General features: G+C 37.4%; 1 protein-coding gene across 1 annotated transcript; it reads left to right on the forward strand.

The window, feature by feature from the left end:
• The first annotated feature begins 93,937 nt into the window (after positions 1 to 93,937).
• Positions 93,938 to 242,757, forward strand: LOC134536451 (dopamine receptor 1-like). The gene is made up of 7 exons (XM_063376167.1): positions 93,938 to 93,958; positions 222,853 to 222,955; positions 227,975 to 228,284; positions 231,777 to 232,158; positions 236,610 to 236,908; positions 241,734 to 241,951; positions 242,720 to 242,757. The coding sequence occupies exons 1-7, from the start codon at positions 93,938 to 93,940 to the stop codon at positions 242,755 to 242,757; spliced, it is 1,371 nt and encodes a 456-aa protein (XP_063232237.1).
• Positions 242,758 to 243,793: the final 1,036 nt, after the last annotated feature.

Consider the following 243,793-nt stretch of genomic DNA (forward strand, 5'->3'; position numbering starts at 1 on the left):
ACTGCGTTGTCATTTAGGTGAGCGCATAAGTAATTTTATGTATATATATATATATTTTTTTTTTGACCAAAACCAGGTCGTTATGGAAATATGAAACAACATTTTCAAAAGGGAATATTTGACTTCCTTTTAGTCTTTCTTGATTTCTTGATAACATATATGGATGGTTCCAAAATATCGTAAATGTGAACATTCTTGAGAATTGTATAGATACAGATTACTATATAAATAATAAAAACCAATTTTAAGTATTTTTTAAGGTTATTAATTAAAACACATTAAAAAAAATATTTTAATGTACTTTATTTTCATATAAAATTTGTTTTCAATATTATAGGAGAAAAACATACTGAAGAATATTGTCATAATAATTTATTACAATCACATTTAAATGTTTATCAACTGAATTAATTTTAAAAATTATAATTATTTTACAAGTGTGCAAAGTCTATAACAATATCATTGTTAATAAAAATGCAAATATTGTTTTCATCAAATATTTTAGGAACTATTTCAGCTTATATATATTCTTGAAAGGTATCTCGGATACGAAAGGTAATAAAAAACTACTATGATTTTGACAAACATCCTATTGTTATATTGCCATTCGGTCAATCACAACGATATGGTAAAATATTTTTTTGATCAAAACGATACGGGGCATATTCAACACGACATAGACAAACACCGGTAATAACAATGAACTTAACGCACCAACCCTACCATGGTTCATCAAAACCACTCGATTGTCGGGTGGAGAGGAAATTAATAATCTTTGACTTAACAAAGTACGCACACACTACACGATAACAAAACATAAATATTTCTGTTTATAATAAGTAAACCCTTCAATTTATTCAGTATTCAGAAACAGAAAAAATAAATAAAACTTATTGGGATAGCACATAAGTAATTTTATTTAATAATTAGTTGTCCGTGTGATTGTGTTTATGAAAAAAATAAAAATTCAGACAGTATTGATTCATAAATATATTTTTTTTTAAATTTTGTATAACAATTAAAGTTAATATAATCTTTATTGGATTTTGGTTTATAGGTTAGTTGTCATACTGTTACGAGGCTGCCATAGACGAGGCAGGGCATCGTTGCGCGCTGCTGGAAACGAGTCGGGCCAGCCAGGAAGATGCGTCTGTCAGCAGGGGGGTCCAGGAGAGAGTCCCACGAAACAGGTGACATCTGTCCTTCCCCTTACCCCTCTTAGTGACAGTACATGGACTCCGTTAGCCGTATGCTCCATGAAAACCACGCCTCTGTCCCGGAGAACCCGGGAAGGGAGGGGAGGAGGTATTTGGCCTCCTGGAACGTTCTGCGCGTCCCGAGAGAAACGTCGCGAGAAGTGGCGTAGCTAGGACCCCATCGTTCTCGTAGCTTCGACGTGACACTTCGGAGGGGCTGCGAGACCTTTCCAGGTGCGGAACTTCACAGGTGTGTGTGTGAGACGACGCCGGACTCCGGCGAGGGAGTGACAAGAGTGATAAGGTGGCGACGCCAGTGTGAATCCTCGGAGCAACGTTGCGAGAGCAGGCGGGTGGACCGCCAATTGGCGAGCGATAGCGGGCGACGAGCGACGATCGTTGTAACGTCACGGTGTCGCGACACGGCGGACGAATGGCCAGTGCGAGGCAGTGTGCCGGGACCTAGCAGCAGAGAGAGAGCCACTGTCGAGCAGAGCTGCAGTTGGGAGGGGGGTGGGGGGGGGGGAAGTGAACGGCGTACTTAACGAAAGTTTGATTTGATTTGTGAACACGTATTTAAATTGTGGTAATTTAGTTAATAGTGAAATAAATTAGCTAATAAATAAAATGCATTTAATTAATTTGGCTAACCTTTTTGATCTGTATTCCTACACCTGTAAAAATATCTTCGAAACGGTTTAATATAATTCCCTACCGAGGTTACTATCCTAAACTTGTTCAAAGTTCGCCAGTAACACGAGCCTTTTTATAAGCGAAAGATTTTGCCCAGGCAGACATTTTTTTTTTTTTAAACGTTATATTTGTTTTTAGTATTTAATTTACTAACGTGCAAAATATTTCTGATGTAAATAATTTAAAAAGTCCCAGACAATTCTGTTCTATTTATTTGTATTGATATTGATGGTGTTATATTTTAGATTGTCTGTGGTACAGTGTTGACTGTTAAAGTGGTAAATAACATTCTGAACTATAGCCGAATATTATATTATATTGGCAAGTTCCACTGAAACATCCTATTGTAATAACAGTCAAAAAGGAAAAAAAAAAATTGTCATACAAACAAAATGTTACGAAAATATCTAAAAAAAAGTTTTATATAAAGAACGAGATAGCTCAACGTTGAAAAGCTCTGTAATTTTCTTCCCATAAAGCCTTTCAAAGTACGGATGATGTATCTGTCTCTCTTTCTCTCTTGCTCTCTCTCTCTCTCTCTTTATCTAACGCTTTCTTCCAGCTCTTTCCCAAAACCCTTTCAGCTTTGCTAATGGCATTTTTTCCTCTCGGAGTTCAGTTTGGGGACACCAGGATTTTTAAATTTACATCACATTAACATTTCCGTCTCAGCAGCTGAAGACGCGAAACCGAAAGAAAGTTGTAGCTATTTATTTTTTTAATGTCATACAGTAACATTAATAGCACTTTAGTCGTGTGAGTAACGCCAGCTATCAAGGGGAGGTACTACAAATTCCATTAAAAATGACTCATAAAAGGAAGCTTTAATTTGTATATTATGAACGTTCGTGTGTAATATAATTTTTTAATAAACAAATAAAAGATGAATTAATTTGAGTTTTTATGTGATTTAATATGAATATATCCGTACTTATATTATAAATTCGAAAGTGTGTTTGTTTTTCCTTCTTTCACGCAGCGACGGAGCTACGGATCGACATGATTTCACATAGAATGTTTATGGGCCGGAGAATCACAGCCTACATATAATTATGAAATTCCATCCCTAAGGGACTGAAAAAGGGTCACTTTGGTTTTATAATAGAAAATCATAGGAGGTAGGTTACAGGCACACAAAAAGTATTTTGTGTCATTTCTCTGCGTATGTGCTACACGGCCATATAGTAAAGTCTAGCAAATTTCTATCCTTCTCCTTGGTGAAACCCACTCGCTTATGAAGCTCGCGGCTGCTAGCCAACTAAAGGTGCTAATAACAGTTTAGTTTAGAACTTCGTCAATAGATGGCGTTGCCTTTAATTAGAAACGCGATATCATTTGATGCGTCCGTCACGTCTTGGCTAGGGGATATCTGCCTTCCCAATAAATGAAGCTGAAGATTGGCGTCCCGGTTTTACTAATGCGTAGCCATGATGCACCGAGACTGCGCATACAATGGGACTTTAAAATAAAAAAAATCCCGTTTTTCAGGTGTTTGTCCTACAGACATGAATCTTGGTACATATTGATTTTCCTTATATTATGATGTGTTTAGCCCGGGCAACACCGAGTACTTCAGCTAGTAAGTCTATAAGTTTCTGACAGTAATACAAAATTGAGTTGGATAAATCAATAGGATAAAACATATCAATGTTAGTTTCATAGACCCCGATCCGTCCCAGAAAATACCCGTAGTTCGCCTCTCTCTCGGACAACTTTGAAGTTGGAATTAAATAAAAACAATTTGGCGATATTGCATACGTCTTTACGATTTTAGAGCATTTTAAATGTTGCTGATCCAACCTAACCAACGTTCCATTTTAGTTACGATCATATAGACAAACAAAAACTTACCTTTCCGAAATTAAACTAAAGAACGAATGTTTAAGATTATTTTAGTACATTTAATACGATTTTTGGTATTGTTATACAATTTAGCTAACCTCACTAACCTTGGGTTTATGTAAACATAATCCAGACGTGCGAAAACCTACCCTACGGAAAAAAAGGAAAAATATATATATATATATATACATTTAGAGAATTTTATTTATGTAACAAACCTAACATTTTTATACTTCTAAGGTTTTTGAGATGAAAATATTTAAAATTAGAGCTGCATTAACGAATATGTACCTAAGTGAAAATGAGGTAAATAAAGTAGCTCAAAATTATTTTACACGCACAGAAAATATTATTTCCTACTTTTACAAAAGATTACTTTGGAAAATCAGTAGCCAATAAATAATTTGAATACTACAAGAAGACTATTATACATTTTTACAACATATTGCTATGGTAAATTTTGCATATGAAATATTTTTTCGGCAACACTAGTGAATATTTATTGTCGCGCTCACGTAAATAGGCTCATTGTTTTAAATTTTGGTTATGTTTTATACCCACAAAATTTAATTGATTATTGATGAATGGGATTTTATTTTGTTTCATGTTATGCTGATACGCGACCCTCATGAAGACTCTCAGTGTTCCATCTTAAATACATTCGCCTTTATTTACAATAAATATTTTGTTCAGCCTCAACTTCAAAAACGTTTGGTTATCACTTTAAACCATACCTAAGTCGTATTGATGTTTTTAATTAAGTTTTTTTTTCGGTCAAATGAAAAATTATACGGTATAGGGCGTTGCGTGACTTTTAGTCTTCTGTACGCGCCCCAGCACAGCATTGGAAAAATAATTCGTGCGTGTACATAAGTACACGCGCTGGAAGCTATACTTCTAATTTTGTTTTTATGTAGTTTTTGGACCGCAGTATTTAGTTTGATGAGATGCCTAAATTTTAACCACGGATAAAATAAAAAGCAATAGAGTAACACGTGTGGTTTCCTCTATAATCAAAATATAGTGCAAGCTGTCCAGTTTCAAGATGAAATTTTACATTGCAAATTTTTGTAAAGAGAAGGAAGGGGCAAATAATGAAAGAAAAGGGTATTTTATAACATCCAATGACAATATATTTTTTTTACTAACATGCTAAAAAAAAAAAGTTTTGTGAAATATTTATGAAAAAAGTTTCTTGGAAGCTACGAACGTCTGGTCGTGTGTCATGCGTGGTGCCAAAGTGCTGGTTTCTCCTAAACGCTCTCGAAAACCACTCCATTAGTGCCCTAGACCTTCAGTCCTCTCGATTCTACTTTCCGCTCCTTCCATACCAACCCCCCGCCAGCCACCTGCTCACCGACCTATCCGGGCCCTCTGCCTTTGTCGCTCAGCCGGCAGCGACCGGCCCCGGCAGTAATTACTCCAGGTTCAAAGGGCGTTGTTTGCTCCTGGCGGCGCCGACCCCGGGGGTATTAAAAACACGTTGTTGTTAGTTTAATGAGGGGGAGAAAAGCCGGCCAGAGAGGAGAGATTTCAACGCGTTTCCCTACGCCCTTCGTCGAGTGAAGTTTCGGCGCGGAGGAAGAAGGGAGCTTCCCACCTCTCCGCGAGCCAATACCGCCAACGTCTACCATCCAGTTTCCCCTCTTTATTCACTGACGGCGTGTGATTCGCCATGGAGGTTCCCTCCAGCAAAAAGACCCAGGAAGGCTGGAAATGAATGAAAAGTACAGGAGCGACCACTGTTTCGGTTCGCAAAGAACAAGAAGAAAGAGGAGAGAAAAAATATTCGTGCACGCGCTCTCTCTCGCGCCAGAGGTAATTGCTTTAATGACCTGGAGAATAATTACGTGTGTAAGTTAATGCTCGAGTCTCTAAACTGAGCAATACGTTTGGAAAGACAATCCTCCCACGGCTGGTGAATACTGGCGCTGTTTGAGTGCGTGGCTTCAAATCAGTGAAAGACATGGCTGAATCCCAGAACCATCTAGTACCATCAAATCTCCACAGAGAAAAAAAATAAATTGTACTTTTGAAAGAGAATCCTTTGGAAATCAACTATCAAGAAATGTTTTGTAATACTACAAGAAATATACTGTAACTTTGTACTTTGGTTATTTTTATGTATCTGAATTACGTTTTTCGAGATAATACTGCGTATTTATTATGAAAAATTCGCGAATAATAAATATATATTTTTTTATTTTCATTGATGCTTCATTCATTAATAATTCTTTTTGAACCATGGAAAAGACAATCGAATTTATTTATGCTTAATAATTTGCCGTGTTAATATTCAGGGAACGGTTTAAAAATAACTTTAACTAGTAGAGGTCGTACTGGGACAAGACAAAGCATAAATTCCCGGGTAAGAATCTGAAACTATTTAGTAGTGATACAGTTGTATTCGGATAAATGTAAGAACTTGCAAATATCTTTAATATGACATGAATATTTCTGTTACATTTACAAAAACAAATTTACAGTGTATGTAAAGACCCAAAGCCGGAAATGAATAAAAACCAGACACGAACACGGCCTGATTCGAAAATCACAAGGGGAATAAATGCGCTCGCTCACAAGTGGAAAGTAATTATTTTAATCACCTTGCCAAAAACAAATTCACGTTAGTTACCCACTCGAGTCTCTAAATGCTTGAGCTCGTTTAAAAAGACAATCCTCCTACTGTTCACGAATTCTTTTGCCTTTGGGTTAAAATGCTAATCAAGTCTAAGTACGCATGGATGTATCATGAAATGGGCCATCGAGATTACTGTGACTTTGAACCGCTAAGAGTTAAAAAAAAAAAAACATGGCGTATTACTCGGACTGGAATCATCACCGGTCTGAAGAGTGAAATAATGTAAAGGGTAATTTCATGGTCAATTTTTTAGCAGTGTACCTCTCCAAGATGAAAGGCCTGAGGAAGAACGGGTGTGAGACAAAAGGGGTTGGCATAGGACGGTGCAGATTGCTCTAAAATATTCCTGAGGGCAGCGAGATTTCTAGGCACATCTGCGCGGGTACACCTGCGTTCATGAATAAGTAGGGAAAAGGGGGGAGGAGACTTTATTGGTGGTCAGTCCATTTCGAGAGAGGCGAAAAAAAATACGGACAATCGACCAGCACTTAAAATTCTGTAAAAATTTAACTTAAAACATATCGCAGGGTTATTGGGAAAAGTATTTAAATCTAGTTACTGAAATCTGGTGCTTTGCGAAAAACAAGGCGAAGAGAACGGTTTCTGTGTTCAGAAGGAATCAGGAGGTGGAAAAATTATTTTCTTATAACAAGGGGGCTGTATTTTTTTCGTGAAATTAATCTGATAGCTCATTAGACTGCAGAAGGCATGCCTGCTCCAGAGATTTTTCCCTTGTAGTTGGCGGCTTTCTGCAGGAGAAACCACTGCCCTATTTGACCGGCGCCATTCAGGACGAGTTTGCTTCCGCACTAGATCACTGAGATAAGTGTGCTGATAGTAGATTAGTATACCTGAAAAGAAATCGGCCAATCACGGAACACAGATCACGCTACAAAGTTCTAACACACAGCTGGCCTGGAAATATTTTGCGAAAAATACGTGGCCCTACTTATACACAATCCTGGATTTCGATATTGACTGATGATGACTGGTGAAATGCGGAGTGAAGCGTTGATACGAGCTACCAGTTAGAAGCGCGAGTACCTCTAAATTCAAAATAGGTTACGCCAAAAACGTTTTGTGTCTTAAAAAGGTCTCAGCGTTTAATAAAATAAAACTATATTGTGATAAAAGATTTTGTTTAACAGTAAGTTCCTTAGGTGCTGACACAACTGCATTGGTTCACGCGTTTTAAGTGTTTACAAACATTGCAGATAAACAGCCAGTCTCCCAGGCAAACTTAAATTCCCTAAAGCACAATTCGGCCTTCCTGTATTAGGAAATTAAATATGACTGTAAATGTTTTGGGTGAATCTAAAAGTCGCAGATATTAATCCCTTAGCGTATCTTTTACACACACTAGCTTATAACGGTATAGCATGTTTATCATAAATAACATACTAAACCACTCGGCAACGTGGTACATTGATTTTCTGTATCTCTATCTGTAATAATATTAATCACAACTCAGATATTAATTGTTTACAGTTACTTGACTAATTTAAGTTTATGTATATTTAAATTGTATGTGTGTCCTTTTCCATGAAAAAATTCGTATAATTTTAAATGATATTTAGTCATACAAACTTAACTAAAATATTATTAAATAAAAATAATAGGTATTTTTAAAAACAATTTATATCCTGAAATACTGCACTCTGAAGATTACATTAATTTTACTATTTAAAAAAATGTATTTTGTTTCAAAATTATTATAATTTCTTATATATATTGGCTTTAAACTTATATACGATTATTAATATATTTAAAACGAAATGGCAAAATGTTATTTCATGTTTAAAACTGTAAATACCATTGAGTTGCTAGCGTACAATCGTTGCAGGCGGACAGAAATACAGACCCGAATAAAATAAATTAACAATTTTTTACTTATATATTTATGCTTGACTCTGGTAATAAATAACACTGATACAAGTGTATGGGGAAAGTTCTATAATTTTAGACGAAAAAAAGAAATCATGCTAAGCTTGATTCGTAAAGTGTTAGATGTACGTTAGGGTGTGTGATGTACTGAGTTTATTACTCGAATATCATCACATGTTTGAAGATTTTCTGAAAATTTTAAACGAAATCAGTTCTGCACTTCCTTGTTATTATTATTTTTTTAATAATTAAACGATTAAACGGGTCCCTTTGAAAGAAGCTCTGTGGGCCCCCGAGGCCTTGAAGGGAATGACCCTGTGGTATTCGGGCCAGCAGTCGACCCCAACGCTATCGAGCTAGGATAATCGATAGTTTCATGCCGCCTCTCGCCAATCAGTTTGCATTACCAGACGCCCCATTGATTCCCCCGTCAGTAGCAGGGCGTCGCGCTCTATAGGTTCTCCTGTAAGGCTCATAATCGCCTGCTCGTTGGGTTATTTATGTTTGGGCGTGTTGTTGGAAAGGGGGGGGGGAGTGCAATGATTTTTTTATGTGTGACATATTAGCTATCGGTATACGGCATTTCGCGAAAGGGGCGGAAGTCGCAAGGAACGGGAATGTGTAACCATGGTAACTGCTATCTGTGGCGGATGGCGCGAACTAAAGTTCACAAAGCCAAAGGGAAACTTTATAATATTAACTGTTTAATGAATTTTAACAAGACGGGCAGTATTTAACAAATTTCTTTGTCGTAAATTAGGTCCAAAGCCGGGGCTATTGTTTTTTAAAAGTTTTTGACGTGACAACGTCTAATAAATCGATTAACGCCGGCTGCACGCACGAAAAAGTGTCCCGTTACGCACATTGATCCGTTACGCTGTGTCCCGTTACACTCATTGTTCCGTTACGCTGTGTTACGTTACGCTGTCGGCGAGTGCAGTAATAATAGGTTATGTTACAATTGACTAAAAAATTATGGTGATTCATATTAATTGATGATAGATATTTGATTACAGTAAATTTATATGAAAACTTGTTCATAATTATATTTAAACTTTATAGCTAAACGCCAGTTTTTAAATAATTACAAGTCATCTACACGTGAACTGTTTCGTCGACTGTTTATAAAGTGAAGTGAAAAGTTAATGTGGTTTTCATTGCTTATTACAACAACAATTTCGGCAATAAAGGTTAATTATTCTTGCATTTTAATAATCTGATTACTAGTATAATTTCAAGTATTTATTATTTTATTATTAAAATAAAAAGGATTCAATTTTATTCATAAAAGTATACAATCATTTCATCAATGTTTTGTTATGACGTTGTTACCTTAAACTATCGTTCGTAAACCGACTTTACAGACAACCAATTTTTTTTTTTTAATTTTGGAATATTATTTAGAGTTTTTGCAAATTTAATTTACATAATTTGTTTAAACAACAATTAGTTAAAAATCCCGTCTTAACCTGTTTGAAATTATAGATTTTCTCGCACAGTGTTTGGCCGGCTGCACGCTCGGCTCAGGTGGAACGTGACAATTTTTTTTCTTTTATCGGAGCCGTTTCATTACATAGTTTTAAATTTCGCTATGCGAATCGAATGATTCGCATGTTGACGTAACTGCTCCGGAAGAGTTATGATGTATAGTGGCGGGTGCAAAACTTGGTTGTGATTTGCGTCCAGAAATTTAGTTGAAAACACAAATTACGTTTATTCTAAAGAATTCTGCGTTAAATTTCTTGTCCAATTTTTCTTATTATCAGTGTATTTTTAACGTAAGAACACGTGAATTTTCTCGTTACCGAGGTTAATTGTTGGACATCTATGGCGAGCACTGAAAGACCCGTTAACATTATTATTATTATTTTTTGCTTAAATTTACTGAGAACATTCTTCGTTGCTACACTATGGGGTTGATGTTCATTCGGCGACACAATATAAAACTTGTAAGTTAGAATCTCGGGAAGCCTGAGATTCGTTGAAACGGAGTCAGGCGCCCGAATGGGCCAATGAGGCTCGTGTGTGGCACTTCAACGGCGCCCATGATAGGCTGGCTGTAAAATGGTTCTTGAAAGGGCCAATGAAATTTTGCGTGGCGCGCGGCGTCTAGTACTAGCCATCGATAGTGTTGGTGCTGGACCACGATCTCGCAACCCACTGCCTCCGTGGGGGGGGGGGGGGAAGGGAGGGGGGGGGGGTCGAAGCCCTTTAGAGGCCATACGCGCGTAAATGGCGGGAGGAGTATCGTCATCAGAAACTCCTCAAAATTTATGTTATTTTTTTTTATGAAAACAATTTATGTGGCACTGCTATGTAAGTATAACACGTTATACTTTCTGTCTATTCGTCCACTGAAATGGAAAAAAAAATTATATCTCGATGGAACATGTAATTTATCAAACCTTGAATGTGTGAGTACATGCTGTACATTCTAGTCGCCATCATAACGTATTGCATTGAAATAAAAGAAGATTACGAAAGTTAATCAAACATTTTATTACAATAATAGCTTTAGATTATTTCAAATTAGAATTTCAAAATAAAAATAATATTAAGTTAAAATAACAAATTTAGGTTATATCCAAGGAATTTAAATTTTTTTTAACTGAAACGGTTAAGCACACAAATGTTTGCTTGCATGAACCTATCCAACAAACCTAACCCAAGTAAAAATTATACCAAAAAAAATGAAAACATCAAACTTATAAAAATTAATAAATAAACAAATTATCAGCAAGTAAAAAAAATTAAAGTACCTTCGTTACATATATGATACAGAACGCAATTTGGTTTATTACAAATTAAAAACAGAATTTAATAACACTTCAAGATACACGTCCTGTTACATTTGCCATTCGCATGTCTGGTGGAGTCCGTTCCGTTAACTAAAGCATTGATTTTTCAAAGACCCGTGCCAGTCTTTATTCCATCGTTACAAAAAAATCTATATAAATAATAAAAATGTTTGGTATGAAAAGCCTGTACAATTCACGGATTAAAAAATCTATAGCACACTGCTAATTACGTTCTTGAAACCCAAAAATATAGTTTTAAAATGTTTGCTGTTTGTCTGTTAGTTTGTTCCGGTAGCACTCAAAACCTAACAAACTGATTTTGATGATTTTTTTTGTTCTTAAGATCTTTAGCTAAATTAAATAATAGGCTATAATTTCGAAATTACGCCCTTAAGGGGCTAAAAAGGCTATAAATATAGTCTTCAAAACATTTATCATATCTCAGAAGGAAATCAAGCATTTGAAATTATATTGGGTAACAATAATAAAAATACAAAAAATATCGACCCCCTTTTTTTTTTTTGCGTTTCCACCTCAAAAGTATTTAAAGAGAGTAGGTTCAGTATGAATAAATATTTTTAAAATGTTATTGTAGAATATAATTGGCACGCATAACCCAGCTGAGGGAACACATAAAACAAGCAAGCAGTTAGTAAAATTGACGCAATTTGGACAAATTCATGCTAGACTTTTTTGGAAAAAACAAAAAAAAAAGCGTAGCATACATTTCGCAATGAAATACATGAAAATACATAATTTTCAATGCTTATGTACTGAAGTGTTTGGCGTTAATTCCCTTTAATGTGTAACTAATAACATCAAAATTCAGTTACCCAACTTTGGAGGGTAAAGACCACCCTTACGAGGCCTAATGACCGCTTTTGAAAACCTGTGCGCACGAAGCACACAGACTGCGTGATGTATCGTGTTGATGACGCACTCAATAAACCTTGTTACTTCTTGCGAAAATAAAATTTCCCAACGAAATAACTACACTTGTAGTAAAATAATTTTATGATATTTATAAATGAATTTTTCTTTCCCTCAAAATTTCAACATTTTCAGCCACTTCCCTTGTTAAAAAATTAAATTTAATACGTAATTCTAAAATAAAGTCTAACCAGTAAAATTTCAAAGTGACTTTTAAATCACGAGTGCTTTTCTACATTCCTGAATGCAATTTAGTGTCCCAGTTAAGCAGGTTCTTTAAAGAATCTTTGAACTATAGCCGGAATCTTATGACGCAAGATACACATAGCACAGTTACCTTGCAAGACAAATACACACACGCCGTTCTGCGTTAGAGAGCTGCTTTATGTAGAGAGAACTTCGGCACAATAATTGTGATCCTACCATGAGTTGTAATAAGCCCTTTGTTTTTGAAGCATTTATGACTAGGGACCCCTTTTTTGGGATTCGTTTAGTCACCATTTAGAACGCAAACATCTATAATTTAGTACCGTACAGAAAAAAAATTCTGTACTTTTACAAAAGATTCCTTTGGGAAAATATTCCCAAGAAATAGTTTGTATTACTACAAAAAAGAAATTGTAGTTTTGGTCAACACATCGCTATGGTAATTATTACATACAAGATATACGGTTTTTCTAGATAATTATATTTATTACAAAAATTAAAGCATAATTTTATATTTTAATTGATATTTCATTAAAGCATTTTTTTTCAAACCATGGATAAAATAATTGAATATTCAACATTTTGACATTATTTTGTTGTTATCATACTTATTATGTACGCAATTAATGCTAGAAAGCTGTTGAGGAAACGGTTTACAAATAACTTTAACTATTGAAAGTAATGGGAGAAAACAAAGCATAAATTTTGAGAATATAAACCCAGTATTACTAAATTTTCATATAAATGTACAGATTTACAAATATCTGTAATTTTACATGAATATTTGTTTCATTTACAAAAAAAATTAACATTGTGCTGTGATGATAGGTTCAAAAATGTTTCGTCACTCCCCATCTACGACTGTGGGCCAATCAGCTACCAGCTAGCGGCAGAGAGACCGAATCACATCGGCCACACTCAAAAGGACGAGAGGTACTGGATTAAGAAATCAGCCAATAGGAAAGAAAATGTGGGTAAGAGAATGCACAGTAGAATTAATTTTAGCCCGACGCCAAAAGAATTCGTGAAATTTCCTGGCCTCTAGTTATGTAATTTTATTCTGTCGTAAACGCTAATACATTATCATAAGTAGTTAAAAAAAATAAACAAAATTTGAGTTAGTCTTCCAGTACTCGCCAGTGAAGTTCAAACATCTAACCTCATGTGTTCTTGCAAATAAACTTAAAACACGAAACTCTGACATGAAATTCAACACACGCACGCACATAAATAATTCGTTAAATGAACTGGATACCCTACGCTCTCACTCTCTACCACTACGTATCGTGTAACAGACATGCGATTCAGTAGTTTTCGAAGTTACTTCTTACAAAAAAAAACTTACAATATAACTTCGTGATACTAGTTTGAATGATAAAATTGTACACATGAACTCTAATACGGTTTGTATTTGGAAAAAAAAGAAAGATTCCTCGTGCGTTGCCGCGAACTTCTCATAAAGAGATGTAAAGAGATGTAAAATAATGCACGATTCCCTCTCCCCATCGCACATATCTCCGCCAGGGTGCTCACGAGATGGCTAACGCACCATTTCTTCTGGTAAATGAGGGGGGGGGGGAGGGGGTTAAAGGATATGGAGGTTTGAGAGGCAAGATGTAGCATCCATCTTCCAGCAGCGAGGCCATTTGTTACCACCCTCCATCTTGGGAGAGGAAGTGAGGATTGGGGGAGGGGAGATTTGCGACCCCCAAAAACACTTGCCTGTCTGTACCCCCTCCACCAAAACCTTTTTCCTTTTCACCGGGTCTGAACCCATCCTGAAATATGGCGTGGGCGCGAATTCAGCTTATGATATATGCTTCCCGCGAACTTGTTCCGTGCCAGAATTAATGAAGAAATATGACACCCAGTCCAGGTTTCCTGCAAAAGCGTGGGCGAGTCTTCTAGTACCCGCCAGAGATGTGTAACATCTAACCTAGATCCCATGTTGTAAATACACTTATAATACGAAATTCGGACTCGAAATTAAACGAAGAACTATTTTTAAATTAATGTCGAGCGTGATTACTATATGGATATTGTGCTTTTTCTTCAATTAAATCTCTGGACGCGAAACACAAATTTTCCGCACCCGCCACTAGAATTCGTTGACTATAGAATCATTTTCAGCCAGTAATTTAAAAACTATATAATGAAATGTCTTCGTTTGAAGTGAAAAAGATTTGACAAAATACTGAACCCCGGGTTTGCACCTGATTTTCGACAACAAGCTGTATTAAAATACTGCCCATCTTGTTAAAATTCATTAACCAGTTAATATTGTAAAGTTTTCTTTTTTTGTTTTTGAACTTTGGTTCACACCATTCTCCACAGATGGCAGCACCGTGGTTACACATTTCCGTTCAATGCGACTTCCCTTTAATTTCACGAAATTACTCCTACCAAATGTCGCACCTCGAGAGGTAAGATGTTACACATAAAAAAAAAAAAGGTGATCTGATCGTCCAGTGTTTAGGATATCTTTCTCCGTGGCTAGGAAAGAACTATCCAGGAATGCTCATTAAAAGAGCATTCTATTTCTTTCCAAGATTCTTCAGATTTTGGTTAACAAAAAAAATCATGTCATTTTTATTATTAATTACAGATTAGCTATAGTGTTATAGATAAACTTGTACGTTGGAATCTCGGGCAGACTAAAATAAGATGGCGGACAGGTTAGTAGAATTCAAGATGGTGCCCCTACGAAAATTGCAATGTTCGGGATTGGGGCGCTCCGTGACAAGATGGCAGGATTTAAGATGGTGACTGAGGCTGAAGGTCAAGGTCAAAGGTAAGGTTAAAGGTCTTATTTGAAGGTCAATATCAAAGTTAAAAGTTAAGGTCACAAAATATAGTCAAAGTAAAATTGCCTAGGATAAAGTTCAAGGTCATGGTCAAATTTTTAGGCCACAGTTCAATGTCAAGGTCAAATGTCAAGATCAAAGGTCACTGTCAAAGGCCAATTCCATCTAAGATTAGCGCTGTGATGTCAGAAATTATGGTGGCCGTAACGTAAAGTGCAACGGTTATGTCATAATTCAATATGGCTGCCGTGACGTCATCGGTGATGTAGGTTCGGGCATGTGTCGTTTGGCCTAAAGCCGTTTTGCCTAATTTTAGGCAAAACGCCGTTAGGCAAATCGCCATTAGGCAAAACGCCGTTGGCCAAATAGGAGTTAGGCAAAATGCCGTTAGGCAAAACGCCGTTAGGTAAAACTCCGTTAGGCAAATCGCCGTTAGGCAAACCGCTGATAGGAAAAACGCCGTTAGGTTAAGTAAGGTTAGCTTAGGTTAGGTTAGGTTGGGTTAGGTTAGGTTAGGTTAGCTTAGGTTAGGTTAGGTTAGGTTAGGTTAGGTTAGGCAAAACGCTGTTAGGCAAATCGCCATTAGCAAAATGCCGTTAAGCAATTCGCCGTCAGGCAAAACGAGGTTTTTTCATCATAGTAACATTTTAGGCAAAACGCCGTTAGGCAAAACGCCGTCAGGCAAATCGCCGTTAGGCAAAATTCCGTTAGGCAAATCGCCATCTGGCCGAACTCCGTTAGGGAAAACGCCGTTAGGCAAATCGCCGTTAGACAAACCGCCGTTTGGCAAATCGCCGTTAGGAAAAACGCCGTTAGGCAAAACGCTGTTAGGCAAAACGCCGTTAGGCAAATCGCCGTTAGGCAAAACGCCTTTAGGCGAAATGACTTTAGGCAAATCGCCGTAACGAATTCATGTTTAGGCAAACCGCCGGGCAAATCGCCTGTTACTCGTAGGTTCCAAGGCAGCAAAAGCCACCACCTCACACCTCTCCACGATCCATGCGCCCGGACATACATTCCTATACTACTCGGGTAGATTGAATCATTTCCGCTCTATCATGCATTCAACATAATTCATATTACCATGTCCGAAGTATTTTTTTTTTAACGTACAGGTTACGAGTGACATTGTTTCGATAATACATAATCTGTCACGTAAAAATAAACCTTCCCGTGAAATAAACTACAACGAGCAGCTTTGAACGCAACCAATTAATAAAATCTGTTTTCGTTTTAAGCTTAGTTGCCCTAATACCTACGTATTACAGTTTTCATAACGTCGTAAATAAAAGCATTTTTTTATCTCCGTTCCAAACTATAATAAATAAACTACCGTATGAGGGACTGTTTTTTGTCGATGGTCCGCGCTATATTCCCAAATGTAAAACGTGACTGATACGCCCGCTAATCATAGGAATATCCAATTAATCCTGAAGCTCGGTCACGTATCAAATACGCCCTTAAATTGTTAGGCTACGCTAAACGCTGGAGTTCGCGGTTATCGGCTTTCTAAATTTGAGTGAGGAAGACACTTTAAACGTATGTAATTAGTGAAATAAATACGGCTTATTAGACTATGTATAAGCTTTGCTGGCCGACAAAGTAATTCCAAAAGATTATGTCTTATTGGTTTCGATATTTTTAATTTATTAGTAAATTTTTTAACATATAAATCCATCATTACCGCTAATATTTGTTGTTTTTTGAATGATGTATTAAAAATAAAGTATTTAAAACGAAAAATACTTACGAACAGGTCATCTAACAGTATATCACATAATTTCATGATTTTAGTACATATTAGTACTGACATAAATACTTGCATTTAAGTTCATAGAAAACTTAAATAAGTACTTACTTAGTGGAAAATGTATTAAAAATAATGTGCAAAATACTAAATAGTATAAGTGAAATAATTTGGGATACTACCCTGTTGAGGTGAAGATTTGCGGCATTCCGATGAACTGCCATAATGTCTCTCAAGGCCGCACGCCACGCGAAAGGAGGTGCGAACACGTCGTAATTAATGTTATCTCAACGGCGCGGCGCTTCAAATTCAAACCGGTGAGACCCAACTTCACTTCTCCACCCCCCCCCCCCCCCCTGCTCTTTTGTCATTTAACAGGTTGTTCCTCGCGTCTCATCAAGAATGCCTTCCTACGCTCTCTCTCATCCTACCCTAGTTCTCCCCCCCCCCCTCCCCAAATCCAACTTCTCCTTTCTCTCTCTCTCTCTCTCTCTCTCTCTCTCTCCGGGCCACAGAACGTTAATTCTCTCCCAGGTCTTGTTCTACTCCCTGCATACAACGCGCAAACACGCGAGCCACTGTTCCGTTACCTAAAGCGCGTGCTATGTTAGCGCAAGGGCGAAGGGAACAACCACCGAATGAACAGGTCCAGACAAGGTTTCACACAGAAATTTATTGAGTCCTGCGTCTATGAAAGCTCGTATTTCGTGAAAACTTTTCAATCAATGTTACTACCATGGTTCGTAGAATTAAGTTTTTTTTTTTAAATAATTAATTGGTTAAACTTTGAGGTCATTAAACGCAATGAAGGTTGGTGAGACGAGACTGGAACACAGACGGCGCGAGGAAACGTCTGCTACGTTTCCAACTCACAAAAAATTCTGGTTTTGCCACCTCGGGAATCGAACCCTCATCCAATTAATGAGAGACGAGTAATCGGTGGCAAGCAAATAAGACAAGATTTTTTTTTAAAGTGAAACTTCTTTGCTAAGGTGGTTACAATTTTCGAGCGTTACGAAAATTTCGATCTCATGAGCGGAATAGTTAGGTACGTGGTAGAGCAGGAGAGTGCGTCAGCGGTGACGTCACTCCGACGCATGCGCTAGCGGTCGAATGGGAAGACGTCAAAAAAATGGGAGGGCGAGGGATAGTTACGTAGCGTAGCATGCTATAAGCTAGTTGTAACGACCGGAAGGAGAGATTGCAGGGGAAAGGTAGAAATGAGGCAGCAATGATGAAACGGAATTCGAATAACGATGCTTGTGTTTGTCTACTCCTCAGTGTTCGTAACGGCTGACGGTTGACGCAACCATATTTCGTTATTTTTTTTTTAGTTATCTAAAATGTATTTATTCGTGTGGATAAGAGTTATTAATTTGTACTATTATCTTTATAAGTATCATTCAATTTTATGTGAATAAAGTGATTAAAATGTAAAAAAACGTACAGATGTAAGACGTTAGTTTTTTAAGTGTAATTTATTTTTTGGTGTGTGAACACTATGATTTGAAATGTCAAAAGAACTTATAGGCTTGTAAGATATACTTTATAATTTTAATAATTTTCGATTGGAGTGTTTTTGTTCTTTCATTTTATTTAGCTGTAAATCGTGATTTAACATCATGCCTAAAAATGATAAAAAGACAGAAACAAATAAAAGACATTATTTAAGGCAACATGGGAATAAAACGCTAAAAGAGGCGTCAAAAAGGGTCAGTGAACGGATGCAAGAGTACAGGGCGCGTAAAAAGGCTTTTTTTTTTCATTTGAGATCATTCCCGCATACTTACTAAATATAATAATATAATAATAATTAATATCTAAATATATCTATTAAGAAATAAGTTTCACTTCTGTCACACGTGGACACCACGCACACATTTTTTTTAAGTCGACGTTTTTTTTTAATAGTGCCAAATAACTGTATTGCTGAGCTTACCAAATATATACCATTATCTAAACCTCACTAACTTGTAAGAAGATATAGCAGTTTCATGGGAAACGATCATTATTTCAATTCGTTTACCTACAGTGTGTGTGTGTGTGTATATATGTATATATACACTCGGTTTTTACCTTTAAATGTTGAAAATAATCCCATATTTAATGGGGAAAACACTATTGCCTTTTTTTTTTTTTATGAAAATACATGAATACTGTTGTAGATAAGTAGGTGAAGATTTTTCACACATTTGAAAATGGTATTATATAAATTATCGGTTTGTTATTTTAATTCATTGACCTATCTTAAGTTGCACATAAGTTTCAGTTTTAGGGAAAGTTACATTTTTCAATGTGAAATTATATAACATTAATTAATATTGAGTTTGCAGAAAACTATTGGAACTTTCCATTAGAATCTGCTCAGCCCAGACATTATTTTGTCAATTTCGTAATAAAACAATGACCTTGAAACCTATTAAACACTATTAAGGCTCTATCACACTCGCCATTTTATTGTCCCTGCTATTATTTATTTTCGATTTTTGTAAATGTGTACCATAAATTACATAAAAAATTGTGTCACGAGATATTTACTGAGTGAAAAAACAAAGCCGTAAAAAATCACCCAAGTGTTCTCAATTGTGACCACTTTCGTGAAATTTTATAGCTCGGAAATAACTTCTTTGTATATACCTGATTAAATTTTTTGCTATCAAAAAACAAATAAAAAATTATATTGATGCGTTAACTATACTAGGCCTTAAACTACAGTATTGGCAAGAACACGAAATGTCCAACATAGAATGTGATACGGAGCCTTAGTTATAGTTATCAGACGAGACGTGAATTCGCGCGCCAAATGGTGCGCCTGCAGAATGTACGTTAGGCTTCCACGCCGTGCAGTTCGAAGTTACGGGTTGCCTAACATCACACAAAATGAGGGGCGAGACGAAACTACCACCACCATTCCACTGTAGATCATAGCGTTTCGAAATCAGAATAACATTATCTACGGCGGCGCCCAGCTACGGTGATTAAGGCCAGTATCCCAAGACACAAAAATAAGGGTTTTAGGATGTTGAGTATACTCCACCTTTTCCCTAACCTTATTCCTAGTGAACGATATGACACGGCCGGTTACTTATTTCTAGGGAATGGGTTCCGGTGTCCTATCCGTGAGCTATCTGTTGTCCAATTTACGCGCATGCGTAGAGCTCACTTTTTCGTTGATTTCGTCCAGATGGCCGACCCGCGTCTGGCGCCATTAACTCGTATATAGTCACTTTTGTGAACATCGCAAGAAGTACCAAGCGTGTTGGTGTGTAAAATTAAAGTTTTATGAAAGTGAAACTACAATGGAATACATTCTGTACACTTAAACGACTATAACAAGAAATAATAGCCAATTAAAAAGTTCTTAAGAAAATAAGAAAGGCAGTTTTGTTGCTATCTCTAGTACTTTTTGCCTTAACAATTGTATTCATGGTTGCGAAACGTCTGCTAGAATTCGTTGAAACCAGTTTGTAGCCTCGCGTAGGGCAAAAGTTTGTTAAAACTGTTTCCTATCTGATTCCTTATTGGTATTCTGTTTGAACACGTTAGGTTACGGTTGTATCCCAACAAAGCAGTGCTTATTCGCTACCTTACCCGAACGTATTGGAATACCGCCCTGAATCGAGGTTTTATTTCATTCAATCGTTTATTTTATTTCGAGGTGTATTTACGGCTTCCGCTCTACAAAGGCGAAATTTCGTGGCCACAACCTACATCGCCCACTAACACGTGACGCTGTAATCACCATTGCGCAACGGACGCGACGTATTAAAATAATTAATTTTTCTGCTTGTTTATCCCGAAAGTCTGCAACAGTGTGACATATATCGCGGGCGGAACAGACTTTCCAATTTCAGACGGATTTTTAAATGTTACAACAGTTAATAAAAAAGAAACTCGGCTTTATATAAGTGAGTTAAGTATAGCCTGAGCCTGGTATACTCCATTTATTAATCTGTTTTGGTAGCGGTACCTATAAGAATCCTCTAAATTTTTTTTTCTTATATTAAACACCAGAGTGGAATTAAGTCTGTCCCCGAGACAGCGCCTGCTTATAATAAAGCGATACATATAAGGACTTAATTGCCGTAGCTATGCGTGAACGCTTCAAGTGACGAAGCATCCAACATTAAATCAGACCAAGTCTGAATTGTAGGTACATTTGACATAGTTGGATATTAGTAATGAATGACTATACCAGTTTTAGTTTTTACAAGCTAGGCAAAATATTTTAATAATCATTTTTTTTCCAGGGCTTCAAACAGAGGTCAATTACATTGGAAACAATTATTATACAAAGGTATCAAATAAGCGATATTCATTTAATATTTTTTCCAGTCTTAAATCATGCATTCTGGCATTCCGAACATCTACGTTTCGAATTTTTATTATTTATCTATTTTTTTTTCTGATAAATTTGACATATTCTCCTTACCAAGTATATGGATCCGTCTTGCTAACATAACGAAACCAATTCAAGGAAGAAAAAAATATTATTAAATTTAAAATTATATATTCTTTAAACAGACGTGGGTTTTTTTTTTTGTCGCCGAGTGCATCGGTTTGCCTCCCCGTATATAACGGAACGACTTCCAAGCCGCACGGTGCGCACCGGGGGAAGGTAATGCCCTCTGAGCAGGTTAGCGAGAGTGCGTTACGCGCACGAGCTACGAATCTCGAGGGCGCCGCCGCCGAACTCGGGCCGTGGCGAGGGGCCGTAACTCCATCAGACCGAAGCGACGGCGCCGTTCCAATTTTCGCGAGCCCCGCTAACTTCGCGCGCGCTGCAACCATGTACTCCTTCGAAACAGTTTGGGGAAAAAAAATAAATGGGGTGTGGCTGTGTCATGGACACGGCCGTGTGTTGTACCTAATACGTGTACGCAACAGGTCATATTTTCTATACAAAATATAAAATAATGCATATTTTTAACACCATATATATTCACTATAACTATTTTACACTAATGTCTTATAGGCTATATATATAAATAATCGATATATTTTGACGAGACCTGAAGATTGAAACCCAAACAAAAGTCGTAGCTTCTCCGAGTCAAAAGTTATACTAAATGGAAATCTCAAAACGCAGCAAAATGACCTCAAAATGGCGTTGCTTCCCCCTCCACCACGCGCGATGCGTCACATTCCTCGCTTAGCGTAACGAATTGTTTGATCCTTTAGCTATCCATGGTGTAATTAAATTTTGGATGGAGATTATGGATACATATATATGTAGCTGCAAAACCAAACTCTATCCACCGATTTAGTTATCATTCGTTTTTTTTAATTGCCTCCCACTATGGAAGCAATTTTAATAACGTATTCACGTCAAAAAAAAACTATTTACAGAATGAGTCTGAATTTGGGAGAAAAACTTCGGCTGCAAGTTTGCGACGGCAAAATACGTTTAAAATATTGTAAAACATAGTGCTTTCCAAGTCTTGTATATGCATCTCGTAATTAATAAAGTCTTTAAGATAAAACACTGAGCGTCTGAATTATGTTTAATTGAACAAAGTTACAATACCGCAGCGACTTTAGTCACTGTATCAAAATTATTTCATTTACGTTATAATGGGTAGTAACGTCACAAAAATACATGGAAAATTAAGGTGCGACTACCAATTATTTGAATTAAATAATTTTTGCTACAGCGAACAATTCGCAGTGGTTGTAGAACATCATTTAGTTAAACATAATGCACCTTCTTAAATACTTTCTCTATTATTTACAGTAAAAATGTCGCTCATCTCCAACTTCAAAGACGTATACCAGCCTTAAGAAGCACTTTAAACCATAAGTCATGTAGACGTTTTCAACTTACTTTGTCTTCATGAACCTGCACCACAAGTTTGTCGGTCGAATTCAGACGCATTATGTATTTACTTCTTCTCCGTGCCCGCATCGAGTTTTCGAGGACCGGCGAGTAGTAAAATATAGTATGTCCAGCGCCAGGGTTCAGGCTGTGGAAGTTCTATAAAACAAAATGGCGGGCGTGATGACATAATTCCAAACAAAATATTCCAAAATGGTATTTGCAGTCAATGTCAAGATCAAAAGACAAGTAGATAACGCAGAGAATTGAATTTTGGTCATTTTAAAGAATTTTTGTCTCCTCGAGGAAAAATAAGCCTATTAATTTTTAAGGAAAAAATTAGGGTAAATTCTCGCTCTAGAAGGGAATTTTTTCCCTGATCATATAAAATTTTACATTTTTCATTTCTTTTTTTTAATTTTTCTGCGAAAATATTTTCTAAAAATTAGAATTTTTTTTTTATAATTTTGGTGAAAATTTAATTAATATTAGGGAATTATGAGTAAATTTTAGCAAGATGTGAAAGGTCGTTGTCAAAGGTCATCTAAGATGGCAACCGCGACCGTATTATTTTGTCAAAATATTATACGGCAGCCAGCTTTACGACTACACAGATTGAATCCTGGCACCGGACATTCTAAATTATACTACTGCAGACCAAGAGAATTAAATTACTATTACTTTTACTACTATGCCCAAATTCCGAGCATGCGCAGAAATCAATTTTTCGTTGGTATCGTTTAGATGGCGGACCCGCATCTGGCGCCATTAACTCGTATATATTAAATTTTGTAAATATCGCAGGATGTACATAATGTATTGGTGTGCTAAATTAAACTTTATGATAGCGAAACTATACTGGAATACGTTATCTACATTATAATGGTCATAACAAGAAATAATCGCAACATAAAAAAGTACTTGTTAAAATTAGAATAACACCTTTTAATTCGTACGATGGTGCTACTATCTCCAATGTCAAATGTGTTTATAAACTTGTAAAATAGACTTTATAAGTGTAATTTATGTTCGGTTGAAGTGTTTTTATTCTTTAATTTTATTCAACTGGAGTTTATGATTTAACATCATGCGTAATAATAAAAAAAGCAGAGCAAATAAGAGGTTTTATCAAAGGCAACGTGGGAATAAACTGTAAAAGAGGCGCCAAAAAGTGCCAGTGAACAGATGCAGGAGTACAGGGCGCTAAAGGGCCATTTTGTTTTCATTTGGGATTAGACCCGCGTACTTACTATTCTAAATTATAATATCTTGTTCAATAAAAAATACTAATAATTTTTATTTATCTATATATACACACAATAAGCAAGAAATTTGACTTTCGTCGCGAGTTGGAATCTACTCACACATTTTATTTCTTTTCACTACAGTTTTTTTTATTAAGGCAGAAAATACGGGGCAGGAGTTCATCTCATTTAACAGTTACTGGTACCGTCTCAGTCAATAAAAACAGGGAATATAACTATTAACTAATATCTACGTAAGAAAATACGTTTTTGCAATATAAAATAAGCCATATGCTGCATATTAATGTCACTTACTAACATACCTGTTCTAATGTTGTGTCTCCCTTTTGTCATAATTACGGAGATACTTATTTTTCTACATGCCCAAAAAAGTTTATTTTTTCGTCTATGCAAGGCTTTGTTTTAATTTTTTCCCCAAACCGTTATTTTTCAAAACTCCCTCGTTTCGGGGATGTTTTTGTTTATCATTAGCACTTATTGTCTTCTTCGGTCTATTTTGTATTTTCAAAACGAACTCAATTAGAATATTCAAGTAATCTTCTAGCAACAAAATACCGCAACAATACACGTGCGCAAGATTATAAACAGCTGCCACAAAAAAATATGTGTTACAGTGAGACCAATATCATTTGAATAGTTTTGTATATGTCCCCAAAAAAGATGATAATTTTGATACACTAAAAATAGTTATATGTATTAGTCAGTTTACGATACAGTGTTAAAAATTTTAAGACAGTCTATTTATTACTATAATTCCTTAAGTAATAAAACGTTCACTAGCGTTTAAGTTTTATTTTTAAATGTCCTACTAGCAATTAATTGTAAAAATTTGCATTATGTGTATCGTCAACAAAACCTTTTTTTTAAAACTACTAAAAAAAATACTAAATAAGTTTTTGTTTAGTAATCCAGAGTAATTTTACTGTTTAGTATACCGAGTGAAAGCAAAACATTGGGCAGTGTTTAATTTATATATTAAATAATAATAATTTAAAAACATCAAATATAACATTCCATTTAATCCAAAAGATTTATTTAATATTGATAGAAGTCTAATTGTTTGCTAATACGGTGTTAAAATATGAATATGATGTCAGCTGGAACATATGTAAGACGTACCTACTATGCAGAGCTCGTTTTTGCGCAGTTATTGTCAAGAGTGGATGTAAGAAGTTGATTCGAAAATGTATAAATTAGCTGCAAATGCGATGTAAGTCTTTACCTTGTAACTGTCACCCTTGTAAGCGTTCTTCAGGATTCAGTATTAGGGAAATATACAAAACATGAATTTTCGTAACAAAATTAAAAAAATTCATATTTCAGTGCTTAAATTTATTTTACGCACAGTTCTTTCATAAGTTAAATACAAAGTGTGGAACGAAAACGCTGTAGGGTTTAATACCACTTTTTTATATATAGAAAAACGTATTATACATCTGAACCTCTCAAAAGCTTAAGTATATATATATATACATAATATATATATATATATATATATACATAATATCCCTGACTGTTACCGCGAAACGTTAAATTAAATAACAATATTTTTTACAGTTAAGTATGCATCAGTAGTATGGAAAGTACTTCTATGTTACACTGTCTTTTAAGCTTACTGTTAAAGTTGTTGGCCAATAGCGTTATTTTTTAATGCCTGCATACTCAACCAAACGGGAACTTTACTATCTCTTCTTTTTCTGTCCAACCACCCGTATTTCACAAGACGTTAGCTACTTAACATGATACAATAGAGAATTTCAAATATTTAAAAATTATGTACTGATTCGACAAAATGTTGCTTCTGGTGTAACACTATGGGATAAAGTTTTCAATGATGACTCTATTTTATTAAAAAGTTTAGAAAAATTGCTTATTCCATGTAATGTATTTATATGTAATTAAATAAAATTATAAACCTCATCATTCGTACTCTAAATTCAGCACCATAGAATCACCTGTGTATGAGTAAGTTTTTCAACAGTTTTGAATTTTTATCATGTCTTTTTTTTCTCTGTGCGCAGTACATTTTTTTAAATTTTTGCCGCTTTTTAAATGGCTCATAATATTGCAACTGCGTCTCAGTTAAACAAATTTGTTTATCTTATCGTGGGGACTATATTATCTGGATTTTAAACATACTTTACGTCGTATATTTATTTTCAATCACGTAGTTAAGGGGGTAGGTATTTTGTGGCTATGAGCGAACGTATTTATGTTTTCCTTGCGTGAGTTTAATTAATATGTGAAAAGTTTTTGGTTTGGTTATTAAACAAATTTAAGCTCCCAACAACTCAAATACAAACTTAAATAATATAAAAGATGATATAGTGAATGCCGTATTTCGGCGACCCAACACAAGCCATCAACACCCAGCCAACCGAACCGACAGCCAGGTCATCTTTAACCCTTTAACCCCTTGCAGGCAGTGGCAACGACATCAATAAACACGAGGCTCAAGGGGGTTGAGGAGGGGGGGGGCAGAGGCGGGCGCAATTTACCTGCAGGGGGTTGCGGGGAGGGGGGACGGAAAGGCCGCTGTAAAAATCCAATCCCTGCTCCTCCCCCCCCCCCCCTTCACAACTACCCGTCTTTCGGTAAACTCGAAAAACCTCCGTCTACCTCTCGGTGACTCTATGTACCCGCGCGCGAACGCTCGAAGTGGAGGGGAGAAGTGTATTTCCAGAGGAACACCTTTCTCTCTCTCTCTTTCTCTCTCTCTCTCTCTCTTCCTAACCCTTGCCTCCCCCCTTTCCCTCCATTCAATCACGGCAGGGACACGAGGCGAGTCTGCCGACGTGATTATGTTATCTTTCTTCTTTTTTTTTTTCATTCGCCGCGGTACAAGTTGATAGCGAGATTAGTAGTAGAAGCGCTTGGTCCTGCCCCATTTCCCCGCAGAGCTTTCTCCTCCTTCCTCACCGGAACCAGACTCTTCGCCTATTGGGCCTCATTCCGCCAATAGCGACGACCCATGACGCCACGCATTTCGATAATAAACATTAAGGCAACGCCATGTAGTTTATTAAGATTTTACGTCAATTATTGTTATTTGCAGGACTAGCCAAACGTACAACACAGTAGTAGCGATAATTTTGTATGTGATTATTATTTTTTCACATAATACGTATTTCATTTGTTTCTACGACCAATATCAAAAAGGACTTCGTTCTTTAAAAACTTTTGTCAGTCTTTGAAAGTTTGAGAACTTGCAAAACCGATGACTACTGCAATGTTTTTAAACGAGACCTTCTCTAGAAGTTAACTTAAAAACTATCTGTCATACAAAGTTCATTACATGACTTTACCCTAGGCCGCATGAAGGAAAAACACGTTGATCACAATGTGTTCCCTAGAAGTGGAGAATTTTTTACCACGTAGAGTTTCAGTTTTTTATGTACATCAGTCAGTCTGTTTATTATAAAATTAGAAGGGGCACCAACTTCGCAAGGGATAGATAAAGTCATGTGTATATATTATCATAGGTAACTTTTGATCCGTTAAAGTTACAAACACAGTTACTTATGAAAAGGCTGCTTCAGTGATTCCTAAGTATCCGCGAAAATGTTTATAAGGTCAATGAAAATAGATGATATCCTTTACGACGCACTTTTCAAGGAACCCCTTAGGAAAAACAGTGTCTCTAAACGAGTTATTCGAAAGAACCATCGTTATTATTATCAAGACAGTTTGGCGGTAGCATATAAATTAATTAAAAGTACATTTTAAGCAAGGCATACAAAAATGTGCCTTTTGAAGTTAGTCAACTAACAGAATTTCAAAAATACTAAATTATAAACAAATACATTATTATATATACATCTATTTACTGTCCTTTTGAAAGACAACTTACAGATCCTGATTAAATTTACAGAATAAGTATTTTCGGGAGCGTGATGTCAATACATCTATGTCACAACTGTGGGAAAAATTATTTTATGATATACATTTTTCAAATTTTAAATTACGTAAGCGTAAATAGTTAAATTTATAACACTTTATATATGTGTATATTATGGGCGTTCGTTTTATAATACATAAGTAAAAGTAATTAAGTATTACCCTATATGTACACAAATTAATTCCAAAAAAATTAAAAACAAATAATTTTTATTGTAACTTCCTATTTTCTTTTTATTGAAAATAAAGTTTTACTTCTTTCAAGCGAACATAGGTCTTCATAATGTTTTCTACAATATTTTTTGTTGTATATGGAACAGAAATATTCATTTAAAATTACAAATATTTGTAATATGTTCATTTACATGAAAACAACTGTATCGCTACAAAAGATTTTTCGAAAAAATGATAGGTTCGGATTCTTACTCGGGAATTTATGCTTTTTGTTGTCCCAGTACTTCCAATAGTTATTTGTAAACACTTCCCTGAATAGCTTTCCAGTGTTAAATGCGCACATTAATAAGCATAAAAAAAAACAAAATTAAGTTGAATTATTGAATATTCGAATATTTTTCCTATGGCATAAAATTAATATGATTGAAAGAAGCACCAATTGGAATACAAAATCATGCACCAAGTTTCGTAATAAATATTCAGCTTCATTCGAAAACGTACTTCATAACCATAGCAATGTGTTGTACTAATTAACAACATACTAGCAGAACCCGGCAGACGATGTATATTAATTTCATTTTTTATATATATAAAAATTATGGTTCGTATTTTACCTAGAATCTATATTGCGTTATAAAAAATTTGAAAAATTAAAGATAACATATAGTGATAAGCTTTCATTATATTTATTGGTAAAAACTATAAACGTTTAAATAATAATTTCTTGAATGAAAACTATTTTTGGACTATTCTATTTGTTATGTAACTGAACTAATAAAAACAAATTTTAAACTAACAATACCATCTAGTGTAAAGCAAGTTGATGAACAATATTATAATTTGGTGTATATATATGTATAACATGGCTTTGTTAAATTTAATCCGGCAACGCGCAGTGACTGCCCTTGAGCGAACGCAAAACGCACAGGAAATTGCAGACGCTTCAACGTGCAGGGCAATCATTGAAACGCGCGAAATCAGCACATCTTCTTCTTTACATTTGCCGCGAATCACTGTTGCTTCAATCACATTTGGCATCAGTTTTTTTTTTCACGGAAGGTCTGGTTCCGTAGCATGACTTAGGCGTGGTAGCGCTATATGACAGTATGGTGGAGCTGGAGAAATGACACAACAATTGCTGTTTGTATAACTATGACCTGTGATTTTCTGTTCACCCATGGTGTTCGGTTGAACGTTTACGAGTTGACTCGCTGCAGCGCCATCTACCGGCAAGTTACAAAAAAATGGATAGCACAAAAACCTTCTCCGTGAAAGAAAAAAACACTCTGATGTGCCATCTTTCATGGCGAACAGTCCATTGGTGTCAGAGTTTATCAACGTCATACATACCAAAAAAACCTATTATAAAAGCACAGATTTTTTTTTTCTGTGTACAATTCTTGGGAAGCAGAGACTTATCTGACGGAACGAACGGAGTATCTAAACTGACACGCATGCGGGCACGGACCCGTACGTATCAGCTCGGCAATGCCCATCTCTTCCGTTCTCGTGACTCCGTCCGACCAATAGAAGCCGAATGATTGGTTGCGGTGGTGACCGTGTTAGTTTACGTTAGGATTAATTTGAAAAATTGTTTCCAGTAGAAGAATATCTAGTGTCCTATCATTACTTACGATGTCTGTAAATCCTGACCTGTGCTCAAAATTTCTGTAATAAAATTTTTAATTTATTATTCCGTTCATAGTGGACGCTGCAGATGAATAAAAAACGAAACTTAAATATATTGCGGATCCGTTTGCTTTTTTTTTTAAATTTTTTTTCCGTGTCATTGTAGAACCGGCCTTACAGTACGGGACAGAGCTCTCAGCTTTAAAGGCGTGAGTCCCGTTTTCCGCAGTAATTTAATATGTACGTAAACCCTGCTGAAATTGCTGATTTTTTGATTGGCTTAACTTTCACAGAGTAAAAAACTTATACACGTACTTAGCTTACTTTCGGCATGATTAGCTACCAAAGTTAAATTTTTAACGTAATTGGGTCACACGAAAAAGGAAAATCAGATGGATACCAGGTATGCACCCTTTTCGTTTTTACAACAATACTACTGGCAACTTCATGATATAATTTCCATTTCTTTCATTATTTTTTTTAGTTGATGATGAATTTGACAGCCAATTAAAATAAAATAATTGTTTCTGAATTACAAACCATAACTTTACTGACTTAAACCATAACATAAAGTACTTAGTTGCATCCTACATTTATAATTAAAAAAATTAATTTTGTGAGTTAATTATACAGAAGCTATGCAATAGCATATATATATATATATATATATATATATATATATATATATATATACTAACAGAAATGAAGAGTCTGTGTATAGGATCATCATTTCAACATCGACTTTAGATAACTGTTACACTTGGGGACGTTTTCAGCGGCTTAAGTTTATATATATAAACTTAAGCCGCTGAAAACGTCCCCAAGTGTAACAGTTATCTAAAGTCAATGTTGAAAGATGATCCTATATACAGACTCTTCATTTCTGTTCGTGGAGTTATGACTATCGTAATATTTGCCCACGCGTCGAAAAAATTCAACTGATGTGAATCAGATAATAACATTTTCGTTTTGTGTACAACGGTTCTCCAACAGGTGTTTCTTTTTTTAAAGTCTTAAATGTAAAATAGTAATTTTAGACAGGATCGCTAACACATTGCAATCAACATTTAATAATGTTATGAGTTTAATACTTAAAACAAATATTTAAGTTTTCTGTTGTGACAGATGTACATAGAGGGGTAAAATTTCTTAATTACGTTAATAAATATATTTATTTAATAGTAAAGTAACTTCTTAACAAAACACGCAACAATAATCTGTTATAAGTGGTCATATTTGTTTAATGTTCGTTGTATTTTATGCTATATTTTACAACTAAATTTCTAATTAGCAGTTGTATACCAATATAAAGTATATGACATTATGGTTGAAATCATTACAGAGGGCGCATTAAATAAAGACAAGAAAATTTAAATAACCTATGAAATATAAATTAATATAACAAGTTTTACAATAGTTTTAGTTATTAATAAGAATTTATATTTTATAACTAAAAAAAATCAATATTCTAAAGATTTTAAAAGAAGAAAAATTAGTTAAAAACAATATCCAAAACATTTTTTAAATAAATTACCTTAGGTATAAAATTAATATTTATAAAAAATATAAAAATAACTTTATCAACACAAAACACTTTAACAATTGGGTACTTTCGAGTGTGAGGTTCATAATTTATTAAATTACATTTGTTTTTCAAAAGAAAATTTTTTCACAGTTTTTTCTGTATAAGATACCTACTTGTTTTATGGTTACCCCTTAAACTTTAATCTTTCTCTTTTGTTGAGGACCGTTGGCCATGTGTTTTCTTTTACTTTCCTGTTAAAACTTATTTTTTAATCTTGCTTTTGATGATAATTACGAGGATATTGAAAGCCAAAAAAAAATAATAATAATAACTGTTTCTGAAATAAATCAAAACCATGTCAAGAAGTTGCCAGAAGCGATGTCTTTAAATATAAAAAAGTTTCAGTTCCTTAGATACATTGTTTTCTCGTTATTTTACAACCCAAAGTCGTAAAAAAAGTTACTTATTTATGCGGAAACTATGCATTGTATTTAATGTTGTTTTTTTTTAAGTTTGGACTCTATAAAGTCTGAAAATTTAACATCATATTTACGTAAATTTAAAATCATGACCTGAAACGGGATCCACCCGCTTAAAAAAATTCAACATGGCGTCACCACGCCGTGTTTTCCGCTTCGCCGGTTGCGTCCACGGACTGACTGTTGCCTTCTACACTCGGGGTCATCACTGTCGTTAAAATTTTCCCCGCAAATGTCAAATCGAACTGATTTAAAAAAAAATGACACATTCGTTTGTTCACAGCAAAAAGGTACTCCAACAGGCATGCGATTTGTTTGGTTAAAACACACAAACGTATATCTACTTAATACAATTTTTGACACTGACTGACAAGACAACGCACAACCTAAACCGGTGGGTCTAGACGCGTAAAATTTTACACAGGAGTTCCATACAACGTAGGTGAGCACTAAGGAAATATTTTTGAAAATCAATCCCCTGAAGGCATTAAATAGGGGATGAAAGTTTGTGTGTGTGTGTATGTATATATATATATATATATATATATATATATATATATATATATATATATATTAGTTGTAGACATACAAAGTAACATATGTACAAACTGTGAGTATCATTATTTTATCTATGTCCTCCAAGCATGGTCATACAGACAGGTCTGGCAACTTACCTTCATTCTCCGTCTGTTTAGTGAACCTCGCGGATTGGATTAAATGGAAGTTTCATATAAAAGTAGGTATATTTTAAACAAAAACCTTTTTGTTTTCTTTTTTCTATTTAATATTTCTCGCAAAATCAAACTAGTAATTACAGAAATTAAATATGTTCAGAAAGTTATATTACATAATCAGATAAGATTCTGAATAAAATAAACATTTACGAAAAAAAAATTAGCAGGTAATTTTCTACACTGCGTTTTAATTATTATCAGCAGAAATATTTCATTTTCCATTTACCAATAAAATAATACGTTTTTAACTGTATGAATATATTTAATTTCTGAGATGCAAAAGAACGATTGTCTGATTACCAAAAAAAATAATAATTTTTAAGCGCTCGAATAGAAAGTGTATGTTTCTTTTTATATCAAGGTTGGTAATAGCATAGGGACTTACTTCAAATAAGAGCTTCGTAGCTCCTGCCTGGTGTCAGCTCACTGGTTAAACCAGTACTATCGATCTATCGCGGTTTCTGAAAGGGTGGTGTGTGTATGTGTGTGTGTGTGTGTGTGTGTACCAGGGCGTGGCCACGTATGCAAGATTACGTGGTAACCGGGTTAAGACATTTTTGACGTGTAACACCTTAGATCTCGGTATACGGCATTATAGAGGAGAAATTTCCTGAACGGAGCGAAAGTCGCATGGAACTGAAACGTGTAACAACGGTGCTGCCATCTGTGGTGGATGGCGCGAACTAAAGTGCACAGAGCCAAAGGGAAACTTTATAGTATTAACTGTTAAATTAATTTTTTTTTTTTAGCAAGATCTGCAGTATTTTTAATAAAATTCCTTGTTGACAATCATATTTAGTAATTTTTTTTTGCTGTTATTGGAGCCGTTTCATTATGTAGTTTAAAATTTCCGAATGTAAATGGAATGATGCGATAGTCAGCGTACGTGCTCCGGCATCGAATTCTAGCGGCGGGTGCGGAAACTACGTATGATTCGCGTTAAAAAATGTGGTTAGAAAAAACAAACAAATTGCGTTTTTTTTTATCACGCTTGGCATTATTTTAAAGAATATAAGTTCAATTTCACGTTACGAGTTTCGTATTGTAAGTGGTATTTGCAAAATGAGAACAAATGAATTTTTCTCGTCACAGAGATTATATATATGTTACACACACGTCTATCGCTCACAAATATATATATAATCTTATATATAAATCCAGTATCCTGATGTTTATCTCCAGTGAACTTTTCACCAAGTCAACCGATTTCGATGAAAATGGGCATTTATGTGTAATTTTTTCCAACTTGAGAGATAGGATAGTTTTTATTTCGATTAATTGTCTTAATAATTTATAATTAATAATAAACTGATTATCAATGTTGATTGGTGTTTAAGCCCGGTAAACAGTGGGTACTTCGTCTCCATGACACAACGTTGCGTACTCGAGAGTCGGGAAACCATCGGTGCTATTCGAATTAAGTTTTTGGTTAAAATAAATTAATTTTCTTTTTTTTCCATTTATTATAACTGTAAATAAGAGATTTGGTCTCATTTCCCCCCCCCCCCCCCCCAATTAATACAACCGTGCGAAGCCGGGTCGGGCAGCTAGTGTATATATATATATATATATATATATATATATATATATATATTCTGTTTTTTAATTTGGGTTGAAAAATCTGATGTCCACGCGTCGAGTTTAATCCAACGCTTACGAAGCGACTCGGCCTGATCCGAAGTAATTTAACTCGCTTCAAAAACTTTTCAACGTCCGCCTTCCCGCCGTCTGCTGTTCCCCCCCCCCCCTCCCCAGTTCTTCACAGCCGCGAGAACAATGACACGGATTAATTAGTTCACTGCAGCGCCGCGCGGCGGCACAGTCCTGCAGGGGAATCTAATTAAGTATTCGTTATTAACCCGCGACGGGGAAGGGACGTGGAACTTCCCGATAGCGCAACGCGACTCTGGGCGGAGTTTGAATAACTGCGCGCCGATTTCGCCCCGGAAACTCTAGGGAATTAATTTGCTCGCGATTATTCAACGCGGATTACCGACCAAACATAACATCGAACTCCGTATCAAGCGGTGGCTTGGCGTTCATTCTGGAGGGAAATATATTTTTTCGGATGCGCAACATTTTCAGCTCTCGGTGTACGGCGTTCGGCGGGAGTAAGCTCTGTAAAACCTGCCTGGCGTGCCTATAGCCGCCGGCTGGATGTACCTGAGAAGCCTTAAGATGTACATCAAGTTCCGTCCCTGCCCGAACACGCCCGAATATTCACCTTCGGCCAACCTCGGGATTTGTTTTATTTTTGCGCAGGAAAAATGAATTCAAATATTAAAAGTGGTCGGTTAGGTTAGCTACATTAAAACACTTTAAAAAAACTATGGACGGTTAGTTAGGTTAGTATAGCTACATTAAAATAATCAGAGAAATATAAATATATATAAATAAACCCGAGGTTGGCCGAAGGTGAATATTCGGGCGTCTTCGGGCAGGGACAGAACTTGATTTAACTTACATCTTAGGCTTCCCGGATGTACCTTGTCGTCAAACATACGTACCTGGCCACCGACTGGGGGAATCCTTCTTTTCACAGACGAGAGAGCCAAACCTCCGATCGTGCATCTTCGGTATTTTTTTTTGTTCATTTTAAATAAATATGGCGGTGTTGATAAAAGGATACTAATGGTCAATTAGGTTAGGTTAGCTACATTATAAATACTTTAAAACATTGTGGACGGTTGATTTGGTTAGGATAGTTACATTAAAGATACGAAAGAAAAAAAAAACATGAACTTCGGGGAACTTCGAGTTTTGGCTCTCTCGTCTGTGAAAATAAGGCTTCCCACCGACTGGTCGTGTCTAGCAATGAGCTGGAAATGTAAACCTTACCAACCGACTGATATGTGCATGGTCACCAACTTGACATGAACATCTTGCATAAAGACGTGCCTGGTTATACATAGATTGGATGTGCCTATCCACCAACTGGGCGGTGTCCAAGACAACAACTCAACGTGTCTGCCCACCATCTGGACGTGTCAGCCTGACTACGAACTGAAACTGCCTAACCACCAACGTGCTTGGTTAATCGTCTGCCATGTGGAAATGGCCTGAAAACACATGTCAATTCATGTAGGGACTTCTAAGAAGACAGTATAACTCGCGAAACGCTTTTTTTTTGTAGTTGTAGTAAAGTTAAAACTATTTAATACATTTTTATATTTGTAATTTTGTTGTTTTTCTCGAACATGTCTCAGGAATGGGACGCTCTATTTTAAGATGTTGGAATTCAAGATGGCGACTGAGGTCAAAGCTCAATGTCATGGTCAAGGTCTTTGTCAAAAATGTAAGGTCAAAGGTCAAGTTAATTCAATATCACTAAACGCTCTACCAACGATACATAAATTACTTAAAGCATATAGTCCTCAATATTTATCTCGTCGTTTTACGTTTTCAAGCTAACGTCACATTCTTGGGACCAGATCAAAATCAAATCTTTAACATTTAATACCCATGCATAAAACCAAAACTATGTCGTCGAAATCCTTCATAGTCACTGCATATCGCCTCAGGAACAGTCTCGACTAGGATGTTAGACACCAACGGTCTACCAACATATTTGAAAAACTTATTAAAAACCTTGCCTCTGTAAATTCACAGACACGTAACCAAGGGAATACAGAATGTATGTGTGTGAGTGTGTGAGAGAAACACATAATAATACAAATTTTAATTATATTTTAATGTTTTGCTATTTTAAACCAGATTTAATATGTTAGTATTTAATTTAAATATAATATTTTGTATTTAAAACAATGTTTAATATATTTTTGGTTAGTATTTAATTATATATTCATATTTACCTATTTAATATTCATTTTTAAATGGTTTATGTTAGTACTTGACTTTATTGTTAAATTGGTAGATGTATTATTAATCAGTAACTGCGGTATTTGTAATATGTCAGTTTGTAATTTTAGGTTTGATTCCTAGTTTAGGCTTAGTGGTTCAATGTAAGAGAAGGCGTACACACCTTAATTGCGCCTAATAAATAAATAAATAAATAAATAGATGGCCGCCGAGACGTCAAGGAGGTCGGTGATTGATCGCATCCACGCCATACACAACCTTGAAGCAGCCGCAGGAACCCCATTCGATTACTTCTCGTAGGCAACTATAACTTTTCACTCGTGGGGAATATTTGAATAAAAGTGATCCACCATATAAAAAAAACTTACAACAACTCTCCTGAAAGGAACTGCCCAACCGTAGTAAGTCCCACGCTCAGAAAACTTTCAGTTTGAAACCTGAGGACAGCAAAAATTCTAATCAAAATTTTACAGGGCAAGGTAAAAATAAAAATAATATTCCCAAATGGAGCCCGTTAAAGCGAGCGTAGGGAAATATCGGTTGCGGTGATGAAGGGAGATGCTACCGCAGGCTTCCCATCACTGCAGACGTAGCGTCGCCGGCTCACCCAATCAAAAGTTTGCCAGGAGCAACCCGGCAACTTCGCAGGTAACGACGCCTTCGCCCAGGGAATCCCCGCAGACTGTTCGCCGGTGAAAGGGCGCGCCTTTAACCATGGAGAAGGAAAAAAAATGACGTAAAAGGTAGAGCTGAGATTCTCTTTCATGTACTCGACTGCCGGAATCGCTGATAAAATAAAAAATAAAAACAAATAGAAGAGCTGCGGAACTCATTCAAATTAGCCGTTGGGGGTTTTTGCACCTCACCGGGCGCGATAAGTAATTGGGGGAAGCTTCCCCCTTTTTTTTCACGGTGGAGGAGTGTAAGGCGGGAGAAAGGAGGAAGCCCGCTTGGATCCAGTGATCAAAAGAGTCGTCGTCTCGCTCTGTCTGTTCCCGGAGCGATACAGCAAGTTCGTCCTGGGATACAGCGAGAGATAACATGATGTCTGTGTCACGTAACCTATCTCGTGTTTACTGATTTAACCGCGGTTCTGCCATCTGAGTCGGATGGCGCGAGCCAAAGTTCACAAAACCAAAAATAAATTTAGTAAATTTTAACAAGATGGGACAGTAGGTATTGTTACGAAATTCTTTGTCGAAAATCGCTTTTATCCGGAGCCGTTTCATCATAAAGTTTAAAATTTCGCTCTACAAATCGAAGGATTCGATAGTCGAAGTACATACAATAGCTGCGCGGGCAGCGAATTCTAGCGGCAGTTGCGAAAACTACGCGTGATTCGCGTCCAGAAATGTCGAAAAACACAATTTGAGTATTATTTATCACGCTCGGGATTAATTAAAATATATATATATTGAATTTTGCGTGTGGGTTTCATATTATAAGTGTATTTGCAACATGAATTTGTTAGTTACCGAGGCTAGATGTTTACGCCTCACTGGCGGGTGCTAAAATACTAGCTCACGGTAGTTTATTTTTTTGACGTGACGTCTAATAAATCGATGAACGCCAGCTGCACGCACGAAAATGTGTCCCGTTACGCACATTGTCCCGTTAGGCTGTGTCCCGTTACGCTCATTTTATATTGCTCTTTGCTAACCTGAACGTCCTAGCATTGCGACCGAGTCCGTGTCGTAGTTCTGTTTTCATGCATTTCAATGTAACATTTTCATTGCTCTTTGCTATCCCGTTCCTCCTAGCATTGCTGCAGAGTCCGTGGTGCAAATATCTCTCATCCACTCGATTGGAACAACCATCGATTTGACTTTTTCGAGGCACATTAAACTTGAAACACTCCCATTCGTTTCCTACTTTTCCTATCATCGTCCTATCCTTAACAGAATAACACAGATTGGAAGAAGTTAAATATCAAACATATATAAAAGTTATAGTTAAAATAATATCGTTAAAGTAATAAACATATTTGAATTAATGAGTGCAAATAAAAGTAAATTTATCAATTAAAATGTAGATTTCATTTCACTCCTTCTTTGTATCCATACAAAATAGTGATAATTCAATAAAAATGATTCAATTTTATTCATAAAAGTATCCAATCATTTCATCAATGTTTTGTTATGATGTTTTCACGTTAAACTATCGTCCGTAAACCGACTTTACAGACAACCAATTTTTTTTTTACTTGGGTAACCGTTGTATATTTTTCCGTCATTGCTAGTGAAGTAAACGATCTTCTGTCTCTTGGCTCTGGCCATCCAGCATCCCGCGTTTGGACCAGAGGCCGGTGCTTTGCAGCGGTAGCGCGCCCTGACCCCATTAATTACTGGCAATGCGCGCAGCCCCGAAGGACTCTAAGGACTCGAAGGACTCAAAGGACTAAGGCTGCTCCGCTCCTGCCGTGAACTCGGTCCTTCCCAAGTCCGGTCCGGGCCGGGAAATCCAGTTCCAATTCAGTTCACGACTTAGGACCGTCGCCATTAGAAACTGTAACCTAAATTAACAGTGTTGTCAAGCGGGAGATAAAGTAGGTAGTTTTTAATCAATTGTGATTTTGTTGTTCTCACTAACTAATGCCCGTCATGCGTTGCAATGCCTCAATATTTTTTTTTTTTGTAATTGGTTTGAAGTAGGTAATACAAAGCATCTCCCCATATATCTCTCTAATTATCTATCTCTCTATGACTCTATATCTATATCTATATTTACCGCGATCTATCTCTCTTTATCTCTCTGTATACATCTCTCTATATATAGCTACCTATGTCTCCCACTATATTTCTCTGTCTCTCTCCGCCGTATATATATATATCACTCTACAGCAATAAAAAATATTAAAAATAATACTATTTTTACCTACCGATATTTTATATATCATTTTACCTGACACAGGTGTGACATAGGTACATAAAACACACGCGCATTCGTATGCTACGGTGCGTCAAAATTTCAAAGCAATCGTTGAAGAACTTTCGGAGATTTAAGATTTTGAACGAACATTTACATTTTTATTTATATATAGTTTTTGACGTGATAACGTCTTACAAATCGATCAACGCCAGATGCACGCACTAAAAAGCATGACTCATTGTCACGTTCCGCCTGAGCCGAGCGTGCAAGAACCGGCCAACCACCGTGCGAGAAAATCTTCTATAATATCAAACAGGTTAAGGTATGCAATTTTTCATCAATGTTTTCTTATGACGTTATCACGTAAAATTATCGTCCGTAAACCGACTTTACAGACAACCCCCTTTTCACTTGTGAATAGTTTGCATCATTTAATCATCTATGTCTTGTACCAAATCTTTAATTTATATCTACTTTATGATTACTAAAGTAGATTTCTTGTGTGAGTGAACTTTCACAAAATATATATTTTTTTGCATCCTATTTGCATAATTAAATACTAAGGTAGCATTAAAAAAATTATTGCACAGTTATGATAATGTGAATAAAATGAAAAATATAACCAACTTATTGTATTCAAAGGAAAATAAAATCCTACTGAATATTCCGTGATATAGTTTTAATATCATTCAAGGGAATAATAATTTTATTTTACTTAGCTGCCAAATCCTCACAATTTATTGAATATTAAAAGATAATGTAAAATGAATTGTTAAACTAAATTGCACAAAAAGAAAAAAATAACTTTGGCAGCTAATTATGTGAAAAGTATTACATATATTTACTTTTTTTGAATATTCAGCCACTAAAAAGCCTACTAGTTTTAAAAAGTTCAGCAAAAATATAAAATAATTTGGAACTGGGCACACATCTGTAAACATAACTCCAGAATTTCATGAACATTTTTTGATAAACATTTTTTTATTTCAGAGTTTGAAATAAACGCAAACCAGCGAGGTGCCAGTATGTAAAGTATTTTTCAGGTAGCCAACCATGAGAGGCCGGTTTTGTATTGATTACAGTACCAGAAACCTGACAGAATACCCTTGGAAAATGTGTACCTATACAGCCATCCCAGCTCCCAGTTTATTCCCAACCCTGAAGATGCTTGTTCCAACACAGAGCAAAATGTCGGTACATTCTACAACTGCTACTGGATCGACATCGAAATCCAAGATAGTTTATTTTACACATAAGTATTTGAGGTTTATTAACTTTAAAGTAGCAAAATGAAGCGTCGCTAAGGGGAGGGCAAAATAATTCAAATTTCCACATAAAATAATCAAGCTACGATTATGCTAAACATAGTAACGCATTAATGAACCCAACGGTTAAAACTACCAGATATTCTGGACATTACAACAGCCCAGACGAACACAATAAGATTTTCTAAGACCAAATAGCTGCAGCTTCCACGGAATCCTTTGTGCTCTCCAACCATTTAACTTCTGACATAGGCTAATTTTGGATTGTTTTCTGTATGTTGGTGTATTCATTTGTTTGTCTTTTTTTTTTATATTTCTTATGAGATGACTTTTAAGCCATAAATGATGTATGTTCAAAAAATATGTGAGCCAGTCTTTCAGTACCCTCCAGAGATGTGTAACATCTAACCATGGTAACGAGTTCATGAGTTTTCATGTCGCAGTTACACTTCAATACATAATACGAAACTCGGACATGACATTTATCTAGAAATATTTAAAATAATGCCGAGCGTGATGAATATAAGCCAATTGTGTTTACAATTGCATTTCTGAACGCGAATCACACTTATTTTCCGTACACACCGCTAGAATTCGCTGCTGGAACAGGTACGTCCATCAATGAATCATTTGATTTGAAGAATATAAGGTTAAACTATATAATAATGGATGCGATAAAAATTTGAAAGGCATTTAAAAAATACTGAACCCTGGTTTTGGACCTCATTTTCGACAAAGTATTGTTTAATACTTATATACAAATAATTATAAAATAGTAAAAACTATAATAATAAATAAAATTATAAAAATATAAATTAAATTAAAATAATTAAAATTAAAATAATAAAAAATTATAAAGATTAAAAATTAAATTAGAATTATTAAAATAAAATTAAAATATTAAAATCAATATTTAAATGCTTTTTAAATACATCTTGTTGAAATTGATTAAACAGTAAATACTATAAAGTTTCCCTTTGACTTTGTGAAATTTGGTTCGCGCCATCCGCTACAGACGGCAGCACAGATGTTACATATTTCGTTTCCATGCAACTTCTATTTACAATCACAAAATTACTCCTAACAAATGCCGTATACCGAGAGCTAAGGTGTTACACTTTTAAAAAAAAAGTTTTAAATCAATCTTTCCCATTGCAAGTATCATTTAAATAACGCAGACATTAGTTAGTTTGTTTATCAGTGAGAAAACCCAAGCCCATAACCTCTAAACAACGCAAGCGTTGCACGTGTTCAATGCATAAGGCATGGGCAGCAGCCAATGCTGTGCAAGTTTAGCGTGTCGGCCGACGACGCGTGTATGCCCGACGGCATAATGAGTGGACTTCATTAAGCACAGACACAGAAGCAGATTGCGTAGGTGATTTACATGCAAAAGGCTTCCCGGTAACTGGCACAAGCAGGAGTAGTTCAAAAGGCGAAATTTAAATTTACCTGCTAACTAATTTTACCTCCTTTGCACCTTGTTTGACTAAGCAAATTTATTATTTATGGAATGTGAAACTGAGTGTTTGTGATTTTTTTCCTTACAATTTAGATTTAAAATTTTCAAGCAAAATGGTTTTTGCGTGACATCTCTTATGATTACTTTTTGCAACATTGCTCAAACGTGAGCTAGTTCAAACATATATTTACTCTACAGACAAGCTAAATATTTTATTATCTTTAACCCTAGAATCCAAAAAACGAAATTTCTTCAAAATATGCCAAAACTATCTATGAACTACCAAAATCAATATTTTTTAACTGAAATTGAAACTTTACAGTATGTTAAAATAACTTGATTTTATCGGTTTTGGCTAATATTAATTTTGAACTGAAACGCTGAAGATACAGTGAATGCTACTTACTTAACAGTGGGTGGAAAAAATAGTGTTCGGATTCTCACCCGAGCATTTATGCTTTGTGTTCTCCCAGTATCTCCAGCAGTTAAAGTTATTTGTAAACCGTTCCATGAATTAGCTTTTCATTATTAACTGCGCACATTAAAAACTGTAACAAAACAAAATAAAGTTCAATTATTGAATAATCGGTTAACTTATCCATGGTCTAAAGAAAAATAGGCTTCAATTAAACATAAATTAGTATATTAAATTATGTTCCATTTTCTAAAGAAAATCTCAATATTATCTTGAAAAACTATTTCATATATACAAAAATAACCATAGTCATGTGTTACGAAAAGTTACATTATATTTATAGTAGTATTAACTAGCTACTGGTTTCCAAAGAAATATTTTGTAAAAATAACAAATTATTTTTTCTGTGTGTATCTGTGCTATATAGTGAACCATGGTCTTAAAATTTCGGTGTATTTTTGAAGTAAAAATGTACTTAATTTTGAAACCAGCAATCAAATATTAAATTATAACTTAATTACATTAAAAATAAAAATAAACGAATCAGTGTTTTGAGTAAAATATGAAATTAAAGCATAAATCAGGCTATCTTTCAAATTAATATTGAATTTGGTCAAAACTTTTTGGCACATTCGTTTGCTTGAAACCTTTGCATCCGTCCACGCGGGACGGAAGTGAAATTTGAACGTACCGTATCCTGGAACCTCTTTCCTCATACCCTCCTTCCTGTCCTTCCGAGAAAACTCAGAAACCAATCAGAGAACAAACCGTGTGGCGAAAACGGCCAGCAGTGTTTGACATAGCCCATCACTGGAGAAGAAAATCGCCAAAAATAAAATTAATTCATACCCAACGGTGCTCTTTGCGAACACGAATTGTAATTTTGGCTCCCTCACGTTTCATCAACTTTGGAAATTGATAGTATGAATAGCCCTAGAGCAACCTTTCAACCAACTGGCGTCATATACATATACATAGCATGACTATGTACAAAATACTTCGAGCGGAAATAAATGACAAATCCATGGGAAGGTAAGTTACCGATTTTAACTCGACACACGTTAAAAGCGAGAAAAAAAATGTCCTGGTAGTTTTTAAAATGGTGTGAGCTTGGCATTCGGGAATATATTGCAGTTAATTCTTACTGCCAGAATGGAACACAGTGTCATACAAATACAGCGTCGATGTCGTATTTATTTATTTACAGCTAAATCCAACCCTGGGCTTTATGACATTCCTCAAAAATCATTTGTCTTCCTGCATAAACTTGGGATAATTTCGTTAGATTTTGTCATCAGATGAAGAGAGTCCCAGTAAATACCACACGACTTAGCTCGTCTACTTATAAATGTTGGTATTTAATGAGTTTGTAATCGTCTTTTGAGCTAAAGCAAGATTCGCTTCCCTAAGAATAAACTCTGCGTCGTCTATAATTCATCTACAATTAAATTTTGTGATTTATTTTGTGAAATGAGTTTCTCTGTTTCGTGCGATAACGCTTTGTTCAGGTATTCTGTCGGAAGAGATAAACACCAAATAATCTTTAAAACATTTAATTTATTTATGCAAGATACTTCCTTTCCACTCACGTATCGACTCCACAAAAAAAACTTAAACTTTAATTAAATTACGGTAGAGCATCGATTATCCTAAACAATTAGTGACAACGGGTGCGCGGATTACTGATTATGACCTTTTTTATGTACAGATAAGAATTTTCTGTACTTTTACAAAGGAATTTCTTTAAAAATTAGTTGTGAAGAAATAAATTGTAATACTACAATAAAGATATTGCAACTTTGCACAAAACATGGCTATGGTTATTTTTTGCATGTATGAAACACGATTTTCGAGATAATAACTGAGTATTTCTTACGAAAATTAGCAAATTGTTTTATATTTTAATTGATGTTTCATTCAAACATAATTTTTTACTTAAAAAAATTAATGAAATAACGAATAAGACCAACATGGCGTTTAAAACTGAGCCTTAAGAGCCAATACCTGTGTCAGTAAAGACCCATTGTATTCGACCAAAAAAACACATAAAGTACTGAAACATGCTTATTTAAATTACTGCTGAGTGTGTACCTATACAAATAAAATATAATTATCCAAAATGATAACATCAATATGTTTACCATAAAACAAGAAAGAAAAAAAAAAGAAAAAAAATCTATTCAGATAGATAAATAACGGGACTGGAATGTAGGGCCTACCCGTTGTTTGAAGACAAATTTGTTATCTTTCTTCTTCAATGTTTGAAATTTTTAGTTACGTAATTTATTTTGAAGTGCTGCAATCGAGAGAGTATTTTAAGACAGGCTTCGTGGAATATGTGCGAAAATAATGAGTGATTTTGTAAATACAGTACAGTATGACAAGAACTTACCTAGAAGCGGTTGTTGTCACACTGTGCTGTATTTACTCTATCACTCATTATTTTCATACATGTACCACGGAACTTATTTTGAAACTCACCCATTTCTACGAAACATGTTCAATAAAATTTTTTAGATAACTATATCACAGATAAGGAATGGTAGACACCAAAACCTTAAAGAATTCTAAATAACAACACACATATATTTTCATCGTTACTTTAGGCCAATGAAAATTTAATTGCTCTGAAATACTGGAAATTTATGAAATCTCACAAAATGGTGATTTTTAATTCGACCGTGAATTTGGACGAGTCAGCGGAAAAACTTCGGATATGTTAAGGGGACTGCTCGCAGGTCATTGAATCGTAGACTGCCCTCATTAACAAATATCTCGATGGCAGAACTTCGATCGGCAGACGCTAAAATTTGTTCGCGACAACAAATTTACTAGGAAGTTCAATGTACGTAAATCGGAGTTACTAAATTTTGCGAGTCTATGATATCGATATATTGTCGATGTGTACGATGTAGCAGTCCGCGCACTCGGATTGGTGGTTAGCGTGCGTGTCTGGCTGGTGGACAAAGGGGCCCGGGTTCGATTCCCGGCCGGGGAAAGGAATCTTTCAAACCTTCTTCCAGCGTTCGGGACTGGGTGTGTTTTTAATGCCCCTTTCAACTTCATCCCGCGGAAGGCAATGGTAAACCATTGATGAATCATCTGTCTCGGCAAGCATTTGGACGTCACGGCTATAATCACCGTGGCGCTGCCTATGCTCATTACACTAGCAGAACGATTCATCATCATCATAAGATGTAATATTTGATTACTGTTCTCATTTAAAACAAAGATTGAATTATTTCTCAACCACTTAAACCCAAAAACATATATTCTGTATATTATAATTTAAACTGTTATAGTTACCACATACATATATACGAGAATTTCTCGTTCAATTTTGGTGGCGTAGAAAAAAGTAATAACGTCCATGAAACTTTCGACTTCTACAAGGCTGAATCGCAAGTTAGAACATATATGTCAATGAATATATATATATATATATATATATATATAATTGGACGCATGTGTGCCTATATTTCACGATGCAGCTAAAACTACACATCGCAGACGAATGGTGTTTGTGTGCGTTAGTAGCCCCAAGTCTCCCATCTTGCACTATGGCGGTAGCTGTAAGAGTGTGGAAGATATGGGACGCACATTAATCAGTTGATTTTCATAAGAAAAAGTGCACGATTTAAAATCTATTTGTGTATTCACCACACAGCAAAACATATAATCTAGAGTAAAAGAATGTATTTTAATAAAATTATTTTGTATATGTAAGATATTTATGAACATAAAATAAAAAGAAAATAAGCAAAATGAGAAAAGAAAAGTCTTTTAACACATGTATTTTAAACAAAAAACTGTATTAGATATAAATATTTAAATGTACCAACGTAAAAAAAAAATTCAGCGAAGAGGGAACTTGCAGATGAGTCGTGTATTTCCCAAACTGGCCATCTCCCTCAGAACAGTTTCGCGAGAAATCGAGGAAAACTGTTTACTCAATTCCATGATGTGGCATTCAAGACGGTTTATTAAATGAATGTGGCCGCTTTTGTAATTAACTGCTCCTTATTCACTGTGGGTTACCGTGGAATTTGATTTTATAGAAAAAAAAAACATATTTTTTTTTGTGGAGACGGCCGGTTTTGGAAATACACGACTCAGATATTATGTGGATATATCCCGAATGTTCACAGTGTCAGTACAACGCGGACATACCGGAGCTCAGCGGGTGTCTGGGCTGGCGGGACAGCGAGCCCCTTCTCGCCAGACGTCGAGCTAAAGGAAGCAAGGAGGAGGGGGGTGACATAAAAGTTAAGGGAGGGGTTGGAAAAGGGTAGCCCCTATTGTCCCCTCGACAATACCGCCTCAGAAGAGAAGGCTAGACGCACGGCGCTCCGAATGAGAGAAGCCTTTCCAAAGCTACGAGGGATTCCCGGCCGCCAGCGGGCTTCATCTGCCGCTGGCTGCCGACCTAAACCGCGGTATGGACCGAGGGATGCTGCCCCCCCCCCCCCCCACCCCCACCCCGCGAGAAGAGACAATGACGAGAGAGATCCCGAGAAACGCTCCCTCGGTTCCCTCGACAACAAAAGAGAGAGAGCCTGGTTGGGAGGTCGACGAACCTAAGATTCATCAACCCCGAGTCAGTTCACCCCCCCCCCCTCCTCCGGCCTCGAATATAATCCACCACGATCGTGTATACTCGGATTTCTGAATTGAAAACCACTCTACTACATTCGCTAGGGCAGGTCGAAGCAAGGATGTCATCAGAGTGTAACTATACAAGAAGTCTAACCTCAGGAAGAGAATGTTGTGAATATATAATGCATGACTACTTGACGCTCGCATTTTCCATGGTGACACCGAAAAATTTGGTGTAGCGAGGACTTGAGCTCCAAAATTTAAAATTCCTTATTTGACACGTTTATCTGAAGCCTTTTAACACTACTGGAAACTAAATTTTTCAGATTAACAAAAAAAAAAAAAAAAAAAAACTCAAATGTGTAATTGTAGTGTGCCAGCATTAAAACTAAAGCGAATCTATGTATTACAATTTGGCTATCGAGTAACTTGGTCGAAAACACAGATGGCAGCTCCTGATGAATAACTAGAACTAGTCAGTGAAGTTTCAATTCTGACGCGCACCCTGAGTTTATTTTGTGCCGTTGTAGGTTTGGTGTGTTAGATGAATAAAATTCTCGAAAAAATGTATTTTTATGTAGGTGGGAGGGTTTCGCACTACTAGGTGTTAACAAAGAAAATGGCCGTTGTTTTAGGTTAGCTTATCAATATTGCAGATATTCTCATTTCGATTAATTTTATATTATTGCAATCATTGAGGTAATTGGTTTTTACTGTCTTTGCTATTTTTTTAATTGAAGTCAAAATCAGTACGACCCCTTAATCCCGTTTTTATCTGCATAGCAAAAGTATTTTTGGTTTTAACGAATAATAACGCTTATTTCTTGCAAATGTGTTGGTATTATGCTTTTTTTTTCAAGCAATATTTACTACATGATGGCATCACTTACGTTTATTCCTAGCGAGTTATTTTCAAGCTATTAAACAAATCTATTGCATACAGCTAAGATTTGTTATGCTATCCAATTGCTAACCAGTTGACTTCAACTTCAGGATAGAAACCCACTCCGTGGACTAATATCTTCATGATTGCACTGTTGTTTTATATTTGGACCACGAAGTTTTACGGGCGGGCGGAAAACTTAGGATGCATCCGGAACTGTTCGGGCGTCTGACTCCGTGTCAACGAACGTTTGTCTTCTGCTTGGAAGTTGTGGCTAAAAACCGATGCTCGGTAACGTAAGAACTGAATGTGGTAAGGCCTCGTCTGCAATTGCGATGTCATAACCTCTGACTGAAGGACAGTTAGTGAGTTAACATGACGTCCTGGCCGAGGTGGTGAAGCATCTCCAACATCTCACACCCGAGGTAGTTCGCGAGTTTGAATATTTTGCCTCGAGATTGTCCTAGAAAAAAAAATAATGAAAATAAAAATAATTACTCAGCCAAATACATTAAGGCGCGCTAAACAAGAAACAGATTGCTTTGTATACGTAGAAAAATGGGCGATAAATGGTACTACTATAGGTGTGTGTGTATATAAATATATATAAAAGTTCTCTCTATTCCATTGAAATGCAGTTGCATAATTGAAGTTAGTTCCCGCAGTTATCATAACAAAATACAAACTTTATTACTACGTCAAAACCGAACCCGAATAATTTGAAAATCAGCTTTAACCATTAAATTTAAGTATTCACGGGTTTGAAAATTTTGCAGTGCTGCTACCTGTTGAGTAAATCCGGAACTCGCTGTGTGAAGCCTGTCCGGACGCACGGGCTCTTAACAATAGCGGGGGCGCTAAGGGCGACACTGGGCAGCGCGGACACACGCCTCCTGACCTCTACGCGCCGCGGCACCCAGAACTAGCTTGCGATCTTCGCAATCGGCAAACGCCACTTTACGGAACTTTGAACTGTTTCCCCCGTAATGTCATGCTGGGACAATTAAGGATGAAGGCTCTCTGCGCTTCTACATGCCACTCATAATTCTACGTGTGGAATTTCTCCTACCTAGAAACGCCTGTGAAAAAAAAAAAAACTTATTTTAGTTTTTTTTCTCACTGTTCCAAAAAAAGTACACGTTCACAGACACGAACCCGGTTTTTTGACGTGATAACGTCTTATAAATCGATGAACGCCGGCTGCACGCACGAAAAAGCATGACTCATTGTCACGTTCCGCCTGAGCCGAGCGTGCAAGAACCTGCTAACTACCGTGCGAGAAAATCTTCTATAATATCAAACAGGTTAAGGAGGGCATTTTAAAAGCAGCAATTTAAAAAAATTGATTTATTTGTCCAATTTCGTTATTTCAAATTAACAATTTATTGAGATTGATTTGATTTCATTTTATTTCTGTAATTAATTGTTCGTGCTTATATTTAAACAATTTATTGAAATTAAATTTGCAAAAATTGTAAATATTTTTTAAAAATTAAAAAGTATGCAATTTTTCATCAATGTTTTCTTATGACGTTATCACGTAAAATTATCGTCCGTAAACCGACTTTACAGACAACCCCCGCCTTTTTTTTTTGTGTGTGTGTATTGACTCCCGCACTCCGAGTCGCCTGCTGTCTTCGTCCCGCGGGAAGAGAGAGGAGATCACGTAGATTATTCACGGCACCTTCTCCCCTCTCTCACTCCCCGCTCGCGATGCGCTTCGACGTCGCGTCGTGACGAGTTCACGAGGAGACCTCCAGTCCGCTGCATGCACCGCCTCTCCTCTCTCGAAGGACGGGCGCCGACTCTAGAGGCACGTTAACATTGACACTGACGCGCACTCCGCCAGGTGACAAGACTTCCCGGCGTCTTCCTCTCCAGATCAAGGACCAACCCCCCCCCCCCCCCCCTTATCAACCTACCCACCTATCCACACCCGCCTACTCCGACACGCACACGGTATACAGAGCCTCAGAAGACAACAGGCGGTTTGAAAACTGTTCGAGATATCACCGTGGTGTCTGTTCACTATAACCATACAAAAATACGCGCTCTTATACTAATATTGAATATTACGTATCTATTTTTTTTATTTGATCGAATTTATGCTTTACCAACCGTATTTATATCACTACAGTCCTTTTATTACCATATTTATATTAATTATTTGCATGCAAAATTAAAGTTAGGTTTTTTACTACGCCGAGTAAGTACAATCTCTCACGCGCGTATATTAATAAACATACACTTTTTTTTTAAATTTTTGAGCTTTTGTCTAGAAATGAATAAAATGTTTATAAGAATCAGTTCATATCTGCATGCTGAAAATGTTATGAAGTTTCATTATGAAATGTATATTTTTTTAGAGGTGAAATTTTTTTTAATCGGTCTTAAAATTATTATTTTTTTCAATAATAATAATATTCTCCCACGGAATCTCTGAAGCAGCAAACGAAAACTAAAAGCTCCTTGGATTTTATTGTAGGATTTTCGCTTGAAAAACTTCATAAATACGAGAAGTTGACGGAAATGCCGCTCGAAAGTTTCGGCGCTCACTTCGCGCGCAGAGGTGATGCGGCATTTGATATTCGAAGCAGTGTCGCCCTTAGCGCTCCCACGCTCCTAGACACAGAATGCACCCTAATGCCTGGCTTATCGAGGGTGGTTTACGGGAACGTTGCTTTAGCGACCGCTGGTTTAACTGTCACCTGCTCATCTGCATATCAAGAGTCGGGGCTTGCAGATTTTCGAAAATCCTCTTCTCCCTGCTCATCAATCCTCCAGTGGATATAGCCACGATATTATGGTTTCTTATCTTTGACAAATTTCACAGCGAAAGCCGACGAGCATAAATAAACAAAACAAAAAATAAGAATTACCAAATTCTTACCAAAACCACCAAGTATCGCTGATATCGCGGTTTGCATAACATAAACTCTCCACCATAAAGCAGACAAACACCGAGTCAATGGGACTGAAACGTAAACGGGATAGAAATAAAAATTTATCCAAACTAACTTTTATTAATAAATTTACCACCTGTGCTGTTGCTAGGATTTCTCGCAACCTGTATTCGACTAAACTCCACAACTCGATCGTGCAAAAAACATGGCGTGACTTTAACAAACTATAACAACTTTAATTGCTAGCTTCCCGTACTTATTATTATATATATAAATATATATACATATATATAAATATATATATAATTTAAATTTATTTAAACTTCTTCCACACAAACTGTTTCCCCACAAAAAGTTGCCCCTAACAAAAATACACAGCCAATGTTATATTTAAAAGTCCCACTAAAACAGTAGCGATGGAAATTTACGCAATGTCCCGTAAATTTCGTGAATTTCCTTATTCAACAATTCTCGTGACATGCCCTACAGTTCTGCGGCGAATTTTTTTCTTTTCCAGAACCGCTTTATGCGGGGAAGCGTTTCGGACACTCAGTGTTCACGTAAATATTTAATAACTCGCCAGCTTGCCAGTTAAGTTTCTTAAACATAATAGGCTGGACAAAATACACACACGCATATAACCCTGTAATAAAAAGAGAAAGCTAGTCGTAAATTACCAAACAAGCCACAGTCCCGCCTTAAAAAAAATTGGAGTGAAAAAAACCCCAATTCAGTTTTAAAGTTTAATAGCAACTTTAGATATCCGGTAAAATTAGTTTACTTCTGCGTGAGTGGTGTAAAATTGAAAGCTGACCATAACCACGCTCGTTGAAAGTATTTATTCCACTCATATTTCATTCTGTGTTTTACTAGCAGTTCTCTCGAAAAATTTTAGCAAACAAAATAGCGAACGAAACTCGTTAGTTACAAATTTCTCATTTAGGGCGTGAGTGCATTTAACTCGCCACCGAATGCACCCTTTATTTTATTGTAAATGGAACATAAGCATTAAATTAAAATTACAGATAGTTGTAAATTTGTACATTTACGTTAATATATATATATAAATGTAAATAGTGTTCACAGTGATACTGGGTTCAGATTCTTTCCAGGAAATTTATGTTTGTATTGTTCCAGTACCTCCAATAATGTGTGTTTATTTCTGTTAACCGTCAGGTTTTACTCTGTTGCCATACTTTGTCAATTACTTGGATATACCTAATTTTAATATTTTCACGATAATAATCTTACGCTATAATTTTAATATTATTGTATAATTATTTTATAATAATTAATAAAAGTTAAAAAAATTTATTTATTTCATAGCCATAAAGTACGATGTCCAATAGAATGTAGGTAAACCTTAACCCACACGTTGAATATTTAATAAACTCCATGTATCACTGAGATATGAATTGTCTACTTCAGCGGACGAATATACTGAAAGGGTTAACAACTACACGTTCACAATAATGCGATATCTTGCAGTTTAATCGCGCAATTCACGTAGCGCCTGTAGCGCTATCGTGATCCCGCCACGAAGCTCATGGCATGGCTTGGAAACTGAAATAACGTGGAAACCTTCGTCCACAATCCACAGAGTAATATAATTGGCGCGAAGCCTTTCGACGTAGGTACCTTTGTGTCATCAGAAGGATAATTCATAGCGCGCAATTGTACAGATAATCCTATCAAACCCACGCTCGCAGTTAAGAGACTTATGAGCTGGCTCCGATGAAATATAAAAAAATAGTTTTATTTTATATGTTTTGTACCTTTCTTTACACTGAGCCATGCTCCAATCTTAAAATAGTTGGAACACGCGTGTATTAAACCAATACATAAGTGATAGCAATACTTAACTTATGTATGCTGTGAAAGACAGTAAATTCCCGTGCGGCTTAGCAATGGATTTTTGTTTCTTAAAAATTATAAATCCTAATGGACTATAGAATAAAACAAAGTTGCTTTACTTGTACTTAAATTGATCTAAGTTAAGGCTGACAGAATTCCAGGAGAGACGCCGCCGATATTTTTACGTACAGCAAAGTGTTTTGGCCCGAAAAACTTTAATGAAGGTATGAATGAAGCTTTGTTATTATTTTTGTTCATAAGTTTATTGCTTATTACGTTTTATTTACATCTCTATAGTGTTGTAAATAGTGTGATGTACAAGCATGGTAAAAAAAAATGTTTCCTTACTGCAGTCCGCAAGTGCGGCATCTCTCCTTCAACATTAGAAAAGACGCCGCGCAAAAATAAAGGATATATGTCGTAGCATAAAAAATATATTTGTTACGATTTTTTTACATACGAATAGCTACAGAATACCTTATTAATGTGTGTATATATATATATGACGAGATTTAACGTATTTGCAAACAGTATGATTATTTAGATTTGTATTTATAAAAACTTTTGAAACAAGTTATAAATAAAAATTTTATTGCATTATAAATAAGTTATAAAAACCCATTTTACATGCTATAAAATTAGTCATTTCAAATTACATTTGCAATTCTGTATTTTTTCTGTAAATAAGAAAATAATTGTCATATCCTAAAATATACTTATATTATTTTTATATATTTTACAGTAATTTTATGACATACGAGCTACTTTACTTACTGAGTGACAAAAGTATTCGCAACAAATAGTTCCTAAAAATCTGAAATGCGGTTCTATAACTTAAAATTTCCTTTTAAATCCATCAAAAATTGTCCTTTTATTGGCTATTATATGGAAATAAGTTCATGTTTAAATTTGTTTAACTATATAACTTAGTGTATATTTTATTTATTGTAATACAAACGAAATTGTTCACTTGTATGAAATGTTATTCTATATTTTAGCTCTGGTATAAACGGATTTTCAAGATGGCGGCCGTAACGAAAAGTGCAACATTAGAAAGTGGGTAGTTCGATTTCAAGATGGCGGAAAGTTTTTATATTTTATTAATTACATTTTTATAAACTTAAATATTTTTCCCAATTTTATGGCATAAAAATTACGGATTTTAAAGATGACGGCCATAACGAAATTTGCCACATTAGGGATTGTGGAGTTCGATTCCAAGATGGCATCTATGTCGTCAGAATCAAAAAAGGTGGCCTGTGACAACAGATCCAAGATAGTGCTAATGGTATTAGAATTTAAATTGGCAACCAACGAAAATTGCAACTTTCGGGTATTGGAGCATTCGATGTCAATTTGGCGGAATCGACGAAAACGACTAAGGTCAAAGTCAAGTTCCAAGGTCAAATTCCAAGGTAAAGATCAAAGTTCACGGTCAATGTCAAGAAAAATGTAAATGCTAAACGTTAATGCCATAGGTCAAAGGTCATGGTCAAGGTTATCCAAGATTGTCGCTTTGATGTCACACTCTAAGATGGCGGTGACAATACCAATCCTAACCCAGAACCCAGCGCTCGGACATACTATTATGTACTACTAGGAAAGTTTTGAGAAACCCTACCTCAAAGCCTCCAAATAGAATACACATTTGTTAATTGATTAATAATAATTGCTACATATCAGCACAAATCTTAGAGTATACTTATCTGCATGTATCCCTTTGGTACAAAAAAGTTTCCCTTTGCCTACTACAAACTGGTACGTATTAACAATAGACTAACGATTATATATATATACAACCTCACTAACACTATATATATATATATATATATATATACCCGCGCTAACACAATATATTTATATACCCTCACTAACACCACCTCAATTAAGCTCAGCAAGGGTGACATCAACTCGAATTTAAACACAAATTAGGCACTTTAAATAGTTTTCCGCGTGTGTAAACGTGTTAGTCTGCATCAAGATTAATATTCATAAACGATTCCAGTGTGATGACGTAAAAATAATGTAGCAGCATTAGAAATAAAAATAATCCGCCTTACAGCGCTGTCACTTTCAGGTATCCTCCACGCATGTAAAATTTGACCTCGGATGATCCTGGCTTTTTCTCTGTGTGTTTGCGGTATTAATCTATTTTTGTCCGTACCTGAGAGTTTTTTTTCTGTGGGAAACGTCCTCGGTGTTATGTTAGAACAAATGTTTGTAGTCCCGAGTGTACGCTCTAGAACTCCCCCCCCCCTCCCACTTCTCAACCCTCTTTCCAAATACCGTGATTTAGCTCCCCTGCAGTCATTAGCGAGGGGGAAACGATGCTCGAGCGACAGGAAATGTGTGTGTGTGGGTGTGTATGTGTGTGTGTGTGTGTGCGCGCGCGTGCGCTTCGGCACAGGAAATTAGCGAAAACGTTGTTTACAGGTGCTGAAGTCGGCCCAGCGGGCTGATTACGAACACCCATTTTGCGATACGCGACACGGTAAATCAACGAAGGTCGCGGAGATAAACCACAGGGAGGGGGGGGGGGGAAATAAAATGCGAGCTAGTGTTTCAGTACTCGCCAGAGATGTGTGTGTGTGTGTGTGTAACATCTAACCTCGGAAAAACCGAACAATTTCATGTGTGTTCTCATGTCGAAAATAAACTTATCATACGATACTCGGACAACGAATTTAACGTAGAAAGATTAAAAAATTATGCCGGGCGTGATAAATATACGTAAAGTATTTATTCAATGCAACAAACGGTATAGATTTGCCCCCTTTTTGAAACCTTAACTATAATTCTGTTTAACAAGGTGGTACTATTGACTTCTCAGGGTTAGCCGAACATCAGGAGTACCGAACGCCTCAACGCTGAACATGTGACGTCCCCCCCCTCCCCCCCCTCCCCCCACTGACCGGAATTATCATCTCCTGCGTTTTGAGGTTATATAACACGACTAATACCAAACATAATATTTTCAATATCATCAAAAACAATAAATAAAAAAGATCAAATAATTTAATGATAAAGGTGAATAACATTTCCAAGCAAGATATATAAGTTTATCATAACGAAAACGAGGTAAAGTAACACGAATTCAAACAAAAAAAAAGAAGAAATAAAAATCATCTATAGTAGAGGTGGTTTTATTTTAATTTTTTTTGAGTGAATATTCTATACTTTTATTTATAAGATTATTTTCATGTATTGTATTTTTATACTTATTTAGGCGCGTTCAGGATGAAATCTTAGCACCAGAAATGCAATCAAATAAGCGCGCATTACACAACGGAAATTTAACAGGTTCAAATTTTAATGCGCATGCAAGCATAAACTGCTATAGCCACGAGCCTAAGTCGTCAAGATGGCGGACCTACGAGTGGGAACATGCACCCGTACATATTAACTTTCGCGAACATCGGGGGTTTTAATAAGAGTATTAGTGAGCCAAAGTATATTTTATGGCAGTGAAGTTATCCTGGAATAATCATAACAACATATAATTGCAACTTAAAAAATACCTCTAGTTTATTGGCCCGGGAAATTGTGTTGTAACAAACATGGCGCCAAATATTTAACACTTGTTGGTTCTCTAAAGCATTACGAACGCGGCGCTGAATAATTAAGTTATTTTTCAAACTGAAAATTGCAGCCAATAGATACATGAAAACCAAATTAACAGGAAAAATTAAAAAAAATATATATATTATAATACTTAGTTATAATACATATATTTGTTTTTGCTTAAATAATTTAAACCATTCTGTAAATATTTCCTATGAACAATCCTTAACCTTATTTATATCATTTAACATTTAATATTTAACAGTAAAAATGTAATCACAAAATCCTTTTATTTTTCTTGGCATTAATATATGACAGGATAGCTTTGATTTTATGTATCTACAGCATGAAGTACGCTACGATATTTAATTTATTTCGAGGTTAACTTAGAGTTGTCAAAACGGTAATGCCAAGATTCTAGCGTATTTTAAAGTTGTCATTTCTTTTTATGACCTTAAGTATTAAAGGATAGGTGAACTATTAACAATATTTATTTTTTAATACCTATGTGTGGTGTAAATTCTGCGATGTTCACGAAAGCAATATATACGAACGACGCACGCGGGTCTGCCATCTTTTCGAGTTTTCTTAAACTTCCACAGATGGCAGCACCGTATTTACATATTTCCATTCCAATCGACTTTCGTTCCATTCACGAAATTACTCCGACCAAATGCCGTATACCGATAGCTAAGATGTTTACACATCAAAAGCTACGTTAGTACAAACACGACTTTTTTTCCCATTAAGCTCCAGAGTTATAGATTACGTTATGAAGGTATATGCCGTGTCCATCAAAAAAAAAAAAAGCACTAATTTCGGATGGTATTTATTACACTTTGTATTAAGTTATATTCCAAGTGTGTATTAATTAGTATTACGTAGCTAATAAAATGTTAGGAATGCAATTTAACGGTAATTAATATAAAACAGAATGATATTTTTAGAGTCACATTTTTTTTAACACCGTTAGGTGTGTAAGGAAGTAAATTTATAATAACTGTAGTTTAACGGAAAGAACAATTGAGGTTAAGATTTTTAATGTAATTAATTTATTATATTAATCAGTTTTTTTTGTGTTTGCTGTGGTGACTTACACGTTTAGCAACAGTGGCGACACAAAACATTTGTACTGGTTAATGAGTTGTATTATTATTGAAAAAATAATAATATTTAAGCTACGGCCACACAGGGCGCTATGCTCGCTATGTCTGCGATGTTCGCTGCGCGAGTAAAATACAGCCAGCTGCATCTCAGGTGTCACTGACCTCACCGAGCAGAGCTATCTATGTTTGCTACGTTGGCGAACCTGGAGACGTCACCGGGTGTTTGATTCGGGAAGCCTAAGATGTACATCAAGCTCTGTCCCTGCCCGAACACGCCCGAATATTCACCTTCGGCCAACCTCGGGTTTATTTATATATATTTATATTTCTCGGTTTATTTTAATGTAGCTATACTAACTTAACTAACCGTCCGTAGTGTTTTAAAGTGTTTTTAATGTAGCTAACTTAACCGGCCAATTTTTAATATTCGAATTCATTTTTCCTGCGCAAAAAATAAAACAAATCCCGAGGTTGGCCGAAGGTGAAGATTCGGGCGTGTTCGGGCAGGGACAGAGCTTGATGTACATCTTAGGCTTCTCGTTTGATTCTCGGCTGTTTTTTTTCCAAACTTCACTAACTTTCGCGCACGAACAGGTAGATAATAGACCCGAGATCTGTTTTCCGTGCGGAATCGGGCCGTACTTCTGTTTTTTGTGAAATATGGTTTCTCTCGGTATTGTGCCTTTAAATAGTCACTTCCACGGGGAAAGTTCATTAAATAAGTTACGGATATACATATACATATATGTATATATGTATGTATATGTGTGTGTATTTACGGAATAATTCGTTGGAAGAATACAGAAGGCAGGATGTGCAGGACAATGCCAGGGTTTCGATTTTCAAGGGAATGCTATCAGACTGAGTTTTAATTAGACTGAAGTAGGTAATCCATAAATATGGATTTGAAATAACGCCAATGGACCAAATAATTCTTTTCGCATCAAAAAGCAGCAGAGCCAGCAGACGTGTCCCCTCCCCACCACGCGAGCCGGACTGATCTGTCCGGCCACCTGGCGCAGCGAACACAGCGAACATAGTCGAGGCGGGTCGTTACCACAAGGCCGAAATACCACAACGCAAAACGTACAATAACGCCGAATACCATAACGCCGAATGCCAAATTGACCGCAACGCCGGCAGCTATAAAACTGCTGTGTACCACAACGCCGAAATACAGTAACGCTGGAAAATGTTGCTGCGTGGGGGGGGGGGGGGGGGGGGGGGACACAGGAGCAAAATGAAAAACAACTGAATGAATTTGTGTGCTAACCTTACCTAACCTAACCTAACCTTTGTGGCAGTCCTGCAATGACATTTTTCGGCGTTAATATATTTCGGCGTTGTGGTGCGTCCCCAGTCGCAGCTATCTGTGGTCTCAACTTCTGAACAGGGACTTGGAGAGGGGAGGGGGGGCAATGACCTCTGCCCGACCCTCCCTAACTACGCCCTCTGACTTCAACTAGCTCACAGCACGCCGTCTCCTGACGGTTCCTAACTCCTCCAAGATTGATTCACGCCTTGATTGATTCGCTAGTCTTGGGATCACAACGGAACACACGCCGCGTGATAAGTATTCCGCGAGTGTTCGTGTCATTACGAAATTTTACCCCACAAAGAAAAAAATTTACGTTCTTGTTTAAAAGATTCCTTTGAAAGATGTTGTAACTTAGTACAACACACGTCTATGGTTATTTTTGCATACACGAAAAACGTTTTTTTCGTGATTATACTGAGTATTTCGCAAAATAATTTTATATTTAAATGGGTGTTTCATTCAAGCATAGATTTTTTTTAATCGTGGAAAATATAATCGATTATTCAATAATCGTAAAACGTTCAAGCGCAAGTTGGTGCATATTATATTTTAATTTCTTTTTTATTCAAGCATATGTATATTTTTTAAAAAAACACTGAAGAAATAATCTAATATTCAACAATTGGACCTTTTTTGTTATTTTATCATGCTTTTCATGTGCGCAGTTACTGCTAAAAAGCTATTCAGGCGCACCGCGGCTTCCAACCCTTGCGGACACGAATATCGAGGACGCGACGTCATCGAACAATTCTTTACAGAACTCGCGGATTTTTTTAAAATCCTCCGTAGCTTCTGCCACTGTGGTCCTAGTATAACGACAAGCATGAACCTAGCCGACTATTGGCACCTCGTCCCCCCCCCCCCCCCCATCTTTTTTTCACTCTTCAAAAAAAAAATTTCAATAAAGAGTCGGCAGATGTTTGGCACATGGGGCGCCGTCTGGAGAAAATGATTTCCTTAGGATTCCGTGCCGACAGCCGCTGACGGGTCCGATATTATTTGTGTTCTTCTCCGGAGGAAAAAAAAGTATGCGGACATGCATTCCTCGCGGCAAGACCTTGTTTCTCTTGAATGATGAAATAATCTCGTTGATTTTCAAACTCGTTTTCTGCGATCACATTTCACGTTTCAATTTATATGCTGGCATATTTCAATTATCAACGATGGTGGTAAAGAAACCAAAAAAATTAATACAAAACAAAAATTTGCATTTGAAAAAAAAATTTTCTGCGTGCAAATACATCAAAAACATTTTGAGCATGCGCTTAATTTATAAACTTTAACTCTTCACTCGTATGGTGGTATATTTAAAATGTAATAAATATATTTTAATTGGATCCCAAATTTATTAGACTGTTTCATTCATTAGAGATTTCATCATTACATTGAAAGGACTTTTTACAAACTCCATCTTTCTGGTACTTAGTTTGCGAAGTAAGAATTATTACTTTCAAATTCTTAGCAGTATGTGTAAATTACTAATAGTTATTTTTTCCAAAAAAAGATAATTTTTCTTGCTATATTTTAAATTGAGAATTTGAAATATAAAAAAAGTTCTAGCTTGATTATTAAAATATATTTTTTCCCCCAATACTTGCAGGTGACTAACATGTTAACCAATACTAGAAACAATGTAACCGCGTGAATCAATTAGTGGCATCCATCATAGGGTTGTGAAAACAAAACAAACAATCATTATATTTTGATAACAATCACGGCGGGGCTGGGAGAGTTAATTGAATGCGCCGGAGGTGGGAGTGACCGAACAGCTGTCTGATGGAGTCGTCATTTCCGGAGAACCTGTCGAATTCACGAGGTGAAACGTAGCGATGATGTTGCCCGCAGAGGCGCGAGAGAACAGGGGAGTACAAAGTACAGTAATAAATTGTAATGAAGAGAGCCCATGAAATAATTTCCCATTTTTAATGGCATAGTACAACAGTTGAACTTAGACTATTTACAGAAAAATCATTAAAAAAAAATTGAAAGCAAACTAACCTAGTTTTTCTAATAAATGTTTAATATGTGAAACTTTAGTAAAAACGGCACACATCCAACCTTAAAGTCCAATTCTCCCCACACTTTGGTTAACAAGTGCGGAGTAATGGAAGCAATAGCCTCTTTCGTTTTGTGTCTCAACTCTGGCAAATCATTAGGTAGCGACAGAACGTAGACACGATCTCTTATAAACCCCCGAAGCATGTTATGCCAGGTGAACGTGGAGGCCAGCGAAAAAGAGTTCTGTCGTCTCGACCGTTACGACCAATCCAACAATCATGGACTTCCCCGTTCAACCACTCTCGTACAAAGATATTCCAATGGGGGAACAACTTTTAAATTAAATTACATATTCGCTCTTAGCAATTTGGAGTCGCCAATTTTGTGTAGGTGGCGCTGCAAGCTGTACTCGCGTGTGAGCTTGTGTAAAAATGTGTTTGAGTTACTCTTTAATCGTGACCTTGAACCAACACACTTAAAGGCTTACAGTTGATACTTTTAAAATTTATAACTGGGACATTATTTTATGGACATGCTGTAGTACAAAAAAAAATATTGTAACTTTGTAATACACATGGCTACGGTTATATATATATATATATATATATATAGAGAGAGAGAGAGAGAGAGAGAGAGAGAGAGAGAGAGAGAGAGGCGAGGCGAGGCGCTAGGGCGCGGTTTCGTGGTTACCTGGTTGCGCCCGCCTGCCGTTTGTTTCGCGCGAAACTTTGTGTGCGCGTGGGAAAACGCGGATGCGGCGGCGTTTCAACAGCTAACGCTCACAGCCGATTGCGGTGAGCTACGACCTTCCCTGCCCGCGCGTGTTAGAGCGTGCAGGGTTCAACTGGCTGTCCTAATATGCATGCGCTTGCGTTGATCTGCATCTGCGATCGCTGTGTTCTTTTGAAACTCGGCACCTGTGGCGAACGTTTTCCCCTTTACGGGCGGCCCTAGCCCCGTCCGGGATAATTTAACCTGATTTTGCAGGGTAATTACCTGAAGCGCTGTTCAACGCGTAGTCTTATAACGTTGTTTTTTTTTTTTTTTTTGGGGATGGATGATTACGCGATGGGCTACATGCACGGAATTTTTTATTACAATAAACATGAGGTAGCAAAGATTGTACAACGTCAGACATCAGGTCATCGTTACAAACCGGAGGTTATTTTTTTTAAACTTAAAACTTGAGTGCTTCCAAATAGCGATATTCAGCTCCCCACACCTAGTTGAACTGTGACCTTGTCTGCTTGTATAGTGGGGGCGTCGTAGCGAGGGCGTCTTCGGGTGTCTTCGCCGTCTCCCTCGGTGGTCGTCGGGCCTACGTCCTTCGGCGACTGAACCGGAGCGGCTGCCCCGGACTATTTTTTTTTGTTGTTAGCCTGACTAGAACTAAATGCATTTGGAAGGGTTGCAGTTCAGGGGAGGTACCTAGGTGCGTCTCTGGCCAAAGTCTGTGCGCCTGGTCATGCTGGGATCAGCCATGCAGGGAGAGGGTCTAATGAATCATGTGTTAGGAGGGGATTGGCCAGCCATGGCAGCTATTGATGCCGTGACCAACTCCCCTCACTCTTAGTTCTATATACTGTAACTACTAGATAAGTTGGAACCAGGTTAAAACCTGCACGGACACAGGGAAAACCCTGGGCACAGCCATGCGGGGTGCAAAATTCATGCATTAAGCAATCATGTTGGCTACGGGGAAATAGAAGGATGGTTCAAAAAAGAAGTGTTGGACGGAGTAGAAACAGTCTACCATCGGTGGATTTGGGCGCATGGACTGCTTCGGACATGCGGCCTGGGGGCTTATATACCCGCCGTCGTCTACGCCGAGAACAATCTAAGACGCGCTCGCAGGTCATGAACGGAAGTTCAATCCACGTGTTCTGGTTACATAATTTTTTTTTTCCAATTTCTTTTTCTTCTCTGGTGTGTCGCGGGTCACCTACCCCGTAGGCTTCGTGCTCAACTGTATTCCCCCCCCCCCCCCCCTTCCCAACGCATTCGTCACTATGATAGCTATTCTGTCACAGCTAAGTATGTATTTCTACACGTCACCTCTAAAGTTACCCGGGGGAGAAGTCACACGGTAACAACGTTTAACGTTTTCAACTAATTAATACAGAACACGTTTGCTATGCCTTGAATAGTAACTGTAGACACCAGCAGAATTCGCTTTATTATTTAAAGAGAGACTGAAATGCATAACATTTTACACTTGAAATACGTTCTCATTAAAACCATAGGTGGTTTTATACACACCCTAAAGGAAAAGAAACCAATTAAAACATTACACAACTCAAATGAGCCACTCACATGCAATAGGCAGTAAACACATACTATTTTGTGTGCACGTCTATGAAAAACTGGTACATACCAGAAAAAAATAATTTTCCAGGTCTAATTAGTTATAAATTTTAAATTTAAAGATCGACGCTTAAGAAAAAGTAATAGATTAAACACTAATTTTTTTCTGGTTATTATTCCATTATCCTGCCTACTTTGTGATGAAATGTAGAAATGTAGAAAAAAATTAGTATTTCCTTATTTTCGTTTCAAAATTATCAATAAAGTGAATTTTACGTGTGAAATTATCTCAAAACTCTACCGTATCTTATTTGACATGCTGTTTTCCAGATATCATTATGATCATAATTCTATCAGTTGAAAATGTGCTTCACTACAATATATTTTTTAGATATCATTAGTTAACTGTCTTCTAAATTAATAATGATAGCCCTAAAATTTTCTCAATTCCATTCGTTTCAATGCTGGAAGAAAACGAGTAAATTATTATTTCTGAACTTAATTAATTTTAAACTCTTACTGCTGTTAATTTTCTTCGAATTATCATCTGGAAAATGGTTGGTATTTATTCAGCTGAAATAATTAATGTTTTAGAATTTGGCAAACAGTTTGGCTGAGTTCTTCTCCCAGGATTCGCAATTAATTTGATTCCCAGTCTCGGTGTAAGAAAGAGAAATTAAAAAAAACGAAGAATAAAAACGAGCGTAATGTATCAGCCAAGCTGAAAACGTAAGTTTAAAATTTTATTTATAATATTTACGTTTATACACTACCCACATTTTAAGGTATTGGCATTTAAGCTATGTGTTTGTGTACGTATCCGACAGTCAGTGCATGACGCTCTACTTTAAAACTATCGAGAATAAGGTTTACAGCAAAACCATGTTGTAACATTACCAAACATTTTTTGCGAACTTAAATGTGAATTTTTTATTTTGTATTTACACAGACAAAATTGTAAACCGTTTAGTACACTCCTGTGGAAAATTTGAAACTATTGTTTTATCAGAAACATCAATTATTGTAGTATCACAAATTATGACAAATATGTATTTACGTCATAGGTAAATATTAAATCCCACAAAACATCTAAGGTACTGTACACTGTTTTAACGGTAGCACTAAAATAAATATTTTGGCAGCTTAGTTTCCAAGAAACAGATATATTTTAAAAGGAAAAAATATATTTTTTTCTAATTGTAAAAGTGTATCCGATATCGTTTGTTAGTACTACTAGAAACTAAGATGAGTTACAATAATAGCAATCAGGATTTTGTATTCTCTTGGAACGGATTTAAAGATTGGTTTTCTAGGTTAACTTGAAAATTATTTTTAATAAAAATAAGCAAAACATACATAACCAAAGTCAAGCTTTTTTTTTAAAGCTGTTCTCAAAACAGCAAAAATATTTTAATGAAATTCTGGACAATGAAGTTTAAGGGGCTAAACTTTAAAAGACACAAATAATTATTACTCTTCAGCAATTTATCTTCTAATAAATGTGGAGAAAATAAATTGAAATATCAAAAAACAGTTAAATTATAAACAACAAGATCTATCCACTATTATTTCTGAAACTAACTCTTGTTTTGAGATTGTACAATCAAACATAACAGAGCCTAAACAAATGTAATTGCTCCCGCCATCAGGAACAAACCGACTATACATGCCTGATGACTGGGGCAGACTTTATTTCCAGAATCGTTGCATCTGTTTTGTCGAAGGGAACCTTTTGTGTTCTTATGTGCTGTCTTGGTTGAGTAGTCCAGACTGTCTTTTTTGGTATCATCGTAGGGTTCGTCTATACGTAGCTATTTTTTTTTTCGAAGTTCTTTTTTCGTCAGAAATTAGTGTTCTTGTTGCAAATGTATCGTCATTGTCAGCCCGTTGCGTTCGTTTGTGCAGTAATTTATTTTCATTTTTTTTCTTTTTCTCTCTATTATTAAGGCACGTGATAATCTCCGATTATCAGATTTAGCTGTGGTAACAGCAATTTATGACTGTATATGTGTGGATGTGTATGATTTATTATAATAATATGTATTAGTGTTATTAATATGGTTATTGTCTTGGTTAGTTTTTATTTTAATATTTATTTATTCAAATATACTAATACTTTAGGTTAATCATGTTTAGCCTATCTTACGTGCTAATTTGTTGTTGTTATTTTTATATTTGCCAGTGATTTGTTCATTTAGTTTTTATTTTATTCTATTTTCGAGTACTTTTCTTTTTTTCTTTGCTTTCGTTTTTATTAAGCTTATATTGCATGTACCTACTTTGTGAAGCTTTGTGTGGTTAAGTGAAAGACAAGACGGCGCGCCTTAACTTCGGCATTTTAAAGAAATAAATTAAATAAAAATAAATAAAACATATTTCTTCCCAGAATTTTTTTTGTGTGATATAGGCATTTAACATTTGACATCAGCTGGTTTTGGGTTGATTTTCGTTAGCTATCATTTTTTTTTTTTCATTCTTGAGATTTTCTTTTATGAATCCAGTGTAAACCATCAATGGATTATGTCCATAAAATTGTTTTAAAACAATCTTCCCCATTGCAAAAGTCATTCAGAGAACGTGATCAGAGTGACTTGACCAATGACATCGTAAACTCTGCTTATTGCCGCACTATGAAAAATTATAAATAAGCCCCTTTTCTGTGAATTAATAAAATAAATACTTAGGTGCATGGCCGGCAAGCGCGTTAGAAGGGAAACTTCACAGACAGGAGAGACAGGACATTTTTAGCCTACTGTAATATTTGAAACACGCGTAATAGTACGTGTAAAATAGCCGTTCATTTACTGGTGTCTGCCCGTGCCTTCAATGGAATCAAATAATGAATTAATTGATTCACGATAGCTAAAATATGTTAAATAGCCCTATTGGAAATGTCTATACATATTGTTACAATTCTGATGCTAATCTCGCATCCAACCTCATAATTGTAAACGTATGCAAAAGTAAGCGAAAGTATTAAAAAAAATTGGTTGTCTGTAAAGTCGGTTTACAGACGATATTTTAACGCGACAACGTCATAACAAAACATTGAGGATATGATTGCATACTTTCATGAATAAAATTAAATCAATTTTATTGGATTATCACTCTTTTGTATGTATACAAAGAAGGAGTGAAAGGAAATCTACAATTTAATTGATAAATTTTCTTTTATTTGCACTCGTTAATTCAAATATGTTTATTACTTTAACGAAGAGATTATTTTAACTATAACTTTTATACATGTTTGCTATTTAACTTCTTCCAATCTGTGTTATTCTGTTAAGGATAGGACGATGATAGGAAAAGTAGGAAACGAATGGGAGTGTTTCAAGTTTAATGTGCCTCGAAAAAGTCAAATCGATGGTTGTTCCAATCGAGTGGAAGAGAGATAGATGCGGCGCAAGCGTACAATGAGCGTAACGGGACACGATGTAACGGGACAACGTGCGTTATGGGACACTTTTTCGTGCGTGCAGCCGGCGTTCATCGATTTATTAGACGTTGTCACGTCAAAAATTAAAAAAATATCGGAAAGTATACGACATCGTGTGCTGCTGCCCTCTGTATTGGGCCATTGAGCAATATTAGTACATACGTTACATACGTTGTTCACGTTAACTCCGTTACCTACTCACTGCCACTGTCGTAAAATTCTGATATTGCTCTATCGACTGTATAAAAAAATAGTTACACTTCAAAAAAAATTTCAATATGCACTGTTTACAGGCAGAACACATTCAATGTTCCGTGGAAATATGATGTAACAGTTTTTTTTTTGTTTTTTTTCGTCCTTGATGAACCATGATATATAGGGACGCGGGGTAAATTTCGGGTATGTTGGCTCATCGCTCCGTTGAATCGCCAAGGGGGTTGTGAGAGAAAAAAAGAATAACTCACTAATGGTTGTGATTCGCGACAGGGGAAAAAAAATTATATGCGGGGGCGCGTAATCCTCGCTGCATTCAGCCCACGATGAAAATAGGGCCGGGGGTTGTGAATGGAAAATCTATCATGTTTTCCGGAGCTCGCCCTAACGCGATAACTGCCCGTTTTGGCCCTGTAACAACATAACCCTTCAACCCAACCCCTTTCCTCACTTTACACACCACCCGATTTCACCGGCCCAAAACTCAATCTGCTGTTGGTTCCCAATTTTACAATTTTATAATCCTTGCTTTTAAATTTTATTGCAACCCCTACTCGGCTTATATTGCCGAAACATATCAAACTTTTTTAATTTTCCAAGCCGCAACGTGTTTACGACTGCAGAAGTCAGTGTTTCACTTAATCTACGCAAAAAAAATAGTAATAATATGTTCTTTTTGATCATGTGATCCAAACGCGAATCACATAAACCTGCTTCTTTTCATGAATGTGAATACCTAATTTTTTACGCCATCTGTACATTGTGCTTGAGATCTCTAAGCTCATGAGAGCTCAAAGTTTTTGTAGGACGACAGAAAACAATTCTTAGTAAGAAATTTATGTATGTTTTGTCTGTTATTTTCCCTATTTTAACAAATGTAGTTTATCACTTTTGAGAACTCCAATTTGTGTATACTTTCTTCTGGCACAGATACCGCAATTATATTTTTAAATAAGTCTCTCGCTGGTAAATAATGTTTTAATATATTTTTTTCCGTCATGTTTCCTTTAAGGTAAAGTGAATGTAATTTTTAAAATCTGAAAAAAAAATAAAAGTAAATATTTTAACCTGCCCAATAACATTTTATTTAACCAAAGAACACACCTAATAAATTATTATATTCGGATTTTTTTTGTATTTTTTCCAATATAAATAATGTAAAACATTCTAATGGCACATCATTATGTTGTTTTCTCAGTTTTAATTTATTGTATTAATATTTTTAATTTTGTCAAGCATATTTTGTAAAAAATATTGCTGAGTTGCAAGTATGTTGACTTGGTTGTTAATTTTGCATTGTTTACAAATATCATATTTATTTAGCTTAAATTTGATCAATATTTTTTTTTAATCATTAGAATATTTTTACATTGTGCCACATAAAACAAGTAAATGAAATAAAAGAATTCTATGAAAATGTAGATATTGCATAAACTTCACGTGGTTTGCTTTCTCGCATTTTTTTACGTTATAGTATACTAGCTGCAGTACCCAGCTTTGCCCGGGCTGAACACCGGGTGATATATTGTCCGCGAGTTACAGCAAAATGGATAGCGATATGTCCAGTGTGGTGGACATTAAGAAATGACACATAATTACTGTTTGTGTATCTGTGACCTATGGTTTTCTGTTTACCCATGGCGATCGGTTGAAAGGTTTAGAAGTTGATGCGCTACAGCGCCATCTAGCGGCGAGTTACAAAAAAAAATTGTTAGCATAAAAACCTTCCCCATGATAAAAACACTTCGGTGTGCCAACTTTCATGTCCATCGGTCAAACGGTGTAAGAGTTTATCGACGACATACATGCCAACATCCAATTTATATATATTCTTATATTTCGAAATTTTGGGGCTTTCACTTTTGCGGAAAGTGGATGTTCAGGACCTCGAATGGTTTGGAGCACTCCATCTCGAAATAAATTATATTTGAAATTCCTGAAATTTTCGAGATTTGGGCTTTGTCCCCAGAGGGGGAGGGGTGATTTTGAGGACCCTGAATGGCAGGGAAACACTAAAAATCGAAAGAGAATGATTTTTGAAATTTTCTAAATTTTGGGGCTTTGACCCCTGAGAAGGGGGGAGGGGGTTATGTTGAGGACCCCGAATGGCTCGTAAACACTCCAAATCGAAAGAGAATATGTTTTCGAAAGTTTGGGAAATTTTTTTTATTATTGGGTCTTTGACTCCTTGTGGGGGGAGGGTAGTTTGAGAACCCCGAATGGCTCGGAAACACTCCAAATAGTAAAAACGTATACTTAAATTTAAGAAATTTTTGAAATTTTTCGTAATTTTGGGGTTTTGCACTCCCCCCCCCCCCCCTCCCACAAAATTGGGTGGGAAGTCGACTTTGGGTAAAAGTTCCACCATGCCCCAGACACTTTAGTTCGTAATGACTTAATTTTAATACAATTTCCTCCAATTTTTCGAAATTTTGTGGCTTTCACTTTTGTGGAAGGGGAGGGGGTGGAGGTTCAGGACCTGGAATGTTTCGGAACACTCCATCTCGAAAGAAATGATATTTGAAATTCCTAAAATTATCGAAATTTAGGGCTTTTTCCCAGAGGGGGGCGGGGGATTCGAGGACCCTGAATGGCTCGAAAACACTTAAAATCGAAAGAGAAAGATTTTTAAAAAATTTTAAACTTTCGAAATTTTGGGGCTTTAACCACCTGGGGGGGGGGACCCCGAATGGCACGAAAACACTCCAAATCGAAAGAGATATAAAGGAATATAAGAATATAGGCATTTAATGTAATCCTATCTACCATAATAACAATATTGACAAATAGAAAAACTTATTACCTACCTATGAATAATGATTTTTTTCTGCAATTTGAATTGTAATATACAAAAACGGTATTGAAAATTGAACCAAATATGGCGACACTACAAACTGTCAAGATCTTTATTTTTTTCTTACTCTCTACTTAGTTCCGTACAATAGAAAAACGTAACGTAATGGCTTGAAAGCTATTGCTCGGCAGGCATAGAGGAATGACACTAACAGTTTTTATATCGATGACACACATTACATAAAATTAAGATATATATTTTTTTAACCCTTTTAAAGATTTTTTTTAGACAAAAGATTGTCTATGTCCATCCCCAGGATATAATCTATCTCCTTGCCAAATTTCATTACGATCCGTTCAGCCGTTCAGCCGGGAAAAGGTAACAAACAAATAAACAAACAAACAAACAGACATACAGACAGAAGACAGACAGTTACTTTCGCATTTATAATATTAGTATTGATGTGGCTTATAATAATATTATTAATTATATGCTTTACAACACAAATATTAATAGCTATAATATATATTTTGGCAATAACAATAATATTATTATTTGTTCTTTAAAAAGCTTTTTAATAATCATGTTGCTCGTAAGACTTCAGGGATCTAACTGTATGCTAACAAGAAGACCTTTGGTACGAATTATTTACGAATGGAAAAAATTATCACTTTTTAATTTCTTATAGTTTTCTTGCGTAATATTCATTTATCTGGAATAATTAAGGGATTTCGTTTAAAAACAGTTACTTGTAAATTTTAATTATATTTCCATTTAGATGATATATTTTAGAGATTATAAAATAAATTTAAAGGCAAGATTTATAAAGAGGTTTTTTCATACTAAACAGTTTTCGGCTATCCACGGAACTACCCCTAAATATATCATAAAATATAATAAAGAACAAATATATTTATATCCCTCGACATTGAAATAAAGAAGTGACATATTCAAAGTATTTTTTTTAACATTCTTTCATTTCAGGCTAAGTATTTCATAGTAAATTTATTATAATGTTTTTTTTTTTACTTCATTAAGATATGTTTGGCCAAAAGATGTGTCACTAGCTAAAACGTGTTCAATTCATATTTTATTAAATTTAATTTGAACCTAAATTTTGTGGCAGATACTTTATTTTTTGACAACATTGAAACTAATATTTTTGTTGACGCAAACACAAACATGCTTCCTTTTTTTACTGCGGAAAAAAACTTTCCAGCTTTGGTCGTCTCATTGATCGGCAACCCTGTAACGACAGTTGGCTAGTCCTACCCGGAGGGCATAACGTATAATGTATAACATCAACAACCCTCTCATGCCCCTAGCACCTCCCATAAATAGCCACTATATCCTATCCTTTTTATAAAACTGTGTCGTGAAAGCGTTTGTGTTGCCCGAATTACATTTTCCTGGAGTAAAAAGTTCAAAAAAGTGCATTCTGTTAAAAAAAGGTTTGAAATCAATGGAAGTAATTTTAATTTATTTTTATCCGTTTTGTTGTTCCCCGAATACAGAGTAGAATTGCATTTAAATATTAATTTATTTTGTGTGTTACATATTATCTGTCTGTAAAAGGCATTTGGTGTGAGTAATTTCTTGAATGCAACTGAAATCAAGGAACGGAAATGTGTAACAACGACGATGCTGCGGATGTCACCAACCAAAATTCACAAAGCCAAAGGAAAACTTTATAGTATTCATTTTTTAATTAATATTAACAATATGGGCAGAATTTTAATAAAAATTCCTTGTCAACAATAAGGTGCAAAGCCAGGGTTCTGTATTTTTCAAGTTTTTTATTTTATTTTATTGGAGCCGTTTCATTATAGCCTATAGTATAAAATTTCGGCCTGCTAATCGAATGATTCGATAGTCGTCGTAGCTGCTCCGGCAACGAATTCCAGAGACGGTTCCGGAGACAAAGTGTGATTCACGTCTAGAAATTTAATTTAAAACACAATTGGTGTATATTTATCAACCTCGGCATTATTTTTAAGAAATCTAAGTTAAATTTCGTGTCAAATTTTCATATTATAAGTGTATTTGCAACACGAGAACAAATGAATTAGCTCGTTACTATTACACATCACTGGCGATTACTGAAAAACTTGCTCAAACATTTCTTTGTTTGAATATGGACTACATTTTTTTTAAATTATATGCCCATTTTCATTTGTGAACTCTTAATTTGAAATGTGAAAAGTTAATTTTGGTGCTACGTGAATCAGTTCTGTTTTGTGAACTGGAGCAACAATATCCACGTGGACTGAGTTTTATTTTTCGCCCAGGCGAACGAAGTGTTTTAACCAATCTTGTCCTTTCCCATTCGAATTGTTCACAACACGTGGGCTGGCTCGTGTTCACGGTGTAACTAGAAGTGTTGTCTGCAGCCTGTGCATATTGTATGTAGGCGAGGGGTGGAGTTGATGAAATACAGGAGACCGCCTGCCATTAATAACTGGGCCGCCCGCATTGTTCTCGTGCGCGGCGTGTGGCCGGCGTTCCAGGGGGCAGCAGAGACCTGCGTGGTTCACTTGCATCGCGTGGTTTACTAGCGCTCTCTCTCTCCACTCCGACCAAAAACTCTCTTAGCGAGCATCCCCTGACGATTGATTAACCCCCGAGGAGAGACTTGCAGTCGGGTGGGCCGGCGAGCAACCAGTTAACCGCCATTTTGAGGGGAACCCTTCCACCCCCCCCCCCCCCATCCCCCCCCAAACCACACATATCGCCGTGGCAGTAAAACAAACGTCCACACAACAGGAATATCGAGGAACAAAAACACGTCCCCGTAGTAAATTAAACTCGACTCCTCCCCTGCAATACGTATCTTGTCCTTAGAAGCAGAAATGGGGTAACAACAAGTTTTCATTTACTTACGAACATTTTTATTTAATTTATCACACAGTCTATTTATATATATATATATATATATTTCCCATTTTACTAATTACTAGACGTGCCCACGGGTTTGTTTAGGGTGAAGAATTCAAAAACAAAGGGTTTTTTTTTCCTGCGGTAACGGTGAAGCGAAAATGGATTAAACATTTCCTAAATTTTTATATTCCAACATACATTACTACTGTTACTATAACTATCAATGTACGTTGTATGGTTATCATGAAATTCTGTCACAAATTAACAGACATATAAACACAACGCTTAAAAACAAAATATTTCTGGCCTTCATATCACTTCTTATCTATCCCTGTATTGAAAATATATATTCATTGTACATACACGAGTGTACATTTTTAATATATTAATTTTTATTAAAGTTTATTCTATAAAATCATGAAGATAAATGCTTGCTTCAATGTAATTAAATTTTTTTGTGAAATTCTCTGGATCAGTTAATGTAAATACAGTAGTCAATTTTGTTTCCAACTATAATTTTTTTCTTAAAATCTCTTTTTTAATGTTAAGTACATGTACCATTTTGCTTTTGAGACTCACGTGCAAAATCTGTACGTTGCAGAATAGTGAAATGAAAGAAAACCTTGCGTGTTCAACTCTTACTTGAAGAAGCGGTGTATGTGTTCAGGTACCTTTATTGGAAACAAATATAAGTCGTAAATATCCTTTGAGTTATACCAGTGATAGATTTGATTCGATTTCTAATGAATTTAGTACAGTTAAAATTTTGGTTTTCAAGAGAGTAAACTAATTATTTATAACTAGTTTTTTTTTTTTTTTTTTTTTTTTTTTTTTTTTTTTTTTTTTTTTTAGAAATATTATGTAGAAGTGATATTCCTCTTGTTTTAAAATTCAAGTGCAAAATTTTATCAACCTGGAAAAAGTTAAAATTTGTGTAAAAAAAAATATAACCTCTTCTTTATATGTATGCATTTACGTATATTCACACATTCCCAAACAATGATTTAAATTTTGTTCATAAGATTTATTGTAATTGTAAGAATATAATTTGAAAACAAATTTTATATGCCTATCTAGTGGAAAACAACTAAACCGACGGACTGATATATGTCTCTCACGCACGAATTAGTTGCCGTGCTCTTCTGACTCACTTATGTATTATGAGACTTAACTCAGTCTGGCTCTTAACTAAACAACAGAATTTATGTCTGGAAAATTAACATTACAATCTTCGATTACTGAACTGTATCATTAAAAAATTTCAGCTACACTAAAATGCTATAAAAAATATTTTTATTACTATAATTGCATCAGGCGCAGTAATATCAATGGCATAACTGTCTGGCACTTACATTAAACTTCTAATAATACATAAAAATATTATAAAAAAATCTTTAAAACATTTTAAAATTCGCAATATTTACCTGCATGCGCTCACGTAAACGCAACCGTTCCCAGGTGCCAGACGCACTCTGTATCCCTACCTAATTTCAATGGAAAAAAAAGAAATATCAAAAAAACCAGCATAGATAAAATTAACTTGTTCGTGACGTTGCTAGCTCTTATACTAATAGCTACGAGATGTGAACAGTTTTTATTTTATTTGATTTTTGTTATGTGCATGGATGAAATTTATTTCATGGGAAAAATCTTCAATTTAAATTAGAGTATATATATAGAATGTTAGAAGTAATTTGATATTATTCCCCTTTTTTTATATCTATCGCAAAGAACTCGCTGCCCGTGAAATTCTAGGCACTTTAATGACGTCATCCGTGGGGCGATCGGGTGTTTCTCACCTCTCTCTCTCTCTCTCTCTCTCTCTCTCTCTCCGCACTAAGTATCGCCGCGTGCAGGAGCAGCAAAGTCCAAGGTAACAGGTGGGAAAGCAAGAATGATGAGAGGAGATGAGGGGGGGATAGGGGTAGGGGTAGAGTAGCGTATGAATATTCCAAAGGCGAGCCGGACTCCTGGAGAGCTTTATGCGTTTCCCGCTGAAGGGGAGACGATAAGAGGGGGGGAAGGGGGGAAGGTAAGTACAGCGTTAACGCAAAGTGAACGCTACCCGTTTCCCCCCCTTCCAGGCCTCTCTCTCACCTCGCCGGACTTTGCATGATGCACGAACGAGGTGTTCGTGTATGTGTGTGTTGTGTGTGTGTTTTGGTCCGAACGCAGATGGACGGGACGAGGTCCTGTGTGGCTCTGGCAATCGGCGGGCGAAGCGAACACACGCGCGCAACAGCGTGATGGAGGACGGTAAGGGGAGAGGGAGGGGGGGTGTTGAAGTAGTCGCGTCGGGCGCGCGCGCGAAAGCGTGTATGAGGAAGGCCTCGGGTGTGTATCCCCGGCGCGCTTCGACGCCGCAAACCGCAGTCGGGCCGGGCGTCGCTTTGACGTCCGTCGTCCAGTTGTCCGGCGAACCGCGGCGAGGCGGCGGTAATTATGCGGCCGCAGTGTTCCGGGATCACAGCCGGGCGCGAACGCCAATAACGTATGACAGGACGTGCCGGAACTCGACCGCGAAGCCGGGGACAGTTGAGTTGATGGCCCGGCAAATTTCGGTTCTGAATTTAAAATATATATATTCTAAAATTGCCACAGTTTTCGAGTTACATGCTGTTTTTTTTTTCTTTCAAAAAGGTTTCAAATCCTCACTCAGCACCAAACAATTAAAGACTGTGTTTGCTGTGCAATCATAAAATATTCTTTTGAATGAATGTTCAAAGAAATGAACTCAGTGTCCGTAAAGAAAATCGTAAAAATTGCGAAGTCCCCTGGGTAATTTGTACCCGGTGTTCTTCGTAAATCCTAGGTGAAATTTTTTTTTAACAGTGTAGACCTCGTGCGCACAGCGAAGCGGAAATAATAATAATAATCGAGTATCGCACCATTAACCTGTCCGCCAGTGTATTGTGAACACGCCCTTTCCTCGCGGGCACCCAACAAACACCAGACGTATCTGATAGCGGCGAAGCACTAGTGTGCCAACTGGACCATTTCGAAATTCTTGAATTCTCTCCACCACCCCTTTTTCCCACAGGACTTATCCACACACTGTAATTTTCGTACGTTACTGCAACAAAAATATTCATGTAAATTTACAGATACTAGTACATTAATACAGTTACGTAAAAACAAATTTTTATCACTACAAAACACACAGTGTTCGCAGTTATACAGGGCTCTGTTTCTTATCCTCGTATTTATGCTTTGTTTTGTCCCAGTACCTCCAATAGTTAAAGTTATTTGTAAACGGTTCTAATACTTAATATTATTTCGAAAAACGTATTTCATATATGCAAAAATAACCATAGCCTTTTGTTGTACAAATTTACAATATATTTATTGTATATTGGCCACTTGTTTCCAAAGGAATCTTTCGTAAACATATAGACACATTTTTTTCTCTCTGCCATTTACCAGGAAACCTCATTTCACGAAGTGTTTTCGACACGCTCGAATATACCTTCTTGTAACTTGATTTTTTGTTTTTTGTTTTTATGCGTTCTTGCCGTGCGTTCTTGCCTGTCGTGTTTGTTTTCTTTCTCTGTTTACCTAAAGCTGAAACATTGAGTATTTAAATTTTTATTTCCATTTTATAGCATATGTTTGTTAAACTTAGACAATTATTTAAGTAGTGATTAAAACCTTACAATAATATAGAGCATCACGAAAGTTTGCCTTAATCTTTTATGGTGTGTTTCCTAAATATAAAACTAACTCTTATTTAAAATTAATGACAACTGATTCGTACTCACGAGTTATGTGATGAGCAACTACTGAGGTAAAACTTGAAGTCGATTGGAACCAGTACTGACGATGAGATTCATAGCCTCCCCCTCAGAGTGATCCTTAATTTTTTGACGTGACGTCTAATAAATCGATGAACGCCGTCTGCACGCACGAAAATGTGTCCTGTAACGCACATTGTCCCGTTACGCGGTGTTCCGTTACGCTCATTGTACGCTTGCGGCGCATCTATCTCTCTTCCACTCGATTGGAACAACTATCGATATGACTTTTTCGAGGCACATCAAACTTGAAACACTCCCATTCGTTTCCTACTTTTCCTATCATCGTCCTATCCTTAACAGAATAACACATATTGGAAGAAGTTAAATAGCAAACATTTATAAAAGTTATAGTTAAAATAATCTCTTTCGTTAAAGTAATAAACATATTTGAATTAATGAGTGCAAATAAAAGTAAATTTATCAATTAAACTGTAGATTTAATTTCCCTCCTTCTTTGTATCCAAACAAAATAGTGATAATTCAATAAAAATTATTCAATTTTATTCATAAAAGTATGCAATCATTTCATCAATGTTTTTTTATGACGTTGTCAAGTTAAACTATCGTCCGTAAACCGACTTTACAGCCAACCAATTTTTTTTTTCATCTCCGACCGCCAACACTAATAACTCGTGCCTTGGGTGAGGGGCATAGCCTCACCCCCTGAGTGAGCCCAGACAGACCACTCTGGGCCGCTTGAAAAACCTTCCGCGCACCGCTCCTACCAGAACAATCCTGGGTTGTTGAAAAACAACTGACCAGGACAGCTGAGCAGGTAGCCCCCTCCAGCGTGACTCAGCGACCGCGGCCAGTGGCTGCGCCAGCGCGCGGCCAGACAGACAAACTACAAAAGAATGTGCAGTCTCCAAGCCAGCAGCGCACCCCATGCCACTTGCGCCTCGAGTGAACAGAGCCGCCGGCCCAGAGTCCCAATAGTACAGTCTAAAAATCTGATTTCAAAGACCCTGAAACATTCATAACCGTGCGACAATATAACAATTATTTATGATTGTAAAATGTATGCAGAAGAAAACAAAATTCCTTTAGACATGGATGATCATTTTTGTATTGTGGTATTCGAGTTTTTGTCATGTCAAGGATCGTTTGATGTACTGAATTCAAACAGCGAGCACTTAAGTACTAAAGAATCTATGAACGCAGCATCATGAAATCACGTTTAAGGGATAAACTTGGATACGTGATACGGAATAATTACTTCAAAGAACTATATCCGGCCCTCGAAAATCTTGAAATTGGTAATCGCCACCTTACCCGACTACGGACGCGGCTCGATACAAATTCTTGGTCACACGCCATTGCATTTTTGCACTGTTTTGTCATGGGGGAAAAAAAATTCAAGAATCCAAATAAAGAAACAAAAAATGAAAACCTTAACTCATACAAAGAAAAAGTTTAAAATCAGCTGATGAACAGGCGAACCCAATGATGAACTTAAAATTCTATTATGGACAACTCAAAGACGTCAGCACAGTCGTAGTTGTTAGCCCACTGTGTTCGCCTGTGCTGTTATTATATATTTTTTCACGACAACATTCCTGCCAAGGATTTACTTGCGCTGTCTGATATTTTAAGTTTGAATTTTGTTCGTCTGTGCTGTCGTCGTTGTGAAGTCAATAATACGTGAATAGGTTCACCATTTGGTTCATCTGTTTTGACATCAGCTTGGACTTGTTCTCTGTGGGTTTATGTTTTTATTTATTTTTATTATTTCTTATTAATTTTGTTCTATATTTTTTTTTTCCCCAAGTCAAACGTTGCAAAACTGCAACGGCATGTGTCCGAGAAATTATATTATAAATCAAAATTCCACCGTTGCGTGGATCGTTTGAAGAACACGGACAGGACGTCACCCGCAGCACCTAGGAGATGGGGAAGGTCGAAGGTCGCGCTCTTTAGACCAGTCGCAGCCACCTCGCAGTCCGCCGGCTGGATCGGACAGCCCGCGCTCGCCGGGCGCCGGGGACATCGCTGTAATGGCATCGGGACCCTGCGGGCCGGGGTCGAGAGGATGTGATAGCTTCAGGCTTCGCTTCTTTACAGCCATGGCCGAGGGGGAGAGGTTATTTTCTTATTTCTCTCTCCCCCTATACTCTTCCCTTTCCCGCAAATACTTTTTTTTTCCTTCTTCTTTCAGATATTGCGGACGGTCCCCACATTCAGCCCGGTTCTTTTAACGTTTACCTTTTTTTTCCCAGCCGTCCACGGACCATGCGGAGGCTGTAAGTAAGGACCATGCCGCAGACACACAAGGGAGCCGTTCTTGCTTCTCAATTTAGGGTAAACGTGTCCGAAATCAACCTGCTTTCGTTTAAATTTCATCGGTTGTTTTTTATAATACTCTAAATGAAATCATTGCAGATGGAGAATACACACACACACACATTCACACACATATGTGTAATTTTAGAGTTTAGTATCATTAAGTGAAATCACAAACCCGTGTTTCCAGAGAATATATTAATGTATTAAATAATTACAGCGATAATTGGTGAGATACTTTTTTAAATTGTGTGCGTTTTCATCTAGAAGGTAAAAAAACTTCACCTAGGAATGTAGCTCTAACTTGAAAGTATTTACGTCGGTAAACTATCCATTAAGTTTTAGGGTGTTTATATTTGTATGTTAACTAAAAAAATGTCAAAGATTAGTATTTTAGTTTCTGTCTTTCAAGCATTTGCGCTCTACACATTAAAAAAAGTTTAAAAGGCATTTGATATAGGTATATATATTTTAAAAAAATGACATTAGCAACTGTTGTAATGCATGTATGTGTTCATAAACCCATTTATTAAATGCTTCAATATTTAAAAAAAATCTAAAAATCGTGAGAGTTCAACGCTATGTCCATGCAAATATAAGATAAAATTGGCTTTATCCATTAAAATAACAAATAATTAATTAGCATATGTGTTTCTGCCCAAATATTCCACACAGTGCCAATTAAGAAAGCACTGTCGTGGTTAGGCCTTTAGGGTAGTGCCCCGTGGCATTTAGTGAATAAAAATTGTAGTTTTTCATACACGGTTAAAATTTTTGTGCACAATACACAGACATTTTGTATAAAATATTAGTCGCCGAAACACTTCATTGCAGGTTCTCTAGTAAAACTTAAACATTATCATCAATTGTGCGACTTTTTACACCCATGATATTGCACTAAGCGAATATATTTTGAAAATATTTGTGTCAGAATAAAAATGTAAGAAAGTAAATAAAATAAAAAATTAGGAAAACCCATTTAGGAAAAATACTATAATTATAATTTTGAACTCTATATCCCGATTTTTGGCATGTCAAGGAATTAATCATGTTTTATAAACGTTCTATACCTTGTTGAAACCAAATATTTACTAACGGGCTTTAGTCTGTAAGCGCCGCGAGGAAACAACTTGTTATTTCACGCCGAAGACTACAACTATCATGATTATCACACCAGTTCGCAAGCGTATACTTCGACGATTAGCCAAAACTAAGTAATATGCCAAGTCGAACCTAAACAATTAGCACGGGAGCTTTATATTTGAAATTCCAAAGATGGCGTGGCCTAATCCTCCTTATGGGCGAACCGTGCTCTCATTTGAAAACTAGGAATGAACTCGCTCCCAGCAGTTTCGCTGCCGGAGTGGTGCAAGTCTCCAAAATCTCGCAAAAGCCGCGGCAGGCAACACTTGAGGAACAACGCCGGAATGAATATTTAATTCTGCAAAGTACACTCGCCAAACTATGGCTGACTCGAACCACTCCTCCGAATTTATGGCACTCGACAGCTGTTCGAAAACTTCCAAAGGCGGCGGCGAATTCCCCCCTGGGTCGGGGATGAAGTGGGAAGTTTCGAAGCAGCTTAAAAGAGGGTGAGTCAAGAGTCTGGCCTCGTAATGAACGAGAATCTTGGGGGGGGGGGGGGGGGTTCGCATTCGCGCGGAGTTAATATGGAACAGTAATATTTCCCCTTTGCGTGGAGGCGCGCGTCATGTACAGAGAGCCTATACGTCTCCGAAATTAAAATGTTTTGGCCTTGAAATGGCCAAAGTTATTGATTAAGTGAACTTCATCAAAAGTAATCAAAACTTCCCTAAGTACTTTAAATGATTCGTGGAATGGGAAAATTTGATTTGATACAATTTTTTTGGACATACCTACGCCATTTAAAATTTGGCACTGTTTTGTCACTCAAAACAAATTAAAAAGATTTAACGTTTATTTAAATGATTAGCTGCTTACATTTTTTTTTCTTCCTTTTCTTCTTACACATATTAAAGTGCGATTTTTGAAAATGGAAATAAAAAACACATCGGAAAAATATAAGTTTAATAAGTTATGGGTGCATAGCTTGAACGATAAAAATAAAATAGCTTTTACTACAGGGGTAATTTTCACCACAATTTATTCCTTCTCGTCGGTTGGCAGCATTGAAATGGAAAAGTGTTGTGACAGACGTGCGGAGTGTTTCAAACTGCTCGGTGAGCTGATAGACAAACGGATGACTGACGGACGCAACCCATCATTGTGATTCCGGCCTAATTAGTATGTTGCGTTTGGTTAATTTTTGATGTTTTCATTCTCAACACATGTATTTCGGAGGATACGATATGGTAACTAAAAATTTAAAAAAAATGATAACTCCACACATTAGAATAGTGAGCAAAACAATAAATTGTTTCGATATAATGTAAAATAGATGAAAACAGTAGGTAATAAAGAGAATATCATGTTTCAGGTTCTTCCGGAGATGGGAGAGATCTTCTACACACAGTTGAAATGACCGGTTCAGGTAAGTTTATAAATGTACTAAGATAGCTTGACAGACCGCTTGCATTGTTGTAAGTATATGCTGTAATTTGATGTTGAATTCTTTTTTTCACGCCAGGCTTCACGTCACGTCGACAACCGTGTCGTTTGAGACAGTGACAGCCATGGAATATAGCATGTAGCTTTCGCCAGGGATGATCTTGGGAAACGGTAGAGAACCGAGATATTTCTAGTATGGGGGAAGGGAAGGAACGGAAACACGCCATCTCGTTATCAACTTCTATTTTTCTTACGCAATAACGGTTTTAAGAGGCCACTCCAGTGTTTCAGGGGCACTACGCAACCCGCGTTAACCTCATAAGATTCAATGCTATTTTCATTTTGCTTATAACTTATTAACTAATATAGATTTCGAAATTATGCTTGCTTGATATTTAAGACAACGATGCTCTTATCAAAGCCCCTTTCTTCAAAAACGTGTATAAATTATGGTTCAAACCTAGACAATACATTTATGCATATTAGTAAAGATTAGAATAAAACCGTAATTTATGCACGTTTTTGAAGAAAGGGGCTTTGATAAGAGCACCGTTGTCTTACATATCAAGCCAGCATAATTTCGAAAACTATATTAGTTAATAAGTTATAAGCAAAATGAAAATAGCATTGAATAATATGAGGTTAACGCTGGTTGCGTAGTGCCCCTGAAACCCTGGAGTGGCCTCTTAAGGCTCAGAGAGCACACTAAGATATAATATATAAAAATACATAGGGATGAATCATGGGAGTCCGCCATCTTTTCGAGATTTCTGAGACTTTCCACAGGTGGCAGCACTGTTTTTACACATTTCCTTTCCAGCCGACTTCGTTCCATTCACGAAATTACTCCTTCCTGATGTCGTATACCGAGAGCTACGATGTTACACATCAAAAAATGTTAGTCTCTTTCAGAACTCGCCAGTTATGTGTGAAACAGTAACGGTAACGAGGAAAATTCACGTGTTCGAAATATTGCAAATAAACTTAAAAGTCGAATCTCTGACACAGAATTTAAAGTATAAATCTTAAAAATAATTTCGTACGAGATAAATAAAAGAAAATGATTCATTTTATCGGAAAACAGAAAAAATATCCCCCCTTTTATTAACCTAACCATAATTCTGTTTAACAAGATGATTCTATATTAGGCCGGTCCAATATGGTACAAAAACACTCACTTCAAGCACCAACTTTTTTACCAACTCAAAAGGTAAACACTTGTTTGCCCAAATGGGGCCTAACCTGCATATTAAAATAAAAACACCAAGGAAAATATAACCTAATTCCTGAAAGCTTTAGCAGGTGATAGAGCATTAACAATACAAAACTAGTAAGTTAGTAAAAAAAACTTTTAAATTTATTCAATTGCAAAAAATAAAAAAATACATATGTGAAAATAACTTTCCATAAACAATACAAAAATAATCAATCTGATTCACATTTAATTCTCAGGTACAATTAAATTTTATAACAGCAATTTTAATTTCATCGTAATTTAAATTATTTCAAGATTTCCTTTATAACAAACGCTTTGAGATGAGATTGATAAGGTTTAAAATCTCTGAAAATTAACACAATATAATTTTACACATTATGATGATATAAATTTTTTGGAGAACTAAGTCACTTTCAGTTATCTGAAACAAATATGGCCACCAAAACTCTATCAGTTTTAGCAAAGGAGTTGCAGAAAGTACAAACATGTGCAGAGAGAAAACAGACTAGAATTATCTATATATATAAAAATTTAGCTTCCGTATGTATTTGGCCGCAAAACTCGGAAAGTATACGATGGTTTGGATTGAAATTTTTACAGAACATTGCATCTTAACAGAAGAGTGTTTATATGAAATAAAAGTTTGGGAAAATCCACCGGAAAAGTTGGAAAAAAAAGTTTCTATAACTAAATATCATGGTCACCCAAATTAGTTGTGACCACGCTCGACGATGCTGTACCATTTTGTCGAAGTTCAAGCACATCAGGCTACTCGACCATTGTGCCTTGACGACTATAATTTACACAAATCTATATATATATAAATGTTATGTTGGTTTGTGTACGCTTCAAAAACTCAAAAAGTTCTGCACCGATTGAGCTGAAATTTTACCATTGTATACAACTCGCATCAAGGATTGTTTTTATCTACTTTTCACGTCAGCCACATACCCGCGACCGCAAAAAAGTAACTGCGCCATTTTATTGATGTGTTTTCTCACCAATAAAAACAAAAAACACGCATTTTCTGTTATGGAAACGTTTCTCCATGCCAAAGGATTTCTCTTAGCAATGGAAAAAAACTACGTCAAGTAAAGCGAGCGGGAAATGGCTATATACATTGAGAATGCTTTTATTCTGAGGTGCAAAAATTAAAAAATGACTAAGCGTACCGGTATGGGACTAATTATTATATTAGCGTGATTGTGTCTCGATTGAGCTGCGCCGTTATCCAAATCGTAAGTAGAGGTTATGTTTTGTATGTGTCTATCACCACTTGATGTGGGATTGCATGTAGATGGTTCTAGGCTATTCATTTTTTGAGTTCCTTAGACCCTATAGGCCTACCTTTTTTTAATTTTTAATTTAATTAATATGTTCTACGGAATTTTTAAAATCACTTGATCTGCCAGGGATACCACCACACATGCTTAAATTGAAAATAGGTGTGCCAATTATCCTCTTGCGGAATATTAATCATCTAAAACACTGCAACGGCACGCGACTTTCAGTTAAGAAATTAATGAATAATGTAGTGGAAGCAACGATTTTAACGGGGCCTTTCAAAGATGAAGATGTCCACATTCCTCAAATACCCATGATCCCGACCGATACACCATTTCAATTTCAAAGATTGTAATTCCCAATTCGATTGGCATTTGCAATCACAATCAATAAAGCTCAAGGTCAATCTTTAGATTTGTGTGGTTTAGATTAAGATGCGGATTGCTTTTCACATGGACAACTGTATGTTGCGTGTTCCCAAGTCGGAAAACCAGATAGTCTTTATATCTACGCATACAGTGGAAAAACAAAAAATATTGCACAAGTATTGCAAAATGTATTCTTTGTTTTGTTTCTCATTTCTCAACTATTTAATCACAATGTGCCACAGTGAAGCGTGGCAGGGTACAGCTAGTATGTACCATAAAATAACACTTACTTTAACTTTACCAGGTACATCATACGCAAAAGTTCCAAGGGAAAAATACAAGTATCATTGTACAACAGTAGACAATCAGAAAAATTAATGGTCATTAAAAAAATTAACACTTATACTTAGCTGTCCAATAACCTTCATTCTCTCTCTTTCTCTCTGATGTCATAGATTCATGGGAGTGTCTTCTTTTAGGTTCTTGCTGCTCCATCCTGAACTACCTAAAACTATTTATCTGCTGATTAAAACACAGCGTTCTGCAAATCTTGACTTTCCTTGCTTCTTAATGGGTAAACACGTTTTCTGTTTATCCATTTGAACGCATGTTTCCGCATTGCTTTAGTTACATTTCAGTGAACTCTTGCATGGTTGCCACCTCTTGCATGGAAATGAGAAATCAGCCTGTTTCAGGTAACTAAGGATTTAAATAAATAGCTCTTGTTAAAATATTTAGGTACTTTACAATAAAATTGATAATTATTTCATTAAAAAAAGCAATGTTTTCTTTTCCACAACAAAGTAAATAATTACTATGAGCCCATGTTAACATAATATTGCTGCAAATAACTTTTTTGTTTGGCACGTATATTTACAAAAAAAGTTAATATTAGTGTGTTGCAACTACTTGTATAAGGACTAGGTTACTGCTATAAAAATAAACTTTTGTCATAAGACTTACAATATTTACTTTAAATCAAAGAAAGGTTTACTTGCAGTACTAGTATCATTATTAAATATTATTTACTAAACATAATAGTTATTAAATATGAACACACAAAAATATTAAAAAGTAATTTTGTGCGGTGTTTATTTTTATGTATTTATCAAAACTTATTCAATTCTATTACAAGTAATAATATAATGCATTGAGTTCCTGCGTCAAATGACATACATATAAACTTACTAAATGATGGGATTAAATTACAACGAACTCCTAATGCTATCTAAGGGTGCGGCTCATCGAACTCAAGAGGATCAGTTACAGTAATTTCGTGTATAAACATAACAGGAAAAAAAACCTCAATGTATATCTTAAAAGCAAACATCAGTTTGTTTGTAATTAGAGGGTGTACTTCCTTCTTTCAGAGTGAAAGATCTTGCCTTTTTCATAGAAAGGTTTTCCTCCCGCTCATTAGCACGAATTCAATTAGCAGTTTTCCAACGAAAAAAAATGCAAACTCGAATACACCTGAAGCCAAAATGGGTCATATGATCTGCCCCAGCGAGTGTTTTAGATCATTATCCGTAGCTGCAGTGCGCACTTGTAAAAAATTATAAAATATTTTTAAAAAAAAAATATTTTAGCTAGAAATGGGTAGTCGATGTGAGCCTTACTTTTATGCAACTTAATTTAAGGGTATGTTATGTGAGTGTGTCGTTATTTACATTGTTTTTAGTTAGATTTATACGTTTTAAACTGACAAATTAATAATAAATAGTTTTTGATTCCTAATATAATACACCGTAGTTCACATGGGTAGTAATCAGTAGACCGAAACTCATTCAACAGGAATGTCCGTCTAATGTCTTTCGGCATGATTCCTATTGGTCAAATGACTTTTCGGCAAAACTAATTTCGGTCTAGCACCTGTCAGCCAATTGCCTGTTGCCTGAGCTGAGACCTTTTCACGGCGAGAAAAATTTCATATTTTTGGTATATTGACTGTCGGTCTAGTGCATTTGGGTTAAATTACTTTCGACCTATTGCTGTGCCACTTTTTACATCAAGTATTTTTTTTGCAATGTATGTTTGTTCGTATCTATTTTGATTTTCATATTATTGGCCAGTGTTTTTAAGTAATAAATTATACCACCGTTCTTTTAGTTATGAAACGTTTTTAGTTTAGTCATTTTAACATTAGCTATTCTCTTAATTTTATTTTTTTCAAGGTGTTTATTAATTTTATTTTTAGATTTAATGTTTGTGTTAATTACTAAAATGTATTGATTTTATTTTCTTGTAGCTAAATGTAAGACAAGGAAATCAGTGCCTTAACTTTGCTACTTGTAAAAATAAAATAAATCATTTAGAAAAAAAAATATATTTCTTCCGGGTAAGAGAAGAGACACATGCCTGTCCTTTCTAAACGTTTTACTTTCAAAAATGGTTGAATTTTTAGCGATTTTTAAAATATGTGATTTAATTTTGAAAACTTAATACATATTGATGAAGAGCATAAAGGTCAATTAATATGCCTAAAAATGTTCATTTAGTGACTCTACTATTAAAGTATTTCAAACTGATTTGAGTATTGTAAATATTATACTTACTTAAAGCACCCCTCACATGATCGTTGTACATTTCGTTGCCCTCTGAGCGTTACACTTCTGTTACGCTCTGATTACTTCAACGCCTAGACTTACCCGACTGGCTAACAAAAAAAAGGTTCCCTTCAAAAATACATTTGAACACTACAAATATAACACACTTGGTTATGCAACTGCAATTTGTAGAAAGAACACATACAATAACAATATATTTATTTGTGCTTTACATTTTTAATTTCTTAACTGCTTCAGGAATATTTTAAAAATTAATTTTCATTTTGTTCCAACAAAGCATGACAGGATTTTTTTTTACATTTTAGGTAGCACTTCAATTATTAAATCATACAACTGTTTGTAACGAGTCATGTTTCGCTTGACTACAAAAGCAAAATTGATTAATTAATTTATAATTGAACGTGTAACATTTCCAGAGAGAAAGTTCCACTAAAATGCGTTTTCAAAGGGTTGATTCGAAAAAACTAGAAACGTTTACCTAAGGAAAAACGAGCTTGGTAGATTACAGCAAAATGGAAACCGCATGAATGTTTTATGCGCAGAAAAAATCTCATACCATCTTGAAAAAAAAAACATGCCATTGTATATATTTGTGCCTATGAATTTGAAAGATAACAGTATATAAAGGTCGCGTAACGTAAGTGAATAAAGGGATGTTTACGCAATGCAGTAATCTTAAATTAAATCTTCGCCAATTTTGAGCAGTTTTATTGTAAACCCCAGCTGTGTGCTCAAACATTAAGGCCCCTGCCTACCTGGGCACATACGGTATGTAGAGCTACATAAAAAAACTACATGATTTTCAAACTGTTGAAGATATCAGATTTGTAATTGTTTACGTAAAGCATTTTAAAATACGCTGAGAATGGATGATTGTATTACAAGGGCTTTTTTTTTAAACCTCCGATGGGCTACAAACAAAGACAATTTTACATAACTTAAATAATTTACTACCAAAAGTTCAGCAGGGCCTTACTTATTTTTCTATGCATTTTTTTTTTAGAACGATTGAGGCATTTGACATATCGTAACAAGCTTCTCGATGCCTTCTTGGAAGAAGTTAGCCACCAGTGAATAGAGATACATGGCCAGCGCCTGGACCTCCCTCTCCTACACAACGCCGCTGTGAGGCGGATAGCCTAATAGTGAGGCGCATTCTGCCCCACTATTCGCAAATCTTGTTATAATAATTCTTGACGCGTTAAATTTCTTGTCAGAGTTTTATAGAGGTATTTGAGAAGCCCTCAATAGAAATGAATTTTATGTTTATTATTTTACTTCTTACCTCTATGACTTTGTCTTAGTCCTGTTATGAATTATATTTACCAGTATTGTATCTCTATGGTCAGGTCAATTTGGTTTTACTCTTTAAGTATTTTCATGTGTTATCTAAGTAATAATTTTATGAAATGTCTTTGCAAACATTTGTTAAACGGCGACGAATAGGAAATGAGCTTACACCTTTTAATATTGTTTTTGGGTCATTACTGAGGAAAGAGTATATGTGATTGGACGCTCGACTGCGCATATATTTTATTTAAAGAATTTAGTATTTCCAGTGTGATTTCGGAGAGTGTTCAATAGAGAAAGCTTTGACTGTTTGAAACAAATTGGAACTTGGGTTTCTGTTCTACTATCATGGGAGAAGGATTAGAGAGAAAGAGCTCCGTGATTTAGTCATAAATGAATGTAAGAATATCACGTAAAACATTGGTACGACGACTGAATAGCTAGAATCTACGTGAAATTGATGATTTTATAATAAATACCGGAACTACACAATGAAGAAGAGGTAGTTACCGATGTTCGAAGCTCTACTAAAGAATCGACGACGACGATAAGTTTTGACTAACAGCATAAATAGAACTGGATCAACGACGAATTAAGAAGAAAAGAAGAAAAGGACTATCAATCTTCGAGATGGAAGGAGTTCGACAGCGGTAGACGGCATCGTAGACGGTGTACCGGAGGACATCATCCTTCTAGACGACTCCAGGTGACCGACGCCAGTCCTGCTGGAGTACCAGCAGCACGAGAGGAGGTGCATCGAGACGGAGACCCAACCAGCGACATCGGAGGAAAGTGAGATCTAACCAGCAACATCGGAGGAGAGACAGGGGTTCGGAGAGGTTTTCCACAGCCTCTTGGTATTGTAACGACGCGACGAGGTTTGTTTGCCCCATCCCCGAATTAACAAGAACAGCGAGAAGTTACCTGTCCTATTTTAATGGCAAGATATCTTAAACTATGATGTTTACGATCAAGACCTAATTTGAAACTCGCAAAAACAACTTAATACTACTTAACTACGTAAAGACTTGTAGCTTGTACATACTGGACCTGGTTAACTGACATTGATCAGTAATATGTACGATATCAAAGTTAAAATCTGTTAAAGTCATTAATTGTCTTGAATGTTTAAAGAATAGCCCCAGGTCCAGAAGTCTTGAGACAGTTTGATCTACCGAAAGAGACTGAGCTAGTAAAAACAAAGAAAAGACTAATTTTCCAGTTAAAATGTGTTTCAATAATATTTAAAATATTGACTGATAACCAAACTATTATTCAGTGATACAATTACGTAAAACGTAATTAGTTCTGAAAGACATTTAAGTATAACGGATATTGAAATTTTGTTTAATGAAAAACCTATTTAAACATGAATAATTGTCTCAAAGGTATTTGTATGTTGCTTGCTAATCATTGACTCTGTCTCTTTTCATGTTACAGTTGGATATGTTGCAAAAGAGTATTGTCACCCATACAACCATGATTTTGACCCTAGTAAAAAGTTAAATTTTCATTATATTTTATTTTTCCGATTGATAACCATACTTACATATCATGTGTATGTTAAACCAGATAGACAGAAATATTTAGCTTGGATTGTCTTGAAAGAATAATTAGTTTTTATTACACTGAGATCAGCAGTCATAGAGAAGTTAATGCTTTTAAACACACTACTTATATTTGTTGATTTTAAGGTCAGAATACTTACACCAAAGAGAAGGAGACATACTGCTAAGGAATTATACGACATTTTATTGTTTGGTATTCACACTGAGTCAAACTACACCAGTACATACAACTTGAGAATAATTTATTTTCACTATCAACATAACAAGACATATTTTAGTTAATATTCTGTAGAGGTTAGTAGTTGTGCTACATACACAATCACAGCACTAGTACTTTATAGAGTTTTCACGGCGCCCAACTAGACCACATTTTACATTATAGATATTGGCATTTTAGGAAATATACTCCATAGAGTAATTCTGAAAATACTTATAGAATTTTTGATCACCCAACGGTGGCACACCCTTTTGAAATTTTGGTCGCTCATCCTTGGAGCTGTCTGAAAAATAACAGAAGAAAAGGGAAAATTCTGAAAACACTTCAGAATTTTTGGCGCACAACGTGTAAGCCAACGTTAGGGACTATTTTATGATCTTTTTTTGAACAACTCAAGACACTTTGAAAAATACAGACAGTAATTTTATTTTGTCAAGATGACAGACACAGGTAGGAAGTCATATTTTTTGAGAGGTAGCAATGACACTTCTGACTCTAGTCCTGAACGAGAACCTAGAGAAGTAGTACCAGAACAGCACATCGAGACTACTGGTATGGAGTCACAGCAGGAAATGGAGTTGGGTCATTCGCCGCCGACACCAACTGTTACCCTAGATGCACTGTTCCAGTTCATGAATAAGGAGAAATTAGAACGGGAGCGTAAAGAACAGGAGGAGAAACTAGAACGGGAGCGTAAAGAACAGGAGGAGAAACTAGAACGGGAACGGGAGAAACAAGAACGGGAGCGTATAGAACAGGAGGAGAAGTTAGAAAGGGAACAAAAGGAGCGAGAAAACGCCGAAAGACTAGACAATTTAGTGCAAGTCTTAAATAACACTTTAGGCAGGATTGCAGATGAAACAGCAGAAATCAGGCATGACTTAACTGAAACACAGCACGAGATGCAACAGAAGTTTTCCAGTGTACACACTCGTATTGAAGGTGTAGAAATATTCAGTAAACGCACTGACGATAAAGTAGTACACTTAAGCGAGCGTCTAACAGGAAGGTTAGATATGGTAGAGGCGAAAATAGGGGAAATAGAAAGAGAATCCAGACACATCGCAACATTCTCGCCCCAACTAACGACTCACCACACTAGCGAATGTAATACCGACAAGGAAGACACGCCGGTAAACAAATCGATAATGATAGAAGCCGAGCGAAATCCCGCGAATATTAGTACTGCAATTATGTCAGCAGATCCGGTACTTACACTACACCACCCTTCTAAGAAATGGTTGGATGACGTTCCAACATATTCAGGGAAAAGTAATGAAAACCCTCGAAGATTCTTAAATCAGTTTGGAGAATATTGCCACACATTTAAGTTAACAGACGCAGAAAAATTGAAATGCGTTAGCCACTGCTTGAAAAACACGGCATATTATTGGTGGGAGTTGGCGAAAGATTCGGTACACGCATACGAATCGTTTCAGAAAGCTTTCATATCCCAATTTTGGAATACTCGTATCCAAAGCAATTTGCGAATACAGTTGCATTCTGAAAAATTCGAAAATCGTAAATTTCAAAATTTAGAGGCGCATATCAGCGATATGTACGAGAGAACTCGTTATCTTGATTGCCGTATGGAAGACGAAGAGTTTATTGCCATGATAATTTCGCAATTACCACTCAATTATCAATTACAACTTAGTGGACGGCAATACAGTAATATTGTAGATTTCAAGGAACAACTGTTAACGTATGAACGACTCGTTAAGCTCGATAAAACGGTAACGCACAAAGAAACTAACGAGCGCAAGAACACGAACCAACAGACACCGTTATACAATAACTGGCGTAACCGAAATGAAGGGCAGAACAGCGGACACAAACAACCTCAAATTCACACACTGAACGTTGAAAACTGCGGAAGTAATTGGTATCACAATGGATATCGAGGTCAGCGATATGGTAACGGATTTTATAAACCACAGTACTATCGTCGTAGAAACGAGAAGCGACAAGACAGACGCGAAAATGAATCACAGTGGGAGAATAAACGTCAGGAGGGGACAGTTAATTTCAGAGAGAATTCAGGCGAAAATCGAACCACGAAAGAACGATCGGCAAATTACAATAATCATTCCGGAGGTCAGTACAGCATAAATGCACAAACGTTTGTACCGTCTGAAAAAGGGAACAGCTTTAGCACCACCATTCACGACGCGCGACAAGGAGAAAGAAATTCATATTCTATAGCGCCAAGTCACGAGCAAAGCATCACGGAATGGCCGCGCATGCAATCTAGCAGAAGCTCAGATACAAACCAAGGAGGTAATAACACATTTTTGATTTCACCGAATGCAAATAATGGATTTGCTAATTTGTCACAAGAGCAAATTAGAGGATTTAAGGACAGTGCGGTAAACTAATTAGGGATGGCGAAAACCCGCTCCGCACGTCAGTCCCTAATTGTAAGTTAGACGGGGCTAGTATAAAATTGGATCCCGACACAAATGACAAGAATAATTGTCGAAGCATACACACCATTATGTTCAAAGAAAACGAGCGTGAATTTTTACTCAGCGAGCCCACAGAAACCGAAGTTCAAGCGAAACAAGCACTATGTCCGGAGATATCGTTAACTTTAAACGGAGTTAAAGTGCCTGTACTATTAGACAGCGGCGCAGAGATATCCTGCATCAGCGAAGACTGCGTAGCCATGATAGAGAGCACCGGAATATCATTACCGAGAATGCCAGTACCGAGTTTAAAGATTCTAGGGGTTACATCAAGGGCTAGTCCCATCATTAATCGTCAGACCTTATTGGAAGTAGAAGGTTTAGGTAGCACCAAGTACATTAATGTATTAATCGTAAAAGGATTGGCTAAACCAGTAATTTTCGGTGTAGACTTTCTAACTAGCCATAAAATAATTTTGAATTTTGCAGGTTGGATGGTAACTGCTATGGATGACACAGAAAATACGAAAACTACTGAAAATTGGGAAGTTTCGGAAAAATGCATTGCAATCATTCATAAGGAAACTTCGTGTATTAATAGTGACATAAATTTGATGGCGACCGGAGCTGATTTAATAGAAGCTGTAAAGGGAATTACCATGGTAAATGAAACCGGTAGAAATAATCTTCTTCATGTCTTAAGAAATTTTCAAAATATATTTTCCGAAAAACCTGGGTTAAACAAATTATATACAGCTAGTATTCAGGTCATACCCGGTGAACCATTCCATAAAAAGTCGTATCCCATCCCGGCGAAATATTTGAAAGAGGCTGAAGAATATCTAGACTTAATGTTGGAATGGAATGTAATAAAGCGAGCGCCTAGCCCATTCACGAATGCGATACTCTGTGTGCGAAAGAAAGACGGAACAGTACGTTTATGCCTTGACGCGAGGGAGATCAACAAAATTACTGTTCGAGATCGGGAAAGTCCGAGACCAACGAATGATATTCTGCGATTATATCAGGGTGTCAAGTTTCTAACCACACTTGATTTGTCGGCAGGGTACTGGCAAATACCCTTAGAAGAAAGATCTAGACAGTACACATCATTCCTATTCAAGAACTCGCAGTATGTGTTCCAAGTCATGCCGTTCGGCTTATGTAATGCGGTAGCTGAGTTTACTCGTTGTCTGGACGAAACGCTAGGATCTGAGTGCAAAGGATTCGCGCGAGCATATGTCGACGACATTTTGATTACATCGTCATCATTCGAAGAACACCTGGAGCATATCGGCATTGTCCTAACGAAACTACGTGACGCAGGAATGACGGTGAAACTGCGAAAATCCGTATTTTGCCGACAAGAGTTACCATTTCTAGGGCATATTCTGACACCGACCGGAATTCATACCGATCCTGAAAAATTGAACAGTATTTCCAACTTCCCTACACCAAAGAATGTTAAACAACTACGTACATTCCTGGGAGTTATCGGGTTTTACCGAAATTACAGCGACAAGATAGCCAAGATCGCAGTCCCATTGTTTGATCTACTCAAGAAGGACAAGCTGTGGAAATGGGAAGCAGAACAGCGGGAAGCTTTTGAAGAACTCAAGAAGGTCTTTCTCGAAGAACGAGTCATCTATCATCCCATGTTAGGTCGGGAATTTCTACTATACACAGACGCATCTGATTATGCCTTAGGGGCGAAGCTCGCGCAAATGGACGATGAGGGAGTAGAACGTACCGTAGCGATGGCGAGTAGAACATTGAATTCGGCAGAGCGAAATTACACGGTCACGGAGAAAGAGACACTAGCAATAATATGGGCTCTGCAGAAGTTTCGAGACCTGCTTCTGGGAGAACATATAAAGCTAATGACTGACCATCAAGCCCTGATGTGTCTAAAAGCAGGCAAAATTTTTGGTAGCAGGCTGACACGATGGTGCTTGCTGATGCAAGAGTTTGACTTGGAAATATGCCACATTAAAGGGAAAGAGAATGTAGTCGCCGATTACCTAAGTCGAATACCCGATGTATTGAATGATGAATTGACACCGAGGAAGAACTCCAAGGAATTTTTGGTAGCTAATCTTGTGACACAACAACTTAAAGATAACGCAACAATCAAGAATGTTTTTGACCAGATAGCTCAACTGCAACAGGAAGATGAATTCTGCAAGGTCATGATAGATAAATTGAAGGGTTCAGAGGTTCCAACTAGGTTAGAGGAGAGATACTGCATGTCGGAGGGAGTATTGTTCAATCATAGCAAGGGAAAAGCCAGATTTGAAGAGCCATGGAAGCCGGTAATACCGAAGCGAAACATCAACTCGATTATTTGGGAGGTTCATAGGAATTGCGGGCATATTGGTTCAAAGAAGCTGACACAGTCATTGATTAGGCAGCTATACTCTCCGAATCTGCACAAGTCAGTCGCCGCCATTACTCGATCGTGCGACTTGTGTCAGAAAGCGAAACATGCCCAACAAAATCTCGAAGGTGAGTTTAAACCTATCCTTCCGGAGAGACCACTGCAGTTGGTATCAGTGGATGTATTGGGACCATTACCTAGATCAACAGCCGGGGTGAAATATGTGTTCGTGATGGTAGATTTATTTACAAAATACACCAAGTTGTATCCCATAGTCAATGCCACCAGCAAGATAGTATTCCAGAAAGTTAAACAGTTTATCGCGGAAGTGGGTCGACCGGAGAAAATTATTTCAGATCATGCCACACAATTCATGAGTCAAGTTTGGCAAGAAGGACTCAGAAAACTGCAAATCGTACCCACCACGTCTTCGGTGAGACACCCGCAGAGTAATCCTGTGGAGAGACAAATGCGCACACTTGGTAATATGTTGCGGACATTCTGCCACGATACACAGCAGAACTGGATGAGTAAATTAACGTTCATTGAATGCATTTTGAATAATACTGTACACAGTTCTACCAGTGTTACTCCATATGAAGCGTTAACAGGAAAAAGATCATTGATAATACCGTCATCGTTACTACCGAGACATCACGATGAAGCTCTGGCCGCAGAAGATAAAGAATTAGTCGAGATACAGAAGGAAACTGAAGAGTTGGTCGCAGCCAAGTTGACATCCACGGCGGATCTTCGGAGAAAATACCAGAAAGATTCCAGCAAGATGAGTTTTAATTGTGGAGATTTAGTACTCAAGAGAACGAATCCAGTAAGCCAATTTTGGAAGTACGTTACTAAGAAGCTATTTCTACTCTTCGATGGACCATGTATGATCACGAAGATTATTAGAAGTAACTGTTACTAACTGTCTGACATTAAAACGAAACAAGTAATAGGACACTATAATATAACGCAGTTGAGGAAATATTACACTCCTGTAGAATAGTATACACTGTTACACATATGTCCGTTTGAAGACATATATCGGTGACAATACTCTATGTTTGCAAGTAAGTATGTAAATAAGGTCAATAATATGAAATGTAAATTTTCTGCAAATAATTAGAATATAGATGAGATGTTTGTATGATGAGAAATGGTCCTAAGACCTATATCAGAGTATAGTTCGTTAGTCACATTTCTGAAGGGGACTATTCTATAGAGGTATTTGAGAAGCCCTCAATAGAAATGAATTTTATGTTTATTATTTTACTTCTTACCTCTATGACTTTGTCTTAGTCCTGTTATGAATTATATTTACCAGTATTGTATCTCTATGGTCAGGTCAATTTGGTTTTACTCTTTAAGTATTTTCATGTGTTATCTAAGTAATAATTTTATGAAATGTCTTTGCAAACATTTGTTAAACGGCGACGAATAGGAAATGAGCTTACACCTTTTAATATTGTTTTTGGGTCATTACTGAGGAAAGAGTATATGTGATTGGACGCTCGACTGCGCATATATTTTATTTAAAGAATTTAGTATTTCCAGTGTGATTTCGGAGAGTGTTCAATAGAGAAAGCTTTGACTGTTTGAAACAAATTGGAACTTGGGTTTCTGTTCTACTATCATGGGAGAAGGATTAGAGAGAAAGAGCTCCGTGATTTAGTCATAAATGAATGTAAGAATATCACGTAAAACATTGGTACGACGACTGAATAGCTAGAATCTACGTGAAATTGATGATTTTATAATAAATACCGGAACTACACAATGAAGAAGAGGTAGTTACCGATGTTCGAAGCTCTACTAAAGAATCGACGACGACGATAAGTTTTGACTAACAGCATAAATAGAACTGGATCAACGACGAATTAAGAAGAAAAGAAGAAAAGGACTATCAATCTTCGAGATGGAAGGAGTTCGACAGCGGTAGACGGCATCGTAGACGGTGTACCGGAGGACATCATCCTTCTAGACGACTCCAGGTGACCGACGCCAGTCCTGCTGGAGTACCAGCAGCACGAGAGGAGGTGCATCGAGACGGAGACCCAACCAGCGACATCGGAGGAGAGTGAGATCTAACCAGCAACATCGGAGGAGAGACAGGGGTTCGGAGAGGTTTTCCACAGCCTCTTGGTATTGTAACGACGCGACGAGGTTTGTTTGCCCCATCCCCGAATTAACAAGAACAGCGAGAAGTTACCTGTCCTATTTTAATGGCAAGATATCTTAAACTATGATGTTTACGATCAAGACCTAATTTGAAACTCGCAAAAACAACTTAATACTACTTAACTACGTAAAGACTTGTAGCTTGTACATACTGGACCTGGTTAACTGACATTGATCAGTAATATGTACGATATCAAAGTTAAAATCTGTTAAAGTCATTAATTGTCTTGAATGTTTAAAGAATAGCCCCAGGTCCAGAAGTCTTGAGACAGTTTGATCTACCGAAAGAGACTGAGCTAGTAAAAACAAAGAAAAGACTAATTTGCCAGTTAAAATGTGTTTCAATAATATTTAAAATATTGACTGATAACCAAACTATTATTCAGTGATACAATTACGTAAAACGTAATTAGTTCTGAAAGACATTTAAGTATAACGGATATTGAAATTTTGTTTAATGAAAAACCTATTTAAACATGAATAATTGTCTCAAAGGTATTTGTATGTTGCTTGCTAATCATTGACTCTGTCTCTTTTCATGTTACAGTTGGATATGTTGCAAAAGAGTATTGTCACCCATACAACCATGATTTTGACCCTAGTAAAAAGTTAAATTTTCATTATATTTTATTTTTCCGATTGATAACCATACTTACATATCATGTGTATGTTAAACCAGATAGACAGAAATATTTAGCTTGGATTGTCTTGAAAGAATAATTAGTTTTTATTACACTGAGATCAGCAGTCATAGAGAAGTTAATGCTTTTAAACACACTACTTATATTTGTTGATTTTAAGGTCAGAATACTTACACCAAAGAGAAGGAGACATACTGCTAAGGAATTATACGACATTTTATTGTTTGGTATTCACACTGAGTCAAACTACACCAGTACATACAACTTGAGAATAATTTATTTTCACTATCAACATAACAAGACATATTTTAGTTAATATTCTGTAGAGGTTAGTAGTTGTGCTACATACACAATCACAGCACTAGTACTTTATAGAGTTTTCACGGCGCCCAACTAGACCACATTTTACATTATAGATATTGGCATTTTAGGAAATATACTCCATAGAGTAATTCTGAAAATACTTATAGAATTTTTGATCACCCAACGGTGGCACACCCTTTTGAAATTTTGGTCGCTCATCCTTGGAGCTGTCTGAAAAATAACAGAAGAAAAGGGAAAATTCTGAAAACACTTCAGTTTTGTATTACAATTTTATTTGCATACGATTTCGCTCGTTATTTAGCTCGTTACCAGGGTTAGCTGTCACACATCCCTGACGAGTACTGATAAACTCGCTCAATTTTTAAAAATAATTTAGGACGTAGTAATCTTGTGAAACTTCTCTCGTTATGTCAACCAGGTTTAGCGGGTGGAAAGAAACCTGTAGGCCAGGGATCTCAAATGGTGCTCAGTTTATCGTGAACCTATTGAAGGTAGATTCGCCACGAGACCTGACAAACCAATTACATTTATCCTTATGCTTTTTTTTTACTTTCCGAGGAAGTCCATTTTTCACTGACCCCCGATGACATGTCTGAAGTTCACAGCACTCTATTGCCAATTCGCGGCGGGAACTTAAAAATAAAAAATAAAATCTCTAGTTTACCAGGTTTCATACAATTTAACTAATTTAAAATGTAAAAAGCATAACCTTACTAACATATTATGTTTAGCTATGATCATCTAGACAAATGAACAAATACCCACCACCCCCCCTCCCCCTTAGGGAGGGTGAATATATGGGGAGCAATAATAAAGTAAGAATTTTCACAAGAATTTTTTTTTTACTGAAACGTTTTTACGTGTTTTATGTATGTATGTATGTATGTAAATCCAACCAACATTTCATTTAAGTTTCGATGATCGAGAAGTGTTTAATCCTAAAACTCTTTTCACGGGAGTTTCATTTGTGTAAAACACGTAACATAAGTTATAAAAATGTAAAAACGAAAGATGCACGAACGCAGAACATTCGGGCGTCTGACTCGTGTTCGGTGAATAGCATGTTTAGCTCTTTATAACGCCGCGGTATAAATAACGCGCGTCGTCATGGTGACCATCCGTCTGACCAGCCCCTGGAACGTCGAGTCGTGTCGACGAAGAAACGCCACACATGGGCCGAGCCCCGAGTTAAAAAAATCCGACGAATTCCTTTCGCGACACAGGTCATTGGAATTTTTTTTGACGTGACAACGTCTAATAAATCGATGAACGTCGGCTGCACGCACAAAAAATTGTCCCGTTCACACTGTGTCCCGTTACGCTCATTGTGCGCTTGCGCCGCATATATCTCTCTTCCACTCGATTGGAACAACCATCGATTTGACTTTTTCGAGTCACGTTAAACTTGAAACACTCCCATTCGTTTCCTACTTTTCCTATCATCGTCCTATCCTTAACAGAATAACACAGATTGGAAGAAGTTAAATAGCAAACATGTATAAAAGTTATAGTTAAAATAATCTCTTCGTTAAAGTAATAAACATATTTTAATTAATGAGTGCAAATAAAAGTAAATTTATCAATTAAATTGTAGATTTCATTTAACTCCTTCTTCGTATCAATACAAAATAGTGATAATTCAATAAAAATTATTCCATTTTATTCATAAAAGTATGAAATCATTTCATCAATGTTTTATTATGACTTTGTCACGTTAAAATATCGTCCGTAAACCGACTTTACTGACAACCAATTTTTTTTTTGTGAACCGACCGAGGATGTGTGACGAAAAGGAAGACCTGGAATCACCACGTTCACGTCAATGTCTCTAACGCACTGGAGACTAACACTGGACAGCCCTATACTAGCAACATAGGCGAGAGTGTGAGAAATAACCTAGCAGCAAAAGGCACGACTCCAAAAATATTTGATAGTTATATTGTTAAATTACGTATTGTGTCATACGGTGTCAAACGAGATTTACTATATTTTAAGAAATTTGAAATAAAACCGTATGCATAGAAGTTCTTCCCCTGAAAATTAAACCAGTTGAAAATCGTAATTTTGCACATTTTGCTGTAATTGTTTGCTCAAGTTTCAGTAGATCAACCAAAACGAAGCCATTTTTGTCCCGAAAAAAAACGGTAGCCATTATTTTTCGACTCGAGTACGTAGATTGTTTAAACTTTTTTCCGGAGATGTTCACTGAGCGCCTGTTGCTTAGGCTACACGCATTGCGTATTATAAGTCCGTGATGCCTATGGCCGAGGCGTCCGTTCCATTCCCAGGTGGCGAATTTCTCTGCAGTGGAGTTAAATAAATTGGTAACGCGTTACGAAAATTGCTTGGAACTGAATGGCAACTATGTGAAAATCTTATATAGATATGTAGTAAACTAAAACTTTCAATAAAACTTTTTTTCCGTGAGATTATTTTTTTTAATGACCAAGCGGTACATACTTTCCGGACACGCCTCGCAGTTGAGATGAGATTCATTTGACCGGTAAATCAAAACCGTCGTATAAATCCCCCTCCCCATCAGCAAATCCTCTCTCTCTCTCTCTCTCTCTCTCTCGGCAAATCAAGCCCTGCTGTGGTTTCGTCCCTTGGGGAGCAACTGCGCAGTTCCCGTTAATTAATTGCTGGCTTCCTGCTGTAGGCACAGTCGTGCACACTCGCTAGGCACACATCACGCCCTAATTTCCCTTGTCTCAATTGGTCAACACTTCGTCGAGCCAAATTGTGTTTGTAGTCCATTTAAGGTTGATTAGCAAAGTTTCGAACCCAGTGCCACCAAAATAATTATAGCCTTTCCTGTGCAAGCCTAAGTCTCGTGCTGACAAGCCACGTCAAAACACTGCATCCGTCTGCTCTCGGCACACCAATCACAGCCATTCTGTGCGGAAGCAAATGGCTTAGCCAAGTACGGCAATGGCCTCTCTTACAAACGGTCGCCAATCACAAAGCATAATTTACTAACACAGAAATACCGCATTGCAGTCAACTGAGCGAACAGATTTTTTTCCCCCGAAAAATCATTGTCCATAGTTATAACTATTATTTTCAACGTCTATTCTTGTAAATGTATCACTATGTATGTCTAGTCAAAAATTTGTCCCCAGATGTTTAATAAACGTCATTTGCATTCGTGATTATGAAACTTTCAGCGACGTTTTACCGCTATCAGTAGAGACCGGAAAAGTTCGCGGATTCATTTCGCGATAGGCTAGACTTCAAACTCGTTCACCTTGATGCTGCTTCAGCGATTGTACCACAGTTTACCTGAAGGACTCTGATACAATGAGAAACTTAACAAAAGAAGTATCGCCTCACAGGAGCTACGAGTCAGTAGCCAAAGAGAAGGTGTGGTTTTTCCGGAGTACACAGAATATCGTGGAGTCTATCCTTCAGGTCATTGAAACCGCCAATATTTCAATATCCTAGCTATTAGACAGAACTTTGTCAATGCCTGGTTGACAAAATTCGGAACGAACCGGAACACAAAATGCAATCAGAGTCACCGCGATAAATTTCAAGGAATATCTTTCAAATGATAATAGAGACAAAACAAATTGGGGTCACACTGTGTCACGACACGGCCACAAGTGTTTAACGTGAATACTTCGTGTAGATGGGAAGTTCAAAATTATAATGTATAATTTCAATGTCAATATTATTTCTGTTACACTCTCAATATATACTAGTCTATGGCTGAACACTACTGGTAATACCTACACTCGTATACTAGGTCGGCCGACATCCACCATCTTAGATCTCTCCCTTTCTCTGCGGAGTCTGGTCAGCGGCATCTATTTGGAATCATCACAAGCTGTTATTTTCTCTAATCGTCGTTTCTTTCAATTTCGATTGTACGAATTCGCTATGCCTCGACATTATATTTCTTTTTATTTGCGGTATCTTTCGAAATTTTGTTTCACATTTGTTAAATAGTGAATCTTTTTCATTAAACTTTGTTATTAAAAACAAATAAATATTTTTTTTTAGTATGAAAAACTGCCGCGACACTTCGAGCTGCAAAAAATCCCTGTAGCCTTGCATTTACAATTCTTTGTAGCACATTATGTTTTATAATTACAAATTGTATAGCCTTGAACTCTTGAAAGCCATAGTTAATTTGCAAGTTGCCGTAAGATTTTTTTGGAACAATAAATTTTTCAGTAATAATCAGTTTATCCTGGCAAGCAGAAAACTGGTTCTTTGAAGAAAAAAAAATGTCCTCGATAGTTCGGACTTTTCCCAACAAAACTGAATAATGCTAAGTTTATTGTGGTGAACCTAGGTTTACTTCTTCTTGTAGCATTACCCTTAACAGATTCAATATAAGGCCCTGTGCTGGGTTGAAAGGTCACGCGGTGTGGAATATCAGCCAGCGGGCTGATTATCACTGACACTCGTGGAGAAATGCACTCACAATCTGATAAAAAAGAATTACCGAATTTCATGCTCGCGAACCAACATGCGGTGTGTGTCTCGTTTAAACCCGTGAGACTTGTGAGCACCGGTACAAAACCTAGATAAGGAAAGGATCATAAGGTCTGTTTCTGAGTGAGGGGATTGGAGCCTGTATTTGAGGTTAAAATGTAAAATGTAAAAATGCTGATGATTACTGCGTAATTAATGGAATTTAAGAATCAATAAACCTTCATGATATTTAGAGACGTATTACTTCAGAAAGGTGTTACTTAGAAAAATAATTGTATGCGATTCTGCATATAGAAAAAATTATAATGTTGTCCAGCCATTATTTCAACTCATGTCAATAACGTGAATGTTAATTTCAGACATATACATATACACCTACACACGTACTAACAGATAATAATTTGATCTAACATTATTCCGAACAGCTTAACTACAGTTGTTAATTAAAAAAGACTAGAACAGCTGATACAAATATAAACAAATATAAACATATTGGTATGTAAAATTCCGAAAACAAATTGGCGCATAATTTTATATTTTATTGATGTTTAATTCAAGCATAATATTTTTTAAACCATGGATTTTAAAAGTAATTTTTTTTGTCTCCAAAAAATAGTGCAAATTTTGAATTTCTTGTACCATTCACCAAGGAATTATTTAGAACAGCCGATTAGACCAGAGAAACGTGGTGGTCTGACGGGAGCAGTAGTAGCAATAAATTATACAGATATTAAATTTCTCAGGTAAATTTTGCTTTAAAAACTAAATTATTATTTATCATTAAACAAAATCATTTCATATGTAAGCACGTATGTCTGTGTGTCACTTTAAATGTAAACGGGTACTGCCGTAGTTTTGCACAAGTTACATCCAGACTGATACACATAATGGTTAAAAGAGATGGAAAATATTAGTCGAGTACGTTAATGGGCCAAATCGGACCAAAGGGAATAGGGAATATGTTGGTTTTTGAAACTGAATAATCACTATAACTCTATTGACGTGAAAAATATTCCATCCGTTTGAAGTTATTTAATAAAGAAAGTGACTTATTTACAATACTAGGTCATCCTTGAAGCGCATTCTTCACGTTGCGGTAGGTATTTTTTTGTAACTGGAGAAAATACTATTTATGGGCTTCCTTATTAAAACGGGACTTTTCGTCTTTAGCGACATCTACAACTGGGGCAAATTCCTTGTTAACAAACCTAACAGAAAAAAAATTCTTCTTTGTCTGATGTCACGTCTACAGCGCGGGTATTCTGTTCGCTTCAAACCATAACAGGTTTTTTTTTCTTTGAATGCTCCCGCAACCCTTGAATTTTTTTTTTCCGCATAGCTTTGATGAACTTGCCTTTGGTCGATTTACACAGATCCCTTCAAGCCACTACAAAAATAATTTGCGACACGAAAAAATAAAAACAGGATATTGTATTCAACCAATGTTTTTATTCTTTAAAATACGAAGTATGGTTTTTAAGTAAGTAATATTTTCAAATAAAAAATTGCATTTTCTTACACAATTTTATTTTTACATGAAAGCCTGTACCTTAATCTACATTTCTACATAATTTCCACCAATATTAAGTCACTTGTCGTACCGTACAACCAGCTTTTAAATCTCGTCCTCATAGAAGTCTGCTGCCTAATTTAACAACCACTGCACCGCGTCAGATAACTGCGAAATCGTAAAACAACGACTGTTCTCTTACATTTTTTTACCGCCAACTTTCGAGCACCAAATCTTAAGTGATGGCAAAAGGTCGCCCACTTCGTTCCTCATCTCGAACATGCGTGCGGCTGATCATTAGAAGCTCCAGCCCATTTCCGTACCATTCCGCCGGTCATAACGTTTTCCTCCGTGCACTTCACCGGTCTGGCGATGAATATCAGCCACTTTCACGGCTTTAGCACTGAGGGAACGAACCACACCGCGCATTTCACAGTCGCCGGGATTCTCAATGGGCGGAGGGATTTTAAATACTCATAAAATAAAACGTTAACAAGGTTCGAACGTTTCCGTGATGGCGTCTGTGCTTGCCGACAGGTGTAAGTGCGCAGCCCGCATTCGCAGCGGCCGAATTTCAGAACGGAACTTACTTTAAAAAAATTGGTTGTATGTAAAGTCGGTTTACGGACGATAGTTTAACGTGACACTGTCATAACAAAACATTGATGAAATGATTGCATACTTTTATGAATAAAATTGAATCATTTTTATTGAATTAGCACTATTTTGTATGGATACAAAGAAGGAGTAAAATTAACTCTACAATTTAATTGATAAATTTACTTTTATTTGCACTCATTAATTCAAATATGTTTATTACTTTAACAAACAGATTATTTTAACTATAACTTTTATACATGTTTGCTATTTAACTTCTTCCAATCTGTGTTATTCTGTTAAGGATAGGACGATGATAGGAAAAGAATGGGAGTGTTTCAAGTTTAATGTGCCTCGAAAAAGTCAAATCGATGGTTGTTCCAATCGAGTGGAAGAGAGATAGATGCGGCGCAAGCGTACAATGAGCGTAACGGGAAACCGCGTAACGGGGCAATGTGCGTAACGGGACACTTTTTCGTGCGTTCAACGATTTATTAGACGTTGTCACGTCAAAAAAACACCCTTCGTAAGGTCTATGCGGCCCGAGGTGGTTGGTAGCCATGAATGCTGAGACCTCGCGCCCATGTGACGGTAGTCACGATTTCGGTCCTTACTGTGGCGTTGTTCAGTTTATGAGTAGCCTACCTAGTGGGGACCCAAAATCATCACCCCCGTCCATGACCGAGCGACGTAAAAAATACAAATTTATCTCTACAGTCAACAATGTGCGCGAGACACTTAACTATTCAGAAGATTGATACAGTGCAAAAAAAATTATGTTTCCTCTGAAACGACAATTAAAAATAAACAACATGAATCTGGATATCATTTAAAAAAAATTTATTCAAAATTTATTAAATTATAGTTTCCCTCTTGACACTCGCGTAAGTTACGTCATTCATAACTAGGTTTGTTAAAAACTGTCTTTATTAACTTAAAAAATAAAACATTGAATTACAAATTATCTAGAGATCTTCGTAAATTTTACGGATACTGGATTTTATGGAGCATTAACAAAATCTTAAATATTTTATTGAGTCTGCGGTGAAAGATGCACTTTTTCCTTCTACGCCGGAAGTTTATTCTTTTAAAGACATGACACAGAACTCTGAGTTTGGAGTCCGGGGTATTCTCACGAAGTTCCAGTTACAGGGAACAACCCCCCATCCCCCTTTTTTTCTTACAACCAATAATGTATTTTACCTCGTGAGCTGTCTTGTCACCTGACAACCCTCAACCTTTTCTTATCCTACTTTTGCTTCCCAACCTCTTACTTTTTTTCCACTACACCTTAATCAAACACTCTTTTCTATTCTCTGAAGGAATTATTTTATCTTATATAAAAAAATATATACGTCTGTGATTAAATTAACCTTATTTTAAAATTGTAACTCAAAGTTATTATTAGAAATATTTTAAATGCACTTAAATTTACTTTACGAATTTGTTACCAAGACCTAACTCAACAAGTTTAATGTCTACAGTGGATTTTGTATAGCATTTTGAGGAGGTAGGCATATTTTCTCTATTCTTTAATTTTTTAGTGTTAATGCATATGTCCATATGATTATCGGCGGTATTTACATCCGGGGTGTTCGACTCCATGTGGGATCCATGGAACAAAGTTATTATAATTAAGTAAACGCATATCAATAATTTGGCTCTCTGGGGGAAAAAAACTCTCATTTCATTTTTAGTTAAGGGATTGATTTGTACTTTTCTGAATTTCCTACTCACTCTTCAATTTTGAAATACATACACGACGTGCGACTGTCATGGCAACCTTGCAGATAGTTGGTCATTGAGGAACCAACGTTCTTTATTCCAGCTGGTCGTGGAAAAATTGCAGCGAGATGTTCAAGTTAGGACTATCATACGTAGTTCAAGCTTGTATTAGCAAGCTTGTAACAATCCGGTCATTAACAAGCTGGTAAAAGTGGTTAACCAGCAACATCGGAACCAGCTTGTTGTAGCAAGCTTGGTAACTGGCAAAGCTTGAATAGAGCTTGCAGCAAGCTAGTCGTGCGTGGCAACTAGCAGTATTGGAACTAGCTGGACGTGTCTGGCTTGCAGCTAGCTAGCTGGTCGCGTGGTGACAAGAAACCTTGAATGTGCCTTGCAGGCAAGCTTGTCATGTAGGCAGTGGCAAACTTGAACTGGTCACGTGGTAAATAGCAAAGCAACTTTGGGACAATCTTGTGCGGGGAACTGGCCAGCTTGATGCGAGCTTTGTTTTGCTGCGATGATCCCGCTGCAAGCTCTCTCATCCGTCAGCGAGCAAACTCACGAGCTAATCTCCGCGCGATCGCACAACCCTGAGCAGTCTTTGACCCTGCTCTGCAGGAGGAGGCGAGGTCACCACCTCTCCCCCCCTTTTCCCGCCCTGATGCGTCCATCAATCACGCCCAAACATTACACCGTGTAACACGGGAGGGAGGGCCGCTGCCTGTGTTTGACGATCAATTAGGAGGGTCGCCGGTCAACAGCGAGGGTGGTAGGGGTGGTAGGGGTGGGTAGCGAGGGCTCGCGTGATTCGAACTACCCTTCCCCACCCCCCTAGCAAACCCTTACAGGACTTGTTGACGACCCGACACCTTCCAGCAACTAACTGCCTCACTCCTCGCTCCTGCATTCCGCGCAAATCATGAGTGCCCGAAACCACCCAAGGAAAGGAACTCTTTTGAAGCTCGATCTCGAATTCCGTGCTGTTTTTTTCAACGCCCAACATCGTATCTCTGGGCGTGCGGTACATGGCGGGAGTTTTTTCGTGAACGGAACGGAATTACGTAACCACAGTGCTGCCGTGTGTGGCGGGTGGCGAGAACCGAAGTTCACGAAGCCAAAGGTAAACTTTATAGTATTAACTTCTCAGTGAATTTCAACGATATGGGCAGTGCTTTAATAAAATCCTTTTGTCGAAAATCAGGTCCAGTATTTTTTTTCATGTTTTCCACTTTTTTTTTTTGAGAAGTTTAATTACTTACTTTAAAATTTCGCTCTGCAAATCGAATGATCTGATAGATGACGTAGCTGCTCCGGCAACGAATTCTAGCGGCAGGTGCGGAAACTATGTCTGATTTCAAACTCGGCAAAATAGATAGGTATAAATAAGGTATACATTTGGCAATATAAGGTTATTTGGAATGTTGATTGTTTATTTGAGGCCAATTTTGGTGATCAGGAATATTAAATCGGGTACAATCTATACTATTGCGATAACAGCTACATACCTAAGAATATATTTTTGATAAAATATTGCGATATTATTATAATATTGTTGCAGATGTGTATTAGGCTCATATAATAATGTTTTAAATAGTGTTACGAACGCGAGAGACCATACCGCGACGCGCACCATGTTCGGAGCGGGCTGGTGGCTACGCACGACAACTGAAGTCATGTGCAGTCCATTGACGTAATGCATGCCACGCTTGCCTGGCCGGATTATAAGGGTCCCCCTTCGCACCACGCGCATCGTCCTGCCTTGGGCTATTATCACATTTAGTGGCCTGGGAATCCCGGGCTTACAGAGGCCGCCGCGTGGAGTGGCGTGAATAAGCGTCGCCATTCTTGATTTTTCGGGCGTCGGGTCGGCCCGGGATGACGTGACTCGTCGCGGCTGCTCCAGTCGGTTCTGGAAGGGCGCCACAGGTATTTAAGCAGCAGCGCCGGCCTCCGCGGAAGTTTCGAGCGAGTCCCGAGAGTTCGTAGAGTTCCGCGAGTGAAGGTAAGTGCGACATCGGCGAAGAGGGCGAGAGACCCCCTCGAGAGAGGCGCGACGCGGAGCGACGGGACCGTGAGAGTGCGTGAGTGGCGCGAGGCTGTGTGTGTGGACAGGCGCGAGGTAAGGGGCGAACCTCTTTTCAGCCTAGCTCCAGTGAGGAGTGCGAACTGGGGAACTTGACAGACTATGAGTGACATACGAATAAACATTTTTAAGTGCGAATGATTGGTGATCAGACTTTTTAGGTACAATTGTTTATTAGTAACGTAAATATGAGTAATTATTAAAACTGTAATAAAACTTCATTGGTTTATCCCTTACGAACCCAGTTCTCCCCATATTAGTTCGTAACAACGTGATACATCGGTAACTTCAACAATAGTTCCTAATTCACTTTAAGCAATTTAAGTGCAAGTATCACAACGTAGTTCTACTAATCCCACTAGGTAGAAGTTTTACGGGAAAAAGTTGGCACTATTTTCTAAATATATAGGCATTCGCTGTATTTCGATACCTTTTTTTTTTATATATATTTCCAATTAAAAAGATGAACTTTCCGGGTTATGTTTTTATTCAGGTTTTTAATAACTGTTTTTAGCAACAAAGCGTTCTAACTGCTTGCTTGCAGTTACAACGTTGTTATTCTAAGCAGTAATTTTAAATATTCATCATTGAGCCAAGTTCTAATTCCAGTAAGAAAAACGTTTCCGACTGTATGCATGGTAAAATATGCAACTTATCCCATCTTTAACTCACTTTTAAAAAAAAGTTAGTTACAGTGATGTTCGGGTGAATTATTTTAATGTTATTTGATAGCGGTAAAAATTCTTGCAAGTGTACATAATCGTTATCATTTGCGCCAACCTTTAACAGCTCGAAAAGTACGTTTTGTAGTCATCTGTTGAGGTAATATGTAACACAGCAACAAATGCAAGGTAATTATAACAATTAAGATGCGGAAAAATCTGTTTATTAATAAATATAATGTAAATTTTGTTTTAAAAAACGAGTTTTTATTAAAATGTATTAAAAGTAAACAAAGTCAGGACTCCGTGTTTGTTTTTATTAAAGTTTTATGAAAATATAATTAAGTACAATTTTAAATAAATGTTTTACAATTTTTCGATGATAATTACTGAATTTAATGATGGCAGACATGATTCAAAATGGTGGAATAATAATTGCATAATAGTTTTATTACAATTAAATTAAGTATTTTTTATAAATTTTAAAATATTTATAATTTTTTGGATAATAATAACTGATTTTCAAGATGGCTGCCAAAATTTTAATAAAGGATGAATCTATGTACAAAAAATAAATTTATTGTCATCAGAACTGAACAGATGTGTAATATTTCAGCTCTTTAGTTCAAGCGGAAGTGGTTTGAATTATCTTGCAAGATGTGAACTGAACAGACAAACAAACATGTGAATTTATATAAAAGCTTGTAATAATAATGATAATGAAATGAAATAAACGACATGGCGTTTGCAACAGAGCCTCAAATCTTGGCTCCAGCCGCCATTTTGGTTTGTTTTCTTATTACAAATTAACATAAATATATATTCCAAAGCTTCAACTACCTACCTTGATTGAAGGCAGAAGAATCTCCGCTCGTCTGAAAAATAACAATTTTTAGCTATCAAAAAATCTGCTCAGCAATGGCGCTGCGCTTCAATGAAACAGAGCATGCATTCAATTTTGATCAAACCTGGCACTTTGTTGACCATTTCCAACTACAGTCACAGTTTAATCAGAGAGGACATAGATTGAAAAAAAAAATAGTCATGGAAAGTTACCATCCAAGAATCAGAATCAGACAAGGCTACTGCACCTACTGAGCGGATTCACTCTGATTTGGCCAGACCCATCTCCAATCTTGGCTAACCACAGGAACAATCACAGTTCGACTACAAATGGACCTGCATAAATACTATGGCACAACACCGGGCCTTCGTTTTTTTTTTCCCTTGCTCTTGAAGATGTCTGCAGATAGGCATGCTGAAACGCCGAGAACTCCAGACCAGAATCCAAGCAATATTAAGCATACATATAAGTAAAATTACGTTCATTTTACAGGAACGGGAACACAGAAAACGAACAGTTTTGAAATAGGTCAAACAAAATCATTTAGTTCTGCGAAAAAATGCCTGACTTAAAAACATCCTATATACAATCTAAACTCATTCCTAACTCATATTCCAATAAACGATCTTTACTTTCTAGTTTGAGACACGTCACAGACGCCGACGTTTCGCTCTGTAGTGCATCAGGCATCTTAAGGCTAGAACTGGGAGGTGGTAGGTCACTGTAAATACTAGCCAATAGTGTTATGTCTATTCCATAATTTTTCTTTGAAGGGGATTGGTGTATGTTAAATATATGTCAGTTAAATTTCCTTCAACATGGCCGAGCTAACATTTTACTCCACTTTATTTTACATCTGCAAAATCACACTGCAAAAGTTTTTTTGCGCTTTTTACAAGGAAAATCCTTATAAACTCAGTTGCCAACTATATAACTTGTAAAACTGCAAGGAAGAGCTCTGTAAAATTGCAAATGATACAAAGCTCTGCCTTGTAATTTTACAAGTGATGTCGTTGGCAACTGAGTTTCCAAGGGGACTATCTTTGTAAAAGTACAAAAAAAAAGTTTTTTCAGTGTGTAGAATGGCGTTCCTTGCGCATTTTCAAACGAGAAACATTTAGGTTCGCAGTTGCGCACGTAGCTTCTCTCGCTGCATTTCGTTTAAAGGCGACTTGGCAATTGAAGCACGTGCGAGGGTCGTCCTTAGCGTTTTCTTGTTTCTGCGTACAAATAACAACACGGAGAGAAGAAGTTTGGAAGTTGGGGTGTGCAATCTTGGTCAGATTAATTATTGAGGTCGAAATGAGAACGATCCCCTCTCCCTACCAGTATAATGGTTATAATGAAGTTTAGCGGTACCTATAGTTCCTAGCTGATGAGTTGTTAACATCTTTGTTTAACCATACTTACTTAATGATGAAATTCTGTCTAGATTCTTCCTACAGCGTGTTCCTTTCAAGATATAGAACAAACTTCTAGCGTTGGCCTTTATGCAGCTATGGTTTGTGTTGCTAAATAATTGCTCACCAGAATGTCTTCAACTTTATATCCCACACCCACGCAATACACTTAGCCCCTGAAAATTAACCATTCCAGACAGGTGGACTGATTTAAACTGATTTTTTTTTTTACTTTTACGAGGATGGTCCTTGAAATTCAGTTGCCAAATATATCACATTTAAAATTGTAAGGCAGTGCTTTGTACCATCTGCAGTTATTATAAAGCTCTGACTTGCAGTTTTACAAGTGATATATTTGGCAACTGGGTTTCCAAGGATTTTCTTTGTAAAAAGTACAACAAATTTTTACAGTTTATGAATGAAGTGGAAGACACACGCTGAATAGTGCGCGTAAAATATTTGCGGAAAAAAATTCAAAACATTTAAAAATCGTTAGATGTCTGTTCCGAAAATGAGGACAGCGTGGGTTGAACACATAAACCATTCAAATTTGAAAGTTTTGTAAATAATAATACCTACATACTACTTAAGCTTACTTGAATTAAAAACATTTGACAGATTATTTGTTTCTACCTGGAACTACTACAAATAACTGGGAGATTGCTTCTTGGCGAAAACAAACGTGAAATTCCAGAGTATTGTGTAGGTTGTGATGTAATGTAATTCCGAATTTCTTATTCAGCGATTGTAGCGTACAAGTTCGTATGATGTTATTGCTTAGTGACGCCTTGGTACGAAAATATATCTGCCTTTAGGACACTACACCTCTAAAATATATTGGCTTGTGAAATCCCAAACCTCACTACGAATGACACAATAAAAGTTTTAAAGTCTACAATATTCCGAAAAAATACATTTTAAATAAACAAAACATATTTATCGGTTCAATACTTCAATCTTATCAATGATATAAAAAGTAGTTATTAATAGATAAATGGTTTGTTTTCGTTGACCTTAATTTCGCTTACTTGAATCTGCACTTTAACGATTGGGAATCGGTTTCTGGAAATATACATAAACATTTTTAATTCAGATATTAAGTCGTGCAATACATTGACACAGTTGGTGCAGTGCACTCTATGTTGAAACTGATAGAGATAAATGATATCTGACTGCAATTACTTTTTTTTTTTAATATTTTTCATTGATGGTAGTCAATAAATCTATTTTATCATATTCAAACTTAAATGTCACTGTCTAGCAGTAGTTTTAAACTTTTGGTTTTCAAATATTGGTTTCCGTATTTTAATCGCTTTTAGAAGGAACTAGGCTTTATTTTCGATACATCCAAGCTATTTGTTTTTCTGAAACACTGCAGGAAAAATTCTGGAATTATATATTGTCACACGGGTTGCAGCCTTATCCTTTCCTATTTTCTTCAAATTATGTTGTTTCCGTTTGAAATGACCAGTTCGTCGTCTAGACCCATAGCGAGAGAAAAAAATTACATTTAGGTGAGAACCACCCTGGCGGGACTACTACCCCCTTAAATGGATAAACCTAAGATTAACTCAGCTCCAAATAATAAGAGTTCATTCTCTTCGGATTTATTTCTCTTTGTAATAGTAAAAAGTATTTTGGATTCATTAAGTGTGTTACATAAATTGAATTATGGCAAATATTCTTTCATTCTTTTTTTTCGGACGGACAGGTTTCACACGTATTTAAAATACTCTAAAATCGCGAAAAATATTCTAAATCTTACAAAATGGTTACTGTCGGGAACATTGGATATCTTCTGAAATTGTCGGGGATATGACGCCATGTTTGTGATTATGATTTTTTTTATTATCTTCTTAAACAATCCTTGAAAAGTGCATCTTAAAAGTTGTAAGCCTTTTTTGTTGACCTGCCTAACAGTTGCAAGGACACTTACATAATTTTTGAAACAGCATTTCTTGAAATAACTAGTCATTCGTGTCATTCGATGCATCCTTATGGCAATAATATAGTCCTTAACACAAAAACAAATTCTGTACTTTTACAAAAGATTCCTTTGGAAACCAGTTTCCAATAAATAGTTAAAAATACTACAAAAATATGTTGTAACACTGCACAACACATGGCTATGGTTAGTTTTCCATGTGTAAAATACATTTTTTTTTTATATAATAAGCGTATTTCTTACGAAAATTGGCGCATAATTTTATATTTTAATTGGTGTTTCATTCACACATATTTTTATAATCCATGAAAAAGATAATAAAGTGACCAATAATTAGAATATTTTATTTTTATGTTAATTATGTGTGCAGTTAATACTGTAAAGCTATTCAGGGAACGGTTTGCAAATAACTTTAACTATTGGAGGTACTGGTACAACAAAAACCATAAATTCCCGGGTAAGAATTCAAACCCAGTATTACTGCGAACACTATTTTGTAGTGAAGCAATTGTTTTTCATGTAAATGTAAAAATTTACAAACATCTGTAATATTACATGAATGCTGTATTTCTGTTTCATTCATAAAAAAAAATAACAATTACAGTTTATCCAAATGGCAGGCATTGACATCATTTTTAGGTAAATATGTATTTTGTTAGGTTTTAAAACTCATAATTGTCTGAAATTGGATTGTGAAATCGTTTGCAAACGCAAACAAATGTCCGCCGAAAAAAAAAAAAAAAAAAAAGTTTCTTTGTTGGTACACCAATTCTGTGTTGGCGCGGAAAGAGTTTGGATGTATTCAGGGCCAGTTTCGCAACTGCATCCAGTGTTGACATCAACGGATGCTTTGATAAAGGTTGAATTGGCAAAGGATACATCCTTACCATTCGGAAAACCACATAAGGCTTCCCCTTTAACGGTAGTTTCGGTGTTGAACACAGCTCACACGAACACAAGTGTAAGCGCGCGCGCACACACACACACACACACACACACATACACACACACGCGCCGATTGTCAAGCTACGACACGGTTGGTTTAGAAGCTCCGTGCACACACACGCGCGCACACACACACACTCACAGCATGCCACGAGAGCGTTGAAATCCGTGCGTTCCGGGGGAGGGGGCGAACCCGAAACTCGCATTGTTGTCGAGAGCTCGGCGACTGCGTCGATAGATCGATCCCTCAGCAGCAGGCAGGCAGGCGTATTTCCATTTGCTGTTTGCCGCGTTTACGGACGAACCCTCCTCAACCCACCACGTTCGTCAAAATCCTCGCGGAATACCAACCGCTGCGTCACGTGTTTCAGGCATTTGTCCTCTGGGAACAGTCCGACAGGCGACGCAAGCATGCATTGTAATAATAATACAAAACACATGTAATGAAAAATAAGTTTTGTGCCCGGAAATTTTATTTCATACTTAGGCTCTAATTTTACTCTTAAAAAGCATTCTCCGAAAGGCCCTGTAACACTGTCAAACTTTCGCTTCCAACACCTTCCAATATATGATGCATAGGGGCATGCAGATTTCGCGAAAAGATTTCGAGAGCTCGATGAAAGTTAAAACACTGTAGCACCGTCTGTGTTTCGTGATTGGGTGAGTTTCTCCCAGCTACACATCGATTGTAACAACACCAATCACAGTGATTCAGTGTGGAAGTAAACGCGTCCTGAGTGGCTCGGTCAAACAAGGCAACGACTTCTCTCGCAGACGGCCGCCAATCACAAGTATGAAACCACAGGTGCGGTTATACCTTGTTGCAGTCTAATAAGTGTTCAGATCTTTTCGCGAAAAGTGCTTGCCCCTAATGATGCATCAAATAAGGTCGTAGAGTTATGTCGTCACCGTAAACGTAACAAGCGCAGCAATGTTTGTTTGACAATTTGGATGATTTGAGTTTCCAAAAAAAAATATTTTGCATATATTGCGGGATCTAAAATATGTTGGATTATGGATGCAATCAGCCAATCGAAATAGTACTTAGTGAAAACGGAAAAAAAAACACATCCGTTTCCGTCTCGACAAGTCTTTAAAATGTTGAAAAAACACATGGGCCATCAGTAAGGTTATAAAATAATGTTGATATGAATGCCGTATGCGAAATTATTGTATGTGTAAAAGGACATTTTTTTCTAAAACTTTAAAGAGTCTCTGAACATTTATTTTATTTCGTAACAAATATTATTTTGAGTTTAAAATGTACACGTTTAAAACCAAATATTAAATGTACAAATAGCGTAACGAAGTATGAAAATTCCATTCGGCACTCTGATGTTTTATTTGTTAAAATTGAAAAAGTTTGAGATAGCTCAAAAATAAACTCTGATAGTGTAACGTGATTTTAAAAAAATATTTGAGGTCATCTGTCCGAAGTTATTTGATGGAGAAAATTGAAAGGCATTTTCCATTCGATACTACTCCTTCAACTCCATTGTGAAACAAAGTTGGAGACATATTGGACAGCGTGACAGGGCCATAACGGAAGTTGGTCACCCAATTTGCCAGCTCTGTGCGTGATGTTACAGCACGGGAAGCTTACGCCATACCATGCGAACTCAAAGGGATATACTTTCAGGATCTTTAATGCAGTGGAAACTCCGTTGCCTTCTGCATCCCCAAAGCTGTTGAACATTTGTGGGGTTTTTTTCGCCTTTTGGGACCTTCTCCTGCCTTGTCCTAATCTCCAGCCGCTCAGCCAGCCTCAAAGAGGCTGTTGGCACTTGTTAGAAGGGATTTTCTTATCCCGGAAGGATATTCGGTCCTTCATTCGCTAGCCGTCTGCATAAAACAACATTGTTACCGCGAGGAGGTGAATGTCAGGATTCCAACATCATTGAATCTGTCACCGAGAAGGCGTTCCTCAGTTTCTCTGGATCTTTTATAATAGAAGTTACTTGTTATTAACGGCATGTATTTTGTTTCGAGAAGATTTAAAAACTATAACTGAGAGCACTGTAATTAATTTTTTTTAGTAGATGGTACATAAATATCCATGTTAAATTACAGACGATTGTAAATTTGTTACATTTACATAAAAACAACTGTATCATTTCAAAATAGTGTTCGCAGTAATACTGGGTTCGGATAATTACCCAAGCATTTATGCTTTGTGTTGTCCCAGTACCTCCATTAGTTAAAGTTGTTTGTAAAACTTTACATGAATAGTTTTCCAGTTGGTTTTAACTGACCCCGTAATAACCGTATTAAAATAAAATAAATTTAAATACTGATTACTTTATTAAATTTTTCATGGTTAAAAAAAATTATTCTTGAATTAAACATCAATTAAAATTTAAAATTATGCGTCAATTATTATAAGAAATACTCAGTATTAAATCAATTATCTTTTTCATGCATGCAAAAAAACCATAGTCATGTGTTGTACAATACTACAATATTTTTCTCTTGCATTATAACAAAGTATTTCTTGGCAGCTAGTTTTCCCAAGGAATCTTTCGTAAAGGTACAGAAAATTTTTGTCTGTGTTTCGTGATTGGTTCAGTTTCTTTTAGTTACATGTATAAAGACCTAAAAAATTCGCGGGTTCATTTCGTGTTATGCTAAAATTCAAATAATTATACCTTAGTGCTGCTTCTGTCATTGGTTCACTGTTAATCTGGAGGACTGAGGGCCAATTAGAGACCCTCACTCATAGAAGTGTCGAATCACAGGCCACCCAGTCGAGACGACTCACAAGTCAGCAGCCAATGAACAGTTGGCATTTGCCCGAGTGTGTAGAAGATATTGGAGTCTATTCTGGAGGTCATTGAACCCGCGAATTTTTCCGGTCTCTACTGATAGAACACCAATCACAGTATTCAGTGCGGAGGCACACGCATCCTCAATGGCGGGATAATGTTTCTACGCTCGCTGGTACTTCTAGCGCGGTATTTCCTCTAAGCGCAAGACTATGAACTGGCGCGCAGTCTTCTCATCGTGCACAGGGTAACTATGAAATTTGATGTGTGGCCACAACATCATGTGGCCAAGAAATAAAGACAAAAAGAGTCATGCAAATCCGTTGAGTGCTTTCAAGAATATCTGCCGGATGATTCCGTGCCTAAACATCATCCTGAAAACACGCGTTTTAGCCGTTTTCACTCTTCTGAAGATGCAGTTTAAAAACAAGTTACGAAAACATAAATATTCACCCGCCCTCCAGTGTATTCGTAAATTTCTTTCCTTAAACTGACCCCACTCGGATATCTCTAACAAAATATTAATTCACATAGTTTTAAGTTATACTTCCATAGGCGTGTTTTGAAAAATAATTATGAGAGTGAATTTTTACAATGCGCGCGCACAATGGCACAAAATTTTAACAGGCTGAAAAAAAAGGCTACATATAAAAAAAATGTAATGTTCAAAAAAATGCAGCATAGAAATGAAAATTATACATTGTATTGATATTGAATAGTGGTAAATTTCATTAAAAAACATTTATCTATTAAGAATATTAGTGATATAAATTATCGTGTTTAAAAGCTTGAAAGTGTATTTTCAAGTGTAAGTGAGGTAATGTTCCCAAATGTATAAATTTTTTACGTTATAAATTATTACACTATTAAATAAATAATAAAATTATTAAATTAAAATAAACATTTAGCATATTTATTGCAGAGGATAAAAAGAAAATATGAAATATTATCCCCAAGTGAAAAAAGTGGTTTCTATACAAGTGTACTGAAAGTCCATACAAAGTCTGCAAATATCTATCATTAAAAATATATATTTCAACTAAGTGAAAAACGTGCTTTGAAACAAAATCCGTATCGTTGCCCCCCCCCCCCCCCCCAATACGACTGTTGGGGTAGTTTTGGTGTAGTTCTAGCGTGTATTTCAGTGTTTTTTTTTTGTTTTACCTTTCCTGGGTCAATTTTCCGTGGTTCCCTCCCCCCCCCCCCCCCCGCCCTTGTTTTTCTAGCGGAAGTTCAAAACTTTATTGAGCACATAAAAGTAAATTATTGTAGTTGTTTCCGAAAAAAGAAAGGAGGAAAAAAAACCTGATGGTTGTGATTTTGTGATTTTTTTTTTTTTTTCATCTTTCATCATAGACAGCCACTGATTGAGCATCACACACATAAAGACCCTCATGCTCCGACAAAAACAAAAACAAACATGTTTTTGTACTAAAGTCAGTCTCACGCTGATATTGCAGTGCAGAGTAAATGGCGAACACTGTTGCCAGATTGATATTACCCGGCTTGTTAAAATTAAAAGTTTTATTTTGTATACCTTCAATAACCTTAAACAAGTGTTATAATATTATTATTAATTAGAGACTTTCTTGTTTATTTTCTAAGACCATAAAACAGAGATTACTGAGAGTATTAACAATGTTTGAAACGAAGATGGCATTTTGCAATTACGTCTCCTAACAAAGAAAGAAAAAAATTGGATATTATCGGATAATGCTCTTGGTGAAATACAACAGGAAAATGATTTACAGTTTTCTCATTCCAAATTTTACTTTAACAAATTACAATTATTCAGATTTTTTTTATTTTTTTTTTAATTTTTCATTACATTACATTACATTACAAATATTATTTCTGAAACTTTTGCGTTCTGTGGACAGAGTACGCCAAAATAAGAACAGTGCTTAGAGCAGAAATCGTGCATTGGTAAAATATAGTAAATGCCTATTTAAATGCAAACTGTAATCTAAGGATGGAATTAGCTATTGGCATTTTACTAATTCGTGTTGTCTAGCGTGGAGGGTATTCCGTGTTCCCTCGCGTAACCACTTCTTGCATTTGGAACATGCCAACATTATCTGTGACACGCCGAATAAAAGTGTGGTGGACCAAAAATAATCTATTTAACGAAAATTTATTTCTGTCGTTGGCACGTGTGCTATATAATTACAATTGTTGTACGCAATGAGTTTTCTGACGCTGCTTTTTTAATGAGAAGCTGTCTTTTACACATTTGTAAATTACAGTAAATTTATGAAACTTTCAATCGCATATAAACGAAGATTTCGTCGAAGTTTATAAATAACTAAATCATTTAAAAATATATATATATATTTAATCGGTTTTTGAATTGCTAGTTTTGTGTTCTCTCACAAACAGGCGGAACAAACATTTTGAAGAAAGAAGAGTGTTTTTGTTGCAGTCTTGACACGTCTTTATAAGTTTCGCTTATACTTCTGCACATTATTCTTATGAGACCATGTTTTAAGTTAGTAACCGGACACTGAACATATCCGTCAGCCAATGAATATCCCTGAAAAATTTGTTACATGCGTTTTACGTAAATTGGAGGTGAAAAATGTTAACAGCATAGGATACGAAGTAAAGAATAAGAGCACAAACTTTATCCTGGGTAAACGACCCTTTTTTCAATGGTTATATTACAATAATTGTATTTAAAGCAGAAAGTTTACATAAAGTCATTATGAAAATATTACGTAAAATCTAGTTCTTTATGAAAACCGTCGTGTAAATGTTAGTTTCAGATAACATGCTGGGTGTCTGTATCAAAAGTATACTTACGTTCATGAAGATTGTACATTATGTACCATTTAAATAGGGATCCATTCGCCGTTAAGGCTCAGTCGCACACGCCATGTTGAATTTTTCTCGTTTATTCGTCAATTCTCCTATTTAGGGGATATTTCTAAAATGTTTAATCGATACCACACTTACATTTGTTGTTTTGTCCCAAATATTTTGAACAGATATTCACTTAGCGCAATATCATGGGGATTGAAAACGAGCGAGATTCTTCGCAATCATTATCATCAGCCCGTTTTATCACACATGATATCACACCAAGTGAGTACCTATTGAAAATATTTGAGCAGAACAACAAACTCAAATAAGATCACAAGTAAGATCAAAACTCTAAGTAATATGTCTGCATGACATTTTTTAAAAAAGTTAGTCTTTCAGTAATCGCCAGTAATGTGTAAACATCTAACTTCGGTAACCAGCATAGGCTATTCATGTGTTCTCAATGTTGTTCATGTTGCAAATAATTTTTAATACAAAAATCTGACACTAAATTTAAAGTAGAATCATTAAAAATAATGCAGAGCGTGATACATCTGCTGATAAATAAAATATTAGCTTTTCAATAAAATACGAAAATTTCTAGACGCGAATACACACTTATTTTCTGCAAACGCCGCTAGAATTCGCTTCTTGAATTGTAAACTTTGCTTACCACCATCACTCACAGATGGCAGCACGAGTCAAATGGAAATTTTAAACTATTAGAAACGATTCCGATAAAAGTGAAAATGACTTTAAAAAATTTTAAAACGGACTTTATTTTCGACAAGGAATTTTATTAGAATACCATCCAGCTTGTAAAAATTCACTAAAAGTTGATACTTTTAAGTTTGCGAACACGTTAGAAGTTATACTTCTATGGCATTTCTAAAATATTAACCTTGAACATTTTAAATAACATATTAAAACAAAAAAATTATGTTTCTATATTTGTTTTCACATAAACAACTGAAATCAGTCTGTAAATACTTATTAAAATAAATCTTAACCAGTGACAAAACTCGAACCACGCCCTTTGAAGTTACCAAGCGCACACTCTACCGCTGTCCTACCTTTTCTTTTATGCAATTTATTTATATTTTGTTACATATAAAGCATACAAAACAAATATAAAAATAAAGTCAATTACATGTTTGACTACATACAACATGATTTTCCTGTGTGCAAAAAAAAAATAACAACGATCGTTTAAACAAGGTAAAAACAAACATATCAAAACTTAAATAATTTCAGTCCAAAGATTTATACACAGTCTATAAAATTAAATGGCAATTCATCTGAGGTCCTTAGTAAAAAATTTCATATAAAAGGGAAATAGATCCACAGAAATCTACAGAAGCCCACTGATATATTGCAAGAAGAATATTTATTATAATTATTGTAGTGCCAGTTTTCTTAGAAATTTTAAAACTTGAGATTACTTTTTTACTATGACTATTTTAGTTTACCGAATACATTCCAGGGTAGTTTCACATTCATAAAGTTTCATTTGGCACACCTATACGTTTTGTATATGCCTTAATGTTTACTCAAATGACTATATATGCGTGTTATGTTGGCACACGTGGTTCGTTACATATTTCCGTTCGTCAACTTCCGTTGCATTTTCACGTAATTACTCCTACTAGATGTATACCAAGACCTAAGATTTGTTTGACATTAAAATAGGCCTTAGATAAAAGTAATTATAAAAACAAGAATAACTCAAAATGGCCCGTGAGACTAAACTTAAGGTTTGACTTTTTGAATGTATTTTAAAGAATTTTGATTAAATACGGATGAAAAAAATTTATACTTAAAACCTAAGTCAGTAATTAGTAAAGACCTGCAAAATTCGCGGGTTCAATGACATCCAGGATAGACTCTACTACACTCTACACACTCGGGCAAATGCCACCTGTTCATTGGCTGCTGACTTGTGAGTCGTCTCGACTGAGTGTCTGTGATTCGACACTTCTTTGAGCGAGAGTCTCTAATTGGCCCTCATTAATCCAGATTAACAGTGAACCAGTGGTACAAGCAGCGCTAAGGTATAATTATTTGAATTGTAGTATATTACGAAATGAATCCGCGAATTTTGCAGGTCTCTAGTAATTAGGTAAACACGCGAGGAATACGTAAAATGAATAAATTGCAACTGAAACCCCAATCCAATCAAAATACAATCACCACGAAATCGTGACTGCTGAGACTGTCCCATGACTGCTGTGCCGCATGCGTTCGCTCACTCGGTCTCGCTCAGGCACCGGCCTGCGTCGGAAAGTAGTTTCCGATATCGCTGCGCTTGTACGCGCGGTGCGTTCTGAATGGCAATTCGGCTGATCATGATAAACGGAATGTTAATTTCCGCGTTTTCGGTAGTAAAATCCGCATTTCTCGCAGAACGCGCCGTTCTGACTGGCTGATTTATCAGTCAGATCGTAAGAGAGAAACTTATTTCAAATTACCTCATCAGACACAAAATCCCTTCATCAGATGCTCCAGCTAAATGTTCATTCTAAATTTACGAACAGCGCCGGTTACAAATTGTCCAAGGGTCTTTATAAATTTATGAGTATCTTCGTGAATCTAAAGGTAGCCTACTGAATTTTCTTAATTTGAACCCGAACTTACAAAAATCATCTTGATGTGCTAACAAAACACGCACGAACTTGTTAAACCCTCACAAAACACTCTATCCACGTTTAACGTTTGACGAATGAAACACAAATTTCGTAGGCTTATGCTCTGTAGACCACTAAGCAATATTTTAAAACTTAAAATAAAACCTGTGTATTTTGGAGTTTTGTGTTTATAAAGCTATTATTCAAGTTTTATATGAGTTATATCGTTAGTCGGATACGGCGTATTTTCTGCCAACATCCAGTTATATAAAAAAAAACTTTATTTTATTGGAAATGCTACGATATTCATTGAATAGTCCGTTTATTTACCATAATTTCTAACAGTGTAGGGTTGCATTTGAGAAAATTTGAATTGCTGATCAAGAGACAATGTATATATTTGTAAATTTATGAACTTGACATCATTATGAAAGTACTTTTAAATAAATATAAATTGTAAAGAAATATTTTTAAAGTGCAGACACGGTGCGGTAAATGAATTTTCTATAGTTACGGGAAGTGAATAACTGTTACGCTTCAATTAGTATTTCTGTGGCCGATAGCAAATTAAATGTAATATCAAAAATGTTATATAATACTCACTAATTTTTTTATTTATATACTGGTTATGATTCATGAATAATGTATTCAAATAATGTGGGATCGAATTCCAAATTGTAAACGGGTATCACGAAGGCAACACTTTCGCTGTAAATTAAAATAACATTTTAAAAAATGATTTTTTATGATTTCAGTAACCGCCGAAAAAAAATTTACAAGCTGATAATGTTTCACGTCCCCATTTGAAACGCTACGGAAAATCTGATATTAATCAGAACAAATGTTCACATATACAAAATTTTAAAATTTATAGTTTTTGCAGCGTGTTCATGAGGAGTTTGAGACTGCTCTTTTTTTTTGTCTGAGCGTAGTGTACGCTTACCGTAACAATTCCCTGGCCACCAAAAAGGCCGTGTAATTTATTTTTAGCTGAAATTTTTTTCTTTTCAACTTTTGAACAAACAAAACCTCCTCGTATCAGCAGCGCTACCCACGTGTGTTATCGAGGGATTCTCGTGACATCAAAGCAAAGTCTTTCAAAAGGTAAACGTGGAGGCAAAAAATATATATATTTTTTTGTAAAATGTAAGTTAACGGACCGACGATCTGGAATCAACTCATCAGGGACCTTAAATATTCCAGCCGTTTTAGGTTTTCTGGACTTTGCGAGGCAATCGCACCGTAAGGAATAGCTCCACGTGTACCGTCGGGCGTAAGAGCCTTCATCGCGAAAAGTGTTCAACGAATGCAAACTTGAAAAAAAAAATTAGGGTCTTTGAAACAAGGCTTTAAATCAACTGTAAACGAACCCGTCAATGTTCAGGCCCACCACAATTGCACAGCGTTTGAAAGATTTCGCGATGTTGCAGTGTATATTTGACACGCTTTTCTCCCACTTGTCCGAATATTCACTATATATAATATTTATAACTTCACAATATTTTGTTATTTAAAAAAACTAGTTTTTACCGGTCGTTTTTGGTTTAAGATACCGATTTCAGAGCATGAAGCTCGAAAACACTCATGTACAATATATATATAAATTATCTATATATATATATATATATATAAATTATATATATAGATAATTTATATACAACGTTTAATCACTTTTGAATATAGGCTGGAAACTAAGGCGTGAATTACACTACAATAAACAAATTAATAGAAAGTGTAAAAGGTAAAAAAATATGAAAACTTTTAGTTAACAGAGGAGAAACAATACGTTTTAAGTTTGTAGGCTATCCGTAATCATTGCCAATAACATTATAGGTAGAGACCTGCAAAATTCGCGGTTTCGATGGCCTTCAGGATAGACTGCACATACCCCTGTACACTCGGGCAAATAACGCAAGTTCATTGGCTACCGACTTGTAAGTCGTCTCAGCTGGTTTGTCTGTGATTGGATCCTTCTTTGGTTGAGGGTTTATAACTGGTTGAGATTCGTCCAGATGAACAGTAAGCCAATAGCAAAATTATTTAAGAGGTATATGAGTTTGAATTCTAGCCTATCACCGAATGAATCCGCGAATTTTGCAGGTCTCTAATTATAGGTACTCGCTTAAAGTGCCGTTATCTTTCTTTTTTTTCAGATGAGATCAATAAGCCAATATCGGTAAAATGGTGTGAAATCTGGTGAAAGGGACTAAGAATCCATATGCGCAACATATCAGCTTACGAACATCATTTCACAAAACTATAGTCATTTGGATGATTTGTGTAGAATACAGTATGTTTATTGTAAGTCCTGATGGTCTTGGCCGTCGCTACCTGATGAGCTAGGCAATCATATATGGTCCAGTCATCAATTAATCGACTTCCGAGGCGTAGTTTGACGCCACATGGCTCTGGGTTTGAGTCCAGTAGCACGGAATTGGCGTAAATTTGTACCGTATGAATTGTTGAAAAATTTGTAAAAATAAATCAAATTGTCAAAATTAACCACGTAACTCTCAATAACAAGGTGGTTTGTTCAATTACGGTGAAAAATCACAAACGAGACAAACTTTTAAAATAGAAATAAGTTGTGTGTATATATATATATATATATATATATATATATATATATATATACAATAAAACAAAATAAAACTTGTTCAAAATAGTATGTTTTCGCGGCCATTGTCTGAAGTTCCTTGGCTTCCGGGATCTAGCCGCATCGCAGACGAAAATTTCACTGACGTTTCGGTCTAACTTGCATTAGCCATCTTCAGGAGAATTTCCTACAACCTCGGTAGGTAACTCCTACCTTTAAGATGGTTACTGCAAGGTCAAGTCTTTGCCGCAAAATCTTATATTAAAAGATGTGTGATTCTAGCATACCTAATTTTTTTTTCAGACCATGGAGCAGATAATTGAATATTAACTAATTGGCATTATTATGTTTTATTTTACTTATTAATGTGAGCAGTTAACGTTGTAAAGCTATTCAAAGAAACGTTTGCAAATAACTTTAACTATTGGAGGTACTGGCACAGCACATAGTATAAATCCCCGGCTAACAATCCATATCCAGTATTACTTCGAACAATATTTTTGTTGTGATACAGTTTTTTCATGTAAATGTAAAAATTGACATATATCTGAAAATTTACACTAATACATCTCTACCAGTTTTTTTTTTTTTTTTTTTTTTAAATACAGTGTATGCGATACTCTCATCATACAATCTGCGTGCTGTTGTGACGTTCTACAAAAAAAAACATATAAAGGAAAGGAGGAGAGTGTACGAAAATTCCTTCTACCAAATTTAACGCTTTCTTCATTTATAGATTGTCAGAAATAATTTTTAAAAATTCACAAAATCTCAGAAAACTGTTTGAAATAATTTTTTTGTTACTGCATTTTCTTTGTAAATGGAACAGACATTTTCATGTAAAATTACGGATAACTGTGAATTTGTAAATTTACATGAAAACAACTCTATGTCTATAAAATTAAAGTTTTCAGTAATAATGGGTTCAAATTCCTGCCCGGAAATGTATGCTTTGTGTTGTCCCAATAACTCCAATAGTTAAAAAAAAATTGTAAACCGTTCTCTGGATAGCTTAGTCAGTATTAACTGCGCACATTGATAAGCATATTAAAACAAATAAAAAGTCAAATTGTTAAAAAAATCAATTATCTTTTCCAGAGTTTAAAAAATAATGTTTTAATGAGACATCGATAAAAATAAACTATTTTGCAGGTATTCTCGTAACAACTACTGTGTATTATCTCGTGAAAAGTATTTAATATATGCAACAAAAAAAGAACCATAAACATGTTTTGTACAAATTACAGTATTTTTTTTTAATATTACGAAACTATTACTCCAAGAATTGTTTTTTTTTTTTTTCAAAAATGATTTTTTGTAAAAGTACAGAGGTGTCGAGGTGTCGATACACGTCGTATCCCAACCACCTCACCCAAACACCTGCCTGGATCCGTCCCTAGTGTCAACTCCATCGGTGAAGAAGATGTTTTGGGTCACACATCAGTTCTTTGAGCTCGGGGTTTTTTTTTTTTGTTTTTTTTTTTTTTTCCCCAAAAGGCATCGTCTCCCGCGAGACACGCGTGAGCAAAGCGACCAAAAATGTCGCGGGGAGAGCGATTTGACGATCGACGGTGCTCTGCGGTCCCCCCACCCCCGTGGCAGGCGCGGGGGAATCAAGGGTCCTCCCTCGTGCAATATGCCGGGGATATTGCATCCGGCACCATCTCCCTCCCATGGGTGCCAGGCAGGCTGGCGATAGGTTCTCGCTCTGGGCCTCGGTTCGACGTGTGGCCGTGACGCCAAAACGACAAGAGCAGTGGTGCGACTGACTTGGTTGCAGACGCTGATTGGCCATACCTCATCTCGACCTGTGGTAATGGAGTGGTGATTCAGCGTGGGCTAAGTTCCACGCTATAACCTCCCCCACAGAGATTGGGAAACGAGTTAAGAGGTGAATGGCGGAATTATCAAGGAGAATAAGGAATTGGGAGTGGTTTTGATCCTTTGGTTAGCAGTTGCTGTAGTTGTAAGATGTACTGAAATGAAACTAAAAAAAAGTTTGCTTAGGCCCGCAGGTATGACCCAAGTATTGGTCCAACCACGCGTTAATTTGAATAAGTTTTTTCATTTCGGTATCCATTGGTGCTACAAATGTGTTAGTCTACGGAGTGGTTGTTTATTCTAAGGGAAGCCTAAAAATGCACGAGTCCCCAAGCACTTGCCTTCGGGTAATTTAAGGAAATAAAGGTAAAAAAATGAGGTAACAAGAAACGCCATATTGCAAGGATTTTTATATTTTGAGGTCATAAACTATTTTAAATACCTAACGCTAACCTAGCCTAACCAACCTTTTATTTTAATCACGATAATCTAACCTAACCTATACTTTCATCCTGTAAAAAAAAAAAAAACTATTATTTGTTACATTGACCGCGACGGGACTGCTCGGGATGTGATTGTGGCCTTCACACGTGTGAACTGTGGGCTGCCCGCAGCAGGCCTCGGCGTATTCCTTCCGTGACGTCGTGCGGCTAGCGACGTTGCGTGCTTCCGTCTCTAATGATCTCGCCTGCAAAAAGAAAGCCCCAAATAGAAAGAAAAAAAAAAGTCCATAGTTTTCTTTTTTTTTTTTTCCCCCATCCCGCAGCGGGCAGAAAGGGTTTTCGTGTGTGTCTCTCCCGCGCCCCGTTCCCCCGGCTCCCTCGCCGTCGGCGCGTTGCTCCTTCTGCCGTCGCGTGCTTCCTGGAGAGGACACTAGGCCAGGCAGGAGGTCCTCGAGCAGCCGGGGACTTCCTGACAGTCGCGTGGCAGGAGGGGAGGGAGACACTCCACTAGCAACCCCCTTCCCCCAGCAAAGAAGCGACGACCGTGAGTCTGCACACGACACGCCACCTCGCTGCTGGTGGAACAGCCGGTGGGCGAAGCCGGAGGGGGGGGGGGGGGAAGAGCAACTGAATAGACGGAATATGGCCACTAAAAAAAAAAAAAATCCGTGCTGTTCAGAAATTCCAACTTTGAAAAATCAAGCTTTTTAATATAAAGAAAACACAGATTTTTCTTAAACATAAATGACTTAAAATCACGACTAATGATAATAAGAAATTATTAGAGACCTGTAAAATTCGCGGATTCATTGACCTCTAGGATGGACTCCACAGTCTTTTAAATACTCGCGGAAATGACACCTGTTCATTGGCTACTGACGCGTGAGACGTCTCAACTAGGCTGTCCGTAATTCGGCACTTTCTTGGTTTAGTTTTTCCCATTGGCTCACAGTTCCCCGGATAAAATGTGGGCCAATCATAGAAGCGGTACGAAGGTATAGTTGTTTTGAAGCTAGCCTATCACGAAATGAATCCGCGAATTTTGCATGTCTCTAGTAATTATGAATAAGAATATGTCGTTAAAAATACATTTTACAAAAAAAAAAGTTATTTTAAACTGTCTCCACGATGCCAACACTACACTACACTCCAGGCATTGTTATGACCGTATAAACAGATTGGCGCATAATTAAATTGATGGAGCGGGGGAAAAACCCGTCTTCACACATTGAACATGTAGGTAATGTGCAGGGGTGGACACCTCCTGGAAAATTGGTTAGCAAAACCATGGAGGTGTTGAGTTATAACGTGGTTGTCTGTTATGAAGTTGAAGTCAACTGGCTATCAATTGGATACAAAACCAAATCGTAACAATATAAAGTCGGTTATTTTAATACCTTGAGAGGTTACCGCTAGAAAAAAAAATCATAAAAAATAAGATCATGTAGTGAGTAAAGTTAAAAAAAAAAAAAGCATTCCAGCTACACATCTGCAAGGAATGATAGTGTTCAACTTAACTATAAACAAAAATTGTTTTGCTATCCAGATAGAAAATGATTACGGGAGGCGGTGCGTTCTGATTTTGACTTAAAGAATTCAACAGGGCAAATTTGCACACAAAAACTCCGCTACCTCTTACCAGGGTTCGCCACGTACGCATGATTACGTGGTAACTGGGTGAAGCCGTTTTGTGGCTGTATAACACATTTGCTATCGGTATACGGCATTTTGTGGGAGTAAATTCGTGAACGGAACGGAAAGTCGATTAGGACGGAGAAGTGTAAACACGATGATGTCACCTGTGAAAGTTTCAGAAATCTCGAAAAGATGGTGGAACCGCGTGATTCATCCGTATACAGCAGAACATTGATTAACCGAGGTAATGGGTGGGGGAATTGGGGATAAGCGAAAATCACGGATAATCGAATTAAAATGTATTTAGGTGGCAATTCTAGTACCTTTTCTTTGTCCGTTACTTTCTACTCTTAATACGTTGTTTTTAGTTTTACTTATTTCTTGTCCCTTCCCTAATGAATTACATTTCGTGAGCTTGGTAAACCCCCCCCCCTTTTTTTTTTCCCAAAAAAATTTTTATGTTTGATTAATTGATAACTCGATTAACCGAATGCCCGGTTATTCGGGTCACGGATAATCGAGGTTCAACTGTATATTGATTTCGTGAACATCGCAGAATTAACACCGCGCACTTTATAATAGTACAACTATTCTTTAATACTTTATGTTAAAATTTAAAGTCATAAAAATAACGAAGACTTAGATACATTAGAATCCTGGCATTGCAACCGTTAGTTAAAATTGAAATGAAATGTAGATTTAGCACAGTGTTCATCATACTGTAGAGAGACATATATTCAACGCCATAATAATAGGTAATAATAAAAGAATTTCGCAATAAAAATGTTACTGTTAAATCTAAAATGTTTAATCAGCTCAATAATGTTAAAGTTTGTATGTTGGAAGTATTAACATACTGACTTATGACCTTTAAGAAAAAACAAATATACAAAAAATAATCAGGTTAATTTTTTTTTAGTAATGCCATATAAATGTTGCTTATAAAATGTGTTCCTAAGAACACACGCCTTTTATTCCCGTTAATGTCCTGCGCCATGTTGGTAGGAGGCCTAAGACATTGGCTGAAGTGTAAGAGTTTGCATTGTGGAAACAGTATTAAATTACTGCGTACAATGGCTATGTTTAGCGACGGAGATTCATAATTACTAACCACCATAAGGCGTGGCAGAGCAACATTTCAAAATGTTTTTTTGGCTGGCGAATGTAGCAATGGTGTCACAGTATGTCGTATCATGATAATTCCTAACTCCATGTGTTAAGTAACGAATTTTGTTACACGGGCGACGAACATTATTTTTATTATTATTAGAACCTACTTCATAAATTTTGTGGAAAAATTCAAAGGTTAGTCTAATAATATTATACATTTTTCTTTTTATTCAAAATAGTGTATGTGTGGTATTTAATAAGCACAGAAATCAACTGCAGGATTATTCATATAGTAAAAATAATTATCATTTTATTTAAAAAAAAAAAAAAAAATTATCTACCTTGGCATCCATCAGCGAGAGTTAATTTTCCATGTTGACAGATTCATAAACAAGTAGTTCTGCTTTTCACCAACAGATTCCGTAACATGTAATCACTCGAAAAGAGTTTTTGTGCTTTAAAAATAAATATCTGAATCCACGTAACATTACCTTATAAAAATAATACAAGTATCAACCATTCTTTATTTGTTTTGCTGTGAAAGCAGTCGCTGTTTTATGTATGATGCGGGATGCTCTCTCACGGTCGCAAGAGAAGGGCTTGCCTAGTCTTCGAGGGGAAGGGGAATCATCTGGCATAGTGGCGTTTGACTAAGCAATGGATCTCTTTATTCGAGTTCCGCCTAATTAAAATTTAAAAAAAAAATGCTGATTTTTGTAACAGGAATATCACGACACATGAACTCTCAAAATATCTACAAAAAAAAAAGAGAGAGAATTGACCACTCAAGAATAACTAGAAGCACCATTGAGAAAAAAAAACACCAGAAGTCTGGAAAAACTTATACACTCTGTGAATCTGTGAATGTACATTTTTTTTTAAGATTACCTATGTACGTCGGTTTCTCTCAGTGTGCTTCTAGTTATTCTTGAGTCATCAGTAGGGACATGCATATTTCGCGAAAAGATTCCGAGACTAGCTGAAAGTCAAAAAAAAAACACTGTACCATCGCCTGTGTTTCGTAATTGGGTGAGTTTCTTTCACGTACATGTCGATTGTTACAACACCAAATCACAGTAATTCAGTGAATCAACGCGTCCATGAGCGGCTCGGTCAAACAAGGCGACGACTTCTCTCTGCAGACGGTCGCCAATCACAATGGAAGGAACCGCTGGTGCGGGTATACCTTGTTGCAGTCTAACATGCGTTCAAATTTATTCGCGAAAACTGCCTGCCCCTAGTCATCAGTTCTCCATGGATATAGACCTGCAAAATTCGCGTATTCATTTCGTGATATGCTACAATTCAAATAATTATACCTTAGCGCTGCTTCTGCCACTGGTTCACTGTTAATCTGGATTAATGAGGGCCAATTAGAGACCCTCGCTCAAAGAAGTGTCGAATCACAGACACTCAGTCGAGACGACTCACAAGTCAGCAGCCAATGAACAGGTGGCATTTGCCCGAGTGTGTAGAGTGTAGTAGAGTCTCCTGGAGGTCACTGAATCCGCGAATTTTGCAGGTTTCTATCCATGGATATGGCCTAAAATAAATCAAGATGGCCGCCGGTCATTGTTCTTCTCCCTGCCCCCCCCTGTCCTAGACTCCTCGTCCACACGGAGCTGGGAGTGGTGTCTGTATCGGATCGCCACCGACGGGACTTCCAGCTGCCTTACAGCGAGAAGCCGATTGAATCCGCCTGGGAGGGCATCCCCCTCCGTGCCTCCCTGCAGTGGCGTGGCGCGTGTGTGTTGCTGAGGGACAGCGAGGGGTGGTGCGGCGGGAGGGATCGACGTCCGCGAGGCGGAAGTTAAAGCTTCTTATTGGACGTGCAGGAGGGCGAATGTTGTAGGGGGGAGAGGCAGGGAGGACAGTAAGCCTTCGTGGCAGCTAGAGAGAGAGTGTGTGTGTGAGAGAGAGATATATATATATATATATATATATATATCCCCCCGGGGTGAGACCCTGGTGGTTGAAGGAGACGGGGACGGAAAGGGAACTACTCCGTGTCCCCAGACTCTTGCCCGCTGAGCTGTGAAGGCAGCACCGACGTGACATGGAGTTAAGGGGGGGGGGGGGGCTTGCCATATCCGAATGTATGACAGACACCACAGACTTCGCCTCGCAAAACTGTTTAAAAAAAAATTTTTTTCCACTTCCAATTATTCACGAAGAACACCGGCTAAAAATTATCCAGGGATCGTCGCGAATTTTGCGGACACTGAGATCACTTTCCTTCGAACATGAATCCAAAATAGTACCCTCGGTATGTTAACAAAACTTTCAAAACATTGTTAAGAAAACACTTATTTTGAGCACGTGTTAGTTTATCTTTGTTTAGAACGGAACAGACAACAAAAAAAAATCCACATGTATAGTAGTTCTTTAAGACGATTCAGTTATTTGAAATTACTCTTCGTTTATTTGAGGTTCATCCTCAGTTGAAAAGTCCGTCAATTTACTGTGATTTGTAAGAGTGAACAACGCAAGGATACCTCAGTCGTTAATAAAACGCTCAAGTTTTAAGACCTTAGCAACCCTTAACTTAAAATTTTTCAAGCATTAGAAAATAAATTTCTTCTCCGAGCTTCTTTCGATAATTGATTATTCATATTTATTGTGGAAAAAAGAAGAAATAATCAATCATTTGGTACAAAAGTTTTATTTTCTTTTACTGTGTGAAAGTTTACCAGGTTTAAGCATGATTTTTACAACAAAAGGAATACTATGGGCTTCTGTGCACAAAAGTCTGCTTCTTCAACCGTTTTCGGAATACTTCTCTTAAAATATGGCAGTCAGAAAAGCAAGCCAAAACGCAAGAAAGTTGGAAGTCAAACAATACTTGCGCTGCGTTACTGCGATTTGCGTGTTTTATAAACCGGTATAAAATGTGGTTGCTGAACATTTTTAGTCTTGCATTCTTGCGTACTTTCGTATTTGCACTGATATATTTTGTTTTTGTTTTGCCTAGCGTAGGGAGGGTGAGGGGAATGGTGGAGGAGGTTCGTTGGTTCCAAACCGAAAAAAAAGTTTTGTTTGCCTGAACAATATTTGTTTGTTTATGGCGAAACAAATATGTTCAGTTAATTCGAACAAATATTGTGTAGTGGGAAAGATTATGTTGACGCAAAAATAAGGTTTCATCAAATCAACTGCGTATTTTGTTCGATGTAAAAAATAAATTTTGTTCCTCGTTGAATTTGGTTGGGCCAACCAATTGTTATTTTTTCGTCAACTAAATATTTGTTTTGCCATATACGAGCAATAGTTTGTTTGTATCGAACAAATCTTTTTTTTTCTCTGTGCATATTTTTATGGAGTAAAATTTTAATCATTGGGATTATATAAGTAAATTGTTTATCAAGCTGCGGGAACACAAGAGATCAACTCCCAGACACAGATTCAGGCTTTCCTTCGCCCAGCAGTAATTGCAATTAGCGCCGTAGCCCCTTCCCTCTTTCCAACAAAATAAATTTAAAATACATAATTTATTTTCTATTCTGTATTTCATATGTAAAATGTTATGCGTTTAAGTGTGCTTTTTATTTAATGTATTGTAACGACGTGAAACAACGAAATGTGACTAACTTTCACTATTTGTCCCATGAGCTTCAGACGAATATGTCAGGCAAACTCACTGTCTATGTAAAAGAAATATTTGTCGGACTAATAAATGCTAAATACAACTGCAAATAGATACCACATGTAGACACGCGTGGATAGGTTCATTCAGTTAAAAAGTGTGTTCGGGAGGTTTATTCGCTACACTGATCTGAATTAAAGATGACCTACCAAGAGAGAGAATTGTTTATCTAAAAAAAAAAAAAACATATTTGCTATAAAAAAAGTGATACCCAATTTACGATTTTTTCAGCCATAAATTATTATTAAGCATTTATATTGGGTATAAACGTTACTAAAGTGTTTACCTTGTATACATAAATCAAGTAGTTTTCTTTTATAGGGCTTTTTCACGACTAGGTATTTATTTTCTAGGAAAGAATAACAATCACAGAATCTTATTTTTTTAAGCACTTCACGAGTAATTTAGTCGCAGCAATTTCAAAACTGAGGAATTATAAAAATTCTTATTTGCAATTTTCTCCTTATAGAAAATACGTACTCCGTCAGTTCAGATACTTGTACTGTGAACTCATACAGACATTTATTTTGAAACAAGCTAATAAATATATTTATTTAGAGTGCAAGGATTTAAGAAACATATAACTGTTAAACAGGAATATAAAATTTTTATTGTATCTGAAAAGAAAAAAAATTTACTCTCTACTTTTGTGATTAACACGTGTATACAGCATTAATTTTGTGAAGTTCACAACTTTATGTTGCCACTGAATTATGCCTACATCGGTTGTATTTATAACTTAACAGTGTTTGAGTCTTAACTTTGTGTCCCACTGTGTGTTTAAGATGCGTTGTTTTGTGTTGAAACTACTTATTCTTTCATCGATAGGCATGGAAATGAGTGTTTTCAGAGTAAACAAAAAAGTGAAAAAACCTAGTGTTGTAGTATTAAAAAAAATTAATAATGTGTTTCAAAATTATTGTTTGCTAAAGGGGAATAAAAAAAAATATGTTTGTCTAGCTCAAAATATTTTAGTTATAAGTCACCCTGCTGAACACTGTATACTGAAAACAGTACATTTTGTAACGCACACAAAACAGTTTATTAGTGGTAGAAAAAAATTTTGATGACACTAATGTAAATTTATGTCACTGCATAAATATTTGGTATGGTGAACACTCTTGGTAAAATAAGTTGTGGTTTCCATGAAAGTGTGTTTTAGAAATTAATGTTTTATTTACTGTGTACACTGTACGTAAACATGCCTAACATTTATATTACAATTATTATGTCATTCTCAGCTATTTTTATTATTTATCATAGCGTGTTATAAACTTCCTTTTATTTTGGACTTCCATGTGACACCAACAGTCGCTGTTTTGATTAGTCGCAGCGTATCAAAACTTGGTTTACAGCTTGACTTTGAATTAAACGACATTAGTTCATATTTACTTTCTTATGTTTTTTTATGGAACTTAAAGTAATACGTAATAAATCGTTCTATTTAAATTATTTTACGTTTCCGTGATTCAAGTTGATTGTTTATCCATCAATTTGCGTTATATGTTATTGTTACTGACGGTATTGTTCATGTATTTTCTTGGGCCTAATTCTAAGTCGTGTTATTTTTGTGTATGGCAAAGTGTCACTATATAACAACTTTTAAGATTAAATTCAAGCAAGAGCCTAATTTTTATGTCCCTAATTCGTTTCAACAATTATTTAGAAAACTAGCTAATTCCCGGCATGCGTTGCTATGCATTTTCATTTATTTTTTTTGTAATTTGTTTAAGTAGGTACACATACAAAGCATTTCTTTATCTTACTATCCCTCTCTACCACACTATATATGCTATAAATCTCACTATATTTCTCTCTATATCTCTCTATGACTATATCTTCCGATCTATATCTTTATATTTACAAAAAAGCTATACCTATATTTTTACCAATCCATATTGTTATCTTTTCTTTACCTGTCACAGGTGTGACATTGGTATAAAAATACGCGCGTATTCGAATGGAACGTTTTGTCAAAATTTCAACGCGATCTGTGGAAATTACGGAGATTTAAGATTTTGAACGAACAAACATTTACATTTTTTTTTTTTTAGATTCAGAAAAATTCCATATTCTGACATAGCCACGGGAGATTTTGCATACTCAGCACATGCACAAGGTACAATTAGAACACTCACGTACAATCACCCCATTCAGTCCTACCCTCAAGCTCTCAACTTTCACACTCAAACACACACACACACACGCTGGAAAAGTTTCGCAAACTTAAGTTTGTGTGTAAAAGAAGGGGGGAGACTCTTCTCTGTAGCCTTTTAACTCCCGACTTAACTGTTTCCGACTTTCTGTTCCACTGCAGCTTCAAGAACAGCGCTCGCTCGGGAAACCTTCAAGACTTTGCAAACTCTTGTTTCGGCCAGACATATCACAAGTTGAACTCAGCAGTCTTTTCCTTCTTTTTTTTTCTTTTATTAGGGTTGCGGTTAGATCCCGGTGGTACTACACACTGTAATTTCGTTTTTTTGTAAAATTAACTTACATTAAGATGTAAATTTGTACATTTACATGAAAACAACTGCGTCACTACAAAATATTGTTCGCAGTAATTCCGGGTTCTGAATCTTACCCGGGAATTTATGCTCTGTGTTGTCCCAGTAACTCCAAGAGTTTAAAGTTATTTGTAAACTGTTCCCTGGTAGCTTTTCGGTATCACCGGCGTACATTAATAAGCATAATAAGACAAAATAATGTACAATTATTGAATTTTCGATTATATTTTCCATGGTTTAAAATATAAACATAAATATGAATCTAATATTATGCACCAATATTTTTATAAGAAATACTAAGCATTACCTCGAAGAAGAAAAAAAGCTTATTTTTCTTCTGTAAAAGTACAGAAATTTGGTTTTCTGGGCAGACGCTTCGATTTCATTTATTGTACGTGGAGATTTTGGTGTAAATAGTTTATGATTGAAATTACAACGAAAATTTAAACATAACAAAATGGCTCTGGTTTTTTATCGTTTCTTCTTTCATAAACAACAATGAAAAAATAGCGTGAAGGATGGGACGACGCGACGAGTGGGAGGGAGAGATAGGAGATAGAGAGAGAGAGAGTCGAGTAGACAGCTGGAGATGCGCTCGGGGACTCGACTTTTATCGATTCCCCTCCGGCAGCGCCTGGTTCGACCAGCTCGACTTCCGCGTGCATTAGCCGGGGCCCCGGCGTGTGTACGTCGCCCTCGAGATCCTCTCCAACTTCCTCTCCCCTTTCCCCCCCTGACTACCCCCTTTCTCTTCCGACCAAACTCCTCGGAGGGGAACACGTCGGCGCCAGCAACAAGGACTTTTGGCGATCTTTAAATGATCCACGCCATGGGTAAGTAAATTCGATTTTAACACAATTTCTTGGACATACCCCACGGGCAGAATGATATCCATATGGGCTGAGAGAGAGTAGGGTGACAGGGTATATGGTTCGTATACTTATATTGGCATATCGGTCCATCGAGTTGATAACGGGGCCTTAATATTTAAAATTGATGTTCGGCACGCAGCATTGCAGCATTCCCATCAGCGACGAAGATGATAATTGTTATTATTCGGCCAGGAAAAAAATAACCGAATTTTCAACAGCGCTAATAGCGCACGTACGAGAAGGAAAGAACACTCCGGGATAATTTAGGAGCCACAGTGTTTGAGAGTTTAGATGACTAGCTTCAAACCGGGCAAATTTTCTCGCAGCATCACAGCATATGTTTGAGCCCCGACTGCAACCCTGACTATTTGCTCAACTCAAACACGCTTCAAAGTCACCTGACATCCTTCATTTGCAACACAATCAAAATGTAATTGATAAATACACAAGCAGAAATAGTGGGCGCAGCCTGGAACTCTGTGAGACTCAGAGTTTTTGTGCCCGGCTTTGCCACTCGGACCATGAGATCCACAATGGCTGTAATGATAAAACGTACTCTGTAATTTTTTTTTACATAGAGAACAGACATATTTATTTTTTAAATACATATATTCATAAATTTGTATATTTAAGTGAAAACAGCTATACCACCACAGAATATTGTTCGCGGTAATGCTGGGTCCGTATTCTTACCCGGGGAAATGTATGCTTTGCGTTGTCCGAGAACCTCCAGAATTTTAAGTTATATGTAAACAGTTCCCTGAATAGCTTTCCAGTATTAACCGCGCACATAATAGGCATGATACAACAAAATAAAGTCAATTATCTTTTCCTAGCTTTAAAAAAAATTATGCTTGAATGAAACATTAACTGAAGTATAAAATAATGTGCCAATTTTCGTAAGAAATACTCAGTAATATCTTCGAAAAATTTATTTCACACATGGATAAATAACCATAGCCATGTGATGCACTAAGTTACAATAAATTTCTTGCAGTATTACAAACTATTTCTCGGCAACAGTTTTCTAAAAAAATAATCTTTTGTAGAAAGTACAGAATGTCTTACGCCCAGAGTGACATTCGACGAGCATCTTTCCTTCAGGAAGGAAATGTTGTGGAGAAGGAAGAAGGGTTTTAGATATGCTTAAAGCAGACGATTCGTTCACGCGGTCTTTTTTACTTCCCATCCCCTTCTTTTGTTTTTTAAATGTTAATCTCTGGTAATTTACCCGGCGCGCCTGGCACTCAAATGTTCTCGACGTCATCCCCTTCGTCTGTAATCACGTCAGCTGGGTCGCAGCTGAGCGGCTGTTTACTGTAATGGACCCTCCAATCAGGTGTCAGCGTACCCCGGTTGAATGTCTGGTGGGGAGCCTGGAAGGGGGGGGGAGGAGGTTGCAAATGGGCCCTTCGAAAGGAACAAAAGATAGCGAACGAGCTTCCTTTGTGGAAGCCGAGCCGTCAACTGAGAAGCGTCTGCGGAGATCCGTGGCTCGCCCGAGAAAGGCAAATGCACAGAAGAAAAAAAATTACTGACTTTAACACATGATTCCTTTGGAAACCAGTTGCCAAAAAAATAGTTTGTAATACTACAAAATTAATATTATAAAGTTGTACTGCACAATTCTATGGTTATATTTGCATATACAAAATACTTTTTTTTTGGATAATAATCTTACGAAAATTGGCGCATTATTTTATATTTTAATTAATTTTTCGTTAAATTTTCGGAATTTTTTAAGCCATGGAAAAGATAAACGAATATTAAATAATTATACTTTATTTTGTTTTATAATGCTTATCAATGTGCGCATTTAAAACTGGAAAGAATTTCGGAGAACGTTTTACAAATAACTTAAACTATTGGAGGTACTGGGACAATATGAAGCCTAAATTCTAAATTCCCGTGTAATAATCCGAACCCATTATTACTGTGATCACTATTTTTTTTTATTGATACGTTTGTTTTCGTCCAAAGGTACAAATGTTCTATGTCTAGAAAAATATCATAAATAATTTTTTTCCATTGCAAGAACCGTTCAAACAACGTAGCATGATAATTTAGTTTGTTCCACAAGACGCTTATATCTAGTTTGCAGGATCTGGGTACGTATTACAGTTATGTTTTATTTAAATCCTCAATAACTTGTACTTTTGTGTCTTGATGTTTATGGTATTTCTTTCGCTGTATTTACTGTTGTTTTTATATCAGTTTCCTCGTTGTCACTCTTCTGTGTTCGTCTATGCTGTGATATTTTTCTGAATTATTCCTTCCACGGAATTCTCTGTGCTGTCCTTGTATTTAACTTTTGATATCGGTTGATTTTTGGCTTGTTTTCTGTGTGTTCATCTGTTTGTTCGTGTGTTCATCTCTTTGTCTGTTTTCTTAGGTTTCTCTGTTGCATACGGTATGAACCAGCTATGGCTTTTTAGAATAAAATAATTTTAAATCACTCATCTCTACTGAATTAATCATTCAAAGAACATATAGGTAAATGCATGTGTTACGCAGAAAAATCCTACCGTTTGATAGATGTACCTCGACACACTGTTTTACTGAGTTATGCTTTTATGTGTTTAATGATGGGATATCATGGGCAAGCATAATTTGTTGTGCACTTGAATGGAGCAAAATGGGAACGCAGTTACAGTGCTACTGAACATCAATGATTCATCTGAACGCAGAAAGGCAGTTCTTGGATAAGCTGACAGACTGTCAAACACTAATCTCTCAAAGCTTAAATTTTCCACGTATGAAATATTTACTGCTTGTAATTAAATCTTTATCATACTATAAGCGATGTAACTAATTAAAATGCGTTTTTTTTCAGTGCCTTTTTTGCTATAGCTGATTATAAAAATAATATGTTGCAATTATCAAGCGAGAAAATTATTTGTTATTCTGTCACATTTTACCTTTTCCACCAGGGAAAAGAATGTTTGTTTCTGATATTCCTGTCTGTACTCAAGCTCTACAAATATGTTACTTAACATTTATAAATAGTTATATTAAGATGTAAACTGACAAGTACTTTGTCTATTTCAAATATTATTTCACTGTTATAAAGCTGCATTATTTCAAATAGGGGTACACTAAATTTTTTTTTTTTTAAGTGAAACTTCTTTGCTGAGGGGGCTACAATTTTCGAGCGTTACGAAAATTCGGATCGCATGAGGGGAATAGTCAGGTAGGTGGAGGGGGAACCGGTAGAGGAGGAGAGTGCGTCAGCGGCGACGCAACTCCAACGCATGCGCCAGTGGTCGAATGGGAAGTCGACAAGGGAGGGGGCGGATATGTACTTACCGTAGCATGCTATATGCTAGTTGTAACGGCCCGAAGAAGAGACGGCAGGGGAGAGGTATAAATGACGCAGCAGCAGTGGTGCTACGGAATTCTCGCAACGCTACTTGTGCTTGTCTATTCCTCAATTTTCGTAACGGGTGACGATTGACGCTGCCATATTTATTTTATTCAAATAATCTACAATTTATTTATTCATGTGGAAAAGAGTTATTGATTTGTGCAATTGAGTTTATAATTATCATTCATTTTTATGTGGATAGTTTGATCGAAAATAAAAATAATTTATCTTTATCCGTAACTAAAAATAAAGAAGTTTCACTTTTGTCGTGCGTGGACTCCAAGCGCGTAGTTTTTTTTTTTTTTTTTATGTTTTACGTGTTTGTTACATAAGAAGAAGAAAATACTGTTCTTTTATAAAAACATTCCTTTGGAAACCAGTTGCCAATGAATTGTTTGTAATACTACAAGAAAGATATTGTAACTTTGTTTACCACGTGACTAGGATTATTTTTTCATGCATGAAATACATTTTTCGAGATAAAACTGAGCATTTATAAATAAAATTGCCACATAAGTTTACATTATAATTGATATTTCATCAAAGCATAATTTTTTTTTAAACCATGAAAAAAATAATAGAACCTTCAATAATTTGACTTTATTTTGTTTAGTTATGCTTATTGATGTGTGCAGTTAGTACAAATAAAGCTATGAAGGGAAAAATTTACAAATAAATTTGGAGGTACTGGGACAACACAAAGCATAAATGCCTGGGCAAGAATTCAAACCCCAGTAGGAATGCAAACACTTTTTTTAGTGATATAGTTGTTTTCATGTAAATCTATAAATTTACATATGTGTGTGTGTGTGTGTGTAATTTTACATGAATATTTCTGTTCCATTTACAAAAAAAAAAGTGCAGTGTATAAAAATCTTTGTAATTAATTCATGGCTCAAAAAGCGTGAAACCAAGATAAATTAGCAGGATGAATACCCTAATATCGTGTTGTCCACTCCCTATTCTTTTTTTTCTACCTTAAATTAATCTTATATGTGGGGAGCCCGAAATTTATTTCCAGAGGATTCACTTTCTCGTAGGGAAGAGATAAATTTGGTTAGAATGCTATTTACCTATTTATCTTTGTCCCTCGCGTGCATTCGTTTATTTATGTACTATCCCACGGTGCTTAAAATCTTTCACGGTTCCAGGTGAAATATTCTGTGTTACGTAGCAAATGCTTCCCACGTGAAAGCCTTGAATAAATGATAATAAGGGCGAACCTAAGCGCCTGTAAACCAGATTGTGTTTTATGCGAAGAAAAATACGTTTCGTACGAGTCACTTGTGGCGAAATTTGTTCTGCTTATGTCTGCTGTTACATAAATAAGTTCTTAAGACAAATATTTTAAGATCAACACGTTTTTTTTAATGTGAGAGCTGGGATTTTAACCCATTTTTAGGTTATAAATATTAAAAGTGAATTTTTTGAAACTACATTAAATTAGGTAGAGTATCACCTAATTTAATGGAACGTCTGAAGTTGATAATGATATGTGGAACAAATATTTTTCCCTGTTAGTGCATGGGAGGTTTTTCATTTGTTCATTTAATTTCAGTTCATTAATTTTATTTATTATTTTTTAAATTTATTTTAATAAGAAAATTCCTTACAATATTCACCCCCTTAGATAATGTGTTCTCCGCATTTAGCAAGCCCCATTTTTAATAGCAAACTATTATATTCTTGTTGATCATTATCATCATCAACTGCATCAAGACTGTGGCCGAGTCAGAAAATTAAAATGGCTCCATCTTCCTCTGGCATTCCACCATTTATTTATAATTCCTCATCCTTCACTTTATTCCAGCCCTCTCCTCTCTCCAGCTTGTTATGGCTTGTTATGGCTTGTTATGACTTGTAAAATGTTTAATATAACATGACGTCTTTTTATTTATTATTTTGAAAGCATCTTTACATATAAAATTTATTCAAATTTGCGTCAAATGGCGAGTTGCACCATTATAATTCAGGTATGATCTCGTTCCTTAAATTGGTTTGAACATGGTTCAACTACGTTATCTTTTGCACCGTTGTGTATTGAGCACTTAAAGAAGATCATTTGGAGCTTCAAAACTAACCGACAGTCCTAAAAGTTCATAAATGTGAATTCGGATCGACATACCGAGATCAGACATGACCGGAAATTTGACGGGACTTAGACTAATACAGGTTATTATTGTAATCAGAGAGTAATATTAAAAATTTCAGTATGAAAAATGGTGGCTTTTATTGTTGTTGTTACAGCTACTTCTCACGAGAAGCTAGACATATATGATTTTAAAAGCTCATTACTTTATTTCAATGCTTACTAACTGTATAAATTTCCACACATTTTCTTTCGGTAAAAAAATTTTTTTTACCAGACCTATTTAAATTTCAGACTACGTACTTTGCTTCAATGTGCTGGAATTAGCTCTGTCCTCTGGCTCTGTCCGGTCGCGCCGGTGCGTCATCACACAGCGAGCTTGGGACAACAGCCTTAGTCAATCACAGCACAGGTATCATTTTGTAATCAACAGAGACGAGGCAGCGGACCCATGAACCGCTGTCTTGTGGCAATAGCACCAACCAATTTCTCGCCGTTTCGCAATCGATTTTAACGACTTATAATCGTTCCTATGACCTCCAGGATAAACTCCACAATCTTCTACAAACTCGGACAAATGCCACCTGCTCATCGGCAACTGAATATTGTGAGACCTGCCATCAAGTATGCCAGTGGTTCTTTTTGTTGAGGGTTTTCCATTGGCTCAAGAGTCCTCCAGCTAAAACTGGGGCCCAATCAGAGAAGCATGGATGAAGGTAAACATGTTTGGATTCTAGCCTAAAGCGAAATGACTCCGCGAATTTTCCCGGTCTCTGCCCCTTACCCCATCTCAACTTACCTCACGCATTCTCCGGGCTGGCCGAAACGACGGGTTTGTCCTTCGGGTGGGACAGCCGGCTCCTGTGAGTGTCAGCCCCGTTCCATCCATGCAGACCCTGCCCCGGGCGGGAAACTACACGTCAATTTTCATTCTACTCGTGATTTGCTACAACTGTTTGTAATAACATATTCAACCGTTAATGGAGAACTGATAAATCACTTATAGACAGTCTTAACTGTACAACAGCACACATTTGAATTAAATACTCATTGTCCCATTGACAGGACCTGAAATTATTCATGAAATTATTTTCGTGACAGATTGAAAATCTTGTAACACTAAATGACACCTATAATTGTAATCGGATCACGGGTTATGTGTGGAGACTGGAGAAATTCTCGGATTCAAATCGTGATATGCTAAAATACAAATGATGATACCTTTGTGCTGCTTCTGCTATTGGTTTGCCGTTAATCTGGAAGACTCTTGGCAAATCAAGAGACCATCGGACAAAGAAGTAACGAATCACAAGTCACCCCGTTTCGACGACTCTCAAGTTTGCCCGAGTGTTGAGAGGATTGTGGCGTTTATAATGGAGGTCATTGAACAAGTGAAAATTTCCACTACCTACTAATGAATATGCGGAGACAGGAAATTTTTCGCGAATTCATTTCGCGATAGATTAGAATCTAAATACTTTTTTTTGCCTTTTTTGCTGCTACAGTGATTGGGCCACAATTTAACTGAAAGGCTCAGGGCCAGAAAAAAAACACTCAATAAAAGCAGTATTGAATCGCAAGCATCTCAGGTAACAGGTGTGTCACGAGTCAGTAGCCAGTGAGCAGGTGTAATTTGCCCAAGTACATAGATTATCGTGGAGTCTATCCTATCCAGCACTGAATCCCGAATTTTTTCCATTCCTCGCCACATATGTTCATTGGCTTACTTTTTGTTGAGGTTTTTTTTTTCATTTGGCTCATATTCCTTCAGGTAAACTGTGTTCCAATCACTGGAGCAGCATGATGGTGAACAAGTATGGATTCCAGGCTATCGCGGAATGAAACCGCGAATTTTTTCCTGTCTAATAATAAATAATAAGAGGGGAGCCCAAAGTGACCCCTATCTCTTGCCCCCTCTGCCCCAGTGAAAACTCGTTTATCCGGTCCTCGTTGATACGGGTCTCCGGATGACCCAGATCAGATTTGTAGAAGTTTTATTTAATGTTCACCTAAAAATTGCAACGGTTTTCTACATCTATGCAAACAAACATGGTTAGTACACGACAATGTAACTTACCGTGCTTCGTCCGAACGTCATACACGTTTGAAACCGATTAAAGTTGACTAATTATTTGTTAATAAATTATGTAAAAATATATTTTTTGACATTTTTAATGACTTGTAAACAATATTAGGCATTTATAATACATAATTTTATAAAAAAAACATAGATTTTTATCGTAGTAAACTGTAATTATGAAGTAGCTTGGCTCTGGGTTGTAGCCGCGTCCTTGGTGAATAATTCACCGACGTTTCGGTCGACATTGCAATCGCCATCATCAGGGAGCAGTTACCTGGTAACCCAGAAGCCAAGCTACTTCAGACAATGGCCGTGAAAGACGGCGAACATTATTAACGGTAATTATGTGTATTTAAGGATTTATTTTTTCTTATTACCTATATTACTTGTATTATCTGGATTTTCGCTTGCCCGGATCGCCAGTGGCCCAGGCTTGTCCGGGCGAACCAGTTTCAACTGTACTGAATACTGCCGCGAATTATATTCTCGCTTCTGGTTCTGCTTCTGTTGACTCGAAGCGTGCCCTTTTATACTCGCTGGTCGCCTTTCCCAGGCTAAAACAGAATAGTCTCGTACGTTTGGGGGAACGATGGCCGACTTCCTTTTCCGGCGAAGCGGCGGGCAAACGATGACGCCCGACCGCTTCCTAAGAAGCCCGACCACCAGCCGCAGCGTTCAAAACCCTATGTGTTGCGCGGGAGGCATCCACAGACTGTTAGGGGAACTGTTGATTCTGAGTGTGTACGTAGGTACACACGTTACAATATCCGTAATGTTCCGTCGGTTGCGAACCGACGCGCGAAGACTGTTAATTAGCGCGGCTCGCGATCCGTCGGGCGCTGAGGATGAAAACTTCGATCCCGAGCAGCGAGGAGGCGCCACTGGAGCAGAGTCTAACTCGTAACCCAGCCGACTGCGACGCGCCGGTACAACATGTCACTAATTAGCAGCAACTCTGCTAACTTCGTGCAGCTCGTCCTCGGTTTGAAATGCTTGGCGCTTTCTGAACGCGCCTCCGTAACCCAGAGGGCGCTTTTCGAACCTTTCCATGCGTTACCGACAATGTGATCTCTTTGTTTTACACCTGCATTCGAAGTTACCCGCAAATAGTTTGCGTGCAAGACTCCAAAGCTCGGCATAACAAGCCAAATTTGTTATTTCATTATTGTCATTCATATTATTTGAAAGTATTTTCTGTAAATTTATCACTTCTATGTATATTTCCTTTGCATTTTATGTTCCTTCAAATATTTTCTCAAAGTATTATTGTTTTTACTTTGAGTAGTATATGAATGGGGCTACTGGGACATGGCTTCTGGCTGTGGATTGATGATTGTCGTCCGCCATCTTGGATTGTGACGTCACGGCGGCCATCTTGGATGACCTTGACCTTGACCTTTGACCTTGACCTTTAATTTGATCCTCAAAAATCGTCAAAATCCGCCAAAATTGGGCAAAATTTGCCCAAAATTCCTCAAAATTCGCCAAAATTTCCATTTCTGTGGAAAAAAATTCCGCCAAAAAATCTCAAAAAATTCCACAAATTAAAAATTTCTCTTTTCGAGGGAAAAATTTCCCAATTCGAGGGAAAAATTCCCGTTTTTAGTCCTTAAAAATCCCAGCGGCTGAAAATTCCTAAAACTGGCTTAAGCATCCTTAACTCAAACCTCAGTTAAGCCATTTATAGGATTATGACGTCACCGTTGCATTTTCCGTTACGCCCGCCATCTTTAACTTTTTTATTTATTATTCGATTTTAATAAAAAAAATTTAAAAATTATAAAAAAAATTAAATTAATAAAATTTTAATATATTTTTTTTAAAAATTGTACTTTTTAGACACGGAGTTCGGAGTCCTCGGTTCGAACCCGACGAGGGCAAAAAAAAATTAAAAATGGCGACCGATCCTTCCTCACAGTGGCTGCAGGCAGACTGACTCCCAACACTTTTTTTTTTCAAAGCATATATATAACGTCACCTAGTATGACGTCATGTCCGCCATCTTGTGTTCATTGCTGGAGACCACCATCTTGTTTTCATCGGCGAGAGTGCGCTGATGCCATGTTAGTTTAGTTCTTATCCGCCAGAGTGCAGTAATCATTTATTATTGCTGTGACACCCGCCATCTTGTCATTTGGCCGCCATCTTGTAAATCCGTAATTATTTAGCTATAAATTTGGGAAAAATTCCAAAATTCATTAAATAAATCACTCATCATTTTACAGATTGATTCGTTCAGTTTCAGTCCTTGGTTCGATACCCGATCGATACAATAATGTTTAATTTTATGTAAAAAAATAATAATTTCAATAAACCATGTTCATCATTCTTAAAGAGACTTTAAAACCTCTACTAACATCATCCTATAAGCCATCAACACCACCATCTTGGAAAATTCGTAATTGTAATGCTAGAGATTCGGGAAAAAGTTCAAAATTCATTAAATAAATTTGTAATCTATATACTGATTGATTAGATCGACTAAGGTCCTTGGTTCGATCCCTGGCCGATACAAAACAACTTTAATTTTAAAAAAGTACCAGAAAAGTGTAAGGTTCGAAAAATAAAACACCTCAAAGTCTTTTACAAACATAATATTTATTACTCAATTTCTATCCTACTACAGAATCACTTGCGAAAGCCAACAACAATCTTATAAACATTTAGCCCTGCATAGACGTGCAACGACTACTTCTTAGCTCCAAATGGCACCCAAAGCTCCAACAGCCTCCAAATGCTTAACACAGTTCCAAATGGCTCCAAATGCTCCAAACGGCTCCAAATGCTCCAAATGTCTCCAGCAGCTCCAAATGCTTGTCAGCTCCAAATGCTTCAAAAGGCTCCAAATGTTTCCAGCAGCTCCAAATGCTCCAAATGCTTGACAGCTCCAAATGCTCCAAACGGCCTCCAAATGCTTGACAGCTCCAAATGTCTCCAGCAGCTCCAAATGCTCCAACAGCTCCAAAAAAAGGCTCCAAATGCTCCAACAGCCTCCAAATGCTTAACACAGTTCCAAATGGCTCCAAATGCTCCAAACGGCCTCCAAATGCTTGACAGCTCCAAATGTTTCCAGCAGCTCCAAATGCTCCAAATGCTTGACAGCTTCAAATGCTCCAAACGGCCTCCAAATGCTTGACAGCTCCAAATGTCTCCAGCAGCTCCAAATGCTCCAACAGCTCCAAAAAAAGGCTCCAAATGCTCCAACAGCCTCCAAATGCTTAACACAGCTCCAAATGGCTCCAAATGCTTGACAGCTCCAAATGCATAACACAGCTCCAAATGGCTCCAAATGCTCCAAACGGCCTCCAAATGCTTGACAGCTCCAAATGTCTCCAGCAGCTCCAAATGCTCCAACAGCTCCAAAAAAAGGCTCCAAAAGCTCCAACAGCCTCCAAATGCTTAACACAGTTCCAAATGGCTCCAAATGCTCCAAACGGCCTCCAAATGCTTGACAGCTCCAAATGTTTCCAGCAGCTCCAAATGCTCCAAATGCTTGACAGCTCCAAATGCTTCAAAAGGCTCCAAATGCTCCAAATGCTCCAAACGGCCTCCAAATGGCTCCAACAGCTCCAACAGCCTCCAAATGCTTGACAGCTCCAAATGTTTCCAGCAGCTCCAAATGCTCCAAATGGCTCCAACAGCCTCCAAATGCTTAACACAGCTCTAAATGGCTCCAACAGCTCCAAAAGACTCCAAATGCTTCAAAAGGCTCCAATTGCTCCAAGAGCTCCATCTTCAATTGGTTCCAACTGATTCCTATTACTTTTATCGAACTTGGCATGATTACTAACATGTCTTTATCAGTATACATTTTGACTGGCAGTGGTAACGTTTTTTTACACCTTTAAGTTATAAGTTTTATTTAGAAATCAGATTTCGATAAATGATAGCTTCCATCTGGAAAGAAAATATATTAATTTAGCTTCAAGTTTATACACATACATTTAATTTAATCCATTATTGTATGTAGCCAGCTTCCCTCAGTTCTTTGAGTATGAAGGATATTTCTTTAATGTTCGAATAGTTTCCTGCACAAAGCGATCCATGTAGTAGTCGTAGCCTGTTAACCAATATGTTAGGATCTTCCCATGAGGTATAATCAATCTCTTCTGCTGCCTTCATCATCCTTGCATGTTTATAATAAATATTATCTCTGGTGTTTATCGTTTTAACACCAACTACAAGGTCACTTTCATCATCTTGCCAGTGATTATCACAAGCTTGATCAGGATAATTTATTTTATTACGCCGTTTCCATCGTTTTGGTCTCAAACCACCATCACAGTCTTCGCTCTTGCATGCTTTTGGTGCTTCAGTACAGTACTCAATCATGTCAGCCTCAGATGTGTCACCACAATCTTCAATCATACCAGCTTCTGATGTGTCACCACAGTCTTCAATCATGTCAGCACCACAAACTTGATCAGGATAATTTATTTTATTACGTCGTTTCCATCGTTTTGGTCTCAGACTGCCATCACAGTCTTCGATCTTGCCTGCTTTAGGTGTTTCAGTACAGTACTCAATCATGTCAGCCTCAGATGTGTCACCACAATCTTCAATCATGCCAGCCTCAGATGATTCATCAAAGTCTTCGACCTTGTAAGCTTCAGGTGGTTCTCCATCTTTCACATTTTCATGGAGACGACTAGATATTGGAGTAAATATATTTTCATTTCTAATGTGGCTACAACTTCCTTCGTTTGTTTTAAATTTTAAATTATTATCTTGATCTAGATCAGTAATTTTAGCATTAGCTTTTTCGCCTTCGTTCCTCTTCCGCGATGTTGTAGCCCAGTCTTCGTTATCTTTATTCATCTTAATTGTACAGGTCTTGTAATGTCTATCCAAGTAATATCTTCTACCAAAGGATTTCTGACACTGAATGCAATGAAATGGTTTTTGACAAGGACCCAAATTACACTCGCTTCTCTCATGTCGTTTAGCATTCTTTCTCAAGGTAAACACCTTGCTACAGTATCTACAGTGATGACGTTTTGATACAGCAACAAATCCCGTTTCAGGATTCATATTAGTTATTGAGACTAATGCCAGATGCAAACTAAGAGTTTTAAATTAGATATATTACTTAAATAGAATTTTTTAATTATTTCATCAGCGAGAATTAATTTATCTCATTCAAAGGTACTTGTTGCAAGTAGTTCTGCTTTTCAACAACAGATGTCGCCACATGTTACTTGCAGGTAAATAATATTTAGTTCTTTTATGCGGGATGCGGGATGCTCACTAACGATCGCAAAAGAAGGATGGCTTCGCTAGACTCCAAGGAGAAGGAAGTTCGTCCATCCTGTTAGTGCTTCTTAGATTTCTCAGAGATTATTTGACTGAGTAATGATATTTTTTTTTAAATTTCCACCTGATAAAAATATTACAAGTGCTGATTTATTGGCAGAATTTCAATAATTAAATGCGACCTTGAATAAAAAATGACATGACTCATTAAGTAAAAAATTCTTCATGCAGAGATCAATTCCTCATCAGTAACCAGAAGCACCCAGAGAAAACCATCAAAATATAGTCAAGATTAATCAGGAGCACACGGAGAAAACCACCATAATATTAACAATAATAATCAGAAGCACACGGAGAAAACCATCATAATATTGACCAGATTAATCTTGACTATATTTTGATGGTTTTCTCTGGGTGCTTCTGGTTACTGATGAGGAATTGATCTCTGCATGAAGAATTTTTTACTTAATGAGTCATGTCATTTTTTATTCAAGGTCGCATTTAATTATTGAAATTCTGCCAATAAATCAGCACTTGTAATATTTTTATCAGGTGGAAATTTAAAAAAAAATATCATTACTCAGTCAAATAATCTCTGAGAAATCTAAGAAGCACTAACAGGATGGACGAACTTCCTTCTCCTTGGAGTCTAGCGAAGCCATCCTTCTTTTGCGATCGTTAGTGAGCATCCCGCATCCCGCATAAAAGAACTAAATATTATTTACCTGCAAGTAACATGTGGCGACATCTGTTGTTGAAAAGCAGAACTACTTGCAACAAGTACCTTTGAATGAGATAAATTAATTCTCGCTGATGAAATAATTAAAAAATTCTATTTAAGTAATATATCTAATTTAAAACTCTTAGTTTGCATCTGGCATTAGTCTCAATAACTAATATGAATCCTGAAACGGGATTTGTTGCTGTATCAAAACGTCATCACTGTAGATACTGTAGCAAGGTGTTTACCTTGAGAAAGAATGCTAAACGACATGAGAGAAGCGAGTGTAATTTGGGTCCTTGTCAAAAACCATTTCATTGCATTCAGTGTCAGAAATCCTTTGGTAGAAGATATTACTTGGATAGACATTACAAGACCTGTACAATTAAGATGAATAAAGATAACGAAGACTGGGCTACAACATCGCGGAAGAGGAACGAAGGCGAAAAAGCTAATGCTAAAATTACTGATCTAGATCAAGATAATAATTTAAAATTTAAAACAAACGAAGGAAGTTGTAGCCACATTAGAAATGAAAATATATTTACTCCAATATCTAGTCGTCTCCATGAAAATGTGAAAGATGGAGAACCACCTGAAGCTTACAAGGTCGAAGACTTTGATGAATCATCTGAGGCTGGCATGATTGAAGATTGTGGTGACACATCTGAGGCTGACATGATTGAGTACTGTACTGAAACACCTAAAGCAGGCAAGATCGAAGACTGTGATGGCAGTCTGAGACCAAAACGATGGAAACGACGTAATAAAATAAATTATCCTGATCAAGTTTGTGGTGCTGACATGATTGAAGACTGTGGTGACACATCAGAAGCTGGTATGATTGAAGATTGTGGTGACACATCTGAGGCTGACATGATTGAGTACTGTACTGAAGCACCAAAAGCATGCAAGAGCGAAGACTGTGATGGTGGTTTGAGACCAAAACGATGGAAACGGCGTAATAAAATAAATTATCCTGATCAAGCTTGTGATAATCACTGGCAAGATGATGAAAGTGACCTTGTAGTTGGTGTTAAAACGATAAACACCAGAGATAATATTTATTATAAACATGCAAGGATGATGAAGGCAGCAGAAGAGATTGATTATACCTCATGGGAAGATCCTAACATATTGGTTAACAGGCTACGACTACTACATGGATCGCTTTGTGCAGGAAACTATTCGAACATTAAAGAAATATCCTTCATACTCAAAGAACTGAGGGAAGCTGGCTACATACAATAATGGATTAAATTAAATGTATGTGTATAAACTTGAAGCTAAATTAATATATTTTCTTTCCAGATGGAAGCTATCATTTATCGAAATCTGATTTCTAAATAAAACTTATAACTTAAAGGTGTAAAAAAACGTTACCACTGCCAGTCAAAATGTATACTGATAAAGACATGTTAGTAATCATGCCAAGTTCGATAAAAGTAATAGGAATCAGTTGGAACCAATTGAAGATGGAGCTCTTGGAGCAATTGGAGCCTTTTGAAGCATTTGGAGTCTTTTGGAGCTGTTGGAGCCATTTAGAGCTGTGTTAAGCATTTGGAGGCTGTTGGAGCTGTTGGAGCCATTTGGAGGCCGTTTGGAGCATTTGGAGCATTTGGAGCCTTTTGAAGCATTTGGAGCTGTCAAGCATTTGGAGCATTTGGAGCTGCTGGAAACATTTGGAGCTGTCAAGCATTTGGAGGCCGTTTGGAGCATTTGGAGCCATTTGGAACTGTGTTAAGCATTTGGAGGCTGTTGGAGCTTTTGGAGCCTTTTTTTGGAGCTGTTGGAGCATTTGGAGCTGCTGGAGACATTTGGAGCTGTCAAGCATTTGGAGGCCGTTTGGAGCATTTGGAGCCATTTGGAGCTGTGTTATGCATTTGGAGCTGTCAAGCATTTGGAGCCATTTGGAGCTGTGTTAAGCATTTGGAGGCTGTTGGAGCATTTGGAGCCTTTTTTTGGAGCTGTTGGAGCATTTGGAGCTGCTGGAGACATTTGGAGCTGTCAAGCATTTGGAGGCCGTTTGGAGCATTTGAAGCTGTCAAGCATTTGGAGCATTTGGAGCTGCTGGAAACATTTGGAGCTGTCAAGCATTTGGAGGCCGTTTGGAGCATTTGGAGCCATTTGGAACTGTGTTAAGCATTTGGAGGCTGTTGGAGCATTTGGAGCCTTTTTTTGGAGCTGTTGGAGCATTTGGAGCTGCTGGAGACATTTGGAGCTGTCAAGCATTTGGAGGCCGTTTGGAGCATTTGGAGCTGTCAAGCATTTGGAGCATTTGGAGCTGCTGGAAACATTTGGAGCCTTTTGAAGCATTTGGAGCTGACAAGCATTTGGAGCTGCTGGAGACATTTGGAGCATTTGGAGCCGTTTGGAGCATTTGGAGCCATTTGGAACTGTGTTAAGCATTTGGAGGCTGTTGGAGCTTTGGGTGCCATTTGGAGCTAAGAAGTAGTCGTTGCACGTCTATGCAGGGCTAAATGTTTATAAGATTGTTGTTGGCTTTCGCAAGTGATTCTGTAGTAGGATAGAAATTGAGTAATAAATATTATGTTTGTAAAAGACTTTGAGGTGTTTTATTTTTCGAACCTTACACTTTTCTGGTACTTTTTTAAAATTAAAGTTGTTTTGTATCGGCCAGGGATCGAACCAAGGACCTTAGTCGATCTAATCAATCAGTATATAGATTACAAATTTATTTAATGAATTTTGAACTTTTTCCCGAATCTCTAGCATTACAATTACGAATTTTCCAAGATGGTGGTGTTGATGGCTTATAGGATGATGTTAGTAGAGGTTTTAAAGTCTCTTTAAGAATGATGAACATGGTTTATTGAAATTATTATTTTTTTACATAAAATTAAACATTATTGTATCGATCGGGTATCGAACCAAGGACTGAAACTGAACGAATCAATCTGTAAAATGATGAGTGATTTATTTAATGAATTTTGGAATTTTTCCCAAATTTATAGCTAAATAATTACGGATTTACAAGATGGCGGCCAAATGACAAGATGGCGGGTGTCACAGCAATAATAAATGATTACTGCACTCTGGCGGATAAGAACTAAACTAACATGGCATCAGCGCACTCTCGCCGATGAAAACAAGATGGTGGTCTCCAGCAATGAACACAAGATGGCGGACATGACGTCATACTAGGTGACGTTATATATATGCTTTGAAAAAAAAAAAGTGTTGGGAGTCAGTCTGCCTGCAGCCACTGTGAGGAAGGATCGGTCGCCATTTTTAATTTTTTTTTGCCCTCGTCGGGTTCGAACCGAGGACTCCGAACTCCGTGTCTAAAAAGTACAATTTTTAAAAAAAATATATTAAAATTTTATTAATTTAATTTTTTTTATAATTTTTAAAAATTTTTTATTAAAATCGAATAATAAATAAAAAAGTTAAAGATGGCGGGCGTAACGGAAAATGCAACGGTGACGTCATAATCCTATAAATGGCTTAACTGAGGTTTGAGTTAAGGATGCTTAAGCCAGTTTTAGGAATTTTCAGCCGCTGGGATTTTTAAGGACTAAAAACGGGAATTTTTCCCTCGAAACGGGAAATTTTTCCCTCGAAAAGAGAAATTTTTAATTTGTGGAATTTTTTGAGATTTTTTGGCGGAATTTTTTTCCACAGAAATGGAAATTTTGGCGAATTTTGAGGAATTTTGGGCAAATTTTGCCCAATTTTGGCGGATTTTGACGATTTTTGAGGATCAAATTAAAGGTCAAGGTCAAAGGTCAAGGTCAAGGTCATCCAAGATGGCCGCCGTGACGTCACAATCCAAGATGGCGGACGACAATCATCAATCCACAGCCAGAAGCCATGTCCCAGTAGCCCCATTCATATACTACTACTTTGGTATTTGAATAATTATTCATGACTTTACATAAAGCTAATTCGTAACATTCACGCGCATGCGCCCACACTGGTACGATGACGTCACAGGCAAAACAAATACTGCGCGACGAACACCCACAGACATGTTCTATCGTCGTGGGCTCAACAATTTGTTGACACGTTACTAGTCTCGTAGTTATTAGTGATTAAAACCTGGTTGTATTTTGTCACACAAGAAATTTCGACCGACTATCACTGTAACGAGCGAATAGACTTTTTTTTTGACGTGAATACGTCTTTAAAATTGCTTACATAGTGGGACGCAATTTAAAAAGCGAATGATAACAAAATCGAGGGATACAGTTTGGTGTTGCAGCTACATATATATAATTTCCATCCCAAATTTAATTACACCACTGAATAGCTAAAGGATCAAAGAATTCGTTACGCTAAGTGAGGACTGTTTCGCATCACGCGCGGTGGATAGGGAAGCGCCGCCATTTTGAGGTCATTTTTCTGCGTTTCGAGATTTCCATTTAGTATAACTTTTGACTTCAAGAAACTGCGACGTTCGTTCGAGTTTCAATTGTCAGCTCTCGTCAAGATCTATCGATTGCATATATAAAACATTAGTGTTAAATAGTTAAATTGAATATATATTGTGTTAAAATAAAAAAATAAACATCATCATGACATACATAAATTAGCGTATTTTATATTTTTTATAGAAAATATTACCTGTTACGTACACGTATTCACGTACAACACACGGCCGTGTCCATGACACAGCCACGCCCTACTTTTTATTTTTCGCGTCAAAAGGAGGGACTTCTTAAAATACCTCCCTTCTTTTCCTCGTCTCCTGGTGCTTTAACGAGCTGCTGAGGGAGGTGTCCCCAGGGGAGGGGGGAGGGGTGGAACCTCTTTCGAGGTCAGAGACTCCTGGGTCAACTCACTCACTCCTCTCATTGCTGACGGGCACTCCAGCTTCTCTCACGGGCGAAGGCTAATATCGCGTCTTCGCCCTCTTCCCTTCGATATCACTTAATCCCTGGGGCCACGGAATGTGAAGGAAGGAAGCGGGCAGGCAGAAAGAATCCTTCTTTCCGACGTCCGGGGGAAAAAAAAAAAAAAAGAACGATTCTTCGGCGTGAAGTAGTAAATTCTTTATGACGGCCTATAGCAGCGTTTGGATGAGAAATAAATTGGACGTCTTATGCCTCCGCGAAATACGTTTCATCTTGTAGGCCTTTGTGCGTGATTATAAGAGACCAGAAAAATTCGCGCTTTCGATTACCTCTGGGATGCACTCCCCAATCCCTTTACATACTTAGGCAAATAAATGCCATCTTATCATTGGCTATACTGCCAACTGGGATGCTTTCGATTCGATACTGTTTTGGTTGAAGGTTTTTCATCGGCTTAAATTCCTTCAGATACTCTGTGAGAAAATCAGAAGAGCAGTATAAAGGTACGTTTGTTTGGATTCTAGCATATTGCGAAATGAATCCGTGATATTTTCCGGTCTCTGGTAATAATGTGTGTCACGACTGACTTGAAGCACATATGGATCTGCTTCACGGTGATGATTGGATGACAGTGCTCTTGACACGCCTTCGACAACCCTGAACCAGTTATAAAAAGTGGTTACCGAATCATATGGGACTCGCCAAAGGATGTGATCTTGCCTTCGACCAATAATCATTCTAAAAAGGCTTGATCATATATAGGTAGGTTAAGTCTATCCTGGAGTGACATGAATCCGCTACATAATCTGGCTTTAGTAATTAATAATTACTAATTATTAGTAGAGACCGGAAGAATTCGCGGACTCTTTTCGCAATAGGCTAAAATTCAAATACGTATATAACTTTGCGATCTTTCTGCTATTGGCTCACTATTTATCTGAAGCACCCTGGGGCAGTGAGAGACCCTCAGACAAAGAGGTGTCAAATTACGGGCAACCCAGTCTAGACAACTCTCAAGTCAGCAGCCAAAGACTAGGGGATATTTCCTAAAGAATGTAGAGGGTTATGGAGTCTATCCTAGGGATCACTGAAAGCGCGAAATTTGATGGTCCCAAATGATTAGGCCTATACATCTTAAAAAAATTTGCGTTCATTATATTTGTTGTCAGGCTGGAATGCATACCATTCAGCACTTTAACTACGTTTCCATTGTCCACGAGTAGTTTCAACACGCTTCGAAGAACGTGAAACCAATAAATAACATTAATACAAAATTCAAATGATCCAATCACAAGCAATCCGGTCGGATTAGCAGTAGCCAATAGACAATAGATACTGACTCGTTTGTGTTCAAGTGTATAGAACCAGAAAATGAAGCGAAATTCGCTGGTTACAATGTGTAAATATCTTAGAACTCGGTGTACGGCATTTAGTAGAAGTAAATTCAAGAAAATGGAACGAAGTCGATAAATGGAAATGTGTAAACAAGATCGCGGGCCCACGCGTAGCCACATAAACCCGTACATAGTCACTTTCGTAAACATTAGGGTATATACCAAACGTACAGGTGTGCCAAATGAAACTTTATGGTAATGAAACTTTGGGATGAAATGAACAAAACTGGATGTTCATAACAATGATTTCGGATCTACAAAGTGTGAGAAAACAATCCGTAATCTCTACGGTATTTAATGTAGGTTATTATTGTAATAAGACGTACTTATGAGATAGTGATTTACACAATTTTAGATACTATAAAATACATGTATGAAAAATGCTGCGTTTTCTTGAGTTTAAACCTGTTTTCGGTATTTTAAATGCCTACTTTAGTTTAAGGCTGAAATATGGCTTTTTTTATTTCTTCACAATTACTTTCAATATTGAATAGAGCATTTTTAACCAAACCTATTTATATTTATGCGTTTTTGTATTAGATTTGGAAAACTTGATTATGGTTTTTTTTTCACAGACGTTATTAAAAATCAACAGAGAAGATATACAGTTACAGCATCAACTATTTTCTTGTGATCCCTAGATCAATCTTGGGATAGTACCGTTGGATTACAATTCGAATAGTATAACGGTGAAAATGGCCATAGATATTTTTTACCTATACGGTACTGAAATGTAACCTCCAAATTACCAAACAAAGCTTTGGTGTATGCCAAGGGCGTCGCCAAGGGGGGGTAGGGGGGGGCAGCTGCCCCCCGCTAGAGCCCTGGAGATTCAAAAAATGTAGCCAAATGCAAAAAAAAATACACACTTTTCCCACAACTTGCCCCCCCCCCCCCCCCCCCCAGGCCATCGGCTGGCCATCGGCTGGCGACGCCCTTGGTGTATGCAATAGGCTTCCGTGTTTTGAATAAAATGTAAAAAAAAAATTAGTTGACAATCATTTACGTTCTCAACCAAAATATAAGTATTTTTATAGTATCTTATATTTGAGTTGCTTTCTCTGGGCATTAATATTTTCGATGCACATAACCTGAAAAGTTTTAAGTACTGTAAGGCTACGTTTTCTTCTGGAAGCTAAATTGTAAAAAGATGATTTCGTGATTAATTTTGTATCCTGTTTTAGACGTTATTTCGATTATTTATCGAGGGTTACAAGAATTTGTTTTCTTCTTCACTGCACTTGCTCTTCCGCCCTGTGTCTCACCGTTACGAAAACCTGGTGGATGAATTTGTGGAGTTTCTTGGCTTCTGGGTTGTAGCGGCGTCGAAGGCGAAGATATCACCGAAGTTTCGGTCGACGTTGCAGTCGCCATCATCAGGGAGCAATGTCGGTAACTGCTCCCTGATGATGGCGACTGCAACGTCAATCGAAACTTCGACCGAAACGCCTATAAGCCAAGAAAATCCAAACAATGGGCGCGAAAGCCTGCGATCTTTACGGAATAATTTAAGTTTAACGGGCCCTAATGAGAATTTTAGCTGTTGAAGTCTTAAAATCACATCCATCATGCAAAGAGTTATAATTATAAATGTTTTTTAAGAATATAAATAAATATTGAAGTGTGGGGAAATCGTTCGTCGGTTTGTTTAGTTTACATTAAAACACGGAACAAAAGATTTCTTTTTTTTATGTCGTCTCATATTAAAGCTAAGTGCGCTTTTCCGAGCTTTTAAATGTATTCACTTCAGCAGCCCATAGGTATACATTTTCCCCCAATTGCCTCAGACATGAAAACTATTACGGATGTTCATTGGATCTATGCTTCACCGAAGTATTGAACCGTCCAATTTTATTTAATAATGGTCGACAAGTGAACAGTGATCAAGGGAGGCCAGTAATAGTTTTTTCTCCTCCAGACGGGGAATATAGAACACAGGCTGTCAGTTGAGAATAATGTGTTTCTGAATAATCTCTCTAACGTATTCTAATCTAATTATTCGTTAATTGCGTGAAGACCATTAACTCCAAAAAGGATTTAGGTTAATGAAATCTGCAATGTACCAAATTTTTTTTTATTTCCTGTAAAAAATTGGTGTCACTGATTTATTTTTAAACCGTAATTACAACATATTATCTTAAGTATAATTTCATAGTTCTTGGAAAGCACATGGCCGGAAGATATAAGTATGTAATAAATCAGTTTTTCCTTGTATTCTTTCATTTTATTTGCAGTCACAAAAATGCTTAAAATAATACAACATATATCAGGGGGGAAAAAACAAGTTCAAGAAAGATTGCATTCTTCAAAAAATACACTAATAGTTTCAGGTTACCCAATTTAAAGCTATTTCTCCAAAATCGAATGACAAAAAGGTATTTTTATATACCTAAATACTTACGCAATATGATTTATATATATATTACCAAGTCTGTTTGCAGTTAGTTTGAGGTGCGCTATAAGTATGAAAGTATCATTGCCCTTAGCCATTTTATGCATAACCGTGTGTTTCATGTTCTAAATCCCTTCTTTGCCCTAACTTTTCATCTAAGGGATGGTTTACCGTACCACGAGGGTGGAAAGATAATTTATCAACGCGGAACTAACTCGTTGTATTTGTATTTACAACTAGGGGTAAATTGAATAAGTGTGCTTGCAGGTCGTAAACAAGTGTACGTAGGCAACAAAGTTTCAAAGAATGGGAGGTTGATTAATTAGTTCCACGGGAACTAATTAGGTGCCGTAAGTTCTGCATCACCATTTAGATGCTGCGAAGTTATTATAAGCCTATAATTATATGTGAATATGCTGCTATCAATTTCATTACTTTATTTGATGTTTGAAAATATGTCAATAAATCAGCAGCGTTTCATTAATAGAAATTAGTTATTTGAAAATTCCCCCCACCAAAATCATTTCTGTAATTTCAACATTCCTCTTATTCATACGGTCCATAATTAAATTTTCTGCAGTAATACGAGATTCGCAGTATTTTTTGCACGAAGCTTGATTACTAATTATATTTTTTTAATTAAACCGTACGCAGAAAGCAAGGTTTTTCAGTGGTGCAAAATGTACGGATGACATTTTCTAACAAGTAGTTTTCTAAAACTGATAATTGCAAGCAAGGTCATTTGAAAATTTTAAACCACCAAAGATTAGAATGGCGGTGATACCATGGCGTCCATGTCTCATTTCTTAGTTGTATAAAAAAACCTCAGCGAAGGACAAGCCCAGACAGTCTAAAAACTTAAGATACCTTAAAAACACAGGCTTAAAAAGCAGCTTTATACATAACCATCATGATCACTTCACGGTTTACCTACTACATGAATCTGTGTATGAACGTGAGCGTGACTTCCTATTTCTTAAATTGGTTAAAGTATGATTTTTTAATCATAATTAAATTTCAGCAGTTGTATGCCTGTACTTCAATGAGAATATAAATGGTAATTAGTTTTTGGTTGGATTTTGTTAAATTAAACTATTGATCTTTGAACATTTAACTAGCTCATTAGTTAGTTTTTCAGCACATTAAAATGTTATCGTCAACTCTCTCTCTCTCTCTCTCTCTCTCTATCTCTCTCTCTATCTCTCTATCTATCCATCTGCCTCTATCTTTCTCTACACACACACATAAATATATATACACACAGTTGTTAATTTATAAATGTGGTAAGGTGCAATAGAAGGCGAAATGCCGTAACCTCACAACCTACAAAGAAGATAAAACAAATTATCAAACGAATAGGTGAGTAGCTATAACAATTGTTTTATTCCAGCACTAGACCATTTCATGTGCCAGGGAAGAATGTGATTGTTGATTGTTGTGTCGGTATTTTATCCGACAACTATCGTACACATTAAAATGTGACCAGTTTATTATAACTCATACAGCTAAAAAAACTAGCCTAATTAAACTGTTATTTGTTTTTCAATAGCTCAAGTTGAGGCTACCTTTTAAGCATGGTTTAATGAAATCTCCCATATGTCAGTCATGTTTACCACTAGCCAACCGACTCAAATTGTAAAGTATTAAAAATAAATCCAGTATTGTGTCAACGGCAAACAAAAATAATCTACGGAATTTTGCGAAATTCACGTCCTAACCATATAGTTGTTAAATACCAGTCACTAGAAAAAAAATTACATAAGATTCATTTAGAAACCAGTTGCCAAGAAATAGTATGCTATACTACAAGAAAGATATTGTAAATTTGTACAAAATATGGTAATTTTTATTTTTTCATGCATGAAATACGATTTTTCGAAATAATACTGAATATTTTTTACGGAAACTGGTGCATAATGTTATATTTTAATTGATATTTCACTCAAGCTTAATTTTGTTAACCACTGAAAATATAGTCGAATATTCAACAACTTGACTTTATTTTGCTGTACCATGCTTATTATGTGCGCAGTTAATATTAGAAAGCTATTCAGTGAACGGTTTACAAATAATTTCAAATAATGGAGGTCCTGAGACAACACAAAGAATAAATGCCCAGTACTATTGCGAGCACTTTTTTGTAGTGATATTGTTGTTTTCATATAAATTTACAAATTTACAGGTATCTGTAATCTTACGTGAATATTTCAATTCTATGAAAAAATATATACTACGTTTCAAATCTTATCTTAGTTTCGCTGCGGCAAACTTGAATACTCTAATTATTCTGAGCCAATGATGTACAATTCTAAAAACGGGTACCAATTCCCTCCCCCTTCTTTTTTTTACCATCCATTTTTATTCTTAGATAAAATCACTTGCGCTGGTTGCATTAAGTTTACTCTATATAAACTGACATATTCATTGTTTGCTGCACACACTTGTAACACGGGAAGCGTATGATATTGAATTCAGATGTATTATTTATTGTAGGTTTTTAAAATCTGGAGGCATAGCCGCCAAGAGTAGTGGGTTGTAAATGCACGAACAAATTTGGTTGGTACCGGATTTTCCGTTTGAAAAAAAAATCGTCAACGGCACTGCAGCCCGCGGAGAGATGATAAATAAACAGGAACGATGATTCCTACAAAAACAGCAGCGCTGCTTTTGGGAGTAGAAATGTCAACATACGAAGAACGCACGCTCGTGAATCGGTAAACAGAAAAGAATATTTGCGATTGCAGTCAAACAGTGAAAATCTGGTATTTGATATTTGTTCTTCAGTTCGGTTTGACGTACTGGCCTTTTTTTTTTTGTTGTTGTTTTGACTTCTGTCTGTAAACTGATATTGAAATTCAAAGAATATTTTCGTTAATTTAAATAACTAATGCTGTAATTTTTTTAATTATAATGAGCTTACTTTGGTTAATTATTTTTTTTGAGAATATTTTTGATACCAGCCTGTAATGCATTTGTCAAATAACTCAAAAAATATCAATTATATAATTAATCTTAATATGCGTTAATCATAATAATATGCAATAACATCAAATAAAACCATCCATAGATTTAAAATATTCCTTCAGCACTCGCTATTGTGATCCATTGCGCTGAGACAGAATAAACGTAGGCCATGTCAAAGCGAGAAACAGTTTATTGTCAACAAAACCATTCCTTTCAGGACGTCGATGGGATAGAATGGAAAAGGGGGTACGGGGGGGAGGGGAGAGAGAGAGAAAGAGAAAGGTCAGAACGGAAGGGGCACAAAAGAAGACAAAATTTCACTTTCGCATTGGCTTCTGAATGCGCCACTCCCAAGGAAGGATACCGTCGTAAATTGTCTGGTGAGGTGAGGAAAATCAATCGCCGTTTTCAATGTCGTAAATAACTTCCAAGAGTTCAAAAAACCCCCTCCACAGCCGCCGTCTGTTGTCGCGAAGGTTTTCGCCGAGAAAATTGTTGTTCATCGCAAGCGGGAGGAGTTACTTCTTTTTCCCTTCTTGAACGCGAAGAGTTGAATATTTCCTTCAGACTATCGTTTACGGGGTCCGCCTAGTCAGGGGTGTAGTTTTGTTAGTTAGGCGGAATGATGAGCTAACATTCCTGGTGCATATTTACCACAACATTGTGAAGTTTAACACAATATTTTTGTTTCAAAATAGTATACATTTACTGTGTAAATTAACGAATTTTTTAAAATTTTATATTGACACTAAAAAATTTAATTCATAAAATCATGTGTACACATATTTAATAGTAGCGTAGTTTTTAAAAACAAGAACAATTTGTGTAATCTGACACAAATGTTTCTAGATAACCAAATTGTGCTAAGGGCTACTGTCAAAATAACAGAAATGTATGTAGCCTATATTATTTCAGTAACTTATGTGTTAAATAACACACATATTCAAAAATATATATTAATTAACGGACTATTTTTGACAGAACTCTGTGGTTTTTTTCACACTTACTGTTTTTTGTAAAAGCCCATACAATTTGTCACAGAAAATTTACGATCAAGGAACTACAAAATTATAAATTATTTTACTACTCATATTGACTAAACCCCATTTAATTAACGTTAGGTAACAAAAGTGAAATATTCACATTTCTTCATTAATGTTGTTGTGCAGGATGGTCATGAGGTTAAGATGCTTGGCGAATTAAAAAACGGGACGTGAGTTCAAACGTCCTCTAGCTCATAGAAAATATAGGAAATAATAACTTGATCACTAAGAGGTAATAAAATTAAAATCTAATCTAATGCACACATAGTTTAATAAACATCTACAAAAAAGTAAAATATGTTTGGAAGTAGTGCCAATTAACAGATTTAATGTTATTGTAAATTTAGTAGATTATGTATTAAAATTACTGACTGTTGTAAATTTACAAATGCATGCGTTCGTAAATTTATATACACGGAGTTAAAACATACCAACAGCTAAATCATGGTTACCAAACCATTACAACGGCAAATATACATTCAATGTATGTGGCCTTCAGAGTATCCTCAGATGTTAGTTAACTTTACACTTAGACGTGTTGGTGTAGGTATTTCTACTCTTGTATTCAAGTAAAAATGCACTACACTTGTAGATATGAAATCACACCAAAATTGGTGGATATTCTGCTTCCACGTATATTTTGTATAAAGCTACGCACTTTTTTTACAGTGAATTTACGTATTTTATGTTTTCACTAACAAATAAACCTGACAACTGCAAGATTTTCGTCACTAGGAAATGTAAAAACTGTATAGAATGTACAAGTGAAAAGAGAAGAGGAGTAATAAAAGAACAACATTATGTAAAATGTATTTATTTCACGCCTCCGCAATATGTTATGTATGTTCTCTACGTCTAAGCCTTAGACCAAACATAAAGACTTTTTCCAGCTGGTTGCACAAATTGAAATGTCTAGAGCGATTTTTCACAAGAGAGCAGTATTTGTCAAAGTGTCTGTTTTTGAAATACGGTGGCAGAAGACATTTCCACGGTAATGGTCTTCAATTTCTTTCTGCTGGAAAAGGTAGTGTTTCATCGAACGCTCTCGTAAGAGAAAATAACATCGTAATATCTTACCGTGGTTTGCTTTTTTTCTTTCAGAAGTAGCGCTTGCCCGTTAAGTAAACAGCTTCGATTAATAAATCTCTTCCAAATAGTCATATTTTCAAAGAGTAACCATCAAAACAGCAGATAAAAAAGTTCAATCTAGTTAAGTGTTTAAAAATAAAACATGTTATGTACACAGAGGTTTTAACATGTTTACACATCATCAATAGGCTTTTGGTAAAATAACTCGGTCTTAGAGAAACATTATTTTTAGAAATGGGTAAAACGCGTGTTTTCAGGATAATTTTGAGGCATATAAAAACCGCTACAGATTCTTGAAAGCACTTAAGGAACTTGCATTACACATTTATTTTCATTTCTCCGCCATATAACGTTACGGTCACCGCTCAAATTTCATAGTGTCCTTGTGCACGGCCCAGAAGACTGCGTGCCAGTTGAGAGCCTTGTGCTTAGAGGCGACACCGCGCTAGAAGCACCAGCGAGCGTCGCGCTTATCGTCCCGCCCCAATGACAAACGTACACACACCTGACTATGCGCTTCCTCCACTCTAGGCCACTGAAAGCGCGCCAATCGAAACGCACCATACAGTGGTCACGTGACAACCAAACAGAACTGTTCACACTGAGTGGCGCATTCACGCCTTCTTCGAGTGATGGCGGAGTCAAGTTTCCACGCCGAAATGTTTATTTTCTTTAACTGAGGAGGTAATCGCAAATCTGGGACACGCCTGAAAAGGCATCGTTATGTTGTCGCTTAACAAACGATCGGATTAATTCTATGTATTTTGTTTTTTACGTCATTTCTTTCGCTGTATCAACAACACAAACAGTGCACTAGTCAGAGACAGGCTTGGAATATTTACTAATTTTTTGTCTATAATACTGTTCTTTTAAAAGTTTCACCCATTTAAATTAACATAAATCTACCTTACAAAATAAAATATAAAATAAATTTTGGGCTCATGAGGCGCTATCGCTCCTCGCTCTGAAAAATCTGGAGCAGCTTTGAACCTACGTAAATCCTTGTAAAATAGAACTTAAAGGAATTTGAATTCAACTAAGTATGTTCCAGTGAGGTCCGAGACGTCTGTTGCCTTTGGGGTCACTTTAGAAGTGACCAACCTTTTAAGGTGTACCTCCTATCACCTGCACCACTACATAAACGTCCCGACAGATTCCAATAGGCTCGGCTGAGCGTGGCAAATTGAAGCGATGGTCTGAAGGAATGATTATTCAACTCTTCGCGCACCAGGAAAGTAGGTTACTCCTCCCCCCCCCCCCCCCCCTAATTCCTGTTGAAACGACGAAATCCTCCCTCGAGAGGAGGTGTGCGCGCGTCTTTCTCACGCCACGGGGGGCGAGAGATTCGTAAAGTCCTTCGCCTCTTCCGGACAAACAACAACCCCTCCCCTTCCTAACTCCTCGTCGGAGCGCGGAGTCCTCGCTGGGATTGGCTCCAATTTGAGGCGGCGACGCGCGGCCAATGGCGGCGCGCCCAGCCACTTCGGGAGTAAACTTCAGTTTACCGCTGCAACTCTTTCGCCGGCCTCTCGGGATATAAGACGGTGTACAATTGAGTATTTATAATGTAAGAGTGTAAAATTTATGGGGAATTATATATCTTTTTTTTTTAAAAAATTAAGAGTATTAACGTGTTAATAAAATTATTCCAGTTCGATGTTATCGGTACAAATATCGATACAAAAATATCGCCATAGAAATATCGATACATCAATATTTTTGACCCGTAAATTTCGCGGGTTCTTAGCGTCTGGGTAGAATTCTAAGTCCCAGTCGTTCTCATCCATTTTTTTTTTTTTTTTTGCTTTTTCATTGGCTTATTTATAAGTGGGAAACCTTTTTTTTTTTGTCCTTGATAATCGGCAGTACCTGATTCGCTTAGTTCTCTCCTAGCTGGGCATCGTTGGCTCTCGGTCCAGGAGGGGCGTGTCCTAACAACTGCGGGCCAATCATGAATACGGTGCAAGTGCGTGAAGGTTAGCAGTCCCACTTGCCACCAAATGTATCCGCGACATTTCCGTACATCTACAACTATCGATAATTGGACCCCCAACATATCGATGTTCTTGATATACATCGGTACATCATTGCCGTTCCTAGGTGCCCTATCCTACACGACTCTCGCCTGCTCAGGGACGTAAAGGGAGGGAAAAGGGAGGGATTTACTATGAAAGGTTAAGACCGGATGTCTTTTGAGTCTGTAAGGACCCGTAAATCGCCACCCGCGCCGCTTCACGCCATTTCCTCTGCCTTGGCTTCCCCCCCCCCCCCCCCCCCCCGTCGTTTTTTTTTTCCAACCCCCTAAGGGAAGTCCTTTTGTAAGGTGCCCCTCCGAAACCTTTCATTGGTGACTTCGGTAACAAGCTGCGGGGAGAAGCGGTCGTTCGCTTTCCCCCCCCCCCCCCCCCCCCCCCCGTCGTTTCCAGGGTCGGACGATCGTCGAATCGTCGGACGTCTTTCCACGGCGAGAGGTTCGAGATGTCTGGTGGACGGGACGTAACGACGACTTCGCTCATTGATTTCAGAACCGTCGGCCACCTCAACACGTCGTGTCCCGAAAAATCCCTCGCCACTGTTAGAAATTGCAGTGAATTTACGGACTCTGCAACGGAAAATCAACCTGGAAGTAAACGAAGAGCGCTTCGAAATTTCAGGCAGCTGGATCTTAGCAGAAACTAAGCCGTATTTCCACTTCGTAATCCCGTGTTTCGGTACCAAAAAAAAGAAAGGATAAACGCACGCGTGGAAGAAATAAGTGTATTTTGAATGAGTTTCCAATAGGTTTTGAACATTTTTCTCATATACCAAAATTATTTTGGGTACATGTTCAACGATAACCCGTAAAAATACGAAGGTAACGATACATTTACGAATATCCCTGGGTAATTTGTAACCAGCGTTCAAAGTAAATATAAGATGAAAATTGTAAACAGTAGGTAGACATCCTACTAGACACGTCGAAACCACACCTTTAAATAGTATCGACAACGAAATTCGCACTATTTCTCTGGCTCTAGGTTTTTAGTAGTCAATGGAACGTTACGTGTTCATTGGCTGCTGTCAACATTCCCCCTTATCTCCCTGTCGGCAAGGTGTAATGAGTTAATAAGATACCGGAAAATTTCTTGGATTCATTTGGCAACCAGATAAAATTCGCAGTCCTATGTGTACTCTCACAGCGGCGTCGTGAGGAAGAGGGTAGATCCAGGCGCTGGCCCTGTATCTCTATTCACTGGCGGCTAACTTTTTTGAAGAAGGCATAGATAAGCTTGTGTCACGATATGACAAATACCTCGGTCGTTTTGGCGATTATGTGGAAAAATAATTAAGACCCTGTTGTACTTTTGATGATAAAATTATTAGGAATGTTATGTAAATATGTAATTTTTATAGCCCATCGGAGGTTGAAAAAAAACAGCCCTCGTATATTAACTATGGTGGGCTTAATTCTTTGTTTACTGCTGTAGATTTTAATGGACATTAACTCTCTCTTTCTAGTGTGCGATTTCTACCCTTGATGCTATCCTAGATTCGTTGTGCCCTAATGCTGTACACGCGAATACGCCATAGAGCGCAACAGTTGTAAACACGTAATGCATTTTTTTTAATGCTTCTGGATTAGGAATGAGATTTTCGGAAATCATTTTTATGTTTTATTTTATCATAATTATTATTTGATAATATTCGAATTTTTATTCTAAGGATACGTAGATTAAAGACGCAAATACGGTTTCAACCTTTTCATTAAAGGTATTTATATAATTTTATATTAAATATTTTTAATCTGTTTGAACATAGCAAAATATTTATTTGAATGCATTGTTATTAATAAGAGACTGACTGCTACTAATAGTCTCTCCTGTGAAATAATAAATAGTGTTTAGTGTTAGATTTTTTTTTCTTTTAGAATGACCACAACTGCAATAATGTTGTCAATATACACTATTTTATGTTCTGGAAAAATCAGCAAATAACACATTTTTAACAATTAAATTTACTATAATTAATTATGGTATAATAATAAAAAACATTTAATGCTAACAAGTCGGGTATTATCAATCTGGAAACAGTGGGTGACATTGACTTGGTAATGCAAACTAAGAGTGAGACATACTATAGGCGCATGACAATGGTCATAATGACTTGAAGAGTATCTTAAGTTGGGATGACAGCTTGAAATAAGAACGGAACTCTATCAAAACGCTTCGTCAGTTAAGGTTTGATGGTTGTTCGTCCGAGAATTTCGGTTTATCGCTTCGAGTTGAACGAATAACGCGATTATTTTCCAGCGGTGTTTTCTGGCCGTACGGGCGCACACCGAGGCCAACTTCAGCTAGTCTCCCGGGCGAGAGAAAGAGGATGAAGGACTGGGCCGCAAGGGATGAAACTGAAGGTTAGGTATGGCGCCGTGTTGCCCGAGGGAACCGAGGCCAAGAGCTCGCTATCTAAACCGCCCGCGAGAAGCGGTTCCGCTTCCAACTTTTAAATTTAATCCTTCCTTGTCTTCGAGAGCTCTCCCGGAAAGAAAGCGCAAAGCGCAGTTAACAACCCGAGTTCCAAAACACACCGTTATCATGGTACATGTACAATATTTGAGAATTGTGTACCACATACGAAATAATTATGGTGAATACTATAGGCTGATAGCCAAAATTAAGTTTCAAAAGAAGCCTAAATACCTATTCAATAAGCTATATCAACTGAAAATAAAGAAATTTCTAAGAACTTGGGTTTTTACTATTTATTTATTTATTTTACTCTACTAAGTGTACGAAGTAACTCTCATTAACAATGATTAGCTCGAATGAATAAGGTGCCTTTAATATATTTTCCGCGAAGCGCCTTAACTCACTTAACAAAAATTAGAACAGCCTGTGAAGACGAAGCTTCCGCAGCGAGAGGAAAGTTTAACCCGGCACAGCGCGAATATAATAATAATTCTGTAATTGGTTCCAGGGTGGCCAACGTTCGCGCGGGGAACTTCTCCGGGCGACTCCATGCCATCGGGGGATGGGCTCACGGAAGGAGTTGGCAGGACTGATGCGTTCGGTGCCTCGGGAAGGGGCGAGGCTTTATTAATTCAGTCCGGTCCGAGCACGCAGACATGGCTGATGCGACACACGTTTTATTTTTTATTTTCGGGGAATCATAACGAGAAGGGTTGGAGCCGCCAGGCGTTTAGCTTTAACGACGTCAATTACGCCCAACGTGCGGACTTCCGCAATCCGATGAATAAAAAAATAGTAATGTGCGAGCACGCTTTTATTGTACTTTTTTAATGTTTATGATAGTATAAAAAAATTTGTGGAATTTGGCACATTGAAAAAAAAAAAGCAATATAATTGTATGAGGTAAATTATAATTGTGTAATGAATTGGTACAGCCAAAAAGATAAACATGGGAATTGGAAAACGATCTAAAGATAGAGCAGAATCGAGACGATTGCCACCTTGGATTGTGACGTCACTTAAGTGATGACTTTGGAAATTTCTCGTTTTTACACCTAAAGATGACGTAAAATAACGCAAAAATTCTGTAATTCCGGGGACATTTTTTAAAGTTTTTTCTTTTTTCTCAAAAAATATCCAAAAGAATCATTTTCTATGGAATTGTGGCAACCTTTTCACGTGAGGGATAATTTTCCTTAAATAAGGTTCTGAGTTCACGAACCAGGACAGCCAGCAAAAAAAAATGGGTGCGTGTACTTAGGTACGCCCGTGAGAAGTTATACTTCTTTGGCATCATTAAAAAATAGTTTTTAATTGCATGCAAATAATTCTCCATGGTAGCGTTATTCTCCATGGTAGCGTTAAACGTTTAACGCAACTTTGTGGGAAGTCGCATTAGAAGTATAACTTCAAAAAAAATACATATGTAAAATAGTTAAGTTAAAATTATGCTTCTGTCATTGCAACGTATGTTTCCTAGATCTATAACAGCTTTATCAAGTGTAGTGCTCTGTAACTCGTGCACCGTGACTGCCCAGCTTAGAGCCAAAGGTAACATTTGGTGCTCCACGTCTCCTTATCTTTAGTCGTCGCCTGAAATGTTGCAACCAAGCCATATTCATCTTTCGTTCTGCTTCCAATCGTATCATCATTAAATTTCATTAATACACATTCAGGTGATTCGCCTTCTTCGATTCGTTCTCTCCGAAGAGCCGGCCACTTTAATATCTTGACAATCCCCATTGCTCAATTTTCAAGCCTATCTGAGACTGATATCTTTCGCCTTAGTACCACCCGGGATTCTTAAACTAACTTCAACGTTGATAGTAAACTTCCCAGTTATTGCCATCTTTTGGAATGGCAATGTTTGCTTTTTCATAAGTGGCTATTTCACGAGACTCATCTACAGCGTTTATGGTATAAACTCTACGTGTTTTCGCATTTTTCTGCTGCCATGTTATCGTTGTAAGCATCCACTTGTTTCACAGTGGGATGGATTCGAACTGCAACTACGTCAGAAAACTCTACTGTTCAAGATATTCTGCGTCGTTCACGTAGCAATTGCATCTGATCGGTAGTTTATTCACCAACACGCAAATTATTTAACAGGTCGATGAATTCACTACCGTTTCGTTGGCGCATACTTATTGTCAGCTCGCAAAATGAAAACTGTTGCCACGAATTAATTTTTGCCGCAAACCATTATGGTTGCAAAAATACCAGTGACCTTTGACAGGAGGCAGTTGCAAAAAGTCACCAAAGAGTAAGATGTTAACTCTTCCAAATAATTTCTTTGTTGTTTTTAAGTTCCTGTAGACGTAAATGGACAATTCTCAAATTCTCGTAGGAGACCATTGAAATTTCGTCTATGAATAGTCAATTTGTATGGCGTCACTTGCGTCTCTCTTGATGAAGCTTATGTCCAGTCAAACGTTGATATGTCATGGTGTTACCTTTTTCGATAGGAAGTAAAAATACGAATTGAAGAGTCTTGCCAAATATATGTCAGGCAGGGGCTCCAGTTAAGGATGTAAATTCCACAAATTTTGGTTTGAGTAATACGTTGAAGCATAACATTTTATGTTTACCACTAGTAATTTTAATAAATATGACTTGCCACTGCCTACACTTCTTGTAGTAAAAAGTAACACCTGCTCTCCAACGTTATTTAAATCATCTTTGATAGCTTCAGAAACCATATCAAACATTTAAACGATAATCGCGTTCTTTCTCTGTTTCGCTGTCCAGTCACTTTAAAAACAAAAATAACCGTCTTCAAAATACACAAAAATAACATAAGTTCACAAAAAAAAATATTTTATACGCCAATTTATTACTAATTGTTTGTTTCGTTTATTGTAATAAATAACTTATTATTTACTATTTAATTATTAGTTGTTTTATAATTTTGAAATCTGTGCCTTGTATAACACACAAACAAAGAGCGTGATAAAATTGAAACTTCTTCGACAATTCAAAACCTCGATTCGTGAGCACATCGTAAGGGGTAGAACGGCAGAGAAATAGAGAGAGAGAATTTTTCGCGTCAGTGAGAAACGTTTCACAGCAATGTTTCACGAAAACTTTGCGTTAAAATTCGGCTTTGAAATTTTACTCCCATCGCGCCCAGTGAGGTTTTACTTCAAAAATGTGAACAGTTTGGGGTCAAAATCCCTTCAAATGTTTCCTAACAGGAACCAAGAGACGAGTGAACAAGGAAGCGATTTAATCAACGAAAGGAACATGATTAATAAATGAACCCTCTCACCCCTTGCTGGTTCACGTTATGTTTGATGGACCGAATGCCTGCAGCTTTGGAAACCTGACCGAAGGACGTAGATTCACTCCCGGAGCCTTGCTTTCAAAAGAAGATCGTGAGTGGTATTGGACTTTTTTTTTTTTAGTCCTCTCACATCTACCCTTCCCCCCCCCCCCCTCACCACCTCTTTTCGCTCTCGCTTCTACGAATCACACACCTACACCTTTTTATCCTTGATGTTTACACGCGGCAGACTCCACAACTTCCATTTGGAAGTTACCGCCCAGTCGCTTGGGTCAGCTCCGCCAAGGGGCTTCTTGATGCATTCGTGAATTATTTTCCTTCAATAAAAGGGATGAAAAAGATGGGGCTCGTGGGGGAGGGGGGGGGGGCAGTGGGCAGTTGAAAGTCGGCACCGAGCCCATGAACTTCAGCGACGCGTGAAATTCGTCCTTTCACGGACCTCCTACGAATAATACAGACGGAATAAGTAATGAAGCGAGTGCGAGTGGTGCGTGGTTGGCGAGGGAAAAATGTGAGGAACGCGTGAGTCTACGACACCAACATAAGAAATATAGAATTCTCTTTTTCTTTCGCCGGATCTGTTTCGGCACCTAATTGTGAACTCTTCTCGCGTAGCTACTGAAAATCTGTTTCGCTGCTGAACTAAAATGCGGCAATGAATAATATTTTCATACGCTTTTAACACGTACTTCTAAAAATAATTTTACTTGATTTTTTTCTCATTAAACCTTTATTTGCGAAAAATTAAATAAAATGTTTAGTATCATAACACACATACAATTTATTTTAACAGTAATGCAGTCACATTGCCAAAAAAAATGTTAGGGTTTCGTGAATTGAATTTCATATTAAGTGGGTTGTTAAAAAAAATATTTATTGGAAAATGGTTGCCTTCCTAATGCTACCGAACTAATGATACACAGATCAACATTTATATCGTTCTTAATTTACTACATTCTGATTTAAATGAGTTCAGTTACTTCCATCATTCTTGACAGCTATTAAAAAAAAGGCTACTGATAATGCAATTTGAATATTTTATAATACAATGATATTTTGATGGGAGTGCTGGTTCAAACTTTCAAATTATAACTAAGTACTCTAAATAATTAAATAAATTAGGTACAAAATAAAATATTTTAGAAAAAAATTATGTGACTGCAGTAATTGTCACCAAATAACTCTTGAAACTACTGCAACTTTTCAGGTATAACATTCTGACGTGACAACGTCTAATAAATCGATGAACGCCGGCTGCACGCACGAAAAAGTGTCCCGTTACGCACATTGTTCCGTTATGCTGTATCCCGTTACGCACATTGTTCCGTTACGCTGTGTCCCGTTACGCTCATTGTTCCGTTATGCTGTGTCCCGTTACGCTCATTGTTCCGTTACGCTGTGTTCCGTTACGCAGTCGGCTGCTGACTTTATAGACAACCAATTTTTTTTTTATTGTCTGGAAGTGTACTGGGACCGACTAGCTCCCAATAAACTTCAATCGCGCACACAGAAAAAATATTCTCTAAGTTAAAAGTAAAAGACGAGCATGAAGGAAAATTTTCCTAAGACATTATTTACCTTGGTGTCTCCATGAGGTTTCTCGGGGAGAATCATGGCAGTTACGAACTGAGGCGCGCAGCCAAAAACAGAAGTTGCCCAAACGTGGAATTTATTAGACAACAATTCAAATCAAACACTACATTATCAAAGTGTGGCCACCACACGCGCACCAACAGAGTAACCTTAAAAGGATATCAAGTTGCCATGACTCACATCGAAAACACTCGCTGGGCACTCCCAGTAGAATACGGCTCTCTGGGCGATTGCCGTACGTAGGCAGATACAGCTTGTTACAATTAATACAAAATTTTTGCGTTTGAATCATAGTAACTTTTTAATAACGCACTTGCGTAATGGTACTGAGTCCTCGATACGATCTCCGAGATTAAATATTAAACAATCTTTCCCCAATGGAAACCACAAACACTAATATCAAAAATTTATTACGCCAACCAGTATGACGTTATGGCAGCCATCTTGGATCCACCATGTTTTTTTCGCCTGCTAGATTCGCTGCCACCAAATATGTTTATATATTTTGTTCTCAATAGCGTGCCGTAGAGTCAATAAATAAACCGTCGAAGCAACCATCATCTTTTATTGACCATCTTGGCCACCATATTGAAATTCTGTAATTATTAACCTAAAAATGCCGAAAAAATTTCCAAAAATAATTTAAATATTCTGCCTATTAATATATTTATTGATTCGATCGAATACCGTCATTAGTTCGGTCCTTGGCAGGTGGAAAAAAAAATTGATTGCTCATAGGAGCCGTCTTCAAGAGAAGCCATTGCCCTAAGTACCTGGCTGAGACATTCAGGACGCGTTTGTTTCCGCTATGATTGGGGTGCTGGCAGCAGACATGTAACTGTAACACACCCAGCCAACCACGAAACACATACAAAGTTTTTAGCACGCAGCTGGTGTAAAAATATTTTTCGCTAAAAAAAAAAAAAAAATACATGGCTTAGACACCCGGAAATTTCGCGGAATTTTTTTTTTTCGGTCGCAAGGAAGACTTCAAACATGTATAATACCTCTTCCATTGCTCTTATGATTGGGTTCAACAATAGTTCCTTCACTCCCCTCAGCGACTGTGTGCCAGTTAAGAACCAGCATACAGGAAGAGTCGCCAAATCACGTCGACCCACCCAAAAGAAGTAGGTATTCCGCGGTAAGAAATCAACCCATATGTAGGTTAGGCCCCAAAAGAATCCATGAAATTTCCTGGTCTCTATACATGGCCCTAGCAAACCAAGTATTTGATTTTTTTTTTAATACTTTTGAGATATGATTTCGCGAAACCATACTTCCTTTCTCTCGGTGTAACGTCTTGCCTTGCTTGCCAAAGACAAACTCGAGACGCGGAAGGTCTCTCCTAATCGGCCCACCGTGAGGTCGATCATCTGTAGGAGGGGGGGGGAGGGAGGGAAGTGTTTACTTTGGACTGTATAAAAGAGTCGAGTCCGGAAGAGGAGGACGGAAGAATCGCTTCGGCAATTCCATTCGAACCCCGCGGGCGAGCGAGAGGCAGCGCGGTGTTTGATCTGGCCCCGGCTGACTCACCAATTCCATTATCTTGGGGGGGGGGGGGGCCCTCTTCCCCCTTCCACCAATTCTTCCTGGCATGTGTGCATGTGTGTGTGTGTGTGCGCGGTCAGCCAATCAGGGAGGCGCTCGCGATACAAAGAGAGCTCCCGGGGGCCGAGGACCACGAGCCGCGAAATTGCTCGTCGCTCGGGGAAAGAGTTCGATACCGCCGCAGCGGGCTTCCCTACGAAAAATTTCTCCCCCCCCCCCCTTCCCCTCATCACCCTAAAAACTCCACCGTTTCACCGGCGCCAAGTGCGCTCGAGTTCTGCACCCAGCAGCGGGATGTCTTTCGGAAACATTAAGGTGGCTCTGAAATTAAAAAATAATAATAATAATAAACGTTAAGGGGTCGCTAAGGGCGACAAATTGCTCGCGCGTCACACGCATGTTCGCCTCTGTGTGGAGTCTTGTCGTCGGTAACGGACCTCCATAGGAATTTTAAGCGGGAAACCCTATCATTTTTAAGCACGCCCCTTTTACCATTCATAAGGACCGGGAAAAAAGACCGCGCAATCGTCTCTATACTCGGGCAAATGCCTTCTGTTCATTGGCTGTCTCGACTGGATAAGCCTACGATCATAGATCGGGAAAAAAAATCGCGGATTTAATTTCGCTGATGTGCTAACATTCATATAATTACACGTTAGTGCTGCTTCTGCCATTAGTTCACTTTTAATCTGAAGGACAGGACTGTGAGACAATTAAGAGACCCCTCTATCATAGAAGTATATCGAATCAAAGGTTTCCCAGCCGAGACGACTCGCAAGTCAGCAGCCAATGAACAGGTGGCATTTTCCCGAATAAGAAAAATATTGTGAAGACTATCCTATAAGTCACTGAACCCGGTCTCTACCTATGGTTCGGTAATTCTTTATTTTAAGGTTTTTTTCATTGGCCAAGATTATTTCCCGTCAGCAGCTAAGAGGTATAGGCTCCATGTTTGAATTATATTCTATCACCCATGTTACCAGACATTTCTGGCTCCTCTACATGTCCTGTGCACTTGTGTTTCAGACACAGCTCTTGTATAGCAAGTGACCGGTTTTAAATTCCGGCCCGAAAACAATTGCAGCTGTCTTTCAGCAGAAACGTTTCTGTGTTTTTACTAAATATTCCGTTGGAAACCAGTTACCAAGAAATAGTTATAAACTACCAGAAAGAATTTGTAACTTTGTTCAACACCTGGCTATGGTTATTTTTTCATACATGAAATACGTTTTTTTTTTCGGGATAATACTGAGTATTTCTTACGGAAATTGGTGCATAATATTATATTGTAATTAACGTTTCAGACAAGTATAATTTTTTTAAACAATGACAAATATAATCAATACTTTGATTATTTTTTGGGTTATTATGCTTTTTAATGTGCGCAGTTAATGTTGGAAACCTATTCAAGGAACAGTTTACAAATAACTCTTAACTATTGTTGGTACTGGGACAACAAAAAGCATAAATTCCTGGGTAATAATCCGTATTACAACGTACAATTTTTTGTTATGATTAGGGACTGGAAAATTTCGCTGTTTCAATGACCACTAGGAAAGACTCCACGATTCTCTATGTACTCGGGCAACTATCACCTGGTCGTTGGCTACCGACTCGGGACACCTGTTTACTGCGATTCTTATGATTCGATACTTCTTTTGTTGAGTGTTTGCCATTGGCTCAGAGTCCTTCAAGTAAATTGCGGTCCAATCACTGACGCAGCATTAAGCTAATCGAGTTTGGATTCCAGCCTGTCTCGAAAGGAATCAGCGAATTTTTCCGGTCTCTAGTTATGATACAGTTGTTTTCATGTAACATACAAATATCTATAATTTTACATGAATATTTCGGTTCCATTTAGCAAAAACATTTACAGCGCAGTAGAATGAACCAGGCCTTAACATCTTGCTTACATGAACTACGTATGAAACTCCGCGTCAATGATTGGACTGCGGTGCTCCATGACCGCGAAGGACAGTTGTGAACAAGGAGAATACACGAGTGTTTTCCCAATCACGGCTAACCCGCCAGTTGACGCGACCTTGTTATCGACCAATGATCACTCCGAAAGGGCTTCATCACTTACGGGCGAGTTGAGTCCGGCCCGGAGTGAAATGAGTCCTCTGAATATTCGCGGCTCATTAGACAAGGGTCTGAACGCAAGCGCAAGGATTACTGACGGATCGGAACGAGTTGTGCCCCGAGAAATACCCACACGAGTAAATCTCCGCTTGCTAAAAATTTTCTGGGGTTGCACCCCGACGGGAATCGAACCCGAATCACCTTGAAAGGAGGCGAGCGACTTGCCACTCAAACATCGGGGCCCGCGATATCGTGTACCGTGCGTCTCGAGTTTGTTTCAGGTTATTTTGCTTCCCGCCCACGGTCTCTGTTTAGACAACTGCGGTTCGTTTGCTCTTGTCTGTGAATCCTCGAGCTCTTTTAAAGCCAGACGTATATTTTACTCAAGGGCTTTTTTTTTTCTTCTTGAATATTATTTCCCCCGCCCCCTCCGCACGAAAGCTTCAAGAGTTTTGATCGTTACGTACTGTCTCGAATGTAGTGGTTTCGAGCACGCTTGAGAATGTTTCTACATTGTATGTTCTAGTTTTTTTAACTCTGCGTTTTCCAGTAGTACAGAAAATAAAACAACTAAAAGACTTCAGTCCTTTCATGGATTTATACGGCAGAGGCGAGCAGGTTGAAGTAGGGAGAAAAGTACTTAAGTGCTTGTAACATGGTCTTGTATTTTCAATATGCATACACACATACCGCGGGAAATATAAATATAATCATATTTATAGCCCCGGTACATTTCGCTAAAAACTGACGATTTCAGGAATTCATATACATGGTTTAATAAAAGTACCCAGTACCCTTTCAGATATAAAATGATAACAACAATCAGGATTTGCGGCACTATAAACTGTTCCTTTTATATGTTCTACAAATAATATTTAGGGACCTGCCAAAATTCATGTTATTATTGGGAGAGAGGCTAGAATACATAACACTTCACACTTGAACTGCGTTCTCATTGGACCGTCCAGCCATCAAAGTGAAGCTACCCAAGGAATCTGCGAAATAATCTTGGCTCTATTCATAAAACAAACATTCGAACTATCTGTGTAAACGAGTCATTGAAGCTCTATTTCATTCATGCTAGCTGTTCCCTGTTATGTTCGGGCTAGAGACCGGAAAAATTTCGCGGTTTCATTTCGCGGATAGGCTAGAATCCAAGTGCGTGTAACTTATTGCCGCTTCAGTGAATGGAACACAGTAGTGCCTGAAGGACTGTGAGCCAATGAATTACCCTCAACGTAAGAAGTATCGAATCACAAACATCCCAGTTAACAGGTGTCACGAGTCAGTAGCCAATGAGCTGGTGTAATGCTCCCGAGTACACAGAGGATCGTGGAGTCTATCCTGGAGGTCATCGAAACCACGAATTTTTCCAGTCCCTAGTTCGGGCTTGATTTATTTCGGCGCGATTCCCCCCACCGCCCCCCCCTTTTCACCCCAACAAGGACTCTAGTCGAGGATCCCGGGAGCCAATTAGCGTCGGGTGTGCAAATTCCGGGGTGAGGGGAGGGAGGAGGGGGGTAAATTGAGTGGGTGTGGAAGGAGGGGGGAGGTTTGTCAGTTCCCCTCCCCTCCGACACCTGCCCTATGCCGCGCTGGCGACGGTATTGGTCCATCAAACAAGCTAATTACTGGGGCGCGCGCAGGCGCCGCGGGCCCGCTATCAGTCTGTCACGTCCAGCGTGGTCCACTGTCGCCCCGTCCAGCCGGCCCCTCTTGGAACTGAGTGGTGACTACGTGGAAATGTGAAGTACATGCGTAGCAAACACTAAAAAACCGTCGATAGAAACTTTTTCTCGCGAGTTTATTATTTTTTTAATGACCAATCGGTAGGGATAGGAAAAATTCGCGGGTTCATTTCGCGACAGGCTAAAATACAAATAGTTACACCTCAGTGCTGCCTCTGCTATTGGCTCACAACTCACCTGGATGACTCTGGGCCAATTAGAAACGCCCGACCAAAGCTTTATCGAATCACAGGCTGCTACGTTGGGACGTCTCACAAGACGGCAGCCAATGGGTGGGTGGCATTTGACCGAGTGTACGTAGAACTAAGGAGTTCATCCTGCAGGTCATTGAACCCGCGAATTTTTCCTATCCCTACCAATCGGTAGAGACCGGAAAAATTCGCGGTATGATGGCCTTCAGGATAGACTGCACATTCCCCTGTACACTCGGGAAAATAACGCAAGTTGTTCATTGGCTGCCGACTTGTGAGTCGTCTCATCTGGCTTGTTTGTGATTCGATCCTTCTTTGGTTGAGGGTTTATAATTGGTTGAGATTCGTCCAGATGAACAGCAAGCAAATAGCAAAATCATCTAAGAGGTATATGTATTTGAATTCCAGCCTATCGATGAATGAATCCGCGAATTTTTCCGGTCTCTACCAATCGGTACTTACTTTACGGACATCCCTCGCGTGAAACTAAATTTAAGTGTGGAAAGGATTGAGCTATGCATCTCTCGACATCGAAGTCATTAGCGGCAATCAGTTGTGATGCGATGCTAGTTGGGCACTGGCGGAATCACTGCGTGGTGGTTGGACGGAAGAAAAACGGGTTTGCCCACTGGTTCACGGCAACGTCCGCTAGGTTTTCCCACTTATGAAAAATTTCAGGTTTAATACCGCCGAGAATGCTCGGGTATGTCTTCTTCTTGAATGCTATCAGTTACGTTGGCACTACGTCACGAAATAATAATAATATCATCAGTAAGGACCATCTTACAAATAATCTATTAAATAGATTTGAGTAAGAAACAAACAAATAAATACACATATTAGTTTTGTCGAGTTTTCCTGTTGCGCAGGTTTTTATTTTGAAATCGTACAAATCATTATCGCACTTTTCTTTTATTAATGGGCAAAATATAAATTTTTTATATCTAGTGGAAAGTGTGCTGTATTATATGATGAGTGTCTCCATATTTTTTTTATCGAGTTTAAGGTTTAGCATTTTTTTGTTTCAGTCACGTTTATGTATAGTAACGGTAGATTTCCGTACATTGACTTAAAAATCGAGGAAACAATTTAATGTAGTTCTACATAATGGTAAATGAAAAAAATATAAAACTTTAGCATGTTGTGTATAAAAGGTCGTGTAGGTGAAGGAGAGTGTTGGCGGGGGGGGGGGGGGGGGTTAAAAAGGCATAAAGAATAAATAATTTATAACGTGGCGGTAGTTTGGGGTCGCGAAGACGGAGTGTGTTGACAAACTGGGTCGTTTGCACCTAAAAAGACCAGCTCGTTTGTCCGGCCCAGATTGTCGGCTGTTGCGTGAGGGCAGTGGTGTTTGTTGGAGGGCACTGTGTGGCTACGATGAAGAAGGGGGCGGACCCACACCTCTTCCTTCCACCACACCCCCGGCAAGGAGGTGGAAAACATTTAATAACGCGAGGAGCTGGAGGGATTTTCGTGGCCGCGCGCATCTGCCATTGTCTTCCTCCGGCGGTCTTATTGCTCTTCCTGTTCCCATTGTCTCCGTCTCGACTTATTCTCCCCTCCCTTCTGATAACTCATCTTCCAAGATGTCGCAGCATTAAAAAAAAATAATAATCAAGTCTCCTTCCCTTCCGGTCCTCTTCAGCATCTATCATTGTTCTGAGATACCCCCTCAGGACTTGTGTAATAAACCAGCATACACTGCGTTTCTTATAGGGCACTCTATGTTGCTTTCTTAAAAAAATCAAATATTTATTTTATCCAATAAATCTAACACAATTTATTGAATCCCACGACTCTTTTTGGTGCACTTCAAAGAATGGATATTGAAACATTTTTTTTTATTATTGAAAGGGCTTCTCATGTGTTATTATTTATCAAACGAAACAAAGAGTATCGTCATCTTTCACGGCCATCGTCTGAGGTTTCTTGGTATGGGGTTTTTTTGTCGCTCACTGACGTTTCGGCTGACTTGCAGTCGCCATCATGAGCAGATGATATTTACCCTTATGATGGAGACTGCAATATTGACCGAAACTTTGGCTAACTCTTCAGTAAAAACCTATAAGCCATGAAACCTTGTATCGTGTAAATTTTACAAACCTTTGCTGTGGGATATGTCAAACGTAAGGCTTTATTTGAGCATGAAATTATTTCATGCTTCATGTTCATCTTAAACACACTTCGTATGTTCCGCAGAAATGAGGTGTGAGATAAGAATTTTTATTGCATAGTGTCGCAAGATATATTGTGATGACCCGTTCCCAGATTATTTTATTTAGTTTACGTACATTTATTTTACTGTGTACACTTCAATATTGTAATCTTTCCTAGTGGAGTGAACATAATTCTTAGTAAAGATATTAAACTGTTAGCAATAACAGTAAATATACAGAAATTGCAACGAAGAGAACAACTCAAAATAAAATAAGGCTTCTTCGTAGTTCCAGATAACTGGACCTTCGTATAAACTATGCCGCATTTCAACATCCAATTTCTGAGTTTCGTTTGTTAAAGAGCGTGAACATTCATTCGGAAGGAAGAATGGTGTTTTTTTTAAGTAGACTTAACCAGTAGCAAGTTAATGTACGAAGCGAGTGAATTAGATACTCTTAAATGTTTGAAGATAACATCAGTAAATTCATGGAGATCCCGGCATGATTCGCAGGCTGAGTTCTTCTTTAACTGACTGCTGTAATTTATTTTTTTAACGGCGTTGTTTGGCTCGGTCGGTAACGAAGGTCGGTTGAAAGAGAATCGCTAAACGCAGGGAAATGAAAGAGCAGCGGCTTGATTCATCGGAGCTCGTTTGACACGCCGCGTCCATCGAGTTCTGGACTCGCAGCAACGCGATTGTAGGGCATGTATTTTTCCCGAGAAAAAAAGAGAGAGAACGTGTAACTCAGTACATGTGATGGAAGTGAAACTTCTTTGCCAATTCAAACCTCGACTCGTAAGTATATCGTAACGGGTAAAACATCAGAGAAAGAGAGAAAGAAATGAGACAATTTTTTTAAATGAATATGTATTAACAAACTTATTACTCACTTCAGAATAAGCTCAAACCCCACTGTGTTGCCCTCTGCCCAAATACTCCCTTACTAGATGCCAGCAAGTCAGGGTGGCGTCAGGCGCAGGCGGGTCCCTACCGCCGCGACCCGCCTATCCCTGCAGCATGGCGGGGTTCAACCTGAGCCGCACGCCATCACGTGGAGACCCGAGTTCTCTGCACCGTCCGCAACCTATTCTCCTTCCTTTGAGCGTCAGAAATCGTTCGCACTTGCATTGAGCACTTTCGTAGTGGTATACTTGTGTACTAGCATACTAGCGCACTCGCTTACTAGCGCACTAGCATACTTGAGCACTTGAATAGTTGTATACTTGTGTACTTGCATACTCGAGTACTTGCCTAGTATACATTTGCGCTAGCATACTTGAACACTTGCATATTTGCATACTTGTGCACTAGCATACTTGAGAACATGCATAGTTATATACTTGTGCACTAGCATGCATGAGCACTGGCATAGTCGCATACTTGAGCACATGCATACTTGCACACTTGCATATTAGCGCACTCGCAAACTTGAGCACTCGCATACTTGCACACTTGCATAATAGATTAATAGCATACTTGAACACATTCTTATCTAATATATAAAATTCTCGTGTCACAGTTTTCGTTGCCATACTCCTCCGAAACGGCTTGACCGATTTTGATGAAATTTTTTGTGCTTATCCGGTATCTATGAGAATCGGCCAACATCTATTTTTCATCCCCCCAAATGTTAGGGGTAGTCCACCCCTAAAATTTTTTTTATTTCCAGTTTTTGGTAGGAAATCACCATGGCAACGGCTGTTGCTTTGTTGATGCTTCATTCGTCTCTATGGCAACGGCTGTTTCATTGTTAGTGTAGTCCTCATCACTCATTAAATACAGACCACCAATTATTCAAATTAAGAAGACAATTACTAACTACATCTGATTTCTAAAAAGGTCCAGTGAACTCTTTACCAAGTCAACCGATTTCGATGAAAATTGGCATTTATGTGTAATTGTTTCCAACTTGAGAGATAGGGTAGTTTTTATTTCGATTAATGTTCGATTATCAATGTTGATTGGTGTTTAAGCCCGGGAAACAGTGGGTACTTCGTTTCCATGACAACGTTGCGTGCTTGAGAGTCGGGAAACCATCGGTGCTATTCGTTTTTTCTTCGGTACATTACAAAGCATTGTATTAAGTTTTTGTCAAAATTAATTAATTTTCATTTTATTTCATTTATTATAACTGTAAATAGGAGATTTGGTCTCATTTTCCCCCCCATAAATACAACCGTGCGAAGCCGGGTCGGGCAGCTAGTACATTATATACTTGTATTTGTGAAGTATCACATCTACAGCGCGAGGTGGACACGAGTCCGTGTTTTTTTTTTTTTTACAGTGTAGGCCGCATTATCCTTGCGCAGAGTTCCCGCCCCGGCCGCGACACTCAGCGCCGCCTACACTCCGGGCGGAAAACATCCGATTACCGGTTCGAGAATCGTTCCCCGGCAGAGAGGGCACTTGATTCGTCAAACATTTACTCGGTCGATCACCGGTGCGATTGGATTTGACTTCCTGAAGGGGGAGTAGGTATCGGGTTCCCGCACTCTAGGGGAGGAAAAATATATACTGTATGTCACAGTTCCTTATCGTGTAAAAACATTTGTTGTAGCCTAACTGAATCTGAAATTACTAGCTTTTTAATACGGTAAGGTAAAATGTATTTTTTTTTTACCATAATACTTGTTTAGTTTCATCGTTTGTCCGACATCAGCTGATACAGTCTTGTTTTCTGTGAATATTTTATCTTCATATTTATTGTTATTTTCGGAATTATTTCCATGACAAACAGTGCAAAAACTGCGTTAAATCAAATTTCCCCGTTGCATGTATCATTTGAAGAACGTATAACAGAGATTAAATCAATCAATGCCTTGCTAGTGATTCGAACCCAGAGCTCCCGCGCCGTAGACTATACGCTACTGAGGCCGGACAACCACTCAACCACACCGCGTCTACAGGCATTTAACTAAATTTTAAATTGCAAAATATCAGCAGTCCGGATTGCAAAAAAAAAAAAAATCCGAATCTGTGAGACTTGCCGTGTCTCTGATTGCTCGCCCAGGCCTCGCTTCGCTTCGCGGAGTCAAGCCGTCGCGGAACAGACGAAGAAGCGGGTAATTGAAGGACTCCTGCGACACACTTCGTTAATCTCTTTAGCGAGCGAGTGGCGCAGTAATCCCTGATCCTCCCTCCCTCCCTCCCCTCCATCCATGCAGATGTGGACCCTCTCCCGCTTACCAATCCTCCGGCTTGATTTCGAAAACAGTGCGCGATTCGGGAATAATCGCGTTATATTTATACACTTCCCCAAGGGGGGAGAATTTGAATTTCAGCTTATTTCACCCCATGCGGGGGAGGGTCGAGCTTTTGAAGGGGTGAAAAAAAAGTTGGGTGTCTCCCCGTGCAGAAACTGAAACCACAGTATCATTGATCTGAAGGAAAAAGCGCGGGAAAAATTGCGGAGACGTCACCTTTTACTTTTCCCATTTTTTACTCACAAACAATATAAATTTATCTTAATAGTATTAAATTAATTAACATTATAAATTGCTAAAGATGATCATTTACCGCAAAAAAATGTGTTAAGATAGTCTAAAAACAACCCTTTTTTTTATTTTCCGTACTTGTTTTGGTTGGAAAGAAATTTTTTTTTCCAGACCAATCGCGGACTTTCTGTAATGCAAGCTGCATTTTAATTGGTCCATTGAAGAGAGTCGTACGAGCGTCTTTCACCTCGCAACGTCAATGAGGTTATAAAATTTTTTCGCCTTAAAAAAGTGGCTTGTAGTCTAATTAAGAGGGGTTAGGCCCTGCCATCTTGTATTGTTCGATATTTATGGTGTAATTCTAATTTTTAACTATGTATCCCAATTTTTGGCCAGTCAACACATACCTAAATCATATCTCTCAGACCTTCTATTCCTTGTTGCAACCACATACTTACTAACTGGCGGGGAAATAACTTATTATTTCAAGTAGGCGACCACAACTATCGTGTTAATCACACCAGTTCACAAGTGTTGACTTCAACAAGTAGACAAAGCTAAGTCCTATGCCGTGTCAAACGGTAACAATTAGCACGGAAGATTTACTGCAAACTGTATCAAAATATTTGAAACTGCAAGATGGCGAGGCCTAATCCCCATTAAAGGCCAAATTTATCTCAGATTCGTCACCGTTCCCAAATATCACACTTAAAAATCTCGAAATGTTATGTTGTAGACGAATAGACTTGCTAATTAGTCATACTGGAACTAATGGTTACATACTCCAGTGAGTACACTCAAACAGGACATTCGGAAAGTTGGGCACTCGAGAAGTTTATAATGGACATGTTGGTATGTTGTGTTCGTTTCCCTGCTAGACCCTGATTGGTAGGGACATTTAACTTCACTGCGGGGAATGGTGATGTCTGCTACCCATCCAGATTCCGAAGAATTGGTAGTAAGGTTGCCATTAAAACTATCATTCCATACTCGAGTAGAGAGAGGAATCTATTGGGTGCTACCTTTTCATTCCAACACAATGGCAACCACTGAGCGATTTAACTGGCGTAGTCATATTTTTCTTTCTTTCTTTTCAGAGCCACGCATCATGGACGCGGAGACCAGAGAAGATGGAACGGGTACCGTAACTATGTGACAGGGTACCGCAGAGGCCATGGACTACACCTTCCACGCTTACCAGGTAACTGTCCAAAACCAAATATGTAGCTGGAATGACTTTCACTCTGCTCACGTTTCTCGACGAGCTAGGTAAATGATACAATTATTTGTGCTGCCTGGCTATTTATTCTCTGTAATTAATTGGCCCTGTCAAGTGACTTGGGAGACTCAATTAATGGTATTCTAAAGTTAAATATTTCTGTTTAACGTACAGTGTTAGAAATTACAGTAAATTTTCGGAGTTTTTAACGAAGAATTTAACTCAAATAAACGAATAGTTCTTCGTAATTTCAAATAACTAAATCTTCGTTAGAAACTACGCCGTATTTCTACTTACAAATTGTGTGTTTTGTTCTAAACAAAGCTAAACACACGTGTTGGCACAATAAGAGTATTCTTACTGTAAACTTAACAAATTTTTTTCAATGCTTTGTTAATATTATACCCAGAATATTCTTTCGAATTCATGTTTAAGTAAGTGAACTCATTGTTCTTAAATTTACGAAGATCCCTGGATAATTTGTAACCAGCGTCCGTTATAGATTGAAGGTAAAATTTTTAACAGTTTACTTGTGGGCTAGAAAAATTTGTGTTACCTGATTTTATTTTACCATTAACTCTAAAGTAAATTTTAAAAAAAATAACAGTTGTTTCAAAATTGATGTTGCACACGTAACGGTACGATATAACGCAACTAAACGATCACGAGTCACCAGACAATACCTCCTCGCAACTCAACCAGTGAAGTGCTAGAAGGCGCTTCCCATGATATTGACTTAAACAATCAGTTCATAGCAGCCGTGGTTAATATCTCTGCGGATACTCCAGCCAGACGTGTCAAGGATAGGTATACTCCCAAATTTGATGTGGGTAGGCGAATATGGGGCTAGAACATAGTGCCTCCTTAAGGTTCTGAAAGGCAGTCCCACACACAGAAATCAACAAAAACGGTCTCTTCTCCTGTATCAGTTGATGCAGCGGTCTGGAAATAGCTGCAAACACAGGCATGAAGCACTTATAGTGAGCGAAAGCCTTGCTTTAATTTTGAAGGGTAAATTTATGTTTACATAAATACTTAAATTCATTTGTTGTAACTTTTCTTTTTATCAAAAGTGGTATGAAAGTACAGAAGTTTATGGTGTTTGAGACCGTTGTAAATAATCCGAAGCCAATCTCCGAATTATTTAATGTCATGTTTAGAAACTGCATCACTCTTTGTACGATATACTGTTTTTTTTTGTAAATGTAATAGAAATATTTATATAAAATTTACAGATATTTGTACAATAGCGTTCGCAGTAATACTGGGTTCGGATTCTTACCCGGGTATCTATGCTTTGTGTTGTCCCAGTACCTCCAATAGTTGAAGTTATGTGTTAAACGTTCCTTGAATAGCTTTGCAGTATTAACTACACACATTAATAAGCATAAGAAAAATAATAGTCATGTTATTTAGTATTCGTTTGAAAAAAAAAATTATTCTTGAATGAAAAATCAATTAGAAATACATAATCAAGATCCAGTTTTCGTAAGAATGCTTAGTATTATTATCTTGAAACCCGAATTTCATACATAAATATAAAAAAAATATTTATATATTTCTTGTAGTATTACAAACTATTTCTTGACAAACTGGTTTCAAAAGAAATCTTTTCTAAAAGTTCAGATTTTTTTCTCTGTGTAGTCATCCTCAGAAAGTCTTCTGGTGCTGACATGCGTCACGCATACTGCATTGCGAACGGCAATGCAAGGGAAGCGCAGAAATTGTGCCGAGGACGCGCCAGACGCGAAAACCTCTTCCAGAGACTGCGCCAGCGTATCTGCGGCAGGAACTCGTTTGCGGATCGTTGCAGGCGGGAACGTCAGGCGCTGCAAGGAGCGGGTTCTGTAATCCCGTCTTCTCTGTGTCTGGTCTCTCGTCATTTCGCGTCACAGCGCGTACAATCCTCTAGAGCTTCACTTGTTGTGCTTCGAGCATGCATTGTATACGGTGACTTGTGCTCTTCTAGAGCACATTTCATCCTAACGTACATCGTAGTGTGCGTTGTAAATGGGCATCTACTCTCTCTCTCTCTCTCTCTCTCTCTCTCTCTCTCTCTTCCCAATGAACGATTTCTACTTTTTTCGCTGTCCTTGTTCCGGTGTGCTCTGTTGCCAGATACGCGCCATAGATCGCAAAAGTTTTCAGACACAACATTTTAATGCATTGGAATTATTTTTTAGAATGTATATTTAAAAAATTATATTTTGTTAAGTATAATTTGGATATAGAATCGTGGAAATTTATTTTATTTCTGTAGTTCACGAAGAGCATTATGTGATATTTTATTTATTTCTAAAGAGACTCAATTTAAAGATGCTATCTTTGTTTCAACCAATTTTTAACAGTAATAATACTGTCAGTAGACACTATTTTATGGTCTTAAAAAAATCAAATGACAGTATAATTTCAAAAAAAACTCTATATTTTTTTATTATGATTAACGAAGGTATACAATATGAGACATTAAATGATAACAAGTCGGGTGGTATCAGTCTGGTAATAGAGGGTGCCATTTACTCTGTACAACAATCTAAGCGTGCGAGACAGACTAAAATTATGTTCTATAATCCTCTTAAATAATTTAGCTACCACGCATTTTGAATTTGTACACTCGAGGATTAAAATAATACCCACGAGATACAGATTTAGCTATACGGTTGTTGTGGTACGTGAGAAGGCCTAACCACTTTACCACCTCATTAAGCAGGAGGTTGGGTTTACACGATCGCCCATCCGACATAATCACCACATGGCCTTGATGCCTTGACATTCACGAACGAAAAATTAAGTGTTAATTTTTAAATAAAATGTTTTAAACTCTACGGCGTAACCTGATGGTCAGATTTGTGTATCTGTCCATTCCTAACAAGTACTTCTGGCTTTTATACGGTTAGACGTATGAAATCGAGATTATGCACATGGATGGACAAATGCAACAAGTAATTAGCTACAAAATACTATTCAAATAGGTTGAATTGTGCATTTCCTAAGTGTAAGAAAAAGAAGTTAATACACTTATTATGTCTACTGATTCATTTTAGTAAAGGTCTCGTTAATATAAAATATATCTATATATTTTTTTTATTTGTTTAAAATTTGCATGATTTTTAATACATGCTTAAGATTATTATACTTCTCATCTTAGTACCAAAACTTACGGGGGGAAAATTCACGAATAAAACTTGCATTTAGCTGTTTTTATGTAGAATTTTTTTTTATTTTTACTAAAAATTTGGTGAGAGATTTTATGTGCTCTCCATTTTGGTAGCAAGTGCTACTGAAACCTTCATAATTTTTAATACTCAGTCAAGTTAAACTTGTTTTAAATAATTGAAAGGTTCTTCATCGTATAGTAAGTCGTGTTAAGTAATATATATTTTATGGTTTAAAAGCAAAATTAACATCTTCAAAATGACATTACATATATATATATATATATATATATATATATATACGCCGGGAATATGCAAGTAAGCACCGCTAATTTTTTTCCAGAACTGAAACTCATCAGATTAAAATTCATGTCTATTTTAGACATTATAAAAATTATTTATATGCCTAGATACACTATGATTTTTACGGACTTAACAAAAACGTATTTCAAGTTAACATTAGGCAAGTTTAATACAAATATAAGGCCTATTTAAATATTAAATTTATTTGCACGCATAATTGTTAAAAACAATAATTTTTCCTCTCCTATAAAATCGAATAATGTGGACGTGTTACCATTTTGCGGCTAGCGATTCATATGAGATAAATATTTTTAATTGTTTTTTCCCCCTTATTAGGAGTATATTCTGAAAACGTCAATATCGAGATATTTACAGATAACTGATCAAACATATGCTACATATATATTACTTTTTACTAAGTGTCTAGTAATTAAGTTTCCATGATCATTTAAAACAAACATAAAATTGATATATGAAACGTTCTGCGTAGCCATTCTGTAAATGTGGGCTGACGTAAGTTCTAAAAAGGCGCAGTTTAGACGAACTTGAGTTTAGTGGGGATCTAAATTTTTATGGTGTTTTGAAGTAGACATAATCGAGACATTGAATTTAAAAAAACAAAAACTACTCTTGCTGATAAAAAAAGTGATAACATAAAATGACCTGTTTCCTTTTTAACACGGGTGATAAAGATGTCTGTAACGGTTTAATCAGAGTAAGCCAAGAAAGCGGTATTTTTTTTTCAAGGTTTCTTTTACAAATAGTGTTATATTTTACGGAAACATTAAAAAAAATTAAATACAATTTATTTCCACCTGAAATGATGTAGTGTTATAACATTGCAATAATTCCTGATTTACTTCTCTTGCAAACAAACGAACAAACGTGCACTTTAATTTTGTAATGTTTGTAATCTTTGTTAATGTTAAACTGTCCAACATACTTAAATTTTTGTTTGCTCAAATTTGGGATTTAAATAGTATACATTTATCTTCGCATTTTATTATATTTTTTTGTGAACATGCTGTAGAGCGTGAGCAATTTTTTTTTGTTATTATTTCCCGGCAGTTGCGAAATCAGCGGAAAACGTCGGCGGCAAATAATTGCACAGGGTAGCGTCGGCGAGCTGACGCTTCCTCCGAAGAGGGCAGTACTGCCAACAGCCAACTACTTCCCCGCCCGGATGCTACCGTTGCTCAACCTGGCGCACTCAGCCGGGCGCGTACACACCTCGCTAATGGCCCGGAAAATCTGCTGCTTTTTCCGCCCCATTACCGCGGAGCCGCGTTCTCTGCTCGGTCCGCAACCAGGATTGGATCGACAAGTGAAGGTCGTTCCGCCGCCGGAAAGGGAAAAACACCATCTGAAGGGAGAAAAAAATAAATCCCTTTCGGCACACCAACAAGCGTAGGTAGATTTCGAAGTACCTATTTCTTCTGAGAGTATTTCGGAAAATTCTATAAACTCCTGTAACATTTTAAGAACTTCATGTAACCTATAAAACATCCCAAATGTTCGCCAATATTCAAAAAAGATGGATTTAACATTTTCTCATATTCCATGCAACGAAAATATTTTTATGTTTTTTAACTTAACGCATCCAGCAAAGATTTATTTTTAAATCAGTTGCCAAGAAATAGTCTGTAGTAATACAAGAAAGATTTTGTATCTTTGTATAAAACATGGGTATGGTTATTTTTGCGTAATTATATGAAATAAGATTTTTGAGATAATACTGAGTATTTCCTACGAAAATTGGTAAATAATTTTATATTTTAATTGATGTTTCATTAAAGGATAATTATTTCAAATTATGGAAAAAATTATCTAATATTTAACAATTTTTTTTTTGCCATTCGTATTAATTGCGCAGTTGATACTAGAAAGATACCCAGGGAACGTTGTTTAAAAAGAACTTAACTATTGGAGGTACTGGGACAACACCAAGCATAAATTTCCAGGTAAAATTCGAACCCAGTATCACTGCGAACACTATTTTGTATTGATACAGTTCTTTATGTAAACGTACAAATTTAGGTACACATATATGTAATTTTACAATAATATTTCTGTTCAATATGCAAAAAAAATAATACAGTGCAGACACAGAGTAAACCCTGGGCTTACTCATGCGAGATGCAGTATGCCATGCATTAACAGGGCATCTACAATAATGAAAGTCAGGGAAGTGGGGATTGGTCAGGGACAGTCAGGAAATTTACTTTAAATCAGGATAAGTCATGAAAATTCCCAGGCATAGTAATTTGAGGAGAAAATGTCATACTACTGTTTGCCAACATCCAAAATGTAAAACATATTTTAGAAATTTTTTTAAAGTTAATTATCAATAACACTATAAAATGACGTGGGCAAGATAATAATAAATGACGAAATTGAAAAGAGAACTAGACCAGCTGTGGGGATGGTGTAGGCTGGATTTTCCTTTTTTTTTTTTTTTAAATTGCAAAAATAGGCAAATACATAAATTAGACAGAAAACTTGAAATTTTGGTCAGGGAAATGTTAAATAAATTTTATTATATAATGGTGTGGAAAACCTGATTGAAGCAAGCGGGATAAAACAAGACAAGAGGATGGTCCGGGAAAATATTTGGACGGGGTAAGAATAGATCCACCGTGTTTTGTGTTCGTTACAAATAATTTGTAATTATTTTTAATGCCTCTTAAGAGAATCTCCACAGCCTGCACGCAACTGCAGCAGCAAATCGCACCAATATCGTTCGTCATAACACCCGGGTGTTTGATACCCCTTCCCCCCCCCCCCCCCTGCTCGATGTAATTACGGTGATCCCGCGCCTAATGACAATCGCGCCTCCATTTCCAATTAGGGATTATTGTGACATCAATCACCGATTTTTTTTTTTTGCGAGACGCGCTCTTTGGGGAATGCTTTCGAATTATTTATCGGCAGCCGGTGCCGTAATGCGACGGGAGAGGACAGCTACGGGTGTTATTTCATCAAAAGTAACAGATGCGCCGCTAGGTCCACCAGATGAATATTTGTCACACGATCATGGCCCCAAAATTCTATTACGGGCCCTGGACCCAGGATCAGAGACTTCCCCCCCCCCCCCCAATTTTTACAGTCACGTGCTACATTATAATTGCATGGTTATTTCTTACCTACACTCTTTTTAGAATGTTATTTTACCTGAAAATACAGGGTATAATCATGGTTACTATTTGATAAGTCCAAACTAAGCTTTATTTCTAAAATATTAAATATGTTTTGTTTCTAGTTTGTAAAAAATTATAATAGTTAAACATTTAAAAATAAACAGGGCTGGGCTCGGGCTCTGGACCCAGGGGTCCACCCAGCCCCACCCTTGTGGGGGCCATGTACATGATGTTCAAACTCCGAGAACAAATATTTTTTGACGTGACGTCTAATAAATCGATGAACGCCGGCTGCACGCACGAAAAAGTGTCCCGTCACGCACATTGTCCCGTTACACTCATTGTACGCTTGCGCCGCATCTATCTCTCTTCCACTCGATTGGAACAGCCATCGATTTGACTTTTTTCGAGGCACATTAAACTTGAAACACTCCCATTCGTTTCCTACTTTTCCTATCATCGTCCTATCCTTAACAGAATAACACAGATTGGAAGAAGTTAAATAGCAAACATGTATAACAGTTATAGATAAAATTATCTGTTCGTTAAAGTAATAAACATATTTGAATTAGTGAGTGCAAATAAAAGTAAATTTATCAATTAAATTGTTGATTTCATTTCACTCCTTCTTTGTATCCATACAAAATAGTGCTAATTCAATAAAAATGATTCAATTTTATTCATAAAAGTATGCAATCATTTCATCAATGTTTTGTTATGACGTTTTCACGTTAAACTATCGTCCGTAAACAGACTTTACAGACAACCAATTGTTTTTTAAATGGAACAGAGTCATGTGATAACGCTGACCTCCAGCGGAAGAATGACAGAGGCCGGCGAAGACGCTGGCGAATCCTCGGAGCGTTGCGGGGTGAGGGGAGTGAAGTGAAGAGGGCGAGTGAACCCCCTTAGCGAGCGATAGCGGGCGACGAGTGGTGGGCTCCGTGTGCGAAGATCGGTGCATCGGGGACCGAAGCGTCCGGTACGATGTTGTGTGCGCGGCGGACGAATGAGTACGTAGCGCGAGGCAGTGTGTCGGCGCAGAGGTGCGCTGCGAGGGACGAGCAGTAGAGAGAGACACTTCTGAGCCGTGCTCGGGTTCAGGACTTAATAAAAGAGTGGTTAATTTGTGTATCGACATTTTATTGTTGTAATTTAATTAATAGTGAATTTAATCGATATGTTTATCCTTTACGGTCATATTTTTTATTAGTTACAATAATATAGTTGGCGTCATGGCCATGAAGTACATTTTTTCGTTCTATGCACTCATACTATTATGTCCGAAATGTAATTTTTATGTACCATGACCTACAACACAATTTACCTAAAATATATATATTTAATGAAGATATTTATTTATTCATTATCATGTAAACATTTTTGTCTATTAATGAATTTTAAGAATAATATGTTAAAGTTTCATAAATTAATGCAACTACTAGCGAAGAAACCTGAAAATAAATAAATTTGAAACATATCGACAACTTGCTCTTCTGAAAAGTTACTTTGTGACATGGTGTCCTGTGGTTTAATTATTTTCCTTCCTTATTTTGGTATTAATTATTTTTTATTAATTTTCTTGTTTTATAACTGACACTTATCCTATTCATTTTTATTTTTCCGCAAAATGATCTGAATAATTTTCATTAATTATTAATGATTAATGGTTAGAAATCCCAAGATAATAACACCGGTCACGCCTGTACGTAAAAATGCAATGAAAAACCATATATTATAACTGTTATTGAACTATTGCATTAAATATAGTTTTTGAAATAAATATACATTCTTTTACTAAACTCATAATATCCGAATTCACACAGAAAACAATAATTGTATGGCTTTTATTGTAATGGGTTTAATCGTTGCCCACTTTAATGAGTAGGAACTTGTTGTTTAGTAATCTTAGTGTTATTTGATATCAACACTCTTACAGATACGATATGTTTAATGCTTAAGTATGTGGAGGAGACAAACAATTAACGAATGGGAGATTATTATTTTAAAAAATTGGATGTTTTGAAACTAATTCTTTTAGTTATTTGATATATTTAATGCTAAATATGCGAGCAAATGTTTTTAATACAGAGTTAAAAATGTATTTTAAAAAAGTCATATTTTTCATGCACAGCAGGTAGAACTCGTTTACCAAAGTATGCTGGACAGCGGTGGCCTGTGCATCGATCCGTATCGTGTGACCATTACACAGTATTATCAGATAAAACCATTCACTTTTCCTGCATAATTTGGTACAAATTACGAGCTACCCATCGTTCTCTCTTTCTCTCCAAACATCACTCTTCGTGATCTCGTGTCGTATCGGTGTTATAAAGGCCCCATTTGTCATTTTCCTATTGGAGATAGTTGCATTAGTGTTACTCATCTGCGCGATTTAATCTTTAATCAAGAAATATTACGATGTAACTCTAAAAGTGTGATTCCCATATGGCTGTAAATATATCATGCCCTACACGACATTGATTTTAAATACTTATATCGTTCTAACAAAATAAGTACCAATATAATATCAAATATACTACACAAAAATAATATTATTTGTACTTGAACAAAAAATTCCTTTTGAAACCAGTTGCTAATGAATAGTTTTTAAAACAACAAGAAAGATATTGTAACTTTATACAACACACAGCTATTATTTGTGCGTATATGAAACACTTTTTTTTTCGAAATAACATAGTGAAATTCTTACGAAAATAGGCGCATAATTTTATATTTTTATTGCTTTTTCATTCAAGAATAAGTTTTTTTAACCATGTAAAATATAATCGTGTGCTTATTAGTATGCGCAATTAACACTGGAAATGGTGTAAAAATAACTTTTACTATTGGAGGTTTTGGGTAAACACAAAGCATAAATGCCCGGGTAAGATTCTGAATTCAATATTAATGCGAACATTATTTTGTAGTGATACAGTTGTTTTCATATCAACATACGAATTTACAAATATCTCAAATTTTCCAAGAATATTTATATTCCATTTACAAAAAAAAATTTACAGTGTATAAGAATCGAAAAAATAAATTCAGTTTCTGAACTTTATCAAGACAAGTCACGCGAGTCAAACTGTAGCTAGTGAGGGTGGGTTGCTCTTAAAAAAATTTATTGCGTGGAAGCGTAGTCTGCGTGATAACATTTCCAGCGACGAGGAATAAAAAGGAATAACAAAAAAAAAGCCTCTTGAGAGAACTCGAAACACGCAAAAGCTATGATGGAAAAGCGTTCTGTAAGCGTTCGCCCAAGCAGAGAAAGGGTTTGTGGGACATGAAGGAAGTAAAGGCAATCATAAACTTCTGAAGTTGTTTCGTCCATCCTACAACATAAGTCAAGCTAAAGCCAGTAAATACATGAAGGAAACAGGCCTGTCAGACTTTTGCTGTAACTTTATGAAATGAAATATCTAGCTAAGAAAGTGAAATTAATTTATAAAGGCTTTCGTGGAAATGTTGATAATTTGTTAATGGGTGAGATTCTTTATGTAGCATACTTGCAAACGTATATTAATCTTAAGTTCTGATTAGTTATTTGATTGAAAACCTGTGTATAATGATATTTGTTACTTTAGGTTAAGTGATTAAACATCTGAATGGATGTAAATGGACGCCATTAAACAGGGAAAACCTCCTCATACAAATTATATACTTTGTAATTAACTCAACAAAACAATAATTTGGTTTATATATATATATATATATATATATATATATATATATATATAAGTGGCCCTATTGAAAACAGGCTTTTTTTATGTGTCAAAACTTTTAATTTTTAAATGTGAAAGAAACGAATTTTTTTTTTTGTCGAGATATGGTACACGCTGAAACTTAAATTATTATTCAACTTAATGTTTGAAATTTGGCATTCTTTTGCATCTTTCGTATCTAGATAAAAAAGGTTTTCGCTAGCAACATTGAAAAATTTTAATGGTGATTTACCGTATAACTATAGCCACGATTAGTAAACGGATGTTTTTTGTTTATCTAGGCTATACGTATTTGTTGTAAACTAAATCAAGTAATTTTAGAATGCACATTAGTTGTGATCTGGATCAGATGCTCCAGATCTTTACTTGGCAGCACCTGAGTGGATAAACCTTTTTAACGTGTAACTTCTTAGCTCTCGATGTACATCATTTTATGTGAGTATTTTGGTGAATTGGTGGAAGTCAAGGAACGGAAATTTGTAACAACATCGGTGCTGCGTCTGTGGCAGATGGCGCGAACCAAAGTTCACAAATACAAATAAAAACTTTATATTATTAACTGTTTAATGAATTTTAACAATATGTCAAAAATAAGGTCTAACTAAAGCCAGGGTTTGGTATTTTTCAAGTCTTTTTCGCTTTTATCAGAGCCGTTTCATTATATAGGTTAAATTTCGGCCTGCTAATCAAATGATTCGATAGTTGACGTAGCTGCTCCGGCAGCGAATTCTAGCGGCGGGCGCGGAAACTACTTGTGATTCGCGTCCAGAAATGTAGTTGGAAACACAATTTGCCTATATTTATCGAGCTCGGCATTGTTTAATAAAATTCTATGTTAAATTTCGTGTCAGAGTTTCGTATTGTAATATGCTATCTTGCAACATGCAAACACATGAATTTGCTCGTTACCGAGGTTATGTGTCACACATATCTTGTGTGTACTGAAAGACTCCCTCGATTAATCCTCGTTCATTTCCGTCTCAAGGTCATCCAATGTTTTTCAAGCGAACTGTAGTCCGATCGTTAATAGGGTATCCACTGTAAATTTGCTTGAAGTGAACCCTGCTACACTATTGTGTAGTATTTTTTTCCACAGACATGTATGGGATCTAACCTAAATGGTGCTTAAAATAATAATATTTTATTTAAAAATTTTCTTATTCTCTGAAAACGTGCGTTCCCCAAGCATAACTAACATTATTTTTTTTATGTTTGTAATTTCATTTAGCTATGTATTTCATTTGGTGTCTTTTGTATAAATAATTTTGTTTTCAACCAAATTCTGATTGGACAGAAACTGTTGCTATACTATGCCTCATGTAACTTGTCTCTAAGACAGTTCTCAAAATTAGAACACTCACAAAGCAAGGAAGTTAAAGCGTGGCGGCTCAATGCTATAACTAGAGACCCGAAAATTCGCGGGTTCAATGACCTCCAGGATAGACTCCAATATCCTCTACACACTCGGGCAAATGCCATCTGTTCATTGACTGCTGACTTGTGAGTCGTATCGACTGGGTGGCCTGTGATTCGACACTTCTATGAGTGAGGGTCTCTAATTGGCCCTCAGTCCTCCAGATTAACAGTGAACCAATGACAGAAGCAGTACTAAGGTATAATTATTTGAATTTTAACATAACACGAAATGAACCCGCGAATTTTCCGGGTCTCTAGCTATATCTAACGCTCTTATTTTCTTTGGAAGACCGAGAACTGTGCAGCATTTAGAGGCAACCTAACAACCTTAAAGTCGTTAAATTTTCGAAAGTAATTGTTGGCAACCTTGAATTTTTTTCTGGTCATTCGTTGTTGCAAATGTTAACCATATTACGTTAAAGATTATTTATTTTGCAATACGGAACAACCAAAACCATATGTTAAAATGTTTTATCTTTTGTTTCATAAATAAAAAACTGCATAGCCGCAAAGTATGAGTTTTTAAATCATAACCTCAGTTTGTATTGCAAAAAAAATACGAACGTGCACACGTCTGCTAATCTAAATTTTTATAAGAATTAATGTTTATGGCATGGAAACTTTTATTGAATAATTTCATTACATGATTAACACGTGTTTCGTATTTCATAAACATATAAATTATTTTGTTTTGAGGTCATGCATTGCCACCAAAATAATTCAACATTGACAAAGACTATTCCAAAGTATAATATTTTGCCATTATACTCAATACGCCACACCTTAAACAAACTATTCTCGTAAATCTGAACTAATAATGTTTGTAGAATTACTTTTTTGTATACGTAATTATGTTTAAGAATTTTCTATGATTTCCTTATATTTAAAAATTAATTTTTGATGTTGGCACTTCTGAACCGCACAGTTTTTTTTGTTTTTTTTTAGTGACCATATTCCGCCTATACAGTTGCGTCCCCATAAGTACACTACCATTGTTCGTTTTTAAACAACTTCCATATGGTTTGTCCGTGTTCGCGAACAAATATAATTTGTCCCTTACGTGAAACAAGTTACGTGGCAGAGATTGTAACGAACGAACTTTACGTGTAAGAGACTGTACCTGACTTCTCCAGTTGAAATCGACTCACTGAAAAAAAACGTGTTAAAAACAAATATTACGTTCAGATCACTAAAGGATTCCGAGGGGTGGGGAAAAAAAAAATTTTACAATCAGCTACGTCTAGGGTAAACCTCTTTTTATTCTGCTTTATTAGGAGTTTTATTTCAGGTATGTGTTCCTGCAGGGAAACCACTACTTCTAGCCAAAAGGAGAAAGTTTCAATGAGGTACCTTCAATTTTGCCCATTATTCATGAGAATCAACGCGTACGTCCTTTCGCGGAGAATCCATCACTTCGGGCGTTACTCAAGCGAAGCGAACGAGATTCGAATGGAAAAAGTTCGGAAGTCAACGGAAACTTTAAATTTGAAGGAACAAACGTTGTTATCTAACGCAAAAAATAATGCAAAATTAATTTTTTTTTTTCGCCTTTCTAGCCAAACGCTTTCACAGAACATTCAAATAAACTTTTGAACAAATGTATTTATAGGTGTCTGAATAAATTTCCTAATTTTTTTCAGTCCTTAATAAATACAAAATATTTTTGAGCTTTGAAAGAAAGTAAAATTGAAGTTTATTTCAATAAAATATATTTAAAAATAAACACGTTTAAAATTATGTTTAGTGATTACAGAGTATTTTTAAGAACTTATTAACATTCGGTTATTAATTATGAAGACCCAAAACTCGAAGAGGCTTAATCGTCCGAAGTATGCATCTTTGAAAATAACAAACAACATGATAAACATAAAAAAGTATGTAGTAGCTAAGTGTTTTAAAATGATCTTTAATGACCGTTTAAAGATTCGTCTCAAAAACTCGCATTTGAAGCAATTTGCCTGAATCAGAATTACGTAATGAGTATGCCATTTTAAATAAGCATACAATGGAAAATGACAACCGAAAATATTTTTCTACGAAAATGGCTCTAACAACAGTAAATAGTACGTGTATATTCTTACTATAATTATGGCAATTAATTATTCCACTGATTGCTATGGTTTCTATAGGTACACACATTGCAAACAAATACGTTGGAGTGGTATATAAGTAAACAACACGTTTGTGGGAACATTCGTAAGTTCGGAACATGTCCGCTGTGACCTTAATTCGATCGTGAATTATCAAACCCATTCCCCTCATCCCTAAGGACTAGGGACCGGAAAAATTTGCGGGTTCAATGACCTCCAGGGTAGACTCCGCAGTTAACATACACTCGGGCAAATGTCGCCCGCTCATTGGCTGCTGTCTTGTGAGCCGTCTCAGTGTGATTAGATACTGCTTTGGTTGAGTGATTCTCATTGGCTCATAGTCCTCCAGTTGAGTTGCGAGCCAATATCAGACGCAAAATGAACTATCACATAATGAATCCGCAAATTTTTTCCTGTGTCTATTAATACATTATAAATACGTTTTGTAATAATAGTGTATAATATATTATACAAATTCAATAATTTTATAAGTGTTGTTATAAAATACGTGTTGTGTTAAAGCAAAGTTTGTGACACGAAAGGTGTTACTGAAATATTTGCTCACTGTTTTTTTTTGACCCGATAATCCTCTGATTGTCCGACAATGTAATGCGATGCAGTAGAGAATTTGCCCCGATAGCGAAGCAGTGGCTTCAGAAATTCTGATTGGTTTTTTTTTTGGGGGGGGGAGGTAGTTTATTGGGCAGGGGGTGTTTGGTTTTTCAACACCGCCGCGAGGAGAGAGCGGAACGTGGCTTTCGCGCGCTCCCAAGGATTAGACACACGACTCTGGACGTGTGTGGCTTCCAACTTTCAGATCGGCTAATGGACGACTGTAGAGGGAGACCGGAAAAAATATTTGCGGGTTCAGTGACTTATAGGAAAGACAACTCAGTCGTAAGCACACACTGTACAATTTGTTGCAAATGAAACGGAAATAATAATGTGAAATTACAAATTTTGTACATTTACATGAAAGTAATTGTGCCACCACAAAAAAAAATAACGTTCACCGTAATTCTGGGGTTAGATTCTTGCGCAGGAATTCATGCTTTGTGTTGACCCGGTACCTGAATTAGTTAAAGTTATTTGTAAGCCGTTCCATAAATTGTTTTCCATTATTAACTACTCACATTAATACGCATAAAAAATAGGTCCAATTGTTGAATATTCAATCTTTTTTTTTTTCCATGGTTTTAAATATGTATGCGTGTGAAAAACATCGAACAAAATTTAAAGTTATGTGTCAAATTTCGTAAGCACGACAAGAAATATTAAGTATTGTTTCCAAAAACGTATTTCATGCATGCAAAAATAAACATAGCAATATGTTGTACAAAATTACAAAAAGATTTCTTGCATTATTACAAAATATTTCCTGGCAACTGGTCTCCAAAGATATCTTCTGCAATAAGTACCAAAAAAAATGTTCTGTGCACACAGAAAGATGTCACTTTCTCTTTTTCTGCTGGAATGAGCAATGCGTGGACCTGCGAAATTCCCGTTGTTCACGGGTACGAGGAAGAACTCCGCCTGTGTCTACACAAATGTGTCCATTGGCTGCAATCCGGATTGCGCAAGATTAGGTCGTATGAATCATACAATTTTTAACGTCGTTCAAATGTATGTTGGTATGCATTCCAGCGTGGCATCATATCTTGTAGGTCTCTAGTGGTGCCCGATGTGTCTTTGGTTGAGTATTTGTTATTGGCTCAGACTCATTCAAGTAAAATGCGGACCAATCGCGTGAGCAGCAGGACAAATGTATAAATATTTTAGGTTGAACGTATCCTTAAATGAAACCACGAATTGTAAAGTTCATGATTTTTTTTAATCATCTATTTTAAGCGGAAAGGTTGTATATGAGATATAGGCTATATTTCTTTACGAAAAATACATGCCCCTAATCATAGACGAAAATAGGGGGGGGGGAAATCGTGTATTTGTTTCACAACAGGCTCAAATTCAAAAAATTTTTTCTTTCGTGTTTTCTCATGCTATTGGGCCGGAGTATATGTGGAGAACTCACAGTCAACGAGAAACCCTCGAACAAAGGAAGTATCGTATATTACAGTCTGTCCAACTGAGACGTCTCACAAACGTTAGTAGCCAATGAGCAGGTTGACATTCGCTCAAGTATATCAGAGGTCATTTAACCCACGGAATTTCCTGGTCTCTAGTTATGGCTAGCGGCGTTTATATTTCTTGCGAAAGCGTTTCGGTCCAAGATTTTTTTTTCTCGAAAGCAACCTAGTTTTTTCTTGTTCCTGTGGTTGGTGAAACATTTCCGAAGGGCGCAGCTATTTTCAGAAAAACCACAGTCGCTCCGGCGTACGGCCACCGCATCGTTAGGGGCAGGAATTTTTCACTAAAAAAAATAATCTAAACGTCCATTAGACTGCAATATGCACTGTTGAAAATTTTCACCTTAAATTTACAATGAACGCTGGTAACAAATTATCAAGGGATCTTCGTGCGTTTATCGTTATCTTCATAGATTTACGGGTACAAAATTTCACTTACTTCGAAAAGGAATCCATAAGAATAATCTTGTTACACAAGCAAAACCTTCAAAAAATGGTTAAGGTTGCTGAGAAAAAAAACATTATTTCTTCCACGAGTGTTAACCCGGTTTTTACAAAAAAAAAAGAAAGAAAGAAACTCGGAAGTCAAAATACGGCGTTTTTTCTACAAACATTGAGTTATCCGCTGAGACTACAAGGAACTCTTCTTTAATGTCACATGAATTCTTCCTTGAATAGTCCGTAAATTAACTTTAATTTCTAACAGTGTTATGTGATCTGCCCGCACCAGCGATTTCTTCCTTGTGATTGACGGCCGTCTGCGAGAGAAATCGTTGCTTTATTTGACCGAGCCACTCGTGACGGTTTTGCTTCCCCACTGGATTACTGTGATTGGTGTTGTAACAAAAGACATGTACCTAAAAGAACCTCACCCACGAATCACACAGACGAATGCTACAGTGTTTTAACTTTCCTTACGTCTCGGAAACTTTTCGCGAAATATGTATGACCTTACTACTAAACTGACGCAGAACCCCCGAGATGTATTTGTATGATTGTTAGGGGCAGGTATTTCTCGCGAAAAATTCTTACGCTCTTTAGAATGCAATGAGATACGTCCGCGCCAGCGATTTGTTCCTTCTAATTGGCGGCCGTCTGCAAGAGAAGCCATATCCCTGTTTGGCCGGGCCAGTCAGGACGCATTTGCGTCCGCACTGGATGGCTGTGATTGGTGCGCTGGCAGTGGACATTTACCTGATACAAACGACGAAACACAAACGATGCGACAAAATTTTAACGCACAGCTGGTCTAGAAATATTTTCTATAGAAATACGTGGCCCAATGAGTGTACTTTGTACAACTCTGGGAATATTTTTGCACTCTACGCCACCATCGTAGAGAATTTTTTGTGTCGAACAAACACAAAATTGACAAATAAATTTTGAGTATAATTACATAACACTAGCAAATAAGCCAAAATTAGCTGTTGTCGAATAATAGCCAAATTAACACAAAGAAAATTTTACAGAAATAATAATTATCGTATTACTTATTATGGGCATTATTTTTTTCACAGAAATATTTTGAGACCAATTTTGTTTTTGTGTTTAAACATCGTAGCATCCTTTATGCTTCGTGAATGTTATATTTTATCTCGGGTACCTACATGTCTACTGACGGCACACAAATAACGCCAATTTTTTTTGCGGAAACAAACGCTTCCTGAACCGCCCGGTCACATAAGGCTATAGAGACGAAAAAATCGGGCTTTCTATTACCTCCAGGATAGACTCCACACTCCTAATACTAAAATTAATGCATAATTTCATATTTTATTTGGTGTTTCATTAGAGCGTAATTTTTTTTTAAACTTTCGAAAAGAAAATCGAACATTCAATAATTTGACTCAATTTGGTTTTATTTTGCATATCAATGTGTGCAGTTAATACTGGAAAGCTATTCAGGGAACGGTTTACAAATAACTTTAATTGTTGGAGGTACTGGGAAAACACAAAGCATAAATGCCTGGGCAAGTAGTATCACTACAAAATATCTACTACTGTATAAAAATAAGGTATACAGTAGATAAAAAAAATTACAATGCACATGCAGACACCTGAAGAATTCACGGATTCATTTCGTGATAGGCTAAAATTCGAATTTGACTCGTTCTGTGATGGGTCATTGAATCCGAGAAATTTTTCTGCTTCTGTACATATGCACCAAGAAAAAAAAAGGAGAATTTTCACTGGTCGAGGAGCTTAGATTGCGATTGTAGCCGGCGTTGAATAATCCGCTATCCAACTCGAATTTCCTCTGGAAAAAAACTTTCCTCCTCCAACCCCATCCTTGCTCCCCTCCGAAGCGGCCCTTCTTAAACTTGGGTGACAGTTAATAATGGCTGCTCGGGTCGGTTCTCGGCGTGCTATTCCTGCAGTATTAGAGTACCCCCCCCCCCTCCCCTATCAACCTTTTCCATCTCCCACCCCTAATGCACCTTTCATCCCCTCTACCAAGGAGTGTCTGCACAAGAGCTTTGTAAAAATGAACACGTACTATCTCTTACCTTAACACCGGGTCGGGTGAAGGGTTTTCATTTTTTTTTTGGGGGGGGATGGGGAAGAAAGATATTGGGGGTTGGGAAGGGGGAGAAAAGGTATTAGGAAGATTTCGTGAAACTCACATTTGTGAGCCTGGTTCGAAGGAGGTGAAGGGGACGAGGAGACGAAGAGATGCTATTTTAGCAGCGTTGACAGTTCTACAACTTGTCCCGTACCTCCCAGACGGAAGTGTCTTTCCCCCCCCCCCCCCCCCCCCCCACCCTCGTGCAACTTCGAGAAAGCCCCAGAAAATTGCCCATTAGCACTGCGTGTTATCTCAGCCGCAATTTTTTTTTCCCCCTTTACACTTTTATTTTTCTGTTCCGCGAAGTTTTAGTGCAGTGGGGAAATGAAATGGTATTGTCGTTGAACTTATTGGAGGAGAAAAAAAAAGTTTTTATCTTCAATTCCACTTGGCCTGTTGTCTGAGAAATGATTTCAGGCCTCTTTATTTAAAAAAAAAGTTTATTTTCTAATTATAAGGCCTTCATTTGTTGAAACAGCTGAAGGCGATAGTGTGGCGCTTAAAGCCTGTGCGGTACAGTGTGGTTGAACCGTGACGGTTCCCAGTTTCTACTTAGTGAGTTCTTCAACATTATTTTTTTTTACATATTAGATTTTGATAAACTAACAATCTTGTGAGGCCTGCAGTGTTCACTCCAAGAAAATCGTTGAAAGGATGTTCGGCCAAAAAAAGCGCTATGGACATTTTACCCTTAGCCTCATCTTTATTTTCTCTCTAACCATCAGATCGTTAGCAAATAGAAATGTCGTAAAAAGTCGCGCAAATTTTATTCCTCGACATTTTACACCCAATATTTTACACTTATTAAATGTCCGTTCATAATATTTGTGAGAGAACAACATATGCGAGAGGGCTGTGATGTTACATTTACAGAAATAGCCCTTAACTATTAGTAATGACAACAAATTTTAAAAAAAATAAAAATGGCATGTGAAACCTAGACTTAAACAAAAAATAATTTTTAAGGTATTTGAACAATTTTAGTGTTTCCAGCAAGACATCTTTTATAATAACATAATATTACAATAGTTCAGTAATATTTTTTTTTATTTCTGCTCCCTACGAAGTTAAGTGTAAATGAGCTATTATTAGAAATTATTTGTCTCCATAATCTTTTGCACCAAGAATGACTGAAATTCAGAGTCACTTATTTCTACTATTACAATTTTAAGAAATATTCTTTACATGGTGTGTTATCTTAGAGTAAAAAAAGGGACGTACTATATTGCAAAATGAGTATTCTCATTGACTGAGCTAAGTCCGGAGCAAGAGTCTTTTGCCGATCAGAGCCAATAATAAAACAAATGTTGCAAATATTATTACAGCGTATCGAAGAACATCATACAGTCGAATATCTGTACGATAAATTACCATCTCTCTAACAGCTAGTAACCTCTCTTACTCCATTAACTGCAGCTTAAATATTTTCTTTAATAAACTTGAGATTTTAAATAAAGAAATGTTTTCAACTACTAGCATTAATTCCATTTTAATACATTCACCAATGTAGCTTTTCTGTTTTTCAGCACATTTCTAAACAAAGTCCCTTTTTTACGTACACTAATCGTATCTCTAAATTCACTCATAAAATTTGTGTTTGATTTTCAGCAAATTTCGTGTAATTTATCTTTTTTTGCGTAGACACAAAAGTCTATTGAATTGAAAAATTACGCAGACCCTTAAAAATATATATTTTTTTTAACTATAGACGTTCATTCGAAGTAGTATACGAATGGCGGAACTGGAACATGGCTTCTGGCTGTGGATGGTGCGGATTGTGATTGTCTGTCCGCCATCTTGGATTGTGACGTCACGGCGGCCATCTTGGATGAGTGTAACGGGACATAGCGTAACGGGACAAGTTTGACCTTGACCTTTGACCCTCAAAAACCGCCAAAATTTGGCAAAAATTGCCCAAAATTCCACAAAATTCGTCAAAATTTACATTTCTGTGAAACAAATTCCGCCAAAAATTCTCAAAAAATTCCACAATTTAAAAATCAGGATTTCGAAAATCCTCAAAAGTCGTTTTGTCCTAGAAAGAACCCAAATTCCTAAAAGCGGCTTAAAACTCCTAAGAGCTAGCCGCTCTAAGCCGCAGAGGTCATGACCTTGAAAATTAGGATGCCATGACAGCCATTTTGAATGATGACGTCACCGTTACAATTTCCGTTACGGCCGCCATCTTTAACTTTTTTATTTATTATCCGATTTAAACGAAATTTTTTTTAAAATTTATAAAAAAATTCACTTAATAAAAATTTAATAAAATATTAATAAAAAAATTACTTTTACGACACGGAGCTCGGAGCCCTCGGTTCGAACCCGGTGAGGGCAAAAAAATAAAAATGGCGACCGATCCTTCCCCCCGTGGTGACTTTTGGCAGACTGACTCCCACCACTTTTCTTAAAGCATATATATCGTCACCTAGTATGACATCATGTCCGCCATCTTGTCTTCGTTGCTGGAGACCACCATCTTGTTTTCGTCGGCGAGAGTGCACTGACGCCATGTTAGTTTAGTTCTTATCCGCTAGAGTGCAGTAATCATTTAGTACTGTGACACCCACCATCTTGAAATTTGACCGCCATCTTGAAAATCCGTAATTATTTAGCTAGAAATTCGGGAAAAGTTCCAAAATTCATTAAATAAATCACTCATTAACTTACATATTGATTCAATCGATTCCTGTCCTATGTTCGATACCCGATCGATGCAATAATGTTTAATTTTATGTAAAAAATAATAATTTCAATAAACCATGTTCAACATTCGTAAAGAGACTTTAAATCATCTACTACCATCATCCTATCAGACAACAAGACCACCATATTGGAAATTCGTAATTGTAATGCTAGAGATTCGGGAAAAAGTTCAAAAATCATTAAATAAATTTGTAATCCATATAATGATTGATTGGATCGACTTAGGTCCTTGGTTCAATCCCTGGCCGATACAAAACAACTTTAATTTAAAAAAATACTAAAAAAGTGTTAGGTTTGAGAAAATAAAAACACCACAAGTTCTTTTAAAAAAATTTTATTACATAAATTCAATACACTACTACAAGTACAAAAAAAAACACTGACAAATTACTAAAGCCTTTTGGATTCCTCGATTCAAACAGTCTTCTTATTGTACGGACTAAGCCTTTTACATGACTTCAAATGTCTATCCGATCCGGTCATCACCGCAGCCAGAGACGGACTGAAGTTCATATCACTTATATAGTCTCATTAGCCGGTACAACACATGAGTCAAATCAATAACCATGTTCATTATACGTCTCGGAGCATTTTTTATAATGACGATGTAAGCTATCGAGACGTGAAATTAGTTTATTGCACTTATTGCACTGAAATTGTATTCTTTGAACATTATAAGAACAACCGCTTCTTTCATGTCTGCGAGCATTTGAGGTGATAGTAAATGATACACCACAGTATTTGCACTGATGCGAAGTACGCTCTTCATTAATTGAAGTATTCAATGCTGATGAAACTTCAGCTAATGGTGGAACAGCACATATCAAAGTCTCCTCCAGTGTTGTCAGAGGCGTTGCCAACGGGATCTGCTCCAACATCGTCGGCGCCGACGTCATGGTTCCCGTAGTCGATGGTACATCCTCCATCGAGTACGACGTTAAAGTCGGCAAAGATGCCATCGAAGTCTCAAGAACAAGCAATTACACGTCTTATGCACCAGAAGAAACAAACTAGGTGATCCGTACACCGTCGACGTCAGTAACAAAACTGAGCGTCCTGCTGTCTAGGACTCGCTTATATACATGCACCGTATGGAATAATACGCTAGTCAAACCAAGAACATTTTACTAAAATACTAGAGTCAAAACAACATTAAAAAAATAGAAGCACCATCAAAAAAAAAAGGAAGCACACTTGGAAGCACCTTCAAAAAAGGGAAAAAAAATTGTAAGCACCATCAAAAAAAGGAAGCACACTTGGAAGCACCTTCAAAAAAGGAAAAAAAAAATTGGAAGCACCGACTACGAAAAGGCAGCACATTTGGAAGCACCGACTACTTAAAGGCAGCACATTTGGAAGCACCATCAAAAAAAGGAAGCACACTTGGAAGCACCTTCAAAAAAGGAAAAAAAAAATTGGAAGCACCGACTACGAAAAGGCAGCACATTTGGAAGCACCGACTACTTAAAGGCAGCACATTTGGCAGCACCGACAACCTAAAGGCAGCACATTTGGCAGCACCGACAACGAAAAGGCAGCACATTTGGAAGCACCGACAACGCAAAGGCAGCACATTTGGAAGCACCGACTACGAAAAGGCAGCACATTTGAAAGCACCGCCTACGAAAAGGCAGCACATTTGGAAGCACCGAGTACGAAAAGGCAGCACATTTGGAAGCACCGACAACGAAAAGGCAGCACATTTGGCAGCACCGACAACGAAAAGACAGCACATTTGGCAGCACCGACAACGAAAAGGCAGCACATTTGGAAGCACCGACAACGCAAAGGCAGCACATTTGGAAGCACCGACTACGAAAAGGCAGCACATTTGGAAGCACCGCCTACGAAAAGGCAGCACATTTGGAAGCACCGACAACGAAAAGGCAGCACATTTGGAAGCACCGACAACGAAAAGGCAGCACATTTGGAAGCACCGACTACGAAAAGGCAGCACATTTGGAAGCACCGACAACGAAAAGGCAGCACATTTGGAAGCACCGACAACGAAAAGGCAGCACATTTGGAAGCACCATCATCGAAAAGGCAGCACATTTGGAAGCACCGACTACGAAAAGGCAGCACATTTGGAAGCACCGACTACGAAAAGACAGCACATTTGGAAGCACCGACAACGAAAAGGCAGCACATTTGGAAGCACCGACTACGAAAAGACAGCACATTTGGAAGCACCGACAACGAAAAGGCAGCACATTTGGAAGCACCGACAACGAAAAGGCAGCACATTTGGAAGCACCATCATCGAAAAGGCAGCACATTTGGAAGCTCCATCAACAAAAAAAAAAAGGCAACAAGGAAGCACAAGTTACGAGATCTAAGTCTTAGAAATCAGAATACAAGAAATAAAAACATTAAATTCTTATAATTTAAATTGTTTATTTTATTGCTTTACATTATACAAATGCAAGTAAAACAAGCCATTATTGTATGTAGCCAGCATTCCTCAGTTCCTTGAGTATGAAGGATATTTCTTTGATGCACGAATAGTTTCCTGCACAAAGCGAACCATGTAGAAGTCTTAACCGGTCAACCAATATGTTTGGATCTTTCCATGATGTGTAATCAATCTCTTCTACCACCATCTTCCTTGCACCTTTATAAATATTATGATCTCTGGTGTCTTCCGTTTTACCACCAACCTCAGGGTAACTTTCATGTTTGAGACGGTGATCATCACAAGCTTGATCAGATTTATTTAATATATCACGTCGTTTCCACCGTTTCGGTCTCAGGACACCGCCACATTCTTCGATCTTGGTAGCTTTAGGTGCTTCATCATAGTCTATGTCTTTGTCAACAGCCTCAGAGTCACTGTAACAATCACCGTAGAAGGAATCGTCTTCACCCAATTTTCCGTAATATTTCGATGTTGATGATGTTGAAGCGTCTTCATCGTCTTCATGCTTCCTTTTTAGGAGTCCATCATTTTTACAAAGTGGGAAAGATCTACTTGAATTCGGCTGGAATATATTCTCACTTTTCACGTTAAGGATTCTTCCATTGTCTTCATTCTTCCGTAAATCATCAACCTCCTTCAATTTAAGTTCTTTGTCGAGATCGGAAGAGCCAAGAAAATTATTGTGGTAATGCAGATCACTCTTCCTTAGGATGGTAGATTCATCGTTGTCCTCTAGCTTGTACGCAGGCTTGGCGCTACAAGTTCTTCCATGTCTTTTTAGGCTCTCTCTCCGCGTAAACGACTTGCTACATCGTACACAACTTATCATATTGCGCAGTGGATTTTTAACACAGTCATTCTTCTCGTGTTGTCTTTTATTCTTTCTCAAGATAAAATCTTTACTGCAAAACTTACACCTATGTTCTTTCGATACAGCGTCAGATCCCAAATCAGAATTCATATTAGTTACTGAGACTAATACCAGATACCAATTGAGTGTTTTAAATTAGGTTCAATACTTAAATAGAAATTTTTTCATATTTCATCAGCGAGAATTAATATATCTCCTGCAAAAGTACTTTATGCATGTAGTTCTGCTTTTCAACAACAGATGTCGCCATATGTTGCTTGCAGGTAAATAATATTTAGTTATTTTATGCGGGATGCGGGATGCTCACTAACGATCGCAAAAGAAGGATGGCTTCGCTAGACTCCAAGGAAAAGGAAGTTCGTCTTGCATGTTGGTGCTCCACAGATGTCTCATGGCATAATATTAATTTGACTGAGTAATGATATGTGTTAATTCCACCTTATAAAAATATTGCAAGTTTTGATTTAGTAGCAGAAATTATCGAATTAAATGTAACTCCAAATAAAATGACATGTCTCATTAGACAAAAAAAAAATCCATGCAGAGAGCGGTTTCTCAGAATAGTCAGAAACACTTGAAGAAACCACAGGAATGATTGCAAGAACACGAGAAAACCATCAAAATATTGACAAGAATATTCAGGAGCACACGGAGAAAACCACCATAATATTGACAAGAATAATCGGAAGCACACGGAGAAAACCGCCACAAGTTTTCTTTGTTATCATAAAATAACAGAAAAAAATCAAAAATAAAAAAACACAACAAATTCAAAAACTGATTATGCTAGCTTGTGAACTTCTCATTGTTGAGCAAAGATAGAGTTCTAGTCCAAGCCAGAATCAGTTTTTGAATTTGTTGTGTTTTTTTTATTTTTTATTTTTTTCTGTTATTTTATGATAACAAAGAAAACTTGTGGCGGTTTTCTCCGTGTGCTTCCGATTATTCTTGTCAATATTATGGTGGTTTTCTCCGTGTGCTCCTGAATATTCTTGTCAATATTTTGATGGTTTTCTCGTGTTCTTGCAATCATTCCTGTGGTTTCTTCAAGTGTTTCTGACTATTCTGAGAAACCGCTCTCTGCATGGATTTTTTTTTGTCTAATGAGACATGTCATTTTATTTGGAGTTACATTTAATTCGATAATTTCTGCTACTAAATCAAAACTTGCAATATTTTTATAAGGTGGAATTAACACATATCATTACTCAGTCAAATTAATATTATGCCATGAGACATCTGTGGAGCACCAACATGCAAGACGAACTTCCTTTTCCTTGGAGTCTAGCGAAGCCATCCTTCTTTTGCGATCGTTAGTGAGCATCCCGCATCCCGCATAAAATAACTAAATATTATTTACCTGCAAGCAACATATGGCGACATCTGTTGTTGAAAAGCAGAACTACATGCATAAAGTACTTTTGCAGGAGATATATTAATTCTCGCTGATGAAATATGAAAAAATTTCTATTTAAGTATTGAACCTAATTTAAAACACTCAATTGGTATCTGGTATTAGTCTCAGTAACTAATATGAATTCTGATTTGGGATCTGACGCTGTATCGAAAGAACATAGGTGTAAGTTTTGCAGTAAAGATTTTATCTTGAGAAAGAATAAAAGACAACACGAGAAGAATGACTGTGTTAAAAATCCACTGCGCAATATGATAAGTTGTGTACGATGTAGCAAGTCGTTTACGCGGAGAGAGAGCCTAAAAAGACATGGAAGAACTTGTAGCGCCAAGCCTGCGTACAAGCTAGAGGACAACGATGAATCTACCATCCTAAGGAAGAGTGATCTGCATTACCACAATAATTTTCTTGGCTCTTCCGATCTCGACAAAGAACTTAAATTGAAGGAGGTTGATGATTTACGGAAGAATGAAGACAATGGAAGAATCCTTAACGTGAAAAGTGAGAATATATTCCAGCCGAATTCAAGTAGATCTTTCCCACTTTGTAAAAATGATGGACTCCTAAAAAGGAAGCATGAAGACGATGAAGACGCTTCAACATCATCAACATCGAAATATTACGGAAAATTGGGTGAAGACGATTCCTTCTACGGTGATTGTTACAGTGACTCTGAGGCTGTTGACAAAGACATAGACTATGATGAAGCACCTAAAGCTACCAAGATCGAAGAATGTGGCGGTGTCCTGAGACCGAAACGGTGGAAACGACGTGATATATTAAATAAATCTGATCAAGCTTGTGATGATCACCGTCTCAAACATGAAAGTTACCCTGAGGTTGGTGGTAAAACGGAAGACACCAGAGATCATAATATTTATAAAGGTGCAAGGAAGATGGTGGTAGAAGAGATTGATTACACATCATGGAAAGATCCAAACATATTGGTTGACCGGTTAAGACTTCTACATGGTTCGCTTTGTGCAGGAAACTATTCGTGCATCAAAGAAATATCCTTCATACTCAAGGAACTGAGGAATGCTGGCTACATACAATAATGGCTTGTTTTACTTGCATTTGTATAATGTAAAGCAATAAAATAAACAATTTAAATTATAAGAATTTAATGTTTTTATTTCTTGTATTCTGATTTCTAAGACTTAGATCTCGTAACTTGTGCTTCCTTGTTGCCTTTTTTTTTTTTGTTGATGGAGCTTCCAAATGTGCTGCCTTTTCGATGATGGTGCTTCCAAATGTGCTGCCTTTTCGTTGTCGGTGCTTCCAAATGTGCTGCCTTTTCGTTGTCGGTGCTTCCAAATGTGCTGTCTTTTCGTAGTCGGTGCTTCCAAATGTGCTGCCTTTTCGTTGTCGGTGCTTCCAAATGTGCTGTCTTTTCGTAGTCGGTGCTTCCAAATGTGCTGCCTTTTCGTAGTCGGTGCTTCCAAATGTGCTGCCTTTTCGATGATGGTGCTTCCAAATGTGCTGCCTTTTCGTTGTCGGTGCTTCCAAATGTGCTGCCTTTTCGTTGTCGGTGCTTCCAAATGTGCTGCCTTTTCGTAGTCGGTGCTTCCAAATGTGCTGCCTTTTTGTTGTCGGTGCTTCCAAATGTGCTGCCTTTTCGTTGTCGGTGCTTCCAAATGTGCTGCCTTTTCGTAGGCGGTGCTTCCAAATGTGCTGCCTTTTCGTAGTCGGTGCTTCCAAATGTGCTGCCTTTGCGTTGTCGGTGCTTCCAAATGTGCTGCCTTTTCGTTGTCGGTGCTGCCAAATGTGCTGTCTTTTCGTTGTCGGTGCTGCCAAATGTGCTGCCTTTTCGTTGTCGGTGCTTCCAAATGTGCTGCCTTTTCGTACTCGGTGCTTCCAAATGTGCTGCCTTTTCGTAGGCGGTGCTTTCAAATGTGCTGCCTTTTCGTAGTCGGTGCTTCCAAATGTGCTGCCTTTGCGTTGTCGGTGCTTCCAAATGTGCTGCCTTTTCGTTGTCGGTGCTGCCAAATGTGCTGCCTTTAGGTTGTCGGTGCTGCCAAATGTGCTGCCTTTAAGTAGTCGGTGCTTCCAAATGTGCTGCCTTTTCGTAGTCGGTGCTTCCAATTTTTTTTTTCCTTTTTTGAAGGTGCTTCCAAGTGTGCTTCCTTTTTTTGATGGTGCTTCCAAATGTGCTGCCTTTAAGTAGTCGGTGCTTCCAAATGTGCTGCCTTTTCGTAGTCGGTGCTTCCAATTTTTTTTTTCCTTTTTTGAAGGTGCTTCCAAGTGTGCTTCCTTTTTTTGATGGTGCTTACAATTTTTTTTTCCCTTTTTTGAAGGTGCTTCCAAGTGTGCTTCCTTTTTTTTTTTTGATGGTGCTTCTATTTTTTTAATGTTGTTTTGACTCTAGTATTTTAGTAAAATGTTCTTGGTTTGACTAGCGTATTATTCCATACGGTGCATGTATATAAGCGAGTCCTAGACAGCAGGACGCTCAGTTTTGTTACTGACGTCGACGGTGTACGGATCACCTAGTTTGTTTCTTCTGGTGCATAAGACGTGTAATTGCTTGTTCTTGAGACTTCGATGGCATCTTTGCCGACTTTAACGTCGTACTCGATGGAGGATGTACCATCGACTACGGGAACCATGACGTCGGCGCCGACGATGTTGGAGCAGATCCCGTTGGCAACGCCTCTGACAACACTGGAGGAGACTTTGATATGTGCTGTTCCACCATTAGCTGAAGTTTCATCAGCATTGAATACTTCAATTAATGAAGAGCGTACTTCGCATCAGTGCAAATACTGTGGTGTATCATTTACTATCACCTCAAATGCTCGCAGACATGAAAGAAGCGGTTGTTCTTATAATGTTCAAAGAATACAATTTCAGTGCAATAAGTGCAATAAACTAATTTCACGTCTCGATAGCTTACATCGTCATTATAAAAAATGCTCCGAGACGTATAATGAACATGGTTATTGATTTGACTCATGTGTTGTACCGGCTAATGAGACTATATAAGTGATATGAACTTCAGTCCGTCTCTGGCTGCGGTGATGACCGGATCGGATAGACATTTGAAGTCATGTAAAAGGCTTAGTCCGTACAATAAGAAGACTGTTTGAATCGAGGAATCCAAAAGGCTTTAGTAATTTGTCAGTGTTTTTTTTTTGTACTTGTAGTAGTGTATTGAATTTATGTAATAAAATTTTTTTAAAAGAACTTGTGGTGTTTTTATTTTCTCAAACCTAACACTTTTTTAGTATTTTTTTAAATTAAAGTTGTTTTGTATCGGCCAGGGATTGAACCAAGGACCTAAGTCGATCCAATCAGTCATTATATGGATTACAAATTTATTTAATGATTTTTGAACTTTTTCCCGAATCTCTAGCATTACAATTACGAATTTCCAATATGGTGGTCTTGTTGTCTGATAGGATGATGGTAGTAGATGATTTAAAGTCTCTTTACGAATGTTGAACATGGTTTATTGAAATTATTATTTTTACATAAAATTAAACATTATTGCATCGATCGGGTATCGAACCGAGGACAGGAATCGATTGAATCAATATGCAAGTTAATGAGTGATTTATTTAATGAATTTTGGAACTTTTCCCGAATTTCTAGCTAAATAATTACGGATTTTCAAGATGGCGGTCAAATTTCAAGATGGTGGGTGTCACAGTACTAAATGATTACTGCACTCTAGCGGATAAGAACTAAACTAACATGGCGTCAGTGCACTCTCGCCGACGAAAACAAGATGGTGGTCTCCAGCAACGAAGACAAGATGGCGGACATGATGTCATACTAGGTGACGATATATATGCTTTAAGAAAAGTGGTGGGAGTCAGTCTGCCAAAAGTCACCACGGGGGGAAGGATCGGTCGCCATTTTTATTTTTTTGCCCTCACCGGGTTCGAACCGAGGGCTCCGAGCTCCGTGTCGTAAAAGTAATTTTTTTATTAATATTTTATTAAATTTTTATTAAGTGAATTTTTTTATAAATTTTAAAAAAAATTTCGTTTAAATCGGATAATAAATAAAAAAGTTAAAGATGGCGGCCGTAACGGAAATTGTAACGGTGACGTCATCATTCAAAATGGCTGTCATGGCATCCTAATTTTCAAGGTCATGACCTCTGCGGCTTAGAGCGGCTAGCTCTTAGGAGTTTTAAGCCGCTTTTAGGAATTTGGGTTCTTTCTAGGACAAAACGACTTTTGAGGATTTTCGAAATCCTGATTTTTAAATTGTGGAATTTTTTGAGAATTTTTGGCGGAATTTGTTTCACAGAAATGTAAATTTTGACGAATTTTGTGGAATTTTGGGCAATTTTTGCCAAATTTTGGCGGTTTTTGAGGGTCAAAGGTCAAGGTCAAACTTGTCCCGTTACACTATGTCCCGTTACACTCATCCAAGATGGCCGCCGTGACGTCACAATCCAAGATGGCGGACAGACAATCACAATCCGCACCATCCACAGCCAGAAGCCATGTTCCAGTTCCGCCATTCGTATACTACTATTCGAAGTTATTAAATTACAAGATGTTCGGCTGTTTACTCTCAAGACTGTATTAAACCCGCTGAAATTAAAAAATTCGTTAAACATTTCATATTAATTTATTTCTATATCCACCAATGTGTTCCACTTTATAAACGCCAACCTTTTTATTTCCAGTCTGATATCTCATCAGCTACATACATTGCACAACTTTCTTGCTGATTTTTTACGCTCTGCTAAAGCTCAACAGATTTATCAGATATTTTTTTAAGAGAGAAGCTGTTTGCTAATATTTTAATATATATATATATATATTATCACCATACAATTTTGACTTCTATGTTGTATACCAGAAGCAAAGTTCCAAATCGTATGGATGAAACAAACATTCTAAAAATTAGCTGGGGGGGGGGGGGGGGGGTGAAGAAAGGTTGGTCAATATTCAGTAAATATGTGGACAAATAAACAAACTATTTTTAAAGTTGCAATTTTTTTTGTTTCGTGTTGATAATCAACTACAAACGTTTAACTAAACACTATGTAACTTGAAAGCAGTTTCATCGACAAGTGCGAAGACATTTTCAAACACTTTGCAACATCTTTTTTTCTTCTTTTAACAAGCCCGCGTTGGTTGCGTTGTTTTCCATCTACAGTCCAGAAGATTAAGATTCAAGCGAGTGTTACGGAACGTCGTGGTCGACATTCCAGCGAGATGCGAAACTTTGGCTTCAGGCACAAGGCTGTGTGGCAGACGTCACAAAGTGTTGGACCGCAAAATTTTCCGACGGCGCAGTCCGCCGACGTGACTTCTCCCGTGCTAATCAGGCCGCCGCAGATTTAATTACATTCCTCCCGCCTTCTCGGAATGACCGCGTCTGGCTCCGGTCGGCTGTGGCTACACCCTTGCGCTTCGAGAGTAGGCAACCAGCAATGCTTTGTTGTGTTGCGGGTAGCCTGAACGTCTCTGCCTCTTCGTTTATTTCGGTTTGCGGAAAGGATGAATATTAATAACAAAAAAAAAGCTCAAAATAAGGAAAAAAAAATTAATACATTGAATAGAATATAACTTAAAATAATATAACTGCTGAAAATACAACGTGAACAAAATATTGTTATTTATTATGTTTCACTTGACGTTATTTGAGAAATTTATTTCTTAAATGTGAGAAACAACTTATTAAAATAATGGCTGCTGTGTTTTTAGATTTTTAAAATTAAAAAATAATCTGAGTTGGCCTTTTCTTCAGCATGAATTTATTTACTTTAATGCACATAATATGTATTTATAGTTTACTAGCTGAAGTACCCGGCGTTGCCCGGGCTAAACTCATCATAATATAAGGAACATTACTACCGAATTTCAAGTATGTATATCATACACTTGAAAAATGGGAAATTTTTACTTTAAAGTTCCAGTGAATGCATAATCTCGGTGCATCAGCGAAACCGGGACGCCAATTTTCAACTTAATTTTGTGTGGAAGGCAAGTAACTAACCCCCCTTGGCAAGACGTGACGGACGCACCAAAAGATAGAGCGTTACACATTCAAGGCAACGCCATCTATTTACGAAGTTTTAAACTTAACTATTATTACAGCTTTTATTTCGCTAGCAGCCGCGAGCTTCACTAAGCTGGTGAGTTTCGCCAAGAAGAAGGATAGGAAATTGCCAGACCTTACTATATGATCGTGTGGCAGTCAAACAGAAATGACACAAACTCACTGTTTGTGTGTCTATGACCTACCTCGTAATATTTTATGTTATAAAACTAAATTTACCCCTTATTCACTCCCTTGGGTATGGAATTTCATAATTACATGTGGTCTACGACACTTTCTGGCCCATAATCTATCTATATGCAAAAAATCATGTCGATCCGTAGCTCCGTTGCTGCGTGAAAGGACATGCAGACAAACACACTTTTGCATTTATAATATTAGTAGGTATGTTCACATATTATATATAGTTCATTTATATATGTGTACTTATTCCTGAGAATCAGTTTGTGTTTTTTTTTTGTTAATATGGGAGCATTCAATAGAAAAAGACTGTGAGTTTAGTAGAAACGTTTAGAAAAAAATGTGTCATATTTCCAATTAACTTTTCCAAAAATAAATATTTTTTTTTAACCGTACAATTCTTGGCAATATAACTATTTAATTTAATGGATAAATATTTAAAAAAATTATAATATTTAAGTAGCTGTATGAGCAGATTTGTAGATTTTTCTATATTATAGATTTCACTTTATCGGAAATAATATTAAATATTATGTCATATTGTGCGTATATAGTTATTCAATTATACCGAATTGTTAAAGTAACTTTAATTGTTTGCTATAAGTACATTCAAAGTGCATTTTTTTTCGAAGCAGTGATTATTTTTCATGCACACAGTTTTTCAATGGTATTTCTGGCCAAATGAAGTGAGCTTAACATAGAATTAATAAACTATGGGTCGAGCCGACTACTTAAGGAGAATAATCGATGAGTTTTCTTCGTACGGGCTTTCTTATTTTGAAATGGTTCAGTCAGCTTCAGTCAGGAATGATAGCCCGCATAAACCCGTTCTCTATGGCTCTTCCATCTCTTGGTCTCCAGAGAGGCAAGTGGGCGAATAATGCGTTTGTTTCCCTTTAACGGTTTTTTTTCCTTCAAAACTACTCAGAAATTTTGCTCGCTCCGCTTGCTTTGTATTGTCTTTACATCTGGTCTCTTGTCGTGAACTCTTTTTCAACATCCCATTATTTTCCTTTCACTCGTCAAAGTATTTTGAGGTTACGTTACACGTTTTGTGTTTCTTAATGTAATTTCCATACTGTCCTGATTTTTTGGTCTCTCTCTCTCTCTCTCTCCGATTCGAACAAAAAATGGCTACATTTATTCAATTCGGTCTTATTTGACTCGGATGTGATACATTGTGTACATAAAAACTCTATATATCTTTTACAAAAATATCGTCGTACCAATTACTTCTCATCATTCGCAACACAATTATTTACCACCATATATAATAATAATAAAAAAACTTCTAGCCAAAACGTGTACATTGGATTAAAAATGAAAAAAAATCTTGGAAATGGCTATTTACATTATTGAGCACTCAAAAGTATAGGTTTTTTTTTAAATTTTTGTCTGTTTGAAGTAGCTTGGCTTATGGATTGTAGCCGTGTCCTTAGCAAATAATTGGTGGTGAATTATTTGCCAAGGACACGGCTACAACCCAGAAGCCAAGCTACTTCAGACAATGGCCGTGAAAACCTGCGAACAATATTGTTTGTCTGTTTGTTCGAGCATCAATCAAAAACTAATTTTGATGAACTCTATTTATTAGAAAGTTCTTAGGCTAACTTAAAAACAAGGCTTTATAGTATTACAGAATTCCACCCCTAAGGGGGTGAAAAATGAAATATATATATATATGATTTTAAGACAGTTAATTATTTCTCTGAAACTAGTCAAGCTAAAGAAAAGATATTCGTTACCAATAATTAACATACAAAACACCAACGTATAATATAAATTTTGCGTAAATCAACCCCTGATGGTGAATAAGGGTTAAGTATGTTTTAAAGATCTATGATTTATCTCCGAATATAATTAAGCGTAATAAATTATGTTGGGTACCAATAATAAATATACAAATATAAAAAAAAAAACACAATTTTTATATTTTTCGAATTTCAACCCTTAAAAGGGTGTAAAAGGAGTACGTTTGTTTTTTAAGGTTGATAATTATATCTCGGAGTTTACTAAAGCGTAATAAATTATGTTTGGTACCAATAATAAGCATACAAGTGGGAAAAACTGGTACCTAAGTATATTTTTAAGAAGAATAGTTATATCTCCAAATTGAATTACCAATAATAAACAAAATAATACAAACAACCACAATTTATATATTTTGCGAAATTCGACCCTTCAGAGGTAAAAAAATGTAAGTATGCTTTTAAGGTTAATAATTTTATCTCCGAATTTAATTAAGCGTAATAAATTATATTGCGTTCTAAAAAGACACATACTTAAAAATACTAATTTATATTTTCCAAAATTCTAACCCTAGGGGGTGAAAGGGGTAAAATTTTAGTATTAATAATTATATATTAGAATTTAATAAATGTATATAAATTATTTTGGGTAACGTATAAAAATTATCAACCAATTTTTTATTGTTTTCGAAATGTAACCCTTAAAGAGTAAAAAAGATAAATATGTTTTTAAGATTAATAAATATATCTCCAAATAAAACTAATAATAGTAAATATTTGGTAATATTAATAATCATAAAGAAACTACCAACCACAATTGTACCATTATGTGAAATTCAATTCCTAAGGGGTTAAAAAGAGATAAATATGATTTAAAGATAATTAATTATATATCTTAAGCCAGCCCTTAGGAATTAAAAATGAGTGAATATGATAATAAGAAAAATAAATTTTACTTCAAATTTAATTAAGCATAATAAAAAATGGGTAGCAACCATAACATACGAAAACTACATACCACAATTTTTATTCTGCAAAATGCAACCCCTAGGAGGTGAAACGGAAACAAAATAAGAATAATAAATTATTTTAGGTATCAATAATAAACATACGAAAATTACCAACCACAATTTTACCAGTTTACGAAATTCAAACCCTAAGGTTGATAAAGCCAAATACTTATACACTTCAATTGCGATTAGAATAAGTAATTGTTAACTAAAAATCTTGCATTTAGATTTACGTATTGCTTATTTTTTGCGTATATTAAATTCAGTATTTTAATAGGGGTGAAAATGGGGTAGGCCTTAATTTATTTTAAAAAATCGTATCTGCGAAGCAAATTAATGGTAAAAATAATAAACTATCAAATAATTATTTATCTTATTTTTAAGATTCCGCCCCTAAGGGCTGTAAAGGGGGTGTCCACCACACTGTAATATAACGCTATACATTTTGCTTCATCTCGCGGACAAAATATCATCCTGTGTTCAGCCCGGGCAACGCCTGGTACTGCAGTTATGAAAATTGGTATATTGTGATTTTTACTGTTCTTAATCCTAAATAACAACAAATAGTGATTGTGATGTGATAAGTCTTTGGTGAGCGAGTTTAAAATGGAATACCATTTCAAACACTTTATAGATTCCAGATTACATACAAACCATCCATTTTAGATATATATAGAGGTAAATAAGTAAAACACGTCAGGACAACGTCTGCTGGGTTCTGCTAGTTACAATATAAAACCAAATTTGCTATGTATTAGGAAAAGCAGGACACGTATGCACACTATGTATTTTTTGTATTTTTAAAGTCAATTAAATTATTTAGGGACACAATTTTTTTCGTGAAAAATTATGAGCACTCATTAAACTGCAATAAGGTATTCCCAACCCAGGGGTTTCTTCCTTGTAATGCACGGCCTCCTGCAAGAGAATTCATTGCCTCATTTGGTCTTCCGCACTGAATGGCTGTGATTCGTAAGCTGACATTAGGCGTGTCCAATGAAAGAAACCCAACAAATCACAAGTCTGAAACGACGCTACAGTGTTTTTATAAACAACTTGTCACAAAATATTTTCGCATAAAATACATGCCCCTAGCAAATATAATTAAAATTTTGAATTCCCTTTCTTATGAAATTTTTAATGAATGTCATTCATGATAGCTTGGCACAATTTTACATGATAATGAACCTTAGTAACTTTATTTCACCAAGTTTTAAGAGCTTTTATACTAGAGGCTTTTTTTCGTGTAATTAATGATATTTTAAATATTTGAAATATATATAATAACGTGGTAAGAAGACATTTTAAAGTTAAGAAAAAAGCGTAATTATCTCTCTTCTACCCAGTCACAGGAAATTCCTTTGCAGTCTTTTTCTTTGCAGCAATTAACAAAGATAATGAGGAAACGTTAAACATTTTTAAAGTGGTATTTTATGTGAACTAATGGAAAATAAGTATACAGAAGACCTTTTTTATCACTCCATTCAAAATTAAAATATTATTTTTTCAAGTTTAATTGAAAAAAGAGAACAGTGTTCAAACAAATTTAACTTAAGATAAAATAAAAGGTGATGTAAATGGAAATTGTTATTTGGTAGTGAGGGCAGTTGGTTTATGACTGTATTGCGAGTTCCATTCCTTTGAAACACGTGAATGGTAGTAGACATTAAAATAATGCTAATCTGGTGAAAAGTATTCTCACTTAAAAATGAGCATAAATTTTTTTTTTCCTGAAAAAACTTGATCTTCTGTAGCAAGAATGATAAGGCATAAACGATTTGAGTACGATGACAATAAATTACAAAATTAAGAAGTATAAGAAAAGGCTTTTCTTTTTTTTTTCAAAGCTAAATTTCTTTCAGTTGTTCTTAATTTTTCTGATAATACTCTTCTACCCGTAGAACACAAGTAAACAATAATCGTTGTGTCCATCTTTATGTGAAGCAATTCTCATCATCGAACATAATTAGAACCGACGGTGTTACGTAAAAATGACTTAACCATTAAAAGTACAAATTTAGTTACTAGCATAGTTGTGGAGGGAAAACGACACGCTATAAGAAAAAAATGATTTAACTGGCATCTATGTTACTGTTCAATCTAGCGGCGAAGCATTGAACTCACTGACACATACCGGCGCCGTTATGTGTTAAACTTTGAGCTCAATTTATTCAGTTCTAAATGTTTGCAGGTTGACCCAGTTTTGAATAGCACACTCAAAACATTACACGTCGCTTAAATTGCACTGTGATAAAAATGTTCATCTTAAATTTACTAAGAATGATTGTGATTTCGTAGCTAGTATATTACAATGAAAACACTCGTTTTATCTTATCGCTCTCCTAAAAAAAAAATACAGTTTCAAATCGAAATCCGGTAACAGAACTACTAATCCGACATTGATCAGTCGCACCTGTGTTTCCGTACCATGTGCGTCTCTGCCTGAGGACGGGAGCATAAAGCATTTCCCGAAACGTCGGTTGTTTCTGTTTTAGAAAACTGTTGTGTTTATTTCGTCTTTTCGTTTAGTCGTGTTTTTGTCTCGTTTTGACTGTTGTGCTGAATTTTTTTGGGTTCAATATTTTTATGCTGTCATCATTTGTGGGTTTTTTTTCGTTTCTCTTTTGTTTTTTGTTTTTGGAAAACTATTGTGTTTGTTTCGTCTTTTCGTTTTGCTGTGTTTTTGTCTCGTTTCAACTGTTGCGCTGAATTTTTTGGGTTCGGTATTTTTGTGCTTTCATCATTTGTGGGGTTTTTTTCGTTCTGTTAGTCCATTTTTCTTTGTTTTTCTTTGTTTGTTGACCAAATTCCTGTTGTGGAGTATTGTGTGGCGTTAAATCCTGACAACAGCAATTTTTTGCTTAATTTGTGTTTTTTGTCATTTGTGTTTTTTTTTTGTAGTTTTCTTCTACAGACATACATGTGCTAAGCAATGGCGTATGTCCAAAAGCCTACATCAAGTCATGCACTCCCATTACACAAATCTTTCAAAGATAACATCAGTTTTCAAACCAAGTGTTTTTTTTTATTATTATTTCTGAAGCTCTGCACACTTTAGGTATTAGTGCAGAATCCCTTGCATAAATCATGTGCCCCTCCCTTGAACGTGTCCCATTGACTTTGTGCTCCTTTTTTTATTATTGCAGAATGACCAGGTGCTGGAGCTGACTCCCGCAGGCAACAGGACTGTCGTCGCCGAAGACATCGAGGATCTGGATACGCTTACCACCCTCAGCCTCTTCCTCATAGGTAGAGCCACGGAAATTTCGCGGATCCATTTAGTCGCAAGCTAGAATGCAAACCTCCACACTGTCGTACTGTGTTCATGATTGAACCGCAGTTATCTGGACACGCCCCTCTTACGACCGTGAGCCAACGATGACCATCTAGGGAGAGAAGTAAGCGAATCAGGTAGTGCCAAATAACAAGGATAAAAATGTTCTCGCTAAGAAATCAACCAATGGGAAAGTAAACATGGGTCGAGCACACCTATAACTTTGAATTCTATCCTGAGGCCAGAGGAATCCGCGGAAATTTCCGGGACTCAACTCATAGGTGTGTGTGTATGTGTGTGTGGGAGGGAGGTCCTTCCCTTGATGCGCGTGTAATTGTTTTTTTTTATGTAAATGGAACAGAAATATTCCATAAAACTACAGATATTTGTTAAGTTGTACATTTACGTGACCACAACTGTTATCACTACAAAAAAAAGAGTTCACAGCAATACTGAGTTCCTATTCTTACCCGGGGGAGATTATGCTTTGTGTTGTCCCGGTAACCTACGTTAGTTAAAGTAATTTGTAAACCGTTGCCTGATTAGCTTCCCAATATTAACTGCACAATTAATAAGCACAATTAAAAAAAGGACATATTATTGAATATATGGTCATCTTTTCCATGGTTTAGAAAACGTTATGCTTGAATGAAACATCAATTAAAATATTAAAATTATACTAAGTATTTTTTCGAAAAATGAATTAAAATATCAAAAAAAAACATAACCATATTGTAGAAAGTCGCATTGCATAATAAAGTCATTTACTTTTTTTATAACAAAAATTTTCTTACGACAAGGAAAAGAATTGGTTGGGAAATGAACTTCTGCCCAAGTTATATAAATCTAAGTAAAATGCTTGTTTGAAATATTTGTTATCAAATTAAGAAAGCAACTATCTTAATGGCGAAGTAAGATTGTACTGACATTAAGTAAATTTGTTGTAACAATACAAAGTACTGTAACTATAAAGAAATATTAATTTCATAAGAAACTAAATAATCATAACAAAGATTCTGTCATAAATATTCACATTTTTTTCTTGTGTTAGTTTTGGTTATATTTCTTTATTAATTAATTATCTCTGTAAAATTACTTTTTTTAATTTAAGGCATTATTATTATTAAGAAATATCTATGTTTTCTTTATATTTAAAACTAAATTTTAATGTTGGCATTTCAAAACAGCACAAAATTTTTAGTGGCTATATTCACCTATTCAGTTGCGCTCCCCTGATGCTGTTTTCCATTCGACTTGAATGTGCTATGAGCATCAACTAGGTACAGGGGCAGTCACTTTGTGTGGCAAGTACCTATTAACTCCATGTTATTCACACGGGACAACTACAATGGCTTGCTCAAGAGTTTGCACGCCGGATAGTTTGTTCGTTTACACTCCAGATGGACAGACAAAATAAATCTTTTTAATAAAAATTTCGAAATATATTAAAAAGAATGTTTGTGTGTTGTTTGTTTTCTATCTGAAAATAAGGAGCGCGTGCAATCCAGTACATGTGATAGAAGTGACACCTCTTTGGCAACTCAAACCTCGACTCGTAATAATATCGTAACGGGTAAAACGGCAGCGAAAGAAAAAGAGAGAAAGAATACAATTTTTTTCGAAATAAACATGAATTAACAAAATTATTACTCATTTAAAAATAAATGCTCACGACATCAATAATTATTGATCAATCAATAATTATTAATTAATAATAAATATTAGTCACTGTAGAAATAACCACACCATTAAATGTTATGTTGATATTTTCAGGACCCCAACTGTAGCACGAAAACAATTCTAAATACAATTTATACACATTTTAAAAAGTAACTTAACTTCTCTAAATTTTATTCTCAGCCACATTTATAATAATATTACGTAGTATTACTCAGAAAAACCAGTTATATTATTTAATAACAAGATAAAATTGCGCGGAAATTTAAGCTTTCATTTCTTATCAAGTATTTAATAATCCTAACTTTATGTAATTATTATTAATTTTTTTTTCAAACAGAATAAATAAATAAATAAATTGAATTTAAAAATATTACTCACTTCAAAATAAAAGGTGAGGATATCAATCAATATTTCTTAATTAACAATAAATATTACTCACTGTTAAAATACTCAAACCATAAAGATTTTTTAGTAAATTTTAGGATTAGTTATAATAATTAGTTTTTAATTTAATTTTATACTACGTATAGATTAGATGTGATCGAGCATTTCTCTAGTCTGATTTTGTAGTTCTGCAAATATCACCTTATCATTGAGTTATAGTGCAACAGATTTTGCCAATAGGCTATATAGACATACCGCAATGTATTCATAGGCATTGATAATGGTCTGCCGTCGAATGAATCAACAACGAGTAACATGTCCGCCGCTCCGCGACGCGAAAACTAAACAGCACGAACCTACCTCACGTAATTCTTTACATTATAACCATATTTCCACAAAGTGAAAATAAAAACAATTAATATTCCACACACGGGATTTGTGTTAACTTTTTTAAGTAGCATATTCTTAGTTGGACTTATATTTTCACGCTCGCGGGCTCATAATTATAATACGATGTGTGATTTAGTTATCAAATAATAATTCGTGAAAAATAATTACACTAACAAACTAAAGCGTGAAAAGTATTATACCAACAAAAATATATTTGGTTACACATCTAAAACAATACTCATACAACACTGTTTAACAATACTGGTTTACACTAGTAATTAAAATAATACGTACTTGAAAGAATAACACTTTCTTGCGACGACGTCCAGTGGCGCGGTGCACAACAATAACCTCAAAACCCCGGTGTGTTGCCATCTGCCACATTCCGTGTGGCGACATGCGCAGGCGTGTTCCAACCGGCGCGACCCGCCTATCCCTGTAGCGTGGGAGGGTGAAACCTGAGCAGTACGCCACCACGTGGAGCCCGCTCAAGGGAACGAGGTCCGACAAGCTATAGCATTGACGAAGCGCGAGACAATTTACTGCATTGCTTTCAAGATATTTTACACTCCACGCCGCTAGATGCCACTACTGTAACTAGTTTTTACGCACTCAAAAACGTAGTTACACTCACACCGCCAGGTTCGCTGCAATCACTTGTCTCACATCACATGTTTCTTACCTGCTTCCCATATATTGTCCCTGTTACGGTACTTTGGTTCTCTGCGCCGTCCGCAACCCTTTAGCGACCGAAATCGTTTCACAACAATTTTCATGAAAACGATGCATTATAATTCGTCCTTGTAGTTTTACTCCCATCGCACCCAAAGAATTTTCATTTCAAAAATTAAAAATTTTAATTTTACCTATATTATGCACGAACACACAATTATTATTTTTTTAAATCTCCACATGCGTTAATAACAAGGTTCTGTTCTGATGTCCCTCCATAATAAGTCGGTAGCGAAGCATCTGTATTACGATGTTGCTATGGCGACTTGGCCCTACGTCTTGTTATAGGAACATGTGTGAGCTAGCTAATGACGTTAATGACTTGGAATCCTGTACGTATAGAAGTACAAAATATGGAATGTAAAGTTTCATTCTTATAATTCATAAGTTATCTTATTTCCGTGACATCATAAACCATATTCGGTACACACTAATAAAAAAAAATTGTAAATAATCAATCCGGGGAACAGTACATCACTTGGTAAACACATTTACTAAGTTCAGGTACCAAACAAACAAAAACTTAAACGCTGGGTTTAACTGGCGACTAGCACAACAAATTGCAATTAAATGGTCTAGACTTAACATTGTTCCAGCGATCGGCATTGGGCGCAACTTTCAGAGTACATTTCACATGATATGGCCGCTTACAAGGGAATTCCTTGTCGACAATCAGGTCCTAATCCGATGTTTAGTATTTTCTCAAGACTTTTTCGCTTTTATCAAAGCCGTTTCATAATGTAGTTTAAAATTTCGCTCTGCAAATGGAACGATTCGGTAGTTGACATAGCTGCTCTGGCAGCGAATTCTAGCGGCGGTCGTGGAAACTACTTGACTCGCGTCCAGAAAAAGGTAGTTTAAAACGCTATTTGCGCATATTAATCACAGCTTGGCGTTATTTTAAAGAATTCTACGCTTAAAAATTTTGAGTAGGTGTTACGTATTATAAGTGTAATTTTTTGACGTGACAACGTCTAATAAATCGATGAACGCTGGCTGCACGTACGAAAAAGTGTCCCGTAACGCGCATTGTCCCGTTACGCTCATTGTACGCTTGCGCCGCATCTATATCTCTTCCGCTCGATTGGAACAACCATCGATTTGACTTTTTCGAGGCACATTAAACTTGAAACACTCCCATTTGTTTCCCACTTTTCCTATCATCGTCATATCCTTAACAGAATAACACAGATTGGAAGAAGTTAAATTGCAAACATGTATAAAATTTATAGTTTAAATAATCTCCTCGTTAAAGTAATAAACATATTTGAGTTAATGAGTGCAAATAAAAATAAAATCCATCAATTAAATTGTAGATTTAATTTCACTCCTTCTTTGTATCCATACAAAATAGTGATAATTCAATAAAAAATTATTCAATTTTATTCATGAAAGTATGCAATCATTCCATCGATGTTCTGTTATGACGTTGTCATTTTAAACTATCGTCCGTAAAACGACTTTACAGACAACCAGGGGCGCAACAACAGGGGGGGGGGGGGGGTGGAAAGGGTATTTTGCCACCCCCCCTTCCCTTTTGAAACCTTGAAGTGGGGGCAAACGGGGGCAAAGAAAGTGCTGTGTAATCAATTTTAAGATAATAAAACTGCTTAAATAGCACCATTTTCCACCTTTAAATACAAATTTTCCCGGGGGAGGACCCCCGGACCCCCCGCTTCAATAGGGGGGGGATCGATGATTCTTTATAAAAAGGTATATTGCCCCCCCCCCCCCCCTTTTTGAAAATTTAGTTGTTGCGCCCCTGCAGACAACCAATTGTTTTTTTTTTTTTTTTCCTGCTGCTGCAGGCACCTTCCTGTCGCTCATCATCTTCCTGTCGATCGCGGGCAACATCCTGGTGTGCGTGGCCATCTACACGGACCGCGGGCTGCGGCGCATCGGCAACCTGTTCCTCGCGTCGCTCGCCATCGCCGACCTGTTCGTGGCCACGCTCGTCATGACCTTCGCCGTGGTCAACGACCTGCTGGGCTACTGGTGCTTCGGCGCGCAGTTCTGCGACACGTGGATCGCCTTCGACGTCATGTGCTCGACGGCTTCCATCCTCAACCTGTGCGCCATCTCGCTCGACCGCTACATCCACATCAAGGACCCGCTCAGGTGAGTCCCGGGGGCAGGGCGCAGAAAAGAGAGGGAGGGATAGAAAGGCCACTCTCTGAATAACACCTTTGAATATACATACTGTATAGAAGTCGCCAGCCCAGGTTAAAATTTCTAATACGGTTTTGAGGTAGTTGGTTAATTCACCGCCGCAATCGCCACCATCTCTAGGGCATCGACTTGTGGTGGTCCCTAGCGGACAAGTGTCGAACTATTCAAACACCCCTTCCCCCTCCTGTTGAACGACGTTGAGCTGCAGTGAATGATGGCTGAGGGGTGCGGGGAATGACAGCAGGCGACAGCGCTGCGCTCTAACGTGTAAATAACAACTAAGACGATACAGGGCGTTACGGCAGCGCACTGCAGCGGTGAAGTTCCCAAGCTGCTCATCATACGCTTCTGAAAAACGTAGAGTAAATCCTATCCACTCGCGACTTCTATACAGTATATATATTCAAAGATAACAGCTAGAACGCTATTTGCAGCGCTGTTTGTGGCCGTGCGCAGTACTAACCGTATAAACATTGGTGGAAGAATGACCTAAGTAGCTATTCATGCTAAAACCACCTTTGTCACAAGCTAGCATTTTCGTGCACGTGGCGGCATTGTATTTTACTTAATACGTAATTTTATACTAAATTTAACAATGTACCTCAATGAAAATATGGCCACTAAATAATTGAATAAATAAACGCCAGTTTCCACCTACGAAGCAATAAGCAAGTAGCACGCATATAACCTAAAGTCCTAAAAAAAAAATACGAAAGAAAAATTGCCGCCATTACAAATGAGCCTTGGCAACGGATCGTAAACAAACATTGAGCAGTGAGCACACTAGCGCTCTTACGGCCGTGCACACAAACAAAACGTTGTTCAAGCATCTCTCTAATGAGTGCACATCCCGTGGGGCAGGGCCCCCCGCGTGGCCGGTGCTACCGTCGCCATGGCAACGGGGCCTGCGACGGAAAAGAAAAAAAACCTAAAACAAAAAAAGAAGACAATTTTAAATAAATCATAGAAAACAATTAAACAGTAGAAACCTAAATTTGGTTACCGATGAAATATTACACCAGAGTAATATCATTCGGAATATGCTGTGCGTACAGAACGTGTCTGAATTTACAACTGTGAGTAACAAAACCACCACCAATTGATTGACGTGACACCATGTTGACAGTGCAGAACACTTACACACATTTATTTGCCATTATTCAAAATCAATTTACGTTGACAATCGAAACACTGGCCTAAGACTAGTTTTAATGTGTGTTTTTTTTTAAATAATTGTGAAAGGTTAAAAAATTATAACTAAAACAATATACATAAAGGAAAAACATTTTTTTTATCTCTGTTAGAAAAAAAAGGGGGGGGGGGGGGCATCATGACTTTTAGCAACGGGGCCCACAGAATGATGTGGGGGGTCTGCAGTCAGGGTAGGGCGCCCGGAAATTTTAGGGAATTCTTTTGGTCACCAATTTAGGATGCAAGCATTGCTTTGATGATTGGATCACAATTATTGTTTGAACACTCACTTCCCTCTACAACTGTGGACCAGTCCAGAAGAGAGACTTGCGCACCTTGACACGGATAGCCTTTTTTCACAGGGATGAAAGCTGCAAACAAAAACCCGAACAGTTCTGAAGTTTTACCGAAGTAAAAATGTTTAGGTTAGGTTACGAGTAGTACCTACCCCAAAAACCAACTTTGAAAATTTTCTATCCACCATCTTGTATTCAGTTAAATTTTGAATTATGATGTCACAACAGCCATTTTTTTGTTTTCTAGAACACAATTACTTAATTTTGAATATTATTTTTTTTTAATTTTAGTTTACAACAATTAAACCGTGTTTTCTTTAGTTTTAAAATATAAATTAATTTTTACTTTTTTAGTTCATATTGAATTAATGTTTCTATAAATTCCTCGAAATTCCCAACAAAAAACTTCGTGCAAAACTGCCCCCCCCCCCCCCCCCCCCAAGTCCCGCCCCCAATGAGGTCCGATGGTGCCCAAAGGCCCTGGAAGCATGTCGAAATTAACGTACTTTAATTGTCCCAACTTTAAAAAAAATCGAGGGCAAATAAATGATCTCGCCCCTGAGGGAGGGGGCAAAGTGGGAGGTTGTGGACCCCGAATGGCACGGAAACACTCCAAATCGAAAGAGAATCAATTTTTGTAGTTTTACTAATTTTTTGGTTTTGTTCCCGTCCCTCTTTATTTTTCCCCTTTCCATGGGTGTTTAAATACAACTGGATACACATTAAAGAAGAATTACTCAAGCCCCTAGTATTAATGGTTGGAAAATTTTCCAGTAAAAAATTAGCAAAGTTATTTTTCAAAAATACTTTCCCCGGAAAATTAACATATATACCGAAAATAACGAAGAACCTTTCGTTTATCTGAGGTGCATTATCATTCCAAAGTCCGTAGAGTTACTGTTATTTCTAACAGCGCAGACTGTTAGAAAGTACAGTCAATTTACGGGCTTTTCAGTGAAGAATTAACTGAATCTCCTCAGAAACTAGGCCGTATTTTTTATTTTCGAGTTGCGTGTTACGTTCCAGACGAAGATAAACTAACGCGTGATCGAAAAGTTTGTTACTATACAAAAATATTCTTTTCGATTGATGTTCAAAGAAAGTGAGCTCAGTGTTAATATTTATTTCTGCAGTTTCACATAGCTTGCAGTTTCTCTCAAGGCACTGTTCTTTCTGATCTTCACAGCACAGGTCTTTCAATAATTCATCTAGGGGATGAATAAGCAAACAATGTTTAAATCGTTGAGCTTATTGACAACCATAGACATGTTTTCATGAATACTGCAAAGACAAGTATTCCTGCCTGCAGCAGTAGGAGACAAGCCCCAAAAAGGACGATGTTTACAAAAGGACGCTGTAGCTGAGCCTCGTATCTGGATGTTCCACATTAAACTTTGTATACAATGTTTGCATTGTATCATCTGTCATTGAGACAGAATATCTTATAGCTTATATAAAGAAATTTATTATGGGTTATATATATTACTTAAAACTACTCTGGATATAATCCTTTTTCAAGGTTTGCAAGAGTAGTATATTTTAATTGTAGTACACAAATTACAATAGACACACACATGATTATATATATTATATAATATGATACAGTTTATATTATATAATAAATAAATCGGTTCCTTTTATCTGACTTATTCAAGTTTCAAGGGTATAGCGTTACGTCATCATTTTATTCCTTTGAATTGGAATTTAAATTTTTGGAGAGAGGCTGTAAAGGGTATCGGGCACTGCCCCACCTCAAAGCTGGTCCGTGGGTGGCAACGACTGTTGGCGATCAGTCAGCCGGAGTCTTTCTAATCTGTGTGCTGCTATAAGACCAACAGCGGCTAAGAGGGCAGCTGGCTAGGGGTGTCATTGAGACAGTGGCGAGTCCAGGTAGATCCCTGGGTGATTGGTGACCAGTGTTGCTAAGAGCGCGCCACTGTTGTCGCGCGGGAAGGTACGGCCGCTGGGTGACGCGGCGGGTGGCAGTCGGCTCCATCGCCGGCGTGTGGCTGCTGGCGGCGCTCATCTCCTTCCTGCCCATCTCGCTGGGGCTGCACCGGCCGCCGCAGCCCGTCGTCTACCAGTCCGGCTCGGTGGCCTACCCCACGTGCGCGCTCGACCTCGCGCCCACCTACGCCGTGGTCAGCTCCTGCATCAGCTTCTACTTCCCCACGCTGGTCATGCTGGGCATCTACTGCCGCCTCTACCTGTACGCGCAGAAGCACGTCAAGAGCATCCGCGCCGTGACGCGGCCGCTCGCCGCCTGCAGCGCCACCACCGACTTCGGCGCCACGCTCGACTCGGCCGCTGGGCCCCCGGGTCGCCAGAGGCTGCAGGTCGGTGCCGCGGCGACCTCCCTGAGTTTACCGAAGTAGTTCTGGGCGCGCCCGCTAGATGACACGGCTAACACAGACGTCGGTGCCGCGGCGACCTCCCTGAGTTTTCCGAAGTAGTTCTGGGCGCGCCCGCTAGATGACACGGCTAACACAGACGTCGGTGCCGCGGCGACCTCCCTGAGTTTTCCGAAGTAGTTCTGGGCGCGCCCGCTAGATGGCACGGCTAACACAGACGTCGGTGCCGCGGTGACCTCCCTGAGTTTTCCGAAGTAGTTCAGGGCGCGCCCGCTAGATGACACGGCTAACACAGACGTCGGTGCCGCGGCGACCTCCCTGAGTTTTCCGAAGTAGTTCTGGGCGCGCCCGCTAGATGGCACGGCTAACACAGACGTCGGTGCCGCGGCGACCTCCCTGAGTTTTCCGAAGTAGTTCTGGGCGCGCCCGCTAGATGGCACGGCTAACACAGACGTCGGTGCCGCGGTGACCTCCCTGAGTTTTCCGAAGTAGTTCAGGGCGCGCCCGCTAGATGACACGGCTAACACAGACGTCGGTGCCGCGGCGACCTCCCTGAGTTTTCCGAAGTAGTTCAGGGCGCGCCCGCTAGATGACACGGCTAACACAGACGTCGGTGCCGCGGCGACCTCCCTGAGTTTTCCGAAGTAGTTCTGGGCGCGGCCGCTAGATGGCACGGCTAACACAGACGTCGGTGCCGCGGCGACCTCCCTGAGTTTTCCGAAGTAGTTCTGGGCGCGCCCGCTAGATGGCACGGCTAACACAGACGTAATGAGCAAGCCAACATCAGGCAATGTTCGCACTTCGCAGGTTTTCACGGCCATTGTCTGAAGTAGCTTGGCTTCTGGGTTGTAGCCGCGTCCTTGGCGAATAATTCACCGACGTTTCGGTCGACATTGCAGTCGCCATCATCAGGGACCAGTTCCCTACTCAAACAAAGCAGTGAAAAAAATTAATTCCCTTTTATTTTGGTAGCTAAATACTTTGTGTTGTGGCATACCAGAAATTTTGAATCTTTTTGAACCTTCCCGTCAAGGTTTTTTTTTTTTTCGTTTGTAGTTAATGGACCCACACAACAGATAGTGCCACATGTCGCGCAAAACATGGTTTCAGTTTCCACTGTAAGAGTCGCACTTCTGTGTCTCCCTCCTACTTCTATGTTCCTGTCCTCTCCTTGGCATCACCCGTCCGCTTGATGCTACGTCACACTGACAAACTTTCCCTTCCAACACCTTCAACTATGTTGTGTCAAATATATCCAATATCGCAATAGGGACAATATGGGAAACTGGTGAGAAATGCGTGAGACAAGTGACGGCAGCGAACCTTGCGGCGTGGTGTGCACCTACATTTTAAATTGCGTAAAACCAAATGTTTTTTTGGTAAAACCAGTTTCAGTAGTGGCGTCTAGCGGCGTGGGCTAGAAAGCAACGCAGTAATGCGTCTCGCGCTTCGCCAATGCTATTTGGCCAGAGTTTCCCGTGTTGTCGCATTGCGATATTTGGGGTTTAGACGTCACACAAAACGTCACGTCATGTTTTGTTTGTTTGACAAGTAGGATGACTTGAGTTTCCAGCAAAATATTTTGCATATAGAACATGTTCTAAAATATGTTGTATGTTGGATGTAATCCGCCAATCAAAATCGTGCCTGTCGAAAATAGAAATGAGATCTTTATAATGACGAAGAACACATGAGCTATTAAAGAGATTATAAGAGTTATATAATTATAAGAGAATTATATGTAACAAAAGGAAATTATGTTTCTATAACTTTTAAATAATAACTGAACATTTTTGAAAAATATTATTGGGAGTTAAATTTATGCATGTTTAAAAAATTTTGATCCATCACTGTGATGCGTTATTTAATTTCAATGTGATTTAAAATTAAATGTTTGTGATAGCTCAGACAAAAAATGAAATTTAGATAGTGTGACATTATTTAAAATGTATTTGAGGTTAACTGTCCAAATTTATTTGATGGAGAAAATTGTAAGCAATTTCTCTTCCATTACTACTACCCAACCAACTCTATTGTCAGATATTTGACAATGTGACAAGGCGTTTAGTGAACCTCGCTGCAACTTGCGAACTAAAAGCGCTAGTAGTTAGCACTCTGTTTGATGGGAGTTTCGTATGTAATTGAATCTTATTCGTAATTCTGTTACGGTTTTTCAAACGTCGTTTACAGATTATGATTGTTCATTTCTTTAGAAAATTATTATGTGCTTAGTGCACAACAATTAGATACTTGTAATTATGCCGTATTTGTCAGTTTAAGATGAACTGGCGACAACGCAGAACCCGAACAAATGCACTTATTACATAAGAAAGCATGTATTAGGCGTCAAGTGCGTATTTTAATCTAGAAGATAAATGTATTATACACAGTAATCTTCAAGTAAGATTAATTCTTTAAAATTTTAATAATGTGATAGAGTTATTCTATTTTATTTAATGTAAAAAAAACTCTTAAATATATACATTATAATATTATCTAGGTTATAACTGTAAACCAAATGAAGGAAATACTTTCTTTAGATGATAATACTGGATCACACAAAAAGATAACATTTTAAGGAATAAATCTTGCTTTAAGATCAAAATGTATGACACGCGAATCTTCCTGTTTATATTCCTACGAACTTGACGTTTTAATACATGCTGTCTAATGTGAGGAGTGCGTTTGTTTGGGTTCTGAGTTCTAACTTCAAAATGAATAAACAAATGTGGCAAAATTACAAGTCATTATGATCCATTAAGCACCTACAATACTCTTAAATAAATGGAAATTCATAATCAGTAGTCGGCGTTTCGAAAATCATTAACGTAGCATACGTATGTTAAAAATACAGCATTTTCTGCGTAGCTGCACAAAAGCTTATTATACATGTGTGTTTAATAGGTTGAAAGGAAATTGCTGGGATGAATCGTAGAAATGTCACACAAACATAATTACAACAGATCTGCAAATAATAAGCATTAAAACTCATTACAAGCAAAACAATGTTATGCTATCCAATATAACATGGAACACGCTAAATCACTTAAATTTTACCTCCATGAACCTTCCCAAACTGCAGAGGTAAGATCTATATAGGTAAGGAGTAATAACAGATCACTACCTCAGTGGATCTTCCCAACCTTCAAAGGTTTAATCCATAGAGATAACAAGTAATAACATACCAATACCTCCATGGCTCTTCACAACAAGTAGAGTTAAGATCCATGGAGGTAAGAAGTAATAACAAACTAATACCTCCATGTATCTCCCAATGTGTAGCGGTAAGATCCATAGAGGTAATAAGTAATAAGAGACCACTTCATGGATCTTCACAACCTGTAGTGGTAAGATCCATGGAGGTAAGAAGTAATAACAGACCAATACCTCAGTGGATCTTCACAACATGTAGTGGTAAGATCCATAGAGGTAAGAAGTAATAACAGACCAATACCTCAGTGGATCTTCACAACCTGTAAAGTTAAGATCCATGGAGGTAAGAAGTAATAACAAACTAATACCTCCATGTATCTACCAATGTGTAGTGGTAAGTTCCATAGAGGTAATAACAGACCACTTCATGGATCTTCACAACCCTCAGTGGTAAGATACATGGAGGTAAGAAGTAATAACATACTAATACCTCAGTGGATCTTCACAGCCTGTAGAGGTAAGATCCATGGAGGTAAGAAGTAATAACAGACCAATACCTCAGTGTATCTTCACAACCTGTAAAGTTAAGATCCATGGAGGTAAGAAGTAATAATAAACTAATACCTCCATGTATCTCCCAATGTGTAGTGGTAAGATCCATAGAGGTAATAAGTAATAAGAGACCACTTCATGGATCTTCACAACCTGTAGAGGTAAGATCCATGGAGGTAAGATGTAATAACAGACCAATACCTCAGTGTATCTTCACAACATGTAGAGGTAAGATCCATGGAGGTAAGAAGTAATAACAGACCAATACCTCAGTGGATCTTCATAACCTGTAAAGTTAAGATCCATGGAGGTAAGAAGTAATAACAAACCAATACCTCCATGTATCTCCCAATGTGTAGTGGTAAGTTCCATAGAGGTAATAACAGACCACTTCATGGATCTTCACAACCTGCAGTGGTAAGATACATGGAGGTAAGAAGTAATAACAGACCAATACCTCAGTGTATCTTCCCAACCTGAAGAGGTTTAATCCATAGAGGTAAGAAGTATAACAGACAAATACCTCAGTGGATCTTCACAAACTGTAAAGTTAAGATCCATGGAGGTAAGAAGTAATAACTAACTAATACCTCCATGAATCTCCCAATGTGTAGTGGTAAGTTCCATAGAGGTAATAACAGACCAATACCTCAGTGGATCTTCACAACATGATCCATGGAGGTAAAAAGTGATAAAACACCCATGCCTCCACGGACTCTGCCTCGCCCCAGGTGCACGCGCCGCACTCGACGCCGTACCACGTGTCCGACCACAAGGCGGCCATCACGGTGGGCGTGATCATGGGCGTGTTCCTGGTGTGCTGGGTTCCCTTTTTCTGCGTCAACATCGTGGCGGCGTTCTGCAAGACCTGCATCCCGGGCATCGCGTTCAAGGTGCTCACCTGGCTGGGCTACTCCAACTCCGCCTTCAACCCTATCATCTACTCCATCTTCAACACGGAGTTCCGCGAGGCGTTCCGCCGCATCCTCACGGCGCACTACCCGCCCTGCTGCTGCGACCGGGACTGCAGGTGAGGTCCCGCCCGCCCCTGGCCGAGCTGACCACTAGGCGCGGTTACAACGAGGAGCGCCAGGGACGATAGCCCTTACCGAGCCACTGTTGCTGAGGAGGCAACAATTTTAGAGAGTTAACGACAATTCAGATCGCACGAGAGCAGGGGCGCAACAACTAAATTTCCAAAAGGGGGAGGGGGCAATATACTTTTTTTTATAAAGAATCATCGATCCCCCCCCCCTAATTGAATCGGGGGGGTCCCCCGGGAATATTTGTATTTCAAGGTGGAAAATGGTGCTATTTAAGCAGTTTTATTATCTAAAAATTTATTACACAGCACTTTCTTTGCCCCCGTTTGCCCCCACTTCAATGTTTCAGAGGGGGGGGCAAAATACCCTTGCGCCCCCCCCCCCCCCTTGTTGTTACGCCCCTGCACGATAGGAATGTTTAGGTACGGGGTGGAGGAACCTAGAGAGGAGACGAATAGTTAGGTACGTGATGTGATAAACGGTACAAGTGGAGACAGCAGAGGAGAAGTAGAAATGACGCAGCATACTTTCATACTTGCACACTTACGTGCTTGCACACTTGCGCACTCTCACTTTTGATAACCGTAACTTAGATGTTACACATCACATGCTAGTAGTTTTTTTTTTTTAATATTCCAAGCCCATCTCTGACTTATTTAATTTAATTGTCAATTTTATTTAGCATTTTTATTCTTTATACGATATATTTTTTTCGCCCCTATCTGATACCAAATCGCATCCATGTTCGTGCATCTTCTTGTAAGTTTAAAAAGTAGGTGATGTGTGTTATATAAAATTCTTGCTAAATTTTGATTAGATCTACTAGAGTTAAAAAATATATACACTCTTAAATTATGAATATGTATTATATCTCGCTGAGTAATATATATATATATATATATATATATAATTATTTTATTTTAATCCGGCCGCAATATTGCACGATAAAGTGGCGAAACATGATTACGTTAATGAACTTCGCAATGGACGGTAAAGATCGCAGGCTTTCGCGGCCATTGTCTGAAGTAGCTTGGCTTCTGGGTTGTAGCCGCGTCCAATGCGAATATATCACCGACGTTTCGGTTGACATCACAGTTGCCATCATCGGGGTGGAGATACCTACTAGGTACTGCTACAGCAGCTACAGCCCAGCAGCCAAGCTGCTTCACGCTGGAAGGAGCTGCGAGCGGGAGCTAGAGAGAGTGAGAGAGTGAAACAGTGAGACAGTGAGACAGTGAGAGAGTGAGAGAGTGAGACAGTGAGAGAGTGAGAGAGTGAAACAGTGAGAGAGTGAGAGAGTGAAACAGTGAGAGAGTGAGACAGTGAGACAGTGAGAGAGTGAGACAGTGAGAGAGTGAGACAGTGAGACAGTGAGACAGTGAGAGAGTGAGACAGTGAGAGAGTGAGACAGTGAGACAGTGAGAGAGTGAGAGAGTGAAAGAGTGAGACATGTACATAGGTTCACACCTCTTTTAAACATCAGAACTCCCCCAGGCGACTAATCCCGTGTGGGCATTGTCCTGGTTAGGAAAATGATGGATCTTTTTCATGCCAGACACTGTTGCCAGTGTCTAACATGGGTTCCGAGAACCGGGAAATAGATTCGCCATTTCCAATCGCGGCATGTTACTGGAGAGCGCCCGGCTAGGTCGAGAGGTTGAGGAGACCCATCCCAACTTCGGCCCCACCGAATCAACCCCCAGCTCCGCCGTTCACCCCCAGACCTCCTACTGTAACGCCCCTCGTGCCTCAAAATTAAATTATTTTAAATTAATTAAAAAGAGCCTTGGAAACTTGCTGGGTAAGAATAATAAGAAAAATAAAGTTATTGACCAGAGGTGGCACGAGGTGGAGAACAAGACAATTTGGAACTCCCTGACACAAGCAACTTGGGAGCTGGTTGATCGTTTAAGGGAAGAAGGTATATCATAAATAAATTAACACTACACAAGTAGCTTGGTCTATAGGTTCCCTGTTTTATTTAAAAATGTAAATAATGAATTCTGTTTTCCATTTGATTTGGCATTTGTAAGTTTCCCATTTAATGATATTAACAATATATTTAAGTTTTTCGAGAATGGGCCGGCCCAATATTATTAAAACAACACATCGTCAACTTTAACAAACAACCGATTACATAAACAAAAATTTATAAGTATCACACCAAAATTTGATTCGTCCAATGATTACATAGAAAATTATTTTGCTTGATTCTACATGTTCTTGAGGAAAGCACTGTTCGCTGGTAGGCTATTCATTCGATTACCTAATGTAGTTCGTAGCTAGAAAGGGGGGGATGTTGATTTTACATTACCACCCGGGTCTTCAAAAGATAATGTCGGGTCGCGGAAACATCTCTTCTAACGTGACCCGCAGTGGAGGTGCAGGACCACGAGCTGGGAGCAATTTGTCTCTCCAGCACTTCGACCCTGTCTGAAACCCAAGTCAAATTCAAAACGAATTAGACCTGCTTCCAGACAGTCATACACCGTTGGCGCAAAAGGCCAACAAACGGGAATGTGGGGGAAAAGGCCGGATTACTCACCAAACAGGGTGTAGAGTTCGGAGCTCACTAGGTGTCTCGCGCCGACATCAGGATGCCGCGGACCGAGAAGTCGCGGATGCGCGAATGAAACCAAAAATTTAAAAAAAAAAATACAAAAAATACTAAAACTTTAAAATTAGAGACATGACTTGAACTAATTACTACTACTGGTCGGCTACTGTACAAATGGGATCACATCCCTTAGAGCAACTGACTACATCCCTTCTGCACACGAATTCGCAGTTCCCGCGAAAAGCCTCCTAGCGCAGAGGACGCCGAGAAGACGTGGTCATTAGCCGAGGTCAGAGGATTGAGTGCCGCAATGGCAGACCAAGCTCCTAATTAAATCGGGCGGTGAGGCCCTAGGTCAAAGGAGGGGGAAGGTTCGGTTCTAGGCCGAAAATTTCCGAAGGTGCCCGAGTGGTTGTACGCACGTCTTCAGTAGTTCGCGCCAAAGAGCGACTGCTGCGGTCTCTACCGGCAGGTACAGGAAGCAACAAACAATCGACTTCTACAGGTCGGGAGGGAGAAGCATAGGGCCATAAGGCGTAGTGGCGCTGCGCTCTAGCGGCGTAAAGGGGAACTAACTGAGGCGGTGAGCTGACTGGCCACCAGGTGTCATGAGGGTGAGCTCTGCACGCTGGCGACCAGCCCCGCGGTTACTTTTTCCTCCGCTAGATGTCGGGGACGTCTCTGTCGGACCAGGGAGAAGGTCCTTGAATTAGGCCATCGTTCCGTCAGGTCACTGCTCCTAGCTTGATTTCTCAGAACTCATGTGAGGTGGAGAGAGAGGAAGGGGGGACAGAAATAACCACTAAGGTGGGAACGCAGCTCCACTGGAGACTGCTTCGTGACGAGACTTGCTATTCTCAGCAAGCCTGTACAAAGTAGCAGCTTGCAGCCCAGAAGTTGCTCTATGCAGTTTTGGTCATGAAGAGAAATAATATTACAAACTCGGGACGTGACTGCAGGCAAGAGAAATTTTAAGCTGGCTGCCAGCCAAGTATTATATCTGCAAAATATCAGATACGTCTCTCTGGGAAATGTGCTTCAGACTACTGGCACAAAGTTTAAACACGAGGCGTACACCGGCCTTACAAAGTGTAAATCGCCCTTTAGTAACCAAATTATAGAGCAAATAAAATTTCCAAAAATAATTTTAAATTATATGAAATTTAAAAAAAAAAAGTGTCGAAATTCCTAATTTCCGGCACACTACAGAGCCAGCCCCCTCTGTGAGATCAGAGTAGCTATGACACGGAACCATACCTCTCACATCCCTGGGACCCCTCGGTCACCCAGTTACTCGTGATCCAGCTGAGGCCTATCCAACCTCTACTAGCTCAGCAGGCTAGTACCCGAGCTTAAGTAGCTCAACACTTCCACTCGTCAACAGGGCGGGGACCCTTCGGAGTGTTCTCCAAGCATAGGAGGACCACTACCACCACGTTTTCCTACTCCAATCCTGATCCTGAGCCATTAGAGGAAATCTCAGCAGGGAACTATCACAGTAAAGGATCAGTCCCGTGGCACCCTTCATCTTCAGGTATAGTGCTTTCCCAGGTAGCCTCACGGCGGTAGAGCACCCCCGAAACCGGACATGGATGTCCTTGGAATCTTCAATGTCAGCGTATCTCCCGCCCGAAGGTTACAGCTTTGCCAGAGCCCAGGTAGGTAAGGTAACACCAAACCAAAGATTGCCTTAATTGCCATCCCTTAGACAATCCACCGCCCTAATGTTACAGCTTTGCCAGAGCCCGGGTGCCCAGACCGGGAGCGAACCCCCGCCGCGCTGCCCCCCTTCGCTATTCCATATGCATCTTGGATTCTTCACATTGAATCCGATGCTTTGAGACACCACCTAGGGTTTGGGGGTCCAAAACCCCCCAGTGGATTTTCTGCAGGAGAAAGGCGTAGTCACCTGCTACTGCTTACTGGTCCACCAGAATTCAAATTCCGACATACCGAGGAAGTCTGAGGAGTGGGCACTCCCGGCATTTCCCATATTTGTTTAAACACTGACGCCACAAGAAGGCTATGGGTTGCCGTAAGCGGGAGAGGCTATATAATCTCATCACACGCCCTTTTTGGATCTTGCTGAGAGCATCACTCAGATACTAGAGCCGACTACAGCTCCGACACGTCATAGGTCAGCTCTTTATCCCACTGGGTCGACGGGTACCCAATGGGACGCAAGAACCTTAAGCCAGCGAGAGAGTGAGACAGTGAGAGAGTGAGAGAGTGAGAGAGTGTGTCCCCTCGCGCAGGTGCCGCGGGGCGGGGGGCCGGCCCCTGCGAGGTGCGCGCGGCGCCGGCAAGGCGCGGCTCGGCTCGGCGGGCGACAAGTCGCTGATGGACGCCGCCGCCGCCGGCACGCCGCGTCACAACGGCTCGTGCACGCACCTGCGCGACTCCAGCAGCCCCAGGTCGTCGGCCGGCTCGGCGGGCACGCTGCGCCAGACGCGCGTCAACTCGGCGGACCGCGGCGCCGACGAGGCCATCGCCATCTGACCGGCGGGCCCACCGCCGCCCCACCTCCCACGGCCTACGGCGAGCTCCTAGAGATGTTTCCCCCCCCCCCCCCCCTTCCGCTCTGGCTCGGTCTCTTAGAGGATCCGGACTGCTAGAACGTCCAGCACTGTCGATCTGCGGCGGGCGACCTGGTTAGGCACCTCGTGATACTCTCGGGGTCCAATGGTAGCCCCTCTCCAAACACTCATGATGGCTCTCCCCTAGAGCGCGTACCTACTCCATCGGTCTCGGCACGTTTAACAACCAGGTGCACTTGCGTCCTTCGGGTGACTATTCTCTCTCTCCCCCCCCCCCCCCTAGAAGCTGGTTCAACATGGTGAGAAATATATATCCCGAGGTAAAACATGTCTAGGGGCGATATTCGTCAGAGACGTCATATCGGAAAGTCTACGGAGTTGACACATCGAGGGCGGTACACCTCGAGGAAGACATATCTAGGGCGACGTCTGGAGGTAAACGCATCCAGGGGACGACATATCCACGGTGTTGACATCTAAGGCGACATGTCTGTTATCTGGAGGTTAGACACAATATCTGGGACCTCTTTACATCCACACATCGATGACGAAACGTCCACATCGCCAGGTCGCTGCTTGGTTTGCAGAAGTTCATGGAAGGTACAAACAGTGCGTCTGTTACACTTTCATTGCTTACGGTACCAATGATAAGTACTTACTATTTTCCATAAATGCTACGTGTCTAGTGCGGTGTCTTGAAGTAGACGTGGTTGAGGGAGACATCTCTACATCCACACTTTGAAGGCGACGTGTCTAGGGCTACATACGTCTAGAGACAAAAACGTCGAGAACGGCTCGTAGACGCCACACCGGGACTAACATGTTGAAGCCATGATGGCGATGCGCTGGTAATTCATATTTATTTTTAATATCAAAGTTTTAAATACCCACACGTCGAGACCAAAATATTCTGGGTCAACATTTTTAAAACAATATCATTGAAATCGTTGAGACAGACATGTTGAACTTCCCTCGATAAGTTCAAAGTGTCGAATATCGAAATCATGTACCGTTCATCGCACATTCCTGACCGTTACTAAAAATAATAGTAATAAATAAAACAACTTTGGTGAAAAGCCCTGAAATTTTAGACTTTTCATGTGACATAATATCCAAGGTATTAAAATTAATCCATTTCATTTTTTTCTCATAATTACGTCAGAGTCCTTTTTTTTTTTTTTGCATTTTGAGAATCCCCGTTGGGATATAATTAACTTGATTTCTATATATTTCATCATTTAGCAGAGACAGACACATTCAGCGAGCGTGGTGATGGGGTGATTTCCTGGAAACCATAGAAAACCAAATTCCGGGATGTATTGGACCGAATGTATTGCCCTCCCTAATACGAGTCCTATGAAGTTCGATTGCGCCGAATCACGTGGTAATTAATTATATTTACAGAATTGAAACTATTCAAGTTTAAGGTCAGTAAGAGTGTTACTTCGAGACATAACTACAATTTCTCCGGGATGAAATATGTATTATGTGTTAAAAATCTTAAACGTTTAAAGATTTCTAACACTAAAATTAATTTAAATAAATATCGAATTGAAATCTTTATATTTTCTTCATGAATCATCCATTTGTATATACTTTCAGCATGAAAAGGTTCAGATCTGTAATATACTCACAAACGTTTTCTTACAAACAGATCCTCAGATTAAATAATGTTTAACTATGCATACAATATGCAATACGTTGTTTTTTTTTTCACTAGAATTATACGTCAGTTAAAAAGTCGATCACTAAACCCGTTTTTTTTTTTGTTTTTTTTT

This window comes from Bacillus rossius, chromosome 11 (assembly GCF_032445375.1).
Source record: "Bacillus rossius redtenbacheri isolate Brsri chromosome 11, Brsri_v3, whole genome shotgun sequence".
Lineage (NCBI taxonomy): Eukaryota > Metazoa > Arthropoda > Insecta > Phasmatodea > Bacillidae > Bacillus > Bacillus rossius.

What these genes read in the sequence shown, in the direction of transcription:
- LOC134536451 (XM_063376167.1), top strand. Translation starts at nt 93,938, where the DNA reads ATGCCCAACAAAATCTCGAAG. An exon ending in CGGGTCGCCAGAGGCTGCAG is followed by an intron (nt 232,159 to 236,609) that starts GTCGGTGCCGCG and finishes GCCTCGCCCCAG; the next exon opens with GTGCACGCGCCGCACTCGAC. An exon ending in CGTCAACTCGGCGGACCGCG is followed by an intron (nt 241,952 to 242,719) that starts GCGCCGACGAGG and finishes GTCTTGAAGTAG; the next exon opens with ACGTGGTTGAGGGAGACATC.